Here is a 276,586-nt window from a genome sequence, read left to right as displayed (position 1 = left end):
TTGCCATTGCTCTATTTTTCATTCAGTTGTCATGTTACCTTGAAAAAAAAAGGTTTCATCTCAGTGTTTATATATTCCTCTGTATTCTCTTTCATCTTGGAAGAGAAAAACTCAGGCTTCAGTAGCAAAGTGTCTTAGTGATGAACCCCATCGTCCTGACTCTGAGTTAAAACAGTTTGGACTTCCAAGAAAGAGCTTTAGATTTATCACTAGATAAGTATAAGGTAATGCGTATGTTAACTAGCTTGGTTTAGCTATCCCACAATGTATACATGTATCAAAACATGGACCGGTGCAGTGGCTCACGCCTGTAATCCAACACTTTGGGAGGCTGAGGTGGAGCCCAGGAGTCTGAGACCAACCTGGGCAACATAGTGAGACCCTGTCTCTACAAAAAATTTAAAAATTAGCCCAATGTGGTGGTGCATGCCTGTAGTCCCAGCTAGTGGGGAGGCTGAGGCAGGAGGGTTGTTTGAGCCCAGGAAGTTGAGGCTGCAGTGAGCTGTGATCGCACCACTACACTCCAGCCTGGGCCACAGAGTGAGACCCTGTTTGACAAATAAACATAATAACATGATAAACATAAATAAGTAAAGCATGTTGTACATCATAAATACATACAAATTTTGTCAATTAAAAATTAATAATAATTTTAAAAATAGGCTGGGCACAGTGGCTCAAGCCTGTAATCTCAGCACTTTGGGAGGCCAAGGCGGGAGGATCATCTGAGGTCAGCAGTTCCAGACCAGCCTGGCCATCACGGTGAAACCCCATCTCTACTAAAAATACAAAATTAGCTGGGTGTGGTGGCACACGGCTGTAATCCCAGCCACTCAGGAGGCTGAGGCAGGAGAATAGTTTGAACCCAGGAAGCAGAGGTTGCAGTGAGATTGCACCACTGCATTCCAGCTTGGACGACAGAGTGAGACTCCGTCTCAGAAAAAAAAAAAAAAGATTTGTCACTAGTTTTGGAGGGGTGTGTACACATATCTATGTACACATTTGGTTCTGATCCACAGTTTTCTGGTTCTTGTCTTTAAATAGTGCTGCTTGGTAGCCATACACATGGCTGCATGCATGTTATGGAAATAGGCCCAGCCCAATACAGGTTTGCTTCTGCCTGTGCTTGCTAAGGGAAACTGAGATGTCTTGTTAGGCCCTGAAAAGCATGAAGTGGCTCCTGAGATCCAGGATGATTTCTCCAACTTGATTCAGAGCCACAAAAAGCAGCTGTTAGGAGTAGATTGCAGATGGGCTCGCCATTGTGTAAATGGCTTTTTTCTCCCATCTCAGGAACATAGGTTCAGCCAACAGTTCCAGAAAAGGACATCTTTCCTGTTCAGGAATTCTAAAACACAATTATGTCACAGAGGCTCAAAAAGAGGCACAGACTGAGCCCAGGAAGAGGAGGAAGAGTGAAAGGATCCGGGCATCTTCTCTGCAGCTCTGGCAGGCCTAAAGAATGATCCATTATCATTTTCCAGCACACAGAACTGTTTCCTTAATTGTCTCTGGTTTCTGTTTCCTCCCTTCTGCTTGCAGTCTTGCCATATTCTGTTTAATCATATTATTTGATTCTATAAATCATTTCTGAGGGAGGCCATTTAGGAGACAAAATGGACTTATTTTTGCCTTCAAGTTTAGTGGCCCGTTGGGATTGAGGATTTGGTGAGCCTTGGCCTGAGATAAGCAGGTGTTGGGATGTGGCTGTAAAGTGAATTTTCAAAACCATGACAGTACCTTGTTATAAAAAAGAACAAGGGAGAGGGTATGCCACACTCACCTTCTGGGATGGCTAAAGCTGCAGGACTTCATTAAAGTAGAACTGCTTCTAACTCAACTGGGGCCTCTGCAGGATTTCCTAACCTGAGAAAGTCAAGGTACTGTGGGAGACAGCAGGGAGCAGTGGTTGGAGCAGATAATGTGTTCTATTTATTCTTTTCAAGGAAAATCAGCAATTCACTCAGTTTGTCATTTTTGTTATTCTGTGTCCTCGGGGGATGGTTCAGAGAAACGGGATTTGGAAGCTCTGCTGCTGGGGCTTGGATCCTGGTTCCATCCTTCCTAGCCTTGTGACCTTGGGCAAGTACAGCATGTCTCTGTGCCCTACTTTCTTCTGTAAAATGCAGAGGACAGTGAAGTGCTTGTCTCATGGGGTCCTTTGAGTGGCAGGTGAGTTCACAGATGCAAAGTGCATCAAACAGTACCTGGCACATACCTAAAAATGTTTAATAAATGTTTGCCATAGCTATTATAGGAGCCCATTTCAGAATCTTCCTCTAAGGTCCTCACTCATTTTCTAAGTTCTAGCCCTCAGAAGTAGTAATCACGGGATTCAGGATTTTTAGAAAATATAGATAGACTTTATTTTTTAAAGCAGTTTTAGGGCCAGGAGCCATGGCTCATGCCTGTAATCCCAACACTTTGGGAGGCTGAAGTGGGCGGATCACTTGAAGCCAGGAGTTTGAGACCAGTCTGGCCAATTGGCGAAACACCGTCTCTACTAAAAATACAAAAATTAGCTGGGTGTGGTGACATGTGCCTGTAATCCCAGCTACTCGGGAGGCTGAGGAGGAGAATCGCTTGAACCTAGGAGGCAGCAGATTCAGTGAACCAAGATCTCACCACTGCACTCCAGCCTAGGCAACAGAGGGAGACTCTGTCTCTAAATAAATAAATAAAGTAGTTTTAGGTTTATAACAAAATTAAGTGGAAAGTACAGAGAGTTCCTATATACACACTCTCCAACACATGCAGGATTTTTTTTTTTTTTTACACTAGCAAAATCTCACCACCTGGTGCGAGAAACTTTTCATTTGGAATATGGTTACCAAAAATGGTTTGAGGACCGAGTTAAGGTTTTTGAGACTAGACCTCATCAGTGTAATCATTGTGAGGGAAATGGAAAGGATGAAGCTAAGAGAATAACAGTAAAAGCTGCAGCCTGGAGGTTCATAAAGTATTCCTGCAATTGTGACATGGTGCAGTCTGAGGGATCCAGTATTGTGGCTTTATTGTCACACCCAGTGCAGTCTGCATGCAGTCTAGGAAGGAGGTTCAGAATGCCCTGTTACCAGGTCCACTGCCTGGCTTCTTATTGGAAATGGAGATGAAGTTTGTTTAGAGGCTTTAAGTCCTAGCATGCAATAGTTCCATGAGGACAAACTGTGAAGAAATTAAAAAATGTGGTCCTTTTGTTATTAGAAAAGGCTTTCTGGTGGCCAGTGAAAACAATCATGAAAAATACCTTGTCTGTGATTTGGGCTGCTTTCTTAAGCTATATGTGAGTTGTCTATAGTAAAATCATAAGATGAACACTCCTGGCTTATGCCTGTTGTCCTGGCAAAATTTTAATAGTGTCCTCCCTCCCACCAGGTAACTCTCAAATAGTCCCAATTTGGTTGATAAATGTTATGGTAATATTTATACTTACATATATAGGACCTAGTACTAAAAATGCTCATGAAACACACAAACACACACGCATGTGCACGCGCACACACACACAGATGAAAAAGTGTTCTAATCTTATAATCAGATACATACAGAATATCTGACAGGTGACTGGCTAACGATGACTTCTTCTTAGTCACCATGCATTCGTCTTCCTGATGTCATTCTTAATCACAGAAATAAAAATTGAGTTATTCATACTATTAATTGCAAAACAGTCGATAAAGCTTGTGCATTAAATAAGCTCATCATACACCCTTTCCTACATAATTTTATGTTATTGAGCTATTCTAAAACTATTTCCGGAGAAGGTGAGATGCAGCATAAAAAAATAACAACAACAACAAAAAACCCACAAAAAAACAAAAATAGGCCGGGCATGGTGGCTCACACCTGTAATCCCAGCAGTTTGGGAGGCCCAGGTGGGTGGATCACTTGAGGTCAGGAGCTTGAGACCAGCCTGGCCAACATGGTGAAACTCCGTCTCTACTAAAAATACAAAAATTAGCCCAGCGTGGTGGCAGGCGCCTGTAATTCCAGCTACTTGGGAGGCTGAGGCAGGAGAATCGCTTGAACCTGGTAGGTGGAGGTTGCAGTGAGCCAAGATTGCACTGAGATTGCACAATTGCACTGCAGCCTGGGCAACAGAGTGAGACTCCGTGTCAAAAACAAAAACAAACAATTTCCATCTTTCCAGAGACCCCTATATTATTTTACCATATATTTAAATTAATTTATAAGACAGCAAACATTTTTTACTGAGCAAGACATCTAATACTAGAAAGATAGACAGAATCATGAAGTCCCATTCATTCCTAGGTGGGGATGGATATAGGACAAATGGGAAATATTGATGAGATAACTCAAAGGACTGAGCAATAAGCACAGTGCAATCAGTGTCAGCAATAATATTCAGAGGAGGCAGCAATTTCTTCTGACTTGGATTCTTGGAGATTTGAATTGGTTTTTGAAGGTCTGTGGGCTGAATTTGGTGGGCAGCATTGGTGGTGAGGGAGCATGGCATTCCAGGTAGGCCGCTGAGTGGATGAACACAAGATTGTTTGTCCAGAGCAGAGTCAAATCAGGACCCAGTAGGTGAGAAGATGAAAAAATGGGTGGGGCTGGTGGTGGAGGCCAGACAATGCCTTCGTCTTAGTTAATGGCTTCATCTCAGCCCCTTGGGTATTTGGATATCCTCGCATAGTTGCAGAGCAAACATCCCAAACTCCAGGCATCTGCAAACCACATTGATAATTTTGACCCTATCTCTGTACTCTCTGCTTTATTATTTACTTAATAATGTTATTAAATTAACTCAACTTTTAAAATTAAATACCTTATTCAGCCCCATCCTAAACCAGTGGTTCTCAACAGGGGGCAGTTTCGTCCCTCAGGGGACACTTGACAATGTCTGTGGTTGTCACAACTGCAGGGGTGCTGTTGACCTCTTGTGGGGAGGGGCTAGAGATGCTGCTAACCACCCTCCAGTGCCCAGGACAGCCCCACAACAAAGAATTATCCCAAATGTCAATAGTGCTGAGGTTGAGAAACCTTGTGGGCCGAAGCAATAATATATGTGATATTGCAGGCTTGAAGTGTGATTATAGTTATTCTAATTACATTAAAATCATTTCATAAGGATTAATTTTATTATTTTTATTTATTATTTTTTGAGACAGAGTCTTGCTCTGTTGCCCAGGCTGGAGTACAGTGGCACTACCTTGGCTCACTGCAACCTCCACCTCCTGGGTTCAAGGGATCCTCCCACCTCAGCCTCCTGAGTAGCTGGGATTACACGTGTGCGCCACCACGTCTAATTTTTGTGTGTGTGTTTTTAGTGGCCAGGCTGGTCTTGAACTCCTGACCTCAAGTGATTCCCCCTCCTCAGCCTCCCAGAATGCTGGGATTATAGGCTTGAGCCACTTTACTCGGCCAACTATTACATTTTTAAATTGACATTTTAAATTTATGTTTTTAAATGTTCTTCCATGTGCTACTCTATAATCATCTCTTGTATCACCCACAATGCAGACATGACATTTAAGTTACATTTGATTCAAGATATTTGTATGCCAATGTTCATAGCAGCATTATTCATAATGGCCAAAAGGGGGAAACAACCCAAATGTCCATTGATGGATGAAGGGATAAATAAAATTGGTAAGTTCAAATAATAGAATACTATTCAGCTTTCACAAGGGACGAAATCGGCCGGTGCAGTGGCTCATGCTTGCAATCCCAGCATTCTGGGAGGCAGAGGCAAGAGGATTGCTTGAGTCCAAGAGTTCAAGACCAGCCTGGGCAATACAGTGAGATCCTGTCTCTACAAAAAAGTAAAAAAAAAAAAAAAAAAAAAAAAAAATTAGCTGGGCACGGTGGCATGCTCCTGTAGTCCCATCTACTTGGGAGGCTGAGGTAGGAGGATCACTTGAGCCCAGAAGGTTGAGGTTGCAGTGAACCGTGATTGTGCCACTGTACTCCAGCCAGGGTGACAGAGTGAGACCCTGTCTCAAGAAAACAAAAAAAAAAAGAATGAAATTCTGACAATTCTGACACATACTGCAATATGGATGATACTTGAAGACATTATGTAAAGTGAAATTAGCCAATCACAAGAGGACAAATACTGTATGATTCCACTTACATGAGGTGCCTAGAAGAGTAAAATTTAGGCCAGGTGTGGTTGCTCACGCCTGTAATCCCAACTATTTGGGAGGCTGAGGCAGGACAATCGCGTGAACCTGGGAGTGAGAGGCTGCAGTGAGTTGAGATTGGGCCACTGCACTCCAGCCTGGGTGACAGAGTGAGACTCCGTCTTAAAAAAAAAAAAAAAAAAAAAAAAAAGGTCTCTTTTCTCTTTACCTTATCTCTGTATTAAGCTGTCAGCCTGCTATGGTATCACATACAGCCGTTAGCCTCCGTGTTTGATAATGCCCTGGAGGCATGAATTGCTCCTGTCTTGTACATTAAATTTGGGCCCCTTTGCAAGGGTAATCTTTCAGGTCAGTCTTTGAGACTTATTCTAATACCAAGAGGGCTCTTCTTAGCTGATGCTTTCCCTGGTTCTCTCCAGGACACTTCTAGCTGGTCTACAGTTCAGCTTGCTGCTTGAATGGAGTTCCCAGGCTCCTCTTAATTGCTTACCAACAAAATCTTCATTGTTTTTGAGAACACCCTTACACTTGAACTTTCCCACATTGTGTTCCACATAAAGTGTTTTCTTGGGAAGAACTTCAGAGGTCTCTGTATCTACGGCCTTCCTCTCCCCTTGGGCAAAACCTCTGCACCACTGCTCCGGAGCTTGGGGAACTCAGGCAGAGACAGTGGCCCCCTTATCTCAGGATGACAATCCTGCTTTATGAGCAGAGTGCTGGACAGAGCAGTAGCTTTTGCTCTTCTGCGCTTGCCTTTCCTGTAAAGAATCTCTGCCCCATGAGCAAGCTGAGGCCAGGGTAACACAGGCTCCGGTATTCTCAGCCTGCTATGGCCGAGGTGGAGTTTCTGCCCTATGATTGGGGGCTAGGTTTAGGAAGTGAGCCCCAGATTTATCAGCCAGTCTTGTCCAAAGTAGAGCTTTTGCAGCATGAAGCTGGAGGGCATGAGAAATGCTGGCAGCCGCCCCTCCCAGGGAGATATAGTAGCCCTCAACTGAGAGCTGGGGGAAGAGGTAGCCCGTGTTCTCGGCTTCGCCTACTTAGAGTAACTTTTCCATCATGCTGAGCTAGAAGAAGGAGGGAGGAAGTCCTTTGTGGTACAAATGTTATTGACTTTTACTGTTCTTACTGAGACTTAGTACATTTTCTTGAATAAAAGTTTATTAATTTGCCGTGTCCCCATAAAACAATTTCCAAAGGCTTTAAATGGTTGTGGCTTTGGTCTTAAGCAATTTCCAGTGGTTATGGTCATTTCACTGGGGAGAGGGTTCATGGAGCTCCTTATGCTGCCATTCAGAAGTCATGGAAACCAAAATCTGTCTGAGACAGATCTCTATCCATGTAGAGGTTTATTTTGCCAAGGTTGAGGACACTTCTGGGAGAAAGAAACACAAGTTACCACAGGATCTGTGGCCTGTGCTTTTTCCAAAAAGGGTTTTTGAGGACTTTAGAGAGGAAAGGAAAAAAAGAAGGAAGGGTAAGCAATGAGACAGGAGATTACTTTCCTGTGAGGCTTTGATTAGCACTCGCTGAATCTACATTTTACATGTGAAAGGGGCGGGTAGAGGAACAGTCAATTATGTTAGTTTTCTTGCTTGGTAAATCTACATTTTACATATAATAAAGTAAACACAGAGTAGAGGAAGAAATCTCATATGGAGTTGTCTTGGATGGGCAGAGGAATGATTTCTAGTCTGGTCTTTGTCCCATACCTGTGAAGATAAGACGTTAATCTACATAGTTGGCCGGGCACAGTGACTCATGCCTGTAATCCCAGCACTTTGGGAGGCTGAGGCAGGTGGATCACTTGAGGTCAGGAGTTCGAGACGAGCCTGGGCAACATGGTGAAACGCCCGTGTCTACTAAAAGTACGAACAATTAGCCAGGCAGGCTTGGTGGCAGGCACCTGGAGTCCCAGTTACTCAAGAGGCTGAGGCAGGAGAATTGCTTGAATCTGGGAGGTGGAGGTTGTAGTGAGCCGAGATCATGCCACTGCACTCCAGCCTGGATGACAAGACTGTCTCACAAGAAAAAAAAAAAGAAAAAAAAAAGCCTACATTGTCGGGGTGAGATTCAACAGAACTGTGTTTTGGGGTTAGTTTATCGGGAGGATATGTATTCTGAAAGATTTGGGACCCACAAGAAATTTCCTTGTAAGCAATTGTGAGGAAGGCCACCTGGGGAGATAGATGTCCTTCCGTTATCACATACTCATTCCTAAGTATGTACCCAGAGAAAAACATGGACAATAACGTTCATAATAGCGCCATTTGTAATAGCTTAAGGTTGTAAACAGTCCAAATATCCAAATGCAACGATCTGTTTAGGAGCAAAAGGAAGGCAGTTTTTGTGTGACTCAGTTTCCAAGCTTAATTTTTCCCTTTGACATAGTGAGTTTGGGGTCCCAAGGCTTTATTTTCTTTTCACAGTTATATGCCCTATCATGATGATTTATTATAAAGCCATATTTTAGTCCAATTAATCTGGAGGCAATGTTCAGAGAAAATTAGAAATAGGAGAGGTTGGAGCAAGGTAGAAGAGATAACAGGTTATTGCATTAGTTTCAATATAAATTGTTAAGGGCCTGAACTAGACAGTGGAAGTAAAAAGAAATGAAGAATAACAGTGATGTGAGCATAGATTCTTCAGGACTTCCCCACAGATTAAATATGGGGTGCAAGAAAGAGAGAAGGGTCAGAGATGATCCCAAGGTGGTTCTAATATGGGAGAGAAAGGCAAATTTGCTTTAGATCTGTTGAGATTTTGGTGACACATATATTCAAGGGAAAGGGAAAATATGACATCATTACTAGAAAGGGAGGATTGGTGAGCAGGGGAGAGGCTAAGTTTTGTAGACAAGGGGATTTGGAGTAATAGCTTCTACGTAACACATTGCAAAAGCTGTCCACAGTACAAGGTAATGGAAGTCATAGGCATAGACCAGTTTCAGAGAGAAAGAAAAGCAGACCAGGTTAACTTGAACTTGGGAAAATGAAACTTGGCAGGAGGAGAAAGACAGTGAAGGAGCTTGAGAAGTTACTACCACAAAGGGAGGAAGGATTGACAGCTAATCTTTATAAAACCCTTACTAAGAGACAAGCACAATTCTAAGAGTTTTAGATTTTTTTTTATGTTTAATCCTCCCAATAACTCCACGGGGTGAATATGATTATGCCTGTTTTACAGGTTAAGAAACTGGGGCCAGAGAGGTAAAATAATGTGCTCGAGGTCACAAAAGTGATATTAAGTAAATCCAAAATTAAAACCTTGGCAACATGAGCATGCATAATTCTCATTCTTAAGTATGTACCCAAAGAAACACATGGACAATAACATTCATGAGAGCACCATTTGTAATAGGTTAAAATTGTAAACAGTCCAAATGTCCATCAACACTAGAATGGATAAACAGATTGTGGAACATTCATATTCAATGGAATACTATGCAGCATTGGGAATGAACAAATCATTACGATAAGCACGCCACCAGCATAAAGGTGAGTGAAAGAAGCCAGTCATCCAAGAAATGTGTGTTATGATTCTATTTATATAAAGTTCAAAAAGAGGTAACACATGGCTGTGGTGTGAAAAAGTCACCTGACCTTTGTGAGGTAGTAGAGACTGGGAAAGGGCCTGAGAGGGGGTTCTTGGGTGCCAGTGATGCCCTGTTCCTGAGCTGAGTGGTGGCTACACAGGTGTGTTCACTTGTGAAAATTCATCAAGCTGCTCACTTATGATTCATGTACTTTTCTGTGTGTAGGTAACAAACAAAAAGTACTAAAAAAAGAGAAAGCAAAATAGAACCAGGCCATCTGATTTGAGGACCCACCCCCTTAACCACAGAGTGATCCAGAGAACAAGGGTCTTTTCTCCTCTTCCACGAAGAAAAATGTGGAAGGGGACCTTATAAAATTATAAATTTAAAAGAAATTGAAGAGATAGATCAACCAAATGGAATGTATGGGTCTTATTAGCATCCAAATGAAAACAAACCGTAGCTGGGTATGGTGGATCATGCCTGTAATCCTAGCACTTTGGAAGGCTGGGGCAAGTGGATCACTTGAGCCCAGGAGTTTGAGACCGGCCTGGGCAACATAGTGAAACCTCATCTCTACAAAAATACAAAAAACTAGCTGGACATGGTGGCATGCACCTGTAGTCCCAGCTACTTGGGAGGCTGAGGTGGGAAGATCACCTGAGCCCAGGAGGTAGAGGCTGCAATGGGTCACGATCGCACCACTGCACTCCAGCCTGGGTAACAGAGCAAGATCCTGTCTCAAAAAGAAACAAAACAAAACAAAACAAAAATTAAACTGTAAAAGACAATAACAAAACAATTGGGGAATGAATATTAATTATATTATGATTATGTTTTATAAAAAGTCCTTCTATTTCAGAGATATATATTGACATACTGATGGATGAAAGAATGTCTGGCATTTGCTCCAAAAGAATGAGGATATGAGTGTTGAGATGAAAGATTGGCCATGGATTGATCATTGCTGAAGGTGGATGATATCTACCTGGACTTCACTGTACTTTGTCTATTTGTTTGAGTATTTTGTGAAATAAGAAGTTTTTGCAAAAGAGAAGAAGAAAACTAATGTTCAGTGTGTTAGCAAAGGAACTGATTCCCATGGCTCCATATTTTTAAATTTGGATTTCCTTTGAGAGAGAAAGAGAGCAAGAACATGGGTCACAGGACTAAAGGAGAAAGGGGACGTGTGGGTGGAGCATGAGCTTGCGATGCCTGCTTCTGTGGTTTTGTCTCTGCCCCTACTGCTCCAGTGGAACAGTTCTGGCAAAGGCCACTGTGACCCCCACCCACTGCTGCATCCAGCAGTTGGCTTTCAGTTCTTCTTTACTTGACATCTTGGTAGCTTGGGACTCTGGTGGCCAGGCCCCCTGTGTGGGAAGCACCACTGGTTTTCATTTGTCCATTTCATAGCCTGCTCCATGGACTCTTCTTCCTGTGCCTGACTCTTCAGTCCTGGGCCTGTCCTCAGCCTGCTGCTCTTCTTCCCCATACCCTCTTCCCTGGTGGTTCTGTCCTCTCCCAGTGCTTGAGTTGCTGCCAGGGCTGTCTTTCTAAACAGCAGTTCTCATCAACTGATTCCCTTGTGAAGACCCAGGAATAGCTTCCCATTGCCCAAATGATAACATTCAAACTCTTCCTGGAAGTACAGGAGGCCCTTCAGCATCTTTTTGGCCTCCACTTCCTTTCTACCTTCCCTCTCTAGCCTTCCCTCCTCCTCTCCACCTTCACACCCTCCGAGTCAGCCAGTGACATTATCAACACTTCTGGAATGCACCAGGCTGTTCCTTGCTCCCATACCTTTGACTCCATCTGGACTACTCACCCACACACTTCCCTAACTGGAAAACCCTACTCATCCTTTGAGACTCTGCTGCAAGATCACTCCATCCATAAAGGCTTTCCTCATCTTCCTGTGGAGTTCATTCATCCATTCAATCATCCATTCCTAATAGACGTAGATGCAAAGACCTATGATAAGGCTGAGTGCTGAGGGCAAGAACCCACATCATTCACACTTTACCTCACAGTTCGTATCTCCGGTATTGCCTGCTTACATGATAGCTGCTCCCAAGCCCTACCCCTTGAGGCCAAGGAGGGTGACTTATTCCTCTTTGTACCCAAGTGATAGTAGGCACTAAAACATGCTTGTTCAATTGAATTGAAAGAGAAGAATTACCGAGAAAAGGCCCCTGGGTTTGGCCATTCAAACACTTTTGATAAACTTTGGGTGTCTCTGTACTAAAGTTTAGGGTTGGGGGTGAAGGGAATGAGGCTTTTTCTCCTGAGGGTTCAGGAGAAGCTAGGAATTGGTACCGCTGTAGGCCACTTGCTTGAGAAATGTTATCAGAGATATGAGGCAGGAAACAGGATGACAGCAAGATTAAGTGATGGCGGAGTTCAGCATATTTTAAAAGACAGATAGGGAAGAGCTAGTGGAAGTAGACTTAAGACGCTGGTGACAGGCAATGTTCCAGAAGAAAATGACAAAGCAAGCTAGGTTCTTTTCTTTGTCGGGGAGGGGTTGGAGACAGGTGAACCTCATACAGGCCTGGGGACAGCTCTTCCTCTCAGATGGAAGGGAAGGCTAGAAAGTGGAGGAGTAATAGCAGCCACTTTGGGTGCCTGCCTTATGCCAGACTCTTTCATTTCTATTACACTTAATCCTCAGACAGTCTTCATTTTCAGATAAGGAGAATGGCTCAGTGTTTCAGTGGTTTTCCACCTGGCAACACATTAGAATCCCCTGAGGAATCTGTTAAAACAGTGCATCTGGGTCTCACTCCCAGCTTTCCTGATTTAATTTGATCTGGGAAAGAACATTGGCATCAGGATTGTTTGAGATCTTCAGGCGACTCTTTTTTTTTTTTTTTCAGATGGAGTTTTGCTCTTGTCCCCCAGGCTGGATGCATTGGCACGATCTCTGCTCACTGCAGCCTCTGCCACCCAGGTTCAAGCCATTCTCCTGCCTCAGCCTCCAGAGTAGCTAGGATTACAGGAGCACGCCATCACGCCCGGCTAATTTTTGTGTATTTTTAGTAGAGACTGGGTTTCCTCATGTTAGTCAGGCTGGTCTCGAACTCCTGACCTCAGGTGATCCACCTGCCTCGGCCTCCCAAAGTGCTGGGATTACAGGCATGAGCCACCATGCCCGGCCAAGGTGACTCTATGTACAGAGTGGAGAACCAACGTAAGAAATCTGTCAGAGGTGACCCGCTTGCTGGGATGGAATTTAATTCAGGTCCGCTGATCCCAAAGCCCTTTCTCTTTCTCCTAGCACTGTGATTCTGAGTGTGGGTCCCAGAGCAGCAGCATCGGAAACACCTGGGAGCTTTTCTAACAAAAAGAGTAGTTCTCATCTACTAAGTAAAAAACTCTGGGGTGGAGTAGTTCTCATCTACTAAGTAAAAAACTCTGGGGTGGGGCTCAGCAATGCGGTTTAATAAGCCCTCCAGGTGGTTCAAGTTTGAGACCCACCGCTCTGAAGTCTTGCTACTCAGTGTGATCCACAGATGTGTAGGATCGATATCATGATGTTAGAAATGCAGAACCTCAGGTCCCCCAAGACCTGCTGAAGCAGAATTTGTGTTTGGCAAGATCCCGAGATGCTTCGCATGGTTACAGTTTGAGAAGTAGTGCGTGAGGCCACTAGTTTCCAAACCTGGCCAATGATCAGCATTAACACACTTTTAAAAAGAAAACTACAGATTCCCTGTAATCCCAGCACTTTGGGAGGCCGAGGAGGGCGGATCACCTGAGGTCAGGAGTTCGAGACCAGCCTGGCCAACATGGTGAAATTCTGTCTCTACTAAAAATACAAAAAAAATACCAGGCATGGTGGTGGGCACCTGTAATCCTAGCCCTACTTGGGAGGCTGAGGCAGGAGAATCGCTTGAACCTGGGAGGCAGAAGTTGCAGTGAGCCAAGATCACACCACTGCACTCCAGCCTGGGCAACAGAGCAAGACTGTCTCAAAAACTACAGATTCCCCAGATATTCCACACAAGTTTCTAGCTAATCAGGTCTGAGTTCACACCTAGGTCCCTTTTTTAAAGCTCCCCATAAATCTGATGATAGATTAAGTTTAGCATTGCTCCACAATGCTGCTCTCTGTAGAAGTGGGAATTTTCTGAGTATATGAGTATATTCTTTGTCCCAGGCCCCTCAAAAAGTGCTTTCCTCACAACTAGGGTTGCTAGATTTAGCAAATGACAGTACAGAATGCCTAGTTAAATTTGAATTTCAGATAAAGAGCAAATACTTTTTTAGTATGTCTCAAATATTGTGTGGGCTATACTTTTTAAAATTATTTTAAGTAGTGAAAACAGGTTTAGCAAACTTACTAGTTAAAAATTAAATGTTATTAATATGATCAATTTAAATTTAGGAAAAATTTCTAAAATTATGTATTGTTTATCTGAATTTCAAATTTAGCTGAGCGTTTTGTATTTTACTTGGCAGCTCTACTCACAAAAGTACTGAAGTTCCAAGGAGAAGTTTGGCATAACCATATTGAGGACAAGAAGAGGCAGAACTCGTCAGACATCAATAAGAAATGGATGAATGGGTGAATACCAAAGATATCATGTAGAGCTGCCTCAGTCAGCTTAGGCTAAGTTATCCTGCAGTAACAAATGACCTCAACTCAGTGGCTAAATAAACCCCAAACTTAACTTTCCCTTCCCTCCCCTCCCCTCCCTTTTTCTTCCCTCCCCTTCCCTTTCCCCTCCCCCTCCTGCTCCTCCTCCCCCTCCTGCTCCTCCTCCCCTTTCCCCTTTTCCTTCCCCTGCTTTCCTCTTTTGAGACTGAATCTTGCTCTGTCACCCAGGCTGGAGAGCAGTGACACAATCTCAGCTCACTGCAACCTCTGCCTCCTGGGTTCAAGTGATTCTTGTGCCTCAGCCTCCCGAGTAGCTGGGACTACAGGCCCCCACCACCATGCCTGGCTAATTTTTGTATTTTTAGTAGAGACAGGGTTTCACCATGTTGGCCAGGCTGGTCTCAAAATCCTGACCTCAAGTGATCCACCTGCCTCGGTCTCCCAGAGTTCTGGGATTACAGGCGTGAGCCACTGCACCTGGCCCAAACATTTGTTTCTTATTTGCATTGCATATCCACAGAGGTCAGCTATCTTCCTCCTCATTCCGTGACCAAGGCTTGCAGGAGGTTTCTAACTGAGACATTTTTGTTCTCCTCAAAAGGGAAAAAAATAAAAGTGTGACATCACTCTTAAAGCTTGGGTGACCAACTATCCCAGTTTGCCCAGGACTGGGGGTTTCCTGGGACACAATAATTTAGTGTTAAAACCAGAATAGTCTTCGTCTTCAGGAAACTCAGGTTGGTCACCCTACAATAAAGCTTCTACCCGAAAGTGGCACGCAGCACTTCCATTGGCCAAAAAAGTCACGTGACCAAGTTTGTTATCAGGGAGTGAGCATTATAATCATCCAGTATTGAGGGACCCTGTAGGATAAACACACCCAATAGCAATAACTTAAGCATACCCTTAGAATGACCCTGTATGGCAGACGCACCTGAGTGTGTGCTCTGAGCTAGAGAATCTGGGAGTGGCCAACCCAGAGATTCCTTCCTGTCTGTGAGGAACATGTGAGCTCCACCCCACTCCCTTCCTGTCTGGTGGAATGTGGGCCATATAGGGGATGGAGGCCATTTGTTTTAGGTTAAATGCAGGTTACCAGGTGAAGGTTGTTAAGGCGAGGGTGTTAAGTGAAAATGCTGTATAAACTGCATGCTGTTTGCAAGTGGTTGAGTTTTTCCTGTCCAGTCTGCCGCTGCTGGAGTCTCTCCCCTGTATGTAAGCCCCTAATAAAACCCTATGTCTCTTTTTTTTTTTTTTTTTTGAGACGGGGTTTTGCTCTGTTGCCCAGGCTGGAATGCAATGGCACAATCTTGGCTCACTGCAACCTCCACCTCCCGGGTTCAAGGGGTTCTCCTGCCTCAGCCTCCCAAGTAGCTGGGATTATAGGCGCTCGACACCATGCCCAGCTAATTTTTTATATTTTTAGTAGAGATGAGGTTTCACCATGTTGGCCAGGCTGGTCTTGAACTCCTGACCTCAGGTGCTCCACTTGCCTTGGCCTCCCAAAGTGCTGGGATCACAGGTGTGAGCCACCGTGCCTGGCCAAAACCCCATGTCTTATTTGCTACCTTTGAGTCTCTTCTTTGACCTCTTGAACCTGGTGCCTTCCCTACTGAGGTTAATTAGGGTTCAGCAAAACAGACCCATGGAGAGGAGCAATGAGTATTTAATAATGCAGTCTACCACAGAGAGCAAGTGGGGGCACACTCCAGGAAGGCACACGCCCTCATTAGGAGGAAAATAGAAAAAGAAGGCCCTTCCAGACGGCAGAGCCAAGGGCCATGAAAGAGAACGGCCTGAGGAACCCCCTTCCTCCAGGGGCAGGACTAAGACCTAATCTAGAAATATTCCCTCTCCCCAGGTTAGGGGGCCCCTTATGATGTCAGCCCAGTGGAATTTCAAGATGTCCATAGATCAATGATTACCCATATCTGCTGTCCACGTGCTATTCTAGAGGCTTGCCCACTCCCTCATGCCTTGAACCTGTAAACACTGTGTAACCTTTACCAATATCATGTCTCTCATTCTTTCCTTTCTAAATAATGTTAGAAATGCAGAACCTCAGGCCTTCCCCCAGATCTGCTGAGTGTTTACTGAGATTACCCCATCTCTGTTCGTCTTTGGCCTATGGGGTATGTGGAGGGCTGATAACTAGACTTCTTAGTTCTGGATCTCCAGACCAAGAGGAAACCACATCCAGACCCAATGTAGGAACTACCATGAGATCTTGGACTTAATGTCTGATGCTGTGGTTAGATGGGAATTGGAGTTGTCTCCTGTGAGAACGAGTGAGTTTATTTTGCAGAAAAGAGGGAAACAAATATTTGTGACTAAGGGGGAATATATTGAGGTAGGTTGTATTAGGGATGCAAATAATTGTGACAAGGAGGGATACTACGGTAACTTGTGATACTATTTCAAAATATCTGTTGACCCTCTAGGAGTGTTCCTTCCAGGTCCCTTTCTACATAGGGATTATATTTGTAACCCATTGACCTTAGGCTTAGCCATGTGACTTGCTTTGGCCAATAGAATGGGAGTACAATGAACACAGGTCACTTCTGAGCAGGAGTTTGAAGAAAAATCACATGGCTCTCCATCATCTCTTTTTCTTCTGCCTGGAGACTAGCAATATTCCAGATAGAGCCCGCTCCTTCAGCCTGGATCCCAGAGCAGAGTTACAGCCAATCCACAACATTTGTATAGTATAAGTGAGTTATAAGCCACTGAGATTTTGGTGATGTTTGTTACCACAACACAACCAAGCCTACCCTTTCTTCCTGATACAAGAGTAAATAGCCGGGCACGGTGGCTCATGTCTATAATCCCAGCACTTTGGGAGGTTGAGGCAGGCAGATCACTCGAGGCCAGGAGTTCAAGACTAACCTGGCCAACATGGTGAAACCCTGTCTCTACTAAAAATACAAAAATTAGCCAGGCATGGTGGTACGTACCCGTAATCCCAGCTACTTGGGAGGCTGAGGCAGGAGAATTGCTTGAACCTGGGAGGCAGAGGTTGCAGTGAGCTGAGATCATGCCACTGCACTCCAGCCTGGGTGACAGAGCGAGACTCCATCTCAAAAAAAAAAAAAAAAAAGAGAAGTAAATGAACAAGATCACAGGAGAATGCTTTTGTGTGATTCCATTTTTACAAAGTTTGCAAGCAGCAGAACTAAACAATGTATTATTTAGGAAAAAACCTGGAGTGGCAAAATTATAAAGAAAGCAAGAACATGAGTGACACAAAACTCACAAGGGTAGTTACTTTTGATTGAGGGTCAGAGAAACACAATTGGAGAGTTCTAAACTACTAATATTGTATTTACTCTCTTGTGTGTGAATTTTACAACTTAAAGAAAAAGATTATGCCTGTAATCCCAGCTACTTTGAAGGCTGAAGTGGGAGAATCATTTGAGGCCAGGAGTTTGAGACCAGCCTTGGCAAAATAGTGAGACTCCATCTTAAAAAAAAAAATTACTTAATTAGCCAGGCGTGGTTGTGCATGCCTATAGTTCCAGTTGCTCTAGAGACTGAGACAGGCGGATTGCTTGTGAGCCCAGGAGTTTGAGGGTGCAGTGAGCTATGATTGTGCCACTGTACTCCAGCCTGGGCAACAGAGAGAGACCCTGTCTCTTAAAAAAAAAAAAAAAAAAGAAAGAAAGAAAGAAAAGAAAAAAAGAGCTTGTCAGACTGTTTTGCAAGTGACATACCAATATCTCCTGTCCATGTACTGTTCTAGAAACTTGCCTTTGGGAGGCTGAGGTGGGTGGATCACAAGGTCAGGAGTTCAAGACCAGCCTGGCTAATATGGTGAAACCCTGTTTCTACTAAAAATACAAAAATTAGCAGGGTGTGGTGGCATGTGCCTGTAGTCCCAGCTACTCGGGAGGCTGAGGCAGGAGAATCACTTGAACCTGGGAGGTGGAGGTTGCAGTGAGCCAAGATCTAGCCACTGCACTCCAGCCTGGGCAACAGAGAGAGACTCCATCTCAAAAAAAAAAAAAAAAAAAAGGAAGCTTCCCCACTTCCTCATGCCTTGAACCTGGGAAAACTGTGTAACCTTGACCAATATCATATGATGCCATATGGCGCTCTTGACTTCAGGTAATAAAACCTGAAGGTCAGGTCATAAAAATGCTGTGCACTTGTGCTTTGTTTTCTCGGGACACCTTCCCTTGGACCCCAGTTACCAGCTAGTCTGATGAAGCCCAACTAGCCTGTGTGGAGAGAACACATGGAGGGACCACGTGTAGGTGTTTGGGCTGAAAGCCCAGCTGAGGTTCCAGCCAAACCACCAGACATGTGGGTGAAGACGCCTCCGGATGACTCTAGCCCCCAATTGTTGAGTCATTCTCAGCTTTCAAGTCTTTCCAGCTGAGGTCTCAGACACCAGGGAGCAGAGGCTAGCCACCCCTGCTAGTTGCTGTCTAATTTCCTGACTCAAAGACTCCGTATAAAAAATAAAATGGTTGTTTTGTGCTACTTACATTAGGGGTGGTTTGTTATGTAGCAGTACATAACTGAAACCATTTACACATACACACACAGAGTTTGTGTGTGTGTGTGCACACACACGTGTGTATGTATAAAAAATCTCTCCCTTGGGCCCTATAAAAATAACATTAGATGGTTAGTTGCCCACAGAATGCTCTGCAGGAGACCCTGAGGTGTAGAAGTCCTGCAGGGGAGAAAACCAGAAAAAGACTATGAAGTCTAGGGTTTGGTCTTGGAGAAAGAAATTCTCTCTTCTTCTGTGGTAAAGAAGAGGAAGGTGATTCTGTATTTGTGGCCAGAGAGTCCCACTAGACCATTTCTTTCATGTGATCATTCACTGGTTTATTGAAGAATGAGTTCATTCATTACACAGTGGCTGATCATCTACAGGCATCAGGCTGTGAGTGGAGAGCCCAATGTGTCATGGTACCTACCTCAAGGTTTGGACTCTCGGAGCCCAGAAGGGAAAGATGGAGAACAAGTGAATAGAGTTTGCTCCACAGAGTGTTAGGATAGAAGCAGGCAGGAGGTGCTGTAGAACTCCAGCCAGGTCTCACGGAAGACATCTGGGGTGTTGGGGAAAAGCTGAATGTTGGGAAAAAGGCTGAGGCAGGGCTTGCATGTCTGACATAATGTAAAACAGTCTTGGAACATGTCTGGGGTCCAGGGTCTAAAACCCCTCATGGCCTTTGGAACACCAAGCTCTGTGCCAAAGGGTGGAAGCTTGCCCTGCCGCACCACAGTCTAAGCCCAGGGCACAAAACCCCTTGTGGCTTGGATAGAATCCAGGGCTCAGGGATTAAAACTCCTTGTGGCCTCTGGAATGTGTCTAGACTTGCTGGCTTCTTGCTTCTAGCACTGCCAGGCTAATAGATCAATTGTATCTTAAACTAGAAGAACATGTTTCCCATTATCTCAAGTAGCAGAACATGTTCCATATGCTTCAAAGAAAATGCTAAACTGTCACAGTTGTAGATCATGTGCTTGATACACTGCTTTCTTTCAACCCCCACATCCTTACCACCTGCTTCGTTGTTTGATCACCAATAAATAGTGCAGGCTTCCAGAGCTCAGGGCCTTAGCAGCCTCCATACTAGCGTTGGCCCCCTGATCCCACTTTATGCACTCTTAACTTGTTTTGTCTCATTCCTTTAACTCTGCTGGACTTCATAGCCCCCATGGCCTGGTGTTGGGTCTGATCACCCCAACATGGGGCCCCACCATCAGTTCACATCTCCTTTCTCAACCCTATAGAATCTGGAGCAGAAAGAGCTGTGAATCTCAAGACTTTCTGCTGCTTTTTTATTCAGAGCCCAAACTCCCTAAGCATGGTGACCTCACAAGGATCCAGCCACATTTTCCAAACTTCATGGCATCTGGAGAAAGGATGACTAACACAGCTGTGCCGTGCCACTGTGCAATCAGGGGTTCAGCTGCAGACACCAAAGGGAACTGTTTCACCACAGCTTGGCTTGGCCTCTTGGCTGGCCCATGGCTCTCTTGGCCTGCCACAACGGGTACCCTTCACTGAAAAGGTATCTTGCTCAGCACAGGTTTCTGCCCAGCCCTCCTGCTGTGGCTTAAGACCTGCAGCACCTCCTGTTTACTTGTGTGAGCAGGCAGCAGTGTTCCTCCATGCCTCGGGAAGGAGATATGATAGGAGAATGCCTTGGTGACAAGGATACCCAAGGTATTGGGTTGAGTTGTGTCCCCCAAAAATATATGTTCAAGTCCTAACCCCTGGTATGTGAATGTGATCTTATTTGGAAATAGGGTCTTTGCAGATGTAATCAAATTAAGATGAGGTCATACTGGATTAAGGTAGGCCCTAATGCCAATGACTGGTATCTTTATAAGAGAAAGGAGGAGGAAATTTGAATACAGAGAGATACACAGGGAAGAAGGCCAAGTGCAGATGCCGGAATGATGCATCTACAAACCAATACCACTAAGGATTGCCAGCAACCACCTGAAGAGAGGAGAGAGGCAAGAACGGGATCCTCCTTCATATCCCTCAGAAGGAACCAATCCTGGCCAAACCTTGATTTTGAACTTCTAGCCTCCAGAATTGTGAGAGAACAAACTTCCGTTGTTTTAAGCCCCCAGGTTTGTGGTACTTTGTTACAGCAGCTCTAGGAAACTCAGGGAAAAAATCCTAAATATTGCATAGCTTTCTCTTTCCAAAGAGAGGATATAGAGGAATGGTCACAAACACAAACATTTTAGTGATGCACACACCTGGTCCAAACTCTGAATCAATCATTCACTCGTTAATGTCTTTTGATGCATGATTGAACCCGAGTTTCCTTATGTGCAAAAGTAATAAAATATACTCTTCAGATAATGTATGTAAAGTGCCAGGAACATAGCAGGTATTGTGTAAATGGTAGATAATACCGGTATACTAGCCTCAGATTCCATTCTCTGCAATTACCAAGGAAGCCTTCCTTTTCCACAGGATCCTGCATTAGGACAGAAGCAAGCAGAGTGCTGTTATTTCTATATCATGGGGGGTTTCTAGAAGGAAAGAGTTAGCACATGCTTGAAGATAACCAAAGCTAGAGTCTGCATAGACATAAGGAGGGTGAGGCAAAGTGGGGAAGCCAAAACTTCTCTGGAAAATTGTGGAAAAGCCAATATTCATTTGGAATAGAAGGGATATTAGTCAATTATGCTGCATTTAATGAAATGCCTCCTTAATGTGCATTTAAACAATGTAATGTCTAAGATCATTGTTTCTTCTTAGCAAAGGAGTGTTTGGCATTAATTTTGTTCAAGAGTGAGCTACAGATTGTCAGGAAAAGAAACAAGAGGCCCTCAGGAGGAAGAGGAGGCATATCATACGCCAGAGGGCAGGACCTCCAAAGTGGTGAGACTGGGGATGCCCAAGTCCGCCCTGGACAATTCTGTTGAAGCCCCCTAACATGATGTTATTCTAGACCCTTAATTAACATTTCTGGAAAATGTGCTATGGACAATGATTCTAAATGAGTTTGCCATAACGGGTGGATGGGAGTAGAGGCAGAGGTGGAGGGGTATTCTAAACTGATAACAACCTGGTAGGAAGGAGGATTTCCTTGAAGGAAGAGGTGGAGAATCACACCAATGATGGAGGAGGGGCTCTCTGAGCTGGAAAGAACTGGATGCGTTGAGTCTGGAAAAGAAGGCCAGGATCCAAGATGCCTATAGCACCCATGTTTTTTCTTTTATCCAGTAGACTTACATTTAGGCTCTATATTATTGGGGAGGAGTGTATATACTCATATGATAAAATTACAGAGAAAAGCATGGGAATGGTTAACACAAAAATCAGGATAGTGATCCCTCTGTGGGGATGAGAGGGCAATGAGATGGGGCAGGGCCTGCAGGTGCTTCTGAGGTTCTGAGAATACTCTATTTCTTCAGCTGGGAGTAGGATACAGACTGTTCATTTTGTTAGCATTCTTGAAGCTTAACATATACATTATATCCTCTCCTGTGTGATATGTTTCTCAATAAAAATTGGAAAGATTGTTTATCACTGAAAAGTTTATTAAGCAAAAAAACTGTAAATAATCAAGTGTTCATTGTTAGCAATCCAGTTAAATAACTTATAAAATACCTGTTGAACAATATACCAAATAGTCATTAAAAATAATAATTTAATTATACTTTGTTGACATGAAATGATGTCTAGAATGTATTAAGTGGGAAAAGCAGCCTAAAGAACTATTTGTACCAAGTGTCCATCAACAGATAAATATAAGAACACAATGTTGGCCGGGTGCGATAGCTCACTCCTGTAATCCCAGCACTTTGGGAGGCCGAGGTGGGCAGATCACGAGGTCAGGAGATCGAGACTATCCTGGCTAACACGGTGAAACCCCATATCTACTAAAAATACAAAAAATACGAAAAATTAGCCGGGCATGGTGGCACATGCCTGTAGTCCCAGCTACTCAGGAGGCTGAGGCAGGAGAATCGCTTAAACCCAGGAGGTGGAGGTTGCAGTGAGCCGAGATCGTACCACTGCACTCCAGCCTGGGCAACAGAGTGAGACTCCGTCTAAAAAAAAAAAAAAAAAAAAAGGACACAATGTTATATATAAATACATACAAAGAAAGGAAATTCTGACACATTCTATAACATGGATGAAGCTTAAAGGCATTATGCTAAATAAGCCAGACACAAGAGGGCAAATACTGTATGATTCCACTCAAATGAGATACCTAAAGTCACCAAATTATGTAGGGACAAAAAGCAGAATGGTGGTTGTCAGGGGCAGGGGGGAGGGGTAATGGGGGTTCTTATTTAATGCAGGGGTCCTCAACCCCTGGGCCATGGACTGGCACCTGTCCGTGGCCTGTTACGAACCAGGCTGCACAGCAGGAGGTGGTTTCAGAGGTGGCAGAGGTGGAACAGTTTCATGCTGAAAACATTCCCCCTACCCACCCTGTCTGTGGAAAAATTGTCTTCCATGAAACCAGTCTGGTGCCAAAAATGTTGGGGACCGCTGACTTGATGGGTACAGAGTTTCAGTTGGAGAAGATGAAAGAGTTCTGGAAGTGAATTGTGGTGATAGATGTACAACAACGTGAATGTACTTAGTGCCACAGGACTGTACACCTAAACATGCTGAAAATGGTAAATTTTGTTATTTATGTTTTACAACAATAAAAAAAACTGTATGTATAGTATGAATACTCCCCTTTCTCTTTGTGTTTATGTGTGTGATGTGATGTCGTGTGTGTGTGTGTGTGCATGTGTGTGACAGAGAGAGAGAGGCAGAGATTAATTGAGAACACATATATAGGAAAAGAGTCTGGCAGGACTTATATGAATATGTCAGCAGTGGTTATCTTTTGGTAGTCAGATTACTGGTGATTTTTATTTACTTCCTTATACTTCATGCTTTTCTATATTCTAGGAGTTTTGGTTATGAGTAAATTTTTCATATGTAATAAGAAAAAAAAAACCTGACCTCAAAAGAAAGGAATTCCATACTCTATCAAGAAGCAGCAATTTTTGGCCGGGCGTAGTGGCTCACACCTGTAATCCCAACACTTTAGGAGGCTGAGGCAGGGGGATCACTTGAGGCCAGCAGTTCAAGACCAGCCTGGCCAACATGGTGAAACCCCATCTCTACTAAAAATACAAAAATTAGCCGGGCATGGTGGCGTGTGCCTGTAGTCCCAGCTACTTGGATGGCTGAGGCACGAGAGTCACCTGAACCCAGGAGGTGGAGGTTGCAGTGAGCTGAGATCATGCCACTGCATTCCAGACTGGGTGACAGAGCGAGACTCTGTCTGGAAAAAAAAAAAAAAAAAAAAAAAGCAGCAGCAATTGTGACTGATTAAACAGAACTGACATACTCAAATGAGCAAGATAAAAGAAAATGAAAAGGAAGTTATTCTCCAATAAAAGTAATGCATTCAGTAAGCACCGGAAATCAATAAGGTGAGACAGGCCGGCTTTAGCGTCTCTTCTTTGACATACTCATGCTCATGTGATAATCGAACAGCTTCTGAAACTGCTCCTATTCTTTTATTGCTAGTCTTAGAACCACCCCCCAACCTCTGGCCCTTCCTAAATGTATTTTTTAAAAATCAATTCCAACTGGGTGTGGTGGCTCACGCCTGTAATCCTAGTACTTTGGGAGGCCGAGGCAGGTGAATTGCTTGAGCCTAGGAGTTCAAGACCAGCCTGGGCAACGTGGCGAAACCCCGTCTCTACAAAAATTACAAAACTTAGGTGTGGTGGTGTGTGCCTCTACTCCCAGCTACTCAGGAGGCTGAAGTGGAGTTAATACTCCCTTCTTGAGCCCGGGAGGTCAAGGCTACCGTAAGCCAAGATCACACCACTGCACTACAGGCTGGGCGACACAGTGAGACCCTGTCTCAAAAAACAAAAACAAAAAACAAAACAAAAAACCCACCCCCACACACAAAAACAAATGAAAATCAATTCCGTAACTTCCTCCAGTCTTACCCATAGGGTACATTCTGCCCGAATGCCCGAACAACCTTTATATTCCTGACAAACAGCAAACTTGGGGCCTTTAACACCCTTCTTCACACACTGTGCTTTTTCCTGGATGTCAGCATAGCCTCAGGACCCTAGCCAGCTTTCCTTTCAGCCTTCAGGTTCAAAAGATTTCTTTCCATCTGTGGGCTGTATCTTCCAGCATTCCTATTTTTGAAATAACCTCAGGCTTTGGTGGTAGCTGTGAGCTTAAACCTTATTGCTCTGCCTGCTCCGGCTCCTTGAAGCCTGGCCTACTGTTCCCTCACTGCAACCTCAGTCACTTCTGACTGCTGTAGCTTCGGCCTCATGATCATGCAAACTATGGCACAGGCATATTATGAATAGTTAGGCAGCTATTAATATGTTTGCCTTGGGAAAATACTCTTTTTAAAATTATCTTTTTTGGGCCAGGCACCATAGCTCACATCTGTAATCCTAGCACTTTGGGAGGCTGAGGCAGGCAGATTGCTTAAGCCCAGGAGTTCAAGACCAACCTGGGCAACATGGCAAAACCCCGCTTCTACAAAAAAATACAAAAATTAGCCAGGTGTGGTGGTGCACACCTGTAGTCCTAGTTACTGGAGAGGCTGAGGTGGGAGGATTGCTTGAACTTGGGAAGTTGAGGCTGCAGCGAGCCGAGATTGTGCCACTGCACTCTAGTCTGGGTGACAAAGTGAGACCCTGTCTCAGAAAAAAAAAAAATAAAGATATGTTTTGAATTGTTTAGAGTCAGGAGGTACATGTGCGGGTTTATTACATGAGTATATTGTATAATGCTGGGGTTTGAGCTTCCATTGAACCCATCACCCAAATAGTGAACATTGTACTCAGTAGGTAGTTTTTCTTTTTCTTTTTTTTTCCGAGATGGAATTTTGCTCTTGTTGCTCAGGCTGGAGTACAATGGTGCGATCTCAGCTCACTGCAACATCTACCTCCCGGGTTCAAGCAATTCTCATGCCTCAGCCTCCCGAGTAGCCGGGATTATAGGCACATGCCACCATGCCTGGCTAATTTTTGTATTTTTAGTAGAGATGGGGTTTCACCATGTTGGCCAGGCTGGTCTCAAACTCCTGACCTCAGATGATCCACCTGCCTTGGCCTCCCAAAGTGTTGGGATTACAGGTGTGAGCCACCATGCGCGGCCCCCAGTAGGTAGTTTTTCAATCCTTCCCTTCCTCCTTTCCTCCCTCCCCATTTTTGGAATCCCCAGTGTCTGTTTCCGTCATTATGTCCATGATTACCCATTGTTCAGCTCTACTTATAAGTGAGAACATGCGGTATTTGATTTTCTGTTTCTTCATTAATTCATTTAGGATAATGGCCTCTAGCTGCATTCCTGTTGCTGCAAAGGACATGATTTCATTTTTTTTTATGGCTTTATAAAATACTCTTGATCCACATTGTATATACAGCCTTGATTTCAAATGAAACTTAAAAAGGCACAGGACAAAACTAGGAAAGAAATATTAAAAATATATTAATAGTTTGCTTCTGGGTAGTGAGATGGTGGACACTTCCCCCCTTTGTCTTTATTCTTATACATTTCAAGTGTTCCACAGTGAACACAAATCACTTAAAATCTGGAGAAAAAAGCTTCAAACAACTTCCTACACATAAAAGAAGAAACAGATTACACTTGGACTTGGTGCTCTAGTCTTAATGGCTAGGCTTCTGTGTATATCAGGGTGGCCCATTGAGAATGTGACGTGTGTTTTGTCTTTTTGTTGTAGCGTGAAAGTTTCCTGTTTGTGCTGGGATGGGGCAGAGGGCAGGTAAGTCTTTAGGTTTTTATATCTGTGTTCTTCATGGTAAAGCTCTAGTATGGAGAAAATGAGCGAACAAACTCTTTGTTTTGGGAGGAGTTAGGGTTTTTTTAAAAAAGGCTGGCCGGGCGAGGTGGTACATGCCTATAATCCCAGCACTTTAGGAGGCCGAGGTGGGTGGATCACCTGAGGTCAGGAGTTCACGACCAGCCTAACATGGTGAAACCCCGTCTCTACTAAATACAAAAAAATTAGCCGGGCATGGTTGTGGGTGCCTGTAGTCTGAGCTACTTGGGAGGCTGAGACAGGAGAATTGCTTGTACCTAAGAGATGGATTTTGCAGTGAGCCGAGATCGTGTCATTGCACTCCAGCCTGGGCAACAAGAGCGAAACTCTGTCTCACACACACAAAAAAAGGCCTTGGAGTGGTTCTCAGGGGCTGGTGTTGAAGGGACAAGCTTTCCAATGAGACACTGCTGTCTGAATCCAGTTCCCACTTTGAATGGAAAAGGCTGCATAAATGCCTGGAAGACCTGGGAACCAAGAGCCAATGCACTGGGAGACCAAGAGGGGCCCCCAAGTTCATGGAGGACTTGCGTTCCACAGCTGGCCTGGGCAGGGGACAGTGGAGTCAGGTTTCCTTCGGCCACAGACCCCGCAGCAGGAAGAAGGAACTGCGGCTCTGCAATAGGAGACTCAAGTTTCCCATTTCCCATTTACAGAGTCTGGTGGACTTCCTTGGTGGCAGATTCCTCTGCGATGGCAGCCTGCCCTCCTACCTAATTTCTGGGGATCAATTACTGCCCTGGAACCCACCATCTCTGGAATGGCACCTGTGACTGCTGTGCCATTCTGTATATTATGGGGTAGCCAGTCATACTTCTCAAGCCCATCTCTATGATAGAGTTAAATTCTCCAATTCATGGTTCAAGAGGTTTTTTTCCCCTTTCATTTCATCCAAACCACTGTCTGCCCAACATTGTAACAAGAAATTCAGGGCTGCCTTCCCAAGTTATGAGTTGTGACCAATGATCAACCTAATGAATTTTGATCAGATCTGTGGGTCAGAAAATTGGAACAGGAAGTAATCTGTAGGCGTCTCCCAGGGACAAATAAATAGCCAGTTTGAGTTTCCTCCAGGTCTAGTCTAGGGAGGCAGGTGGTCAGAACCGTGCCAGCTTGTCTAGCCACAGCGAACATTTTGTGAGGATGTGAGTGGGTGTCAAGTGGCTGGCCTGGGTGGGCAGAGGTACCCCTCTTCCTGGATCCCCTGGCATATGGGCATTGGTGAGACTGCAGAGCTGTGACCAGGTACAGCAGAGAAGAGAGCCCCAAACATGGAAGAGGGCATGATGGGAGATGCTGGAGAGGAGAGAAAATTTCCATTTGGCTTTTTGAGCTTCTTGTCAGGTCCTCAGAGCACAGCAACTTGGCAGCTCTCTGTGTGCCCCATTCCTATTCTTTCTTCATGAATTTTTCATTTCAGGCAAAGAGCCCTTATCTTTCGCTGGAGCTGCTTTCCCATCAGCTGGTGACTAGGCAGATGAAGGTTGCATTAAGGCAGGAATTATCCATCCCTTGAGAGAGAAATGGCACTCTGTGCCCTTGAAAGGATGGCTTCTGCGCCACCACCCATTACCGCAGGCTTCTGTCCAATGTTGGGTTGCTGTTTTTATTGAGATATTGTTGAGGGCTGAAAGAGAAAGGTTTCAAGGGCAGATACAATGGTCTTGTCTGAAGGGTGAGGTCTTTCCTGCTGCCAATCATTGGACATGAGGGGGCTCCACAGCAGGAAAGAGGAATTAAGAAGGGACTTGGCCTGTCACAATCCAGATTTCCAGGAGTCTCGATGTCCAGGGGCACTCCTGAGGGATGGAAGGAGTTAAGGATGTCATCTCTCCTTGCCCCCATCCCCTGGGCCCAGAGCAGCAGAAGCTCCCGCTGTGCACCTCCTTGGGCCATGTTCCTTTCTACAAAGGGAGTCCATACACCCACCCAAGACTAGGCTCCGTGTACCAGGACCCCAGAGTTCCTGTCCAAATTACAACAAGCCCTCTTCTGGGCCTGCGGGGGCATCTTCATTTTCTCTGGGTCTCTCTTTTCAAGAGTGGACCTCACTACCTGTGTTCACATGCTAGGTCCTAGGAGTGGCCAAGGAGTAGCTGTTTTCAGGGTTGTAAGGGGTGTGGGTGTGGAGGAAGCTTGGATGTGTGAGCTGGAGTATCCACGTGTATGTGAGGCTCCTCACGATCTGAGAGGGTGAGCGTGGGTGGGTGGACCCAGGGCCAGAAGTGGAGAGCCAGCGGAATGGATCTCCAAGGAGGCTGAAAATCCTAAAAGTCAACCTGGTCTTTTAGGTGGTTATGAAGGTATCTACCTCAAGGTGGAAGGTGGAGCATACTTCATTTAAGGGTTTACCAGCTTGACTGAACAACTTGAAAATATGCAGACATAGAGTATGTGAGCTTCCATTCGCTCTCTTGCCTGGGGCCCCACAAATGTTGGTGGGCTTAATTTGTAAGTGGGGAGCTAGGGAGTCCTAGTCCTGGGGTCCCTGATGGACTGGGTAGAGGGCGAAGAGCTGTAGGAAAGAAGTCAGACCTGGCAAACTAAAGTTTTGACTCACGGTGTCCCCTGAGTCTATCTTCTTTTTCTTAGTCCTCAGCTTTTGGGACACTGTGATTAGAAAGTTCTGGCAGGTTTCTTTCTTTCTTTTTTTCATTCCTTCGTATTAATAGCAGGTTTCACTGGGAAGCCGCATGGCGGCAATAGATGGCCCCAGTTGGACAGGGAGCAGCGCCACCCTGAGGCCATGGAGGGAATGGCAGCAGGAATGGGGGTGAGCCCAACGGGGCCTGCCTTTCAGGAGCTCATGCACCAGGCACGCCCCCACCGTGATTCCACGACCATGGCTAAACAAGAAGGGGTTGTATTCTTACCCTCTTACCAAAAATAGCATTTTCACCATTGAAGCTTCCCAAAGAACTCTCAGCTGTTTGCTAACCATGAAAATCAATCCTTGGAGTTCCAGAGGCGGCCAGTCCCCAACTTCCCAATGGTCACTGTGTAACCCCTGTCCTACCTCATCTTCAGAAACCCCATCACCACTGCGCCAAACGCCAAAGGGAAGTGGAGATGAAGGAAGGGAATTAGCTATGAGCAGCTTAGAAGAGCTAACCCCGGGGTGGCTTCTCAAGCAGAACTCACATGCTCACAAAGGGGCTTCAATAGATCCTTTACCCTTTTCACTTAACACTTTAAAAAATGGTATCACGTTGCCCTGGCGCGGTGGCTCATGCCTGTAATCCCAGCACTTTGGGAGGCTGAGGCGGGCGGATCACCTGAGGTCAGGAGTTCGAGACCAGCCTGCTAACATGGTGAAACCCCATTTCTACTAAAAATACAAAAAATTAGCCGGGCGTGGTGGCGTGTGCCTGTAATCCCAGCTACTCAGGAGGCCGAGGCAGGAGAATCGCTTGAACCCGGGAGGCGGAGGTTGCAGTGAGCCGAGATGGCGCCATTGCACTCCAGCTTGGGCAACAAGAGCAAAACTCCATCTCAAAAAAAAAAAAAAAAAAAGGTATCACTTATAAACTGGATTAACAGTGTGAAAAAAATTTAATGCCTACTGACTATATTTCCTGACTGCCTGCACACAAACTCTGACAGGTAGAGATTGCTATTGTCCCATTTTACAGACAAGAAAACTGAGGCCCAGGGAGGTGAATGACTCACTCAAGGTCATGTTGTAATAAGGAGTGTTGCTGCGTCTGATTTTTTTCATTGCACTGTTCTATCTTCTGCAAGCACCCTGAAGGAATTTTATTTTTTTGAGACGGAGTCTCGCTCTGTCGCCCAGCCTGGAGTGCAGTGGCGCAAACTCGGTTCACTGCAAGCTCCGCCTCCCGGGTTCATGCCATTCTCCTGCCTCAGCCTCCCGAGTAGCTGGGACCACAGGCGCCAGCCACCATGCCTGGCTAATTTTTTTGTATTTTTAGTAGAGACTGGGTTTCACCGTGTTAGCCAGGATGGTATCGATCTGCGCCAGCGCCTGAAGGAATTAAAGATTCAAATTCCTGCCACAATCCTGCACTGGGGCATGGTGTTCTTTCTTACTGTGTCATTCAAGTTGCAAAATCCATACATATTCTTGTAACTAGGCAAATATCTCCAACGCCATCTCCCGAGGTGAGCAATATTAACAGTTTTGTGAGTTTTTTTTTCCTATTATTTTCCCTAGGAAGATACAAATAGATACAAATTTGCAAAAATTCGTACAGGGATTCCCACCTCCATTTACAAAATTTTAATTAAAAGCAAAAATCAGGCTAGGCGCGGCGGCTCACATCTGTAATCCCAGCACTTTGGGAGTCTGAGGTCAGAGGATTGCTTGAAGTTTGAGATCAGCCTGTGCAACATAGGCAGACTCTGTCTCTACAAAACATTTTTAAAAATTAGCTGGGCATGGTGACTCCAGCTACTCAGGAGGCTGAGGCAGGAGGATTGTGTGAGCCCGGGAGGTCAAGACTGCAGTGAGCCATGATCATGCCACTGCACTCCAGCCTGGATGACAGAGTGAGACCTAGTCTGTAAAAACAAAAAAGCAAAAATCACATTATACAATTAGTTTGTAAACTACTTTTTCCCTTAGCCACGTATCATGATCATTTTGGCAAGTAATATTGATTCATCTCACTTCATCTCACTCTTAATAGCAGTTCAATATTTCATAGTATAGAATATGCTATGGATTATTCAACCGCCCCCATATTGGTAGACATCCAGGGTGCTTCTTGTGATTTTTGCTATTATCAATAATATTGTGATAAACATCTCTGTAAATATTATAAACTAGTAGGCTGGGAGTAATGGCTCACACCTGTAATCCCAGCACTTTGGGAGGCCGAGGCCAGCGGATCGCTTGTGGTCCAGAGTTCAAGACCAGCTTGGGCAACGTGGTGAAATCTCATCTCTACAAAAAAATACTTAAAATTAGCTGAGCATGATGGTATTCGCCTATAGTCCCCGCTACTCAAGAGGCTGAGGCAGGAGAGAGAGGATCGCTTGAGTCCAGGAGGCAGAGGTTACAGTGAAATGAGATTGTGCCACTGCACTCCAGCCTGAGCGATGGAAATGAAACCTTGTCTCAAAAAACAAAACAAACAAAAAAAAAAACGAGTGCTTTACTTTTGTGGGAGATAGTCCTAAAAGTAGGATAGTTAAATCAAAAGATAGACACATTAAAACTGGACACAAACTAAATTACCAATAATAGGAGATTTAAAAAAAATTTTTTTAGACTGGGTTTCAATTCATCACTCAGGTTGAAGTATGGTGGCGCAATCATGGCTCACTGCAGGCTTGAACTCCTGGGTTCAAGTGATCCTCCTTGCCTCAGCCTCTAGAATAGCTGGAACTGCAAGTGTGGGGTCTTGCTAGGTTGCTGAGGCTGGTCTTAGACTCCGGGCCTCAAGTGATCCTCCAACCTCAGCCTCCCGAGTCACTAGGATTACAGGCGTGAGCCACCTTGCCTGGCAACAATAGAAGATTGATTAAGCACATTGCACACGATGGAAAACCCACTACATATAATGACAATTTTTAATTGATTTAGAAAAATGTTTTTTAGAGCTGTTTAAAGAAAAGCCATGTTACAAACAGTACATACAGTATTACCCTACTTTGTAAAAATATATGCAGAGAACAAAAGACTTTGAGAAAGAATAAACACTGAAATTTTAACAGTGGTTGTTTCTGGGTTACAGGTGCCTTTTCTTTTTTTTCTTTTTTCTTTTTTTGAAATGGAGTGTTGCTCAGTTGCCCAGGCTAGAGTACAGTGGCACAACCTCGGCTCACTGCATCCTCCTCTGCTGGGTTCAAACGATTCTCCTGCCTCAGTCTTCCAAGTAGCTGGGACTACAGGCATGTACCACCAACCCTGGCTAATTTTTGTATTTTTAGTAGAGATGGGGTTTCATCATGTTGGTCAGGCTGGTCTCAAACTCCTGACCTCAAGTGATCCACCCGCCTCGGCCTCCCAAAGTGCTGGAATTACAGGCGTGAGCCACTGCACCTGGCCAAAGTACAATTTCTGACATGCATATATTTTGGTGGCACAGCATAAATTCCTTTTTAAAAGTCCTTTTTTTTTTTTTTTTTTTTTTTTTTGAGACAGAGTCTTGCCCTGTCACCCAGGCTGGAGTGTAGTGGTGCTATCTCGGCTCACTGCAACTTCCACCTCCCGGGTTCAAGCAATTCTACTGCCTCAGCCTCCCGAGTAGCTAGGACTACAGGCGTGCGTCACCATGCCCAGCTAATTTTTGTATTTTTAGTAGAGACGGGGTTTCATCATGTTGGCTAGGCTGGTCTTGAACTCCTGACCTCAGGTGACCCGCCTGCCTTGGCCTCCCAAAGTGCTGGGATTACAGGAGTGAGCCACTGTGCCTGCCTTTCCTTTTCTTATTTTGGCTTGTCTATGTTTTCTACTGCCTCTGCAGCAATGTGTTAGACTCTCTTGGGTTGCAGAGGGGCAGAGACCAGCTCAGGTGCTGTACTTGGCAAGGGAGAGGTCATTTTAAGGCTCCATGTGGAGGTGAGGCGTCCGGGAGGCTGGCACCTTAATTGGGATAATGACAGCTCTGGCAGCTTGGCAGCCCCTAGAAGCAAAGGTGTGAGCATTTTTTTACCCTGCAAAGGCAGTGGGACTGCTCTTGCTCCAAGGGGCGCCATCATAGGTGTGTCTTTGCCCATTTTTGCCTTGGCTTCTGATTCACCCTTGAGTCTCTGCTTCTCTTGCCGCTCCCAAAGCCTGTCTCCATTCTCCCCTCCTCATGCGTGATTCTTCCACGGCCTCTGTTTACTGCCTCCTGTGTCCACCTTCTTTGAGGGTCTTACACTCCCTTCACATCCCCCAAGAAACACTAACTGATTGGGTGGCTAGTATTGGGAGCTGCTGTTGGTCACAGCGCTGGCCCCAGGCCATGTTAGAGGGCACTGGTCAGTCTGCAGTTGGCTGCCTATGTTTCTATAAGGGTCCCGGGCCTGGTCAGTTCTACTAGGGTGGTGGGATTATGCTGCATGTCAGTTACCCACTGCTACTGCCGTACTCTAATACCTGTATTAGTTTGCTAGGGCTGCCGTAACAAAGTACCACAAGATACCACTGTCTCTGGGCTGGGCTGTGACAGAGCAGAAAATAAAAGCTGCCCACAGGCCGGGTACGGTGGCTCATGCCTGTAATCCCAGCACTTTGGGAGGCTGAGGTGGGCGGATCACAAGGTCAGGAGATCGAGACCATCCTGGCGAACACAGTGAAACCCCGTCTCTACTAAAAATACAAAAAATTGGCCAGTCGTGGTGGCACGTGCCTGTAGTCCCAGCTACTCAGGAGGCGGAGGCAGAAGAATCGCTTGAACCCGGGAGGCAGAGGTTGCAGTGAACCGAGACCATGCCACTGCACTACAGCCTGGGCGGCAGAGTGAGATTCCATCTCAAAAAAAAAAAAAAAAAAAAAAAAAAGGTGCCCACTAAATACTAGCTCCCTTCCCAGACTATGTTTTCATAGGTCTAGTCTAAGATACACTGAGATGGAAAGAATTTCCTAGAGAAGACAAAATGTCTTGGAGAAAGGTGAAAGGCAAAGGGTACATCCCCTCAGGGAAGGGGTGCCATGAAGAGGGAGAGGTCTGTGGCTTAAACCACAGAAATGTATTGTTTCACAGTTCTGGAGGCTGAAGTCTGAGATCAGGGTACTGGCTGGATGGGTTCCCTGTGAGCTCTGTGAGGATCTGTTCCATGCTGCTCCCCTGCTGGTGATTTGCAGGCAATCTTTCGAGTTCCTTGGCTTGTAGAAACATCGTCCAAACTCTGCCCTCATCTTCACGTGGCCTTCTCCTTGTGTGTGTGTCGTGTGTGTGTGTGTGTGTGTGTGTGTGTGTCTGTCTGTCTGTCTGTCTCTGGGTCCAAACCCTCCTTTTTAATAAAGACACCAGTCATATTGAATTAGGGATTAGGAGGCATTTACATCAAACAGTACTGCTTTGGCCACTACGAAATTCTAAGATTAGCCTGCCTGCTGATTTGATAGTAATTTAGAATTTATTTCATCACTTTCTCCTGAATAATATGTAATTCTACATGTATGTCAGCTGATAGTTTTCCTGCTAAATGCAATTAGAATCAGCCTTATGATTTCTCAAATTTAATCTCCTCCTAAACCATTCCATACGCCAGAGAAAAAAGACCTTGACCTAGGGCAGGTCCAGCCCCACAATGAGGTGGGCCACAGGGCTCCCATCTCCCTGAATTCTGAACTAAGTAATGCTATGGGTAACCTAGTTGAATAATACTGTGGGGGTAAATCTGTTTCCGTCCTCTGGCCTAAGATCCCAGCCTCCATGTACGGTATTGTTCCCATGGGAAAATGCATTCCAAATTCCAAACGACTGATTTGCATGTGAACTTTCACTCTGGAAGTCAGTGACTGCCAGAATATATTCTCCTGTGGTTCAGTCTACCAATAGCTTCTCACGAGTCCTGTTCTCTGTCCACCTCCTCACCTCCCACCTCCCCTATATGTACCCTCAATGTTGACATGGTACCTCTATTAGTTTATTCTCACGCTGTTAATAAAGATGTACCTGAGACTGGGTAATTTATAAAGGAAAGAGGTTTAATTGACTCACAGTTCCAGATGGCTGGGGACACCTCACAATCATGGCGGAAGAGCAAGGGATGTCTTACATGGCAGCAGGCAAGAGAGAGCATCTGCAGGGGAACTCTCCTTTATAAAACCATCAGATCTTGTGAGACTTCTTCACTATCACGAGAACAACATGGGAAAGGCCCACCCCCATGATTCGGTTATCCACCGGGTCCCTCCCATGACATGTGGGAATTGTGGGAGCTACACTTCAAGATAAGATTTGGGTCGGGGCACAGCCAAACCGTATCAGTACCTCAAAGTGAAGCCTCACCCAGGTGTTCTCTGTTCCTCCCTTGAGCCGTTGGATCTTTAGGCCTGAGCTACAGTGTTCATCTTGCTTTCCCTGGGTTGTAGAGAGCTGTGCATGAGAGTCTTGACCCTCTTACAAAATCTTAGGATCCTTGAGATTGAAACAGTATTTCCCACATCTTTGTATCCTTCCAGGAAGAGTATGAGGTATATAGGATTTATGAAGCATCTACTATGTGCCAGACTCTGAAACAGTGCTTTCTAGCATAATTATTATTATCATTATTGAGACAGAGTTTCACTCTTGTCACCCAGGCTGGAGTGCAGTGGCATGGTCTTGGATCACTGCAACCTCTGCTTCCTGGATTGAAGCAATTCTCCTGCCTCAGCCTCCCGAGTAGCTGGGATTACAGGTGCGCACCACCACGCCCAGCTAATTTTTGTATTTTTAGTAGAGACAGGGTTTCGCCATGTTTGCCAGGCTGGTCTCGAACTCCTAACCTCAGGTGATCCACGCACCTGGGCCTACCAAAGTGCTGGGATTGCAGGTGTGAGCCACTGCTCCTGGCCTATTTTTTTTTTTAACTTATCTTTCAGATTTTAGCCCAGGACCTGGTACATAGCAGATGCTCAGTAGATCATTCTCAAAAAGGTTTTAAATCCCCAGCCTGCATGCAGCCTCCTTTCCCTCAGTCTCTTGGCCACTTGTGCATGTTTTCCCCAAGCTCCCTAACTCACGGGGGTAACTCAGGCTGCCCTTGCCTTCCTCGGCTGAGGGAACTGGGCAGGTGGCAAGATTAACAACCTAGAAACAGTTGCCTGGCATCTGAGGGAAAGCCAGCCCTCTCCTCTCCACCTCCCATCCCAGCAGATGGGACCTAGTGAGTTTGTGGGCTCCCTAGTTCCAGCAAGAATGGGAAAAGATTGGATCCCCAGGACTCACAATGTGGGAACACGTGCAGTGGGTGGAAATGTCAGTTCACAAACTCAGGTGCACATGAAGTTTAACTTTGTGTTTTACAAATCAGCTAGTCTGCTAAACTGGGGGGAACTTAACCCCAGTTCTTGAAGATGTGTTCCCTGCTCCTCCCTGACCCATTGCCCCATGGTTGTTCTCTGGGTCTGGAATCTTAGGCTGTGTGCAAAGCATTTCTTCACTGGACACATGTCCACGTGGTTGCTGCTGAGACATCCGCCATCCCCGCTCCATAGGCTCAGGCCCAGAATCTCGGCAAATTCCATCTAGGTGACCCCTGCCCCATGACACTCTTCCGCGATCCTTCTCTGGGGTCATGTGTATGGCTTCTGGAGTCTACTAGGGAGACGGGCCAGGTCTGCTCTGTTCCTGGGACCCATGACCTCTCCCTCCTCATAGCCCATCTGCCCTGGGGGGATGAACCCTTTGTCTTTCACCTTTCTCCAAGACATTTTGTCTTCTCTACGAAATTCTTTCTACCTCAGGGTGTCTTAGACTAGACCTATGAAAACGTAGTCCAGGAAGGGAGTTAGTGTTTTGTGGGCAACTTTTATTTTCTGCTCTGTCACAGCCCTGCCCAGAGATAGTGACCACAGAGCCCACTACTTGCACATTCGGAGGAATAGAAAAGAGAAAAATACAAAGAGGAGGGGAACAAAACTCATAGATGAATATATCAAAATATTTATCCCAACCTGATATACCTTGTAGATTGCCTTCAACTCTAGATCTCCTCCTCCTCCTTATTCTCCTCTTCGGTCCTCCTCCTTCTCCCTCTCCTCCTCCTTCTCCTTCCTCTTCCTCCTCCTCTCCTTCTCCTCTCCCCCTCCTCCTTCTCCTCCTCCCTCTCCTCCTCCTCCTGCTTCCTCCTCCTCATCTCCTCCTCCTCCTTCTTCCTCTTCTTCTTTTCTTCCTCCTTCTTTTCTTCCTCTTCCTCTCCTCCTCCTTCCCCTCCCCCTCCTTCCCCTTTCCCTTCCCCTTCTTCTCCTTCTCCCCTTCCCTTCTCCCTCCTCCCCCGCCCTTCTTCTTCTCCTTCTCCTTCTCCTCCTCCTCCTCCTTCTTCTTCTTTAAAAAAGAGATAGGGTCTTGATCTGTTGCCCAGGCTGAAGTACAGTGGCACAAACATAGCTCACCATAACCTTGAATTCCTGGGCTAAAGTAATCCTCCCACCTCAGCCTCCTGAGTAGCTGGGAATACAGGCATGAGCCACCATGCCCAGCCCGAACCCCAGCTCTTCTGCTGAAAGCAAACTTGCCCCTTTAGGGTGCTAGAAGAGCTCAGGCAGGGTTGGCTGCCATCTTCTGAGGGACTGTATGTCCTACTGCTGTCTGTCTTCTCCACAGCCCTATTGGCTACCTTTTCCTAGCTACTCCCATGGTTTTGGGAAGAACATTTGTCAGAATGGTGAAGGGAGGGCCCCTGGGGCTCATCCCAGTGATCAGCATAGGCATCAAAGCAGATTGTGGCAAGCCCTGGAATATGAACTAGTGGAGGAAACCAATGGTGCTGGGCAAATTAAGAAAGAAGGTATAGGCCGGGTGCCGTGGCTCATGCCTGTAATACCAGCACTTTGGGAAGCTGAGGCGGGTGGATCACTTGAGGCCAGGAGTTTGAGACCAGCCTGGCCAACACAGTGAAACCCTATCTCTACTAAAAATGCCAAAAAAAAAAAAAAAATTAGCCAGGTTTTGTGGTATACATCTGTAGTCCCAGCTACTCGGGAGGCTGAGGCATGAGAGTCACTTGAACCTGGGAGGCAGAGGCTACAGTGAGCCAAGATCACCCCACTGTACTCCAGTCTAGGCGACAGAGCAAGACTCTGTCTCGAAAAAGAAAAGAAAAAACAAAAAGTCTCCAAAAAAAAAAAAACAAAAACAAAAAGAAAGAAAAGGAAAAACAAAAGAAAGAGAGAAGGTATAAATTTCCAGGAGGGAAGTAACCAGGACAGTAAGTCTTCATGGAGGAGGTGGCACTCGGTGTAAGGATTTAGAAGAGATAAGAGGGAGGGAAGGCAGGAATGATGGTCTAATTGGGGAGCAGAGAGGGTGTACCTGGAGCATGTGCTTCAATAAGAAAAGCATCTCAGTTTTTAAGCTAATGTTGACCTGATAAAAAGATGTTTGAGGGAGTAGGGTAAAAGCAAGACTATAGGGTTATGGAGAAGGTGGCTGAAATCCTCAACAGTGTCACTGAGTGGTCCTGAGCAGGCTCTGGAGCCAGGCTGCCAGGGTTCAAATCCTGGCTGTGCTATGCAGCTGCTGCATGTCCTTCAGCAGGTTACAAAACCCCTCTGTCCCTGGAGTCCTCAGCTATGATGTGGAGACAATAATGTACTGGTGTCCAAAAGTGGCTGTGAAGATAAGTTTAGAAGTTTAGAAGTGTAAAGGGCTCAGATGAGCGCTTGGCCCATAGTAACGCTCACCGTATGTTTAGCAGTAATGGTGATGGTGATGGATAAGATAATGATGGACGCCCCTCCCAACCAAACACCCCAGTGACCTTTGGTTCCGACCCCCTCCAGGCCCTCCTGCCCTGATGTTTGACCTCAGCTATGCCTCTGATTCCAGGTAGGGGAAGATGCTTGTGCCCTTTCAGTTCTCAGGTTGGTTATTCTGTGTCCATCTGACCCCTAGCAATGTCGTCTCAGCCCCTCCGGGCCAGGTCTGGGTGCTGTGGGCCCTGCTGATGAAGTGGCATGTCATGCCTGGTCAGCAGGGCAGGCCGAGGGGCAGGGCTGCTTTCCCCAGCAGGGGAATAGAGTTGCGCCTTGCCTCAACTCTGCCTGTCACTGGCCTCAGTTTTCTTCTTACTGGCCTCCTAGGACATCTACGCAGATGCCCGGACAGAGGCATAGGCTTGGCTCAGGTCTTCCAGCCAATGAATGGCCAAGGCCAGATTCACACTAGGACAGTCTGGCTTTTAACTGCTGCACTAAGAGTCACTGCAGTAGATCCAGACATCAAGGAAGGTGCCCAGAGTCCTGGTGCCTCAGCACCCTTAGACGGGTGAAGACTGATGGGTGGAGACAGAATCGTTACAAATATATAATAAATAAGTTATAATAAGGCAGAATTCAATCCAAAACTCAGAAGAAAAGCAGTCCTCTCCGTTCTATTGCAAACCACCTCTAAACTTCGTGGCTTAAAACCACAAAACTCACATTTGCTCATGATTCTGCAACATGGGCAGAGCTCGGCAGCGGCAGTTCATCTCTGTTCCACATGGCATCAGCTGAGGCTGCTCCACCGAGGCTGCAGGATCCAGTTCCAGAATGGCACACTCACATCACTGGAAGTTGATGCTGGCTGGCAGCCAGGGCCTCCTCTTGGCCTCCTTACACAGTTAAATTAAACTTCTGCAGCACAAAAGTTGGGTTCCAAGTGGGGGCATCCCAGGAGGAAGCATCCCAGGCCAGGCGTAGGCACTTTTGAAGCCTCTGTTGGCATCTTCTTGCTAGAGCCCTATTGGCCAAAGCTTGTCACCTGACCAAGCCCAGAGTCAGCGTGGGAGGAGACTACACACAGTGGTGAATACTGGGAGCTGTGGTTTACCGAAGTGTCTGTCTGAACTTCTTTTTCCTAAGGCTCGCTTTGGTGCTCCTGACACTCTCCCGTCAGCCTCCTCTGAAACCTGGCTCCATCCAATATCCTCTTTCTCACCTTGTCCATTGCTCTCTCTTCAACGAATCCCTCCTTTCAGCCAACAAACCCACTCAAGCCACAGCTATCCACAAACAGCACCGCTCAGCCCTGCTTCTCCCTCAAGGTGCCGTCCTGTCTCCCTCTATTCCTTTGCTTCCAAAACCCTTCAAATAGCTGCTGAATGCTGGAAGCAGAAAAAGTTCCCTAAAGCCAATTTGCTACATTTATGAAATATTCTAGGCCGGGCACTGTGGCTCACGCCTGTAATCCCAACACTTTAGGAGGCCAAGGCGGACAGATCACGAGGTCAAGAGATCGAGACCATACTGACCAACATGGTGAAACCCCGTCTTTACTACAAATACAAAAATTATCTGGGTGTGGTGGCACGCACCTGTAGTCCCAGCTTCTCGGGAGGCTGAGGCAGGAGAATCTCTTGAATCCAGGAGGCGGAGGTTGTAGTGAGCCAAGATCGTACCACTGCACTCCAGTCTGGCAACAGAGTGAGACTCTGTCTCAAAAAAACCCAAAAAACAAAAAAAAGAGAAATATTCTGATTTGTCCATTCTAAAGAAATTTTTCCTTAATGTTTTCAATGAATACGAATATATACTGTTAATGAATGTATTAGTAAATATATTCAAGAATATACTCTTCATGAATATAAGTAAAAATCTATTGATAAGAAGTCTAAACTACTCTATGACTCTTAGGTTCCAGCAAGCCCATAGTCTGTGAATAGATTCACAATTGAAATATATTCATATTCACTGAGAAACACTTTACTCAAAATTTTTGACAAATTTGCCAAAATTGTCACACATTTCTTAATTTAAAAATTTCATCCCTCCTTTCCTCCATCCATTCATCCATCCAACAGATATTTATTTGAATGCCATGACATGTTCAGCACTGGGGCATAGTGTGGTTGAACACAGACCCAGCCCTGGCCCTCATAGAGTTTACAGTCTAGCAGGGGAGACAGTTATTCATTAAGTGATCATTTGAAACAAACACTGAAACTGGCCGGGTGCCATGACTCATACCTGTAATCCCAGCACTTTGGGAGGCCAAGATGAGAGGATCACTTGAGGTCAGGATTTCGAGACCAGCCTGGCCAACATGGTGAAACCCCGTCTCTATTAAAAATACAAAAATCAGCTGGGTGTGGTGGCAGGTGCCTGTAATCCCAGCTACTCGGGAGGCTGAGGCAGGAGAATTGCTTGAACCCAGGAGGTAGAGGTTGCAGTGAACTGAGATCGTGCCACTGCCCTCCAGCCTGGGTGACAGAGTGAGACTCTGTCTCAATTAAAAAAAAAAAGAACACTGAAATTCCAATCATGACCAGTGCTGCCATACCTTTTCCAGCTCATGACATGCCCTTTGGCATGCACTGCTTTGGAATTTTGATCATACTGCTCCCTTTGCTGGCAATGCTCTTTCCTGCTTTCCCTGCTTGGCATATGCAGCTTAATTTTAAGACCCCAGTCAACAGCGCTCACTGTGGCTCTGGCTCCTATCCCCAGGAAAGATTAACTGCTCCCTTATTTATGTTCTAGCAGCACTTGGCATAAACTTCTAGCAGTGAACATATCAAACCATAATATATTATATCTGTGTCTCTTCTATTAGATTGTAAGTGTAATAGGGTCAAGAATTCTGTCTTCAGAGGCTTGCGTGGAGTGAGTGTGCATGTTTAAAAAGAAAGAAGTTTAAAAAAATGTTTAAAAAGAAAGAAGTCGGGGGTGGGGGGGCGAGGTGCAGTGGCTCACGCCTGTAATCCTGGCACTTTGGGAGGCAGAGCGGGCCAGATAGCTTGAGCTGAGTTTAAGACCAGCCTGGGCAACATGGTGAAACCCCATCTCTACAAAAACATTAAAAAAAAAAAATTAGCTGGGTGTGATGGCAAGCACCTGTAGTCTCAGCTACTCAGGAAGCAAAGGTGGGAGGATTGCTTGAGCCCGGGAGGTCGAGGCTGCAGTGAGCTGTGATCGCCCTTTGCACTCCAGCCTGGGAGACAGAGCGAGACCCTGCCTCAGAAAAAAAGGTATCCTTACCTGACATGGAAAAATTCCTCTGGGCACCCATTAGGGGACAGACACCTCCATTTACACTCATCCTTTTAAAGCCTCTTATAATTTGTCCCACAATATAGACATCAAAAATAAGCTTGAGGGAGGCCCAGCAGCCATGGTGGCAGACAGGGCCAGTGGGTAAGGCTCTGGTGGCCACTGACCTGAGGGGGAGCAGCCTGCTGACCTCAGCCAGGGCTGCAGCAGTGGGGCCAGTGCCAGACAAGGTGCTCCAAGGGGCTAGCACCAAGTGCAGTCATCTTTGCCTCTCTGGCATCTAGCAGCATTGACTAGATGCTCACACACTCAAGAAATATGTGTTAAGTGAACAGTCCCTGTGACAATCAAGCAGACTTTATTCTTTCTGATGACACACCTCCTCTGGCCACCACTGTCACCCCTACAGAGCAGAATCACTCTTCTGCGGGGAAGCTGGAAGGGAAACAGGCCAAGACAGCCTGGGTGAAGCAGCACTGTGTTTTGATGAGCTGAGCAAGCCTGGGTGCGGGACCCTGAGGTTACGTAGCAGACCAGGGAACCCAAGGAAGAGTGCATGGGTTTTGTGGGCAAAATCAGCTCATTTCAGAAATAGTTGGTGGTTTAATTGAGCCTGTAGACCAACTTGCAAAAGCAGCAGAAAATGAGAAGAGGAAGGTAGTCAGTGCTTGGAACTTGCTCCAGTTTATGGCAAAGCAGAGAGAAGCACAGCAGCAACAACTTCCAGCACGAACAGCAGAAGAGAAAATGTGGCTAAAAAGGTGGTGGATTGAATATGAAGCCTCGTGGAAAGTAGAGGCACAGAAGGAAACACACTTATTGGCCAGTTTATTTTCAGATGTGACTAACGACCTGAGTATGTCGTGTGAGATGGAGTGTGAGGAATGCAGCCTTTCTGAAGGTGGTAATACAAATCTGGAGGGGGCTTGTTTTAAACCTTAGTGCATGTCTGCTGGGGAACATTGGTGCCATGTAGCCAGCAGCCGCGGCAGTACAGGTACTCATCTCTGGCATTCTTAGTCTGAACTAAACAGTCTGTAAACATTGATCCCTTTTTTTTTTCTGTAAATTCACAAAGATTTGGAAGGAAGAGCAATAAATTATTGTTTTCCAAACAAATAAACTTGAGAGAAAAATAATCCTTTTTCTCTTTTATTTTTTTTTAAGACGGAGTCTTGCTCTGTCACCCAGGTTGGAGTGCAATGGCGCGATCTTGGCTCAGTGCAACCTCCACCTCCTGAGTTCAAGTGATTCTCCTGCCTCAGCCTTCTGAGTAGCTGGGATTACAGGCACCTGCCACTTTGCCCGGCGAATTTTTGTATTTTTAGTAGAGATGGGGTTTCACCATGTTAGGCTGGTCTCGAACTCCGGACCTCAAGTGATCTGCCTGCCTCGGCCTCCCAAAGTGCTGGGATTACAGGCATGAGCCACTGTGCCCGGCGAGAGAAAAATAATACTTTTATGTATATGCTTTTATAGGCACAAGATATCTCTAGAAATATCCATGAGGAACTCTCATATTTCATCAGATCTAAGATGCCCTCAATTATAAGATATGCCATTGTTGCGTGCACGAGAAAGAAAAAAGACTGCTAAACGGAGAGGCAAAAGATTCAGAATAGCCAACACAATATTGAAGAAGAAGAACAAGTCGGAGGACTGATACTACCCAACTTCAAGGCTTACTATAAAGCTACAGTAATCAAGAGACTGTGATATTGATAAAAGAATAGGCAAATAGATGAATAGAACAGAATAGAGAGCCCAGAAATAGACCCACATAGCTATACTCAACTGATGTTTAATAAAGGAGCAAGGACAATACAATGGAAAAAAAGACAGTATTTTCAACAATTTATTTGTATGTAGAACAACTGGACATTCACATGCAAATAAAAAGAAAAGAATTCAGACACAGACCTTGCACCCTTCATAAAAATGAAGTCAAAATGGCTCAGAGACCTATATGTAAAGCACTAAACTATAAAACTCCTAGAACATGGCTGGGCGTGGTGGCTCACGCCTGTAATCCTAGCACTTTGGGAGGCCGAGGCGGGCGGATCACGAGGTCAGGAGATTGAGACTGTCCTGGCTAACACGGTGAAACCCCGTCTCTACTAAAAATACAAAAAATTAGCCGGGCGTGGTTGCAGGCGCCTGTAGTCCCAGCTACTCGGGAGGCTGAGGCAGGAGAATGGCCTGAACCCAGGAGGCGAAGCTTGCAGTGAGCCGAGATCGCGCCACTGCACTCCAGCCTGGGCGACAGAGCGAGACTCTGTTTTTAAAAAAAAAAAGAAGTTCGAGACCAGCCTGGCCAACATGGTGAAACCGCCGTCTCTACTAAAAATACAAAAATTAGCCATGCGTGGTGGCAGGTGCCTGTAATCCCAGCTACTCTGCAGGCTAAGGCAGGAGAATCACTTGAATCCAGGAGGCGGAGGTTGCAGTGAGCCAAGATTAAGCTACAGCACTCTAGCCTGGGCAATAAGAGTGAAACTCCAACTTGAAAAAAATAAATAAAATTTTAAAATCCTGATTTTTTAAAAAATAACTCTGGACAAGTTAAAAAAAAAAAAAAAAAACTCCTAGAAGATAACATAGGAGGAAATCTGGATGACGTTGAGTACGGACATGACTTTTTTGATGCAACACCAAAGGCATTAACCATGAAAGAAATCATTGATAAATTGGACTTCAAGAAATTAAAGAAAATTCTGCTCTGTGAAAAACACTGTCAAGAGAATCAGAAGACAAGCCACCAACTGGGAAAAAATATTTGGAAAAGACACCTGATAAAGGACTGTTATCCAAAATATACAAAGAACTCTTAAAGCTCAACAATAAGAAAATGAACAACCCAGTTAAAAAATGGACAAGACTGGAACAGACACCTCACCAAAGATTTTACAAATGAAGTAAGCATGTGAAAAGATGCTCCACATCATGTGTCATCAGGGAACTTCAAATTAAATCAACAATGCGAGGACCCAAACACATGTGTTGCTCCACATCCTCACCAGCATTTAGTGTTGTCAGTGTTCTGGATTTGGGTCATCTCATTGAATCAGTGTGAATGAATGAACTCTCATTCATTGCTGATGGGAATGCAAAATGCTACAGCTTCTTTGGAAGACAATTTGATGGTTTCTTTTTATTTTTTTTTTTGAGACAGGGGCTTGCTCTGTCACCCAGGCTGGAGTGCAGTGGCAAGATCACGGCTAACTGCAATCTCTAACTCCTGGGCTCAAGCAATCCTCCCATCTCAGCCTCCTGAATAGCTGGGACTACAGGCATGTGCTACCATACCAGGCTAATATCTAAAACAAAAATTTTGTAGAGACAGAGTCTTCCTATGTTGCCCAGGCTGGTCTCAGACTCCTGGACTTGTGATCTTCCTACCTCGGACTTCCAAAGTGTCGAGACTGCAGGCATGAGCCACCACACCCAGCCTAATTTGGCAGTTTCTTACAAAACTAAATATACTTTTACCATATGAACTAGCAATCGTGCTGCTTGGTATTGACCCAAATGAATTAAAAACTGGTGTCCACACAGAAATCTGCCCATGGATGTTTATAATCAGCTTTATTTATAATCGTCAAAACTTGGAAGCAAGCAAGATGTCTTTCAGTAGGTGAATGCATAAATAAACTATAGGTACATCCAGACAATGGAATATTATTCAGCACTAAAGGAAATGGGCTTTGGGTGATAACAATGTGTCAATGTAGGTTCATTGATTACAATAAATTTGCCTCTCTGCTGCAGAATGTTGATAGTGGGGGAGGCTGTGTATGTATGGGGCCAGGGAGTGTATAAGAACTCTCTGTACTTCTAAATTTTGCTGTGAACTAAAACTGCTCTAAAAGATAAAGTCTATTTAAAAAAAGACTGCCAGTTAACTATATGACATGATGCCATAACGACAGCCTTGCATGACACATGATTGATCACACCAGCCCTTCATGGCTTTGAAATTTCTTGCATCTATTCTGAGAGATCTGGCAATTTCCCTAGTCTTAAATTACACTGTCTGGCATGAATTTGAGTATGTAACATTCCTTTATCTCCTTTGGGTATCTTCCACTTTGGGGTCCTCAAATGGACCAAGCATGCATCAACAGCATCAATATCACCAGAGGGCTTGTTAGAAATGTGGAATCTGAGGCCAGACGCAGTGGCTCACGCCTGTAATCCCAGCACTTTGGGAGGCCGAGGTGGGCAGATCATGCGATCAGGAGTTCGAGACCAGCCTGGCCAACATGGTGAAACCCCGTCTCTACTAAAAGTACAAAAAATTAGCCGGGCGTGGTGGTATGTGCCTGTAGTCCCAGCTACTTGGGAAGCTGAGGCAGGAGAATCACTTGACCCCGGGAGGCTGAGGTTGCAGTTAGCAGAGATCGCACCATTGCACTCCAGCCTGGGTGACAGAGCAAGACTCCATCTCAAAAAAAAAAAAAAAAAAAAAAGAAAAAAAGAAATGCGGAATCTGACCCATGCCAGACTTAGTGAATCAAAATCTGTGTTTTATCCAGATCCCAGGGGATTTGTGTGCACATTACAGTCAGAGAGGTACTGCTGCTGAAAACCTCTCAATGGTTGCTCTGCAAGAAAATATGGAATGGAAATCGTTACTCCAACAATTCATAAATTCACTTCACTAATATAAATTTTGCACCTCACTGTTGTTTCTGTAACTTTCTGCATCCATAGCGACCTTTCATTTCAATGCTGATAGTACCGTCTTTTTGAAGATATTTTAAATAGCAAGTAAACTCAGCACGTGTAGCGTCAACAATGCACATAAATCATTTGAAATGATGACAATACCAAAGCTATAGCCAAGTTTGCTCAAGTGCAGGCAATGGTATCAATGTGATGAAAGCCACCTAGCTGACAGCTATTGTAAGACACATCCTGATTTCAGAGATGTCAAAATGTGAAAAAAAATGTATATCTTAGAAGTCAATGAAATATGGTAACAAAAATAGGCTGCTTCTGGGGTAGGAACTGGATGGCTAGAGAATAAATGGGAGGGAGACATTTCATTGTATCTTCTATTTTTAATCCCAGGACCCAAACCCCAAATCTCTGAATCACTTGTGTACTACTCAGTGGTAGTAAACACTGTTTTTAATGTAATTTAAGATTGACTTGGCTTGTGGTGGCTTATGTCTGTAATCCCAGCACTTTGGGAAGCCAAGGTGGGTAGATCACCTGAGGTCAGGAGTTCAAGACCAGCTTGGCCAACATGGTGAAACCCTGTCTCTATTAAAAATACAAAAATTAGCCAGGCATGGTGGTGGGCACCTGTAATCCTAGCTATTCGGGAGCCTGAGACAGGAGAATTGCTTGAACCCAGGGGGTGGAGGTTGCAGTGAGCTGAGAGGTGTCATCGTATTACAGCCTGGGTGACAAGAGCGAGACTCTGTCTCACAAAAAAAAAAAAAAGATTGCCTTGGCTTGGCTGGGTGCAGTGGCTTATGTCTGTAGTCCCAGCACTTTGGGAGGCCAAGGCAGGAGGATCACTTGATCCCAGAAGTTCGAGGAAACATGGCAAAACCCCATCTCTACAAAAAATTTAAAAGCTAGCCAGGTATGGTGGTGCTTTCCAGTGGTTCCAGCTACTCAGGAGGCTGAGGAGGGGAGATGGCTGGAGCCTGGGAGGTTCTAGGCTGCAGTGAGCTATGACCACACCACTGCACTCCAGCCTGGGCAACAGAGCAAGACCCTGTCTCAAAAAAAAAATTGACTTGCTTTTTTGGAAGGCTCTATGTTTCAAGGTTATAGTAAAAAACAAAAGAAAACAAAAATCTCTAAAACTTCTGAGCCTTTTCCACAAATACTATTAAATGACTTATGCTCCTGATTTGTAACTGTTTTTTTTTCTTATTTGGGTGTGAAGGGATGGGTGGAGATGATGGGAAGGCTTACATTTATCCCTGTTGAATAAGAGGCTGTTGGAGTCAGCCCACAGGTCTAAAACTTTCATTTTCAAATTCTAGTGTGCATCAGAGCCACCTGGAGGGCTTATTAAAACACAGATTTCTGCTGGGTGTGGTGGCTTGTGCCTGTAATCCCAGTGCTTTGGGAGGCTGAGGTGGGTGGATCACTTGAGGTCAGGAGTTCGAGACCAGCGTGGTCAACATGTCAAAACCCCATCTCTACTAAAAATACAAAAATTAACCGGGCATGGTGGCGGGCATCTGTAGCCGCAGCTACTCAAGTGACTGAGGCAAGAGAATTGCTTGAACCGGGGTGCAGAGGTTGCAGTGAGCCAAGATCACGCCACTGCACTCCAGCCTGGGCAATAGCATGAGACTCTGTCTCAAAAAAAAAAAAAAAAGAAAGAAAGAAAGAAAAAAAAAAAGATTTCTGGGTCCCACTCCTGGAGTTTCTGATTTCAATAAGTCTGAGGTGGAGCCTAAGAATTTGCATGTCTAACAAGTTCCCAGGTGAGGCTGATAGTGCTAGCCTGAGGACCACACTTCAGTCAGTTGCTATAGCCAGCCTGTGGAAATTCCTTTGGATCATGGTACCATCCTTCAGATATTAGCTGTCCCTCCCAGCCTATTTTCTGTACCTTCATCTAAATCATTGACAAAAGGTTGAACAAGGAGAGACTGAGGGCCCAGCTTTGCAGCAACAAGCTTCAGACTGCCATGGATCCACTCATCAGTGCTTGTAGGATATGATGGGTTTCCATCAGCGAGAAACCAATAGTCATACTCCTCAGCCTATAAGGCTCCATCCTGTTCATGGAAACAGCCCAAGGAACTTTGTGAAAACCTTGCTGAAATCTAGGCAGGCACAGTGTTTATGTATTCTAGTCCACACTTTTGAGGGTTGTTGCCATGCCCTGTTGAAGGCTGTGTGACCCTCGGCAATTGCCTAGTTTTCTTTCTCCATCTCATTTGGGGTGAGAGAGGCAGGAACCAGCTTAGATGCGCGAGTTTAAATTAGTCACACTCCTCAGCATCGCTGGTCCCCAAAAGATCCTCTCGTTTTATTTAGTTGATTATACCCCGTATTAATCAGAGTAGGCTAGGATTGAGAGGCGACAGCATGCTGGCAGCCCTCGCAGCCCTCGCTCGTTCTTGGTGCCTCCTCGGCCTTGGCGCCCATTCTGGCTGCGCTTGAGGAGCCCTTCAGCCCCCCGCTGCACTGTGGGAGCCCCTTTCTGGGCTGGCCAAGGCCGGAGCCGAGCCGGCTCCCTCAGCTTGCAGGGAGGTGTGGAGGGAGAGGTGCGGGCGAGAACCGGGCCTGCCCACGGTGCTTGTGGGCCAGCGTGAGTTCCAGGTGGCCATGGGCTCGGGAGGCCCCACACTCGGAGCAGCCAGCCCCGCCGGCCCTGGGCAGTGAGGGGCTTAGCACCTGGGCCAGCAGCTGCTGTGCTCAATTTCTCGCGGGGCCTTAGCTGCCTTCCTGCGTGGTAGGGCTCGGGACCTGCAGCCCACCATGCCTGAGCCTCCCCCACCCTGCCTTGGGCTCCTGCGCAGCCTAAGCCTCCCCAACTAGCGCCACCCCTGCTCCACGGGTGCCCAGTCCCATCCACCACCCAAGGGCTGAGGAGTGCGGGGGCATGGCGCAGGACTGGCAGGCAGCTCCACCTGCGGCCCCGGTGAGGGATCCACGGGGTGAAGCCAGCTGAGCTCCTGAGTTTGGTGGGGACTTGGAGAACCTTTATGTCTAGCTAAAGGATTGTAAATACACCAATCGGCACTCTGTATCCAGCTCAAGGTTTGTAAACACACCAATCAGCACCCTGTATCTAGCTCAGGGTTTGTGAATGCACCAATAGACACTCTGTATCTAGCTACTCTGGTGGGGACTTGGAGAACCTTTGTGTCCACACTCCCTATCTAGTTAATCTAGTGGGGAGGTGGAGAACTTTTGTGTCTAGCTCAGGGAGTGTAAACGCACCAATCAGCACCCTGTCAAAACGGACCAATCAGCTCTCTGTAAAATGGACCAATCCACTCTCTGTAAAATGGACCAATCAGCAGGATGTGGGTGGGGCCAGATAACAGAATAAAAGCAGACTGCCCTAGCCAGCCGTGGCAAACCGCTGGGGTTCCCTTTGACACTGTGGTCTTCTTGTTCTTTCGCTCTTTGCAATAAATCTTGCTTCTGCTCACTCTTTGGGTCAACACTGCCTTTGTGAGCTGTGACACTCACTGCGAAGGTCTGCAGCTTCATTCCTGAAACCAGCCAGACCACTAACCCACCAGGAGGAACGAACAACTCCAGACGCGGCCACCTTAAGAGCTATAACACTCACCGCGAAGGTGTGCACCTTCACTCCTGAGGCAGCAAGACCATGAACCCACTAGAAGGAAGAAACTCCAAACACATCCGAATATCAGAAGGAACAGACTCCAGACACGCCGCCTTTAAGAACTGTAGCACTCACGGCGAGGGTCCTCAGCTTCATTCTTGAAGTCAGTGAGACCAAGAACCCTCCAATTCTGGACACAGGATTATGCTGCAGTAACAAACAACCCAAGTCTTAGGAGCTTAAAACAAGAGTTTATTTTTCACCAAAATTATCTATCTAATAATGCAGGTTAGCAAGATGGAGGCTAGGGGAGGGCTCAGCTCATTGTATTCTCTCAGGGATCCAGGGTGATGGAAGTTTCTTCTCAACTTTTGCCTTCAGGATCATCTGTGGTAGTGGATCAGAGCATTGAATGATCTTCCACCACAAATTAAATGCTCTGGTCTACAACTAGCACACATGACTTCCACCCACAGCTCTTCAGCCAGCACTGATTCCATGTCCTTGCCCAACTACAGGGTGGAGGAGGCAGAGAAGTACAATCCACCCAGGAGCTTGGGAGGAAAGGAGACTAGCCTCTGGATGAGTCATAGAAGACTGCATGGCAGCTGCTTTTGTCTCCCTTTGGCACTTGCACGCCTCTTCTTCCTCTCCATAAATAGACATTCCAATGCTTTTGGTGTGTATCCTCTTTATTTGCATGTGTTCTTGCAAAATGTGTAGTGTTGTTTCATGGACATGTGCTTTTGATTTACGTAGATCTATTGTGCTGCAAGGCTTTAGTCTATTTCTCTTTTTTTTTAACTTAACACTTTTTAATATCCATCCATTTTGCTAAATGTGCATCTAGTCTGTTACTTATAACTGCTGCACATAACACATTTTACTTATTTACTGCCTCAGTAATGGGTACCTAGATCACATCTCCTTGCTGTCATAATACCACTATGAACATTTTTTTTTTTTTTTTTTGCCTGATGAGAATGCATTTTTATATATTGGGGCTAACCTTCGGGTCTTTTAGATTGCATGTGTATTTTATCAGTCTGTGATATGTATGTTAAATTTCTTCATGTCTCCCATGGAATCAAAATCCTTAATTTTGGCCAGGCATGGTGGCTCATGCCTGTAATCCCAGCACTTTGGGAGGCCAAGGCGGGCAGACCCCTTGAGGTAAGACAGGCAGATCACTTGAAGTCAGGAGTTCAAGACCAGCCTGGCCAACATGGTGAAATCTCATCTCTACTAAAAATATAAAAATTAGCCGGGTGTGGTGGTGCACGCCTGTAATCCCAGCTACTTGGGAGGCTGAGGCATGGGAATCACTTGAACCTGGAAGGTGGAGGTTGCAGTGAGCCAAGGTCGCACCACTGCACTCCAGCCTGGGCAACAGAGCAAGACTCTGTCTCAAAAAAAAAAAAATCGTTAATTTTATATTATCAAATCAGTGAAATTGTTGCCTATAGATATACTTTCAGAGTTTTAAAAAATTATTCTATATCCCTGTGTTCTATGGTATAATTCATATACTTTATTATTTTCCATTTTCAAATTTAGATATAGAATCCATTGGATTTTCAGCTTCATATATAGTATTAGGGAGATATGCAATTGTATTTTTCTTTATATGAGTAATCAGTCTTCCCAATTCAACGTATTAAATATTCTGTCCTTTTGTAATTGGCATGTGGTGATTACTTTTTCTGTATCTATGGTGTCTGCAGCTGTCTCATTTATTTATTTGTATATTTTCTCTTTCTGTATTAACCAGTCCTACCATAAGTCTATGTACTGATACATATTTTCAAAGAACCAACTTTTGGTTTTATGAATTTTCTTTGTTTGTTTTCTATTTAATTAAATTTTTAATTTTTAATTTTTTTATTCCTTTTCATTTCTTTAGGCCTGCTTTATTACTCTTTCTCCAACTTCTTGAGCTAAATATTTACCCATTTATTTAAATCTATTTTGTTGTCTGGTAAATGTAAGGAAAGCTATATATTTAACTCTCTAAGGAAGTATTGCTTTAAGCATGCCACTCAGGATTTGACTTACATTAATCATCATTCAACTCTCAGAATTACATAATTTCCCCTATGATTTTTTTAACCCAAGAATTATAAAATAGTATGTTATTTTGTTTCTAGATATATGAGATTTTTAGTTATCATTTTGCCATTGACATATATTTTTTAGTCAGATAATATAATCTGTGAAATGTATTTTATTTAAGCTGCCTTCAGGGTCTTGTATATGGAAAATTTGTTGTAAGCATTCCATGTGCTTAAAAAAATGTAGGCTAGATGCAGTGGCTCACATTTCTAATCTTAGTACTTTGAGAGGCTGGGGTGGGAGGATCCCTGAGCCCAGGACTTCAAGACACAGCTGGTCATCATAGCAAGACCCCATCTCTATGCAAAAAAAAAAAAAAAAAAAAAAAAATTTAACCAGTTGGGTGTGGTGGCATTTACCTATGGTCCCAGCTACTTGGGAGGCGGAGGTGGGAGGATTGCTTGAACCCCGGAGGTCAAGGCTGCAGTTAGCAGTGATCGTGTCACTGCACTCCAGTCTGGGTCACAGAGTGAGGACACACAAAAAATGTATATCTTCTGAATTGCTTGTATTAGTCTGTTTTCATACTGCTATAAAGAACTGCCCAAGACTGGGTAATTTACAAAGGAAAGAGGTTTAATTGACTCACAGTTCAGCATGGCTGGGGAGGCCTCAGGAAACTTACAACCATGACGGAAGGCAAAGAGGAGGCAAAGCACCTTCTATACAAGGCAGCAGGAAGGAGAAGTGCTGAGTGAAAGGGGTTGAGCTCCTTATAAAGCCATCAGATCTCATGAGAACTCACTCACTATTACGAGAACAGAATGGGGAAAACTGCCCCATTCTTCAATTACTTCCACCTGCTCTCTCCGGACACATGGGGATTATAATTCAAGATAAGATTTAGGTGGGGACACAAAACCTAACCATCTCATTGCTTAAGCATACTAATTTTATTTTTCAGATCTTCTAGAGCTCTGCCTTTTTGTTATTATTGTTGCTGTTACTTGATCTAGCAGTTTTTGAGAAGAGTGAATTAAAATCCTCACTGCAGGCCAGCCACAGTGGCTCACGCCTGTAATCCCAGCACTTTGGGAGGCCGAGACAGGCGGATCACCTGAAGTCAGGGGTTTGAGACCAGCCTGGCCAACATGGTGAAACTCCAAATCTACAAAAATATAAAAATTAGCCGGGCACGATGGTGGGTGCCTGTAATCCCAGCTACTCGGGAGGCTGAGGCATGAGTATTGCTTGAACCCAGGAGGTGGAGGTTGCAGCAAGCCAAGATCATGTCATTGCACTCCAGCCTGGGCAACAGAGTGAGACTCCCTCTCCAAAAATAAAAATAATAATAATAAAATCCTCAATGCAATTGTTGATTTATCTATTTCTCCCCAGTTGGTCAGTACTGCTTTATATATTTAGGTGGTATTGTTAGCCAAATATATAGTCCTTTATATGTTTACATGATATTATTGGGATATATATATATATATTCTTTTTTTTATTTTTATTTTTGAGACAGAGTGAAGCCCAGACTGGAGTGTAGTGGTATGATCTCAGCTCACTGCAACCTCCACCTCCCAGGTTCAAGTGATTGTCGTGCTTCAGCCTCCTGAATAGCTGGGATTACAGGCATGTGCCACCATGTCCGGCTAATTTTTGCATTTTTAGTAGAGAAGGGGTTTCGCCATGTTGGCCAGGCTGGTCTTGAACTCCTGACCTCAAGTGGTCTGCCTGCCTCAGCCTCCCAAAGTGCTGAGATTACAGTTGTGAGCCACTGAGCCCAGCTAATATATATCTATTCTTTATATGCCAGTATATAATGCTCCTCTTGCCCCTTACGATATGTATATTTTGGTCTTAAATTCTGTGTTGTCAGTGATTCTGGTTGCTATCCCAGGTTTCTTTTGGTTCATATTTGCTTGGTATTTTCCCTGTCTCTGGATGATTTCTATGTAGACATTTCCTTGCGTATTCTTCAGCTTCACTAAAATGTTTCCAGATGTGAATTTTTAAAATTATGCTTTATTTATTATCAAAAATAATAATTGGCCGGGCGCGGTGGCTCACGTCTGTAATCCCAGCACTTTGGGAGGCTGAGGAGGGCAGATCACAAGGTCAGGAGATCGAGACCATCCTGGCTAATACAGTGAAACCCTGTCTCTACTAAAAATACAAAAAATTAGCTGGGTGTGGTGGTGGGTGCTTGTAGTCCCAGCTGCTTGGGAGGCTGAGGCAGGAGAATGGTGTGAACCCGGGAGGCGGAGCTTGCAGTGAGCTGAGATAGTGCCACCACAGTCTGGCCTGGGTGAAAGAGCAAGACTCTGTCTCAAAAAAAAAAATTAATTTTTAAAATTATTTTTAGTCAGTTTTGGAAAATATGTAGCTGTTACCACTTTAAATATTTCCTGCTGTGGCAGACACACTCTAAGGTGCCCCTTCTCTCCATCGATCTCTACCTCCTGGTGTTCATGCCTTTGTGTAATCACCTCCCCTTGTGGGTGGGCAGGACCTGTGACTTGCTTCTAAGCAATACGATATGGTGATGGTGATGGGCTGTCACTTTTGTGAGTGTTACATTATATAAGAGTCTGTCTTTTTTTACTCACTCTAGAGGCTCTCCTTGCTTGCTAGGTGAAGTAAACAGCCAAGTTGGGAAAGCCCATGTGGCAAGGAACTGTGGGTGGCTTTGAAAAACTGTGGATGGTGTCCAAGAGCTGCCAGCAAGAAGCTGGGGCCTTCTTGCCCACAACTGCAAGGGAATAATTTCTGACCACAATCTGAGCAAACTTTGAAGCAGACTCTTCCCCCATTGAGCCTCCAGATGAGAATGCAGCCCAGCCAACACCTCGATTGCCATCTTCAAAACCTTAAGCAGAGGATCCAGTTAAGCCATGTGCAAGCTCCTGGCCAACAGAAACTGTAAAATAATAAATGTGTGTTATTCAAAGCCACCAATTTAAAAAATGAAAACAGTCAACCCTCTGTATCTGCAGGTTCTACGTCATTGGATTCAACCAACTGCAAATTAAAAGTATTTGGAAAAAAATACAAATAAAAAACCAATACAGTATGACAACTATTTATGTTGTATTAGGTATTATAAGTAACCTAGAGAGGATTTCAAGTTTATGGGAACATGTGCACAGGTTATACGCAAATATTATGCCATTTTATATAAGGGACTTGTGTGTCTGTGAATTTTCCTATCTTTGGGGGATCCTGGAAGCAATCCCCCAAGGTTATCAAGAGAATAACTATACATCTCCTTTTACCCTTTTTATTCTTACCTTCTGGGACTCTGATTAGATAGATATTTTAGACCTTCTCATTCTGTCTTCCATATCTCTTAACTTTCATGTCTTCCACCTCCTTGTCTCTCTGGGTAACTCCTTTATGTATAACTTCCAGTTAACTAATTCTTTCTTTGTTTGAGACAGGGTCTTGCTCTGTCACCCAGGCTAGAGTGTAGTGTCACAGTCTCACTGGCTCACTTAAACCTCTGCCTCTGAGGCTCAGGTGATCCTCCTGCCTCAGCCTCCCGAGTGGCTGGGACCACAGGCATGTGCCACCATACCTGGGTAATTTTTTGTATTTTTGTAGAGATGGGGGTCATACTATGTTGTCCAGGCTGGTCTCGAACTCCTGGGCTCAAGTGATCCTCCAGCCTTGGCCTCCCAAAGTGCTGGGATTACAGGCATGAACCACTGTGTCCAGCCACTGCTGGTCATTTTTGACAGTATCTTGTTGTTTACTTAGCTTTGTGATTCCTCAACATTTTGTACATAGTTATCTTAAGTCTGTAACTGACAGTTCAAATATCTAAAGTCCCCGGAGGTCAAAATCTATGGTTAATTGTCTCCAGACTTTCATTCATAGCAGTTGGTTTCCTTGTGTTTTGATCACCTTTGATTGTGAGCTCATTTTAGCTGACCTGTCTGTGGAAAATGTGGAGACCTAAATTAAGAAATGCTTTCTCAGAGCAGAGATGATTTGCACTTGAACCCATAGGAGCTATTGATCTGGATTTATTCCAACCCCCATTCCAGGCTCTTATGCTTAATCTGGGAAACTCAGATACATTCTCTCTCACCTTGCCACAGGTCCAAGGCCTAGCTTTCAAGTAAATGCCACCCTTGATGGAGAGGAATACTTTGGTGTTGTCTCAAAACATTTTACTTCTTTTAAATTTTTTTGGGGGAGGCTTGGTGTTATGGTCTATAAGTTTAGGAAATCAAAAAAGCCATATTTTACACAGAATTCAGTTGGTTTGAAGAATATATTCTCCGTATTTCCTGATAATCTAGTCCACCACTGCTAAAATCTTTTGGTTTCTTTTTAAGTATGCCTATTGTAGACAATTTATTGCTGGATTTTTTTTACCTGCTCTGAGAGTCTCTAACTTTTAGTTGATGAATTTATTGCATTTACAATGGTCGTAATTGCTGTTATAAAAGTACAAATTTCTACTCCCATCTTGTATTTTTCATTTATTGCCTTTTCTGTTTATCACCTCCTTTTCACTGGATAGATCAAATTTTCTTCTGTTGTCTTAAAAGCTACACGTTCTATTTTATGGTTAAAAGCTACACGTTCTATTCTATGGTTATGGTTAAAAGCTATACATATCTATCTTATGGTTAAGAGCTTTGTTTATTTGCTTCTACTGAAATCTTAAATTTATCACTCTCTTATCTTCCCCTTAAAAGACAAGTAAAATCTATACTGCTATTTACCCCATCTATTTTTATTTTTATTTTAACTATTTTAATATGTAATATTTCCACTTGGTTCTTCTTATGACTTCATTCCTCATATACTCGTTAATTAATATAACATCACTGCAGAACTTGGCATCTTAAAACAACAAACATTGATTTATGTATTTATTTTGTATTTATTATTGTATTTATTATTGTATTTATTGTATTGTATTTATTGTTGTATTGTATTTATTATTGTATGGTATTTATTATTGTATTGTATTTTATTTATTGTTGTATTGTATTGTATTGTGTTGTATTGTATTGTATTTATTATTGTATTTATTTTGTATTTATTATTATGTATTTATTATGTATTTATTATTTTTTTTTTTCTGAGACAGGGTCTCTCTCTGTTGCCCAGACTGGAGTGCAGTGGTGTGATTCTGGCTCTCTGCAACCTCTGCCTCAGCCTCCCTAATAGCTGGGATTACAGGCACTCGCCACCACGCTTGGCTAATTTTTTTTATTTTTGGTAGAGATGGGGTTTCACCATGTTGCCCAGGATGGTTTCAAACTCCTCAGGTGATCTGCCCGCCTCAGCCTCCCAAAGTGCTAGGACTATAGGCGTGAGCCACCCCACCCAGCCATTAAAACAACGAACATTTATTATTTCAGTTTCCATGGGTCAGAAATTTAGGAGTGGCTTAGTTAGGTGGCTCTGGCTCATAATCTCTCATGAGTTTGCGGCCAAGGCTGCTGTTAAGTGAAGGCTTGCCTGGGGCTGGAGGACTGGTTTCCAAGGTTGCTCACTCACAAGGCTGTAGGCAGGAGGCCTCAGGTCCTTGCTGACTCTTTGTAGGAGTGCTCAGTTCCACAACACATGGGCCTCTCAGTAGCGTTTCTTGAGAACCTCCCTATATAGCAGCTGGCTTTTTCCAGAACCACTGACCCAACACGGTGAAAGCAGGGAAGAAGCCATGGTGTATTTTATGACTGTCATTTCTGCCATAGTCCATTTGTTAGAAGTGAATCATTAAGTCTAGCTCATACTCAAGGAGGAGGGAATTAATCACTACTTGAAGAGAAGATTATGAAATAATTTAGGTACATAGTTTAAAACAACTCCATCTGTTAATATTACTAATACTCTTAACTCTTTGAAGATTCCTATTTTAAATCCTTATGAATTTTGCTTCCCGTACTATATTTTGTCCCATTTTCTCCAGGTCTGTGTATATACTAGGGTATGTACTCCTCAGCTATCTGTAGGTTTCCTTGGAAATATCCAATACTCTATCTCTTGGGGACATTCATGTCCTCTCAGGTGCCCCGATGAGTTCATGGAGAATGGCATGGGCCGGGCACAGTGGCTCATGCCTGTAATCCCAGCACTTTGGGAGGCTGAGGTGGGCGGATCACCTGAGGTCAGGAGTTCCAGACCAGCCTGGCCAACATGGCGAAACCCCGTCTCTACTAAAAATACAAAAATTAGCTGGGCATGGTGGCAGGCGCCTGTAATCCCAGCTACTCGGGAGGCTGAGGCAGGAGAATCACTTGAACCCGGGAGGCGGAGATTACAGTGAGCCTAGATTGCACCATTGCACTCCAGCCTGGGCAACAAAAGCGAAACTCCGTTTCAAAAAAAAAAAGAAAGAGAATGGCATGGATGGAGCCAGACATACAGCCCCTGGCACCATGCAATCACAACTGATTCCCCATCCTCCCCTTCCTGTTTGTCACTGGGCCACCAAGCAATGCCTCTGGTCAGGCATTCATGCTTGAACTCTTAGGAGGAAGCTGTGCTGTGAGGAGGATGCTTTCCCATGGGACTTCACCAGCCCTGGGGGTGAGACAGAGAAGGGGGGAAAAGTGAATGTCCGAGGGAATCTGGTCATCCCATACCTGTTTTCACCAGCTTCTCACTCCAGCTGTGCTACTGGGGTGCCCTGATATTACCCCACCATCACTGGAACCTGAGCTATTGCTCCTGACTTCTGTCACAAAGAGGCAGTGGGGCAGCAATGACTGTCCCAATCAATGTGGGGAAGAAGTAAGAGAAGGCCCTGAGAGAGCTCTTCCAACCCTTCCTCCCACTGGTGGATCAGGTGCATGCCCACTGCCATGGACACACTAGTTCACAGCAGCTCTTGCTCTTCCTGGGAGCTCTGACAGTTTCTAGGTTTGTTGCTCAGGTCCAGGCTTCTCTGCTTCTGTAGTTTCTCTGGGGTTGACTTTGTGAACAGGAACCTGTAGCCAACCCTGGATTGCTATCTTCTGAGGATCAGAAATGCTCCCACTCCTGTTTCTTTTCTCTGAGTCTCTATAAAATAATGACAGGGTGTGGATTAGATCAGGCCCACACACTCAAATGCCTGCTGGAGCTGGCTAGATTAAAATAATAAATGGGCTGGGTGCAGTGGCTCATGCCTGCAATCACCGCACTTTGGGAGGCCGAGGAGGGCGGATCACTTGAGGTCAGGAGTTTGAGACGAGCCTGGCCAACATGGTGAAACCCTGTCTCTACCAAAAATAACAAAATTAGCTGGGCATGGGGACGGGCGCCTATAATCCCAGCTACTCGGGAGGCTGAGGAAGGGTAATTGTTTGAACCCGAGATGTGAAGGTTGCAGTGAGCCAAGATCGTGCCACTGCGCTCCAGCCTGGGTGACAGAGTGAGACTCCATCTCAAAATAAAATAAAATTAAAATAAAGTAATGAATGAAGCTGTTCAAGGGAGAGGCACTAGGGAATGGCAGGGCCAGGGTGGACGGGATTGTGTATGCTGCATGTGCGTGCTTCATCTATTGAGGGCAGTGATACCCACTGCTGGGCAGCAAGGAAGGTCAGTGCCTTCATGAAGCCAGAAAGGCTGATTTGCTGGGAAATTTTATTCATTTAAATATCTAAGGGTTGAATTCAGCTGGAGTCACCAGTTTGCCATCCCTGGTTTTTTAATCCCTAAAGGTTTTTTTTTCAGATTTAACAAGCCAGAAGTCTTGGAGTCTGGAGTATTCCCTTGAGTAACCTGCCAGGCTAAGAACTTTCTCAAATATGGTAACAACGCCCATTTGGCACAGCCCGTTCTTAGTAAACCCATACTAGAGCCTTGTCAGGTTCACCAGCCTGCAATTCTTGGAATCTGCTTGTTCCTCTTTTAGAAAATTACAACAACATTTGCCCATTTCCAGTCAGGTAGGGCCTCGCCCATTCTCCAAAATTCTTCCAAGATTATAAACACTACTGGAGCCTTGGAATTTATCACAGCAGCCCTTGTTGACTTTAGCTTTTTTATTTTTTTCTTTTTAAACCAGCCTCACCTCTTTCTATGCTTTATTTTCCCCTATACTCTCTTTCTATGGGACTCTATCATTTAAAAAATATTTGTTTTGGCCCAGTATGGTGGTTCATACCTGTAGTTCCAGCACACTGGGAGGCTAAGGCAGGAGGATCACTTGAGCCCAGGAGTTCGAGACCAGCCTGAGCAACATGGCAAAATCCAGTCTTTATGAAAAATGCAAAAATTAACCAGGTGTGGTGGCAGCTACTCAGGAAGCTGAGGTGGCAGCTACTAGTCCCATCCACTCAGGAAGATGAGGTGGAAGGACTGCTTGAGCCCAAGAAGCAAAGGCTGTGGTAAGCCTTGGTTGTACCACTGCACTCCAGCTTGGGTGACAGAGCAAGACCCTGTCTCAAAAAAATAAAAAATGAAAAATAATTTGTCTTCACTCTGACAGACCAGGTTTTTTGTTTGCTTGTTTGTTTTTTGAGACGGAGTTTCATTCTCATTGCCCAGGCTGGAGTGCAATGGCACAATCTCGGCTCACCGCAACATCCGACTCGTGGGTTCAAGTGATTACCCTGCCTCAGCCTCCCGAGTAGCTGGGATTACAGGCATGCACCACCACACTCAGCTAATTTTGTATTTTTAGTAGAGATGGGGTTTCTCCATGTTGGTTAGTCTGGTCTCAAACTCCCGACCTCAGGAGATCTGCCCACCTCAGCCTCCCAAAGTGCTGGGATTACAGGCGTGAGCCAACGTGCCTGGCCTCAGACCAGGTTTTAACTCTTTCTTCTCACATATCTCTTTCCCCACTTACATCCAGTCAAATGCAGAATCCCATCATAGTTGTGCCATCTTAGGCAAATCACCTAAATTCTCTGTAGCTCAGTGTTCTCTTCTGTAAAATGGAGGAGTTGAACTGGTTGGTCACCGAGGTCCCTTGGAAGACTATTTTTGGGTTAGGGATCCCTTTGACAATTGGTTAAAAACGGTGGCCCTGGGGCCAGGTGCAGTGGCTCACGCCTGTAATCCCAGCACTTTGGGAGGCCGAGGTGGGCAGATCACTTGAGGTCAGGAGTTCCAGACCAGTCTGGTCAACATGGTGAAACCCCATCTCTACTAAGAATACAAAAATTAGCCGGGCACGGTGGTGGGTGCCTGTAATCCCAGCTACCCGGGAAGCTAAGGCAGGAGAATCACTTGAACCCGGGAAGCGGAGGTTGCATTGAGCCAAGATCGCACCATTGCACTCCAGCCTGGGTAACAAGAGCGAGACTCCGTATCAAAACAAACAAACAAACAAAAACAAACCCCAAACCAAACAAAACAAAAACGGTGGCCCTTCATTTCAGAAAAGCAATCCCACGGCATGTACTGGCTGACTTTGTTTTGTCTGCTACAACCATCATCCCCCTCTTTCAGGGGACATTTCTCCCCAACGCCTGCTGTTTGGCTATGGATGGGTGACCAATGAAAGTCCCCCATCTCACTCTGCCCAGAAGAGTGGGTACTTCAAGTCCTTTTCTGTTGGTTTGTTTGGTTTGTTCTTCTTTTAAATGGAACTGGGAGGGAAGGTTTCTTTTCCTTTTTGGTAGAGGACCAAGGTTATGAGTCTTGAACTGCCTGGGGCCATATTTCCTGGTGTGCAGAGAAAGCCCTTCTGTGTGGAAGAGAAGAAAGGCTGCAGAGAGGGGGAAGCCCAGAGTTTGGGGAAAGTGGGTGAAGTAGGAAGGGGAAGGGTGGGGGTTATGGGAAAGGGGAGAGAAATTCCTGCTGGCATTCAGTCCTGGATTCCACTGTCACTGAAGCTCAGCACATTCTTCCTATCCTTTGGCTCAGTCAATCAATAAATTCCTTTTTGTTATTGTTGTTTAAGTGAATTTTAGTTGATGAACTGACATTAGCAGCAGAATGAGTCCTGATTAGCAGAGGCACTACCTTCCCATGCTTTGCATTGTTGACCCCGATATTTTCATACTGCCTCACACTTCTTGTCGTCATTCTCATTGTCCTCAGATTCTAAGCTCTTTTAAGGCATCTTTAAAATATCTTACACAACTCTTACACCAGTGCTCAATTGGGTCTGAGGGAATTAAACAGAACTTTATTTTCTCACATGTCCCCATGTTATTACCCTCTCTCCCACTGGACTATACATTTTTGGATGACAAGGACACTATTTTCTAATGTTTATAAGTTCCTTTAAAATAGGCCAGGCATGGAGGCTCACACCTGTAATCCCAGCACTTTGGGAGACTGAGGTGGGCAGATCACTTGAGGTCAGGAGTTCAAGACCAGCCTGGCCAACATGGCGAAACCCCATCTCTACCAAAAATACAAAAATTAGCTAGTGTGGTGGTGACTGCCTGTAATCCCAGCTACTTGGGAGGCTGAGGTACAAGAATTGTTTGAGCCCAGGAGGCTGAGGTTGCAGTGAGCTGAGATCATGTCACTGCACTCCAGCCTGGGTGACAGAGGGAAACTCTGTCTCAATAAATAAATAATAAATGTTCCTGAAAACTGCTCTACACATAGTAGGAACTCAAAACTGCTGGAGATTGTGATGATGGTGGTGACTGTGTCATGAAAGGAGCCCATCTCATTGAGTGCCAGTGTCACTGAGAGGCTGTGAATCAAACGATTGACAAGGTCGCAGGGCCACAGTGGATATCCTTCTGCTAGGAGTTCTGAGGTCTAGCCTAGAAGCTAAGAGTACATGTGACCCCTCACAGGCCCCCTGGGAATTTCAGTTGGGCCTGGCTGACTGGCTGTGCAGCAGCTCTGGAATTTCTCCTGATGAATGGAGCACTGGGCAGTGAGACCAGATACTGACAGGAGTGGCTAAAGCCACGATCTATTTTTAACATTAGGGCCAGAGTGCCCTGGCACGGCTAACAGATCTCGGACTAAGGCCCTGAGAAGCTCCTGAAATTATAGTGAGGAAGCTCTGTGCATACGCAGCACACATATGCACACATCAAGGATGTTGTCAGCAGATAATACAAATAATATGCCTTATCTATTTATGCAACTGCAATTTTTCAGAAACATTTTCTCCAGCAATGGAAATTAAAAGCACATATTAATCATGAGTATTTCGGGAGTAGAGGGTGGATGCTTGAGGGTGTGATGCCGTCATTGAGGTGTTTTGGCTTTCAAAAGGATCCTTTATATCCGGAAAGCAGAGTCCAGTGGGCTCTGACAGGAGAAATGTCGTCAGCCAAACGCAGGACCCCTGGCAGAGCAGGGGTGGGTCAGTGTTTCCCAGCCTTGACTGCACATTGTAATCCCCAGGGGACGCCCAGATTGCATCAGGCCAGTTAAGTCAGAATCTCTCGAGGGGGGAGGCGCGGATAGAGTCGGGTACCCAGACATCGGTGTTTTGCAGGTCCCCGGGTGATTCCCACGCTCAGCCAAGGTTGAGAACCGCAATTTAGGTGGTTGGGGTTGGGGGCGAGAAAGCCGTGAGCCCAGTTAACCACGAGAGGGCGCGGTGGAGCAGGAAACTCAAGGTTGGGCGGAGGCCGCACATTTTTCTCTCCAGCATCAAACACCAGAGATGGGGATCTCTTTTACAGATAGAGACCGAGGCGCGTGGCCAACGGTGATAGCGCGGGAACAAAACTGCACCACCCTGTCTTGTGCTTTGGCCATTTCACGGCTTCCGCTTCCAGGAAAGGCCAGGGAAGTTCCGCCTCTGTGGCTAAGCTTCAGCCGTGCAAGGCAGGGCTCAGCTTCTGTACAGTTCCAAACTGGGTGTCGTCCTGGCTGGGTTCTCCAGCCTTCGAGACACACCTGTGTTCCTCCCTGCTCACTCTGGCACCTACGGAAGGGATTCCGTGAGGGGAGGCAAGGAGAGAGAAGGCAGTCATTTTTTATTTTTTAAATTGACAAATAAAAATTGTATGCATTTGTGGTATACAACATGATGTTTTGAAATATGTATAAATGGCAGAATGGCTTAGTCAAGATAGTTAACATATGTACTACCTCACAGACTTACTTATTTGTTGTGGGAACGCTTAAAATCTACTCTCCTAGCAATTTTCAAGTATTGTGTACAATGCATTAATTATAGTCATCAGATTGTACAATAGATCCCTTGAACTAAGTCTTGCTGTCTAATTCTGTATCCTTTGACCAACACCTCCCTCCTGACACCAGCCCCTGGTGACCACCATTCCACTCTCTCCTCTCTCTGTGTTCCGCTGGTTTAAATTCCTCATGTGAGTGAGATCATGCGGTATTTCCGAAAGCCGCCATTTCTGCCTACACTGAGCCTGTCTTTTCTGCAGGCAGCCACAGGAAGCACTCCTTTTGGACAGGAGCGACCTCAGTGTTTCCAGGTGAGTGGGTGTCCAGGAAGTGCCCAAAGAGTTGCCTCCAGGAGAATGAATCACTTAGTGGGAAAATAACAAAAACACTTACTTGCCAAGACGGTGAAGACACTTTACGCAGAAACTGAAAGCGTGTCTTTTTCCACTGCTGCCCTGATGTTGTCACTGGCAAGGAGACTGACTGCAGAAGCCAAGAAAAGGATTCTTGCCCCTTAAAAAACCTTTTGGGCCACAGATGGTGGCACGGGATGCTTAAACACTCTATGGGGGGCCGAGATTGGCGGATCACTTGAGGTCAGGAGGCTCCCTGCACTTAGAAGCCTCAGTGGAAACTTCCCCCATTTAAAATCCTGAACCCGGTATCCCTTCTGAATCAGCAGAGCCCTTTGCCTTCTTAGTGAATGATCAGCTACGGAGCCTCAGCCGGGCCAAGAGGCATTTATTGAGTGTTCTGCATACAGTAGACAAGGTCTGTGGAGTGAATGTCTGCTTCATTGAGAAAATAAAGGTTTTGGCCAGGGGCGGTGGCTCAAGCCTGTAATCCCAGCACTTTGGGAGGCTGAGGTGGGCAGATCACTTGAGGTCAGGAGTTCAAGACCAGCCTGGCTAACATGGTGAAACCCCATCTCTACTAAAACTACAAAAAAAAAAAATAATAATAAATTAGCTGGGCGTGGTGGTGTACGCCTGTAGTCCCAGCTACTTGGGAGGCTGAGGTAGGAGAATCCCTTGAGCCTGTAACACGGAGGTTGCAGTGAGTCGAGATCACGCCACTGTACTCCAGCCTGGACAATAGAGCAAGACTCTGTCTCAAAAAGAAAAAAAAAAAGAAAGGTTTAGTAATTCCTTACTCTTCTTCCTCCAAGTTTATATTTTATACAAATATAAACTTCCTCCAAGTTTATATTTGTATAAAAAATACAAATGTTTTATATGCATTTGTATTTTCTTTCTCTCACCTCTTCCTTCCTTTTTTACATACCATAACATTCATCGTGTTAAAGTATACAGTTCAATAGGTTTTAGTATAGTCACAGAGTTGTGCAACACTCACTACTATCTGATTCGAGAAACTTTCCATCACCTTAAAAAGAAATTCTGTTCCCATGAGCAGTTGCTCCCCATTTCCCTTCCACCCAGCCCCTGGAAACCACAAATCTACTTTCTGACTGTAACTATTTCTTATTCTGGACATTTCATGTAAGTGAAATCAAAGGATATGTGGTATTTGTGACTGGCTTCTTTCACTTAGTGTAATGTTTTCAAGGCTGACCCATGTTGTAGCATTCATTAGCACTTTATTCCTTTTTATTGCTGAATAGTATTCCATTGTATGGATATACCACTTTGTTTATTATAGACATGTGATTTCCAAATGTCTTCTCCTATTAGGTGGGTTGTCTTTTTAGTTTTTTTGGTAGTATCCTTTGAAGTACAAAAGTTTTTAGTTTTGGTAAAGTTCAACTTGTCAAACTTGTCTGTTTTATCTTTTGTTACTTGTTGATGGACATTTGGGTTGTTTTCACCTTTTGGCTATTATGAATTATGCTGTAGTGAACACTTGTATACAAGCTTTTGTGCAGATACATGTTTTTATTTCTCCTGGGCATACGCATAGGAGTGGAGTTACTAGGTCACATGGTAATTTTATGCTTAATCTTTTGAGGAACTGTCACACTGTTTTACAACATGGTTTTGCCATTTTATATTCCCACCAGCAATATATGAGAGTTCCAATTTCTCCACGTCCCCACTAACACTTTTCATTGTCTGTCTTTTTGGTTTTAGCCATACTAGTGGACATGAAGTGCTATCTCATTGTAATTTTGACATGCATTTCTCCAGTGATTGATAATGTTGAATATCTTTTTAGGTACTTATTGGCCACTTGTATACCTTTTTGTAGAAATATCTATTTAAATCCTTTGCCCTTTCTTAAATTCAGTTGTCTTTTTTTTCTTAAATTATAAGAGTCCTTTATATATTCTGATATCAGGCATTTATTAGACATGCGATTTGCAAGTATTTTCTCCCATTCTGTGGGTTGTCTTTTCACTTTTTTTGGTAGTGTCCTTTGAAGTACAAAAGTTTTTAGTTTTGATAAAGTCCAGCTTATCTGTTTTTTCTTTTGTTACTTGTGTTTTGTGTCATATTTAAGAAATCCTTGCCTAACACAAGTTCACAATAATTTACTTCTATGTTTTCTTCTATGAGTTTTATAATTTTAGATCTTACATGTAGGTTTTGATCCTTTTTGACTTAATTTTTGTATATGGTGTAATGTAGGGGATTAAACCTTTTTTTTTGGGATGTGGATATCCAGTTGTCTCAGCACCATTTGTTGAAAAGATATGTCTTTTCCTCATTGAATGGGCGTGGCACCTTGTCAAAAGTCAATTGCCCATAAATATGTGGGTTTAGTTCTAGACTCTCAGTTCTGTTCTCTTGGTTTATATGTCTATCCTTGTCCCAGTACCACTTAGTCTTGAATCAGAAACTGTGAATCCTCTAACTTTGTTCTTCTCAAGATTGTTTTGCCTATTCCGGGTCCCATGCATTTCCATATGCATTTTACGATCAGCTTATCAATTTCTGCAAAACAGGCAGCTGGAATTTTGACAGAGATCGTGTTGAGGCTGGGCATGGTGTCTCATGCCTGTAATCCCAGCACTTTAGTAGGCCAAGGCGGGCGATCACCTGAGGCCAGGAGTTCAAGACCAGCCTGGCCAACATGGCGAAACTCCATCTCTACTAAAAATACAAAAATTAGCCAGGCATGGTGGCATATGCCTGTAATCTCAGCTACTTGGGAGGCTGAGGCAGGAGAATTGCTTGAACCCAGGAGGTGGAGGTTACAGTGAACTGAGATTGTGCCACTGCACTCCAGCCTGGGTGACAGAGCGGGACTCTCTCTCAAAAAAAAAAAAAAAAAAAAAAAAGATTGTGTTGAACTTGTACATTAATTTGAATAGTATTGCCATCTTAACAAGTCTCCCAATCCAAAAACAGGTGACATCTTCCTTTTATTTATTTCAATGATTGTAGTTTTAAATGTATAAGTCATTCCTTCTTTTGTTAAATTTACTTATAAATATTTTATTGTCTTTCATGTAATTATAAATAAAATTGTTTTCTTAATTTCATTTTTGGATTGTTTCTAGTGTATAAAAATAAGTTGATTTTTATATATTGGTCTTGTATCCTTCAACCTTGTTGAGCTTGTTTATAGCTCTCATAGTTGTGTCTGTGCATGTGTGTATGTGATTTCTTAGGATTTTCTATGTACAAGATCAAGTCATCTGTGAACACAGAGTTATACTTCTTCCTTTTCAATCTGTATGCCTTTAAATTATTTTTCCTGCCCAGTTGCCTCGGCTGGAACCTCCAGTACAATGTTAAATAGATGTGAGTACGGACATCCTTGTCTTTTTCCTGATCTTACTGGGAAAGCATTCAGTCTTTCATCGTTAAGTCTAATGTTAGCTGTGGGGTTTCTGTAGATGTCCTTTATTAGGCTGAGGGAGTTCTCTTCTACTCCTGCCTGTTGAGTATCACGAAAGTTGTTAGAATTTGTCAAATGCTTTTTCTGCATCTATTGAGATGATCGTGTGGTTTTGTCCTTTATTCTATTAACATCGTGTATTACATTGATTGATTTTCAGTGTTAAACCAACTTGGCATATCCTGGAGTAAATCTTGCTTGGTCATGGTGTATAGCCCTTTTTATATGTTGCTAGAGTCCACAAATTCTTTCTTTCTCTCTTATGTACCACCTTGTCTCATAGGTTTATTTTTACCTAGCTTCATAATATATGTTTATTTACATCATAAAAATAATTCATGAATCGCATTCCTTTTTTTTTTTTTAAGACAGAGTCTCACTCTGTCGCCCAGGCCGGAGTACAATGGTGCAATCTTGGCTCACTGCAACCTCCACCTCCTGGGTTCAAGCGATTCTCGTGCCTCAGCCTCCTGAGTAGCTGGGATTACAGGCGTGTGCCACCACGCCCGGCTAATTTTTGAATTTTTAGTAGAGACAGCGTTGCACTGTATTGGCCATGCTGGTCCCAAACTCCTGACCTCAGGTGATCCTCCTGCCTTGGCCTCCGAAGGTGCTGGAATTACAGGTGTGAGCCACTGCGCTCAGCCCACGAACACCACTTCTTAACACTAATTCCCTCAGTTCAACAAAGGAGAACATGCAACATCAAAGTCTCCTGCTTCGTCTTCCCAGCCCCATTCCCACCACCCAGAGGTAGTGATTTTACCACTCTGTGTTGTGTCTTTTCTCTTACCAGTATTACACTAAATCAATGTTTCTGTCTTGTTTGAAATGCTTGTTCCCTGGTGCCATGAAGAAATATCACTTGAACATAAATTTAATTCCTCAGCAAGGCCATTTTTATACTTTCTGCAGAAAGGGCACACTCATCAGCAGTTTTGCCGTGAGAGCACACCGAACAAAGGAGACAGGGTCATTTATAACCTGACGTGTCTACCCTACCGCTGTGTCCGGTTTCCACTGGCTGGAGCAGGACCTCACATTCTGTATTTGTCCCGATTGGCTAGCAACTTAGAATTTTTTTTTTTTCTTGAGACGGAGTCTTGCTGTCACCCAGGCTGGAGTGCAGTGGCACGATCTCCGCTCACTGCAAGCTCTGCCTCCCAGGTTCACACCATTCTCCTGCCTCAGCCTTCTGAGTAGCTGGGACTACAGGTGCCCGCCTCCATTCCCGACTAATTTTTTTGTATTTTTAGTAGAGACACGGTTTCACTATGTTGGACAGGATGGTCTCGATCTCCTGACCTTATGATCCACCTGTCTCGGCCTCCCAAAGTGCTGGGATTACAGGCGTGAGCCACCTCACCCGTCTGCAACTTAGAACTTTTTGAAAGAGGCAAAGGCAGAGGAGAACAAAGGAAGGAGGAAGTAACTTGTGGAATGCTGAAAAAGGTAAAAACACCTTCAAATAAGGAAGAGGAACAGGCTATGCTTGGACCAGTATAAGCATGCCAGGGCATATATTTAGGCTAAATTGTGGGAGCTAAGAACATAAAGTACATTGATTTCTTTATTATGGCTAGCAGATATTTAAGAATGTTAGCACAGGTCTTTGAATAAAGTTTGCTTCTAAGAAAAGTTACTATTTATTCCTAATTAGACGGGGAGGAAAGTCTTTGAAGAGGAACCTCTACTTTACTTTTTACAGTCTCGTATTTATTGATTTATCAACATCTGACTGTATCCAGAGTAAATAATCTTCAAGCTAGCTCTCTCAGCTCCCTTCCTACCCCGAGTGTCTGTTATCTGTCTGTTTTCTTCTAGTGGTATGGTAGATTGTGTTCTCAATGTTGGACGCAACTAGACGTCCCATCCCACGTGCTCTTTTGCAGTATTAATTTGCTTTCCCTCCATTAAGAGGCGGAGTCTAGTTTCCCTTCCCTTGAATTTTGGCTGGCCCTGTGACCTATTTCTATCAATAAAATGCATGAAAAGTGAAAATGTGTACCTTCCAAGGCTGGGGTTCTTTTTGGTTTTGTTTTGGTTTTGAGATGGAGTCTCACTCTATTGCCCAGGTTGGAGTGCAATGGCACGATTTCGGCTCACTGCAACCTCTGCTTCCTGGGTTCAAGCAATTCTCCTGCCTCAGCCTCCTGAGTAGCTGGGATTACAGGCACGTGCCACCACATCAGGCTAGTTTTTGTATTTTTAGTAGAGACACGGTTTTGCCATGTTGGCCAGGTTGGTCTCAAACTCCTGACCTTAGGTGATCCGCCCGCCTAGGCCTCCCAAAGTGCTGGGATTCCAGGTGTGAGCCACCGCGCCTGGCCCCAAGGCTGGGTTTTAAGAGATCTGCAACATCTATCTTCAGTTCTTGAGAGGTTCCCTCTTAGAACCCCTTCCCTGAGGAAGCCTGAGCAGCCCGTAGAGAGGCTCACAGGAGAACAGGGGTCCCTGGCCAGCAATCCCAGCTGAGCTTAAGCTGGCTGATAGCACCCACTGCCAGTCATGCAAGTGGGCCATTCTGGTGTCTCCAGCTATCCCAGTGCTTCAGCCACTACCATGAGAAACAGAACCCCCCCAACCAAGTGTGACTTGCATTCCTGGCCCACAGAACCTCAAGCAAATAAAATAGTTGTTGCTTTAAGCCACTAAATGTTGGAGTAGGTTGTTACGCGGCAATAGACTGAAACAAATGGTTACATTATAATTCTAAATTCTATACTTAAATTTCTGTTAATTCATTTCCTACTATGTAAAATTTGTTCATCCTGTTATCTCCCCACATTTCCCAACCTCTGTGACTATATCCTTACTTTTACTTTGTCAGTGTTTGTAATACTTACATTCCATCCTCTATAATAAATTATCCCATCCATATAAACATACTCTGCAATAAATTACTCTGTGCATTATCTAGATTTTCTCTGTCCACTATGGTAGCCACTAGCCACGTGTGGCCCTTGAAACATGGACAGTCTGAACTGATTTGTGTTGTAAGTGTAATATACAAGATTGCCAAGACTTAGTGCTAAAAACAATATAAAAGGTAAACTCTCTTATTAATAATTGTATGTTGGTTAAATGTTGAAATGGTAATATTTTGGATGTTTCATTAAATAAAATATACATTAGGCCAGGCGTGGTGGCTCACGCTTGTAATCCCAGCACTTTAGGAGGCCGAAATGGGCAGATCACTTGAGGCCAGGAGTTTGAGACCAGCCTGGGCAACGTGGTGAAACCCTGTCTCTAAAAAAATACAAAAATATTAGCTGGAGAAGGTGGTGTACACCTGTAGTCCCAGCTACCTGAGAGGTTGGGGTGAGAAGATCACCTGAGCTTTGGAGGTTGAAGCTGCAGTGAGCTGTATCGTGCCACTGCACTCCAGCCTGGGGGACAGAGACCTTGTCTCAAAAAACAAAAACAAACAAACAAACAAAAACTACTTATCTATCAATTACATTAAAATTAATTCTATCTGCTTCTTTTTTCCTTTTGTAATGTTATTAGGGGTGGCAAATATGTGGATTACCAGTGGCAAATCCATATCGGTCTGCAGCTACCTTAATTCTTGCTTCCTCAGAAAAAAGGATTTGACTGAGGGGCATAAGGCAGAAAAAGAGACCAAGGCAAGTTTCAGAGCAGGAGTGGAAGTTTACTAAAAAGCTTTAGAGCAGCAAAGGAAGGAAAGTGCTCTTGGAAGACACCCAAATGGGCACCGTGACAGTCAAGTGTGACGTTGCATCTTTTGACTTAGGGTTGTATATGCTGGTCTACTTCCAGTGTCTTGTTCCCCTTTCCCTTCATCCTTCCCATACGGCAAGCTGCCCGCATGCGCGGTGCCCTCCCTGCGCTTGGCAGGTGAGCGTGCACAGTGCGTTTAAGAAGCTGTACGCATGCTCACCTGAGGCATTCTTTCCTTCTCTGGTGGAATGCCCGCAAAGTCATACTCCACCATTTTGTCTCTTAATGCACATGCCTAAGCTCACGTGCCCAATTCTGGATAAATTATTGGAAGCTGCTGATGACGAATTTCAAGTGTTTTTATCTATTGAGAAGTTGCCTCTCCTTGGTGCCTGCGACCAATTATCCATTTAGTGTGACAACTGTGGGCCATCAGGAAATTGCCTCTCCCTAGCACCAGCTGCCAAATATCATGTTTAGAGAGGCAGTGTGACAACTGCCAAATCATCACCTGACGGTTGCCTGACATTCCTGGTGGGTGAGGGGAGCCCTCTCCTGCCCCACTCATGCCTGACTCAACTTCCTACTGTAACAATGTGGCTACTAGAACGTTTAAAATGACTTAATGTGGGCTGGGCATGGTGGCTCACATCTGTAATCCCAGCACTTTCGGAGGCCAAGGCAGGTGAATCACGAGGTCAGGAGTTCAAGATCAGCCTGGTCAAGATGGTGAAACCCCATCTCTACTAAAAATACAAAAATTAGCCGGGTGTGGTGGCGAATGCCTGTAATCCCAGCTACTTGGGAGGCTGAGGCAGGAGAATCACTTGAACCTGGGAGGCAGAGCTTGCAGTGAGCCAAGGTCATGCCACTGCACTCCAGCCTGGATGACAGAGCAAGACTCTATCTAAAATAAATAATAAAATAAAATAAAATAACCTATGTGGTTCACGTTTCCATTGAGATGTGGGCTTTAAGAATTGAAAACCAATGGCAGGCTGTGTGTGGTGGCTCACGCCTGTAATCCCAACACTTTGGGAGGCCAAGACAGGCAGATCACCTGAAGTCAGGAGTTCCAGAGCAGCCTGACCAAAATAGTGAAACCCCATCTCTACTAAGAACACAAAAATTAGCTGGGCATGGCACGCGTCTGTAATCCCAGCTACTCAGGAGGCTAAGGCAGGAGAATTTCTTTAACCCGGTAGGCAGAGGTTGCGGTGAGCCAAGATAGCACCACTACCACTGTACTCCAGCCTGGGTGACAGAACGAGACTCCATCTCAGACAAAAAAAAGAAAAAGAAAACCAATTGTAGTGGGCTGAATGGTGGCCCCCCAAATGATATGTCCATGACCTAATCTCTGGAAACTGTAAATATGACCTTAGTTGGAAAAAGGATCTTTGCAGATATAATTGATTTAAAATCTCAAGATGAGGAGATTATCCTAGATTAGCCAAGTGAGGCTTGAATACAGACAGTGACAACTGTCATTATAAGAGACCCACAGAGAACATACAGAGAAGAGGAAAAAGCAGTGTGACCACAGAGGCAGAGATTACAGTGATGTGGCCACAAGCCAAAAAATGTCTGGAGCCACCAAAAGCTGAAAGAGGCAAGAAAGGATTCTTCCCCAGGACTTCAGAGGGAGAGCAGCCTGTCAAGACATTGATTTCAGACCTCTGGGCTCCAGAACTGTGAGAGAATAAATTGTATGTTGTTAGTTTAAGCTGCTATGTTTGTGGTAATTTGTTACAACAGTCTTAGGAAACCAATACATCCATAAATATTATTTATAATGTTAGGACAAAAAATTGTGATGGGGGCCAGGCGCGGTTGTTCATGTCTGTAATCCCAGCACTTTGGGAGGCCGAGGCGGGCAGATCACTTGAGGTCAGGAGTTCGAGACCAGCCTGGCCATCATAGTGAAACCCCGCCTCTACTAAAAATACCCCGCCTCTAATAAAAATTAGCTGGGTGTGGTGGCATGCACCTGTAATCCCAGATACTCGGGAGGATGAGGTGGGAGAATCGCTTGAACCCAGGAAGCGGAGTTTGCAGTGAGTTAGATCGTGCCACTGCACTCCAGCCTGGGCGACAGAGCAAGTGTCTGTCTCAAACAACAAACAAAAAAAAAATGGGATCCATAAGGAATTAAATGTAATTCTTTGCACTGCACTTGTGCTGCCTGAAGGAGACATGCTAAGAATCCAGGTATCCAGGTGGAATGGCTGCCCAGTTATCATACTTCATCTGTTTCTCAATATTAGCCTCTTTCAGATCAGCAATTGCTCTGGGGTGAGGAGGATTGACTGGGAAGGGACATGAGGAAAATTTCTGGGGTGATGAAATATTCTTTGTCTTGATAGGGGTATATGTTAAATGAGGGTATTTCTATCTCAAAATAAATACAACATGAACCACAGATGTATTTTAAAATTTTCTAGTAGCCACATTACAAAACAAAAAAGAAACAGATGAAATGAATGTTAATGCTATATTTTACTTAGATTATTTGATAAAAATGGTTGGATGCTACTCTTAAAATCTGAGTATTTTTCCATGTGTACATTATACCTCAATTAAGAAAAATAGATTGGGTACAGTGGCTGACACCTGTAATCTTAACACTTTGGGAGGCTGAGGCGGGCAGATCGCTTGAGCCCAGGAGTTTGAGACCAGCTTGGGCAACATGGCAAAACCCTGTCTCTACAAAAAATACAAATATAAGCGGGGCGTGGTGGCACATGCCATCAGCTACTTGGGAGGCTAAGGAGGGAGGATGGCTTGAGCCCTTAAGGTCAAGGCTGGAGTGAGCCAAGATTGTGCCACTGCACTCCAGCCTAGGGAACACAGAGAAAACCTGTCTCGAAAAGAAAAGAAGATGGGTCACGAGGTCAGGAGATCGAGACCATCCTGGCTAACATGGTGAAACCCCGCCTCTACTAAAAATACAAAAAATTAGCTGGGCGTGGTGGCAGGCACCTGTAGTCCCAGCTACTTGGGAGGCTGAGGCAGGAGAATGGCGTGAACCCGGGAGGCAGAGTTTGCAGGGAGCTGAGATCGTGCCACTGCACTCCAGCCTGGGTGACAGAGCAAGACTCTGTCTCAAAAAAAAAAAAAAAAAAAGAAAAGAAAAGAAGAGAAAAGAAGGGAAAGGGAAAAGGCTTGCTTCATATATGGGCTACAACTTACATAACCTTTTGTTTTTCCTGGAGTTTTGTTTATTGCTTCTCTGGCTTTTTTATTGATGGAGAGACAAAGATCATCCTCTTTCATAAACATTATTTGTTGACTGGAATCCCCTTTCTTCTTGAAATCATTTTTTAATGTAACTCCCTGACTTGCTATTCTAATTGAACCACTAGCTTTGCTGGTCTGTGGACAACTGTCATTCTGGGATTTTTTTTTCCACATTGTGCTCCTCAGTTAATTTCACTATTTCCTGTTTGTGAATTCCTTTTTTTATTTTGCTGGAATATGTCTTTGAACCTTTTTTTCCCCCAGAAAATGCACGCGGGTGTACATCTATAGCATCAAAACTCCCTGAGAACTTGGAAGGCGCTCTTTCAATATCTTAGACGTCTTCTAGAACCCAATATTGTTGATGACAAATTTGATGCTAGTTGCAGGTGACCTGTTTTCCTCTCTCCAGAAACATGTAGGAAGCTTTTCATTATCCTTAGAGTGCTGCATTATCACCAGGCTGTGTCTAGTTTTGTTTTTGGCTTTTCTTTATCTTGCTTGACACTTGAACCCTTTCAATCTGAAGATTCATGTCTTTCTTCAACTTAGGGATTTTTTTCCTATTATTCCTTTCTTCCCCCCACCAACCCTGAGAAAGAGTCTTACTCTGTCACCCAGGCTGGAGTGCAGTGGCATGATCTTGGGTCACTGCAACCTCTGCCTCCTGGGTTCAAGCAATTCTCCTGCCTCAGCCTCCAGAGTAACTGGGATTACCGGTATACGCCACCACGCCCAGCTAATTTTTTTTTCATATTTTTAGTAGAGACGGGGTTTCACCATGTTGGCCAGGCTGGTCTTGAACTCCTTACCTTGTGATCCGCCTGCCTTAGCCTCCCAAAGTGCTGGGATTACAAGTGTGAACCACTGCACCCAGCATTTTCCCTATTATTTCTATCCTCTCTCTTTTCTCTCTACTCACTGCAACCTCCGCCTCCCAGGTTCAGGTGATTCTCCTGCCTCAGCCTCCCGAGCAGCTGGGATTATAGGCGCAAGCCACCAAGCCTGGCCAATTTTTTGTAATTTTAGTAGAGACAAGGTTTCACCATGTTGGCCAGGCTGGTCTCAAATTCCTGACCTCAGGTGAACTGCCTGCCTCGGCCTCCTAAAGTGCTGGGATTACAGGGGTGAGCCACCACGCCCGGCCTTTCTGTCTCTTTCTTCTATTTCTCTGGAACTTGGAGATGGACTGCTCCTCCTGTCCCCCTTTTTCCTCTTTTTTGGCACCTCTTTACCTGCCAGTCCTTTGAATGCTGGAATTTCCCCAGTGTGGAGCCAGCACTTCTCCTGTCACTCATCACTTCTCTTCCACTCCTGCAACTTCACTTCTCTCTGGGATTTTGAGGCCCACCCAAACCACAGTGTGTTTCTCCACCGCTCTCCTGAGCTGTGGATTCTAACTTCCTTCTGCCTTCTCAGCCTGTCCACGTGGGCGTTCCACAGATACCTTCAATTTAACATCTCAAACCCAAATCACTTTCTTCCCACCCGCTCACCAACTCTTCCCCACATCCTGTGTCAGTGAAGGGCTTCACCTCCCAACCAGCCTCCCAAACACTACCAGGCCCTGCTTCTGCCCTCCGTGCCTCTGGCCGGGCTGCTGCGCCTGCACCTGTTCCTGCCTTTCCACACCATGCAGTTGGCTTGATTCCTGTCCTTGTGCCTTGCAATCGCTTCCCTGAGTGGGCCCTTTCTCTCTCCCACTGTGTTCACTGTCTGCACATTTGTGGAAACTAGAGACAAGATGAGAAGGAGTGGGCAAGGGGAAAAGGTAGAAGGGAAGGGGAGGGGAGGGAAGGGAAGGGGGAAGGAGGGAAGGAGGGAAGAAGGGAAGGGGGAAGGAGGGAGAGAGAAGGAAAGAAGGAAAGAAAAGACTCAAGGGATAGATACTTCCTGAAAGGGGAAAGGCTGCTGCTAAGTCTTTGATCAATACACTTGTTTTTACATGGATGAAGTTGGGATAAATCATACTTAAGGACAACCTTAAAGAGGAAAATAAATCAGCAAAGGATCACAGGCCTGCTGGAGATTGTGTAAGACAGGAGAGGATGGGGGCTCAGGGAGAGGAGGGCCAGGAGCGTGGGGATGAGTTCCAGCTCAGCGGTGTAAGGCTCCCAAGCACCAGCTGGGGGCACCCAGCTTCTCAGAGTCCTGCCTCACATCCCCATTGCACCCTACAGCAGAAGCTGCAGCGACCCAGGTCCTTACAGATCATAAGGATAGTTCGGCCTGGGAATGCAGTAACACCTGGATTGGTTCTGGAGGTTGGGGGGTGGAGGGAGAGAGAGAGATTTATTGTAAGGCATGGGATGTCAGGTCTGAAATGTTAAGGCAAGTCTGCAGGCTGGACATCAGCAGGAGTCAGTGCTGCAATCTCGAGGAGGTAACAAACAACTCCCAAATCTCATGGCTTCTAACAATGTCTTGTTGCCCGCTCTCACGTTATATGTTGGTGGCTGCAGCTGTGCCCCTGTGACCTCTCATTCCAGGACTCAAGGTGAAGGAGGAGCCCCTGTCTGGAACTAGGTACCCTCGAGGCAGAGAGCAGGACAGCTGCAGGAAGCAACACAATGGCGCTTGTGAAAGGAAAATAGAAACTCCGGACCCCAGTTCACTGTGCCGAAAGGAAAAAAATTAAGCTGAAAGCTGCATTATGCAATCCACTGCCTTTCCTTTTGTTCCTAAGCAGGTAGCTACAGGGAAAAGGTTAGAAATCTCCACACGTGGCCAGGCGTGGTGGCTCTCGCCTGTCCCTCACTTTGGGAGGCCGAGGCAGGTGAATCACGAGGTCAGGAGATCGAGACCATCCTAACATGGTGAAACCCTGTCTCTACTAAAAATACAAAAAATTAGCCAGGTGTGGTGGTGGCACACGCCTGTAGTTCTAGCTACTCAGGAGGCTGAGGCATGAGAATGATTTGAACTTGGGAGGTGGAGGTTGCAGTGAGCCGAGATCATTCCACTGTACTCCAGCCTGGTGACACAGCAAGACTCCATCTCAAAAAAGAGAAAGAAAGAAATCTCCACAGGTAGCTACTGTGTTCACCTTACATAATGTCCTGATTACGGAGTGCCAGATGAATACATAATTGACTGTCCCCTTCCTTGCTCCTTTTCTCTTGCAACATGTGAATTGCAAGAGAAATTTACTTTGCAATTCACAAATTGCAAATTTACTGTGCTGTCTTTTCCCTCCAGCCCACTTTCTCCTTTAAATATTGATATCTTCAAAATCATCTTTGGAGAAAGGCACTGACCTGTCTCTCAGGTGTGTCCTTAACTTTGGCGAAATAAGCTTCTCCACTGATTGAGACCTGTCTTGGATACTTTTTGGTGTACGTGCTTAGAGCCTCTGCTCGGAGCTGGCCTGTGTCACCTCCACCATGTTTCATGGGCCATACTCACTCATGGGGCCAGGCCTGACAGGGCAGGAAAGGCACACTCTTTCCCCGGGAGGCACCACACCTCTCATGGCTGGTGGGGATAAACAGTCCCCTTCTAGGAAGCGGGGCAGCGGATGACAGAAACCAGAGTCTAATCCAATCGCCCACACCTGGTCAGCTTTCTTTTCACAACTATAACTGGCCTTTTTAGCAGCATTATTTCATAAATGCAGCTGACAAGAAAGAAAGTCATTTGACACTGTGGAGTCCGTGGTAGAAGAACCAGGCACTGGGATGAAAAGGTCAGTGCTGGGGTACAGGGCCCCCTTTTCAGTTCATTCACGGTGCTCCTGCTGGGGTCAGGGGGTGGCCAAGCCCTCCTCAGGCCACTGGGATTCCCCTCACCACAGGCTGCCCTCCCTCCCTGAGGTTATGGGTTCAGCCTGTCTGGGACCTTGGTGGTAGGGTTTTTTGGTGGTAGTCAGGCGTTTGCTTTTTTCTCTAATAAACAAAGCAAGAGGTCAGTGGGATGAGCTGGCCACACTGTCTGAAGCAGGCAGAAGTGCTGTGGTTTCTGGCGACTGTAAACATCTGTGTGCAGGAGGTGGTGTGGGCAGATGTGCTGGCAGAGAGGAGGGCCACTCTGCAGAAGCCCCAGGCTCTGATATCTCTCTCTCCCTTGTTGTTTTGGCAAAAGAATCACATGGTTAAAATAGTAGAAGTTCAGATCAAAAATAGAACTAGATAGCCAGGGGCAGTGGCTCATGCCTGTAGTCCCAGCTACTCAGGAACCTGAGGCAGGAGGATCATTTGAGTACAGGAGTTAAAGACCAGTCTGGGCAACTTAGGGAGACCCTGTTTCTAAAAATTAATAATAATAAAGATATAATCTGTGTAGAGCACCCTTGACTCAACTAACTCCATCTTAGAAAAAGACTCCATTTTATATTTCACAGGGCACTTTGCCAACAAGGATAAGATGTTTTGCTTAATAAGCAGAAAAAAAAAAAAAAGATAAAGGCTGCATCCAACCAGATAAAGACGCAAACAAGCACAACTCTTCCAACTGTCAGTTGGCACCAGAGGACTCTGTGACTCTAAAAGAGCAGGCCCGGCTGGGCACGGTGGCTCATGCCTGTAATCTCAGCACTTTGGGAGACTGAGGCGGATGAATCATGAGGTCAGGAGTTCGAGACCAGCCTGGCCAACATGGTGAAACCTCGTCTCTACTAAAAATACAAAAATTAGCCAGGCGTGGTGGTGTGTACCTGTAATCCCAGCTACTCAGGAACCTGAGGTTCCTTGTCTCATGGCCACAGAGATCAAGGATGCGGACACACAAAGAGTAAGGGGTTAAGAGCGGAAATTTAATTAGCCAAAGGAAGAGAATAGCTTTCTGCTACACAGAGGTGTCCTGAAAAAATGGGTTGCTGATCCGTGGTGAAATGCAGGGGGGTTATAGATGAGCTAGTGGGAAAGTGGTGTCTGATCTACACAGGGCATGAAAAACTGGTTAGGACCAAGTATCCTACATCTAACTCCCATCTGCATAGGGTGCGAATCTCTGGCAGCCCCCACCCGGTCTTTTACTACGCAGGTGGGTTCTCTGCCTGAGCTGCGCCATGTTGCCCATTTCTTTCTTACTGTACACATGCCCAAAAAAAAAGGGAAGGTGGAGCTTCCATGGTGGGCATGCTTGGCCCCCAGGTAGCCCTTTTCTATTGGTGCAGCTGCTGGCATTCCCCCATGCAAGCTTCCAGCTTCCTTATTTATGTTTGCAGCTTGATTTTTCAGGCTGCTCTTTGTTAGGGAAAAAAAAAATAATTTCTTGGGCTGCTTTTTGTTAGGAGAGGAGTTCTGCCAAGGACTGTTTTGCCCTCACTATCTGCCTAAATAATTTCTATCTCCTGTGTCAACACCAGTGTCTTGACTGACACTTATCATGAGTGACAAGAACTCCACATCTGCACCCAAGGCCCTGCCATCAAAAGCTTTTTTTTTTTTTTTTTTTTTTGAGATGGAGTCTTGCACTCTTGCCCTGGCTGGAGTGCAATGGTGTGATCTCGGCTCACTGCAACCTCCGCCTCCCGGGTTCAAGTGATTTTCCTGCCTCAGCCTCCCAAGTAGCTGGGATTACAGGTGCCCGCCACCACACCCAGCTAATTTTTTGTATTTTTAGTAGAGACGGGATTTCACTATGTTGGCCAGGCTGGTCTTGAACTCCTGACCTTGTGATCTACGCGCCTCGGCCTCCCAAAGCGCTGGGATTACAGGCATGAGCCGCTGCACCCTGCCAAAAACTCTTTCTTGCAAGACTCACTGATGGCCTGGCCCAGACCAGGACTCTTCACTCTCCTTTGCTCCCCCTAGACTGGTTTGTTAACCTTTTCTCCTTTCTCTTTTTCCTCTTGATGTTAAATATGACTTTGTTTATTGTGGCCTGTTTAACCTATAACATTTCCATATTAAGTATACTATTATGTATGGTTTGCAATATTGATGGACTTGTGGAGTGGCTTGAGCCTGTGTGCCTGCGGCTCTGACTACCAAGTGAACAGCAAGTACTGAGGAGAACTGCCTCCTTGGGAACTCCTTGGGAACTCCCTGTAGCTCGTGGCTTTTGTGATGGAAACAGCATCAATAAAGGCCTGACATTATGGTGTGATCAGAAAATAAAAACTTGGGCCGGGCGCGGTGGCTCACGCCTGTAATCCCAGCACTTTGGGAAGCTGAGGCGGGCGGATCACGAGAGATCGAGACCACCCTGGGTAACACGGTGAAACTCTGTCTCTACTAAAAATACAAAAAAAAAAAAAATAGCCGGGCGTAGTGGCGGGCGCCTGTAGTCCCAGCTACTCGGGAGGCTGAGGCAGGAGAATGGCGTGAACCCAGGAGGCGGAGCTTACAGTGAGCCGAGATCGCGCCACTGCACTCCAGCCCGGGCGACTGAGCGAGACTCCGTCTCCAAAATAAATAAATAAATAAAAAATAAAAACTTGGGACCCCAATTCACTGTACCAGAAAGAAAAAGTTAAGCAGAAAGCTGAGTTATGCAGAAAACTACAGAAACAAACAAACAAAAAAAAGGTTAAATATCCACCAAGGAGCTACTCTATGCTCACTTTATCTTTTTTTTTTTTTTTTTGAGATGAAGTTTTGCTCTTATTGCCCGGGCTGGAGTGCAATGGCATAATCTCGGCTCACTGCAACCTCCGCCTCCCGGGTTCAAGTGATTCTCTTGCCTCAGCCTCCCTTGTAGCTGGGATTACAGGCATGCACCACCACGCCCAGCTAATTTTGTATTTTTAGTAGAGACAGATTTCTCCATGTTGGTCAGGCTGGTCTCGAACTCCTGACCTCAGGTGATCTGCTCATCTTGGCCTCCCAAAGTGCTGGGATCGCAGGGATGAGCCACTGCGCCCGGCTGCTCACCTTATCTTATGTAAAATGCTGATTTGCTGAGTGCAAGATGAGTACATAATTGACTATTCTCCTACCTGCTCCTTTTCTCTTTCAACATTTAGATTCAGTAATGTGACCACACACTCCCCTTTCCCCTCCAGCCTGTTTTCCCCTTTAAATAGGGAAACCCTCAAAAACATCTTTGGAGAAAGGCACATGAAACCGCCTTTGCAAAAATTATATCAGTGAGAAAAATTATAACAGTAAGCTAAGCTAACTGTTCAACCCCCATCTTGCCTTTCTCTGAATTTTTCCTGGGCTATCAGGCCACAATAACTTTGGAAGACATTTAGGCTATAGTTTAAATGATAATAGGCCTTGCCCCAAACTCAACTGCTTTTGTAAAGTTAATGGAAGCCCATCAGGTTCACTGGAGGGACCTGAGTCCTGCTAAGGCATAGACATAAAGGGATCAGCCAATATTCCGGAGGTTATAAGATGCAACTTCCCCAATTGATCCTGCAAATAACACCACTATTGTAGATTGGCCTTTTGAGATATATTTCCAGTTTTTTTGTATGTCCGATGCCCATGGCTCCACCTGGACCTGATGGCTCCACCTGGACTGCCAACCCTGTTCCTGTGGCCCCACCCAGAAGAGATTCAGCCCACAGGAGAACTTCAACCCCCTATGATTTAATCCCCCCAACCAATCAGCAGCAAGTATCTGTTACTTGGCCACTCCCACCACTTCCCCTAAACTGTCTTTGAAAAACCCCTAACCTGTGAGCTTAGGACAAGATGATTTGCATATGAATTCCATCTCCCATGTGGTGAGGCTGGCCTCATGTCTGTTACACTCTTTCTCTAGTACAATGCTGTGGTCTTTATGCAGCAGGCAGGAGGAACCCCTCGGTCAGTTACACACAGACCTGTCTCCCAGGTATGTCCTTAACCTTGGCAAAATATACTTCTAAGTTGAAGACCTGTCTTGGATACTTTTTGGTTTACAGTGGAAAGACACAAACATGTGTGGACCTGGTTATCGCTAACCTTACACCACTCATGACATAATCACAAAAGGCAAGATTTGAAAGAGACTCTAGAAACCAAGGCTTGCTGAAAAAACAGCTGACCAAAGGCAAATAGGAGAAAAGTCACACAAATTTATTTGGTCGTAGTTTTATGTGACACAGGAGACTGCAAAATGAAGACCCAAGATACAGCAGAGTATGGACCCCAAATATCTGAGGCAGGTCTCAGTCGATTTATTTATTTATTGAGACATTCTCACTCTGTCGCCCAGGCTGGAGTGCAGTGGCATGATCTCGGCTCACCGCAGCCTCCATCTCCTGAGTTCAAGAGATTCTCCTGCCTCAGCCTCTGGAGTAGCTAGAATTACAGGCGCCTACCATGATGCCCGAATAATTTTTGTATTTTTAGTAGAGATGGGGTTTCACCATGTTGGCCAGGCTGGTCTCGAACTCCTGAGGTCTCAGTCAATTTAGAACGTTTATTTTGCCAAGGTTAAGGAGGCACTCGTAACATAGCTTCAGGAGGTCCTGATGACATGTGCCCAAGGTGGTTGGGCACAGCTTGGTTCTAAGCATTTTAGAGAGACTTGAGATGTCAATCAATATATGTAAGATGAATTTAATACATTGGTTCAGTCTGGAAAGGCGGAACAACTCAGAGTTTTGTGTGTGGGGGGTGCTTCCAGGTCATAGGTAGAAAAGACATAAACAGGTGCATTCTTTTGAGTATCTGATTAGCCTTTCACTGAATGCACAATTTACAGGAATATGCCTTAGTCTGGATTAGTGTGAAACAACAGGGCAAAGGAAGCCATTATATATGCATTTGTCCCATGTGAGCAGAGGGATGACTTTGAGTTCTATCCTTTGTCCACGAGGAATTTCCTTGTGGGCAAATTGTGAAGGAGGTATGTAGCCTTTTTTTTTTTTTTTTTTTTTTTAGTCTTTGTAGCTATCTTATTTAGGAATAGAATGAGAGGCAGGTTTGCCCAACGCCGTTCCAAGCTTGACTTTTCCCTTTGGCTTAGTGATTTGGGGAAGATTTATCTTCCTTTCACAGGAGATTGTCCCTTTCTTTGCTTAGGTTCAACAAAGTATGGACAGCTGTATAGAAATATGATTGGACAAAAAGGGTGTGATGTAGAACTAACAGCCTGAGTGAGGGAACCCAGCAAGGCCTGTCTATGTAGATTCTTCTTGGCCTGTCTCTGCAGCAGTCCCTTTTTTCTGGGTGTGGGGCAGGACTCTCTCTAGAATGGGGGTCTTATGACCTGCAGTCAAACAAGGTAGGTTCATTTCTTGATGACCAGTTTTTACATAGAAATGGGGTGGGATTAGAGCAATATTTTGGGGTTTTATGGCTGGCCATGGGGAAAAGGGGCTCTGATTCCTATGGCTCGCCTTGGGGAAAGGTTCTAGTTTCTATGGCTAGCCTGTGGGGGAACAAGGGGCCAGAGACAAAAGGGCAGAAGGTCATAGAAAAACTTATTTCTGGAGCTGCTTCTGAGACCTTCATCTTGGAGTATGGTATTGTGGGCCCCAATACGCCTGTAGATGGGAAGAGTCAAACTCTGTAAAATATTTGAAGAGATTTATTCTGAGCCAAATATGAGTGACCATGGCCCAGGACACAGCCCTCAGGAAGCCCTGAGAACATGTGTCCAAGGCGGTCGGGATGCAGCTTGGTTTTATACATTTCAGGGAGACATGAGACTTCAATCAAATACATTTAAGAAATACATTAGTTTGGTTCAGAAAGGTGGAAGTGGGGGCTTCTGGGCTATCAATAGATTTTAAAATTTTCTGGTTGACAACTGGTTTTTATCTTAAAAAAAATCCATTAGGATCAATAGAAAGGAAATGTCTGGGTTAAGATAAAGGATGGTAGAGACCAAATTCTTATTTGCAGAAGAAGCCTCCAGGTAGCAGGCTTCAGAAAGAATAGGTCGTAAATGCTTCTTGTTAGACTTAAAGGTCTGTGTTGATGTTAATACTGGAAAGGTATAATGAGGCATGTCCAACCCCTACTTCCCATCATGGCCTGACCTGTCTCTCAGGTTAAATTTTAAGAGTGATTTAGAATCCTTTGGGTATATACCCAGTAATGGGATTGCTGGTTCTAGATCCTTGAGGAATTGCCACACTATCTTCCACAATGGTTGAACTGATTTACACTCCTACCAATACGTATGTTTATTGCAGCACTATTTACAATAGCAAAGACTTGGAACCAACCTGAATGCCCATCAGTGATTGACTGGGTAAAGAAAATGTGACACATATACACCATGGAATACTATGCAGCCATAAAAAAGAATGAGTTCATGTCCTTTGCAGGGACATGGATGAAGCTGGAAACCATCATTCTCAGCAAACTAACACAGGAACAGAAAACCAGACACTGCATGTTCTCGCTCATAAGTGGGAGTTGAACAATGAGAACACATGGACACAGGGAGGGGAACATCACACACCAGGGCCCGTCAGGGGGTCAGGGGCAAGGGAACGGAGAGGGAGAGCATTAGGACAAATACCTAATGCATGCGGGGCTTAAAACCTAGAAGACAGATTGATAGGTGCAGCAAACCACCATGGCACATGTATATCTATGTAACAACGCTGCACATTCTGTAAATGTATCCCAGAACTTAAAGGAAAAAAAAGAAAAAGGCCGGGTGCAGTGGCTCACGCCTGTAATCCCAGCACTTTGGGAGGCTGAGGCGGACAGATCACGAGTTCAGGAGATCAAGACCATCCTGCTAACACAGTGAAACCATGTCTCTACTAAAAAAAAAAATACAAAAAATTAGCTGGGCACGGTGGCACGTGCCTGCAGTCCCACCTACTTGGGAGGCTGAGGCAGGAGAATCGCTTGAACCTGGGAGGTGGAGGTTGCAGTGAGCCGAGATCATGCCACTGCACTCCAGCCTGGGCGACAGAGCGAGACTCCATCTCAGCAAAAAAAAAAAAAAAAAAAAAAATTTAAGAGCGCCCTGGCCAAGGAGAAAGTCCATTCAGATGGTTGGCGGGGGTTGGGGGGCGCTTAGAATTTTATTTTTGGTTTATACACTTCATAAAAAGAAAACCTACGTATGTTAAGTGCGCAGTCCAGTCACTTAGGGAAAGCTGCATACACTGCATTCTGCCATCCCCAGTGCTCAGCACCCAGTGGGTATTGGGTAATGGGATGGATTCATCCACGAATCCTGGAGCTCCTGTACATTTCACTCCAGGGTTTCCAGCTGACAGGGAAGCCTCCACAGCAGTGTAAAGGTCTTCAAGATCTGGGATTCCTTTTGTTCACTAGGTAGTGGGGGAGGGGCACCTTGAAGCCTCTCCTGGTTTGTCTCTCCAGCTTTTCAAGGTAATGTCAACCTAAAAGCTTCTTTAGGCGTCCTGTGAACAATGTAAGATCCACAAGCGTGCCAAACAGAACACATAACTGTTGGGCCCACAGATCTGACATTTCTTGTGGAAATGGGACTCCTGAGCCTTTATTTTTTTGAGACAGCATCTCGCTCTATCACGCAGACGACTGCAGAGGCATGATCATGGCTCACTGCAACCTCAAGGGATCCTCCTGCCTCAACCGCCCCAGTAGCTGGGACTACAGGTGTGCACCACCTTGCCCGGGTAATGTTTATATTTGTAGTAGAGATGAGATTTCACCATGTTGGCCAGGCTGGTCTTTAACTCCTGAACTCAAGTGATCCGCCCACCTCGGCCTCCTAAAATGCTGGGATTACTGGTGCGAGCCATTGCACCCGGCTCAGTGCTGTAAACTTGGTCCGAGTTACACTTCAGACTCTGGGATTCCACTTCAGAAGGAGGATACTTATAGATGTGAATGGAATTTATAAAATGCCAAATTAGGCCGGGCACTGTGGCTCATGATTGTAATCCCAGCACTTCAGGAGGCCGAGGCAGGCAGATCACGAGGTCGAGTTCGAGACCAACCTGGCCAACATGGTGAAACCCTGTCTCTACTAAAAATACAAAAATTAGCTGGGCCTGGTGGTGCACACCTGTAATCCCAGCTACTCGGAAGGCTGAAGCAGGAGAATCGCTTGAACCTGGGAGGCGGAGGTTGCAGTGAGCTGAGATCGTGCCATTGCACTCCACCCTGGGCGACAGAGCGAGACTCCGTCTCAAAATATATATATATGCCAAATCAAATAGAATTCAACAGGTTGTGTTATCAGGGGCAAAGCCCACCTTTATTGAGCCCTCACTAATCTGTCATGGACTGTTCTGAATGTTAAAATTAAAAGAGTTCGTGTATTTAGAACAAACACTATGTGGTAGGTACTATCATGAAAACACTGGAGCACAGACGGAGTCAGTAACTTATCCCAGATCACACAGAAAGAAAGCAGCAGGAGCTGAGATTGAAGCCCAGGCAACTCACACTCTTGGCCCATAGCACACATTGCTACATTGTCTGTAGCAGTGATCACTATTCATTGAGCATTTACTTTGCCTGGGACATGGAGCTAGTGTCTTAGAGCTACCTAATTTCATGTACTCCTCAGCACAGTCCCTTCAGGTGAGAGGTATTATTCTCACTTATGCAGAGACTGAACAACTTACCCAGGGTCCTGGTGTGTCTGGAGTATGGTTCCCTCCGGTGGGTTCGTGGTCGACAGTGACTTCAAGAATGAAGCCGCGGACCTTCGCCCTGAGTGTTACAGCTCTTAAAGGTGGCACGAACCCAAAGAGCAAAAGAACAAAGCTTCCACAGCGTGGAAGGAGACCCAAGCGGGTTGCCTGCTGCAGGCTGGTGGTGGAGGTGGGGTGGGGTGGGGGCAGGTTTTATTCCCTTATTTGTCCCCGCCCATGTCCTGCTGATTGGTCCATTTTACAGAATACTGGTTGGTCCATTTTACAAACCTGTAGCTAGTTACAGAAAAGTTCTCCAAGTCCCCACTCGACCCAGGAAGTCCAGCTGGCTTTACCTCTCACTGGTACTAATTGGTGGTGGGATTGGATTTGGACATCAGGTTGACTTCCAAATCACTCCTCTCCCATATTCTTTCTGTTTTCTGAGAGGCAGGGTCTTGGTGCGTTGCCCAGGCTGGAGTGCAGTGGTGCGATATAGACTCACTGCAGCCTCGACCTCCTGGGCTCAGGCCATCCACCTCAGCCTCCGGAGTAGCTAGGATCACAGGTACGCACCACTATGCCTGGCTAATTTCGTTTTTTTTTTTTTTAGACACAGGGTCTCACTATGTTGCCCAGGCTGGTCTTGAACTGCTCAAGGGATCCTCCCACCTTGGCCTCCCAAAGTGCTGGGATTACAGGCATGAGCCACTATGCCAGGCTCTCCATATTCTATTTTTTTTTTTGAGGCAGGGTCTCGCTTTGTCGCCCAGGCTGGAGTGCAGCGGCACTATCACACCTTACTGCAGCCCTAACTTACCAGCCTTGAACGATTCTCCCACCTCAGCCTCCCCAGTAGCTGGGACTACAGGTGCATGCCATCATACCCAGCTGATTTTTGTGTTTTTTGTAGAGATGGGGTTTCATCATGTTGCCCATGCTGATCTCAAACTCTTGAGCTTAAGCCGTCTGCCTGCCTCTCCTTTCTAAAGTGCTGGGATTACAGGTGTGAGCCACTGTGCCTGGCTCCTCCATATTCTTAAATGTTAATTGAGGAGAGCAAAAGTCCCCTGGTGACCATCAAGCAGACCTCTGGAGACAAAAAACCCCACCTCTGAGGAATTTAGACGTAATTAGGCTTCCCTATTATCTAAAGGCACCTGGTTCCAGGCCTCTTTTCAAGTTAAAATTTGTAAGTAACTAGAATTTCTATACATCTCCGGAATGCATGCATGCAGAAACTCATTGTTCAACCCTTGCTGATATCAAGGCACCAAATGTCTAAAAATGTAATCATTTATCGTGCAAATTACCCTTCAGCTCTTGCTTTAGGTCCATAAATACCCCCCTATGGAAAAGTCCGCTGTGGTGCGCTCTGTCCTGTCTCGCTGAGGCCTCCACTGAACTCTGCTGCAGTGTTCCTTCTTTCTAACAAAACTTTCCTTTTTCTTTCTTTCTTTCTTTTTTTTAAGATGGAGTTTCACTGTTGTTGCCCAGGTTGGAGTGCAGTGGTGTGATCTCGGCTCACCGCAACCTCCGCCTCCCGGGTTCAAGTGATTCTCCTGCCTCAGCCTCCTGAGTAGCTGGGATTACAAGCACGTGCCACCACATCTGGCTACGTTAAAACTTTCCTTTTTCAAACCTATACTGTCAGTAAATTCTTACTAACCCGCAAGTCGACCAGTTTCTGAAGCCAGAGCTCTGACACGTTGCCTGGCATTAATAATTGTTGAAGGTGGATGATGGGTCCTGTATGGAGCCTAATGATCTGTTCAATCCATTGTAAAGGAAAAGAAAAATCTCAGGACCCCAAAACTCTTTATACCAAAGTGAAGCCTGGAGACTGAGTCATGCAGTAACACCAACCTTTTCCCAAGCGGAGAGCTGCTGCTTCACAGGCTTGTGTTAAAGCATTATACATTAGCCAGACTCCCACAAGGAGACGAAAAGTCTCACGACTGCCCTCACAAATTGCTCATAAATTCTTTGCTGGGCCCTAAACCTTTCAAGATATATAGGTCCTCCCATAAAACAAGCACATATTAAGTATAACTTTAGGTTTGTAACCTAAGCCTAACCCCTAAAACTAAAGTCTTAGATTTTTCACACTGACAAGGTCGATTACAAACTTATCTTCCCAAGTGCCTCACCTCCTAACTCCCTCTTCCTAGGTACCTTCTTCCCTTTAAAGACATTTGTAAATTCTGAAAACTGCTTCTAAGAACGTGGGCCACAGATGTTTCTGTGACCTGTTTCTCCTGGGTGTGACCTCAAACTCTCACTCAACAAATCTCGATGAACTGAGACCCCTGGCTCAGTCTCTAATTTTGGGTTAACACTGTCTTCGTTCTTAAGTGGAATATCTGGCTGGGTTTAGGAACCAAATTAAATACAAGAAAGATTAACAAGAGAAAAGCATCCAAGTTTTTTGTTGTTTGTTTGTTGTTTTTGAGACAGGGTCTGGCTCTGTCACCGAGGCTGGAGTGCAGTGGTGTGATCACAGCTCACTGCAGCCTCAAATTCCTGGGCTCAAGGAATCCTCCTACCTCAACCTCCCGAGCAGCTGGGACTACAGGCATGCACCACCACACCCAGCCAGTATTTAAATTTTTTGTAGAGAGAGTCTCCCTATGTTGCCCAGCCTGGTCTTGAGCTCCCAGGCTAAAGCGATCCTCCTGCCTTGGCCTTCCAAAGTGGTGGGATTATAGGCGTGAGCCACCAAGCCCAGCTACAAGTTTTATTAATTTTACATACACGTGAGGATCTTCACGAGAGTGAAGACCTAAGAAATGACCAAAGCAGAAAGCCTTTTGGACAAAGAATGATCAGTTTTATGAAGGCACTGGGAGAACGGGGGTGTGGGGGGAGAATGGGGTGGAGCCATGGGAAGTTTGCGTCCTTTGCAGGGGAGAGGAACCTGGCCTCTCCTGTTCCTGGAATTCAATCTGTGAGGCGGGAAGCCTGCTAGCAGGACTCTTGCTTTGCTAAGAATCCCTGTTCCCTTTATTTGTTGTTCCTTTTCACCCGATAAATCCTACCCTTCTCACCCTTCAAAGTGTCTGTGAGCCTGTCATGATTGTGAGAAAAGAACCCAGTTTTTTTCTACAACGCTAATGAGAGACCACTAGAGGTGTAGACATAAATGACTGCAGCCATTATTCTGGAGGTCATGAGATATGCCAATTCCAGCCAGATACGGTGACTCACACCTGTAATCCCAGGACTTTGGGAGGCCAAGGCAGGAGGATCTCTTGACCCCAGGAGTTCGAGACTAGCCTGGGCAATATACTGAGACCTTGTCTCTATTTATTTAAAAAAAAAATTATTTTACACAAAGACATGGGCCGGGCGCAGTGGCTCATGCCTGTAATCCCAACACTTTGGGAGGCTGAGACGAGAGGATCACTTGAGGTCAGGAGTTCCAGACCAGCCTGGCCAACATGGTGAAACCCTATCTCTACTAAAAATACAAAAATTAGCCAGGCATGGTAGCGCAAACCTGTAATCCCAGCTACTCGGGAGGCTGAGGTGGGAGAATCGCTTGAACCCAGGAGGCAGAGGTTGCAGTGAGCTGAGATAGTATCACTGCAGCCCAGCCTGGGCAGCAGAGCAGAACAAAAAAAGAAAAGAAAAGAAAAGAAAAGCTATGCAAATTTCCCAGTTACTCCTGCAGATAACATCATTATGACAGAACCTAAGATTGGCCTTTTGAGTTGTCTTTTTGCATTTCTGACAACTGGTGACTCCACGTGGACCGGCCAGCTGCTCCTGTGGCCCCACCCAGAAGCAACTCAGTACAGGAAGACCATTTTCCACACCCCTGTGATTGCACCCCGAGCCAATCGGCAGCAAGCACCCATTGCCTAGCCACCCGCCCTTCCCCCAAACTGTCCTCGAAAAACCTCAGCCTCCAATTTTTGAGGAGGCTGATTTGAGTAAATAATAAAACTCTGGTGGTGGTGCGCAGCGCCGAGCACCGCACGGAAAGGAGTAAGTCAGGTGGCCACTGCTGCCGCCCCGCCCCCGTCCCCGCCCCCGCCCCCGTCCCCGCCCCCGTCCCCGTCCCCGCCCCCGCCCCATCCCCGCCCCCATCCCCGCCCCCGCTGCAGTTTGTCGCTAGAAGGAAGATGGCGGGTCTGGAGGAGGAGTTGTCTGATGAAGAGAAGGGAAAAAGCAGCCCGTGCATCTGCACAGTATAACTTGGAGCAGTTTATCTCCTGTAAAAATGGAAGGTTATTAAGATCAGGTATTGATAACAAAACATGGCGACTTGGGAAATGGAAAGTTTTAGGATCCAAAGAACAGAATCTGTTTTAAATTTGGTCACTTCAGAAACGAGGCAACTGATCCAAGACCCTGTGAAGTAGAAAATGCAATTGAATCATGGAGAACTTCAGTAGAAACTACTCTGCGAGCTTACGTAAAAGAACATTACCCGAATGGAGTCTGCACTGTGTATAGCAAAAAAAATAGATGGACAGTAAACCACTATTGCATGCATAGAAAGCCATCAGTTCCAAGCAAAAAACTTTTGGAATGGTCGTTGGAGGTCAGAGTAGAGGTTTATAATCACTCCTTCAACCACTCAAGTGGTTGGCATCTTGAAAATTCAGGTTCATTATTATGAAGACAGTAATGTTCAGCTAGTGAGTCATAAAGATATACAAGATTCCCTAACAGTGTCTAATGAAGTGCAAACAGCAAAAGAATTTACAAAGATTGTAGAAGCTGCAGAAAATGAATACCAGACTGCCATCAGGGAGAATTATCAGACAATGTCGGACACTACTTTCAAAGCCTTACATCGACAATTGCCACTTACACGCACTAAGATTGATTGGAACAAGATCTTTAGCTACGAGATTGGCAAAGAGATGCAGAATGCATAAGATGAACATTGCGTGACCGGATCATTTTAGTGTCTTTGCGTTAAAAAATTATTGCAAAAGTATTCTGAACTGTCAAGCTGCCCAGTCAGATGGGCTGTTGCCATTTAAAATCACTGTAATTAGTTTGATTAGAGCACAAAGCTTAGCTAATCCACCATTATTTTTCATTTTGTTCTAAGAGGATTGAAAATCAATCTAGTTTAAATGTCTTACTTTCTGTTAGTCCTTTCTTACAATGAAGAGATGATTCTTCTAGTTTATGGTTAAAAGTTTTTGAAGTGTTTCAAAAATATTTTACTTACTGTAACCCTAAAATTGTTATCTTTTGGTTTATGAAATGGTTAATTTTTGATATTTCCGCAGTTGGTGGTTGATGGATTTAGCCATATGTGCTGCTAAAGAAATTGTCTACCTTGTCTTCCTCACCTGTTCCATTTATGTAAGGTTGAGATTAGAGGGAAAACATTTTCTGTATCAGTTGTTTTCATGCGCGTCCGTGTGAAGAGACCACCAAACAGGCTTTGTGTGAGCAATAAAGCGTTTATTTCACCTGGGTGCAGGTGCGCTGGGTCCGCAAAGAGAGTCGGCGAAGGGAGATAAGGGTGGGGCTGTAGGATTTGGGTAGATAAAGGAAAATTAGTCAAAGGGGGTTTGTTCTCTGGTGGGCAGGAGTGGGGGTCGCAAGGTGCTCAGTGGGGGTGATTTTTGAGCCAGGATGAGCCAGGAAAAGGACTTTCACAAGGTAATGTCATCACTTAAGGCAAGGACCGGCCATTTACACTTCTTTCGTGGTGGAATGTCATCAGTTAATGTGGGGCAGGGCATATTCACTTCTTTTGTGATTCTTCAGTTACTTCAGGCCATCTGGGCATATACGTGCAAGTCACAGGGGATGTGATGGCTTGGCTTGGGCTCAGAGGCCTGACAGTTGTGTTTTTAAACCTTTCAAGAAGGTTATTTAGCTTAGTATTTAACTTAATTTTTTTTTAAACAAGGCAAGGTCTAATGCTGTTTTGAGATTCTGAAATTAAATGAAAATACTTACTTCAGAAATGCATTTAATGCTTTTTTCTTGTGACAGTTACGCAAATCAGCTTGAATTCCATATGTCCCTGAGTTATTTTTATCATAAGGCCACAAATGTATTATAACAAGGCAAATTATAATATATATAATCCTGAACTCAAAAAAGAAAAAAAAAAAACTCCGATCTTCTGTGTAGCCGGCCCTACGTGTATAAAAGTCTTTCTCTATTGCAATTCCCCTGCCTTGATAAATCTACTCTATCTAGGCAGCAGGCAAGAAGAACCCATGGGGAGGTGACAAAAGGGTGGCTCAGAAGATCCTATCTTATCTACAACTGCTGCTTCTCAGATGCTTTCGGCTTGAAATAATCAATATGCCAGGTCAGGGTATTTTGGGGTGTTATGTCCTTAACTCCTTTGGTCCAGAGTTGATTTTACTAATCATTCTACTTGTGTGTATTTGAAAATTGCCTTCAAAGCAAAACCCATGCCTTAACCACTGTGTGGTCCCAACTTAGCAGGTTACTGTAGGTTTTTGAAATAGGTGTGGGAAGGGAAAGGAGGGGACGGGTTGAACTTGGGTTAGCCAAATTCCTCAAACGTTTGTAGCTGTAGAACCCCTTTTGTTTTATTTGAAGCATTTTTAAGAGACTAGAAATCGAAGACCTTTCTTTGGGAAGCTGATCTCTCACTCCCTGGGAGGATGCTCAGCCTTGCCTGGCTTGGTGCCCTCAGAGAGCTGCCTTCTGTGGCTCTTGCACTGGGGTCGGGAAACAGCAGGAAGCCTGTTGATGGGTAACAGCAAGAGAACAGGGTTGGGGGTGCTGGGTCTGGGGAGAGGGCTCTCTGCGACCTGCGTATAGCTCCAGGAACCTTCCAAGCAGGCACAGAGGAGACCTCTCTGAGTAGTGGCCTGGGAGGAGCAGGCAGGCCCCTGGGCAAGCGAATGGGTGGTTACAGCACTTCCAGGTCACTGCAGAAGACAGAAGGGGAACATGGCAAGTCAGGCTGGGACTTGAAATTCCCTGAGTTCATTATGCTAATTTATCTTTGTACACTTTCCCACACAGCAGCTCACTCCATCTCCACAACGCTTCAGGAAACGGGCAAGGTGGATGCTGCGCCTCCCAGTTTTCAGCACTGAGGGGAGAGTTTCTGTGACTTGTCAAGGTCACACAATCAAAGGTCACAGAAGGGAGGGCACCATGGGAGCCCAGGACGTCCATGCTCTTTCTACTCTGTCACTCAGCATCGGCGGGTTTGGAATCTTTAATTTTGGGGGATCCATTTGGTCTAGAAAGTAGTGTGGGTGTGGCCTGCGGTCGCCTGGGAAAGGCAGAGAAAGCCGGCTGAGTGCCCCAGGGAGGGGGGTGCCTCATGCAGGCTGTGCAATGCCCCAACAGGAGAGGGGGTGCCTCATGCAGGGTCTGGTTTAAGAGGCAAGAGGCTGGATTCATGAACCATGAGCAAGGGAATTGAATGTGGAGGAGGGGGCCCCAGTCCGGGAGGGGCAGAGAACAGATCCAGGAAAGGGTTCCTGGGCCTTGGGGTCCTGATGGGCCAGATGCGTCCCTGGTCTGAGCCCAGCCTGCAGTGCAGGCCCAGCTGGGTGGAGGCACCGCCCCGTGAGGACACTGCCCCGGGGCTCCAGGCTGATTCAGACCCTGGACACCCCCTTCCCGGGTCCTCACCTCCCACATTCCATCAGCTGCTGCTCCCTCTGGTATTGTTTACTTCTCTCTCGCTTCATTTACCCGGTCCCCAACCCCCTCATTATTGCCTTGTGTTATCACCCAGAGTTTTACCGTGAGTAAAACCTACCTGTTTTGTTTCTTTGTTTCACAACTTTCTTCAAAGTAAAAATAAAAAAATAAGAAAGAAGTCATTTAGATATTTACAAAAAAAAAAAAAAAAAAAAAAACAGAAACAAGGTGGGCTCCTATCACTTTGGCTTGGAAAAGGATGGGCACCAGTTACACTCCTGAGAGGCAGGAGCAGAGCTGTGACTCCAGCTTGATTAGTTTACTATGGTAAAGTGTGCATAATGTGAAATTCATCATTTTAATCATTTTAATTTATTATTTATTTGTAGAGACAGGGTCTCTCTCTTACCCAGGCTGGAGTGCAGTTGCGTGATCATAGCTCACTGTAGCTTCAAACTCCTGGGCTCAAGCAATCCTCCCACTTCAGCCTCCTGAGTAGCTGGGACTACAGGAGGGGACCACTGTGGCAACCAGGTCTCACTAACGCAGGCTTCCAGTGCAGCTGTTTCAGTACTGACTGAGTGGTTAAGTTAAATATTAAAAGCTGAACAAAAGCCAGTACCCTTACACAAATGATACAGGAGTTATCAAGAAATAATTTTTAGGCAGATAGTAAGTGTAAAGGTTCTCAGTGGAAATTTTCTTGTAATAAGAAACAACCCCTGAACCATCTCTTTTCTAACAGAAAAGGTGGCTTGAAGGGCTGGGCCGGCAAGCTTTAATATGCAAATGCCAGCCATTAGAAACTGGGCTTACTCAATATGGTAATTCCCACCATCTTCTCCTTGTAACCAGGAGTACCAAGTGTCATGGCCACCTCCAGGTAACACCATGTGTTGGGAACATCATGGCGACCCACATTTGCATATTAGAGGACTAAGGTGGGAGGGCCAGGTTTTTTGAGGGCTGTGTGAATGACTCATCTGGTCAAACCAATCCCCTGGGTCTTATGGAAACCAGACACCACCTCCTCCAGCATCCCAATATAAGCAGCCAGTTTTCTGCCACACATGGCGTTTTCTTTTTGTTTGAATCCCCCCTCCCTCTGTCTCTGTATGGGGGAGTTTTCCTCTTCCTTCCTTCTTTCTTGCCTGTTAAACTTTTCGCGCCTTAAAGTCACTCCACGTGTGTCCATGTCGTTAATCCTATCAGTGCGAGACGGAAGACGCTGGTGTTCCTCCAGTCTTCGGAACCGTATCACAAAGGCTGGAATGGTAACAAAAGCCCACCAAGAGTTTTGCCTAGGCCTTTCCTGGGCCTTAAAGCATGACAAAACAATGAAGGAATTCTTAACAGGACCTATTTAGAATTAAACAAGTTTTATTGGGGTTCTGAAGAAACTCCCCAGGCCTCCACAAACATGTTTATTGGAGGTCTGAAGGAACTCCCCAAACCTCCGTGATTTAGCAGGAGACAAGATAAGGGTAATCACCCCAGCACAGCACCCAGACCCATTTAGATTAACTTACTGAGGCTCCTGAAGAAGGTCTTCCAGACTCAGACCTTAGTTATAGATTAAAAGAAGTTAATCACTTATGTCTTTAGATGAGTGCACACTTACACACAGACATAGAGCTTAGAAGGTATATAAGCTCTGAAAAACTCTAATTTTGAGTTGGTCTGGTGATGATTTCCAGGCCTTCTTTCTGTAACAGGTTACAGGAATAAAAACTCTCTTCCTCCCCAGTTCATCTGCATCTCATTACTGGGCCTCAAGAAATAGCAGACTGACCCTCAGTTTGGTCCAGGAACACCGCCATGCCCAGCTAATTTTATTTTTTTAAATTTTTGGTAGAGGCTGAGTCTCACTATGTTGCCCAGGCTGGTCTCCAACTCCTGGCCTCAAGGCATCCTCCTGCTTTGTACTCCCAAAACACTGGATTATAGGCATGAGCCATCATACCCAGTCATGCCATTTAACCATTTTAAGTGTATAACTCAGTAGCACTTAGTACATTCACAGTTTTGTGCAACCTTACCCACTATCTAGTTCCAGCATATTCCATCATTCCAACATTCCAAATGGAAATCTTTCTACCTATGAAGCAGTCATTCCCCACTCCCCTTTTCCCCTACCCCCTGGCAACCACCGATCTATTTTCTGTCTCTATAGATTTGCCTTGTCTGGGTATTTCATATAAATGGCATCATATGGCCGGGTGCGGTGGCTCACGCCTGTAATCCCAGCACTTTGAGAGGCTGAGGCAGGCGGATCAGGAGGTCAGGAGATCGAAACCATCCTGGCCAAAATGGTGAAACCCCATCTCTACTAAAAATGCAGAAATTAGCCGGGCATGGTGGTGGTACCTGTAGTCCCAGCTACTCAGGAGGCTGAGGCAGGAGATTCGCTTGAACCCAGGAGGCGGGGGTTGCGGTGGGCTGAGATGGCGCCACTGCACTCCTACCTGGGTGACAGAGCAAGACTCCATCTAAAAAAAAAATTAAAAAATAAATAAATAAATGGCATTATACAATATAAGGCCTTTTGTGTCTGTCTTCTTTCACTTAGCAGAATGTTTCTTAGGTTGGTTCATGCTGTAGCATGTAGTACTTCATTCCTTTTTATGGCTGAATAATATTTCATTGCATGGATATGCCTCTTTTATCCATTTATCGATTGATGACATCTAGTTGTTTCTACCTTTTGGCTATTGTGAAGAATGTTGCTGTGAACATTTGTGTATACATTTTTGTTCGAACACTTGTTTTCAGTTCTTAGGAGTTGAATACCTAGGAGTGGAATTGCTGGATTACACCACTAATTCTATGATTAACTTACTCAGGAACATTGGTTTGATGTTAGTTGCATAACTCAGATTCTAATTTTATGTCACCATGCCTCAGTTTCCCTATAGGAGAGGGTACAGAGGTGTCAGGTCAGACTGGTATCAGAGCCTGCCAGGCAAGGGCCACCTGCAAGGGTGGAGAGACTGTGTCTCCCATTGTGCTAGTTCTCCCCTTCTTGTTCCCTGGCTGCTAGGAATGTGCATGATAATGACCAGCATGGATTCAGTGCTTACCAAGTTCCAGACACCATTCCCAATGGGAAGTGTGAATGAAATGGCACTTGTCCTTTTACCTGAAATCCTTCCTCATGGCACTCTCATCCATTTTATTTCATTTTTATTTATTTATTTATTTAGAGACAGGGTCTTGCCCTGTCGCCCAGGCTGGAGCACAGTGGCACGATCACGGCTCACTGCAGCCTCGACTTCCTGGGCTCAAGCAATCCTCCAGCTTCAGCCTTCTGAGTACCTGGGACTACAGGCATGCACCATCACACTCGGCTAATTTTTAAATTTTTTGTAGATACGGGATCTCGTTATGTTCCTCAGGCTGGTCATGACCTCCTGGGCTCAGGCGATCTTCCTGTCTTGGCCTCCCAAAATGCTGGGATTACTGGTATGAGCCACTGTGCCCAGCCCTTCATCTATTTGAATATTATTTCAGTCATTTCATCAAAAGTCCAGGTGTGTATGGAATGGCGAGGTTATGTAACAAGGTTTGGCTTCCTGTGTCCCAGACCCCCTTAGTTACTCTTGTGGGAACGCTCTTGTGTCTAGGACCCCAGGACTTATGGGAGGGGCAATATGATATAGTGACTATGCTACCTCCCGGCTGTGTGACCTGGGCCAAATTCCTTAACTGCCTATACCTGAGTTCTCCATCTATAAAACAAGAGCGCTTTTTAAAATAGGGTTGTTGTGAGGGTAGAAGTTAGTACACGTAACAGAGAGGTCCATGTTCTAACCCCAAATCCTGTGAATGTGACCTTATTTGGGAAAAGAGTCTTTGCAGGTGTAATTAAGTCAGGGATCTTGAGATAAGGAGATCATCTTGGATTACCCAAGTGGGCCCCAAATCCAACGACAATGACAGGGGCAGAAGAGGAGGAGACATGCAGGAAGGAGGAGGTTGGAGTGAGACAGCCACACACCAAAGAACACCTGGGGCCACCAGGAGCCAGAAGGGGCAAGGAAGGAGTCTCCTCTTGAGCCTTTGGAGGGAGCTTAGCCCAGCCAAATACGTTTTCAGGTTCCAGTTTCCAGAACTGTGAGAAAATAAGTTCTTGTTGCTTTAAGCCACCCAGTGTTTGGCAATTTATTACAGCATCCACAGGAAACTAATACAATGCTTAAAGTAGGACTCTTCTTAAGGAAGTGAGAGTGAGCTACTATTATGTTAGGGTTAGCTACGATTTTGCTCCCTGAGCTGTGTCAACCACAGCCCCGACAGTGCTGGGCCATAGGAACCTCCAGGCCGTATGCTGGGACTACAGGTGGCTCCGGGCTCTCTGCAGCTTTTTAAATGGTCACTCAGGCTCCCACGCCTAGTGGATACTTCCTCCCCTGAGGATTGACTTAGAATTTCAGAAGACCTCTGGACTCAGGCCAGTTCCCACAGCATCATGGAATATCTGGCTACAGGGAGTCCTCCTGGGAGCTCTAGCAGGGGCCCGCGGCTGGGGCTGCAGCTTTAGCAACCTTCAGGGACAGTGGGGATGTCCATCATACATTGCCCAGTGCCAGAAGGTCTGTTCTGACCCAGTGTACCCTGTCCCCTTAGATGCAGTGCCACAGCCATCTGATTCAGGGCTGTCACCCTTGTCTAGAGCCAGCTTATCTGATGCCAGGTCAGAAGGCCTCGGCAGGAAATGCCGCCTCCCACTTTGTTTTTTTTTTTGAGCTGGAGTTTTGCTCTTGTTGCCCAGGCTAGAGTGCAATGGCGCGATCTTGGCTCACTGCAACCTCCGCCTCCCGGGTTCAAGCGATTCTCCTGCCTCAGCCTCCTGAGTAACTGGAATTACAGGCATGCACCACCACGCTCAGCTAATTTTGTATTTCTAGCAGAGATGGCTTTTCTCCATGTTGATCAGACTGGTCTCAAACTCCTGACCTCAGGTGATCCACCTACCTCGGCCTCCAAAAGTGCTAGGATTACAGGCGTGAGCCACTGCGCCCGGCCCCACTTTGTTCTTGAGGAAGGATCAGGCTGAAATTCTAGGAATTTCCAAATGGACTGGGTTGGCTGGAGGGAAGCGGTAGTTAAAGGAGTGTGAGGCTCAGGACTTGGGGTCTAGCTGGGAAGATGGTGAATCCCTCCAGTGAGTGAGAAGCCCCTTCTGGCTTCCAGCACTTTGACAGGAGCCGCACAGGATGCCAAAGGTCCGTTTATTCCTGTTCTCCGCAGGGTCTGCCCTCTCAGGATTTCAAAGCATTTATAGTGTCTCAATCGTTGTGTTTGCTCAGTGGATGGATCACTGCTTTTAAGACATCAAGTAAAAATGTAAAGAGCCTAACAATGGTTAGTGAGTCATTTTATAACTAGAATTATTACCCACTGGCTTATTCTCTCTTCCACAATTTGGGTTTTTGTAAATTGAGTTTTCTGAAGTGGTTACATATTTAAAGGAAAAAAAGGAGAAAAGTAAATTCTGCAGTCATACGTTCCAAAGAAGTAGCTACTATATATTATTCGGGACTTTCTATGTGCCAGAAACTATTTTATTGATTGATTGATGGAGACAGGGTCTTGCTCTGTCGCCCAGGCTGGAATGCAGCGGTATGACCATGGCTCACTGCAGCCTCCATCTCCCAGGCTCAAGCAATCCTCCCACCTCAGCCTCCTGAGTAGCTGGGACTACAGGCCCATGCCACCACTCCCGGCTCCTTTTTACATTTTTTATAGTGATAGAGTCTTGCTATGTTACCAGGACTGGTCTTGAACTCCTGGGCTCAAGCAATCCTCCCATCTCAGCCTCTCAAAGTGTTGGGATTACAGGCATGAGCCATCATGCCCAACTCAGGCACTATTTTAAATCATTAAATATGTTATCTCTTTTAATCTTTATAGTTACTATGTGTGATAAGCATGATCATGCGTCACTTAACAACAGGGATACGCTCTGTGAAATGCATCGTTAGGTGATTTCTTTGTTGTGAGAACATCATAGAGTATCCTACACAAATGTAGATGGCATGGCCTACCACACACCTAGGCTATATGGTGTAACCTATTACTCCTAGGCTACAAACCTGTATAGGATGTTACTGTACTGAATACTGTAGGCAATTGTAACACAATGGTAAGTTTTGTGTATCTAAACATGTCTAAACATAGAAAAGGTACAGTAAAAATACTGTAAAAAAGATTAAAAATGGGCCAGGCATGATGGCTCCTGCCTGTAATCCTAGTGCTTTGGGAGGCCAAGGCAGAAGGAATGCTTGAGGCTAGGAGTTCAAGATTAGCCTGGGCAACATAGTAAGACCCCGTCCCTAAAAATTTTTTTAAAAATTAGCCAGGCATGGTGGCATGTACCTGTAGTCCTAGCTTCTTGGGAGGCTGAGGAAGGAGGATCACGTGAGACTAGGAGTTTGAGATCAGCCTGGGCAACACAGCAAGACCCCATCTCAAAAAATAAAAGAAAAAAGTGGTATGGTATACATATGGTACATGTATATAGGGCACTTACCATGAATGGAGTTTGCAGGACTAGAAGTTGCTCTGAGTGAGTTCATCAGTAAATAGTGAGTGAATATGAAGGCCTAGGACATTACTATACATGTTTGTATGACTGGAGCACAGTGGGTTTGTTTATACCAGCATCACCCCACATGTACAAGTAATGTGTTGTGCTATCACCCTCAACATGTGAATAATGTCAGCAGCTATAATGTCACTAGGTGATAGGAATTTTAAGTTCTATTATAATTTTTTTTTTTTTTTTGAGATGGAATTTCGCTCTTGTTGCCCAGGCTGGAGTGCAATGGTGCACTCTTGGCTCACTGCAACCTGGGTTCAAGCGATTCTCCTGTCTCAGCCTCCTGAGTAGCTGCGATTACAGGCATACACCACCATGCCCAGCTAATTTTGTATTTTTAGTTGCGGGGGTTCAGTCAGGATGGTGGGGAAAATTATAAGCCACAAACCTTCTTGGAAGGCCTGAAGGTTTTTGCAAAAGTCTCAGGATAAGGTTATGGCTGAAGGCAACCTAATCCTTACCTAGAGTAAACAGCTTAAAGTGGGTACAAAGGAAGGTAGAGTAGTTTATCTAACTAGCTTGTTTATTCATGTGGTCTTAAGACCAACCTTTGATCATTCACCGGTGCATAGTAGCTCTCTCCAGGGTGGGGGGGGGGGGGGCGACCAGGTTAATTACCCACAGGTGTGTTTACTCACGACTTTTCTCAATTAATCTTTATTGAATGCAAGTCTCACTGGTAAGTCGAGGCCGTGGCTGCTGACTCTGTACAGAACCTTCCTTGGTGTCTGTAAGTGGCATGGACACTCAGCCAGACTGGCAAAGCAGAATATCTATGTGTCAGTGTACATTATTCATCCATCGTTGGGTCAGGGTCTGCAGGACAGACCCCTGCATTTAGTAGAGACGGGGTTTCTCCATATTGGTCAGGCTGGTCTCGAGCTCCCGACCTCAGGTGATCCACCTGCCTCGACCTCCCAAAGTGCTGGGATTACAGGAGGGACCCACTGCACCCGGCCCCATTATAATCTTATGGGACCACCATCATGTATGCAATCCATTGTTTACTGAAATGCTGTTTGTGACACATGATGTACTACTATTATTATTATTGTTGAAACAGGGTCTCACTTTGTCACCCAGCCTGGAATGCAGTTGCACAAACATGACTCACTGCAGCCTCGACCTCCTGGGATCAAGAGATCCTCTTGCCTCAGCCCCCCACAAATAGCTGGGACTACAGGTGTGCACCACCATGCCCAGCTAATTTTTTTTTTTTTGTAGTTTTTTGTAGAGACAGGGCTTCGCCATGTTGCCCAGGCTGGTCTCAAGCTCCCGAGTTCAAGTGATCCACCCGCCTCAGCCTCTCAAATTGTTGGGATTACAGGTGTGAGCCACTGCACCTGGCCTGACTGTACTGTTATTTTATCCCCCTTCTTAGGGATGGATCCAGGTTTTATGAAGCTTATAAAATAGAGACAGCCGGGCATGGTGGCTTATGCCTGTAATCTCAGCACTTTGGGAGGCCAAGGCTGTAGGATCACTTGAGCCTAGGAGTTCTAGACCAGCCTGGGCAAGACAGTGAGACCCCCGTCTCTACAAAAAATAAAAAATTAGCCAGGCATGGTGGTGCCTGCCTGTACTCCTAGCTAAATTTGGGAGGCTGAGATGGGAGGATCACTTGAGCCTAGGAGTTCGATCATAGTGTGAGCTATGATCACGCCTCTGCACTCCAGCCTGGGTGACAGAATGAAACTCTTTCTCTTAAAAAAAAAAAAAAAAAATTCAGAGGACTTTCTTTAAAAGATTAAATTGCAATGATACAGTTATAATACAAAATTAGGTAGAGAGCCTTAGCAAGTAAGTAGTCCCAAAGCTTAAGCTTCATTAGCTTCATGCCCTGATTTGAGGATGGAGAAAATTAGTTTAGAAGAAGCCAAGTTATTTTGTCCAAGGTTACACAGCTCAGAATCAGTGGAGAGGGAATTTAAAGCCAAGTCTGCCCAACTTATCATCAACAAATTACCCTTCTCTGAAAACGGGAATAACACACATACAGCATTCACTATGTGCCACACACATAGGAAGAACTTTACATATTTTAAATAGTTAATTTTCACAACACGCTATTATGTAGGTATTATTTTCATCCTCCACATTTATATATGAGGACATTGAGGCACGGAGAGGTTAAATATTAATAACTTGCCCAAGGTCTCACGGCTAATTGATGGGAACCATAAGAAACAATGAGAACCGGTTTGCTGAGGCATCCAGTTTGAGTTTGCAGTAAACAGAAACTAGAAGATGCACCCTGAGCCTCATAAAAGGCAACTTGAGCCTGAACCTCTGCTTTATGGCTTCTTTAAGATCTTACTTTCTAATCCCAACCAAATCCTTGGCTCTCAGCCTGCCTCTATGAGAGCTTTGTCAGGTAATTTGGTTCATATAATTAGGATTTAAAGGAGAATGAGAGGTCGGGTGCAGTGGCTCACGCCTGTAATCCCAATACTTTGGGAGACCAAGGTGGCAGGATCACTTGAGACCAGGAGTTCGAGACCAGCCTAGACAACATAGGGGGGCCCTGTCTCTACAGAAGAAGAAGAAAAAAAAATTAGCTGAGCATGGTGGTGCGCACTTGTAGTCCCAGCTACTCAGGAGGCTGAGGTGGGGAGATTGCATAAGCCTGGTAGGTCCAGGTTGCAGTGAGCTGTGATGGTGCCACTGCACTCTAGCCTGGGTGGCAGAGCAAGACTCTTGTCTCAAATAAATAAATCAATACATAAAAATAAAAGAGAATGGGCCAGGCGCGGTGGCTCATGCCTGTAATCCCGGCACTTTGGGAGGCCGAGACAGGCAGATCACCTGAGGTCAGGAGTTCGAGACCAGCCTGACCAAAATGGAGAAACCCCGTCTCTACTAAAAATACAAAATTAGCCGGGTGTGGTGGTGCATGCTTGTAATCCCAACTACTCAGGAGGCTGAGGCAGGAGAATCTCTTGAATCCAGTAGGCGGAGGTTGCAGTGAGCTGAGATGGAGCCATTGCATTCCAGCCCGGGCAACAAGAGTGAGACTCCTTCTCAAAAAAAATAAATAAAAAATAAAATAAAGTAAAATAAAAGAGAATGAATTGTACCCTAAAAAGATAGGGTGGTAAGTTTATCATAACTCATGATAAACTTTTTGGGGTCATACTCTTTGACCTAATAATTCTTATGGATGCTTTATGGATGGTCTGAAGAAATCATCTTAAAGACAATGCTTTATGCATAATAGTGTTAACCATACAGTGAAAACTGGAAAACAATTCATATGTTCAGCAATAGCAAAATGGTTAAGCAAATCATGGATGAAGTATTAGGCAACAAGCAAACAAAGTTTACAGAGAGGTATAATAACCTGGCAGAGTGCTTATGTTATGATGTTAGGCTTTGAAAATCATCTATAAAATTATATGCATGGTTTATCAGTTGCTGTGTAACAAATCATTACAAAATGTAGGGCTTAAAACAACACACATTTATTATTTCAGAGTGCATGGGTCAGCCTAGGCTGGGTCCTTTTCTTCAGAGTTTGTCATGAGGTTACAATCAAAGTATTGCCCAGGGCTGTGTTCCCGTCTGAAGACTTGACTGGTGCAGTATCTGCTCCCAAGCTCAGTCTCATAGATTTTGTCTGGATTTAGTTCCTTGAGGCTGTTGGAATGAGGCTTCCCTCAGGCAGCCACCTCTATCAGGGCAGGCATGTGAGAAGCGCCAAAGAGAGAAAATGCTGGCATGATGCAATTCAGTCTTTTATGACATGATCTTGAAATTGACATTGACACTTTTGCTGTATTCTATTTGTTAGAAGCAAGTCACTAACTAAGGTTCAGCCCACACTCAAGGGGAAGGAATTATAGAAAAGTGTGAGTACTAGAAGATGGGATGAATGAAGGCCATTTTAGAAGGCTGCCTATTATACAAGTCATAATTTTTAACTTTGTTAAAACCACATGGACAGGATAAAAGTTGGAAAGACATACACAGCAAAATGATTACTGTGGCTCTTTCTGAGTTGAAGGATTCAAATATTGGTTCTTTCCTTCTTAAATGCTTCTGTACTGAATAGGCAACCTAGAAATAAATCCATATATTTAGACCCAATTGACTTTTGAGAGGACAAACATTGGGGAAAGGATACCCTATTCAACCAATGGTGCTGGAAAACTGAATATACATGGGGAAAGGATACCCTATTCAACCAATGGTGCTGGAAAACTGAATATACATAGGAGAAAAATGAAACTAGACGCCTATCACCGTACACAAAATCAACTCAAAATGGATGAAACACTTAAATATAAGACTTGGAACTCTAAAGCTACCAGAAGAAAACAAGGGAAATGCTTCAGAACATTGCTCTAGGCAAAAATTTCATGGCAAAGACTCCAAAAGCACAGGCTACAAAAACAAAAGTAGAGAATTGAGTCTGTATTAGACTAAAAAGCTTCTGCTCAGCAAAGGAAACAATCAACAGAGTGAAGAGACAGCCTGTTGAATGGGAGAAAATTGCCAGCTATTCATCCCACAAGGGACTAATATCCAGAATATAAAAGGAACTCAAACAACTCAACAGTGAAAAACCAAATCCCATCAAAAAGTGGGAAAAAAGTCAGGTGTGGTGGCTCACGCCTGTAATCTCAGCACTTTGGGAGGCTCAGGTGGGAGAATTGCTTAAGCCCAGGAGTTCAAGACCAAACTGGGCAAGATGGTGAAACCCTGTCTCTACAAAAAATACAAAAATTAGCCAGGAGTGGTGGTACACACTGTAGTCTCACCTACTAGGGAGGCTGAGGTGGGATGATGGCTTGAGCCCGGGAGGTTGAGACTGCAGTGACCCAAGATTGTACCACTGCACACTCCAGCCTGGGCAACAGAGCGGGGCACAAAAAAGAACATGGATAGACATTTATCGAAAGAAGACATACGAATAGCCAACAAATATGCGAAATAATGCTCAACAACACTAATTACCAACAAAATGCAAATCAAAATCACAATGAGATGTTATCCCACCCCAGTTAAATGGCTATTACTAAAAGACAAAAAATAACAAATGCTGTGAGAATTCTGAGAAAAGGGAACTCTTATAGATGGTTGGGGTGGAAATGTAAATTATTATAGCCACTATAAAAAACAGTATGAGGGTTTCTCAAAAACTAAAAGTGGAATTATCATATGATCCAGCAATCCCACTGCTGGGCATTTATCTAAGGAAAGGAAGTCAGTGTATTGAAGAGACACCTGCACCCTCATATTTATTGCAGCTCTATTCACAATAGCTCAGATATGGAGTCACCGTAGGTGTTCAACAACAGATTAATGGATAAAGCAAATGTGGTATATATTCATAGTAGAATGCCATTCAGCTATAAAAAAGAATGACATCCTGTCATTTGTGGCAATATGGGTGAGCCTGGAGGATGTTGTTACAAACAGATACGATGTTCTGTTTTGGGCAGACAAGAGAGGGTGGATCCCCACACCTGCCTTCCAGAAAATATATATATATTTTATTTTCTTGCTTTGAGACAGAGTCTTGCTCTGTTGCCCAGGAGTGCAGTGGTGTGATCACTGCACAATGCAGCCATGAACTCTCAAGCTCAAATGATCCTCCCACCTCAGCCTCCTGAGTAGCTGAGACCACAGGTGTGTGCCACCATGCCCAGCTAATTTTTTTTTAAATGTAGAGATGAGGTCTCACCATGTGGCCAAGGCTGGTCTCAAACTCCTGGGCTCAAGCAATCCTCCTACCTCACCCTCTCAAAGTGCTGGGATTACAGCCCTGAGCCACTGTGCCTGGCTGAAAAATATCCTTTATAAAGCAAGCTTTCTTGATAAAGCATGCCACTGGTCATGCTTCAGACTTTCTTGCGAAATCTGTAACCACTGGGGAGGAGGTTAAACATTTTTATGAGGGGTTATCTATGTTATAGGCATTGTTTCTTTGTGAGGGGTAATCTTTGCTATGAACATTGTTTAAAGACCTTGCTGCAGAAGCAGAAGTCAAACATTATTCATTATGGCAGTTTCACTTCAAAATGGTATCCTTCTTGCCAAGCAACGGGCTGTTTTCCTATAGGGCAGACGGTGAGAGGTTGGTTAATGGATACAAAATTACCGCTAGATAGGAGCAATGAGTTCTGGTTTTCTGCAGCCCTATAGGGTGAATATGATTAACTATATTTATTTATTTATTTATTTTTGAGACGGAATCTTGCTCTATCGCACAGGCTGGAGTGCAGTGGTATGATCTCAGCTCACTTCAACCTCTGCCTCCTGGGTTCAAGCGATTCTCCTGCCTCAGCCTCCTGAGTAGCTGGGACTATAGGCATGTGCCACCATGCCGAGCTAATTTTTGTATTTTTAGTAGAGACGGGGTTTCACTGTGGTAGCCAGGATGGTCTTGATCTCCTGACCTCGTGATCCACCCACCTTGGCCTCCCAAAATGCTGAGATTACAGGTGTGAGCCACTGTGCCCAGCCAACTATATATTTTTTTAATATTTTCAAAAAGCTAGAAGAGATGATTTTCAATGTTCATGTATTTGGCCATTCTTGCATTGCTCAAAAGAAATACCTGGGACTGGGTAATTTATAAAGAAAAGAGCTTTATTTATTTATTTATTTATTTTTATTTTATTTTTTGAGACGGAGTCTCGCTCTGTCGCCCAGGCTGGAGTGCAATGGCACGATCTCGGCTCACTGCAACCTGGGTTCGAGCAATTCTCCTGCCTCAGCCTCCAGAGTAGCTGGAGTTACAGGCGCCTGCCACCATGCCTGGCTAATTTTTGTATTTTTAGTAGAGATGGGGTTTCACGATGTTTGCCAGGCTGGTCTCCAACTGCTGACCTTGTGATCCACCCGCCTCGGCCTCCCAAAGTGCTGGGATTACAGGCATGAGCCACCGTGCCCCTCCAGAAAAGAGCTTTAATTGGGTTTCTGTTCTACAGGCTGTACAGGAAACATGATGCTAGCATCTGCTCTGCTTCCAGGGAGGCCTCAGGAAACTTACTATCGTGGTGGAAGGTGAAGAGGCAGTCGGCAGGTCACATGGGCAGAGCTGGAGCAAGAGAGAGTCGAGGGAGTGCCACACAAATGGCCAGATCTCGCGGGAACTCACTCACTATCATGAGGGCATTACCAACGGGATGGCACTAAATCAGTCATGAGAAATCTCCCCCATTGAGGCAGGAGAATAGGGTCTGGAAGCAGGGAACTTAAGGCCAGTTGGTGCTGACTTCCTAAAGCTGAATCAAGGGAAAACACAAGGTCTGGGGGCAGGGAATCGGAGGCCAATTCATGATAATTTCCTAAAGCTGCATCAAAAGGGAAACACCTGGGTCTGGGGCAGAGCCCCTAAAGGCAATTAGCACCAACTTCCTACAGCTGAACCAAAAGGAACCCCCACCCCGCCACCCCCAACCACCACCTGAGTAGCAAAGGATCAAAGGCTACTCTCCCTACACCCCTCCCACTTTCACCATGTCTCAGATGGAAAGAGTGCCTTGGATTGGCAGCAGGCCAAGCACAGGCCATCGCTTCATCTGCAAGGGGCACCAGTTCACCTCGGCCTTTAATTAGCCACAGGCCATATCCTTCATCCAGATCAGGAGTAGCCAACAGGGACCTCAAATGGAGTATTTAAAACCCAGAAAACTTTGTAACTGGGCTCTTCAGCCACTTGCTCCAGCCCACTCCCACCCTGTGGAGTGCTTTCTCACTTTTTATTTTATTTTATTTTAATTTATTGAGATGGGGTGTTGCTCTGTCGCCCAGACTGGAGTGCACTGGCTCAATCTCAGCTCACTGCAACTTCTGCCACCCGGGTTCAAGGGATCCTTGTGCCTCAGCCTCCTGAGTAGCTGGGACTACAGGTGCACACCACCATGCTCGGCTAAATTTTTGTATTTTGAGTACATTGTGTTTGAGTATTTTGATGAGCCCAGGCAGTGTCATTACCACATTCTCATTACTTGGTTAGTTTCCAAGCTGGCATCCTGCTTCCCTCTCTGGTCCTTCCCAAGCCATCCTACCAAGGCATGACTCATGGCTTCCCATTGCCAGGACCTCAAGTCCCCTTGAGCATTCAGCCTTTCAGCCTCACCTCCCATTATGACCTCAGGCAAGTCTTTCTGCTTTAGCTGAACTAGGACTCTAAACATATGGAACTCATGCCTGCCTCCTGCCTTGGCTATTACTGATCCTCCCCCTTGGAAGACCCTCTTCTTTTTTCTCTGCTTCAAGGACCAGTTCAAGTTTCACCACTCATAGGGCCTGGTATGGTTTGGCTCTTTGTTCTCACCCAAATTCCATCTTTTTTTTTTTTTTTTTTGAGATGAAGTCTTGCTCTGTTGCCCAGGCTGGAGTGCAGTGGCAAAATCTCGGCTCACCACAACCTTTGCCTCTGGGGTTCTAGCAATTTTCTTGCCTCAGCCTCCCAAGTAGCTGGGACTACAGGTGCACACTGCCACGCCTGGCTAATTTTTTTTTTTTTTTTTTTTTTGTATTTTAGTAGAGACGGGGTTTCACCGTGTTGCCCAGGCTGGTCTCAGACCCCCGAGCTCAGGCAATCCACCCACCTCGGCCTCCCAAAGTGCTAGGATTACAGGCATGAGCCACTGCACCCGGCCATCCAAATTTCATCTTGTAGCTTCCATGAGTCCCACGTGTTGTGAGAAGGACCTGGTGGGAGATGACTGAATTATGGGGATGGGTCTTTCCCGTGCTGTTCTTGTGATAGTGAATGGATCTCATGAGATCTGATGGTTTTTAAAATGGGAGTTGCCCTGACAAGCTCTTTTTTTGCCTGCTGCCATCCATGTAAGATGTGACTTGCTTCTCCTTGCCTTCCACCATGATTGTGAGGTCTCCCCAGCCATGGGAACTGTTAAGTCCAGTAAACCTCTTTCTTTTGTAAATTGCCCAGTCTTGCATATAGCTTTATCAGTAGTGTGAAAATGGTCTAATACAGGGCCCTTCTTCTTTTTTTTTTTTTTTTTTTTGAGATGGAGTCTCGCTCTGTTACCCAGGATGGAGTGCAGTGGCGCTGAGAGGTGACAATGTGCTAGCAGCCCTCGCTCCCTCTCAGCACCTCTTTGGCCTCGGCGTCCACTCTGGCCATGATTGAGGAGCCCTTCAGCCCGCTGCTGCACTGTGGGAGCCCCTCTCTGGGCTGGCTGAGGCCAGAGCCAGCTCTCTCTGCTTGTGGGGAGGTGTGAGGGAGAGGAGTGGGCGGGAACTGGGACTGTGCGTGGCACTCGTGGGCCAGCGCGAGTTCTGGATGGGCGCGGCTCGGCGGCTATTTTAGCTAAAAATTTCTCAAGTCTTGAGAGAGAGATGAACATCCAGGTACAGGAAGCTCAAAGAACCCTAAATAGATTCAATCCAAACAGGTCCTCCCTGTGGCACAGTATAGTAAAATTACCAAAAGTCAAAGACAAAGACAGAATTCTACAAGCAGCAAGAGAAAAGCATCAAGTCACATATAAGGCAACCACCATTAGACTAACAGTGGATTTCTTAGTAGAAATCTTACAGGCTGGGAGAGAATGGGATGATATATTCAAAGTACTGAAAGAACAAAAACCTGCCAGCCAAGAATATTATACTCAGATTAGCTATCCTTCAGAAATGAAAGAAATAAAATCTTTCACAGACAAGCAAAAACTAAGGGGATTCATCACCACTAGACTGACCTCAAAAGAAATGTTCATGAGAGTCTTACATCTGGAAGTGAAAAGGTAACAACCACCATGATGCATATGAAACTACAAAACTCACTGGTAAGGCTGATATAGAAAGGAGAAAGAGAACAGACTAAAATCTTACTGTTACAGAAAACCACCCAACCATAAAAATAAACAATATAAGAGGAAGTAAGGAACAAAGGATATATAAAACAACCAGAAAACAATAAATAAAATGAGAAGAGTAAGTCCTTATCTATCAATAATAATCTAACCCTGAATGTAAACAAAATAAATTCTCAATTTAAAAGATATAGACTGGCTGAATGGATAAAAAACACAAGACCCAACTATATGCTACCTACAACAAACTCACCTCACCTATAAAGACACACATAGGTTGAAAGTAAAGGAATAAAAAAAATTCCACGCAAATGGAAACCAAAAGCAAACAGGAGTAGGTATATTTATATCAGACAAAACAGATTTCAAGTCATAAGCTGTAAAAAGAGACAAAGAAGAACATTATATAATAATAAAGGGATCAATTCAGCAACAGACTATAATAGTTGTAAATATATATGCATTGAACACCAGAACACCCAGATATATAAAGCAAATATTATCAGACTTACAGGGAGAGATAGACATCAATACAATAACAGTTGAGGACTTCAATACGCCACTGTCAGCATCGGACACATCATCTAGATGGAAAATCAACAAAGAAACATTGGACTTAAACTGCATCATAGGGGCCAGGCATGGTGAGTTACACCTGTAATCCCAGCACTTTGGGAGGCCGAGGCAGGTGGAACTCTTTCAGTTCAGGAGTTCAAGACCAGACTGAGCAACCGTCTCTAGAAAATACACAAAAATTAACTTGGCATTGGTGGTTCACACCTGTAGTCCCAGCTACTTGGGAGGCTGAGGCTGGAGAATTGCTTGAGCTCGGGAGGCAGAGGTTGCAGTGAACTGAGACCACTCCACTGCATTCCAGCCTGGGTGACAGAGCAAAATCCTGTCTCAAATAAATAAATGAATAAATAAATAATAAATAAAAAAATAAACTGCACCATAGACCAAATGGATCTAACAGACATTTATGGATCATTTCCCCCAAAAACCAAAAAATACATATTTTTGTTTTGTTTTGTTTGAAGATGGAGTCTCACTGACACCCAGGCTGGAGCGCAGTGGTGCAATCTCGGCTCACTGCAATCTCCGCCTCCCCAGGTTCAAGTGATTCCCTCGTCAGCCTCCCCAGTAGCTGGGACTACAGGCACCCACCACCACACTTGGCCAATTTTTGTATTTTTAGTAGAGACAGGGTTTCACCATATTGGCCAGGCTGGTCTGAACTCCTGATCTCAAGTGATCTGCCCACCTTGGCCTCCCAAAGTGCTGGGATTACAGGCATGAGCCACCGCGCCCAGCCACATGTTTTTTGTCAGCACGTAGAACAGTCTCCAGGATTGACCACGTGTTAGGACACAAAACAAGTCTCAAAAATGTTTTAAAAATTGAAATTGTACCAGTGTCTTGTCTGAATACAGGGAATAAAACTTGAAATCAATAAAAAGAAAAGCACTCAAAATTATACAAATATATGGAAAGTAAATGACATGCTCCTGAATGATCAGTGGGTAAAGGAAGACATTAAGAATGAAATTTAACTGGTGAGGTTGCAGAGAAAAGGGAATGCTTATACGCTGCTGGTGGAAATAGAATTTAGTCCAGCCACTGTGGAAAACAGTTTGGAAATTTCTCAAAGAACTTAAATAACTATCATTTTGGGGCTGGGCACAGTTGCTCAGGCCTGTAATCCCAGCACTTTGGGAGGCTGAGGCAGGCGGATCACCTGAGGTTGGGAGTTCAAGATCAACCTGACCAACATGGAGAAACCCCGTCTCTACTAAAAATATAAAATTAGCTGGGTGTGGTGGCACATGCCTGTAATCCCAGCTACTTGGGAAGCTGAGGCAGGAAAATTGCTTGAACCTGGGAGGCGGTGGTTGCAGTGAGCTGAGATGGTGCCATTGCATTCCAGCCTAGGCAGGAAGAGCAAAGCTCCGTCTCAAAAAACAAACACACACACACACACACATAACTACCATTTCGGGGAAGACACAGTGGCTCACACCTGTAATCCCAACACTTTGGGAGGCCACAGCAGGTGGATCATTTGAGGTCAGGAGTTTGAGACCTGCCTGAGCAACATGGTGAAACCCCATCTCTACAAAAAATACAAAAATTAGCCCGGCGTCGTGTTGCGCCTGTAGTACCAGGTACTCAGGACACTGCGGTGGGAGGATTGCTTGAACCTGGGAGGTGGAGGCTGCAGTGAGCTGAGATCACAACACTGCACTCCAGCCTGGGTGACAGAACGAGACCCTATCTCCAAACCAAAACCAAACAAAAAAACAAAAAACCACCATTTCGACCCAGCAATCCCATTTCTGAGTATATACTCAAAGGAATATAAATCATCTTACCAAAAAGACACATGCACCCATATGTTCATTGCATCATCATTCATAATGGCAAAGACATAGAATCAACCTAGATGTCCATCAATGGTGGACTGAATAAAGAAAATGTGGTACATCTATACTATGGAACACTATGCAGCCATTAAAAACAAAAACAATATTATGTCCTTTGCAGCAACATGGATACAGCTGGAGACCATTACCCTAAGTGAATTAACACAGGAACAGAAAATCAAATACCACATCTTCTTACTTATAAGTGGGAACTGAACATTGAGTATACATGGACACAAAGATGAGAACAGTAGACACCAAGGCCTACTTGAAATGGGAGGGTAGGAGGAGGGTGAGGGTCAAAAACTACCTGAGTGATGAGCTCATTTGGACACCAAACCCCAGTGACACACAATTTACCTGTGTAACAAACCTGCACATGTTCCCCTTGAACTAAAATAAAAGTTTAAAAAGAAGGAACTTGAGGCTGGGCGCAGTGGCTCACATCTGTAATCCCAGCACGTTGGGAGGCCGAGGCGGGCGGGTCACGAGGTCAGGAGATTGAGACCATCCTGGCTAACATGGTGAAACCCCGTCTCTACGAAAAATACAAAAAAATTAGCTGGGTGTGGTGGCAGGTGCCTGTAGTCACAGCTGCTTGGGAGGCTAAAGCAGGAGAATGGCGTGAATCTAGGAGGCAGAGCTTACAGTGAGCCAAGATCGCACCACTGAACTCCAGCCTGGGCAACAGAGTGAGACTCCATCTCAAATAAAAAACAAAAAAAGGAACTTGAAACGAACAAAATTTAAACATTTATTGCAACAAATAAAAACACAACATACCAAGCTGGGCATGGTGGTGCATGCCTGTAATCCCAGCACTTTGGGAGGGCAAGGTGGGTGGATCACTTGAGGTCAGGAGTTTGAGACCAGTCTGGCCAATACAGTGAAACCCTGTCTCTACTAAAAAAACAAAAAGTAGCTGGGCGTGATGGCACCCGCCTGTAATCCCAGCTACTCAGGAGGCTGAGGCAGGAGAATCGGTTGAACCCGGGAGGTAGAGGTTGCAGTGAGCCCAGATTGCACCAGTGCACTCCAGCCAGGGCAACAGAGAGAGACTCCGTCTAAAACAAAACAAAACGAAGCAAAATAAAACAAAACAAAACCTATGGGACTCAGCAGAAAAACTATTAAGAGGCAAGTTGATAGCAATAAAGATCTACATCAAAAAGCTAGAAAGATTTCAAATAAACCACCTAATAATGCAACTCAAGGAACTAGAAAAGCACGAACAAGCCAAACTCAAAACTAGAAGGAAAGAAATAATAAAGACCAGAGCAGAGATAAAGAAAATTGAGACTAAAGAAATAATACAGCCAGGCACAGTGGCTCACTCCTGTAATCCCGGCACTTTGGGAGGCCAAGGCAGGTGGATCACCTGAGGTCAGGAGTTTGAGACCAGCCTGGCCAAACATGGTGAAACCTCATCTCTACTAAAAATACAAAAATTAGCTGGGCGTGGTGTTAGGCACCTGTAATTCCAGCTACTTGGGTGACTGAGGCAGGAGAATTGCTTGAACCTGGGGGACGGAGGTTGCATTGAGCTGAGATTGTCCCACTGCACTCCAGCCTGGGTGAAAGAGCAAGACTCTGCCTCAAAAAAAAAAAAAAAAAAAAAAAAAAAAAAAAAAAAAAAAAAAAGATATAATACGAAAGACCAACAAAACAAAAAGTTGGTTTTCTGGAAAGATAAAAAATGGACAAACTATTCGCTAGATGAAGAAAAAATGAGAGAATACATGAATAAATAAATACAGAAATGAAAAAGGAGATGTCATAATGGATACCACAGAAATAAGGATCATTAGGGACTAATGTGAACAACTATATGCCAATAAATTAAAAAACATAGAGGAAAGAGATAATTTCCTGGACACATGCAACCTACCAAGATTAAACCAAGAAGAAATAGAAAACCTGAACAGACTAATAACAAGTAATAAGATTGAGTCAGTAATAAAAAGTCTCCCAACAAAGAAAAATCCAGGACTGGATGATTTCACTTCTGAATTCTACTGAACCTTTAAAGAAGAATTAATAACAATTATTCTTAAATGATTCCAAAAAATTCAAGTGGAGGGAATTTTTCATAACTCATTTAACAAGGCCAGCATAACCCTGATACCAAATTTAGATAATGTCACAATCAGAAAGGAAAACTACAGGCCAAAATCCTTGATAAACATTGACGCAAAAATTTCTTAATAAAATACTAGCAAACTGAATCCAACAACATATCAAAAAGATAATACAGCCAGGCATGGTGGATTACACCTGTAATCACAGCACTTTGGGAGGCTGAGGTGGGCGGATCGCCTGAGATCAGGAGTTTGAGACCAGCCTGACCAACATGGAGAAACCCCGTCTCTACTAAAAATACAAAATTACCCAGGTGTGGTGGTGCATGCCTGTAATCCCAGCTACTTAGGAGGCTGAGGCAGGAGAATCACTTGGACCTGGGAGGCAGAGGCTGCAGTGAGCTGAGATCACACCACTGCACTCTATCCCGGGCAATGAGAGTGAAACTCCGTCTCAAAAAAAAAAAAAAAAGATAATATGACATGATCAATCAAGTGGGGGTTTATCCCAGGAATGCAAAGATGGTTTAACATACAAATCAATAAATGTGATACATCACATCAGCAGAATAAAGGACAAAAACCATATGATCATTTCAATAGACGCAAAAAACAGTATTTGATAAAATTCAACATCCCTTCATGATAAAAACTCAACAAATTAGGCACTGAAAGAATGTAACTCAACATAATAAAGGCCAAATACGATAAACTCATAGCTAACATCACAGTGAATATAGAAAAACTCAAAGCTTATCCTCTATGAACTGGTACAAGACAAAAATGCTTACTCTCACCACTCTTATTATACACAGTGCTGGAAGTCCTAGCCAGAGCATTTAGGCCAGAGAAAAAAACAAAGGGCACCCAATTTGGAAAGGAGGAAATAAAATTTTCCCTCTTTGCAGATGACACGATCTCATATATTAAAAAACCCTAGGCCGGGCACAGTGGCTCATGCCTGTAATCCCAGCACTTTGGGAGGCCGACGTGGGCAGATCACAAGGTCAGGAGATCGAGACCATTCTGGCCAACATGGTGAAACCCTATCTCTACTAAAGTAAAAAATTAGCTGGGTGTGGTGGTGGGTGCCTGTAGTCCCAGCTACTCAGGAGGCTGAGGCAGGGGAATTGCTGGAACCTGGGAGGTGAAGCTTGCAGTGAGCTGAGATCATGCCGCTGTACTCCAGCCTGGCAACAGAGCAAGACTGTGTCAAAAAAAAAAAACAAAAAAAAAACCAAAAAAAACCCAAAAGACTTTATAAGAAACTCCTCTTAGAACTGATTATGAATGGAGTAAAGTTACAGAATACAAGATCAACATACAAAAATCAGTAGCGTTTCTATAAACAAATAATGAATTGCCTGAAAAAAGATAAAGAAAGCAGTCCCATTAACAGTAGCTACACATACACACAAGATACCTAGGGATTTAACCAATAAGGTGAAAGAACTCTACCAGGAAAACTAGAAAACACTAATGAAAGAAATTGAAGAGGATACAGACAAAATATGCCATGTTTATGGATTGAAAGCATTAATATTGTTAAAATGACCATATTAACCAAAGCAATCTAGAGGTTCAATGCAGTCCCTATGAAAACACCAATGGCATCCTTCACAGAAATAGAAAAAGAAATCCTAAAATTTGCATGAAACCACAAAGACCCTGTATTAGTCTGTTCTCACATTGCTATAAAGAACTACCTGAGACTAAGTAATTTATGAATAAAAGATGTTTAATTGACTCACAGTTCCACAGGCTAAACAGGAAGCATGACTGGGAGGCCTCAGAAAACTTACAAGCATGGCAGAAGGCAAAGCAGAAGCAAGCACCTTCTTCCCGTGGTGTCAGGAGAGAGAGAGAGAGAGTGTGTGAGGGCGGAAATGCCACACACTTTTAAACCATCAGATCTCATGAGAACTCACCATCATGAGAACTGCAAGGGGGAAATCTGCCCCCATGATCTAATCACCTTCCCTAGGTCCCTTCCCTGATGACCCGTGGGGATTACAATTTGACATGAGATTTGGGTGGGCACACAGAGCCAAACTATATCAGACCCCAAATAGACAAAGAACAAAGGTGGAGGCATCATACTACCAGACTTCAAAATATACCACAAAGCTGTAGTAACCGAAACAGCATGGTACTGGCATAAAAACAGAAACACAGACCAATGGAACAGAATAGAGAACCCAGTAATCCACATATCTATAGCCAACTGATTTTTGACAAAGTCACTGAGAACATACATCAGAGAAAGGACAGCGTCTTCAGTGAGTGGAGATTGTGTCACTGCACTCCAGACTGGGTGACAGAGCAAGACTCTGTCTCAAAAAAAAAAAAAAAAAAAAAAAGGAACTATCATATGATCCAGTGATTTCACTACTGGACATTTATCCAAAGGAAAGGAAATTGGTATATAGAAGAGAATAAATGGTGCTAGGAAAACTGGATATCCATATGAAGAATAAAACCAGATCCCCTTCTCTTGCCCTATACACAAATAAACTCAAAATAGATCAAAGACCTAAAGGTAAGACCCAAAACTTTAACACAACTAGAGGGAAATATAAGGGAAATGCTTTAGGATATTGTTTGAGGAAAAGATTTTATGAACAAGAAGACTTCAAAAGCACAGGCAACAAAAGTAAAATAAACAAATGGGATTATATCAAATGGAAAAGCATCTGCACAGCAAAGGAAACAATCAACAGAGTGAAAGGATATCCTGCAGAAGAATGGGCGTAAATATTTGAAAACCTTTCATCTGACAGGGGATTAATATTCAATATATACAAGGAACTAAAACATCTCAATAGCAAAAAACCAATCTAACTAAAAAATGGGCAAATGATCTGAACAGACTTTTCTCAAAAGAAGACATAAAAATGGTCAACAAATATATGAAAAAAAGCCGAGTGCGGTGGCTCACGCCTGTAATCCCAGCACTTTGGGAGGCTAAGGTGGGTGAATCACCTGAAGTTTGGAGTTCGAGACCAGCCTGACCAACATAGAGAAACCCCATCTCTACTAAAAATACAAAATTAGCTGGGCATGGTGGCGCATGCCTGAAATCCCAACTACTCAGGAGGCTGAGGCAAGAGAATCGCTTGAACGTGGGAGGCAGAGGTTGCAGTGAGCCGAGATTTCACCACTGCACTCCAGCCTGGGCAACAAGAGCAAAACTCCATCTCAAAAACAAATAAAACAACCAAACAAAACAAAACAAACAAGCAAACAAACACACAATATATATATATGAAAAAATGCTTAACACCACCAATCATCAGGTGTATGCAAATCAAAATCATGATAAGGTATCATCTCACCCCAGTTAGGATGACTATGATCAAAAAGACAAAGATAACAAATGCTGGTGAGAATACTGAGAAAAGAGAATTCTTATACACTGTGGGTGGGAATGTAAACTAATACAACCACTATGGAGAATAATATGGAGTTATCTCAAAAAACTATAAATAGACCTGTTATACAGGGCTTGGCATGGTGGCTCATGCCTATAATTCTGGTACTTAGGGAGGCTGAGATAGATGGATACCCTGAGCTCAGGAGTTCAAGACCAGCCTGGGCAACATGATGAAGCCCTGTCTCTACCAAAACTACCAAAAGTAGCTAGGTGTGGTGGCAGGCATCTGTAATCCCCGCTACTTGGGACATTGAGGCAGGAGGATCACTTGAGCCCAGGAGGTGGAGGTTTCAGTGAGCTGAGATTGTGTCACTGCACTCCAGACTGGGTGACAGAGCAAGACTCTGTCTCAAAAAAAAAAAAAAAAAGGAACTATCATATGATCCAGTGATTTCACTACTGGACATTTATCCAAAGGAAAGGAAATTGGTATATAGAAGAGACACCTGCACCCTCACACTTATTGCAGTATTATTCACAATAGCCCAGATATAGAATCAACTTAGGTGTCCAACAACCGATTAGTGGATAAAGAAAATCTGGTATATGTACATAGTGGAATACCACTCATCCATAAAAAAGAATGAAATCCTGTCATTTGTTGGCAATTTGGATGGAACTGGAGGGCATTACGTTAAATGAAGTAAGCTAGAAACAGAGTTAGATATTGCATATTCTCAGTCACATGTGGAAGCTAAAAAAAAATTGGTTGGTCTCCTAGAAATAAAAGTTAAACAGAGGCTAGAAAGGGTAAGGGGAAAGGAGCGGTAGGGAGAGATTTGTTAAAGGATACAAAATCACAGCTAGATAGGAAGAATAAATTCTAGTACTCTATATCACTGTAGAATGACTATAGCCAACAACAATATATATTATATAGTTTCAAATAGCTAGAAGGAGAACTCTGAATGTTCTCAATTCAAAGAAATGATAAATGTTTGAGATGATGGATATGCTAATTACCCTGATCTAATTACTATACAGTGTATGTATCACAGCATCACTATGTACCCTATAAATATGTACAATTATTATGTTCCAATTTTAAAAACTTTAAAAGTAAAAAATTTAAAAGAAAAAAGTGAAAAAATGAACAAAACAAACTTAGAAGAAAATTCAACATATGTAAGTGTGTTGTAGGGACAGATTACGGGCAATTGTGTTGGTTGACTTTCACAATCATTAACTATATTTTGAAGTCTTATATCACAATGAAGAGTTGCTTCTTTTCTTCTAGGACATGGCTCTCTTGGAGAATATGTTCACCTTCGTTTTCTTTCTTTTTTTTTTTTTCAGACCAATGACCTCTGAATTTTTTATTGGCCTCCTGCTTCCCAAAAGGTACCTGCTTCTGCTGGCTCAACGCCTCAGAACTTTGGTGTCATTGGTCTCAGACCCCACTTTGCCATCCACCAGCCTGCCAATGGTGGTCTTTTGGATGGTTTGTATGGAGTTGCTGCTGTCTGGGGTATCACCGAGAATGAACTCCTCCCTATCTTCCAGTAGGCAGTGGTAGGTGGTGATCTCAGCTTCCAGCTTGACCTTGATGTTCATCAGGGCCTCATACTCCTGGGCCTGGTGCTGCCCCTCTGTCTGGGTCTGTGCCAACTCTGACTCCAAGTGCAGTAGGACCCCATTGAGCTGCTCCATCTGCATGGTGTAGCGAAACTCCACTACCCTCAACCTGTTCTCCAAGCTGGCCTTCAGATATTGAGGCCAGGTCAATCTCTAAGGACTGAAGTGTATGTCTCAGCTCCATGAGCATCATCTTAGCAGCTCCATGGACTGCTAAGATGACATTTAGCATCTAAGCAGCCTGCGTGGTGACCACTGTGATGCCCTCCTCAATCTGCTGGGACCAGTACTTGTCCAGCTCCTCTCGGTTCTTCTGAGCCAGCTCGTCATACTGGGACTGGATGTCTGCCCTGATCTTGCTGATGTCCCGAGATCTGGGGGCATCTACCTCCATGATTAACCCACAGCTGGCAATCTGGGCTTGTAGGTCTTTTACTTCCTCTTCATGATTCTTCTCCATGAAGAGCAGCTCCTCCTTGAGAGCTTTGATCTCTGTCTCTGGCTGCAGCCAAATGACATCAACGACCTTGCAGATCTCATAGATGTCACTCTCCACAGACTGGCACATGGCCAGCTCTGTCTCATACTTGACTCTAAAGTCATCAGTAGCAAGACGGGCATTTTCAACCTGAAAAATGATGCAGGCATTGTCCACAGAATTATCTGAGCCCTTAGGTTCTTGAAGGTCTTGAAATAATGCCCCTAGTCTCTGACCTGGGGTCCCTTCTATGCCAGGTGTTTCCAGATTTTGCTCTTGAGCCTCTGATTCTTGGTCTGCAGGCTCCTCACTCTGTCCAGGTAGGAGACCAGGCAGTCATTCAGGCCTTGCATGTTTCCTTTTTGCTCTGGATGCCCCCCATTCCCGCCAGATCCTTGGCCATCCCTGCAGCCAGGTCCCTGGACTTCCAGTCTCCTTGGAAGCTGGTGGAGCAGGACATGAAGATCCAGGAGAATAAGCCCCCAGCACCTGCACAGACACTGGCCACGCTGCTCGTGAGCCAGACACTGTGGCTGGGTGACAGAGCTCAGCAACCAGTAGTTGGTGGAGAAGGTGGTGGAATGAGAGATGAAGCTCATGTTGTCTGGGGAGGAAAGAAAGGGGACAGGATTCAGGTTCTGTCCCCACCTTCATTTTCCACGTAGCACTGCTCTTTTTGAAATTCTTCTGGTTTGATATATGCTGACATGAGCATTCCCTATTAAAATTTCCTATCTTCTGTCTTCTGTGCCATGCTTCTGTGTTTGTTGTTGTTTGTTTCTTTTTTAGACAGAGTCTTGCTCTGTTGCCCAGGCTGGAGTGCAATGGTGCAATTTTGGTTCACTGCAACCTCCACCTCCTGGGCTCAAGCAATTCTCCTACATCAGCCTCCCAAGTAGCTGAGACTACAGGCACATGCCACTGTGCCTGGCTAATTTTTGTGTTGTGTGTATATGTGTGTGTGTGTGTGTGTGTGTGTGTGTAGACAGATTTTGCCATGTTGGCCAGGCTGGTCTCGAACTCTTGAGCTCAGGTGATCTGCCCAACTTGGCCTCCCAAAGAGCTGGGATTACAGGCATAAGCCACCGTGCCTGGCCTTGTATGTTGTTTTGGGTATGCAGAAATCCATTCTGTATGCCCCAATATAGGGGCCCCAAATTTGGTGGAAACAATACTAGTGATTGAATAGCAACATTGTTGCATAGGTGTCTTATTATTCTACCAGGCACATAATTATTTTCCAACGATTCAGTAACTTTGTTAGCTTCTTCAGGTAAATATGCCTTTAATTCATCAAACACTCTTGGAATGTCATCAGCTGGAAGGAACATCAATGTAGACAAATTACGCCTTTTTAAACTGAAGTTATCGTTGTTGCCATATTGTTTGGCCAGTCCACTCATCTGAGTTTTCCACCAAATGCATTGGACTGAATGGAAAAAAAACAAACTTTATTGGAAACACCTTGAAATTCACTTTCAGTAACCTTGATCACACCTAATTCCAAATCTGTCATTATGGTTTGGGGATTCAATTGAAATCCATTTTCTTCTGCATAGGTCATCAAATCTTCAAATAAACTTTTATAAATTGCATCACTTTTTTCAGTCATTAATACATAAACAAGTGGGTAAGTTCTAGGGTTTTCAGACCCAACAGGGGCATGAATTGTATATAGTTGATTAAAAAAAAAACAAAAAGGAGTGACAGTTTTGGAAGTCTCATTTATGACCGGGCACAGTGGCTCACGCCTGTAATCCCAGCACTTTGGGAGGCCGAGGTGGGCAGATCACCTGAGGTCAGGAGTTCAAGACCAGCCTGACCAACATGAAGAAACCCTGTCTCTACTAAAAATACAAAATTAGCCAGGCATGGTGGAGCATGCCTGTAATCCCAGCTACTCGCTACTCAGGAGGCTGAGGCAGGAGAATTGCTTGAACCTGGGAGGCGGAGGTTGTGGTGAGCCGAGATCACGCCATCGCACTCCAGCCTGGGCAACAAAGGTGAAACTCCGCCTCAAAAAAAAAAAAAAAAGAAAGAAAGAAAGTCCTATTTATTCGCCAAAGTGAAGTATGTGCAAGTTTTTTTTTAATGTTAGAGTTAGTGATAAACATAAAAATTCTATCTTCTTTGACAGTCAAACCCCTAATCAAGAAAAGTTTGGCTGAGTGCAGTGGCTCATGCCTGTAAGCCCAGTACTTTGGGAGGCCAAGGCAGGAGGATTGCTTGAGCCCAGGGGGTTTGAGACCAGCCTGGGCAACATGGCAAAAATTCTTTCTCTACAAAAAATACAAAAATTAGCCAGGTGTGGTGGCACATACCTGTGGTCCCGGCTACTCAGGAGGATCACTGGAGCCTGGGAATTTGAGGCTGCAGTGAGCCATGATCATACCAGTGCACTCCAGCACAGGTGACACAGTGAGATCCTGTCTCAAAAAACAAAAACAAAACAAAACAAAAACAAAACACAAAAAAACTAGCTCACCATTTAATGTGTTTTATTGGAGAAGCCTCAGTATCAGCAAGCATCTTTGGTTCAGAGGTTGCTGAGCTTGTTGGATTCTTTTTATTCCCTGATGAAGTGCATTTTTTGAAGGCAAGCATGGCACCATGTGTGAAGGGGCAGAAGTCCTACATGACTGAATAATTTGGTAGAGGAGATTCCTCGCGTTTTTTTTGCCAGCAGTTTCACTTCTATCCTCTTCAAAACATTTGCTGCAATTGCATTTGGAAAGTGGTTCTGGTCTACAAATTTTTTAAGTATATGCTGTTTATTCGAAAGTCTGGTTATCGCCTGGCCATTGCAATTAAGTGATTTTCTATTTTCACAGAACCAAATTAAGTTCACAAATCCACCCTTTGTGAACTCAGAACCCATATGCATCTCCTTGAGCTGTGCTTCATTTCCAAATAAAGACAGTAACAAGGTAATAGTTCCACCTAACACGATCCTGTGATAGTGATTTTCAGGATTTTAGAATTTATGGATTTTGATCTTTTAGGATTTCAACATTCAGGGTTTTGTCTTTCGGGATTATTATCCAAATCTGCCTGACATATCTTCTGATTAAACTAAAAGCTCTGAGGGGTTCCTTAGACCTCTTGGTGTTCCCATAGCCTGGCTGAATACCTAGCACAGGGTGGCATGCAATGTTAGTGAAGGAGAAGTCTGCTGGGGAGGTGAGAGGCTGGGTGCATTTTGAAAAGGGATTCGTCTCCAGCAGATGCCAAGCTTGGGGCTGGGAGGAGAAGCCACAGACCAGGAATATGTGTTCCCTTGGCAGATGGGCCTCCTGGGGTTGATCTGCTTCAGCAGGAGGCTAGGTTATGACATCCAGCCTCCCTGTCTCGGGCCCCAGTCCAAAGTCCCTGCCCTGATCAGTCAAGACCCGTATCCTTTGGTCTTCTGAAGGCTGGCCTTGAAAGTCTCATTATCCTGGGAGAGTCTGATTTTCACCTGGCACTCAGGACTCCAAAGATCCTAATAGTTTTTCTAGTTTCTACAAATGTTCTCAGCTCTGGGAATGGGACTCATGTCCAAGATGCATCCTTTATCACTTCCATCTGTGTGACCTTGGGCAGGTTCCTTCTGGACCTCAGGGTCCCATCAGCACTGCAAGATCCACTGTGCTTGCTCTGCACCCTTCCTCGCTCAGCAGCATGAGCCAGTGCATGCGCTGCCTGTGTATTTGTTCTCCCACTGCTATAAAGAAAGACCTGAAACTGGGTAATTTATAAAGAAAAGAGGTTTAATTGGCTCACAGGTCCATAGGCTATACAGAAAACATGGCTGGGGAGGACTCAGGAAACTTACAGTCATGACAGAAGGCGAAGGGGAAGCAAAGCACCTTCTTCTCATGGTGGCAGGAGAGGGAGAGAGTGAAGGGGGAAGTGCCACACATGTTTAAACCATCAAATCTCGTGAGAACTCACTATCACGAGAACAGCAAGGATGCAATCCGCTCCCATGATCAGTCACCTCTCACCAGGCCCCACCTCCAACATTGGCGATTACAATTCCACATGAGATTTGGGTGGGGACAAAAATCCAAACCATATGGACCTGTAAACCCTAAGGCTCTACACAACTTCCTGAGGGCCTGCACGCAGGGTGCCCTGCTGTCATCTATGTTAGCTCATTTTAGTCTCACAGCAATTGAGGCAGTTCCTCACTGTTACCTTTGTTTTTCTTCATTGAAATCTCATTTTAAATATACATAATTTAAACAATTCACACTCACACCTGGAATCCCAACAAGTAGGGGGGCTGATGTGGGAAGATTGCTTGAGGCCAGGAGTTTAAGACTAGCCTAGGCAACATAGTGAGACCCTGTTTTTACAAAATAAATAAATAAATAAATAAATAAATAAATAAATAAATAAAAATTTCAAAGCTCCAAAAGGTACACTCTGAAAAAGTCTTCCTCTGGCCTGGTGTGGTGGCTCATGCCTGTAATCTTAGCACTTTGGAAGCTGAGGCAGGTAGATCACTTGAGGCCAGGAGTTTGAGACCAGCCTGGCCAAAATGGTGAAACCCCATCTCTACTAAAAATACAAAAATTAGCTGGGTATGGTGGTGGGTACCTGTAATCCCACCTACTTGAGAGGCTGAGGCAGGAGAATCGCTTGAACCCAGGAGGTGGTGGTTGCAGTGAGCCCAGATTGTGCCACTGCACTCCAGCCTGGGCAACAGAGTAAGACTCTGTCTCCAAAAAAATAAAAATAAATAAATAAATAAAATAATTATAAAAAAAGTCTTCCTCCTTCCCCTTTTCCTTCCTCACCACCCAATTTTTCTTCCTGGAGGGAACTCAAAAGCCTATTTTTTGTTTATCTTTTCTGAGACATTTTATGTTTTATGCATGCACAAGTAAATGTGTGTAAACGTTATGTCTCTCTGTCTCCTTCCTCGATTGGTGGCACGCTATACATGCATTCTGCACCTTGCCTTTTTTATTAACAATATACCCCATCCTCGTTATTTTAAATGAGAGGACTCTGAGGTTCAGCTTATGAAGCCTAGCTGGTGAATGCACGTCTTTTTGAATGCAAAGCCCGTGCCTCACTCTCCTAAGTGGGGAGGCTCTGACTGCGAGGGAGTCTCAGCTGGCCTGGGCCCCCTGGATGTGCCCATTCAGGGCCTCTCCTCAATGAGCTCTGGGCAGCTCTGACTGCCGCATCTCCTGGTGCCAAGGGAACTGGGAAAGAACTAACCAATGGTCCGGCCTGGCAGAGGGTCCGAGGACCCGGAGAAAAAAGGGCTTTGTTCCACACCCCCTGATGATTGGCAGGAGTTGGCCTGCCCGGCCATGCTGCCTTTCTCTGCACCCTCTATAAGAGCAAAAACATTTTCTCTTCCTGCCAAGACCTGATGGCAGCTTGGCGAGTCCTGTGGTGGCCCCTCCGAGGGCCGGCTCCCACGCCTCACCGCCTTTTGATGGCCTTGCTGGAGATGGGCAGGTGCAGTGGTCCCTGCCAAGGCCTCAGGACTGGCCCCCCTGAGAATGTGCATCTGCTCCCACGTCTGGATCTCACTGCCGCACTGGGAAGGAACTCTCCCTGCCCGTGCTCCGGGCCAACCAGCCTGGTGGGGATTGGTGCAAGGGCTGGGGGCCAGGGAGAGCTGGCCAGCCTGAGCTAATGGGGAAGCATCATTGGTAGTTAAATGTGTAGTTATGCTTTTCCCTACAAAAAGCCCCGTGACCTCTTCTTCCTCAGGCTCTCCTCTCTTCAAAAACAGCTCAGCCTGCAAAGTCCCCCGGGAGGCTGCAAGCAGCTTCCGGTGCTGCGTGCTTGTGAGTGCTTACTCCTGGGTCCAGGCCTGCTGGCTGGGCTGGAGGGGAGCGCCAGGAGCCAGGAGCTGCCCGAAGCTCACAGCTCTAGTGGGATTTCTCCTCAGAGGAGCCAGTGCCCCAAGCCTGGATTTACTCTTTTTGCCCTCAGACCCTAAGCAAGGCATCCAGCAGGTCTATCCCTGAGCAAACAGCCAATGGGCAGGGTCTCTGTGCCTCATCCTCCCAAGTGTGAAATGGTCACAATAAGGAGATTTGTTTGTTTGTTTGTTTGTTTTCCATGTGCTTCGAAACACTCTTTCATAATTGAGATTTTATTGGTTGTGTTGAGGCTCAGTACACAGACATTTCAGTTTGCACACAGTTCTTATCATACGTACTGAAAATCTAAAAAGCCATGTATTGTAATTCTTTTTAAAAGTTATTCTAGTGACTTTCCAGCTTAAAATTTGGAGGTAAATTTTCCTTAAGAGGCTATCAAGTACCAGTATTTTCACATGTGGATAAGCTGTTACATACATCTCACCAATACACAACTGAACAACAAATACACCACATACTCAAATTTTCAATCTTTCACAGCACATTAACAAAGTTACTAGGAAAACAGGACTACCACGACCAAGGATGTTACAGAGTGCACACAATTCTCACAGAGAGGGCCATGATCAAGTAGATTTCTTTAGGAAACAATTCTGCTAAAAATCAATATGAGTAGGCCCAGTGTGGTGTCTCATGCCTATAATCCTAGCCCTTTGGGAGGCCGAGGAGGGCAGATCACCTGAGGTCAGGAGTTCGAGACCAGCCTGGCCAACATGGTGAAACCCTGTCTCTACAAAAATGCAAAAAATTAGCCGGGCATGATGGCAGATGCCTGTAATCCCAGCTACTTGGGAAGCTGAGGCAGGAGAATCGCTTGAACCCGGGAGGCAGAGGTTGCAATGAGCCGAGATCACGCCACTACACTCCAGCCTGGGTGACAGAGCGAGACTCCATCTCAAAAAAAAAAAAAAAAAAAAAAGTTAACAACAACATGGAAATAGAAGTAATTTAAAATGCCCAGGATATTAAATGCAGGACTGTGACTCCATATTGCCATTTAGTATGCTTTCTATTATAGGATATAAACACTAACCCTCCATCTATGGAATGTTAAGCTGACACCCAAGACAGTCAAAGCCTCCCAGAATTCAATAGCCCACACTATTTTCTGGTTGTACCAAAAAACAAACAAGCAGCAAATGGTTTCACCTTTTTAAAATGAGCATTTACACTTAAAAATTGGGATTAGATGTGATTCCCTCCTTCTTAAAAATGTTTCTAGGCTGGCCATGGTGGCTCACACCTGTAATTCCAGCACTTTGAGACACCAAGGCAGGCATATCTCTTGAGCTCAGGAGTTCAAGACCAGCCTGGGCAACAAAGTGAGACCCTGTCTCTGCAAAAAACGCAAAAAAGTAGCCAAGCATGGTGGCATGCACCTGTGGTCCCAGCTACTCAGGAGGCTTAGGTGGGAGGATGGCTTGAGCCTGGGAGGCAGAGTGCAGTGAGCTGAAATGGCACCACTGCACTCCAGCCTGGGCATCAGAGCCAGACCCTGTCTCAAAAAAATAAACAAAAACCACTATCATTATGTAAACTTGCATTTACAAAATAGTTGATGAAAATATATACTCGATTGTACAAAAAGGGAGATGGGGACCACTGATAAAACATGGTATGTGATTTAATCAGACTTGGCTTCCTTCTCTCCAGCTTCATCAGAGGCTGGTTTTAGTTTCTCTATTTTCTGCAGGTAAATCTTCTTTTGTTTCCTAGTTAGCCACTTAGCCTGTTTTCCCTTTGCTCCCCTTTCCCTTTTTGTTTGCACTTTTTTGTCCGAAGATTTATCCTTCTCTGCTGCCTATTTCAGCTTCGTTTCCACTTTTGCAGGAGCAGGTTAGCTGACAACCGCGCCAACCTCCTCCTGGGCTCTTCCTTGGCAGCAGCGTTTGCGGAACTGATCTTCCTCTTCCTCTTTGGCAGTGGGGAGGGCGCGTGCCCAGTGTTGCCGGCCGTGGAGGAGCTGGGCTGCCTTGCCGCTCACAATAAAAAGATGTGATGAAGGTGAGAGTGCCCTGATTAAGGGAGGAGACCACCCCTCATATTGTCTTATGCCCAATTTCTGCCTCCAAAGAAAGAAGAAGTAAAAACTAAAAGGTAGAAATGGAATCTACAGGCAGATAGCCCAGGACCGCGCCCTGGGCCTGGTAGTTAAAAATCAACCCCTGACTTGGCTGGGCGCAGTGGCTCACGCCTGTAACCCCAGCACTTTGGGAGGCCAAGGTGGGCGGATCACCTGAGGTCGGGAGTTGAAGACCAGCCTGACCAATATGGAGAAACCCTGTCTCTACTAAAAATGCAAAAAATTGGCCGGGTGTGGTGGCACATGCCTGTAATCCCAGCTACTCGGGAGCCTGAGGCAGGAGAATCGCTTGAACCCAGGAGGTGGAGGTTGTGGTGAGCCGAGATTGCGCCGTTGCACTCCAGCCTGGGCAACAAGAGCAAAACTCCGTTTCAAAAAAAATCAACCCCTGACCTAACTGCTTGTGTTATCTGTAGATTTCAGACATTGTATGGAAAGGCATCATGAAAATCCCTGTCCTGTTCTGTTCCATTCTGATTACCGGTGCGTGCAGCCCCCAGTCATGGACCCCCTGCTTGCTCAATCGATCATGACCCTTTCATGGGGACCTCCTTAGAGTCGTAAGCCCTTAAAAGGGACAGGAATTGCTCACTCGGGGAGCTCGGTTTTTGGAGACGTGAGTCTGCCAGTGCTCCCAGCTGAATAAAGCCCTTTCCTTCTACAACTCAGTGTCCGAGGGATTCTTGTCTGCAGCTCGTCCTGCTGCATGATGAAGCTGGGAGAGGAGCAGGCTGTAGCCCAGCCTCTGCTGGGAGAAGCTTTGCTGGAAGAGCAAAAATAGAGGGGCCTGTTGGTGGCAGGTGGGGAGAGGAGAGAGCTTTGTGTTGGCTGGGGTCCACACTCAACCCAGGTGTTACCAGAAAGAGGTCCTGATCCAAACTTCAAGAGAGGGTTCTTGGATCTCACCCAAGAAAGAATTCAGGGCGTGTCTGTAGACTAAAGTGAAAGCAAGTTTATAAAGAAGTGAAGGAATAAAGAATGGCTACTCCAGAGGCAGAGCAGCCCTGAGGGCTACTGGTTGCCCATTTTTATGGTTATTTCTTGATTATATATGCTAAACAAGGGGTGGACTATTCATGCCTCCCCTTTTTAGACCATATAAGGTAACTTCCTGACGTTGCCATGGCATTTGTAAAGTGTCGTGGCGCTGGCGGGAGTGTAGCTGTGAGGACGACCAGAGGTCACTCTTGTGGCTATCTTGGGTTTGGTGGATTTTGGCCGGTTTCTTTACTGCAAGCTGTTTTATCAGCAAGATCTTTATGACCTGTATCTTGTACCAATCTCCTATCTCATCCTGTAACTTAGGATGCGTAACTGTCTGGAATGCAGCCCAGTAGGTTTCAGCCTCCTTTTACCCAGCTCCTATTCAAGATGGAGTTGCTCTGGTTCAAATGCCTCTGACACTGGGACGTCGGCCCCCAAATGTGGTACCGAGGGGACATGGCCCAGGGAGTATGGGGGGAACATGGCCCAGGGCATCTTCAGCATGGGCCTGTCCTGTGGGGGATGGCAAGGAGAGACATCAGTGTTCTGGATGTAGGTCCGGTCCGGTACCTCGAGAATGGAGTGGCCCAATGCAGGTCACAGCCCACTTGAAGCAGCTGCAGATGGCAGCCTTGTGGAGGCGATGCAGCCTGCAGCCTTTGCTAGCGGTGCAGGGGCCAAGAGGAAAGCATTCTCTTTGCCATCTGAAGTTTCACTGAGAATCACTGACAAAAGGCAGACTAACAGGCCAAAAAGCATACAAACTTATTTGATCACAATTTTATGTGACAGAGGAAACTTCAGAACGAAGACCCCGAAGATACAGGGGAAGCTGTCTATTTTTATGCTTAGGTTCAGAAAAGTATGAGTGGTCGTGCAGAACTGTGATTGGACAAAACTCTAATGCTAATAGGTTGAGTGGGGAAATGCAACAAGGCCTGTCTGTATATTTTCTTCTTGGCCTCTCTATGCAGCATTCCTTCCTTCTAGGTATGGGGCAAGACCCTCTCTGGAATGGGGATCTTGTGACTTACTATCAAACAAAGTAGGTTAGATAATTTCTTTTCTTTTTTTTTTTTTTAAGACAGGGTCATTCTGTTGCCCAGGCTGTAGTGCAGTGGTGTGATCCTGGCTCACTGCAGCTTTGACCTCCCAGACTCAGATGATCCTTCTGCCCCAGCATACCCAGTGGCTGGGACCACAGAGCATGCACCACTGCACCTGGCTAATTTTTAAATTTTCTGTAGAGAGGAGGTTTTGCCATTCATGTTACCTAGGCTCGTCTGGAACCCCTGGGCTCAAGCCATCCACCTGCCTCCACCTCACTAAGTGCTGGGATTATAGGCATGAGCCACTGCACCTGGCCTGGTCAGATGATTTCTTTACAGCCATGTTTTACACAGAAAAAGGGAGGAAGTTAGAGTAATATTTTGGGGTTTGATGGCTGGCTTTGGGGAAAAGGGGTTCTGGTTTCTAAGACCTGCCTTGGGGAAGAGAGACTCTAGTTTCTGTGGCTAGCCTTGGGGGCCAGAAACAAGAGGCAGGAGAAGATGAGAGAAAAACTTTTGCTTCTGAGGCTGCCTTTGAGGCCTCCAATTTGGAGGAGCATCTTTTGAGCCCCAGTCGCAGCATAGCGGAAAACAGTCGTAATACTTGCAGAGGGTAAGAAGAAGGCTATGGGTACCCCCGGGGAAGTTCTGGACAGCACTTGTGCAGGAGTTCTCTGGGAGGTACTGGAAAGCAAGCAGGGGACTGTCACCCCAGGAATGCAGGAACCAGGGTTCCGGTGCTAACTCAGAAGGAGGAGGGTGTTGGCAGACCCCCCCCATCCTCCCTCCCAAACACATCCCTCAGGGAGTTCAGGCAGCAAGTGGGCATCCACGTGCTTCTTCATGGAGAAAATAGAGTTTTCTCTGGCATGGGGTTTTGAGAGTTCGGCTGACATCCCTGGCAGCTGAAAGGCATTAAATCTGCAGCCAGAAGGCCTTACGGAGAGACATTCAGAGTGTGCTATGTGTGACTCAAGCAGTCTGACCTGTCTCTGAGAGCCACTGTGGTTTTGTTGAGATGGGCACCGGGCACTTGTGCTTTGTTAGTCCTGGATGAGCTTGTTTCCCCATGGGACTTAGAGCTTCTCCTGGTCACCTTCATGTTCCGTTGGCATCCAACACAGGCTTGCCAGGTAGGACATGCTCAGTATGAGGATGGAAAATTTAATAAACCATTTGAAATTTTCCAGAGCCATTTTGCAAGTATGAATCAACTGAGGCTTGTAAATAATTAGAGGGATCTGTCTGATGTAGGACACCCTACTTTTGTTCTTTCCCCTCCCACCCTAGCAGAAAAGAAATTTTTAGCATGATAATGAGGCAAAGTCAGGTTAGGAGAGGTCACGAAAAAGGTTTGGCCTGGCGCTGTGGCTCACGCCTGTAATCCCAGCACTTTCGGAGGCTGAGGCGGGCGGATCACGAGGTCAGGAGATCGAGACCATCCTGGCCAACATGGTGAAACCCCGGCTCTACTAAAAAATAAAAAAAAATTAGCTGGACGTGGTGGCATATGCCTGTAATCCTAGCTACATCGGGAGGCTAAGGCAGGAGAATCACTTGAACCAGGGAGTCAGAGGTTGCAGTGAGCTGGGATCGCGCCACTGCACTCCAGCCTGGTGACAGAGAGACTCCATCTCAAAAAAAAAAAAAAAAAGAAAAAAGAAAAAAGAAAAAAGCTTTGTCTGCCTGCAGAGTCTCACCTTGGTGAATCGAAAGACCCAAGCCCCCTAGAGTAGGTGAGTCCCCATCTCTGCCCACTCCTCTAGGATGGAACCAGGAACAAGGTTCCAGGACCACACATGGCAGCTGTCAGGGTGGCACCAGCCTTGGAGGGAGGGCAGAGAGGACAAAAATGGGAAAGGGAGGAATACCAGAGAGAAAAAGGGATGCCTGGATCTCTATCCAAGCCTACCCTTATGGGAAAAATAAAAAGTAATATTTTGCATCACCCTATGAAATTGCTCATTGACTAAGAAGATTTTGTTCCAGGTAAGGAATAATATCCACAGTACCTTCTTGAGTATTGCAATGGGGGAGTTAAGCTGCCAAGCATGTTGCTAATATTTTGAATGAACCCAGGAGATATCACCCCCCAAAATGTCACATTGGTATGCTGATTGCTTCAAACTGAAGGCTTCTGGGAAAACAATGGATACACAGAGGAGCTTTTCCTGAATTTCCCTTATCTGAGTAAAGGTAGATTCTCCAGAAGGAAGCCAATTGTCATGAAAACCCTCCCTAGAAATTTGTATCTATCAGGAAGATTAACATGTCACAGGACTCAAACCTAGGACAGATTAAAGTTGACATTTCATCCAGACAGTCTATTACCTATTCTTCTGAAGGCTCATCTTTTTTTTTTTTTCATAACCATTTGTATGTAGGTGGCCTATATATCCCACTTCCCTCTCCCTCATGAAGAAGGATATACAGTCACGTGACGGGTAGGGATGTTTCAGTCAATGACAGACCACACGGAAAATGGTGGCCCCATGAGAATAAAATGGAGCCAGTTTTTTTTTTTTCCTTTTTTTGAGACAGGGTCTCACTCTTGCCCAGGTTGCAGTGCAGTGGCCTGATTCATGGCCCACTGCAGCCCGGACCTCCTAGGCTTAACCAATCCTTCTGCCTCAGCCTCTGAGTAGCTGGGACTATAGGTGCACGCCATCATACTGGGCTAATTTTTTAATTTTTTTGTAGAGACAGGGGTCTCACCATGTTGCCCAAGCTGGTATTGAACTCCTGGCCTCAAGTGATCCTCCTATCTTGGCCTCCCAAAGTGCTGGGATTACAGGTGTGAGGCCATAGGCCTGGCTGAGCTGAAAAATTTCTATCGCCTAGTGACACCTAGCCTTGGTAATGTCACAGTGTAACATATTATCTTTTCTACAGTTAGACATGTTTAGATATGCAAATACTCACCATTGTGTTACAGTGGCCTACAGTAGTCAGTGCAGTAACATAAAGTTTATAGCCTAGGAGTAATAGGCTATACCTATAGCCTAGGTGTGTGGTAGGCTATGCCATCGAGGTTTGTGTAAGGGCACTCTATGATGTTCTCACAGTGATGAAATTGCCTAATGGTGCATTTCTCAAACATGTCCCATTCTTTAAACAGTAATGATTAGAGAATGTCATTGGGTTACTGGGTATTCGCTTTTCTGTGATGCCTCTGTTGGGGGTCATAAAACAATAGCCCAAAAAGAAGGCCTCAGAGGCAGCTCTCTCTGATCTTCTAATCTCCTGTTTCTAGACTCATTTTCTCTAAAGGCTAGCCATAGAAACTAGAATCCCTCTTCCCAAGGGAGGTCATGAAAACCAGAACCCTTTTCCCCAAAGCCAGCCATAAAACCCAAAATATTACTAACTCCTCTGCCAGCCCAGCCTTTCTGTGTAAGAACTGGCTGTAAAGAAATTGACCTTTTTTTTTTTTTTTTTTTTTTTTTTTGAGATGGAGGCTCTTTCTGTTGCCCAGGCTAGAGTGCAATGGCGCGATCTCGGCTCACTGCAACCTCTGCTTCTTGGGTTCAGGTGATTCTCCTGCCTCAGCATCCTGAGTAGCTGGGACTATAGATGCCCACCACCATGCCTGGCTAATTTTTGTATTTTTAGTAGAGATGGGGTTTCATCATATTGGCCAGGCTGGTCTCGAACTCCTGACCTTGTGATCTGCCCGCCTCGGCCTCCCAAAGTGCTGGGATTACAGGCGTGAGCCACGCGCCCGGCCTTTTTTTTTTTTTTTTTTTCAGATGGTTCAAGCGATTCTCTTTACTCAGCCTGCCGAGTAGCTGAGATTACAGGCATGCACCATCATGCCTGTCTAATTTTTTGTATTTTTAGTAGAGACAGGGTTTCTCCATGTTGGTTAGGCTGGTCTCAAACTCCTGACCTCAGGTGATCCGCCTGCCTCATCCTCTCAAAGTGATGGGATTAGAAGTGTGAGCCACCGTGCCCAGCAGAAATTGATCTATCTTATCTGACCTATCTTGTAGATCATAAGACCTCTATTCCAGAGGGGTCTTGCCCCATACCCAGAAGGAAGGAATGCTTGCACAGAGGCGCTAAGAAGAATTTACAGAGAGAGGGCTTGCTGGGTTTCCCTGCTCAGTCTATTAGCGCTGCATCATACCCTTTTGACCAATCATGTTTCCGAATGACTGTCCATACCATGTGGAACCTAAGCATAAAAATGGACAGTTTTCCTATATCCTTGGACCTTCTTTCTGAAGGTTCTCATGTCACATAAAACTAGGATCAAAAAAATTTGGGTACCTTTTCTCCTACTCATCCACCATTTGTCAGGTGATTTTTCACTGAATCTTCAGAGGGTGAAGGGTAAGTTTTACCTTTGCCCCTACACCCTGCTTCCCACTCCCATGCAAATAAATTTGTGTGCTTTTTTTCCTGTTAACCTGTCTATTGCCAGTTTTTTGTTTGTATGTTTTTTTTGTCTTTTCCTAGCAGACTTAAAGACTGAAACCAACAGTTTCATCAGTGGAAGAAAACTAGAAAATTGAAAGATCTGATCCCTGCAGTAGTGGTGGAAATTCAGGAGGTCTAAGGGCCCAGGGACTTGAGCAAAGAAGTGGGACATTGAGTGAAGCACCTGGCAGAACAGTCCTCTTAGAAAGGGAGGCTGGGTCTAGGTCCAGCAAGAGCTTGAGAACATGATGCTTCTGTAACATTTATTGAGCACCTACTGTAAGCCAGGCACTGTGATCACAAAGAAGGAAGAGACTAATTTCTCTTGAGGAACTAATGGTCTTGGGGAACAAGAAAGGATATGGGAACAAAACAAATTTTAACTCCTTTTATATACCTGGGCTTGTGCAAGTTACAACTACAGTCGGCCCTTTGTATCCACAAGTTCTACATCCTTGTATTCAACCAGCTGTGGATTGAAAATATTTGTGGGAAAGAAAAACAATAAAAAATAATACAAATTTAAAAATACAGTATAACAAGTATTTATATAGCACTTACATTGTATTAGGTATTATAAGCAATCTAGTGATGATTTAAAGTATAGGGGCTGAGCACAGTGGCTCACTGTGGGAGCATGAGCACTTTGGGAGGCTGAGGTAGGAGGATCTCAGCACTTTGGGAGGCTGAGGTAGGAGGATTGCTTGAGCTTAGAAGTTTAAGACCAGTCTGGGCAGCATGGTGAGATCCAGCCTCTACAAAAAAAAAAATTAGCCAATATGGTGGTGTGATCCTGTGGTCCCAGCTACTTGGGAGGCTGAGGTGGGAGGATTGCTTGAACTTGGGAGGTCGAGGCTGCGGTGAGTTGTGATCATGCCACTGCACCCCAACCTGGGCAACAGAGGGAGACCCTGTTTCAAAAAAAAGAAAAGAAAGAAAAGAGAGGAAGACTGTGATAGTTATCATTTAGTATTATTTCCTTGTTAACCATTTTTATAGCCTGTGAAGTTCAAGTGTTTACCTAAGTAAGAACATTAAAATTAAATAAAGGTTTTTTTTTTTTTTTTTTTGGCCAGTAACTCAGGATTTAGCTGTTTCCATCAAACCAACAATTTAATTAAATACCTTAGCTATACAAATTTACACAAAGATAGTAACCCTCATGCCAAATATTTCTTTTTTTTTTTGAGATGGCGTTTCACTCTCGTTGCCCAGGCTAGAGTGCAATGGTGTGATCTCAGCTCACTGCAACCTCCGCCTCCCAGGTTCAAGCGATTCTCCTGCCTCAGCCTCCCAAGTAGCTGGGATTACAGGCACGTGTCACCACTCCCAACTAATTTTTGTATTTTTAGTAGAGATGGGGTTTGATCATGTTGGTCAGGCTGGTCTCAAACTCCTGACCTCAGGTGATCTGCTCACCTCAGCCTCTCAAAGTGCTGGGATTACAGGTGTGAGCCACCATGCCTGACCCTGATAAAGTATTTGTTTTAAGTGCTTTTTTTTTTAAGTCAATTAATTAGAGCTCTTTTATATATTTTTGGTAGTGAAACATCATATACATGACACATAAATACGTGGACTTATTAGACATGCAGATAGAAGCTCATAGATTCATAAGACTCCCCTTTTTAGTCTATTTTAGAGTTCTAATTTCTTGATAATCAGTTTCATTTCCCTAGGCAATTGTCAGCTAGATAGCTCTAAATTTGCATACCAAAGGAACAACTCTTAGTGAGAATCAGATAGTGAAATTTACATCTCAAAGTACAGACAAAGTCTAGGTGTGTTAGCAGGAGATTAAAAACGGATACTAAGCCAAACATAAAATGATAGAAATATACATTTCTATCATTTGATAAGGAGACAAATTTGATAAGGATATGATAAGGAGACAAATTTTGTTTAGCTAGGTAGTTTTAAATTTAGTCTCTATCTTTTAACTGGACCACTGAGCTCTGGGTGGAGCCCACGCTGAATCCTAGTTCTCCAAACAGAGTGACATCATGGGACTAGGCCATGTAATGTGCTTACGGTGCACTGTTACAAAGACATTTCTCTAAGTATTTAAACCACACCACTTACTATCTTAAATATGCAAGAGTAACCCCTGTACAGGATAATAACGATTTTGGTAAAAAAAAGATCAGGTAATGTAATATAAGAACAAGCAGTTGAAGATCTGTAAACCAAAAATAAAGTTCCAAGCTCCTCACCCAACTGAATGATCCTTCCTCTTGGCCAAGGGCATTCCAAAATGAAAGTGAAAAACTAGTTCAGCCCATGATGGGAAGCAGGAGTCAGACATGCCCTATTATACCCTCCGACCATTGCAATTCAGGCACCGCTGACCAGTATTAACATCAACACAGACCTTAAGACCGATAGAACAGTCTGATAATAACACTTTCTAAGTCTGATAAGAAACATTTACAATCTACTCTCTCTGAATCTGGACTGAATCAATGTACATCTTATATGTATTGATTAATATCTTATGCCTTCCTGAAATGTATAAAACCAAGCTGTAGCCCTATGACCTTGGGTACATGTTGTCAAGACCTCCTGAGGCTGTGTCACAGGCTCGGCCTTAACCTTGGCAAAACAAACTTCTAAACTGATTGAGATCTGTCTCAGATAATTTTGGTTTACAGATCTGAGAGGAACTTGTCTGTTTACACTCTTGGGGTTCCATAAGGAAAAACAGAGGTTTCTCCCAAAAAGAAACCTGGCGCCTTCTCTGTTTTCTTAAAGGAATCCTAGGCTGTTAGGAACTATTTATGTCCTCCACGCAGCAGAGGGTGGTAAGAGGAAGGAGAGACAGGGAGAAGTAAATGGACAAAACAGAATTCAGTGGATTGAGAAGAAAAAAACCTTTTTCTCAAAAAACAAGAACCTAGGAGAGAAAAAAGTGTGTGTATATATATATATGCTTATATGTGTGTGTGTATATATATCTTAGATATTAGCTTTTAGTTAAGCTGACTTAACCATTGAGCTCTTAAAAAATCCTTTTAAATCTCCTATTATCATATTTTTGCTGGGAAAAACTGCTGATAGTTTGAAAGTAACACAAATATCAAATTAGAAAGGACTTGACTTAGGAACCAAACCCAGGCTGTCACCATGTAAAAAACAAGAGGCAGAATCATAGCTACAGAACTACAGCACGGACAGCTGCCATTGCTCTGTCAGTTTGGGCTTGGCTAGCAAAAGGTGGCCTTGTCATGTAAATAAAACTCCTCAGGTAGTCAAAATCTTCCCCTTCCCTTTCCCTTTCCCTTCTCTCTCTCTCTTTCTTTCATTCTCTCCTTCGTTCTTTCTCTCTCTCCCTCTCTCTTTCTTATTTTTTCTGTTTCTTTTTTTTTCAGCTGCAGGGATTTCACCAATTCAGAGACGTTGTTCCCCATAATTTGGAACTTTCCTTTGGATTTGACCAAGTCAGGTAGAGTTGGTCAAACCCAATGGGAAAAAGATGGAAACTGACTTTACCCCGGGCCTGGAAGCTGGGGGTGGTGGGGGGTGGTGAATAACTCCGCCCTTCTCAGGCCCAGTCTCCAGGTCAAGACCACTTGCGCCAGCGGCATGCCTCAGCAGGATAACAGAAGCAGGAAGCGAGCTAGCTGTCTGCAAGACAGGTACCCCCTGAAGACGGAGAGAGAGGCTGTCTGGGTACGGCGTAGCAGTTACATCAGACTGAGACACTTCCTGTTTACAGGAGACTATAAAATCTCTGCCCCATCCTCCTTCGGTGCTGAGCCATTTTAGGCCTCAGCCTGTCTGCCCCCAGGCGCTCCTTAAAACAGTGTGTTGCTCTACACCGCCTTGTGTTTGTTGGCGACTCTCGAGATTTGAACTGATACAAGAGCCATGCAGAAACAACAACACAAAACAAAAACAAAGAAACGAACAAAAATAAGCTAAGAGAAACAAACAATTGCACAGTTCATATGATTACTCAGCACTCTAATGGTAAGGAGAAATTAAGACCAGCTGGCTGTTAATCTTAACTTTTAGTCATTAAAAAGAATTTCCTGGCCGGGCCTGGTGGCTCACACCTGTAATGCCAGTACTTTGGGAGGCCAAGACGGGCGGATCAGGAGGTCAGGAAATCGAGACCATCCTGGCTAACATGGTGAAACCCCGTCTCTACTAAAAATACAAAAAAATTAGCCAGGTGTAGTGTCAGGTGCCTGTAGTCCCAGCCACTCGGGAGGCTGAGGCAGGAGAACGGCATGAACCCGGGAAGTGGAGCTTGCAGTGAGCTGAGATTGCGCCACTGCACTCCAGCCTGGGCAACAGAGCAGCGAGACTCCATCTCAAAAAAAAAAAAAAAAAAATTTCCTAGAGAAAACCGCAATTCAGCTACTTACCTAAGAATGGGACCCAGGCTGAAAACTGCTCTCTACCATCCTAGAAGCAGGAAAAGACTCAAACTTGCCTTCCCTGTTGGAAATGAGCTGAGACTCCCAGAAAGGAGTTGCCTGCCCTCCATTATCATGGAAGCAGGAAAACTCACCTTCCTTGTTGGGAAGCAAGTAAAACTCCAGAAGAGGCATACAGCAAAATGAATCTTACATACAGCAAATGTGCCATAAATCCCTTCTCTGGGAGAGTTTCATGGTCTTAAAGAAGACAGAAGGCCCACTCATACATATATAGACAAACATTATCACACACTTTCCTATCTCCTATTTGTTCTCCTAAAAACTCCTTGTCTTTCTTAATAACCTATTTGTTTCAACAGAGTCTTGCTCTGTCGCCCAGGCTGGTATGCAGTGGTGTGATCTCAGCTCACTGCAACCTCCAGTTCCCAGGTTCAAGTGATTTTCCTGCCTCAGCCTCCCAAGTAACTGGGATTATGAGTATGCGCCACCATCATGCCAAGCTAGTTTTTGTATTTTTAGTAGAGATGGGGCTTCACCATGTTGGTCAGGCTGGTCTTGAACCCCTGACCTTGTGATCTGCCCTCCTTGGCCTCCCAAAGTTTTGGGATTACAGGCGTGAGCCACCGCGCCCGGCCCAAAATAAATCTTAGATCTCAATCAACATTCGGATCACGGGTTCTATGGATGGGGGAAGGTCCCAGGCCTTAGGGAATTGTCCTATTGGTTTGAGCAATCAAGATAGCCCAAGCTGGTGCCAAGCACTGAAAGGAGATTTGTCAAACATCTGGGCCATTGCCACTCAGAGTCCCTTCTGTTGGTTGCCAACTTGTAAACCGAAAAGTATCTGAGACAGGTCTCAATCAATTTAAGGACATGTTCTTAATCTTGGAAAAATAAACTTGTAAATTAATTGAGACCCATCTCAGATACTTTTTGGTTTACAGGGAGAACATCCTCGCAGAGCTGAGTGGGGAAAACAGGTTCTGCCTTCTCCTTGTGTCTGCCCTCATGGGAACACCCCCATTTCCACAGCATAGGCTGCCGTTTTACAGCTGATGGTTTTCACATCTATCTGTAGGGATCAACTCACTGCAATCCCTGACTCTCTGGTTCAAGGGATTCTGCTGTCTCAGCTTCCTGAGTAGCTGGGATTACAGACACACGCCACCATGCCCAGCTAATTTTTGTATTTTTAGTAGAGACTGGATTTCACCACATTGGCCCGGATGGTCTCGATCTCCTGACCTCGTGATCTACCGGCCTAGGCCTCCCAAAGTGCTGGGATTATAGGTGTGAGCCACTATGCCTGGCCACTTCTTGGAGCTTTATTTTCAACTGCCTAGATGGTGTAAGCACCTCAACTTTACATGCCCAAATGCTGAGATCAAGGGAAGAATGAACTTCCCCCTATTTCCCACCTCCAGATAGTGGCATAGGAGAAGAGCCAGCCCCCACCCACTAGCCCATGAATGCAATTGTGCCTTTACAAGTGGTAATTTCAAAGCTTCTGCTGTTTCTTTGTGTGTGTAGCTAACAGCAGCCTTTAAGAAGTCTTGGCTCAACCTGGGACCCTTTCTTGTTCCTGGCAAGCCCTAGGGTGAGTGAAGTATTAGCTGAGGATTAGAGAGGTTGCCTTACAAACTACAGGGCTCTTACAAATGGTTTCCTTTCCTTTTTAAGAGTTAAGCGGTACTATTTCTGAGAAGGAAAGTTTGCCCTTTGGACATAGGTGGGTGTTTGATTCAGCAAATATGAGCTGGATTATCAGAAAAATGAAGACGCTTTTCTGCAACTCACTTTGCTTGTAAGATTTTGAAGGGGTCTGGACTTGATGCACCAAAGCTCATGTGACCAAAGGCCACCACACTCCCTGGCAGGAGCCCCGCAGGCATTAATCTAGATTCTAGAACTTAGACTTGAGGGTGTACTGGGAAATGAATCTGGCTCATGACCCATGCCTCAGACAGTTCCTCTTCTAAGGTTAGGGTACACTTGGAGAGTGAGGACAGGAGGGGGACAAGGCTAAGAACTGGGACACCATGAACGACCCTGTGAGAAGGGTTTATTGTTTGAGGATAAAGAAGTTGGCAGTTCTAGATGAGGGTCTTAGGGGGTCCAGGCCCTGTTGAGAACTGGAGGGTAAAACAAGATTCAGTACAAATGCTGTTGGGAAGAAAAAACTTTTCTTCTACCCTCTTATGTTCAATACCTGGGGACATGCACATTAAACTAACAAAAGACAGATTAGCAAGAGAAGAGTTTATTCATGCTGGCAATGTACATACATGCAGAAAATTCTCAGTAATGAGTAACTCAAAGGGGTGGTTAGAAGCAGGGGCTTATACATCTCATTTAGTAGAGGAAAGAAAGGAGGGAGAAAAGTCTCCAATAGGAGGAACAAATAGGTTTCTTTAGGAAAGACAAGGAGTTTTTAGGAGAACAAACAGGAGATAAGAAAGTGTGTGATAATGTTTGTCTATATATGTATGAGTGGGCCTTCTGTCTTCTTCAAGAACATAAAACTCTCCCAGAGAAGGGATTTGTGGTACATTTACTCTTTTAAAAAAAATTTTTGTTTGAAACAGGGTCTCACTTTGTCACCCAGGCTGGAGTGCAGTGGTGTGATCTCGGCTTGCTGCAGCATCCATCTCTTGGATTCAAGTGATCCTCCTGCATCAGCTTCCCAAGTAGCTGGGACTGCAAACATGTACCCAGCTAATTTTTATACTTTTTTTACAGACTCGGTTTCACCATATTGCCCAGGTTGGTCTCAAACTCCTGAGCTCAAGCAATCTGCCTGCCTTCCCCTCCCAAAGTGCTAGGATTACAGGCGTGAGCCACCATGCCTAGCCTGGATTTACTCTTAATTTCTTTCCTGGGAGCAGACCTGCCACCAGAGGGAATTTACATCAGTCTTCATTTCTCAGAAGTTTCTGCTTTTAATCAGATAAAGGAAGCTATGAGAGGCTTCTTTCTGCATCTGTTGAATTTCAGGTGTCTTCAGTTTAAAATAATCTTTAGGTATACTCTAGGGTTCCAAGTTATTCCCCACCCCACGTGGCTTGGTAGTTGCTCAATAAATGTTTTTAATGAATGAATGAACACAGTAGGGGTTAGGTAAGGAGGCTATTGTTTGATGGCCAAGCATGTGGCCCAGGGATTTGTACTGTTGCAGGAAGTCAGGGACCCTGAATAGAGGGACTGGCTGAAGCCATGGCAGAAGAACATAAATTGTGAAGATTTCATGGACATTTATTAGTTCCCCAAATTAATACTTTCATAATTTCTTATTCCTGTCTTTACTGCAATCTCTGAACATAAATTGTGAAGATTTCATGGACATTTATCACTTCCGCAATCAATACTCTTACAATTTCCTATGCCTGTCTTTACTTTAATCTCTTAATCCCATCATCTTTGTAAGCTGAGGATGTATTTCTCCTCAGGATCCTGTGATGATTGTGTTATCTGCACAAATTGTTTGTAGAGCATGTGTGTTTGAACAATATGAAATCTGGACCTCCAAAAGGAAAAAGATGGTTGCGATTTTCAGAGAACAAGGGAGATAACCATTGGGCCTGACTGCCTGAGGGGCCGGACAGAACAGAATCATATTTCTCTTCTTACAAAAGCAAACAGGAGAAATATCGCTGAATTCTTTTTCTCAGCAAAGAACAGCCCTGAGAAAGACAACGCATTCCTAGGGGGCAGTCTCTAGAATGGCCGCTATAGAAGTGTCTGTCTTATACGGGTGTAGATAAGGGATGAAATAAGCCCCGGTCTCTTGTAGCGCCCTCAGGCTTATTAGGATGAGGAAATTCCTGCGTAGTAAATTTCAGACCGGTTGTCTGCTCTCAAACCCTGTCTCCTGATAAGATGTTATCAATAACAATGCGTGCCCAGTGGGACATGAAACTTCATCAGCAATTCTAATTTCGCCCTGGTCCTGTGATCTCACTCTGCCCCCATTTGCCTTGTGATATTTTATTGCCCTTGAAGCACGTGGTCTCTGTGACCCACACCCTATTTGTACGCCCCTCCCCTTTTCAAATCCATAATAAAAATTTGCTGATTTTGCAGCTCGGGGGACATCATGGAACTTGCTGACATGTGATATCTCCCCCGGACACCAAGCTTTAAAATTTCTGTCTTTTGTACTCTTTCCCTTTATATCTCAGACTGGCTGACACTTAGGGAAAATAGAAAAGAACCTACGTTGAAATACTGGGGGCTGGTTCCCCTGATATGGACTGCAGATGAAGTCTAAATTTCCCCCTTTGGTGGGGGGGTTGTCCCATACAGCCAAGCTGGGACCCCACTCGACTCGGTGGTATATCTGAAAAGTGGCAGAGGCTGGGTCAACCAACTCTTTCACTTGGCGACTCCATCATTCTTGACATCTGCTAGGACTCAGGAGTTGAGTTCTAAAAGGCTTTGAGGCCAGAGCTATAGAGCAGTAGGTTTGGAGCAAGGAGTCAGAAATTTTAAGTTGCTGCTCAGTTCATTGACATGGTTGACTTTTTCTTGGATAAAATGGGAAAATAAGTGTCTGACAAGTTCTCCTGGGCTGCTGGCTTGAAAAGGGGAACAGTGGGTGGGAGAAAGAGGGCATTCAGCTCCTAAACAGGTCAGGTATCTTTGCATTGGAAAGGCCCCCATGCTGGGCCAGGCATGGTGGCTCATGCCTGTAATCCCAGCACTTTGGGAGGCTGAGGAGGGTGGATCACCTTAGGACAGGAATTCAAGATCAGCCTGGCCAACATGGTGAAATCCCATCTCTACTAAAAATACAAAAATTAGCCAGGCATGGTGGCAGGTGCCTGTAATCCCAGCTACTTGGGAGGCTGAGGCAGGAGAATTGCTTGAACCTGGGAGGTGGAGGTTGCAGTGAGCCTAGATTGCACCACTGCACTGTAACTTGGGTGACAGAGCGAGGTCTCAAAAAAAAAAAAAGAAAAAAAAGGCCCCCATGGCTTAAAGAGAGGCATTTCCAGTTGAGGGATGAAGAAGGAGGGAGGTATTGGAGAGGCTGGGTGTTGGGTAGGGATTAGCCAGCAACAAATCTTCCTGGACTTGTGGTTCACTGCCTACCCCTCAACCCTGCCCATTCTGGGGCTCTTGCTCTTGGGTTTGATTTCCAACAAAGAACTTGATGTTCTTCCGGAAATGGCCTTACTGTGGACTCCGGCATGAGATGAGTTGTCCAGATGTCCAGCTGGCTCAGTTAGAAAGGTTTTGAGCAGAGCCCTATAAAAATAAATCTTTCTAATGTATTTCTTCCACGTCCTTCTTATTCTGCAACTAAATACCCAACTCAGGCCTGAGTGTGTTCCTTTATCCACAGGAGATTCAGGCTCCTAGAACTGTTCTGGGCCAATAGATGCCACTGATCATCTGGGAAAGAGGAGAGGAAATGACCTTGAATCAATGAAATAAATGTATCTGAGCAACAGCTCAGCAAAGGTCATCAGCCAGATAAGATGTGAAACTGGGGCTCAAATCCAAATCTCAGGCTCTAAATCTTTCTGTACAACACCCAGCTGCCTGTCTCCAAATAGCAGACACACTGGGTGAGAAGACATACCAAGGCACCACCCAACTGTGAATAGGAGACCACTGGGTGCTTCCAAGTGTCAGGGCTGCAGGATTTCAAAGAAGGAAACTAGTCAGACTGGAGGGAGTGGCCAGAGGAATTCAGTGGAGGACAATAGTCAACAGAAACCCAACTGAACTATGGAAATCACATCAAGGAGCCTCAGAATTTGACCCACCCATTTGGTTTCAGTGAGAAAACACGTTTACATTTTTAAACTGAAGGCATATTTATTCCCCAGCACTGGCCTCTGGCCCTTGGCCTCTGGATTAGAAACAAAAGGCGGTTGTTTGGTCCCTGGACTGGGATGTTTGCTCAGATTGTGATGTATGCTCAGAGCATCTGGTTTGGGATAGGGGGGTATGCATTTGGAGGGTGTGAGTGTGGGGCTGCCATCCTGTTCTACTCAAGCTCATGTGATGCCTGTGTTGGAGAATGCTGGAAAGTGGAGGAGGAAGAGCTGGCCTGGAGAACCTCTTCCCTCCTTTCCATATCGATGGAGTTAGGCAGCATTGACAAATACTTGTAAGCCCACACCTTAGAGAAAATGTCACTTGGCCCCATGATCCCTCTCACTGTCCTGACACATGCCTTTTGCTTAAATTCCTCCAATCACAGGGAGTCACCCCCGACAAGAGCAGTTCACCCTGCTTTGGAGAGCACTTCCTTTCCTGTATACATCTGCTGTTCTGTTGTCTCCACACTTGGCTTCCCGTTCTTCCATGAGGGATAGTCATTCTATTCATTCAACAAATATCCAAATATCCTTTTTCTTCTTTTCTTTTCTTTTTTTTTTTTGTTTTTTGTTTTTTGTTTTTTGCTCTCTTGCTCTGTCACCTAGGCTGGAGTGTAATGTCATGGTCTTGGCTCACTGCAATCTCCACCCCCCGAGTTCAAGTAATTATCCTGCCTCAGCCTCCCAAGTAACTAGGATTACAGGTGCGCATCACCTTGCCTGGCTAATTTTTTTTAATTTTTAGTAGAGACTGGGTTTCACCTTGTTGGCCAGGTTAGTCTCAAACTCCTGACCTCAGGTGATTCTCTGGCCTTGGCCTCCCAAAGTGCTGGGATTACACCATGCCTGGCTCATTCAACAAATATCTTAGAGGTACTTCTGTCATGCTGGGCCCCACGTCCAGTCTTGGAGATAAGGAGCTCACCTGGCAAGGATAGATAGGTAACAGGCAACTTATTTCAATATAGGCACCATCATCCACTTAGTGTTTCAGGCCAGAACCTGGGTAGCATCCTTGATTCCTGTATACCTAACCCCACACATCCTACCCACCAGCAAGTCTTGTTGGTTCTATTTCCAAAATACATAGGGTATTCTTCCTCTTTCTTCCAACTCCACTCCTTTACTCCTGGCCCAAACGACCCTTGTTTCTCTTCTGGACCACTGTAGTAGCCTCCTAATTGGCTTTTGGGCTTCTCCCCCGTCTCCATAGAACCCATTCTTCACATAGCAGCCAGAACCACCTTTTAAAAATATTGGCACTCTCCTCCTTAAAGTCCTTTAATAGAATTTAAAAAAATGTAAACTTTGTATGAAGTTCAACATATCTTCAAAACATGACACGAATCACAAATATACACCCTGGTGAATTTTCACAAAGTGAATACACCCATGTAGCTAGCCCTTAGAACTGGAATGTTTCCAGCCTCCCGATCCCCGAGGAGCCCCACTTGTACTTCTTTATCACTAGTTTTCCACCAAGATTAACCACTATTTTGACTTCTAAACCATTGATTACTCTTGCCTGCCTCTGACCTTTGTATACATGGAACCACAGAACACGTCCTCTTTTGTGTCTGGTTTCTTTTGCTCAACATTCTGTTTATTGAGTTAATGGTAAACAATGTGGATTTGATTGTATGTGTAAAACAAAAACAAAACAAAACAACACATAAAATCCACTGGAGGGGTACAAACATTTTGGAACACTGGCAGCATCTACTCGGCTGAGTATGTGTGTGCCTTATGATTCAGCAATTCCTAGGTAACCACTCAACAGATATGTAGGCATATGCTCACCAAAAGACATGTACAAGAATGTTACAGGCCTAGGCTAGAAACCACCAGGTAGGCGTTATTATTACTCCATGTTACAGGTTAGGAAACTGAGGCTCAGACAGAGATTGAGTGAGGAACTTGCCTAAGATCACCTGCTTGGTATATGGCAAAGCCAGCCTTCAAACCCAGGCTGACAAAGTCCTGCCAGGGCTGGCCCTTGTCTGACTCCATGCCTCTTGGGTTCTACTCTCCTGCCCTCGTTCTCTTGGTCAATCAGCCAGGCTTGTGCCTTTCTCAAGGCATTTTTTTGTTTTTATTTTTGTTTTTTATTTTTTTGAGACGGAGTTTTGCATTGTTGCCCAGGCTGGAGTGCAGTGGCACTATCTCGGCTCACTGCAACCTCTGCCTCCTGGGTTCAAGCAAGCATGTCTGGTTAATTTTTGTAGTTTTAGTAGAGACAGGATTTCACCATGTTGGCCGGGCTGGTCTCGAACTCCTGACCTCAAATGATCTACCTTCCTCAGCTTCCCAAAGTGCTGGGATTACAGGCGTGAGCCACCGCGCCCGGCCGCATCTTTCTATATTCCTTTTTATTTCAGTAATTTTCTTTCAGCATATTTGCCCAAAGCTGAATACTTGTGTAACTGCCCAAGAGCCTTGCCCACTGCCTAGATAAAGCCAATTCATCAAGAAAGGGGAATTGCAATAGATAGCCAAAGAGTAATTCCTGCAGAGCCAGCTGTGCCGGAGACTGGAGTTTTATTATCACTCAAATTAGTCTTCCCAAGTATTCAGGGAACAGAGTTTTTAAGGATAACTTGGTGGGTGGGGGGATGCCAGTGAGCCAGGAGTGCTGATTGGCCAGGGATGAAATCACAGGGAGTTGTGGCTGTCTTTTTGTGCTGAGTCAGTTCCTGGGTGGGAGCCACATGATCAGATGAGCCAGTTTATTGATCTGGGTGGTGCCAGCTGATCCATTCAGTGCAGGGTCTGCAAAATATCTCAAGCACTGATCTTAGGAGCAGTTTAGGGAGGGTCAGAATCTTGCAGCCTCCAGCTGCATGACTCCTTAACCATAATTTCAAATCTTGTGGCTAATGTTAATCCTACAAAGGCAATCTAGTCCCAGGCAAGAATGAGGTCTGCTTTGGGAAAGGGCTGTTACTGTCTTTGCTTAAACTGTAAACTAAGTTTCTCCCAAAGTTAGTTCAGCCTATGCCCAGGAGCGAACAAAGACAGCCTGGAGGTTAGAAGTAAGATGGAGTCAGTTAAGTTAGATCTCTTCCACTGTCTCAGTCATAATTTTGCAAAGGTGGTTTCCATCCCTCCCTTTGGGTTTTATAACACCTTAGTCTTAAGGTGTAGGCTATGAAGATGGGAAAAGGCCGTTGATTGCTCTGGCTTCTTTCTGCTGACAGGGAATGTAGTGGGAATGGGAGTGAACTCCAAGGTGAGAAGAATGGAACTACTTTGCAATTGTCTGTGTGTACTCATGCAGGCCTGGTTGAGCTTCCAAGGCTTGCATGGCAAAAACATTAGTACTCTCATCTATAGCTTTACTACACTGTTTAAGTGAACAGCCTACTATAAGGTAAATAATAAGTCCTAGGATGAAGAGTACAATTCCAAATTTTAAAAGCAAAGATTTGAAAACATTAGTTTGGGGACTTCTAACCCGTAAAGAATTTAGAATTCAGTCTAAACTGCAGAAAAAACCTCAAGAACAGCTAACAGGGTACTATAGTTTTTCTTTTGAAGCGTAATTTTTCTCTCTCCAGTCCCCATTTTTATTAAAAACCTATTATGATGGAACTGATTTGTTTATAAAATAAACTTTAGCCTTACTGTACTCAGCCTGATTATTTGCATAAAGAGAAGCAAAAATAATTATTTTCCACTTAGGCTTTTAAAAATTGGCTTTGATAGAACTCTGTTCCATGAGGAATCTCAGATAAGACTTTTTAATAGCTGAGCCCAGCCATGGGTTTGTACTCTCAAATACCTATGAGTTGGGCAAATTCCTCTCCTCTTGGGGTCCTAAGATAACTTGGGGTTCCTGGGCCAGTTAAAAAGTAACATTCTTTACTTATCACAGGTCAGGAACCCTGTACAGGGACTCTATTGTGGACAGGGCATGAGGCCAGATGCCCTAATGAGCTTTAATTGGCTTTGTAAGTCAACTTTGATTCTTTAAAGGAGGCATGCCATTCCAGTCAAAGCCTTCATAAAATAACCAATTTCTCCAATTGTGTCCTGTTACAAAAGAAAACAGATTCTTATTGCACTTATGCAATTAACTATACTGCTATAAATTGAGAATACTCACAAATAGTTTCCAAATTCTGGAGATTTAGAGAGGAATAAATATGCTCCAAATTTTGTTCAAAGGAGTATATTTTACTCACTTGTTGAAAGTTGCAAATAGCTTTAAAGAAATAAGTTCTCTTGACTCTGAAAACAAAAGGTTTAGCAATATTTAACACATTAGCTCTCCCTGAGAGTCCTAGAAGTTTGTTTTCTTCCTCTATTCCAATAGCACAATTTTTAAACTTATCTGAGACCTGCACTGAGAGTCGTATATCTGATTATAAACTGCGTTTTGAAAAGGACCAAAGTAGGCTGGGTATGGTGGCTCATGCCTGTAATCCCAGCATTTTGGGAGGCTGAGGAATGTGGATCATGATTTCTGGAGTTCAAGACCAGCCTGGCCAAGATGGTGAAACCCTGTCTCTACTAAATATAAAAAAATTAGCTGGGCTTGGTGGCGGGCACCTGTAATCCCAGCTACTTGAGAGGCTGAGGGAGAGAACTGCTTGAACCTGGGAGGCGGAGGTTGCAGTGTGTCGAGATTGCACCACTGCATTCCAGCCTGGGCGACAGAGTGAGACTCTATCCCAAAAAAAAAAAAAAAAGGAAAGAAAAGAAAAGGACCAAAGTAAGACAAAAGATCTGTGGATGACAAAAGTCTATAGCCACTATTAAAGCTACAATTGACTAGGAATTTTGGTTACTTCTGTGGCATACAACAATTTTACCTAACAATTGTAATTATTGATAATGTATGCTAAATTATCTCAACATTATAGAAGTTTCCCATAATTTTGGAACACATACCAATAGCATATTTAAACAAATACAGTCCAAAGAAAATGAAACACCATTCACTCTTCTACTTGAAAGGTTTTTTCTATTCTAATGTCACAATCGCCCAGAGTTATTAATCAGAAATCTGCATTTAGGAACACCTGTTAAATTTTATAGTTGATTATAAAATCATCTTTTAAAGAGGACCAAAGTGAGACAACAGTTGTCTGTGGATGACAAAAACATTTTAGGGCAGCCACAGTTAAAGGCACAATTGACAAGGAAATTTACCTCTGTGGCACACAGTCATTTAACATAATAATTATAATTATTACTGATAAAACATACCAAGTCATATTAGACTTACAGCAGTTTTACATAATTTTGGAACATATACCAACAACAAATTTACACAAATATAGACCAAAGAAAGCCAAACACCATTTCATATTTGACAATGCTTCCTGTATGATTTTTGTACCAAATAAGCCAAATGTCATTTTTGAACTTTAGAGGACCTAATATCTAAAATACTGGGCTAGAAAGAGACATAATCTATAATTTGATTTTGGAAAGTTTGTTAAATATCAAAGGCTTAAAACACTGGATATCACAAAAGAGAATCCCAGGTCACTATAAATTATTCATTTGCCCAAAATGATAACTCCAAAAAAAAGTTTTAAAAAGAAAGACTTTACTCTGATAGAGGAGACTTAGCTTTCCAAACAAGACCCAATAAAGATAGTATGAGGCTAACTAAATTTGTGTCTTCTCTCTTTTCCTTTTTTTCTCTGCCATTTACCCAAAGGAGAAATCAAAACCATTTCATTATCTTTTATCATTATATAAAAATCATTTTCAAAAGAGAAAACCAAATTTCATGTTTGCTTTAGTGCATCTTTAATGTTAAGGCTAGTTTCTTAAATAAAATTTTATATCTCTATTCAGTTGTAATTAGTTTGACCATAAGGTAAGGTTTTCTAGAACCCTTTACAATTTTCCATCAAACAGCAGATCAATTTTCTAAGAAAACCATGTTATTCGGACACATGGGTCCAAATTCTGGTCCCAAAACAGTATCATTTTAAAGTTTTAACCTGTAGAAAAAAAGCTAAATAATTTATTTTAAATCTCAGCCAACTTGTTTATACCCACAGAATTTTTTAATAAGATTAACCATTTACTAACCCTTTTCACTTTGCGTAAACCTTCAGTTTTGTTCCATTACTCTTTTAGGTTAAGACAATCTTTATTTTGTTTTATTTTATTTTATTTTATTTTTTGAGATAGAGTTTTGCTCTTGTTGCTCAGGCTGGAGTGCAGTGGCGTGGTCTCAGCTCACCACAACCTCCACCTCCTGGGTTCAAGTGATTCTGCTGCCTCAGCCTACCAAGTAGCTGGGATTACAGGCACGCGCCACCACGGTCAGCTAATTTTGTATTTTTAGTAGAGACGGGGTTTCTCCATGTTGGTCAGGCTGGTCTTGAACTCCTGACCTCAGGTGATCTGCCCGCCTAGGCCTCCCAAAGTGCTGGGATTACAGGCATGAGCCACTGCACCCAACAAGACAATCTTTAAAACCCTCTGAACCAGACAAAATTACATTCCCTTTAGAAAAGCAATATTCCCATACCTTCTTATAATCTTTTACCAAAAACACATTTCCTACACAGCTTGTATGTAAAACTGTTTCTCCAGTGGTCTCAATTACATGTTACAATGTTTACTCTTAGCAACTTCTATTTTTAGTCAGAAGCTTGATAAGTAAGCAGTTTTAATTATGTACTAGGGGTGGAGCCTAGGACATCAGACAGAAATGAAAATAAGGCCTGACTCTTTAGCATAGCTAGCAGGCATGGCTCTCCGTATGTCCCCAGGCCTTATCTATCACCTAATGCTCCAAAGTAGGTAAACTGAACAATTTTCAAAAGTCAAAGAAACAGTTTGACCTTAAAGCATTTAGCAAATCTGATATCTGACCTTAATCTAGACCAAATATCTACGTTTTCAAGACCTTTTATTTTACCAATAATCTTTTTTTTTTTTTTTTTTTTTTTTTTGAGATGGAGTCTTGGCTTGTGGCCCAGGCTAGAGTGCAATGGCACAATCTTGGCTCACTACAACCTCTGCCTCCCGAGTAGCTGGGATTACAGGCATGCACCACCATGCCCAGCTACTTTTTTTTATGTTTAGTAGAGAGGGTGCTGAGACCAGCTCGGTCGGGGAGACCCTAACCCAGTGGCGCTAGAGAAATTAAAGACACACACACAGAAATATAGAGGTGTGAAGTGGGAAATCAGGGGTTTCACAGCCTTCAGAGCTGAGAGTCCCGAACAGAGAGATTTACCCACGTATTTGTTAACAGCAAGCCAGTCATTAGCATTGTTTCTATAGATATTAAATTAACTAAGAGTATCCCTTATGGGAAACGAAGGGATGGGCCGAATTAAAGGAATAGGTTGGGCTAGTTATCTGCAGCGGGAGCATGTCCTTAAGGCACAGATCGCTCATGCTATTGTTTGTGGCTTAAGAATGCCTTTAAGCAGTTTTCCGCCCTGGGCAGGCCAGGTGTTCCTTGCCCTCATTCCAGGAAACCCACAACCTTCCAGCGTGGGCTTTATGGCCATCATGAACATGTCACGGTGCTGCAGAGATTTTGTTTATGGCCAGTTTTGGGGCCAGTTTATGGCCAGATTTTGGGGGCTTGTTCCCAACAAGATGGGGTTTCACCATGTTGGCCATGCTGGTCTCGAATCCCTGACCTTGTGATCCACCCATCTCAGCCTCCCAAAGTCCTGGGATTACAGACATTATCAATAATCTTTAAAACTGTCTTTATTTCCAAAAGATTACTAACATCACGTGAACAAAAAGGCATTACAATTTCCATTTTTGTGACAAAATATTTAAGCCCTTATTTTTCTAAGCCAAATAATCAGAGCTCTTTTACATATAAACATCACGCACAACACATATAAATACAGACAGAAGATTCGGCACTTGTAAGATTTTGCATTTGCCAGTTTCTTAATTGGATTACTGGCTTCAGGGTGGAGGCTGTGGAGGAACAGGGCTAGGAAAGCATGCGTTTCTAGGGTCAAATAAGCAGCAAATAAGTAGCTGAAGACAAAGACAGATCCCCAGAATTAAGGGTGCCATTTTATACTGGACCTTGGATCCCCAGAAGGAGGGAAATACTACGGGAGAAGACCATGCAGTGCTTCTTTTTTTGAGATGGAGTTTTGTTCTTGTCATCCAGGCTGGAGTGCGGTGGCAAGCTCTCCACTCACTGCAGCCTCCATCTCCCGAGTTCAAGCGATTCTCCGGCCTCAGCCTCCTGAGTAGCTGGCATTACAGGCTCCCGCCACCACGCCCAGCTAATTTTTGTATTTTTAGTAGAGACGGGGTTTCACCATGTTGGCCAGGCTGGTCTTGAACTTCTGACCTCTGGTGATCCACCCACCTCAGACTCCCAAAGTGCTGGGATTACAGTCGTAAGCCAATGTGCCTGGCCAACAGTGCAGTGCTTCTACCCTGTATTTCATTACAAGGCAACCCAAAGCCAATGAGCCCATTTTGTCATCGGCCCATCCCTCATGGGAGTCTCATCTCTCAGTCGGGGGTGGGGATGTTTTCTTATCTTCCAGGCAGCCGAGAGCATATCCCCCAAACTCAAAACTGTCAGATAACACAATGCAAAACAGAACAGAGCCTTTGATTTTGAGAGGGATCTATCCGCTTTTACTTCCTGAGTTTCATGAGGAAAACAGAGGGTTTTTTTTTCCCCCCAAAAATGGGGTCTGTGGTGCCTCCTCTGTTTTTCCCAATGAGTCCCAGACTACCAGAAATTATCTTAGGGCCTCTCATGTATGCATTAAGAGTGGCAAGACAAAAAAAAAAAAAAAAAAAAAAAAAAAAATTGAGAAAAATAATTCAGTCGACTGAGAAGAAAAAAATCTTTTTCCAGAAAAACAAGTTCCAAGAAGAGAGAAACATAAAGGCCCTTTAAATATACTTATAGCTTGTTTACCCACTTTTAATTAAGCTGACTTTTAGCCATAGCGTTCTTAAAAAGAAATTCCTTTAAAATTTTTTTATTACCTGACTTTAGCCATGCCAAGCGGCTGATATTTTTGGCTCTTGAATTCTATCACAGGTAACTTCCCACATGAAATTAATCCATTTTAACTAAGGTTACAACTTAACCACGGACACATAGGTGTCTCAAAGAGATGGTAAGCAGTTTCTTTTTCTTTTCTTTCTTTTTTTTTTTTTTTTCTTTTTACAAAATTTAGAATCTCCCCCAGGGTAGTTTGGAGAAAGAAAAATTCAAGACAGTAAATCAGAAGCTATCCATGGGGTGGAGGGAAACCTCAATAAATGGCAAAGTAACATAAATAAAAAACCAGAAAGGAATCATTCTGGAAGGCGAGAATAGAACCCAGGCTGCCATTGTCAAAAAGCAAAGCCTTAGCTGCTGAGTTAGAGCAATGAGCAATTTCTATTGTTCTTCCCAGAAGGATCCTAGAGAAGCCAATTTCAAGCTTGCAAAGGCTTTTAACTGCTCAAGAGAATTTTTAGGGCTATGACATGAACCTCAAAATTCCTGACCTCTGGATGGTAGGAATGGGAGCCAAGAGAAAGTATCCCCGCATGGTCACAAGGTTAAATTAAGCTCTTAAGGACACAAGACAGAAATTTCATTTTTTTTTTTTTTTTGGAAACAGAGTCTCGCACTGTTGCCCAGGCTGGAGTGCAGTGGCCTGATCTCCACTCACTGCAGCCTCCACCTCGTGGGTTTAAGCGATTCAACCTCCACCTCGTGGGTTTAAGCGATTCAGCCTCCACCTCGTGGGTTTAAGCGATTCTCCTGCCTCAGCCTCCCAAGTAGCTGGGATTATAGGTGCCTGCCACCATGCCCGGCTAATTTTTTGTATTTTTAGTGGAGACAGGGTTTCACTATGTTGGCTAGACTAGTCTTGAACTCCTGACCTTGTGATCCACCCGCCTTGGCCTCCCAAAGTGCTGGGATTACAGACATGAGCCACTGCGCCTGGCCTATACAAGACAGAAATTTCAGTATTGGTTTCAGAGACCCATTTGTAGCAAAGTTTGTAACTGACCAGCCTGTCAGACTGGCTTGAAAAGCAGGCTGATAGACATCCTAAACTCACATTCCATCCTGCGATGCCCCTCTCTCCGTTACAGAACACAGAAATACAAATTCTTAGCACAAAGTACACCAGATTTGCTACTGCCTAAGACTAGTCTCACAAATCCTTTTTCTATTAATCAGACCCTTGTAGAGAGATAAATAGTGATGTTTACCATTTACCCAGACAGAAACAGAGAGAGACCAGAAACTTGGCTGGTAAGAATTTCTTACCCTGTTTTGCCAGCATACCAGGTTTCCGGACCCCTTTCTCAACAGAGCGGCTTCTGATGATCCTGCTCACCGCGCCATAGCTGTGGGGTTCACGAGAAAATCACCATTCACCGTTTTATGGAACCATAAGCAAGATTCTTAATTTGCAAGATGCTGCCCAACGGGCTGCACGGGGAATGGAATTAACATTTTCCATCCCAGCAAAACACACATAACAAAACGAATATTAGTCACCTCGTTCAGCACCCCATATCAACCTGGCAAAGCTCAAACTTTTTCCCCATTGATCCCTGTTGTCTTTGATCCATTCCAGGTCTGAAGGGATGACCTCTGAATGGTAATTCACAATGGGATCTCTGGGCAAGGCAAAGAGCAGATAGTCACCTCAAGAGACAGGTCTGTTGAGCCTTCTTTAGGGCTCATGGAATGTGACCAGACAAATAAGTGCGGTTCTCTGAGTTAGGCCCCTTCCATCATCAATTCCTTTTGAGATCCCTTCCACATTTACAAATATACACAAAGATGAGATGGATGGAAGGCCTTCCAAATCATATTGCTAACCGAGAACTCCAAGAGTATCCCTTCCAAACTATCCTCCTATTCTCCATCTGAGAAACCTCCTTGAAATCTTCCTGATTGAGAAGTCTCCCAAACCAGGACTCTTCCTACTAGTTAGAAAGAGCCAACTGAGACCACCCAGGAGCCGAACAGGCACCCTGCAATGGGGCTGCAGACACAGACATCCCATGGTGGAGCTACAGACACCCCCCATAGGGCTACAGAACCAGTCGGGAGAAGGAAGGAGGCATTGGTAGCGCCTAGGATACTTGCCAATCCAGACATCCCACCATGGGGCTACAGAAAGACACCCTGTGATAGGGCTACAGTTAAAGGACATCTCCCCGGTACTATCTCTCCATTGCAACTAAACCCATGCACATTAGGTTGGCAGCACCCCGCCAGCAGAGAGAGTACCAGAGAAAGAGTAATTCATGCAGAACTGGCTGTGCGGGAGAGCGCAGTTTTAGTATGCCTCAAATCAGTCTCCCTGAGCATTCAGGGAGCAGAGGTTTTTTTTTTTCTTTTTTTTTGTTTGTTTGTTTGTTTTGAGATGGAGCCTCGCTCTGTCACCAGGCTGGAGTGCGGTGGTGCGATCTTGGCTCACTGCAACCTCCAACTCCCTGGTTCAGGCTATTCTCCTGCTTCAGCCTCCCCAGTAGCTGGGATTACAGGCACATGCCACAATGCTCAGCTAATCTTTTTTTTTTTTTTTTTTTTTTTTTGTATTTTTAGTAGAGACGGGGTTTCACTACGCTGGTCAGGATGGTCTCGATCTCCTGACCTCATGATCCGCCTGCCTCGGCCTCCCAAAGTGCTGGGATTACAGGTGTTAGCCACCGTGCCTGGATCAGGGGGCAGAGTTTTTAAGGATAACTTGGTGGGTGGGGGGAAGCCAGTGAGCCAGGAGTGCTGATTGGTCAGGGATGAAATCATAGGGAGTTGCAGCTGCTTCTTGTGCTGAGTCAGTTCCTGGGTGGGGGCCACAGGATCGGACGAGCGAGTTTATTGACCTAGGTGGTGCCAGCTGATCACATCCAGTGCAGGGTCTGCAAAGTATCTCAAGCACTGATCTTAGGAGCAGTTTAGGGAGGGTCAGAATCTCGTAGCCTCCAACTGCATGACTCCTAAACCATAATTTCTAATATTGTGGCTAATGTTAGTCCTACAAAGGCAATCTAGTCCCCAGACAAGAATGAGGTCTGCTTTGGGAAAGTGCTGTTACCGTCTTTGTTTAAACTATAAACTACGTTTCTCCCAAAGTTAGTTCCGCCTACGCACAGGGATGAACAAGGACAGCTTGGAGGTTAGAAGAAGCAAGATGGAGTCAGTTAAGTTAGATCTCTTTCACTGTCTGAGTCATAATTTTGCAAAGGCGGTTTCACCTGGTCAAGTTTTGTAGCTTTTGTTACAGACTGTGATCCAGAAACACTGAACCAACTTATAGTTCCATCAATTAGGCATAAATGTATTTATTTTCCCCATAGCCCCATTCATTGACAAAGTTTTATCAATTTAATTGATTTTTGTTAAGTCTCTGGAAAACAGAATATGTTCTGTGTGTGTGTGTCGGGGGCGGGGGGGACTAGCTAAAAAGTGAAGGTATCTCTGGTTTCCCTGCTTTTTTCTTTTCTTTTCTTTTTTGAGACAGGGTGTCACTCTGTCACCTAAGCTGGAGTGCAGTGGTGTAATCTTGGCTCACTGCAGCCTCCGCCTCCCCGGCTCAAGCAATCCTCTCACCTCAATTTCTCCAGTAGCTGGGACCACAGGCGCAAACCACTGCACTTGCCTGATTTTTGGTAGAGACGCGGTTTCACCATGTTGCATGCCCAGGCTGGTCTCAAACTCTTGGGCTGAAGGAATCTCCCTGCTTTAGCCTCCCAAAGTGCTGGGATTATAAGCGTGAGCCACTGCGCCCAGCCTTCCCTGCCATTTATATAACAAAAACCTGAAAGTTGTCAATGGCTTGCCTGTTTAATATGATCACAGTACGATACTACTGTTAGAAAATCTAACCAAATTCTGGCCAGGTGTGATGGCTCATGCCTGTAATCCCAGCACTTTGGGAGGCCGAGGTGTGTGGATCACTTGAGGTCAGGAGTTCGAGACCAGCCATGACCAAAATGGCGAAACCCCGTGTCTACTAAAAATACAAAAATTAGCCAGGCGTGGTGGCACAGGTCTGTATTCCCAGATACTTGGGAGGCTGAGGCAGGAGAATAACTTGAACCCAGGAGGTGGAGGTTACAGTGAGCCGAGAGCCGTTGCACTCCAGCCTGGGTGACAGAGCGAGACTCTGTCTCAAAAAAAAAAAAAAAAAGAAAGAAAGAAAAGAAAAGAAAATCTAACCGAATCCTGTAATGCTATGATGCTCTCGTACTGGATAAGAAAAATGTTCAAGCCAAGGAGATGCCATCCCACTGAACTCTATAAAGATAAAATCATAGAGGAAAATCCCCTTCCTCTCCATGCCTCCCCTCCCCTGTTAAACCCCTTGTAAGCTCCTGGTCCCCAAACCTAGGTCTTTCGTTTCTTCTCACAGTGGGTTTATCCAGTAGTTCTCATCCTAGTTGTACATTAGCCTCATCTGAAGAACTTAAAAAATACTGATGCCCAGGCCCCACCTCAGTGATTCTGATTTGATTCCTCTGGGTGGAGCCTGGTCATCTGTGTTTGAAGAATCTTCCCGAGTGAGGCTAATCTGCAGCTGAGGTTTCCAGTCATAAAGCTAACCACAGTCAGTGCTCAATGCATGTTTCTTGAATGACTCAATGATTAAATGTGTCTTAATTGGGTAATTGTGCAGTTGTTCCACGGGGATGGCAGAAAGCCAGTGAGGGCGATTAGGAAGTTCTGTTCTGCAAGAGTAAGTGGCATTAACTGGTAAGGGTGCTATGCTCACAGCATTCTCTACCTGCCATCTGAGATGGATTTCTGAAGTGTTGTATTTCTTTTTTATTGAAATAAAATTCACATAACCAAAAATACACTCTTAAAATGTACAGTTCAGAGGCTCATGCCTGTAATCCCAGCACTTTGGGAGGTGGAGGCCAGTGGATCACCTGAGGTTGGGAGTTCAAGACCGGCCTGGTCAACATGAGGAAACCCTGTCTCTACTAAAAATACAAAAATTAGATGGGTGTGGAGGCACAAGTCTGTAATCCCAGCTACTTGGGAGGCTGAGGCACAAGAATTGCTTGAACCTGGGAGGCGGAGGTTGCAGTGAGCCACTGCACTCCAGCCTGGGTGACAGAGCGAGACTCCATCTCAAAAAAAAAAAATACAGTTCAGTGGTTTCTAATATGCTCACAAGGTCATACAACCATTATCACTATGTTCAAAACATCTTCATCATCCCCCAAAAGGAACTCTGTATCTACGAACAGCACTCCTCATTCTCCCCTCACCCCAGCCCCTGGCAACTGCTTATCTACCATTGGTCTCTATAGATTTGCCTTTTCTGGACATTTCATAGAAAAGAAATAATACGCAACATGGTCTTTGTGACTGGCTTCTTTCACTTAGCATAATTTTTTGTTAGTTTGTTTTTTGAGACGGCGTTTTGCCTTCCCAAAGTGCTGGGATTACAGGCGTGAGCCACCGCACCTGGCTTTAACAGTATTTTTATTTGTTTACTATGTATGTATCAGTAATTTAACCCCAGAGGGTGACTGGTGAGCCTTCTTGGCTCAACCCTGAAGACCATGAGGGAGCCTGTGGTTTGGGGATGGGTCATATGTCCTGAGCAGGGCAGCTTCCTTCTCTGGGAGAAGGCTTGGTCACAGGGAGGCGACTGAAAGTAACATTGCTGATGGATCTCTTTCTACATAAAAGGTGCTGGGCTAGGGTGACAGGAATAGATATGACATTATTCCATATACCGGGACTTACAATCAAGTGACAGGTATTGTGACCATCATTCCAATATGAGGCAAAGTTTGATAAGAACTATAGGAGATACTGCAAATTTAAGAGAGACAGGTTGGGAACAGTAAATTCTAATTAGAAGACTTGATTATTATAGCTTCGTAGTAAGTTTTGGAATTGAGAAACGTTAGTCTTTCAATTTTGTTCTTTTTTTTCCTCAAGATTGTTTTGGCTATTCTGGGTCCCTTGCATTTCTGTGTGATTTTTTTTTTTTTTTTTTCGAGATGGAGTCTTGCTCTGTCACCCAGGCTGGAGTGCAGTGGTGCAATCTCGGTTCACTGAAAGCTCTGCCTCCCAGGTTCACACCAGTCTCCTGCCTCAGCCTCCTGAGTAGCTGGGACTACAGGCGCCCGCCACCACGCCCGGCTAATTTTTTGTATTTTTAGTAGAGACGGGGTTTCACTGTGTTAGCTAGGATGGACTCGATCTCCTGACCTCGTGATCTGCCTGCATTGGCCTCCCAAAGTGCTGGGATTACAAGCATGAGCCACTGCGCCGGGCCTCCGCATGAATTTTAGTATCAACTTGTCAATTTCCGCAAAAAGGGCAGATGGAATTTCCACAGAGATTGTATTGAATCTGTACATCAATTTGGGGGTGTACTGGCATCTTAACAATACAAGTCTTCCAACCCATGAACAGGGGATAATTTTCCATTTGTTTAGATCTTCTTTAATTTTTTTGATGATGTTTTGTAGTGTTCAATGTACAGCTCTTGTATTTCTTTTTCTTTCTTTTTTTTTTTTTTTTGGGATGAAGTCTCTCTCTGTCGCCCAGGCTAGAGTGCAGTGGCACGATCTCAGCTCACTGCAACCTCTGCCTTTCAGGTTCAAGTGATTCTCCTGCCTTAGCTTCCCGAGTAGCTGGGATTACAGGTGCCAGCCACCACACCTGGCTACTTTTTGTATTTTTAGTAGGGATGGGGTTTCACCATGTTGGTCAGGCTGGTCTTGAACTCCTGACCTCAGGTGATCCACCCACCTTGGCCTCCCAAAGTGCTGGGATAACAGGCGTGAGCCACCGTGTCCCACCATGTCTTGTATTTCTTTTGTTAAATTTATTCCTAAGTATTTTATTCTTTTTAATCCTATTGTAAATGGGATTTTTAAAAATTATGTTTTTGGATTATTTCTAGTGTAAGAAATACAACTGATTTTTGTATATTAATTGTGTATCCTGCAACCTTGCTTAGCTCATTTATTATCTTTAATAGTTGTGTGTTTGTGTGTATGTGTGTATGTGGATTCTTTAGGGTTTTTTTTGTTTTTTTTTTTTGAGACGGAGTTTCGCTTTTGTTGCCCAGGCTGGAGTGCAATGGCGCGATCTTGGCTCACCGCAACCTCCGCCTCCGAGGTTCAAGCAATTCTCCTGCCTCAGCCTCCCGAGTAGCTGAGATTACAGGCATGCACCACCACGCTCAGCTAATTTTGTATTTTTAGTAGAGATGGGGTTTCTCCATGTTGAGGCTGGTCTCGATCTCCTGACCTCAGGTGATCTGCACACCTCAGCCTCCCAAAGTGCTGGGATTACAGGCATGAGCCACCACGCCTGGCTCTTTAGGGTTTTTTATATACAAGATCATGCCATCTGTAAGTAGAGATAGAGATAGTTTTACCGCCTCCTTTCCAATGGGGATGTATTTTCTGTTTCTTGCCTAATTGTCCTGGCTGGAACCTCCAGCACAGTGATGAAATAGAAGTGATGAGAGCAGGCCACCATGTCCTATTCCTGAGCTTAGGGGAAACATTCAGTTTTTCACCATTAAGTATGATAGTAGCTATGGGTTTTTCATATATATATATGTATATATATATGAGACAGAGTCTCACTGTGTCACCCAGGCTAGAGAGCAGGGGTGCAATCTCAGCTCACTGCAACTGCCGCCTCCCAGATTCAAGCGATTCTTGTGCCTCAGCCTCCTGAGTAGCTGGGATTGCAGGTGTGCACCACCATGCCTGGTTACTTTTTGTATATTTAGTACGGACCAGGTTACACCATGTTGGTCAGGCTGGTCTCGAACTGCTGACCTCAGGTGATCTGCCCGCCTAGGCCTCCCAGGTGTTGGGATTGCAGGCGTGAGCCACTGTGCCCATCGGTTTTTCATAGATTTTTAAAAATCAGGTCGAGGAAGCTCACTTTCTAGTTTGTTGAGTGTTTTATCATAAAGAGGTGTTGGATATTATCAAATGCTTTTTCTGTGATTATTGAGTCGATCCTATATGTCTTTTCCCCATATATATATATATTTTTTTTAGACGGAGTCTTGCTCTATTGCCCAGGCTGGAGTGCAGTGCACGATCTCGGCTCACTGCAAGCTCCGCCTCCCGGGTTCACACTATTCTCCTGCCTCAGCCTCCTGAGTAGCTGGGACTACAGGCACCCACCACCACGCCTGGCTAATTTTTTTTTGTATTTTTAGTAGAGACGAGGTTTCACTGTGTTAGTCAGGATGGTCTCGATCTCCTGACCTCATGATCCGCCCGCCTCGGCCTCCCAAAATGTTGGGATTACAGGCATGAGCCACCACGCCCGGCACCCCTTTCTGAATATTTTAAGAAGAGCATCTTGCCAGCGGACTCTAGTCCCAACTTAGGTCTCAACACAGCTAGGAGGGAAGATGTGTGACTGTTCTATTTTGTTTGTTGGCTAGTCTGACTTAAACACTTATTACTATTACTATTCTTATTATTTTTTGAGACAGAGTCTCGCTCTGTTGCCCAGGCTGGAATGCAGTGGTGCAATCGTGGCTCACTGCAGCCTCGACCTCTTGGGCTCAAGCAATCTTCCCACCTCAGCCTCCTGAGTAGCTGGGACTACAGGCATGCGCCTGGAATATTTTTGTATTTCTTTTTTTGTAGAAACAGCGTTTTGCCATGTTGCCCAGGCAGGTCTCAAACTCTTGAGCTTAAGTGATCCTCCTACCTTGGCCTCCCAAAGAGCTGGCATTACAGGCTTGAGCCACCGCTCCTGGCCTGAAGCATTATTATTATTATTATTTGAGACGGAGTCTCACTCTGCCACCCAGGCTGGAGTGCAGTGGCATGATCTCGGCTCACTGGGACCTCTGCCGCCTGGGTTCAAGCGATTCTCCTGTCTCAGCCTCCCGAGTAGCTGGGATTATAGGCACCTGCCACTGCGCCCGGCTAATTTTTGTATTTTTAGTAGAGACGGGGTTTCACCATCTTGACCAGGCTGGTCTTGAACTCCGACCTCAGGTGATCCACGTGCCTCGGCCTCCCAAAGTGCTGGGATTACAGGTGTGAGCCACCGCGCCCAACCAAAACACTATTATTAAAATCACTTATTTGTAAACAGGTAATATTTGCACATGATAGATACAAATCATTTAGTAAAAAGTCAACGGTGACAGGCTTGCTTTGTTTTATTCCCTTTCGGCGAACAGGTGCCCATTTCCTCGCATTTTGTCTATGGTGCCTTTCTTGCAACAAAGGCAGAGATGAATAGTTGCTACAGAGACTCAGGGCCTACATATCAGAGAACGTTTTCTATTAGGTCCTTTACAGAAACCTTCGTGATTTTTTTTTTTTTTTAAGTATTTTACCATTTCAAACAATGTTGCTATGCTATCTTTGTATATCTGTCATTTTGCACATGGGAGTTTCTGTAGAATGAAACTCTCTATGTGGAAATGCTAGGTCTTAAGGTGTCAGCATTTGTCGTTTTGATAGATGTTACCAAATAGCCCTCTAGGGAAGTTGAACTAATTTATACTGTCTTCAGCGAAGCATGCTTGGACCTGTTCCCCACAGCCTCCACTAACCTTGTTAACATCTTGATACTTGCCGATCGGAGAAGGGAAACACGATGCTCATTGTAGTTTTAATTTGCATCTAACTGATTATGAATAAAGGGTTAGCATCTTTTCAAGTCTAAAAATCTTAAAAACAAAAACAAAAACTCCTGAACTCTTCCTTCCCAACAGACTGAAGACTCGTGACCCGGCCGTTGGCACGACGCGGGACGCCGGTGTGGCAGTGGCGGAAGAAGCAGATATCGCGGACCACCCCCGCGCCCCCCAATTCCTTTCAACCAATTCCCTCCCAGCCGCGGAGCCCCGCCCCGAGTCCGCCTCCGGCCAGCTTGGGCGGAGCGCACGGCCAGTGGGAGGTGCTGAGCCGCCTGATTTATTCCGGTCCCAGAGGAGAAGGCGCCAGAACCCCGCGGGGTCTGAGCAGCCCAGCGTGCCCAGTCCAGCGCCCGCGTCCCCGCAGCATGTCGCGCCCCCGCCTGCTGGCCGCGCTGTGCGGCGCGCTGCTCTGCGCCCCCAGCCTCCTCGTCGCCCTGGGTGAGTGGATCGCGCCGCCCTCTGGCCCTCGCCCCTCCTCCCCGCGCCGCTTGGAAGTTTGCCCGGCGCCCTCCCTCCACCTCCACTGTTGACAAACTTAGACAAAGCCCCGGGGACCGGGCCGGGCAGAGGGGCGGCTTCTTCCGCTGCGCCCTGGCGGGACAGGGGGACGCGGCCCTTCCGTCTCTGCGCTGGGGCTTTTGGGCTGGGACTCGGGACATCGGGTGACAGCCCTGCCGCCCCCAGGGATGCGGCTTACAGATAATGACAAAGGAATCCGCTGTGTCGGGCCTCTCTTTTCCCTTGTGAAAAATGAGGCCAGGGAACTGCGTTAGACTTTCGAACCCCTTCCACCTGGGAGATTCTAGGACTCTAGTATGGATAAGTCTTCTCTGGATAACTTTGCCCTGGCATCTCCCTGCCAACTCCAATTGGCTGGACAGTTCATTGGATTTTTGCGCTCCCAATTGTCCGTGCCTGGTCACATAAGGGAAGGGCTGGGGAGTCGGTGCAATGGACACAGGCCGTAAGTGGGGCCCGGGAGGGGACCCAGAGGCTTCGAGGAACTTGGAAGAGGGCTGCCTGCTGATGGGAGTCTCCTGACTCCCTGCCTCCCGCGGCCTTGGCCGGCTGCGGTATCTTCCTGGTCCTCCTCCGCCTCCCAGGAGGCCTCCGGCGGCCAGCTGGGCCCCTTGCAGGCTGGACTTGCGGGTGCCCCGTGCCATTCACCGTGGAGCGCTGGGAGGGGTCAGGGCCAGGACTCTTTAGGCGGCCCCTCCATCATTTTCTCATAGAAATGGGATTGACTGAAGCAAGATAGGTAACAGCTGAGTCCCAGCCCTATGTCCTGTGATCTGCCTGATCCTCGGGGCTAGAGCTTCCAGAGTGCTCCAAGCTCCCAGGAACTTGGGAGCTCCAGGCCCTCCCCGGCCACCATGAGAGACAGCTGGATCTTCATAGCCCCTTTCTACTCTTCTCTGTACCCCCCAACCTGAACTCTGGCCAAATGTTACTGGAAAGTCCCCGAAAGAGCAGGACTCTGAAGTCCCAAAGATGTTTTTATACAGGGTGATCTGGCCTTTTCCAGAAGGAGGAAACACCATACCTATCTTACACACAGGTAAAGTGGCTGGGTAGAGTACACCTTTCACTTTCCCTTTTTCCCACTGGACCGTTTTGCCCTGGAGCAGTGTAGGGAGGGGGCCGGTGCAGTTGGGAGGGAAGAGTCCATTCCCAACTCGCCCCCGCCTGCCAGGTCAGAGGAAGGATTACCTGCTATTTAAAGCCAATGACTAATAGCTCCTTGGGAGCCACTTTAAGCTCCCGAGGCCCCTGGAGGCGGGGCTCTGAGGGCAGATGGCTCATTAATGGTGTTGTTGCCTTCCCTGGAGCGGGGTGAACTCTCTGGGGGCTTTGGGATTTCAGGAGGACTCTCCAGCCTTAGATGGGTGACTCTGAGGGGGAGGCAAAAAGGTTTTTTTTTTCTTTTTTCTTTTTGAGACAGAGTCTTGCTGTGTTGCCCAGGCTGGAGTGCAGTGGCGTGGTGTTGGCTCACTACAAGCTTCGCCCCCTGGGTTCATGCCATTCTCTTTCCTCAGCCTCCCAAGTAGCTGGGACTACAGGCGCCCGCCACCACACCCGGCCTGGCTAATTTTTTGTATTTTTAGTAGAGATGGGGTTTCACCGTGTTAGCCAGGATGGTCTCGATCTCCTGACCTCATGATCCGCCCGCCTTGGCCTCCCAAAGTGCTGAGATTACAGGCGTGAGCCACCGCGCCTGGCCAAGGCAAAAAGATTTCTCATGTCTTGCTCCAAATGACAGATTCGGGTGTAGGGTCTGGGGCAGCCCTTCTGGGATGCTAAGGTCGGCTAGAGGACCCTTGTTGGGCCCGGCCGACCCGTCAGAGTCAAGGGATTGAGGATAGGCCCTCCTGTTCCTCCTCCTGTGTTCTCCACCACCAGGGCTGATAGTGCACCTCTGTCATCCAGGTTCCCATCCAGAAGCCCTGGTGGCCTCTCCAGCCCTTGCCCCCTGGTGGTTCTGAAATCACCTTTCCTTTTCACTCCTCTGCCCTGAGTTCCTCTCTCACCACGCTCTCCTGCTCTCCACCTTCACCCTCTTTGGTGGGATTTTTGCATTTCAGCCAGAGGGACCTGTCTGCAGCTACCAGATGCTCCCCACCCTGGGGGAGCTCAGCGGCATGTCTGCACATGGGCCTTTTCAGCCTTCTTCATCCCGCAGTTGGAACTGACTTTCCTGCTCCCATCTCACACTTGAGAATCTCTGTTTCTTGCTTTTTTTTTCCCCCTGGTGGACAATGGTGAGGAGGGTGAAGGAAGGTTAAAAGCCGCTGCTCTAAACTTGTCATTCTTCAGATCCCTCCCAGTCTGGCCCCAGCCTACCCTTCCAGCTGCATCTAACTGTGCTCCAACATACCACACCCTCTGAGCATCTGCTTTTCTTGGAACATTCTTTCCTCATTGCCCAGTCTGGCACCCCCCTTACTTTGTCTTCTAGACCCAGCTCGAATATTCCCTCCTCTGGGAAACTTCCATTTCCCCAGCAGAAGTCATGCCTCCAGTGGCGGTCCATGCAGGCTTCTGGAGCGTTGGGCAATCTTCCTCATCTGCAGACTTGCTGGCCTCTTTCCCCTTGGCTTCTTGAGGCCTGAGCTGCATCTGATTTCTCTGTCTCAGGGGCCCAGCGTGGTCATTGGCCCTCCCAGTGTTTCCTGGATGATCATCGTGCTGTTCCTGAGTCAGGGCTGCCATTGGAGGTGACATCTGTGACTGCAACCTGTGCCTGAATTGGTGGGCAGAACCTTCTCGATGGGCCAGGACAATGCTTCCTTCCACTGCCCCTGCCTTAAAAGTCCTCATGGGCCTCCTTTGCAATCAAACTGCTGCCAAGAGACCTGCCCTGGACCTTGCCTGCCTCTCCAGACCCCAGCTGCCAGCTCTTCCGCCAGTGGGCAGTGGTCCCCAGCACCACTCCCATTGTCAGCCAGCACTTTTCTGGGCACTCCCAGGCCACTTGGAAAGCTGAGCTCTTCCCTTATGTGGGCTGATTTGCCTACACGTGGACTTCCTTGGCTCTAGGCTGACTCAGGCTCCATCCAGCACACTGGGGAAGAGGGAGAGGAAGAGATAATGGGCTGAGTTTGAGTGGAGGGTCCTTTTGGGCTGGGCCCATCTGCTACTTCCCACCTGTGTCCCCAGCTCCTTCCTGATCATCTACTCATCTTACTTGTCTCTGTCCCCAGATATCTGTTCCAAAAACCCCTGCCACAACGGTGGCTTGTGCGAGGAGATTTCCCAAGAAGTGCGAGGGGACGTCTTCCCCTCGTACACCTGCACGTGCCTTAAGGGCTACGCGGGCGACCACTGTGAGACGAGTGAGTATCTGGGGGTGCTTGTTGCCTGTTTCTAGCAGTAGACCCTGAGTCACAGCCCTGGTGGCACAGGCCGTGTGCTGGCCTTATTCTCTCCCCGTGATCCCCACCCCAGTGGAGGTGTCAAGGCCTCCTCTGGGGAGACTGAGAGAGAGAGACAGAGCCTCAGTTAGACCAAGGCGGGAAAAGGGTCCTGTTGTTTCTTCCTTCTTTCTGCCTGGTGCTCTTTCCTGAGACTGCCGGCCAGGCCTGATGCTGATGCAGAGGAGTGAGGGGTTGTGGTCACCCTGGACGTCATGGGAGTGCTGTTTCTTCAGTCACCATGAGCCAGACACACAGCATTAGGGTTAAGTCGCAAGGATTTTTCTACCTAAGAGGGGAAGACAAATACCTTCTTAGTCTTTTGGGGCCCATGAACTCGGTAAATCAGGCTTGGTTTCAGAGTCTGACAGTTCCTGGCCCAAGTTTGACCTGCAGCCTCATCACAGAGCTCGGGGAGAAGGGAGAGGCCTGGGCCAGCTGAGCCATCCCCTCGCAGTCAGGTGATCAGAGGCCCTGCGTGCCCAGAGGGGCTGTCCGCGTGTGACCTGCCTGGTTACCCACTCGGTCACAGAATGGCCCTAGGTGGGGTGGCAACAGCAGTTCCCCTGCTGTCCTCCCTCCAGGCCCAGCTGGAGTCCCTCCCACTCAGTGCTCCCACCCCACTAAGACTCCTCATGGGGTAGGCGGGTCACCCACATGTGGGCCCAGGGATGGGTGGAGTAGGGGTCCTAGGTTTCTGAATCCAGCAGGTCAGTCGCTGAGCATCTTGGGTAGGGGACAGGGGACATACATCTTGCCTTCCTCAGGGAGATGTGGGGATGGGCTCTGAGGTTTGCTGGCCTCCAGAAGGAGGGGGCGGGGGGCTTGAGCCAGCTGGGTGGGGGCAGGGACCCTAGGAGAGAGCAGGTCAGGTGAGTAGGATGCCTTTACCTCCCAAGTGGCCCTGGGGCCTGTGCCTTGGACCCTGCCCTGAGGCCAGATGTGTTTGAGATCCTGGTGGAAGGGTGTGTGTATGGTTTGAGGGACGGGTTGCTAAGGCAATCAGAGCCGTGGGTAGGGCCAGGTGGGGCCACTAACGAGTATCCTGGGAGCTGAGGTAACAGTGAGTGTGCCTGAGTGGGAATTACCCACCCTGACTTCTAGCTTCTGGGCCTGGGATCTTCCCCAGGCTGGATATGGCTGCATCCAGGAAGAAGGGAGGGGTGACCACACAGCGGAGGAAGCCCTCAGAGGGACCTTCGCAGCTCTTCCTTGCCTTTTACGTGGTATGTTTCCTTGGAGCCAACAAGGACCCTGTGGGCCCAAAGAATGCACATTGGACTCCTTCAGGGTGTGAGCATGGTGGGGTATGGGGATAGTCCTGGAGGCAGACTGGGGTCAAATCTCAGCTCAGCCACTGGCCGAGCTCTGGTCTTGAGGCTCTGGCCTCACTTTGAGCCTTCCCCTCCGTGCCGGAGTGCGCTGACACCGAGCTCGTCTGCGCCTGTGATGTTGGAGGAAGACTAGATCTGTCTGTGGGTTCTCTGCTTGGCAGCTGGAAGGCACAGGCACACGCTGGGGGGATCCCCAGGTGATGAGAGAAGCTTGGCCTGTAGGTGGGCCTGGTAGCTGTCCTGGGTTCCTGGGACCGCCCTGCTGGAGTGATGGTGAGGGGGGTGGGGACTTGGCCACGGGCATGTTCACAGATGGCTGGTTGAGGGCCCACAGGTGGAAGGCGCAAAGAGGGAAAGCAGAATGGCATTTGTGCCCCACCCAGAGAACTCCTGCCAGTGGGATTCTAGAAAACTCCAGGCAGATTAGCTTCTTTCTTTGTGTGCAGTGCTGGTACTGTTCACTGCCATCCGAGGTAGCCCTTCTCCCAAAGCCACCCTCCTGAGGAAGCCAGGGGCTGGGCTGAGGATGGCGTCCCTTCCTGGTGCGGGGCGGGGGGGGACACTGAGGAAGAGGGGGTCACACCTGTATTCTGTGCCACCAGTCTAACCCCTGCACCAGACTAATTGCTGCCAGATGCCCTATATGAACGAGGCCACCCCCCACAGCCTGGAGGGGGACTCTACTTTCCATGAGTGCCAATCACGGCTGTCCCCACAGTGCTACCCTGGCTGGGATCCTCTGGCAGCCCTGGGTCCCGGCCTCCCGTGACTCTGCCCACCCCCCTCGTCCTCACCACCCCTGGCCACATACCTTTTCTTGGCACCTCATCCTGGGCAGGGCACAGCCTTCATTGTCCCTTTGTGGTCTTTGTTCTGAGAGAGGCTCTGAGGTTCTCCCTGGCCCTGGGGCCTAGGCAGAGGCCATACAGTCTTATTTTCTTGTCCGCTGGGTCCCAGCTGGGCCCGGGAACCTGTTGGGGTAGCCACCTGACTGCCACCTCCCTTCCCTCAGAGTGCGTCGAGCCGCTGGGCATGGAGAATGGGAACATTGCCAACTCACAGATCTCCGCCTCATCTGTGCGTGTGACCTTCTTGGGTTTGCAGCATTGGGTCCCGGAGCTGGCCCGCCTGAACCGCGCAGGCATGGTCAATGCCTGGACACCCAGCAGCAATGATGATAACCCCTGGATCCAGGTATGCCTGGGGATGGCCCTGGGGTGGGGCGATGGAGAGAAGGCTCGATGAATGTTCCTGCATTTGGGGGTTACCCCGGGAGGGTTCATCACTGGGGTTCAGGTGGCAAGGTAGCAGGTTTCCATGGATGAAGTATCTGTAAGTGGATGGCATCCCTGGGGGAACCTGGTATGGGGTCAGGGTGAGGGGGGAGCAGGCCCCAGGCTGTGGAGGAGCTGTTGGTACTGGATGAGGCCTCTGGAGGCCTGGGCAGAAGAAGAAAGCCCTTTGTGCGGGCAGTGTGCTCAGCTGCCCCTCCTGTGTTTTGTCTGGGTTGTTTCCCCACCCAGTGGGGGGAGTGAAGGGATGGGTCTACTTGGATCTTGAGTGGAAAGAACCCAGGAGATAAGGGTGCCATCTCCCCTGCCCTGTGTCCAGGTGAACCTGCTGCGGAGGATGTGGATAACAGGTGTGGTGACACAGGGTGCCAGCCGCTTGGCTAGTCATGAGTACCTGAAGGCCTTCAAGGTGGCCTACAGCCTTAATGGACACAAATTCGATTTTCTCCATGATGTTAATAAAAAACACAAGGTAGGTCTTGTTGGGGCCCGAAAGAAGGGCTGTGGTCCATACCCCCTAAGGTTCTAGCATTGACTGAGGACCCCCAGTGAGTGCAGAGAACCCTGGGTGATTGGCCATGATGTGGGTCTTCGGGTGCATCTTGGCTTCTAGAAATTGGGAAACCCAGACTTGTGTCCATGTTCTGTGGTTTATAAGCAATAGTCCCACTTTAGAGATGAGACTAGAGAGACTCAAAATGGTACAGTGACCTGTTGAGGGTGGTAGTGGTGTTGGAGCTGTGTTTCATTCTGCGCCTTCAGGGGTACATGTACAGTTGTGTAGGTTGTACACTGCTCAAGGATGTCATTGCTAAGCAGGCACCATTCACAGTACAGGCATTGTGCATTTGTGGAACTCTGTCAGAAAATTGTCATAATAAACTATTTGAGAAAGGAGTGCCTTATCCTAATTTGCAAAGAGGTACCCTGTAGGTTACAGGTGGCCCTGTGTCAGCTATAGGGGTTTATGCCCAGGCTCCATGATGATTAAGGAAAGTGAGAGGAGAATCTTTGTGGAGGGCCGTGGGGTGGCCAAAGGAGAGGCTGCTATGTGAGCCTCTGCTGGCTCTTTTTATATTTTAACATTTAATATAAGTGGAATCATACAGCGTACACTCTTCTGCTTGGCTTTTTAAATTCAGCATAAATTATTTGAGGTTAACATGTTCCAAGTCCTTTTCACCCTCCCAGCCCCACCTCTGCCTCCCAGGTCTGAAGAGGAAGATGAGGTAACCCCAGGGAGGGGGACTGCCCAGATGGACCCCCTCCTCCAGTCTTGTCCCTTCCCTCCTAGGAGTTTGTGGGTAACTGGAACAAAAACGTGGTGCATGTCAACCTGTTTGAGACCCCTGTGGAGGCTCAGTACGTGAGGTTGTACCCCACGAGCTGCCACACGGCCTGTACTCTGCGTTTTGAGCTACTGGGCTGTGAGTTGAACGGTGAGTGCTGGGGGTGTGGGAAGGGGGGCACCGTGGGCCAATCCTAGGAGGTGGCCCTCCCTGCTGCCTCTTTTCTCAGCCAAACTGAGCTGGGTAGGGCAGCAACAAGGCCCGGGGACCAGGCTTCACTCGGGAAACTCCAGGGGTCAGCTGGCCATAGCAGTCTCACCCAGGTGTTTGCTGTCTGCCCACCCTTGACCCAGGGCATTCTGGTTAATAGAGAAAAAGACATCAGTTTTCAAAGTATTTTCCCTTCTTCTGGTTGGCTCCCCTCCTGTAGCTTCTAGAACATGTAGCGTTAGGTGTGTTTGGCAGATGTCAGCTTTACGAGGGCAGAGAATTTGTCTGTTTTGTTTGCTTCGGTATTCTCAGTGCCTGGAATGGTGTCTGGTTTATAGGTACTCAATAAATATTTGATGAATGAGTGAATGAATGAATGAGGGGCGTGGGGCCCCGATGAATGATTTATTAAGGGTACACATCTGGTAGGTATTAAGACTTGGTCTAGATCTCTGGGCTCCTGACCACACCCATCCAGAGCTTTCCCTGCCAAACTCTTAAGAGTCTGCACTCCAGAGAAACACAGGGGCTTCTTGGACCACGGGGCTTGGAGCTGGTGCTTCCTGCTGCCTTTTCCAAAGAGATTCCCAGATGAAGAGCTGGGGGTACCATAAAGGGACAGATTTCTGCAGAGCCAGGAGACATCCTTGGCGAGGTCAGAGTGCCGGGTTTGGGCTGACAGACATTGATTGTCTCAGCCCAGCTCAACCCAGCTGTCCTGAGGTCTGGGTATTTCTCTCTCTTTGCAGCCACGGTGCCACCTGCTGGCCATCAGTGGAACTGTAGGGCTCGCTAAGCAGAGCTGCAGAGTGGAGGTTCTTATCTTACCCGCTGGCGTTTTTATCTTACCTGCCCTCCTGTATCCCACCTTTCCCCTGTGTGACACCTCTTCCTGTTGTGTCATTTCAGACACCACCCAAATACCCCTCAGAGCTGAGTTCAGTGCCTGGCTGGGTTTAGTGTTTTTAGTATGAACTTGAGTAGGCGTGCTTCCTCCACTAGGGGCCCTTTTGAGCCTTACTGTTTCAGTGGGGAGTATAAGACTTGGCCTTCTGCTAGAAGGAAATGTAGCCTACTGGGAAAGGACAGAGCCAGGTCTGTGTGCCTCTCCCTGGAGTCCCTGACACTTGCTGTTTTGGCTTGAAGCCTTTGGCCATTAAAGTTGCCTGTATCCAGGCATGACTGGCCCCTGCTCAGGGCCAAGAGAGGGTGAGTCTTGCAAACCAAGGAAGCCCAGGTACCCTGTCTGCTTCCTTCAGGGTCTGGACCACTCCTTTCCCTATAGGCCTTCCAGTCGGCTGGGGAGTGTTGGTGCATGTGTGCACGTGTGCATGTGAGTTGGTGGGGCTGAGGTCTGGGGGTACCTGGGATTCCACCAGGGATTCCTCTTTGCAGGCATATGGTGTCTTTGGTGAATTAATTATTTAATTCAATTGATGTTTATTAAGATATTGATTAAGCCCCTCCTGGGTACCTGGCTTTAGGGAATGATTCCTTGACCTCATGGAATTTGCATTGTAGTGATGGAGGCACACTTGAGGCAAGGAGCAGGTGGCAGAGAGCAATAACAGCTCTGAAGAAAAGCTAGAGGCTGATGAGATGACCATGACTTGGGGTGAGGGGAGAGAGCAAGACAAGGACTGCTCTGTCGGGAAGGCCTTTGACTGGGGGCCTGAATGATGGAGAGCCAGCCACATGAAAAACTTAAAAAGAGCACTGCAGGCAAGGAATCGGTAAATGCAAAGGCCCTGGGGCATGTTGAAGGGTGGAAGGAAGGCCAGTGGAGCTGGAGCCAAGAGACTGAGGGGCAGCTTGGTGGGTGAAGAGCCCCAGGGACCCGCAGTGTCATAACCTAGGAGCTTCTTAGAAATGCAGACTGAGGCCGGGTGCGGTGGCTCACGCCTGTAATCCCAGCACTTTGGGAGGCCGAGGCGAGCGGATCACCTAAGGTCAGGAGATCAAGACCAGCTTGGCCAACATGGCGAAACCCCGTCTCCACTAAAAAAATACAAAAATTAGCCAGGCGTGGTGGCAGGCGCCTGTAATCCCAGCTACTAGGGAGGCTGAGGCAGGATAATTGCCTAAACCCGGTCAGAAGGTGGAGGTTGCAGTGAGCCGAGATCGTGCCACTGCACTCCAGCCTGGGTGACAGAGCGAGACTGTGTCTCAAACAAACAAACAAACAAAAAAACAAAAAAAGAAATACAGACTGAAAGCCCCAGCCTAGACTTGCTGAAACATAAGCTTTTTTTTTTTTTTTTTTTTTAATCAAGATCCCCAAGTGATCTGTGAGAATTACTCCCCTAGTATCTCATTTTATAGATGGGGAGACTGAGAGCCAGAGAGAGGAAGGGACTTCCTAGAGGGATGGAGCTGACAGTCCTGTCCCTGCCCTGGTGCCCCTTCCAACTGCATTTTACCAGAAAGGCTGTCTGACTTCCTGGGGAGGCTGAGAGTGAGGAGGGTATGAACCAGTAGAAGCAGATGATCTGTGGAGGGGTCTGCGTTGAGCACATTGTGCAGAATTGGTGTCCTCTGCAAAGCTGCCCAGGTTTTAGCCTGCCTCAGGCCTCTCCTCTTCTGGGGCCAAGGGACAACCAGCTTTCAGCCCGGTAGCCTCTCTTTGAGGGGGAAGGTGGTGGTTCCCTGGCGCGCCACCATCAGGAGGCGATGGTACCATCGGCAGGCATTGTCAACACACCTTGGAGGCAAATGTCTTGAGTGGTGAGAGTATTGGAGGGCAGTGATATAACTTACCTGGCTCCCAGAGGGCAGGGGGCTCTCCAGTCCCACCGTCCACTCCTTCCTCCCTCATTCCCCAGAGGGATAGACACTTGTGGAGTGAGGATTGTTCCAGGTGGGAGACACCCTCATCATTCTCTTGGGAGTTGTATCTCCTGCCCATTCCCAACTGTTCTATCCATATGCAGGTGCAGATACAAGTGCAAGGCAGCCCGGCACATTCCTGAGTGTTTGGGGCAGGGCTGAGTGAAACAAAGTCCAGCTTCCTGGGCTATCCCTCACAGGCCTGTGTGACAGCATCCCCAGAACATTTGAGTGTGAGAAGGCCCTCTGGGAGACACTAAGTCAGGGGGCTTCTGGGGAATGGAAATAGAGATGTTCCTGAGCCCCAGGAGTTGTCTGATTTCTCTAACTGCCAGCTGCTGGAGGGCAGGGATGTTGTCCTGTTCATCACTGGGTCGCCACCAGGCAGGCCTTCATCATCTAGCTGGGATGTGTGGCTGGTAGAGGTGATGTCATAGTGTGACATTAGGAGTTTGTATGTGACTTGGGCACGATGGTTAATGTCTTTCAGTTTTCTCATCTGTAGAATGGGCTTACTAATTTCTACTTCATTTAGTGTTTTTTTTTTTTTTTTTTTTTTTTTTTGGTGGCCGGTTAAATGACTGAAGTAAGCCCTGAATAAACAAGGTGGTTATTATTAAAGTAGATAGTGACTGTGCCATGGGACGGATGGGAGGCCGAGGCGATGGGGGCAGTGCTGTGAGTCCAGAAGAGGAAGAAACCCTGTCCAAGTGAAGTAGTCAGGGCAGACTTCTTGGAGGAGGTGTCTCCAAAGTCAGGCATTGCAGGAGGTGGTGGAGCAGGGGCTTCCCTGGTGCAGAGGGAGAAGGGTGGTGAGTGGGAGGTCTTGGGTGATCTGTGAGGAGCTGAGCCCGGCTGGTTGAGGTGAGGAGCTGGTGGGGCCGGCAGTGAGAAGGTCGCATAGTTGGCCCTGCAAGGCGGATGGAGCTGCTTTCTGTTGCCCAAGAGCATGCCAGGGGCCAGTCAGGATCCACAGAGTTCTTTCTGCTTCATCGCCTTGTGCTCCTGCCCCTGGGAGCTGTGGATCCCAGATCCAGATGACAGCCCACCTTGCTGGCAGGATGCGCCAGTCCCCTGGGCCTGAAGAATAACAGCATCCCTGACAAGCAGATCACGGCCTCCAGCAGCTACAAGACCTGGGGCTTGCATGTCTTCAGCTGGAACCCCTCCTACGCACGGCTGGACAAGCAGGGCAACTTCAACGCCTGGGTTGCGGGGAGCTACGGTAACGATCAGTGGCTGCAGGTGGGTCAGCCTTCTTGGGATGTGGGGCTGGGGTTGGGTGGGACGAGGTGGGACTGCCAGATCTTTGACCTCTCTCCAGCCCAGGCTTCTGCTCCCCAAAAGAGTTCTGGAAAAGCCTTGTTTTTCTTCGGCTTTTCTTTCTTCTTCCCACCTGTACTCCCCTCTCCTGATCCTGCTTCCACCAAGGTGGAGAAAGGGTGTGTGTGTGTGAATGTGTGTGTGTGTGAATGTGTGTGTGAATGTGAATGTGTTTATGAATGTGTGTGAATGTGTGTGTGAATGTGAATGTGTGTATGAATGTGTGTGAATGTGTGTGAATGTGCGCGTGTGTGAATGTGTGTAAGAATGTGTGTGAGTGTGTGAATGTGTGTGTGTGAATGTGTGTGTGTGAATGTGTTTATGAATGTGTGAGTGTGTGTGTGAATGTGAATGTGTTTATGAATGTGTGTGAATGTGTGTGTGAATGTGAATGTGTGTATGAATGTGTGAATGTGTGTGAATGTGTGTGAGTGTGTGTGAATGTGTGTGAGTGTGAATGTGTGTGAATGTGTGTGTGCGTGTGTGTGAATGTGTGTGAGTGTGTGTGAATGTGTGTGAGTGTGTGTGAGAATGTGTGTGAATGTGTGTGCGCATGTGTGAATGTGTGTAAGAATGTGTGTGAGTGTGTGAATGTGTGTGAATGTGTGTGTGAATGTTTATGAATGTGTGTGTGTGAATGTGAATGTGTTTATGAATGTGTGTGAATGTGTGTGTGAATGTGAATGTGTGTATGTGTGAATGTGAGTGTGTGTGAATGTGTGTGTGAGAATGTGTGTGAGTGTGTGAATGTGTGTGTGAATGAGAATGTGTGTGAGTGTGTGTGAATGTGTGTGAATGTGTGTGTGAATGTGAATGTGTGTGAATGTGTGAATGTGTGTGTGAGTGTGTGTGAATGTGTGTGTGTGTGTGTGAGTGTGTGTGTGAGAGTGTGTGTGTATGTGTGTACACAGGAGGAGAGCCACTCCGTGGGCTGCCACAGGGTTGACAAGGCTCAGCCTATGGACAGCAGGGTGGAGGCGGAAGAGGGAGACATGACCCAGGCATCTTGGGACCTCTCCCTTGAGCACAGCGTACATATTCTCTGACTCAGTGTCTAAGAAGCCACCATGTGACAGCCCTTGTCTGTCATTGAAACTAGGAAACAGAGTCATGGAAAACCAGAGCTTGTTTTATAGATGAGGAAGCTGAGAGCTGGCAGGACGATGATCTGCCTAGTACCCACCTACTGGCTGGCAGTGAGTTGGGTTTACACCTGGATGTTGGGGAACTGTGTGTCCAGGCGCAGCTGGCAGGTTCTCCAGGGAGGTCAGGGACCGGGGACAGGAGGTCTGTCTCAGGGCCCCATGGAGCACACTGCGGAGCTGGGTTCCCTGAGGAGCTGCCTGCCTGTGGACACCCTCAGGACCAGTGTCAGACTGTGGGCAGCACTGCAGGGAGCCTCTAGAGCAGTTCATGCCCCTCCTGGCTGTGGCCTTTCCTATCCTTCTTCCCATCACAGCGCAGTGCGGGTCTCAGGCAGGGGTGGCTGGCGTGGAGTTGGCCAGGGCCCAGACTCTACGAGCTTTATAGCAGTGAGGTACCGAACACCATGTGTGGCAAAGTAGGTGGTATTATTTATGCCCCCCCATCGCTTTTTTTTTTTTTTTTTTTTCTGAGACAGAGCCTTGCTCTGTCACCCAGGCTGGAGTGCAGTGGCGTCATCTCGGCTCACTGCAGCCTCCGCCTCCCGGATTCAAGCGGTTCTTCTGACTCAGCCTCCCTAGTAGCTGGGATTACAGGCACCCACCATCATGCCCAGCTAATTTTTTGTATTTTTAGTACAGATGGGGTTTCACCATGTTGGTCAGGCTGGTCTCGAACTCCTGACCTCAGGTGATCCACCCGCCTCAGTCTCCCAAAGTGTTGGGATTATAGGCATGAGACACCATGTCCGGCCTTATGCCCATTTTATAGCCAAGGAAACTGAGGCTCACCCAAGTAGTTTTTTTCAAAACTAGAAGTCGTGCCTCAGTGTGTCTGCTTCTTTTCACCTTACTGGAGATGGTCCAAGCAGAGGAAGTGTGGTTGGTTTCTTCTGTAGGTGGACCTGGGCTCCCCGAAGGAGGTGACAGGCATCATCACCCAGGGAGCCCGTAACTTTGGCTCTGTCCAGTTTGTGGCATCCTACAAGGTTGCCTACAGTAATGACAGTGCGAACTGGACTGAGTACCAGGACCCCAGGACTGGCAGCAGTAAGGTGGGTGTCTGTCCAGCTGCCCACCCTTTGCCATTCCTTCATTACTTCCCTGGGAGTCTGGCCTGGGGCTCTGAGGGGAGGGGGGCTGGCTTGGGGTCCTCCTGACACCCGCTCTGCCTCTAGATCTTCCCTGGCAACTGGGACAACCACTCCCACAAGAAGAACTTGTTTGAGACGCCCATCCTGGCTCGCTATGTGCGCATCCTGCCCGTAGCCTGGCACAACCGCATCGCCCTGCGCCTGGAGCTGCTGGGCTGTTAGTGGCCGCCTGCCACCCCCAGGTCTTCCTGCTTTCCATGGGCCCGCTGCCTCTTGGCTTCTCAGCCCCTTTAAATCACCATAGGGCTGGGGACTGGGGAAGGGGAGGGTGTTCAGAGGCAGCACCACCACACAGTCACCCCTGCCTCCCTCTTTCTCACCCTCCACCTCTCATGGGCCCTGCCCCAGCCCCTAACCCCCATCCCCTAACCCCCAGCCCTCACTGTCCTGTTTTCTTAGGCACTGAGGGATCTGAGTAGGTCTGGGATGGACAGGAAAGGGCAGAGTAGGGCGTGTGGTTTCCCTGCTCCTGTCCGGACTCCCGATCCCAGGCGCGTGTGTCTCTCTCTCTCCTAGCCCCTCTCTCATACGTCACATTCCCATGGCAGACTTAAGAAAGGCCCGGAAGCACCAGGTTGGAGATAACAGCCTCTTGCCCATCAGCCCTGTGTCTGCCCTGGGGTACCATGTGGCCACAACTGCTGTGGCCCCCTGTCCCCAAGACACTTCCCCTTGTCTCCCTGGATACCTCTCTTGCCCCTTGTCCTGAAGCCCAGTGACACAGAAGGGGGTGGGGCGGGTCTATGGGGAGATAAGGGAGCAAGGTCAGAGGAAGGCATGGGTTGGCAGGGTGGGTGTTTGGGGCCCTCTGAGCTGGCTTTTCACCCCAGAGGACACAGGCAGCTTCCAAAATATATTTATCTTCTTCACGGGAACTCCTGGTGTGGTTCGTTATTGTTTCACAGGAATGGGATTTAAATTGCGCTGGTTTCCCCATCCCCCACCGGTGGTCCTCCCTGAGCCCCAGCTTGCTTGCTTGCTTTTTTCTTTTCTCTTTTTTTTTTTTTTTTTTTTGAGACGGAGTCTTGCTCTGTTGCCAGGCTGGAGTGCAGTGGTGTGATCTCGGCTCACTGCAACCTCTGCCTTCTGGGTTCAAGCATTTCTCCTGCCTCAGCCTCCCAAGTAGCTGGGACTATAGGTGCACACCACCATGCCCAGCTAATTTTTGTATTTTTAGTAGAGACGGGGTTTCACCATGTTGGCCAGGATGGTCTCGATCTCTTGACCTTGTGATCCACCTGCCTCGGCCTCCCAAAGTGCTGGGATTACAGGCGTGAGCCACCACACCCAGCCCCATCTTTCTTTATGTCACCTGCCTGACTACACATAGCTTCATAGCAGGAGGCAGGAGACTTTGGTCCAGGGCGGCCTGGAGGGAGTCAGGACTTCCAGGTCCTCAAAACCTGACTTCCCCTCTTCCCTCTGTTTTCTACCTCCGTGCCTATCTGGCCCTGGGCCCCACAACTGCTGCAGGCAGGGGCCCAGCGAGCGCCTGGCAGACACTGTCTTCTGAATGCTTTTGCTCCCTCCCTGCCGGGAAGACTGGCTGGGGCAGCTGGTTTTCCCGTTCAGCAGTTTCCATTCTCTCTGCAACTGGAGCGGTGGGCTGGAGAAACTATAAGAAACCCAGTGAACCTGGGTGCCTTCAGAACTGCGGGAGTTCCTGGGGTGGGTGCAGCGTGGGACTGGAGGAGGGGGCCGCGGCTCTGCCAAGTGGGCATGAGGCCTCCTGCTTGAACACACTGGTTCCTGGTAGGCCACTGGTGTGTGTGCTCCAGGGATACCCTCTCTGCCCTCCCCTGTGTGGGGGTCATCAAGAAGTGGGGGCGGGCCTTGCAGGCCAGTGTGCTGGCGATCTGGGAGGGTGACTTGCAGGCAGAGGCTTGGCTAGCTTGGGAAGGGGTGTAGGAAAAACCACCCTCTTTGTCAAGGTGAATTTTTCCAAACTTAGGGAGCCGTGCTGTGTTCTGCAGGCACGGGGTGCCTCTGAGTAGCAGGAGGTGGGGCTGCCTCTGAGCAGCAGGAGGTGGGGCAGTAGGGCTGCCAAAGGGAGGGCGTGGCTTTGCTGGAACCACATCAGGGAAATGAGTCTGGAAGTGGTTCCTTTCTGAGATCTGCCGTTGCTGGGCTCCTGGGCCTAGCAGGGTCTGAATAAAAGGCCCAGGCCGTGATCTTCGTAGGAACTGAGGATGGGGGACTCCCTTCCCCTGGGGGTCCCTTGGCCTACTGCTTCCTGTTTCAGAGCTCTCTTCTGTGGAGCGGTGTGGATTGGGTTTAGAGCCAAGTCTTTCTGGGTGCTTTCAAGCCTCAGGACTCCCTCCCAGGGGAGTTTCCTGCCCTGAACCCCTGTTCCAGCGTACCCTGGGGATGAGCAGACAGTGGGAGAAGCATCTCTGCTCTGGGATGGGTTGGCCACAGCCTTCTAAAAGTCCTCCTCCTGGGACCCTGGAGTGGAGTCCCCTCACTCCTGACCCCCTCCTTCCTTCCTTTGCTTCTCTCCCTTAGCAGTGTCTTCCATTTGCCCAGCTTTTACCATCACCTCTACACATTGACTTTCTTCTGCCCCACTGCAAGGCAGAGGGTGAGCGTTCAGATTCTACCTGCTGGCTACCCCTACCCCTGGCTGGCATGTTCAACTTGACTTAACTGTAACAAAATGTGTTCTCCCTGCTGTCCATCCTCTCCCCTGTTGGGAACCTGCAGAGGAACCTACCTTGGCTCCCCTTTGCCCATCAAGCCTGGCATTCTTTTAGGTGCAGTTTACCTGTTGATCACAGTTCTTTGTGCTCCAATTTGCCCCTGGCTGTGTTTAACACACACACACATGCACACACATACACACACACTCATGGGCCAACTTGAGCTGTGTTTAGGAAGAGGCTCTGGGCTCTGTGACCCTGTGACCCTTCGACCCTTCCCCCAGCCAAAGCTGAAGGACCTCCTTAGTCTTTTCTGCTGAGGAAACATCAGGCTGTCCAGGCCAGGGCCCCCATTGGTCTGGACAGGAAAGAAAACACCCTGTCCAAACAGAGGCATCCTGAGCGGCTGCCTGGATGGCTGTGCTGATTAGCAGGATTCTGAAGGGAGGCCCGCCCCTATTGGAGGACCACTCAGAAGCCTGGTTGCCCCTGCAGGCTGCAGAGGCATCCCACCCCGTGTCTCCCCTCCTAGCCAGGGCCACTCATTCAAGCCCCATTCCTGGGGTAGCACCTGCTATGTGCCTCACAGTGAGTTAGGAATCTGGCCAGCGTTTCATGATGGCCAAACTCAGGGGCATGAGGACGTCAGCAACCCCTTGCTTTTTTTTTTGAGACGGAGTTTCACTCTTGTTGCCCAGGCTGGAGCACAATGGCATGATCTCGGCTCACTGCAACCACCGCCTCCTGGGTTCAAGCATTCTCCTGCCTCAGCCTCCCAAGTAGCTGGGATTACAAGCATGCTCCACCACGCCCAGCTAATTTTGTATTTTTAATAGAGATAGGGTTTCACCATGTTGCTCAGGCTGGCCTTGAACTCCTGACCTCAGGTGATCCACCGGCCTCCACCTCCCAAAGTGCTGGGGTTACAAGCATAAGCCACTCACTGCACCTGGCCTCACCCCCTTGCTTTCTATTTGGAAAAGAAAGTAATACAGAAGTCTCACCCCTTCCACAACCAAAGGTGGGGAGCAGCCTTGGCCCCTAGCAGAATGCTGGACCGGGGCTTCCTCTGCTTACTCCGACTGTTTTTGGTATACCAGGCTTTCTAAGGGGATCCCCCCTCCCCAAACTCTCCTATTCCACCCCTACTCTCCTTTCCCAAGACGTGAGAGCCTCAACTCTTGCACATCCCCTTTGCGGTGGTTCCCAGCGAGTCTGGAGACCGCTCAAGCCTGCAGCAACTCTTCCCTTCGGGCCCAGCCCTTGGGAGGGAAAGGTGCGCGTGTTCCTTTAAGGGGCTGGTCCGGCGGGAGCGCGGGGGTTTTTCTGCTGCCGCTTCCTTTCTGCTCTTTTAAGTTCCCCGAAATCCGACTGCTGCCTTGGACCGGGACAGCTCGCGGCCTCCGAGACTCTAGCCGTCGAGGAGGTGCCTGGGGACGGTATGTGGCTCAGGGGTCGCTGGGCTTCTGGGGCTGTGTGCGGGCCGGGTTCCTCCTTCACTGCTTTGGGTGCCCTGCGGGTTCCCACACCTCCCGGGCAGGGTCGGGGGAAGGGGCAGGAGGTGTGGGCCGGGCACTGCGAAGGCCCGGGCTGAGATGGGCTGTGATCGCGGGCGAGGGGCGCCCGGGGCACAAGTGGGGAGGGAGCCGCGCGGGGGTGCGGGCGGACTCGCGCCGGACCCTGGTGCCCACCGTGAGGGAGCAGAGCCCGAGCGGACCCCGTGGCCTCCGAGACCACCTTCCGTCTCCAGCCCCCTTCCTGCCAGGGGCCGCTTGGCTCTCTCCCTTGTCGTCTGTCCAGGGTCGGCTGCCTCCAGTGCCGTCCGCGGCGCCCCAGGCCCTGCCCCTGGGTATCTGTTGGATGCTCCGGGGGCTCCGGGAGTCCTGGGAGGGGCTGAGGGCAACCTGCGAGGCGGCTGGCGGACCTGCGCCTCTGGACCGCGGCTGGCCGGCTCTGGGCGCCCTGGGGCAAATGCAACGGATGCCTATGGGTTCCAGACCTCGCTCACCGGGGTTCTTGCCCCAGGGACAGCGAGGCCAGAAGTGTAGGGAGGGTGGAAGGCAGAGCCCTGGGTGGGAGATGGTGACGCTCAGGGAGGAACGTAGGCTCGTGTGCAGCCAGTATGGAAACAGCGCGGCACTTGGACCCAGTCCTGCCATCAGCTCGTTGGGTGGTCAGAGGCAGCCTATAAACCTGTTGGGACCTCGGTGTCCAGCGCTGACCCGCGGGAGTGCCTGTGCTCCCTGGAGCAGGGGGCGGCGATTAAGAGGGGCCCTGGCTTCTCTCCCTCGACGCCTCCCGGGCCAGCGGGTTGGGAATGCCGGTAGGAAACACCTCCGGTTTTCATTCTTCTGGGGGCTGCAGGTTTCAAAGGAGCAGATCAAGCCTTGTGCAAACAGGGACAGGGATGTCAAATTTCTCGCTGGGAGCAGCGCTCATGCAGACCTCGAGGGCGATGCTGCCCCCTGCTGGTACCTGGGGGACTTGTACTCACGGACGGCCCAGTGCGGACATGCACCTGGCAGGGAGGTGGCACCCACCCTCCCTCCAAGCCCAGGCTTATTGTTCTTGGGTGGAGGGGTCCCTAGGCTAGGGGCGCCTGGGAGAAGCAAAGGGCTGGTCATCAGGAAACCTGAACTTTCTCTAAGTTCGAGATATTTGACAAAGATAACGCCTTGGGTAGTTCACTGACCTCCACACTCTTGGCCTCAGTTTCCTCAACTGTGAAGAGGAGGCAGTGGTGACCACTTTATCTCGTAGGCAGTGAGAGAGGAAAAAGAGCCACTGAGATGGTGTAAGACTTCACTGTGTGAACTGCTCACAAGAGTAGTAATAGGTCATATTTTCCCAGTGCTTGCTCCTTATCAACCATCAGGCAGTATTTTCAGTGCTCTGCAGCTATTCTCTCCCTTAATCTTCACGAGAGTGTTTTCTGTTTGGTATTGTCGTGACACCCCCCCCAACTTTTTTTTTTTTTTTTTGAGATGGAGTCTCGCTCTTGTTGCCCAGACTGGAGTGCAATGGCTCAATCTCGGCTCACTGCAACCTCCGCCTCCCGGGTTCAAGCAATTCTTCTGCCTCAGCCTCCCCAGTAGCTGGGACTACAAGCGCCCATCACCACGCTCGGCTAATTTTTGTATTTTTAGTAGAGATGGGGTTTCACCTTGTTGGCCAGGCTAGTCTTGAACTCTTGACCTCAGGTGATCCGTCCACCTCAGCCTCCCAAAGTGCAGGGATAACAGGCATGAGGCACCGTGCCTGGCTTGTGACCCCCATTTTAAAGATGAAGGAACTGAGGCTCAGAGAGATGCAGCGACTTGTCCAATGACAGAGGGTTAGTAAGTGGGTGGAGCCAGAACTGAATGCAGGCAGCCAATCTGCTTCTAGAGCCTGAACTCTTTGCCATGTTCATTTGTTGAGCACCTGCTACATGCCAGGGACCAGATATCATACATCTTCTATAATTGTCACCACAGCCCTTTTTTTTTTTTTTTTTTTTCTTGAGCTGGAGTCTTGCTGTGTCAGCCAGTCTGGAGTGCAGTGGTGTGGTCTTGGCTCACTGCAACTTCCGCCTCCTGGGTTCAAACAATTCTCCTGCCTTAGCTACCCCAGTAGCTGGGATTACAGGCATCTGCCACCACACTCAGCTAAGTTTTGTATTTTTAGTAGAGATGGGGGTTTCACTGTGTTGGCCAGGCCAGTCTCGAACTCCTGACCTCAGGTGATCCACCCCCTCAGCTTCCCCAAATGCTCTAGGATTACAGGTGTGAGCCACCGCACCCCGCCTTAAGTTCCTTTTCTTTACAGATGAGGAAATGGAGGCACAGAGAGGTGAACTTGCCCGAAGTCACTCAGCAGGATGCAGTGTGTCCAGCTCCAATACCGAGCCCAGGTCTGAGTGCCCAGGCAGGACTTCAGAAGATTTGGGGAGCTATCCACTGCCAAGGTGACTAGGCTGGACTTGGTCTTGGGCCTTCCAGCTGGTGGCACCTCTGTGGTGGTCCTGAGGAGTTGGTGGCTGGATAGCCATGGTAGGGGAGCGGAGGCTACCCATCCCCTCCCTCAGTGGTAGTGGTCAGGGATGGTCAGAGATGGACCTGGGGCAAGGCAGCAACCAAGTGGCAATTGCCACTCCCGACTCCCACACAGGACTCTGTCCTGTGCACTGACCTTAGCATTCAATGCTGTGCTTGTCCTCAGCCCCTGAGTTCCCCTTTAGTCTTCTCTGGAGACAGGAAATTTTCTCTGGAGAGAGGAAAGTTCAAATGACTTTCCCGGGGTCACCCAGCTAGCAGGTGGCAGAGCCAAGACCCAAACTCAATGAGTTTAACTTGAAACTTTGGGCCTGTGTGCTGCTCCTCTCTGAGAGAGGCCTGGAAAATGGCCAGCTTCCTCCTGGCCTTTCGTTCTTGGGCACAGGGCTGATCTTTTCTTATAATTCCTTTTGTTTTTCTTTTCTTTTTTTTTTGAGATGCAGTTTCGCTCTGTCGCCGAGGCTGGAGTGCAAAGGTGTGATCTCAGCTCACTGCAACCTCCGCCTCCCAGGTTCAAGCAATTCTCCTGCCTCAGCCTCTGGAGTAGCTGGGATTACAGGCACCCACCACCACACCCATCTATTTTTTATATTTTTAGTAGAGACGGGGTTTCACCATGTTGGCCAAGCTGGTCTCAAACTCTTGACCTCAGGTGATCTACCCTCCTTGGCCTCCAAAATGCTGGGATAACAGGTGTAAGCCACCGTGCCCAGCTAATTCCTTTTGATTTGCTTGGCATCCCCCTCAATGTGAGATTACATTACTGCTGAGTTAGCATCCAACAAAGAGAGGTGTTACTGATGTCACTTAGTGGCAGAAACGCCTGCATTTGTTTACCCTTAGGAAGCCCTTTCTCACTAGGGAGCATTTGTGCCAGATGAGCTGCTGTAAGAGGCTGGAAACATTATAAGCAGCAGCTGGGAGCCCCTCTGCTCAAGGAGTCTCTAGGTGCCCAGGGACAGCAGGGAGCCCGGGACATCAAGCTCAACATCAAGTCTTGGCCCCACTTCCCTCCTGGTTCCAGGTGTGGAGCCTGAAGGAAGGGAGAGGAAACAAACTCTTACAAGGGTTTTCTCTGGGCCACTGGGCTGTGTGTGCCACACAATCACCTCCCTGAATTTGGCATGGTTCCAGGCTTTGGGCCTGGAGTGGGTTCGAATCCTAGCTCTGCCACTTCCTAGCTGGATGACCTTGGGCATATGATTTAGTCTCTCTGTGCCTTGGTTTTTCCATCTGCAAAATGGGAACACTACTAGGCTCACATGTTGGAGTAGTGGTAAGGATTAAATGAGAGATACCAGGTGTGGCGGCTCATGCCTGTAATACCAGCACTTTGGGAGGCGGAAGCGGGCAGAACGATTAAGCCCAGGAGTTTGAGACCAGCCTGGGCAGCATGGCGAAACCCCATCTCTACTAGAAATACAAAGAGTACAGCGCACACCTGTAATCCCAGCTGCTTGGGAGGCTGAGGCAGGAGATTCATTTGAACCCAGGAGGCGGAGGTTGCTGTGAGCCGAGATCGCACCACTGCACTCCAGCCTGGGCGACAGAGTGAGACTTGGCCTCAAGGCAAAAACAAAAATAAAATAAAATAAGTGAGAGAGTAAGTGCTCAGCTGTTCATACTTTTATACTGATCATAGTAATGCTGTGGTGTGTGTATTTGTTAGGACAAGTGAGGCTAAGCTGTGTTGACAAAGAGATGCAGGCCGGGCACGGTGGCTCATGACTGTAATTCCAGCACTTTGGGAGGCCGAGGTGGGCAGATCACCTGAGGTCAGGAGTTCAGGACTAGCTTGGCCAACATGGCGAAACTCCGTCTCTATAAAAAATTACAAAAATTAGCCGGGCGTGGTGGCAGGTGCCTGTAATCTCAGCTACTCAGGAGGCTGAGGCAGGGAGAATTGCTTGAATCTGGGAGCAGAGGTTGCAGTGAGCCGAGATTGCACCATTGCACTCCAGCCTGGGCGACAGAGTGACTTCGTCTCAAAAAAAAAAAAGAAAAAAAAAGATGCAAAAAAATGGTGGCTTAAATATGATAGGACTCTGTTTCTTTCTCATGGGACAGTGCAAGTGGAGGAGGTCCAGGGCTGATTGGCAGCTCTGCCATTCAATCTGTGGTTTCCATCTCTGACTCTAAGCTGGATACTGTGGTTTCCAGAAGGTTGGGGGAAGGAATAACAGGGAAAGGCATCTGTAATTGTTTTAACTGCCAGACCTGGATATGGCATGTTATTTCTGCTTGCTGCCATTGACCAGAACTGAGTCACATAGCTCTCCTAGCTGCGAGGGAGGCTGGAAATGCGTCTTCAGCTGAGCAGTCATGCACCCGTCTAGACCTCTGTGACTTTAGGAGAAAACTAGAATGCATTGGCGAGAAATATACCAGGGTGAGTTTTATGATCTCCATTTCGCAACCGAGGAAACTTGCCCAGAATCTCGCAGTGAATAAATAGTAGAGGTGGGATTTGAACTCCGATCTTCCAGTTCCCAAACTCTGTACCAGGTTGCCCCATTGTGCTTAGTCCTCCCAGTTCTCCATCACCAAGAGGCCTTACAGGTGTCAACAGGGGAATGAATTCCTCTTGGACAAGAAGCGGGGCCTCAGGGTTGGTAGTGTCTTGGCTGCAGTGCACAGCACAGATGGCAGGTCTGGGCCTCAGGATTTCTGTGAAGGTGTCTAAGAGAATGGTGGATTCTGCCTCTCAACTTTCTTTACATCCATTCTCTCCAGCAAGAGCTCCTAACTGTTCTGGAAACAAGAATGTTTCCTCCACAATCCCATCACTCTAACAAGCCAGTGCTGTGTGTGTCTGCCTGCCTTCTTTCCTCCCTCCTTCCCTTTCCTTCCTTCCTTTCCTTCCTTCCTTTCCTTCCTTCCTCCCTCCCTCCCTTCTTTCCTTCCTTTCTCCCTCCCTCCCTTCTTTCCTTCCTTCCTTCCTCCCTCCCTCCTTTCTTTCCTCCCTCCCTCCCTTCTTTCCTTCCTTCCTCCCTCCCTCCCTTCTTTCCTCCCTCCCTCCCTCCCTTCTTTCCTCCCTCCCTCCCTCCCTTCTTTCCTCCCTCCCTCCCTCCCTTTCTTTCCTCCCTCCCTCCCTCCCTTTCTCTCCTCCCTCCCTTCCTTCCTCCATCCCTCCTTTCTTTCCTCCCTCCCTCCCTTCTTTCCTTCTTTCCTCCCTCCCTCCCTCCCTTCTTTCCTCCCTCCCTCCCTCCCTTCTTTCCTCCCTCCCTCCCTTCTTTCCTCCCTCCCTCCCTCCCTTTCTTTCCTCCCTCCCTCCCTTCTTTCCTTCCTTCCTTTCTCCCTTCTGTCCGTCTCCCTTCCTCTTTAAGTGTTTCCTCATCTTCTGGATCCTGTACACAGGCATTCACAAGACCACATGGTTGCAATCATAGCAGAGGCAATTGTATGTTCTGCTTTGTCTATTTTAACTCACACCCTAAGCATTCTTCCACGTTGCTACATGATAATCATAGTGATGTTTGCAGCTGCCTGCTGTTATTCTGGTCTTGCTGCCCCCAGGTCCACCTTCCACTCAGCCCCTGCAGGGAAGTGTCTTAAGATGTGAGTCTGATCCTGTGGCTTCTCTGTTTAAAGCCATCACTGGCCTCCAGGACAAAGGATAGGCTTCTGGCCAGGTGTGGTGGCTCACGCCTGTAATCCCAGCACTTTGGGAGGCCGAGGTGGGCGGATCACTTGAGGCCAGGCGTTTGAGACCAGCCTGGCCAACATGGCGAAACCCCGTCTCTACAAAAAATACAAAAATTAGTGGGGCGTGTTGGCGCATGCCTGTAATCCCAGCTACTCGGGAGGCTGAGGCACGAGAATCACTTGAACCCGGGAGATGGAGGTTGCAGTGAGCTGAGATCTTGCCACTGCACTCCAGCTTGGACGACAGAGTGAGATTCTATCTTTTAAAAAAAATAAACAAAACAGGATATGCTTCTGGGCCTGACACCCAAGGTATCCAGACACTGGCCCTGGTGACCCCCTTACCTCCTCTCCCCCATGCAGCCAGGGTCTTGGCAGGAAGCAGAATTCAGCCCAGATGATTCCAATAAAGAGACTTTAATGGAGGAATGACTTCTAGAGAGTAGGGTGAGGGGACCCAACAAGGAAGTGGGGGACGCAGAGACCAGCAGCAGCAGACACTCCATGACAGAGGCACTGGGGTGGCGAGGGAGCCGGGAAGCAATGCCCCGTCTTCCTTCTCTTCCCTCTCTGCTGTCTTCTCTGAGTGCCTCCCATTGGCTCAATCCCACTGGAAGTCAGAGGCCCTGGGGAACCGGGACAATAGGGACCAATACATGTCAGAGAAGGACAGACGATGGACCTGGTGGGTGTGTGGGACAAACGGAGGACTTCCTGTACACCCCCAGCACCGCCAGGCTTGGGACTCTTGCTGGCATCTACACCTTTGTAGTGGCAGTGCCCTGCTGGATAAACCTGTCAGTCCTTCTCCACCTGGCAAACTCCTGAGCCTTTAGTCTCATTTGGATATTCCTGTTTCTGTACCTCCATCTTGGTACTCACCGCACAGCAGTCAAGACTGCCTGCCCACGACTCTGACCCCTCCCTGGACCAAGCTCCTTCAAGGAGTGACTCCATCTTTTAATTGTTGAGAACACGCAGTAAATGGCAAGTGAGCAGGGCTAGGGTGACGTGAGTGAGGCAGTAGCCCTTGGTGTGAGATTTAAGTGGGGGAGGAAGGGATTTTCCTAGAAATCTTAGTAATCAAGACATAATATTTTAATACAATATTTTAAAAAATCAAATCATCAAACTACAGCCCATGGGTTGGCTACCTCTTTTGAGTGCCTACCCAAACTGGAATAGCCCCCAAGACCTCTAGCATGGTGTTAGAAAATTATTTTTGAGTTGGGCGCAGTGGCTTATGCCTGTAATCTCAGCACTTTGGGAGGCCGAGGCGGGCGGATCACTAGGTCAGGAGATCAAGACCATCCTGGCTAACGCAGTGAAACCCCATCTCTACTAAAAATACAAAAAATTAGGCGAGCTTGGTGGTACGCACCTGTAGTCCCAGCTACTCAGGAGGCTGAGGCAGGAGAATTTCTTGAACCCAGGAGGAGGAGGTTGCAGTGAGCTGAGATTGCACCACTGCACTCCAGCCTGGGCCACAGAGCGAGAGTCCGTCTCAAAAAAAAAAAAAAAAAGGGTTCACAATGCAGGACTCATTTTTACTTAACATACCATCTATTCACCCTTATATTTTCTATTCTAGTCTAGTTTATTTGGCGTCATTAAAAAATGCTGCTCATACCTTTCTTTTCTTTTTTTTTTTTTGAGACAGAGTTTCACGCTTGTTGCCCAGGCTGGAGTGCAATGGCGTGATCTTGGCTCACCACAACCTCCGCTTCCCGGGTTCAAGCGATTCTTCTGCCTCAGCCTCCCGGGTAGCTGGGATTACAGGCATGTGCCACCACGCCTGGCTAATTTTGTATTTTTAGTAGAGACGGGGTTTCTCCATGTTGGCCAGGCTGGTCTGAAACTCCCGACCTCAGGTGATCTGCCTGCCTCAGCCTCCCAAAGTGCTGGGATTATAAGCGTGAGCCACCATGCCTGGCCTGCCCATAACCTTTCAAATTCTGGCTTGAAAAACATTGAGCCTATCATATCATCCTGCTTAATTTTCTCTACTGTCTTTTAGCTGCCTGATACTTCTTTCTTATGATTTGTCTCTTTGCTGATCTCCCGTCTTGCCTTTGGGGTGCAGCTCCCTGAAAGTGGGAACCTCATCTAGCTTGTCACTGCTGTCTTCTCAGCTCTGGGAACAGCACCTGGCACGCAGGCAGCAGGTGTCCCACAGTGAGCTGTTGAGCAAGCGAGTGAGTGGTGTTGGAGCAGAGGGGATGGGGGCCCTGGAAGCCGGGCTTTTCTAATTGCCTTGTTTTCCTCCCCTTCCCAGTTTGCCCTGGGGCCCCAGCCTGGCCCGGGTCACCCTGGCATGAGGAGATGGGCCTGCTGCTCCTGGTCCCGTTGCTCCTGCTGCCCGGCTCCTACGGACTGCCCTTCTACAACGGCTTCTACTACTCCAGCAGCACCAACGACCAGAACGCAGGCAACGGTCATGGCAAAGGTAGGCGACCTCCTGCACCCAGCTCTTTGCTCCCCTGGGTGACCTAGACCTCCTTGGCTCTTGCTGTGATCTGCGGGTTCCGGGCTGGGACAGGGACAGCAGCCCTGTTCCAGCAGGGCCGTTGTAGTGGACCAGCTTGCTTCTCAGACAGAGGAAGGGGTGATTTCATTTTCCTGTGTTCGCCAGCCCCTTCGTCATGGGGCCCAATTCACTTAGGCTTTTTACTTTCCCTAAAAGTCTTGCCAGTTGTTCAAGGTCCAGCTTGAATGTGTCCTCCCCTGGTCCCCCAAGTGGAAAGGGGACTTGGGGGTCGAATAGATGTGAGTTTGAATGTTTTTTTTTTGTTTGTTTTTGAGATAAAGTCTCACTCCGTTGCCGAGGCTGGAGTGCAATGGTGCCATCTCGGCTCACTGCAACCTCCGCCTCCCGGGTTCAAGCAATTTTCCTGCCTCAGCCTCCCGACTAGCTGGGATTACAAGCATGTGCCACCATGCCTGGCTAATTTTTGTATTTTTAGTAGAGAGGGGGTTTCACCATGTTGGCCAGGCTGGTCTCGAACTCCTGACCTCAGGTGATCCACCTGCCTCGACCTCCCAAATTGCTGGGATTACAGGCATGAGCCACCATGCCTGGCCCGAGTTTGAATCTTATAATGCTACCTCTTACTAGCTGTGTGGCCTTGGGCAGGGAACGTTTTAAAGTAGCAGTTATTGTGCACCCATCATGGGTTGGGCGTGCTTCTAGATATTTTGCATATGTCGTCTCCTCTAATCACAAAAGCCCTGACGTAGGCAAGGGTGAAAATACACATTTTGTTTGTTTGTTTGTTTGTTTTTTTAAGATGGAGTCTCACTTTGTTGTCCAGGCTGGGGTGCAGTGGCACGATCTCGGCTCACTGCAGCCTCTGCCTCCCGGGTTCAAGCGATTCTCCTGCCTCAGTCTCCCGAGCAGCTGGGATTACAGGCATCCGCCACCACACCTGGCTAATTTTTGTACTTTTAGTAGAGACGGGGGTTTCACCGTGTTGGCCAGGCTGGTCCTGAACTCTTGACCTCAGGTGATCCACCCGCCTTAGCCTCCCAAAGTGCTGGGATTACAGGCGTGAGCCAACGAGCCTTGCCGAAAATACACATTTTTAACCACTAGTGCAGCACGGGTGCTGACCAGGCTGAATTGATGCTGCCTGCCCTCACAGCCTGAAAGTAGATTCTATTATCATCCCTTCTCATAGATGAGCAAATTGAGGCTCAGAGAGTTGATCCAGTTGTCCAGGTCACACAGCTATTAAAAAGACAAGCTGAGGGTTGGGTGCAGTGGCTCATGCCTATAATCCCAGCACTTTGGGAGACTGAGGTGGGTGGATCACTTGAGGTCAGGAGTTCGAGGCCAGCCTGACCAGCATACGGAAACCCCGTCTCTACTAAAAATACAAAAAATTGGCCAGGCGCAGTGGCTCATGCCTGTAATCCCAGCACTTTAGGAGGCCAAGGTGGATGGATCACGAGGTCAAGAGATCAAGACCTTTCTGACCAACTTGGTGAAACCCTGTCTCTACTGAAAATACAAAAGTAGCCGAGCGTGGTGGCAGGTGCCTTTAATCCCAGCTACTCAGGAGGCTGAGGCAGGAGAATCGCTTGAACCTGGGAGGCGGAGGTAGCAGTGAGCCGAGATCACGCCACTGCCCTCCAGACTGAACGACAAAGTGAGACTCCATCTCAAAAAAGACCCACAAAAAACAAAAAATTAGCCGGGTGTAATCCCAGCCGGGTGTAATTAGCACCTGTAATCCCAGCTACTCAGGAGGCTGAGGCATGAGAATTGCTTGAACCTGGGAGGAGGAGGTTGCAGTAAGCTGAGATCATGCCACTGCACTCCAGCCTGGGTGACAGAGCGAGACTCTGCCTCAAAAAACAACAACAACAAACTTGTTCCACTTGTTTGTTGAAGGAACGAACCAGATTGCTGGTCTCAGCAATACCCAGCACCTGCCATGAAGAGCTCACAGCCTGGTGCAGAGACGACACATGAGCCTGCAAGTACAGCGCTGGGTGTTTCTCACCTTTCCCTCTGCCTTTGAGTAGATGATTGTGCCTGCCCAGGCATTTGCCCTCTTTTGATTAGTCTCCTAGGTCAGCTGTAACAAATTAACACAAACTTTGTGGCTTGAAACAACAGAAATGTATTCTCTCACTGCTTTAGGCACCAGAAATCCAAAATGAGTTTCACTGTGCAGAAATCGAGGTGCGGATAGGACTGAGCCTCCTGTGGCTCTTGGGGAGAATCTGTTCTTCCCTTGCCTCTTCCGGTTCTGGTGGCTGCTGGCATTCCCGGGCTGTAGCTGCCTCCCTCCAGTCTCTGCCTCCATGGTCACGTGGCCTTCTCTTCTTTTCTATGCAAATCTCCCTCTGCCTCCCTCTAAACAGGTACTTCGCATTTGCATTTAGGGCCCCTCTGGAAAATTCAGGATACCCTCCCCGTCTCGACATCCTTAGTTTAACCTCATCTGCAAAGTCCATTTTGCCACAGAAGGTAATGTTCACAAGTTCTAGGGATCAGGATTTAGGGTATTTTGGGAGGCCATTATTTAGCCGACCACATCCTTTTCCTTCAGAATTTATTTTGTTGTACAAGCACTACTTTATTTATGTATTTATGTATTTATTTTTTTGAGACAGAGTCTCGCTCTGTCACCCAGGCTGGAGTGCAGTGGTGCGATCTTGGCTTACTGCAAACTCTGCCTCCCGGGTTCATGCCATTCTCCTGCCTCAGCCTCCCGAGTAGCTGGGACTACAGGCATTTGACGCCACGCCCGGCTAATTTTTTGTATTTTTAGTAGAGACGGGGTTTCACCGTGTTAGCCAGGATGGTCTTGATCTCCTGACCTCGTGATCTGCCTGCCTCCCAAAGTGCTGGGATTACAGGCATGAGCCACCACGCTCGGCCTACAAGCACTACTTTAATGAGATTTGCGGAATTTAAAAAACTTAAACTTCCTACTCATAGTTTCGCTACACTACCAGGCCAACATTTCATTTTTCTCTTTCCCTTTTGTCCCTGAATATGTAAGCCAAGTCATATATAATCCCGCCACCCAGGGGAAACACTGTTAACTTTTTAGGTATCTCTTTCTAGCCTTTCCTTTTTTTTTTTTTTGAGACAGGGTCTCACTCTGTCATACCAGTGCAGTGGTGTGATCTCGGCTCACTGCAACTTCTGCCTCCTGAGCTCAAGAGATCCTTCCACTTTAGCCTCCTGAGTTAGCTGAGACTACAGGCGTGCACCACTGTGCCCAGCTAATTTTTGTTTTTTTAGTAGAGATGGGGCTTCACCATGTTGGCCAGGCTAGTCTCGAACTCCTGGCCTCAAGTGATCTGCCCGCCTTGGCCTCCCAAAGTGCTAGGATTACAGGCGTGAGCCACCGCACCTGGCTGAGCCATTCTTTTATGATTTAGAAAACTTTCTCCAGCAAAAACCAGCTCATGTCATACATGTGATTTTTGTAGTCTCCCTTATCACCTCATAAAATAGAAATCATTTTCTAAGTCAATGAATGAATATACATCTACCAGATTATTTTACATGGCTGTATAGTATTTTATAATATGGATATACATCTTCATTTTATTCAGGTTAAAGCTTCAAAGGTAGTTTACTTAAGAGAGTTGGGAAGAACCAAGGAAGTGGCCCCTAAATGATAGCCCTGCTTCATATCTATTGGACACTTTCTGTGTGCCAGGCGTCCTGCCTTACCTGATTTGGACCTTACCACAGCCCTCTGTAGGGACTGTGATTAACCCATTCTACAAATGGGGAAGCTGAGGCTTGACTTCCCTGGATTACACAGCTGGGAAAAGGTGGAACCAAGGGCGAGCCCAAATTGCCTGACTCCAAACCTCTGTACCTACTGCCTCTGCAGAGCAGGACAGCTCTAATCTGAATGAGTCTGAGAGTCCCCTGGAGGCTGGACCCCATTCCCAGGGTCTCTGATGCACTGGGACCCCATAATGTGCATTTCTGACAAATTCCTGGTGATGCTAACGCTGCTGGCCCGAGGGCCACACTTGGAGACTTCTGCATATGGCAATCTGCCGCATTAGGTATAGCTCTTTTTCAGCATGATTTCTCTACAGGGAACCTCCCTGTCTGTCTCCTGCTTACCCATGAGGCTGTCCCCTTGCCTCCACCTTTTTAATTAATTAACTTGTTTTTATTTTGTTTTCAGCAACAGAGTCTTGCTCTCTCACCCAGTTTGAAATGCAGTGGTGCGATCATGACTCACTGCAGCCTTGACTTCCTGGGCTGAAACAATACTCCCACCTTAGCCTCCCGAGTAGCTGGGACCACAAGCACCTACCACCATACCCAGCTAGTTTTAAAAATTTTTTTGTAGAGACAGGGTCTCACTATGTTGCCCAGGCTGGTCTCAAACTCCTGGGCTGAAGCAATCCTCCTGTCTTGGCCTCTCAAAGTGTTGGGATTATAGGCGTGAACCACCGTGCCTGGCCCCTGTCCCCACCTTGAGTAAATCAAGCATGGCTTGAAGTCTAGACCCAAGAGAATGAATCAGTGAGGTCCCAATAGGGGCTCCCAAGTCAAAGATAAGGCAGCCTTAGCCTATGAACTTGATTCTTTTGTTGCATGTTGAGTTCTGTGTGTATTTGTAACTCTGAGCCATGAGCGTAGTCTCCTTTAGAAGTTCTGCCCTTAGCTCACTAGGCTGCTTGGTATTTGGGAACAGTTATGGTGGACAGCTGGACCAGAGAGTAAAGCCGGGGCTGTGCTGTCCTTTGGCCAGTGTGCTGGGGAAGGAAACTCCGAGGGATCCTTATCAGGGCTACTTCTCCTGGCCATGTACCTCATGTGGGGTGGCTCTTGTTGCCTGCTCCATTGGTTAGATTTTGATGCATAACAAACCACCCAAAACTTAGTGACTTGTTTAGGATGACAGCCATTTGTTTAGCTCATGATTCCGTGGGTCAGCATTTTGGAGTGGGCTCTATTTCTTCAGGTCTTGCGGTTGGGTCTTGCAGATGTGCCTGCCTGTGGTGGGCAGGTCAGCTGGGGGCTGGTTGTTGTAGGATGGCCTCAGCTGGGGCGCCCTGTCTCTTTTCTGTGTATTCTCTCATCCTCTAGCAGGCAAGCCTGGCCATGTGCTCATGGTGGCTGGCAAAGTCCTAAGAAAAAGAGTGGAAGCAGCAAGGCCCCCTGGGACCTATGCTTAGAACAGGCATGATGAACAGTCGCTTCCAAGGCATTCAGTTGGTCAAGCAAGTGGCAAGGCCAGCACAGATTCAAGGGGGTGGGGGAATAAATGTCATCTCTTGATGGAAGGAGATGCAAAGTCACATTGCAGAGCATGTGGATACAGGGAGGGGTGGAGCATGGTGGCCATTTTTGCAATCTGAGCCTGGAGGAGCCACGGATGAGGGTGTGCGGTGGCCCTTGCAGGGGTACAGATGTGCTGCAGCAGGTCTCATCTGCACCCTGTCTCTCCCCCAAGACCTCCTCAATGGAGTGAAGCTGGTGGTGGAGACACCCGAGGAGACCCTGTTCACCTACCAAGGGGCCAGTGTGATCCTGCCCTGCCACTACCGCTACGAGCCGGCCCTGGTCTCCCCGAGACGCGTGCGCATCAAATGGTGGAAGCTGTCGGAGAACGGGGCCCCAGAGAAGGACGTGCTGGTGGCCATCGGGCTGAGGCACCGCTCCTTTGGGGACTACCAAGGCCGCGTGCACCTGCGGCAGGACAAGGAGCATGACGTCTCGCTGGAGATCCAGGATCTGCGGCTGGAGGACTATGGGCGTTACCGCTGTGAGGTCATTGATGGGCTAGAGGATGAAAGCGGTCTGGTGGAGCTGGAGCTGCGGGGTGAGACCCTGACGGGGACTGGGTGACACTGGGACCTGAGAGCAGAGGGGAGAGGACCAGAGAAAACATCCAGACCTCTGTGCTTTAGACATTTAAAAGTACTAAATTCTCAAAACAACCCACAGGGAAGCTACTGTTATGACCCTCATTTTACAGGTGAGGAAACTGAGGCACAGAGAGGTCAAGTAACTTACCTAAGGTCACACAGCTTGTAAACGACAGAGCTGGGGTCTGAACCCAAGCACCCAGCCTCTAGAATCTGTTCCCCTCTACCCGCTCTCATTCACATCTCATTCAGAGAGAGGAAAACCGGAGCTGGTCCCACAGCTTATTAGAGACAGAGCTGAGATTTAAGCAAGGTTAGCGGGTAACACAAGCAAATGAGGCAGCCCAGTGTGAGAAGATGGAAGTGGTGAGGACTGGGCACACTCCTGAGCCCTTGTCCTGTCCCCAGGGAGCTCCCACACTACTCAGGCCCAGCTGATGATGCCACACCAGAATGCAGACCCCACTCTGCCAAATTTTCTGGCTTGACAAGATAAGCTTGTATTTTTATGTAAGATCTCCTGATTTTTATGTAAAAACCTCCTTTTTAAAAACAAAACAAAACAAAAAACAAACAAAAAGCCCCCCCAAAACCAAAACCAAAAACCCAGTGCTGTCCAAACCAGCCACACCCTGCAAGCCAGATCTTGTATGTGGGGTCCCTGTTTGATCTTTAATTTGTATTTACCTTCTCTGTCTCTAGGATGGGGCTGTGTGTCCTCACATCTCTCCCGCATGTTAGGGAGGCAGTTCGGGGATAGAGGAAGGTGACCTGACTTTAGCCTCAGCCCGTCCCAGCTATGACATCTGGGTAAATGCCTCATCCCCCTTAGAGCCCTGGGCCTCTCAGGCGTAAAATGGGGCATCACAATCTTTCCTCCTTTACCTCCCTCAGAGGCAATGAGGATAAGATGTATGTCCTTAAAATGCGTTCTCTGTCTTTGCCACCAGTGTCCACATGGCTTACATGGTGGTTCAGAGGGGCCACATTCGTCATTCTTGAAGTTGGGGTGGCAGTGGAGTTGGGGAGAACCTGCAAGGGTCATTGGTCTGGGGTCTGCATGGGCAGCCTAGAGAAACAGGAAGCCCTCACCCCATTCCTGGGGCTTCAAGGGCTAGGAATTTGGGGTGGAACCAGGCATGAAATAGTCCCCCTGCAAACACACGTGGAGGCTGCAAGCTGATTGTCAGGGCCCATGGGCTTCTCTGCCACCCAATCTGGCTTTGCCCAGGTGCCTGGCTTCCGGCCCTGGTGAGATTGGAGGTTTGGGGCTCAGGCTGTTCCCGGGTCCTTGGCCACAGGGAGGAGATTCCAAAGACTCTGGGTAAACAACAGCAGCCAAGCAGTGTCCTTCCCAGACCCCTAGGGTCACCTCTACTCCTTAAGGTTTCATTGACTTGCTAGAGACTACATCTCAGAAGTTTAAAAACTTTTTATTAGAGTAAAATTTCAAACACGAACATATCTTTTGAGGGAAGCCTGTGGCCCCTATCAGACCCTGGCCACAAGGAGAGAAACCGCCTGCCCCAGACCTCCCTGCCCTTGAGTCTCCTTTATGGAAGGCCCTTCCCCAACCCTCTCCCCATGGCCTCTAGGGCCTCTCCTTCTCCTGAAAATCATCTGCCACACGTGGAAAGTTCCTTGCATTTTCCTAGGAAATTTCCACATTCATAATAACATAGACGATCAGGTCCCAGCTAACGAGTGGGGAGCTGGGAGTCAAACCTGGCCCCTAGAGCCCAAAGCCCGGGCGTGTCTGGAGAAGATGGCACAGCCTCACTGGGGGTCTGGCGACAGCCTTGCGGATTAGGCTGGGGGCATTGTTGGGGACATTAATGGACTAATTAATTACCTTAACTCATGGATGTTTTCTGAGTACTGCTGTGAACCAGCTGAGTCCCAGGAGAGAGGCGGCAACGGACAGGAGGTCAGAGGTTTGCTGAGTTTTTCTGAGGGACGGTGTATGTGTGTGTTGCAGGCAGCACATGTCCCAGTGGAGGTGGGAGGATAGCGGGGTGTCCAGCCAGCTGGGCCCCTGGCCACCACCTAAGCTCCTCTTTCCTCCCCCCGCAGGTGTGGTCTTTCCTTACCAGTCCCCCAATGGGCGCTACCAGCTCAACTTCCACGAGGGCCAGCAGGTCTGTGCAGAGCAGGGCGCGGTGGTGGCCTCCTTTGAGCAGCTCTTCCGGGCCTGGGAGGAGGGCCTGGACTGGTGCAACGCGGGCTGGCTGCAGGATGCCACAGTGCAGTACCCCATCATGCTGCCCCGGCAGCCCTGCGGCGGCCCGGGCCTGGCACCTGGCGTGCGAAGCTACGGCCCCCGCCACCGCCGCCTGCACCGCTATGATGTATTCTGCTTCGCTACTGCCCTCAAGGGTGAGTGGAATGGCCAAGCCTGCGGGTTTGGTGGCCACCCGGGACCTGTGAGAGGGCAGCTTCTGGGGAGCTCTGGCCCCCTCTGCTGGCTCTGCTGGTACTGCCACCTGGAGGCCAAGAGCACCAGCCACCCTAGAAGCAGCATCTGGTTGAGTTTTGACTGCTTTGCTGCTGCTGCGTTATGCAGGGCATAAATCATTGGTTTCTTCATTCATCAAATGTTTACTGAGTGCCTACCATATGCTGGGGCCTAGAGTAGGCTCTGGGGAATCACAGACGAATAAAACACAGCCTGTCTTCACAAAGCAGCTCATTTCATAGGAAGATGAGCAAGTAAAAACAGAAACTGGTTCAGTGTCATATGCCAAGCCCTTGGAAAAGTGTCTGACACATAGTAGGTGTTCAGTAAGTGACCGAATGGGCAAGAGACTCTGACTGGTCCAGCCTAGGTGGGGTGCCCACCCACCTAAATAGGGAAGGGCGATGGGGGAGTGCAGACATGACTGGAGGGACCTGGGTTCTATGGCAGGTGGGACAGAGCTCTCTGGGACAGGGTGAAGATTAGGAAGTGTTCTCTGCAGATGCCTACAGTATGGTAGCTCCCTGGGCTCAGATGGGTCTTTGGGGCTGGCATCTCTGCAGGCCCCGCTGTGCTCTCTGGCTGCCCCCTGCGCTGTCCGGCACTCACGCCCCCTTTCCCCCAGGGCGGGTGTACTACCTGGAGCACCCTGAGAAGCTGACACTGACAGAAGCAAGGGAGGCCTGCCAGGAAGATGATGCCACGATCGCCAAGGTGGGACAGCTCTTTGCCGCCTGGAAGTTCCATGGCCTGGACCGCTGCCACGCTGGCTGGCTGGCAGATGGCAGCGTCCGCTACCCTGTGGTTCACCCGCATCCTAACTGTGGGCCCCCAGAGCCTGGGGTCCGAAGCTTTGGCTTCCCCGACCCGCAGAGCCGCTTGTACGGTGTTTACTGCTACCGCCAGCACTAGCACCTGGGATGCTCCCCTGCCGCATTCCCTCACTGGCTGTGTATTTATTGAGTGGTTTGTTTTCCCTTGTGGGTTGGAGCCATTTTAACTGTTTTTATACTTCTCAATTTAAATTTTCTTTAAACATTTTTTTACTATTTTTTGTAAAGCAAACAGAACCCAGTGCCTCCCTTTGCTCCTGGAGGCCCCACTCCAGGAATCCTGCCTGCTCCCCTGGGCCATTTGCGGTTTTGTGGGCTTCTGGAGGGTTCCCCGCCATCCAGGCTGGTCTCCCTCCCTTAAGGAGGTTGGTGCCCAGAGTGGGCAGTGGCCTGTCCAGAATGCCGCTGGGAGTCTGGACATGGTGGGCACAGTTCTCCCTGCCCCTCAGCCTGGGAGAGGAAGAGGGCCTCGGGGGCCTCCGGAGCTGGGCTTTGGGCCTCTCCTGGCCACCTCTACTTGTCTGTGAAGCTGCTGACCCCAGTCTGTCTGCCCACTGAGGGGCTAGGGCTGGAAGCCAGTTCTAGGCTTCCGGGCGAAATCTGAGGGAAGGAAGAAATTCCCCTCCCTGTTCCCCTTCCCCTCTCGGTTCCGAAGAATCTGTTTTGTTGTCATTTGTTTCTCATGTTTCCCTGTGTGGGGAGGGGCCCTCAGGTGTATGTACTTTCTCTGGACAATAAATGGTGCTATGACCACCTTCCGCCATCCCCAGCCCTTTTCTGTGTCTCCATCTCATTCGGTCTCAGGGCGCAACCCCCTGCCTGGTGGGTGTGGTGGGGGCAGTTCTAGCCCAGGCTTCATAGGCTGGCTGGGTCAGGTCCCTGGGGTGAACAGGGAACTCTGTGGGCTGGTTCTAGCCTTGCCTGCTCAATGGTTCACTGGGTCGTGGGTGCTGGCCTGGTGGCAGAGGACTTGGCTTGTGTCTTCACCATCCCCACCCCTTGGCAGTGTGTCTGTGTGAGGCTCAGCAGAAGAGCCAGAGGTGTCTCTCAGAAGACAGAGGAGGCTGTGCCCTCCAGAGGACCTCAGAGGCCAGGGATCTAGGGGCCAGTGCTCCGTGTGCCTCACCCTCTGCCACCCACTCCACCCCTGCCTCAGGAAACTTGACTTGTTCCCTTGCGCGGGAACGCCTCTGCCACTCACCAACCAGTTATTCCGTCGGTTCTTCCCTTAGCTCAGTGCTCCTCATAGTGAGGTCTGCAGCATCAGCATCACTGGGATCTTGTTAGAAATGCAAATTCCTGGGCCCCACCAGAGACCTGCTGAGTCAGAAAGTCTGGGGTGTGGACTGGCACCGTCTGTTGTCACCAAGCCCTTTAGGTGATTCTGACGCACGTTCAAGTTTGAAAGCCACTGACAGTTGCACCACCAACTAATCAGTTAATAGTTAATGAAGTAATGATTGAGCGCCTACTATGTGACCAGCGCTGTACACTCGACTTTGGCCCACTGTTTTTTCTAGAGGTAGAGGTACAAGTATGTATCTATGAACAAACAACTGTACACACGCCCATGCCTGAAAAGATACCAGGACCCAGGAACTCACACTGGCCTGCAAGAACCAACACACACACACACACACACACACACACATTCACAAAGACTCAATGGCATGTCCAGCGACTGCGATGAGGGAGGCGTCTGAGGAGGTGGCACTGGTGGAAGGACACTACCTAGCATGCATGTGTGGGCTCAACTCCCAAGGTTTGTTGGGGGAATCCGTAAACAACTGGAATTGTTTTCATTGCTATTCTACAGTGTCCTTTTTTTTTTTTTTTTGACAGAGTCTTGCTCTGTCACCCAGGCTGGAGTGCAGTGGTGCGATCTTGGCTCATGGCTCACTGCAAACTCCACCTGCCGGGTTCAAGCAATTCTCCTGCCTCAGCCTCCCGAGTAGCTGGAATTACAGGTGCATGCTGCCATGCCTGGCCAATTTTTGTATTTTTTTAGTAGAGACAGGGTTTCACCATGTTGGCCAAGCTGGTCTTGAATTCTGACCTTGTGATCCACTGGCCTCGGCCTCCCAAAGTGCTGGGATTCCAGGCGTGAGCCACTGTGCCCAGTCTCTATAGCGTTCTCAAGGGCAGAATGCCCAGACCATTTTGCTAGTAGCTGGCAAGCAGTTTACCCTGAACTTGTGTAAGCAAGATTCACTGTTCCCAGACTGTCTGCAGTTTGTTTTTTCCTTCCCTTCTTATAAATCCTGATTTTTGCCTCTGTTCTTGGACTCAGTCTACCAACCCACCAGAGCAGTGTGATCACAAAGAACCAAAGCATGCAAAGTGACCAGATGTCTTGCTTGAGTTGTTCTTTGACAGTGTCCACTTGTAAATCCATATGGCACCCACTGACTGACACACGTCACACATGTGACAGGCACAGCCAGGTGCACACACATACAGACATATCACATGTGCTTACATGCAGATCATCTACCAAACACATTGGGACCCTAGGAAAAATAAAGCACAACAGATGTGACTATCCTAGGCGCTCTGAACAGACCAGAGTCACAGAGTCACACCAATTTGAGATCATTTGATCAAAAGCTATCTCCACTGCCACCATTCCTAAGAGCCCCTTTGGGGGACTCCGGGTCATGATTGCCTTCTTAAATTAAAAAAGGGAAAAGAAAAGAGATAGATCTCTTCCAATGTCTTTATTATTATTATAATATTATAATCTTCAGTTTTCAAAAATATAAATAGGTGTACGGAACCCTGGTGCCTGCACGGTCCCGGGGGTGGGGGTGGGGAGGGGAGAAGGTTGGGTGGCACCCCCCACTGGGCAGGAAGTGCCCCCAGCAGCCCTGCCGAGTTGCCACCTGCTAGGGTGGCAGACCCAGGTGAGAGAGAGGACACTGGAAGAGGGACCCTTGGAGGGAACCCAACTCCCAGGCAGCGGAGGTCCCTCTGATGGCTCTCCCCTGCCGGCTTACCCTCGGCAGGAGGCAGGAACCCACCCCTCTCCCCCAAGGCTTTTCCCTTATACAGATGGTGTAGCCCTCCTGGCTCCTTCTCATCCAATACATTCAGCTGCGGTTCCGAGTTCTTCATGCTCTCAGGCCTCTGCCCCTTCCAGCTCCTTTGGAGCCCTCCTCCCTCCTCCCTAGCTCTCCCTGGAGGTGAAATAACCAACGATTGCACTGCTCTTGGATAAAGTCAGGAAACAAAAATAATCTTCTTTATTTAACTTAACCCCTCCCCTTCTCCCCCTGTCCCTGCACTGGTCCCTGGAAAGGCACGACGGGAAATTGAAGAAATGTCTCTAAACTCAGTCCACGGGTTATAATAAGTTTGCTTTGCTTTGGCATTCGGCGGACAAATTAGATGCGGTTTTGCTGATTTGGAGGGGTGAGTGGGTGCATACACAATGTGGGATTTATTTTTTTTCCTTCTTTAATGGGATTCCTTATATGACAAAAAGCGACAAGAAGAGGACACCATCTGGGTGGGATGCACGTCAGCCTGGCAGGCTCCTGCGCTCAGCGTCCTGGGTGCGTCCTGGAAGCTCTTCTCAGTGGGCCGTGCTGGGGCGGCTCCTCCGAGGGTGCCGTGAGCTCCGCTTCTGTAGTCTGCGTTTGTAGGTGGTGGCTAGGGCAAAAGGGAGATGGAAAAATATCAGTGGACCTGGAAAGAAAGTGGGGCAAACCTAGGCTCTCCCCAGACTACCCTCTCTCCCTTGTGGAAACCAGGGCTCAGTGAGGCGCCTGAGGCTTTATCAGCTTTCCTGATTTTGATTTTTCTTGGACTTTCTGGCTTTTTCTCCTTCATCCTCCAAGTGAGCCCTCTCCTGGGACAAGTACGTGGCCCTTCTAGGGGCAGCGGTCAGCTATTTGTGACTGAGCCCCCTGACCTCCCCTCCCTTGCTCAACCCTGTGGATGGTGCAGGGTCCCCAGGAGAGGGGACGGGGGGAAGGCTGTGCTGGCAGAATCTAACCCTGTGCTCAGCGAGGGTGGCCAGGGTGATGCTCACGGTCTGTGCAGGTGATCCGAGGCTCCTCCCAGTGCCCGCTGGGCTGGCACCGGATGGTGGGCATGTGGCGCTGGACAAACCCCTCCGTGCACTGGTACCGCACCAGGGAATTGATCTCATACCGGTCCTTCTTCTGACCGAAGGTCCTGGCATGCTCCACCACAGGGGGCTCTCCGCAGGCCACTGAGGGGCAAACACCCTTTATAAAGAGTCTCATAGGGTCTCCTGGGATGACCTGTGCTGGTTGTGACCCAAGGCACTGTGGGGGACACAGCCTCAACACCTGACAGTGAGCCCTGGAGGTTTTCATGCAGCGCTAAGAATCTGGAAGCCGCTGGCTCTAACATCTGGGTTCCTCAACAATTTAGAACAGCAGGAAGGGAATACAAACAGGGTGGTCTTTAAAGGGATGAAGAGAAGATGAAAGGGAGGTAGAAAGGTGTGGAGGGTGAGAGCCAGGCAGACTCAGGCTTCTTGATGAAAACATCCAGTTCAGGGGAAAATGAGACTGAAAGGAGGCCCGGGGGAAGCACGGTGGTGAGCAGGGGCAGTGGGGCGCATCCTACCAGCACCTCAATGTCCACAGACTGAAAGCCAAGGGATCGAGGCCTGACAACTATGACTCTGTGATTGATGGCCTTGGGAATCCCAAAGACAGGGAGGCTCCCCACCTGGGGGCCCTTGTGGGTAACTCTGCTGCTGCTATCCAAGGGAATGTGTGGAGTGTGGAGTGGGGGTCCTTTCTTCTAGCCTGTGACCTTCATGTGCTCGCTGTCCCTGCAAACGGTCCCTGGCAGCGAGCTTGCCCTTGCCATTGGCTCTGGGATGCTGGTGCTAGGAGGGACCCCCAGGTCAGCTCCAGTCTGCTTTTTGGACAGGTGAGGAGACACCAGCAGCCAGGAGACAAGGGACTCACCCCAGGCCACACAGCAAGAGCCTCACCTGTAGCTGGAGGTCTTGATCCTATCCTCCCCGGACCCCTCCCAGGCGCCAGCTTACCTGTGCCCTTTTTACACGTGAAGGGGAGGTGGTAATTGCAGGGAACATCATTCCACTCGCCCTTCTCGTGCCAGATCATCACCACACAGTCCTCTCCGGCGGCAAAGAAGTTGTCAGGCTGGTTGGGGCGCCAGTTCTCAAATTGCTGTGGGTGGGAGTGTGGAAGGAGTCAGGAGAGGGCAGGACAGTGCGGGTTGGCCTGCTCCGACTGTCTTCTCCATGGAGCTTCTTCGTCGTCTCCTTTCTCTTTTAGCGCCAACTTCAGGCTCATCTGATAGCAGCACAAAGACTGCTGGGAATCTGGTCAGGACTGTTCTAGGGGCCATGGAACCCAGTGGCCCTCTAGGGAATCAGTCACACAGCCTGGCTCGGGTCCTTCTCAGGAGCTCAGAACCCCCAGGACTCACAGGCTCTGTACATGAGCTGATTCCACTCCTCTTATCCAGAAGGGCCAACCAGGGCTGACCACATTGGGTAGGGCTGAATGGTAGGAACACGGCTCTTAAGTCTGGCTTCTGCCCACCAAGAAGTCCTCCCAAGGCTTATCCTTCCAGCCTTGCTTCAGGACAAAGAGAATCACTGGGTGCCCGTACCATTCACTTGGCATCTATGTTGCTTTCTGTCTCCTTGAGTAGACTCGAGTCCAGTGTGGGCAAGAAACCTCTCTAAAGCTTCCGTATCCTCCTCATGGTGGGGGCTGTTATTCCTTCATTTCCTTACTGGCTCCTTCCCTTGCCTCCTGCCATCATTAGCTCAATCTGTCCAGCCCCGGGCTGGGTTCCGGAGGCAGAGATGGAGACAATCCCTACCCTCAAGGGCTCCCGGTCCAGCAGCTGGTAAGTGAGTGTCTGCATGGGGTTTGAATGCATCTCTCTCCAGGGGTCTTTATCCCACTCCCTGTCCTCTGGGCCACCAGCTGTGCCTACAGCAGAACTCACCATGGGGTGTCCATCTGACCAGCGGAAGTCCCCTTCGATGGTCCTGTCGTTCAGGCCGATCCACTGGTAGTCTTGGGCATTGTCTGGGGAAAGGGTGAGAGTGTCAGGCCTCACATTAGACACCCTGAGGGTGTCTGAGAAACTTGAGCTCAGGGAGGCAGAGGGGATGGAGGAGGGAAGGAGGTAGGTGGGCTCCTAGGAGCAAGCCACCTGCTTCTCAGGTCCTCACAAGAGGTTCAGCACGTGCATGCTTGGAGTGCACTTTGGGCCACCTCTCCAAGCTGGCATGGACAGATGACAGCCACAGCTTAGTCTTGGGCTGACTCTGGCTGGCAATGGGTCTGCCCTGGGTGCAGCCAGAGCTACTGGCCCCAAAGACTGCTGTCTTCTCTCTGGGAGCTCAGACTGCGGGAACACTGTTCCCCCTCCCCCAGGTCCCTGTCCTGCAGTCTCACGAGGCCCAATTCTGCTGCCTTCTGAAAGGTGAGGCCCTTTGCCTACACTGCCACTCTCCTCTCAGGCTCCAGAGGCCCCGCCGCACTCACTGTTGACAAACTCCTGCTCCTCGGGGGTGACGATGCTGCTCAGGTGTGACTGCTGCTCCCGACACCGGCGCTCAGCATCCACCCAGGTCTCGCGGTCCGGGAAGTGGCGGTAACAGTGGCCCTGGTACTTGTTCCAGCCCTCCTCACATACCTCCTGGTCTGCAACACAGGTCAGGGGCTTGAAGGGAGGAGCAGAGGCCACCAGGGGATGGCAGATGCTGCCAGTCTTATGGCATAGGTTCCTGCATTCACCCCACCTTCAATGCTGTGTCCTCAAGGGCAGGGAGAGGCACAGCTGGAGGGGTTCAGGTTGGAAACTGTTCTGGTCCCTGGGAGCCTCTGCACATGCTTCCACTCTGGAAAGTGCCAGGGGCCCTTTCCTTCCCTGATGCCACGCCCTCCCCCCTCACCCTCTCCCAAGCTTTCCTTCTCTTGATGCCTGCTCTGGTGGGCCGGCAGAGGTCAGCAGGCCGGTTAAAAAGAGGTGGGAAGGTGGGAGGTCTTGAGATTTAAGGCAAAACATGGTTCTGGGGCTCTGAGGGGCTCCAGGAAGAGAGGGAGTAGAGCTGTGGGGAAGTGTGTGGAGGCAGTGGGAGCTGGTAGTGCTGGGGCATGGAGCGGAGCTGGCAGCTTCCTTCCTGCAGAACCTTGGGTGGGAACAGAGGAGCAGAAATAAGTCTCCTTGGGGTCCAGAGAAGACTCAGAGCTCTAAGGCTGTCGATCACGGGTGGCTTTAGTTAAGCACACTGTGCCTGCCTCTTGGGGGGGTCAGATAGCCCACTGGGGGTCTGGGATCCAGGGGCCCTGGCTTTTTATTTTGGGGTGAATGGGAAGAGGGGAGGAGCTTCTCTCCTCACAAACCTAAATTTGTAATGGGTTCTCAGTCTGGAGAAGGGGCTGGCTTGGAGTTCTTGGACAGCCTGGGGGACAGGCAGAGCCGTGCTGAGCTGGCTCACTCAGCTTTGAGAGAGCTCATTTTTAGTGTCTCCTCCCAACCTCGCCTTCGGTGACATCATGTTGATAGCTTTAAACTGGCCCCTGGTGGAAGCATTTACACCTCAGGAATTGGCAGATGCTACAATCAGGGCTCCCTTCTCCTCTCTGAGAGCTGGTTGTTAAACATCTGCCAGCACAGTGTGGGACAGAGTGAATTCCAAGGCCCCCCTTCTTTCTTCTTCCCCTGGTATCTCCCAGGTGGAGGGCCACAAACCCCTCAGGCTACATGGTGGTCTCCCTGATTGGGTGCCATCATAGTCTGGCCGTCCTGGAATGGAAGGACCAGTACCCGAGGGGAAGGAGTCTTAGGCTGAAGGGGTGGATGCTTGGCAAAGTGGGGGAGAGACAGTTGGGGACAGTGGAGAGAGAGCAGAACAGGGGGTCAGCAGCCTGAGAAGAAAGAGCAGAGCTGTAGGAGGGGCTGTGGAAGCCTCTGGTGCCTCAGCTATGAACACCTTCCCCAAGGGGTGAGGCTGCAGTCTGGAAAGAGGTGGAGAGGCCTCAGACTAGCTCAGCACTCTGAAGAGGCCAGAGATGTCATCTTAGGGCTGACTTAGGGGGTCAGTTTTTGGCCCCTCCAGTGGCTAAGGGCTGAGCTGGGCAGGCAGAGCTGGAGGGTGCAGCTTCTCTGGGAGGTGGGTATGGGAGGGCAGGGCTGTGCAGGCTGAAGGTTCTTAGGAAACAGAAACAATTCCAGGGAGGCTGGAAGAGGCAGCAGGGACACAGCCAAGGCAGGAGGCACCGTGGAGTGGTGAGGACTCAGGATTGGAATGGGAGAGGAGATGCAGCCCTGCTTAGCTGGGCCCCCAGGCCCAGGGCCGAGCTAGGTGGCTCTGTCACCATCTCTCTGCCCCATCAGGGTACAGAGCCCTGTGAGGGTCCTGCCTCCATTCCAGCAGAGCCCACTTTTCCAGTCTGGAACCAAACAGCTGTTGTTGGCATGGAAGTCCCAGACTCTTCTACCCTGTGGCAAATGTTGTAGTATCCTGGGGAGAAAATCCTTGTAGTCTCTGCTTCCACCCCAGCCAAGACCCCATATACCAATTTCTTGGGGTCTTGGGGTGAGGATGGAGGGTGGGAGGCTGCAAGGGAGTAGGAGTGTCCAGGCCTTTTTTTCCCCAAAAGCCTTAAGTTCCTCTACCAGTCTGTAACCTTGGCAGTGCCTCAAAGGAATATGAAACCCAAAACTACCTCCCCACACACTGCTTAGGACCAAAGGGAGACTTCCCAGGAGTTTCAGCTGCTTTCTGGAAGTTTCTGGGTATCCAACTTGAGAGTTCATTGAAAAGGATTTTAAGCCCCTACACACTTCCAGTTCTGTCTGGGCCATTGAGACAAGCATCCAAAGGTCTCGTCTCCCTTTTTCTGAGCTGGGAAACCCCCGAGATCCAGGAGGCTGGTGGGGAGACTAGGAAGCACCAAAGGTGAGAGAGCTGAGGGTTCAGTCTGTCCCTGGGAGGGTTCCTGGTGCACAGCTCCTTTTGGTAGAAGTGGTGCAGAAATGGAGAGGTTGGCAAGGCACAAGAGAGGTAACTCAGCTCCTTTCCCTTGTAACACAGTCCTGTTCTCTCTGGCCACCCTTTGCCTTGCACAAGGGAGAGAGAAAGGAAGCATAGGCTGGCATGGCATTGCCATGGCAGCTGTCACAATAGTGATGAGAAGAAGGTGACATGCAGCAGTCCTTGCTCATGCATGACTCGAGCATGCTGGTGACATGGGAGATCTCAGGCAGACCAACCACAGCTCTCGCCCCAGGAGAAGAGAGAAGCAGCTTGGCCAATGTGGCACAGTGGCTCCCACGCCCATGACCACACTGAGAAGATCCGTGACTGTTATCTGGAATGAGAACAAATTACTCCCACCCCATAGCTTCCTTCAAGACAAGTGCTCAGAATCAGCCCTGTCCTCTTAGTCTGAACCATACACCAACCTCGGTGGTGGCATCAGTAGGCCTGGAAGCCCTGGAGAAAGTCAGATCGGCCAGTGCTCCAGAAAAGGGTTTTCAAGGAGGAGAGCAAGAAAAAGAGTGGGAATCAGTGGGGCAGACTTTTCAGTTGTGGCCCCTGAAATGGCTCTCCAGATGGACCTTGGAGGCCCCAGCCAGGGCCTCCAGCCTGTTGTTAGGAGGGAAACGTGAGGGAGGAGGAGGGGGTGCAGCAGTTAGTAACATTAGCTGAAGCCGAGACGGCCGTACCAATCTCACACAGGTCCCCTCCGTAGCTGGGAAGGCATAAGCATGTGAAAGAGTCGATGGCATCCACGCAGGTGGCTCCATTCAGACAAGGGCTTGAGAGGCACTCATCAATGTCTGCAAGAAACCAAGGGCCACCATTAGGACTCCTGCCGGCAACTCCAGCCTCACAAGCACTGTGGCCTCCTTTTGAGTGGCCAGTCCTGCTGCTCTCCAGACCCCTGGGAGGGAACTGGCTGGTTTTCCTGAGAACTGTTGCTGCTGCTGCTGCTGCTGCCATCTTGGAGTGCTGAAGCAAAGATCCAGACAAGGGTTTTCTTGGGCGTGTGTGATTCTTGATTGGTAAACTTGGAGCACTGGAGCCAGATTTCCCAGTGGTTTGAAGAGATCTGATATGTCTAAAGCCAAATGCCTTTTGTGACGGTGAAGATAGAGTTTCTCCAAGATGCCTTCTCTTGTGAATATTTTGAGAGACCATGGATTCTGAAGTGGTTATGAACATGGCAGTGAGCAAGGAAACTGAAGTCAAGTTCTTGAAGCTTGGTTAGAGGTCTTTCTTTTCCTGGCTTCCTTTGTAGTTATGACCCAGAGAAAGAGGGCAAGGCTGTGTGGGGCTAGAATGAATGACCTCGAAATGGTCTGAAGAGTGTAGATCCATATGAAAATGGCAGCATGGGATGTTCGTGTGAGACCCATCAGACTTCTTGGGCTGCAGACATCTTTGTCTTCAGTAGATATGATTTTAGAATGTCTTATAAAAATGAAGCCTGAATCTTTCTCTCGGGAGAGGGATGGAAACCCTGTCCAACATTTCCCCATGTAATCTCCTTTCAGCTTAAGTCCCCAGAAGGTGGCTATCTCCAGGCAGACACAATTTCTAGAGGGACTCCATCCTGACCAGTGGGAGACAAGCGTTTGGAGCTACAGAGGTGGTTAGCAAGTGGCCGCACAACAGCACTGGCACCAGTCTGGGATACAGGCACATTCCCATCCTCTGCCTCTTTCCAGATAGGCTCTTCTTCTCTTCTGTTCTTCTGGTCCTGAGATATCCTTTCTGATCAAACTTCTTTGTGGTACTTGAATTGGTAAGTCGTTGGCCATTGCCTCAAATTTTCATGAATTAGCCAAAGTGAGAACTAAATCTGGTCTTTCTGCATCTTGCTGAGAAACCAGAAGACCTGGGGGATCTCTTCTGCTTTCTTTGTATTTGTACTTCAAAGGTTCCTGCTGTTTTATTCCCCCACTTGATTTCCTCCCCTGGGAACATGACAAATGGTATTATGAAGCTCCTCTTGCCGGGCGATCAGTAATATTCTGCAATGAGTGAGTTCCACTGGCTATGGGGCACCATGACATTGGTTTGAAGATACGGAGCCTCAGTATGTGCAGCTGTGTTCACACAACCTTCCAGATCCAATAACATGTCTGTAGGTGGGCTCTGCAGGACAGCGAAGCCCTGTGGTGGGAATAGGATCTCAGAGTCTTAAACATGTGCCAAGACTTAGTTCTTGCCTCCCATAAGAGCAGACCAGACCTTAAAGTCAACCTTCTGATGAGATGGTAAAGGCGGTTTCCTCTGAGTCCTTACGCTGGTGCCTAGTAGACATCTTCTAGGCCAGAGGCAGATTTGTGCAACAGGTGGCCTGAAAATCCCCAGCTCTCAGGCATCTTGCTCATCCCACGAAGCCCCTAATCTCCAGTTGTTGGGCATCTCTTTCTTCCCAAGAAGACTTTAACTTCATCTCAGGGAGTGCACACCATAGACTAGAACCAACAGTTCCAAGTTGGAACTGTTCCAAGCAAACCCAAAATGCATGGAGGAACAGATTGAAATCCCAGCATGCACTTGGATTCCCAGCATGCCCCAGGATTCCCAGCAGCAGCAGTAGCAGCAATAGGTCAGGCCAGTCGGCAGGGCAGAAGCTGGGGGCGGCTCTCCTGCATGTTCTCTTTTGTCCATTAGCGTCATTATGGGAGATGGGAAGCACTGGGCAAGGGGAATTAAGCAAATGTAGGTGCTAAAGCAGTTGTACAGAGCAGGGAACGGGAGTGGCCTCTGGGGAGAAGAGTAAAACATCAACCCTGGGGCCTCTGGCTGCCCATGGGAGAAAGGGCAGGAAAGGAAAGACGCCCCAGTGGAGGTCAGGCTGGGGGGTATCCAGTTGTCCCAGAGGCTGATCGCACAAAACCTGCTCCCAGGCTGCCCGAGTCGGGATGAGGGGTAGCATTGCTTTCTTTCTGTGTTTGACCAGGGCACAAAATCTGAGAAGGCTGTGGGGACTGAAGGAACAAATTCCGGGGCTCAGAATTTTTTTTCATGGCTCTGGATTTACAGATGAGGAGGGAAAGAAGGGCCACAATCCTGAAAATCAGAAAACCTGTGTTTGCAGTCAGGGTAGTTTGGAGAGGCTGAGTCAGCATCTTCAGCAGTGGGCAGAAGGCCAGGTGACCGGTGTGGGGCTTTCTTATTAGCTATGTTGGCCTGTGGTGCCTCATCTCCTCTTGCTCTGGCTGGAAGAGCCATTCTGGCCCTGCATGGCCCACCTCTTTCTGAGAAGGGCAATTAGGACATCTCATGCCTTCTGGAACTGATAGAGGAGTTGGGCTGGGCCCTGCTGTGAATGCAGAGTGATGGATCCCGGACAAGGAGCTTGCAAGTGGAGGGAGGGAAGGGCTTTGGGCAATGGGCAGGCTTCATAGAGAAAGAGAGGAAAGGGAGGAAACCAATAACTATCAAGAACCTCCTATGAGCCAAGCGCTGACTCACACACGTTCTCCTTCATTATCCTTCCAATGGCCTGGTGGCAAGACATCACTATGCCATTTACAGGTGAGAAAACATGTGAATTCTTTAACATGTTTGAGATGTAAAAACAAAACAGAAAAGAAAGAAAGAACAAAAAGAAAACAAGTGAGGTGACTTGCCCAACCTGGGTGTTGGGGAGACAGAGTGGAAGAGATGGAGGAGTCAGGAAATGAGACTGGAAGTTGGCTTCTGCCCCACGTGGAGGGAGAGAGACACTGGAATCCTGGACTGTCAGCACCTCCTTACCATTGCTGCTACAGCCACCCAGGGCTCACTCATCATCACTGAGCAGGGACTCTGGGGAGCATCAGGATTCTCAGGGTCCTCTTCCCACTACTATAACCAAAAGAGCTGGTTTGTTCCTGAACGAGGCCCTCCAGCAATATCTCTAACTTGGGAGAGAAAATAACTGAGAGCCCTGATAAAGGCCAGGGGAGTAGAGATAGTTGCAAAGCATCATGTGGTTGTCTGAATAGGAGACGTCAGGCCTCCACCTTGAAAAGATCTTGTCCGGCTTTTGCCTAGGTCAGAGCCCAGGACCTCCAAGTGAGTGGGAATTTATTTGCTCATAAAAAATGCTGAACGAAGAGCGATGCAGGTGCTAAAACTCAAATGATACTGAACTAAAAGGGTTGCCACTCATAAAGACTATAATATGAATAGAACTCCTCAAGTTGTTCAGTGCACACTTATGCGGCTGTATGTGGTGACTCTGGACATAACTTTCCTGGGCAAGGATGGGGGAAACCTCTTAAGAAATACAGATAAAATTTCTCAATTCAATGGATGCTCTGCATGTTGCAAAGACCTGGGATCAATGAAGATGAACAGACCTAAGCAGATACACTGACTTTCTGGTTGTCTCTTACACAAGTGAGAGAAGGATTATAAAAGCATATTTACCAGCCCTAATTTGCTTTTAAGATAAAATAATTAAATTAAAAAGTATAGGCCGGGCGCGGTGGCTCATGCTTGTAATCCCAGCACTTTGGGAGGCCGAGGCGGGTGGATCAGAAGGTCAGGATTTCAAAACCAGCCTGGCCAACGTAGTGAAACTCTGTCTACTAAATATACAAAAAATTAGGCAGGTGTGGGGGTGGGTGCCTGTAATCCCAGCTACTCAGGAGGCTGAGGCAGGAGAATCGCTTGAACCCGGGAGGTGGAGCTTGCAGTGAGGGGAGATCGTGCCACTGCACTGCAGCCTGGGTGACAGTGCGAGACTCCATCTTAAAAAAAAAAAAAGATTATAATGTATGCTATCATTATTTGTACTATTTCAAATCTTTTGTATTTTAAAGGTTGATCTTGAATATAACTTTAATATCTTGCTTTTTTTTTTTTTTTGAGACAGGGTCTCACTCTGTCACCCAGGCTAGAGTGCAGTGGCACGACCGTGGCTCACTGCAGTCTCAACATCCTGGGCTCAAGTGATCCTCCCACCTTAGCTTCCCAAGTAGCTGGGACCAAAGGCATGTGCCACCATGCCCAGCTAATTAAAAAAATATATATTTTTTGTAACGATGGGATCCTACTGTGTTGCCCACGCTGGTCTTGAACTCCTGGGCTCAAGTGATCCTCCTGCCTCGGCCTCCCAAAGTTCTGGGATTACAGGTGTGCACCACTGTGCCCAACAATATCCTGCTTCTTAAATCAATTAGTTGCCTGTTAAAATCTGCCCAGGAACTTTTTGGTTAAGTCAAGAAGGCATACTTTGTATTTTCACTTGTAACCCTAAGTTTTCATTTGCTTTGAGAACATTTCTTTCCCAAGGATAGAGGTTTCACTGAAATTCAAACATCTTTCCTAGAGGAAGAGAGAGTGGAAGGTCATAGATCAGAGCTTCAAACCTAGAAAGTGAAAAATAGCAGTAAGATAGGAAGGAAACTGATTAAGTTTAAGGTCATGCCCTCCTAACAGAGGAGATAAGAGAAGTCCACATAGCACCAGTGATGACTGGAAATTGGATGTGAGATCTGGTTAGAACAGTATTTTTCAACCTTGGCTGGTACATTAGAATTACTGGAGTAGTTTTTAAAAATATTCTTATTTAAAGATTTTTAAAAAATACCAATGCTGAAGTTCCTCTTTAGACCAATTGAATCAGACTATCTCAGAGTGGGGCCCAGGCATGATGATTTTTAAAAGCACTCCAGGTGATTCTAAGCTGCAGCCAGGATAAAAACCTTAGAGTCTGAAGCCTAATTCCCATGGGTGCTGTCAGTAATGGAAGTGGGGAAAGATGCTGCTGCTTTTGAAGTGGGTCAGAATAGAATAGTCTTGCTTTTAATTGCTAAATAATCTGAGTATTCGTTAAACAGATCTTGACTTTTTTTTTTTTTAATAGAGATTGGGTTTCACTATATTGCCCAGGCTGGTCTCGAACTCCTGAGCTCAAGTGATCTGCCCACTTTAGCCTCACAGGTGTGAGCCACCACGCCCAACCTAGATCTTAATTTTGAAGTCAAAAGTCTTAAATTTGAAGTCAAAAGTACTTCAAATTGATAACTTATCAGTTATCAATCAGTAACTTATAATAACTTATGAAGAACTTATTTATGGAAGACTGACTAAACAAGACGACAGTAATTGTCAATTTTTTTTAAGGACTAAATACAGCTTCTGACCCCCTGACCAGGTGGAAGTTTTCCCTGAGGATTCAAATATTACTGCAGGAATCATGCTGCATTTTACTCCCTATGGGCCCCCGAGGATACTGATCCATGGTCTTGTTTTTTTTTTTTGAGACAGAGTGTCACTCTGTCACGCAGGCTGGAGTGCAGTGCAACAATCTCGGCTCACTGCAACCTCCGCCTCCTGGGTTCAAGCAGTTCTCCTGCCTCAGCCTCCCGAGTAGCTAGGACTACAGGCGTGTGCCACCACACCCAGCTAATTTTTGTATTTTTAGTAGAGACAGGGTTTCACCATATTGATCAGGCTGGTTTCGAACTCCTGAACTCAGGCAATCCATCCGCCTTGGCCTCCTAAAGTGCTGGGATTACAGGCATGAGCCACTGCACCTGGCCAATCCATGGTCTTTTTAACAACCTGTAGTTCCTGGTTCTGGTGCAAGACAATGGTGGGTCACCCGTGGAGACTGGCCACTATCTGCAGTCCTTCTGGAAGCACTTGAACCTTGAGCTAAGTTGAACAAGAGTGACCTGGGACCCCAAGGTACAGTCATGGGAAAAGAGACCCAGGTTTTGTGCTGGGCTGATTCCCACCACTCACTCTTTGGAGATGCTAAAGCTTCTCTTAGCCAGTAGAGTGAGAGATGGGGAAAGGGAAGCAATTTTTATTAAATGCCTCTTCTGACCAGATGCTGTACATGGGTGATCTTCACCCTCACAGCAGCGGTTCTCAGCCCTGGCTGCACATTGGAGTCGCCTGGGAGTTTTAAAAACCTCAATGCCAAGGCCACAGAACCACTTCAATCACAATCTGTGCAGGTAGATCTCAGGCATCATAATTTTTCAAAGCTGAGAACCATTACCATCGATCTCTGTTTACAAATGAGGAAAATTAAGGCTGAGGTGTAAGTCTTGAATCCGACCACCTCGGATTCCTCAGCTCCTCCCCACTCTGGCTCCCCTGGAGTCCAGCTTCAGTTTTAAAGACCAGCAACTGGTTGTTATGTTCAAGAGGGAGTTTCTTATTTAGCTAAGTGTGTTAAAGACGTGAATTAAGGCCTTGATTCTTGATTCAATCCACTTACTCAGTATAGTTAGGCAAATTACTTAACTCCTCTGTGTTCCAGTCTCAAATGGGGGTAGTTACCAAGCTGCTTACAGAGCTGTCTGGGGAGAAATTGTGGGAACAAAAGCCCTTTGGAAATATACATGATCACAGAAAGGCTGTCCTTACAGCAGAATAGTTACGGCCCACTGACACTTCTATTAATTTCAGGGCTGCCAAGAACATGAGCCTTGCTTTGACTTCTGATGCTAGTGTCAGATTTTTGCCTCAAGTATCAGGTTGAGAAGGATTTCCCAAGAGTGGAGTCACCCATCAGGGGTGAATGATGGTGGGGTGCAGCTATGGTCTCTGGGGTCACTATGGCCCAGTGGAAATGCTGTCCCCTTCTGCAGTAAGCCCGGGACCTTCCCAGGATAGCCCACCCTCTCTATCCTTGCAGCCCACACGTTGGGGAAAGAGTGAATGAATATCTACCCTAATGCCTGTTTATATATACATATGTAGTTACTGCATATGTACCATGTATACAGCATGTTTATATTATATGATATATAATAATATATAATGATGTATTAATTTGCATGTATATTAATATATATAGACACAGAATTCTTCTCTGTGTTTGATGTAAAGGCTATCAAAGGGTAATTGCCCAACATGAGGTTAACCTGGAAGTGATTGTTTTTTTCTCCAGGATTCAGTTTTTCATTTTTGCACATGTCCTAGGAGTGACTCCTTTTATGAAAGACCCTAGGTCTCTGATTCTTGACTTAGGAGGGAGGCTGGGGATAAGGGCACTGTGGTAGTGGGAGAACCAATGAAAGAATATGAGCTTGGTGGTAACTGGGCATTTCTTTCCTCAAGGTGGTGATGTTGATGAGATGAGATGTCCTCATGACCACGGGCCTCCCGTCTGTCCGTGGAACAATAGGTAGATTCTAACCATCTCCTTCCGGGGTCCAGCTCAGATCAGAGGGTCCCCAGGCTCTCCACCCATCCCACAGGCCGCTTCACCCATAGCTAAGGACAAACAGGCTCATGGTGGGTGCCAGGGCAGACGCGCTGCTGGGTTACAGCTGCCCTATAGCCACGAATCCCTGTGCTGGGTGATTACCGCTGTTTGTGTCATTTCCTTCAGGGCAAGAAGGGGACCCAAACCCCACGCAGACCCAAGCATGGAGGCAACTTGGTGGGGTTCTCCCTGCACGATACAAGATGGCCCAACTCAGAGACTCCTCACCGGGAGCAGAGAGGTGTGACCGCTGTATTTAATACTCACCCCATGCTCAATATTTCTCTGAAGTCTCATCTCCAAAATTCAAGCACATTTTTCATTCTACTCCTACAATAGTCATTGGCTTGATATAAAAATACTTACCAACTTAATTACTTGACTCTTTTCTCCTAAACCTAGATATTCGAGAAAGATAAGCCATGTCTGTCCTGTGGCTTCTGCCCCTGACATGTCATCATGCAGCTCCTTCCCAGCCTGAGAAGCCTGAGCCTCAGTGGACCTTGGTTGCCTCCTCCCGCCTGGGGACCCTTTGGGGGATGAAGGAGTCTGTCCAGCGCCTCCGCCCTCACTCTCCACGGCCAATGAGGGCCTTACCTATGTTACAGTGCTCGCCAGTGTAGCCAGGGGGGCACAGGCATATGACGTGTCCCTCTGTCTCCTTGCAGGTCCCAGCGCCACAGGGCTCCTCTGCACAGGACCTGGCGGGGGCTGCAACCGCCAGGGGAGAGGTTGAGCATCAAGAACACAGTCATCTGGCTACCATGGCCTCCAAGACCTCAAAGTTGGGGCATGAGGTTCCTGAAGTCCACGAGGCTGGCTTTGGGTCAGCACTTTTCTGAGGCCTCTGTCCCTCCTGGGCACCTGGCCCACAGCATCGGGGGGAGCTCTCTAGCTGTGAAAGCTCTCTCAGCACAAAGGAAGGTACAAGGGACCCCAGAGCAAAAAACAAAGGAAAATCAGCTACCAGTGCCCACCGCCCAGCACTTGGAGTTATGTCACGGTGAGACAATCATGATAGTACAGGAGCCCCTTTGTACAGGGATGGGGTTGGGGATGCAGAATCTAAAGCCGGATAGCCAAATGACACTTCATAGTTCTTTAAGTCGTACAGGTTTTAACCCTGCACAAAATAAATATTCAGACATAAACACCATCAGCAGATTTACTCTCTCATCTCACACTCACTCCGGGGCAGGGTGCATGAGCAGAATTTCTAGCACTATCTAAACAGTCATCCTTCTCTCCCTGTGCCGAGTACAGATAGTTGAATTCACGTGTAAAAAGTCACGGACTATAACTCCGCTGTAATGATAACATCACTAATCTTTATAAGTGTGCACTGTATGCAGAGTGTGATGCTAAGTGCTTGCTTTATCTACATTTATATTCTGCTTAATCTTCCCTGGTATAGTATTATCCTACTCTTACGTTACAGATGAGGCTCAGAGAGGGGAAGACTATTGCCTGAGGCTGCACAGCTAACCTATGGTGGAGCTGTTCTTGGAACCTTAAAGCTACGCTGCTTCCTTCTGTGCTACAGTAGGCTACAGCCAAGCACATTTAAAGGGGGAAAAAAATCACAATACCTGCAGCAGTTGATTCTGATTCACGTTTCCATTCTGGAGAAGTTGGGATGGAAGCATCTGTTGGGGAGGTGGCTGTTTGGACTGTGTGAGTCTCTTCTCCTGAGTACAGGAGGCTTGAGGACTCAATTTCTAGATGCGCCTCTACAGGGCGCTGGGTCTGCTGGGTCCACTCAGACTCTGGGATGCTGGTGCTGATGACAATGCCCAGCCCTGAGGTGTGACCAGACAGGTCTCCGCTGATTTCAGTCCTGTCTGCAGAAGCTGTGGGAGTGGCTGAAGGCAAGCCTGGTGCCTTTGTCCCCACATCATTGGTGGTGGTGGATTCTCCACTCACTTCTGGGGCAGCTGACGCCTTGCCTTCTTGAAATGTCAAAGTGCTGCCGCTCACTCCTAGGCCAGAGGATCTCTCGAGGTCAGCTTCGTGGAATGCAGAGGTGGTTTCACTCAGATCAGGGGACCCAGAATCTTCTCTGCTGGCCTCAGGGGCAGCAGATGCCCCGACCCCAGCTTCAGGATGGGTGGACGTCTCATTGCTAGATTCTGGGACTGATGATACTTCTACTCCAGACCCAGGGAGCACTGGGGTAGCTCCACTAATGTCCCCAGCTGCAGAGACTTCTCCACTGGACTCAAAAAGCTGGGGTGTGTGTGTCACAGGGGGCCTTTGGCCAAGTTCCTGAGAAACAGTTGGTTCAGTTACACCCTCCACGAACTCAGAAGTGATTAAAGTAACTTCTGGAAGTCCCGAGGCCTCTCTGCTGGTGCCCATGGCTGCAGAGGATTCGCCACTTACATCGGTGGTGCTGGCAAAATCCCTACTAAAATATGGAGTACCTGGTGGCTCTCCGCTTGGCTCTACCAGCCCGGACTGCAGCCCACTTAGGTCCAGAAATCCAGAATGGTCCCCAGACATGTCTGGTGCTCCAGAATGAGCACCACTGATTTCTAAAATGCCAGAAGGCCCTTCTCCGGCCTCTTGGGCTGTTGGAGCCTGGGTTACAGATTCCACCAAAGTTCTGTCTACAAGAGAGACAGTGGGGAAACCAGATGGAAGTCCACTGCCATAATATGCTCCCGAGGCCAGGCTGCTCCCAATCTCAGCTCCGGAGGCTTCTCCACTGACCTCAGCTATGCCACTTGGTAGGCCACTGAATTCTGGAGTCTGGGATGTAAACCCACTGGAATCGACTGTTCCAGAAAACTGTCCACTGACATCCACCATCCCAGATTTGCCTGACAGATCTGCCTCTCCGGAAGGGAGGCCACTGAGTTCCACAGACCCTAAGCCTTCTTCTTCTTTAAATGTAGCAGGGGTCACTTCAACCAAACTGGTGTCCACAAATGTAATCCCAGAAGATTCACCGCTGCCACTCGTGGCACCAGAAACCAGGTCAGGGACTCTTGATGTTGCCCCACTGAACCCTGGTAACCCCGAAGGCTGCCCGCTGAGATCAGAGACCCCGGATGTTTCTCCACTCAGATCGGTTATGCCAAAGGGTTGACTAGTGCCATAAAGAACTCCAGATGCTTCTCCACTAACACCTGGTTGTCCAGAGGACAGCCCGCTAAGCTCAGTCACTCCAGATGTTTCCCCACTAGTGTCAGGAAACCCTGATGGCTGTCCACTGACACCAAAGAGTCCAGGTATTTCCCCACTGACATCAGGAGACCCAGATGCTTGGCCACTGAGTTCAGTTCCTGAAGGGAGTCCACTAGCTCCCCCACTAATGTCCAGCTCACTGGAGGGCAGCCCAGATATTTCTCCTGCACCACTGATGCCAATGGTTCCCCTCCCTTCCAGTTCACTTGCAGTGGAGGCTGTGACCACTTCCACCAATGTAGAATCCACTAGGGAAACAGTTGGGAATCCAGATGGAAGTCCACTAAAGTCAGGCAGGCCAGAGGATGGGCCACTTCCAAGGTCCACCCCAGAATACTCGCCACTAAATCCAGAGGGAAGACCACTTGTTTCTGGAGCTTGCCCACTTCCTAGAGTTCCAGAAGGCAGTTTGCCCAAGTCCAAGTCTCCAGAAGCTGAACCCACCAAGTCTTCTTTTCCAGAAGGCAACCCGCTGAGGTCCTCAGTTCCAGAAGCTGAAGTCTCTAGACCCTCCCTTCCAGAAGGAAGTCCACTGAGGTCAGTCCCTACTTCAGAAGCAGAGGTCTCTAGACCTTCTACTCCAGAAGGAAGTCCACTGAGGTCCCCGACTCCAGAGGCAGAAATCTCTAGAACTTCTCCTCCAGAAGGAAGCCCACTGATGTCCCTTACTCCAGAGGCAGAAGTCTCTAGAACTTCTTCTCCAGAAGGGAGCCTGCTGAGGTCCCCTACTCCGGAAGCAGAGGTCTCTAGACCTTCTCCTGAAGGAAGTTCACTGACATCCTCTATTCCAGAGGCAGAAGTCTCTACAACTTCTCCAGAAGGAAGCCCGCTAATGTCCTCTACTCCAGAGGCAGAAGTCTCTAGAACTTCTCCTCCAGAAGGAAGTCCACTGAGGTCCCCTACTGCAGAGGTAGAAGTCTCTAGAACTTCTCCGGAAGGAAGTCCACTGAGGTCTCCTACTCCAGAAGTAGAAGTCTCTAGAACTTCTCCAGAAGGAAGTCCACTGAGGTCTCCTACTCCAGGGGCAGTAGTCTCTAGAACTTCTCCAGAAGGAAGCCCGCTGATGTCCTCTACTCCAGGGGCAGTAGTCTCTAGAACTTCTCCAGAAGGAAGCCCGCTGATGTCCTCTACTCCAGGGGCAGTAGTCTCTAGAACTTCTCCAGAAGGAAGCCCGCTGATGTCCTCTACTCCAGGGGCAGTAGTCTCTAGAACTTCTCCAGAAGGAAGCCCGCTGATGTCCTCTACTCCAGGGGCAGTAGTCTCTAGAACTTCTCCAGAAGGAAGCCCGCTGATGTCCTCTACTCCAGGGGCAGTAGTCTCTAGAACTTCCCCAGAAGGAAGCCCGCTGATGTCCTCTACTCCAGGGGCAGTAGTCTCTAGAACTTCCCCAGAAGGAAGCCCGCTGATGTCCTCTACTCCAGGGGCAGTAGTCTCTAGAACTTCTCCAGAAGGAAGCCCGCTGATGTCCTCTACTCCAGGGGCAGTAGTCTCTAGAACTTCTCCAGAAGGAAGCCCGCTGATGTCCTCTACTCCAGGGGCAGTAGTCTCTAGAACTTCTCCAGAAGGAAGCCCGCTGATGTCCTCTACTCCAGGGGCAGTAGTCTCTAGAACTTCTCCAGAAGGAAGCCCGCTGATGTCCTCTACTCCAGGGGCAGTAGTCTCTAGAACTTCTCCAGAAGGAAGCCCGCTGATGTCCTCTACTCCAGGGGCAGTAGTCTCTAGAACTTCTCCAGAAGGAAGCCCGCTGATGTCCTCTACTCCAGGGGCAGTAGTCTCTAGAACTTCTCCAGAAGGAAGCCCGCTGATGTCCTCTACTCCAGGGGCAGTAGTCTCTAGAACTTCTCCAGAAGGAAGCCCGCTGATGTCCTCTACTCCAGGGGCAGTAGTCTCTAGAACTTCTCCAGAAGGAAGTCCACTGAGATCCCCGACTCCAGAGATGGAGCCCTCTAGGATCTCAGCTCCAGAGGGCAGTTCACCAACTGTAGGAGTGCTGGACCACTCAATTCTCTCTTCATCCCCTGAGGCTAGTCCACTTTCCACAGGCAGGCCTGAGGCCACTGTGGAAGTAAGACCGCTGGAGTCAAGGTCTCCAGAGGGCAGTCCACTTGCCCTTTCCCCTGACAGCTGCCCACTGAAGTCAAGGTGTCCTGAAACATCTCCACTGCCTGTGAAGTCACCACTGACATCAGGGGCCCCAGATTCCTCCCCAGAGCTGAGCAGCTCAGTCCAGCTGGGCACCGGGGGTGAAGGTGTATATGGCTCTTCTGAGGCTGATGGTTCCTCTGAGGGGGATGGCTCCTTGGAGGGGAATGGCTCCTCTGAGGGGAACAGCTCCACTGAGGGGAATGGCCTCACTGAGGGGAATGGTTCCTCTGAGGGGGATGGCTCCTCTGAGGGGAATGGCACCTCTGAGGGGGATGGTTTCTCTGAGGCAGAGGGCACTTCAGTTGCAGAAGGGCCTTCTGTACTTTCCTCTGTTGCTGCGCCAGTGGGAGGCCAAGTAGGAAGGATCCCTGTAGGAAAGAAGGAAGAAAGATGAAGTGTGGGTTTATTAACTCTGCCCCATTTTAAGCTCATATGTAGAATCTAAACTCCATTCTTTCCACAGTAAAATTTTTCTCTCAAGAGCTCAGCAACGTGTCCAAATGCTTTCTAATGGAACTGTGTAAAGTGTCTTGGAAATGAAGAAAGGAAAGAAGGAAGGAAGGAAGTATAGGGAGAAAAGAAGGCAGAAGGACAGGGAGAAAGGAAGGAGGGAGGTAGGGAACCGGGAGGCTCCCCCAAGTGCCCACAGGGCCATGGGCTACACAGGTTGTACTTTGTGTGAGATGCGGGGGCCACCATCCACACAACCCATTGGATGTGGGGGCCTGGCCACCACTGAAGACCACCAAGGTCATCCTGCAAGTACTCCCACATTACCATCTCATTGATTTGGTCCCATGGTTTTCAAAGCTCGGACTCGCAGCAACAGCACCCTCTGGGAGCTTGAATAGAAAAGCAAATTCCTAGACCTCACCCCAGCCCCACTGATGACCTCACCCCAGCCCCACTGATTCAGCAACTCTGGGAAGGAGCCTGGCATACTGTATTTTAGCAAGCCCTCCCTACGATGCTGGGACTCACTTCAGTGTAAGAACTGTTCATTTTAAGCCATCCTTCTGAGGAAGAAAGGGCCAGGTGGTGATGTTTATAAACATACAGTGACTTTTTCCAGTTCTGAGAACTCTGTTACAGACAATTTGAAAAATAGAGAAATGAAAAAAGGAAACCCCACAATTCTAACTAATCAAGGCTACATTCTTTGCTTCAGCTCTTCTTTCCTTTGGCATTTGAAAAACAGCCACACTGCATTTTAACCTTGTATGTACTTTGGTGCCTACTTCCCAGATGGGGCCCCTGAGCACTGGGGGTGCTGGGTCCACTGGGCAGGTTTAGTTTGTTCTTGCTGAGAGGAGAATCTTAGAGAGGGAGGTGTGGCATGAAGAATAGCAGTGGTGCCATGCAAAAAAAAAAAAAAAAAAAAGTTAGCTGGGCAGGACCTGAAAAAGATTCTTTTTATTTTGATTGGTATGTATGTATGTATGTATGTGTGTACGTATCTATCTATCTATCTATCTATCTATCTATCTATCTATGAAACACACCAGGATGACCATTTGCAGTCATAATATAACAGTTCCCTCTTAAATAAATTTACATTTCTTTCTTTTTTTTTGGAGAGAGGGTCTTGCTCTGTTGCCCAGGCTGCAGTGTGGTGGCACCATCTTGGCTCACTGCAACCTCCACCTCCTAGGTTCAAGTGATTCTCATGCCTCAGCCTCCCGAGTAGCTGGGACTACAGGTGCGTGCCACCACACCTGGCTAATTTTTGTATTTTTAGTAGACACTGGGTTTTGCCATGTTGGCCAGGCTGGTCTTGAACTCCTGGCCTCAAGTGGTCCTCCCACCTTGGCCTCCCAAAGTGCTGGGATTACAGGCATAAGCCACCATACTCAGCCCTACATTTCTTTTTTTTTTTTTAAGCAAGTCAACTTAAAGAAAAATACATGGAGCAAATGATAGTGCAGATGGTTCCCAGATATGGCTGAAATCAGCAAGGTGGTCAGGAACTGAAGTCTAGAAAACATTTCTACAGGGCTGCTGGAGCCACTTTCCCACTGGTAACTCCCCACTAGTGGTTGCCAGAGTCCTGTGCAAAGTCATACCCTGATGCCAAAGAGGACTCAGTCATTCTTGTCCTGGTGAAGGGCGAGGAAGGCCACAGGCAGGTGTGGCTGCTGGGTGAGGCTGCTAGGCCAGACTCTCCCCTGCTCTACAGAGGCATCCTAACCTTCTGATATGGAGGGAGGCCAGGCTTTGCATCTCCAGTGCCCAGAAGAGCACCTGACACCACCAAATTGCTCTGGAACCATGCACAGAATGCTGATGCGTGGCTGGATGAGTTAGTGGGAGCTCGGATACACTCCTTTTTTCAGATGCACATACCCCCAGGGAAACTGACTCTACCAGGTATACACACATACTACTGTACATTGTTTTAAATCGAGCTTTCCCCAACTGGAAGCTGCCAGATATTAACAATGCTCTGTGGGAGTCGGGGGAGGCTCTGTGGTTCATTTGGGACACACTACATCTATCACCTCCTCTTGGAGACTTACAGTGCACATTAGCATATTCAAGGCTCTGAGAAGGTCTGCAGTGAGGAAACCTGTTAATCTCTGTAAGCCAGCATTTCCCAAACTTTAGTGGCCACAAAACACTTTATCCAACAAGGTTTGGGGACTGCTGCTTTCATCCTGTTAAGTCTCATCTGGTTTAATTGTGACAGAGTTCAGGAAGTTCTGCCTGAGGAGGCCTGGCCCAGAAGAGGGAAATGGAAGGAAGAGAAAGGCGAGGAGACAGGTCACAGTCAGAATTCCAACAGTAACCCCCTCCCTGGTTATTTCTCCTCTATTAGAGATCCTCCCACAAGAGAGGGTTGAGGTTAGGGTAAGGGTGTCAGCGCAGGAGGACAAGGTAACTGAGGGCCCTCTGATCAGCATAGTCCTGGGCATTTGGGGGTTCATGCAAGGGAAATAAGGGCCAGAAAAGTAAATGTGTAATAAAAAATTTTATGAACAAGGCTGTTTTTGTCACTCTGGGGCAGGTCCTAGAGGCCAGCTGAGGTGGCTAAAGTTGCCCACAGCAGCACACCCAGTCAGTGTCAGGGCTGCGGAAACAGCACAAATCCCAGGGAGGGAATCCCCCCACCCCTCCAGGCACACTGTAGGCAGACAGGGGTATGCAGCTTCAGGTGTGCCCCAGAACCCAAGCCATACCAACCTGGCAGCGGGGATGTGCCCACTGGGATGTAGACTGGTTCCCGTTCTGTCTGGTTTTCTGGTTCGGTGGTGAACTCTAGGATGGCAGTAGTCTCCCCTAAGGGTACAGCAGTTGTCTCCTCTTCTACGGGGACAGCAGCCACACCAGGAACCACTTGGGTCGCGATCCACTCCTCCACACCAGAGGGTGATGTGGGTGTGCCACCCTCTTCTTCTCCTGGAGAAGGAACCGCTGAAATGCCTAAAGGAGATGTGAGTGGTCAGAGTGAGTCCCTCTCTTACCAGTGACCCATCCTTGGCTGGCCCTTCTTGAGGGGAGCTAGGGGACTCTGAGGTGGGCCAGCCTCCACCTCCTGGTTCAGAGGATGGCTGTTTGCCTTCTCACTTAGTAAGAGCCATCGGCACCAATGACATAACATCCATATGCACCATCAGCAGTTTAGTTGCGGTGATCTGGGTCATCTCCCCTGCAGAATCGATCATACATGCCAGGCATTGCTCTAAAGGCTTGTGTATATAAAATCACTTTATCTCACAACAGCTTTATGAGAGAGATATGGTTATCTCATTTTACAGATGGGGAAACTGAGGCACAGAGTTACATGATTTGCCCAGGGTCAGTGGCTTACAAATGGCAGATCTAGTCTTTGAATTCAAGCATCTGGTGCCAGACTCCACGCTCTCAACTACTGAACAACGCTGTCGACCTTGGGGACAGGGATTATGTTCCAGGTGTGTCAGGACCAAAAATAGGAGGATGGTATTAAATTCCTTGAAACCATCTCGGCATTTGAAAGCGTGAAGGCAGGATTCATGGGCTGGGGGTAACTGTTCCGGTGTGGGGGAAACCAGCAGTGGGCCTGGTCAGCAAGGAAGCTGAACTGTGCAGGATAATATACAAGGCTGAGTTCATGGAGGGTCAGAGGTGGGAGGCTGGGGGCAGCATGGCTGGGAACTTTCTGGGAGGTTAACTGGCTTGGTTTCTGCTTCCCAGAGCAGGGAGAGGGGCACTGGGACAAGAGCCTCATCAAAGCCTCTGGGAGAGAATTGGACTTCACTTACTGAGGCTGGCTGAACTTTGATTTTTTTTTTTTTTTTTTTTTTGAGACAGAGTCTTGCTCTGCTGCCCAGGCTGGAGTAGAGCAGAATAATCTTGGCTCACTGCAACCTCCGCCTCCTAGGTTTAGGCGATTCTCCTGCCTCAGCCTACCTAGTAGCTGGGATTACAGGTGCACACCACCAAACCTGGCTAATTTTTGCACTTTTTTAAGTAGAGACAGGGTTTCACCATGTTGGCCAGGCTGATCTCGAACTCCTGACCTCAAGTGATCCGCCCACCTTGGCCTCCCAAAGTGCTGGGATTACAGGCATAAGCCACTGCTCCTGGCCTTGAATTGGGTTTTAAAAGGTGACCCTGGCTGTCTGGGAAACTTGGGGACACTCAAGTTTTTTTCCCCTTAAGTTTATTTGAGAATAATTCTAGATTCACAGGAAGTTGCAAAGACACTCACTTTTGATGTAAACTATCTAAAACATGGCACAGGCTGTTATTACAATCTACATTCTGGTCCATGCACCCAGACCCTCCATGGACTGTGCAGGAACAAATCCAGTCAGAGCCCAGCAATTCCATGGCTATGCCCTGGCCATGTTTACTATATTGCTTGATGACATCACTCTCAGAAGTCCAATGGGGAGTGATGGCTGAAATGGTAGCATATCCATAGCATAGGTCAACGAAAAGCACGAACCACCAGTGCTTAGTGAAGAATAATAGAATAATTTGACTAAACTCATCACAAAAATATTTGCAAGCAGGAGAGAAGTTGACAAGGGTGTACAAATTACAGGTTGTACAAAATAAAGCTCTATACTATAGCTTTACATATATATGTACATGAAATAAAGCTAACATTTATTGAGCATTTACTGTGTCCCAGGCACTACACCAAGGGCACCACGTGCACTCAATTAATTCTTGCAGCTCTCTCTGAAGTAGGAACCATTATGTCTCCATTTTCACACAGCTATTAAGTAGCAGAGCCATAACTCAAATTCAGGTCTGCCTCATTTCTAGTAGACATAAATACCAGCTCAAGTTCTTATTTATCTCTACTTGTCTCTGGGGAACTTTAGAAGGATGACCTTGCCTTGGGGTCAAAGCCTGCGCTGTGCTGGTTTCAGAGCTGGCTCTGCCCCAGAGGGACTGACATTTTCTTGCTCTGATGGATGGAATACTGGGTGGTGGCAGGACCTGATGAACCCAGGGGGTTCCTCTCCAGACAAAAGGGGCTGTTGGAGCCGAAGTGAGGCTGCATACCTCGGAAGCAGAAGGCATGGTGCCGGGACAGTGGGTCCGGGAGGCCCGTCTGGTTAGGGTAGAGGTAGACCGTTCTCACGCCTGGCTTGTCCCCACCGCAGGCAGGCCTTGGGGTGACGATGGGGTAGCGGAGGCTGCCGTCGGCCAGCCAGCCAGCATAGCACTTGTCCAGGCCACGGCTCCAGGCAGCGTAGAGCTGGCCTGTGGTGGCCAGTGTGGCATTGTGAGATTCACAGAACTCCAGTGCTTCCTGGAAGGTGAACTGCTCAAGGCGTGTGGCGAAGAACACCTCCCCTGGGGGCAGAGGCAAGGGGTAGAACATGACCCCCCACACTCAGGCCAGGTCAATCCCTGCCCACCCAGGACAGAGTTCCTCCAACCCTCCTCACCAGGGCTAAGACCCAGCGCAGCTCCATCACCCCTTTTTTGACCACTCCCCCTTAGATTTTCTGGGACCCTGGGAAATAGGTGACCATCTCTCTGGTTTGTACTGGACTGGGGTTTCCTGGGATGTAGGACTTTCGGTGCCAAAAAAGTCAAAATTCCCGTCAAACTGGGCTGAGTTGTTTCCATAACAACTTCTCCTCCGTCCCTCTTTTCTGGATTCTCCAGTCACACTTAGGCACCCCCTCCCTTGGCTAAGCGAGGCAGTTCGCCTGGGCCCCCTCCAATCCCTGTGCACTCCTACACCATTGCACTTATCACTGTGACTGCTGTGGACCTGCCCACCCCACACCCTGGGAACTCATCCAGGGCAGGGGCTGGGTCCCAGCACCTAGCGATGCACCTGCTACCTATCTGGTTCAGGGGGAGGAGAGCTTACACTTACTGAACACCTACTTGTGCCAAGAACTTTTCATACATATCTCATTTAATACTCAAAAAAACCTCTGATGTACATATAAATCAGCCCCATTTTATAGATGAAGGAGCTGAGGCCTAGAGAGGTTAAGTGACTTGCACAGGGTCTTGAAACAAGTGAGTGGCGATGCCGAAATCTTTCTGGAACACCAGCATTTCCAAAATTGCGTTCAGTGGAAATTTGGTAATTTTCATGGAAATTAAAAGAAATGAAATAAAACGAAATAAAGGTCTGTGGTTAAAAATTGGGCAATGCTGAGTTAAAGAGAGTTAAGGAAGTTTTTCTTTTTCTTTCTTTTTAAATAAATAGAGACTGGGTTTGGCCATGTTGCCTAGGCTGGTCTCGATCTCCTGGGCTAGAGCAATCCACCCACACTGAGGCACCTCTGCCTCCCAAAGTGCTAGGATTACAGGTGTAAGCCACTGTGCCCAGCCTAAAGAGGTTTTTTTGTTTTTGTTTTTACTGCAGGACTTCTCAGTGCCTTTGATTTGTGCCCAGGCATTGGGACTCTCCAAGAAAGAGTTGGTGTATATAGCGTTTATTTATAATAAACCGAGATTTACCCACAGACCTCATTGCTTTTTAAAGGGACTGATGCTCCCCTGCAATGATGGAGGAGACCACATGAAACATTCAGTAGGAGAGCAGGCGCTAGATCTGAGGGAGGGGCTGGGGGCCTTCCTTTTTCAGCAGGACCCTTTCCCACCTGGAAAGCTGGGTGGGATCAGGGGTGGGTGGGTGGTAACCCCCTCTCTTCTTTGTATCGCCCTGTCAGCCCCCTGCCCACCCCATTGCCCATCTAGGGCCCGAAATGTGAGAATGTGGTTTGTACCCTCAAGTCTGTCCACAAAGCAGTAGACATCGTAGGTCTCTGTTGATGGGCGCACGCCATAGGTCCTGACACCTGGGCTGCTGTCCTTGTCACCCACGCATGGGGTCCGTGGGCTCACAATGGGGTATCTGCAAAGGAGAGTGAGAGGAGAAGATGAAGGCCTGTTCCAGGGGCTGGTAGATGCAGGGCCCTGGGCTGAGGCCAGAGGCTACTCAGGGACTTGGACATGTCTTCAGTTGTCTGGTGGGATTCAAACCAGGAAAAAGCCCCTTATGCAGCAAGTTCTCCGAGCAGCGTGGGGAAGGGTCTGGTGGCTCCTGGGGGATTTCTGGCTTCAGGAGAGAGCAGCTGCATGGAAGGGCACTGGGTCACGCTGGAGGAGAACGGGGCACTTGAGGAGGGGGCTGCTGCCTCTGTCTGATGGGGAGAAATGACCAAGAACTGAACATTACCCAGTGCCCTTCACCACCCTTTCGGGATATGCCTCAGTTGAGTCACTAATTAATTCATTAACCCACAAGGTATTGGGTGCTCAGTGTGCTGGGGGCCGTGCCAGGCTGTGGCTCCTTAAGCCTGACCTCTTCAATTGGGTTTGGGCTGGGCGAGGAGCATGGCTTCACCTGACGGTCTGGTCCCGCAGCCAGCCGGCGTCACACTGCTCATAGCCTGCTTCGTAGGCGGCCTGGAGCTGCTCCGGGGAGGCAATGACAGCCCCGGTGCGCAGGCAGGCCTGCTGCGCCTCCTCAAAGGTCAGCGAGTAGCGGGTGGGTCCCGGGCGGTAGTGGAACACGACCCCTGGGTGGGGAGGAAGGGGAGAAGAGGAGGGATCAGTCAGGTTCAGGACCTGTGGTGTGCAGTTCCCAAGGCTCCATGGGCACAAAGGGAGGCCAACTTCTGCTGCCTGACATATTGGATTTATCTGGACAATGCAGGCTGAAATCCCACTTGGTAGTCACGTGGGTGTGATGGTGGATGGCAGCGTCCATCTGCCCCTCCCCTGCGTGGGAACCCCACCAAGGCCGTTACAGAACGAGGCCACACCAGAATGTCCTTGTTCATAGACTTGAGTTTGGGGAGCACTGGGCTCTATGCTACCTGACATCCAATTTTCACACATGTATTAAGCACCTAGAACACAGTCATCTTAGAATAGGAGTTGGAAGCATTTTCTGGAAAGAGCCGAATGGTAAATATTTTAGGCTTTGTGGGCTGTGTGGCTTCTGTTAAAACTACAGTTATCCTTCGGGATCCAGGATCTCCTCAGATACCAAAATCCGCAGAGTCTCAAGTCCCTGATATAAAAGTATAGTATTTGTATAAAATCATCTCTAGATTACCTATAAAACCGATACAATGTCAATGCTATGTAAGTGGTGGTTATACTGTATTGTTTTAAATCTGTATTACTTTTATTGTTGTATTGTTATGTTATTGTTTCTTTTCTTTTGGAATATTTTCCATCCACGGTTGGTTGAATCCAGACATGAAGAAGGACTGACTGTATTCAACCCTGCTGTGATTGTCCTCAGTTAGTCATAGACAACTTGTCCACAGATGGCTATGGCTTTGTTCCAATCAAACTTTATTTGTGGACATTGAAATTTGAATTTTATATAATTTTCATGTGTCACAAAATATTATTTTTCTTTTGACTTTTTGCCCCTAACTATTTAAGAATGTAAAAATCATTCTCAAGTCATGGGCCATATCAGAACAGCTAAACCCAGCCCACTGGCCACAGTTTGCTGGTCTTTGTCCTGGGAGGTCAGAGCAGTGAGAGGCCTCAGGGGTCATCCAAGGCAGTGGTTTTCTAGTGGCTCTGTTTCGTTGGGGTGTCTGATGGGGCAAGGAGGGGCCCTGGACAGAAGAAGCCCTGGTTGTTCTCTATGCTACTTCCCTTAGATCTATGTGGCACATGTGCCTGCTCGATATAGAGACTGGATTCCACATAAGACCTCGTTTGAAATAAATCCTTGATGGCAAGAGTGTGGACCTGACTAGTCTGGCCTATTGTTTTTGTTTCACAGATGAGGAGAATAAGGTCTGAGAGGAGAGAACATTGTCCCAGGTGCCAGGTTAAGTAGAAGGTACAGCCTTCAACTGCGGGAATCCCCTCCCTGCAGGCCAAGTTCTCTCCACCTGCCCTGGATGCACCCACGGGCAGCTACTTACCCCCTGGCAAATGCGGCTGCCCAGGGACAGCGGTCACCTGCACGACGAGGTCCTCACTGGTGAATGCCGTGGCAGGGCCCAGGCCAGGCGTGGGAAAGCCCCAGGGCCTGGTGGCCTCTCCAGTCTCATTCTCAACCTCAGGGAAGGCAGTGGCCCCTATTTCAGGGGCAAACGTGAAGGGCTCCTCAGGTTCCAGGGGACTCGGGGAGACCTCGAAAATGGGCTTTACGGTAAGGATCACGCTGCCTCGGGCTTCACCCTCAGTGATGTTTCGAGGCAGTGGCAGCTCCATGTCAGGCCAGGTCACTGTCTGGACGGTGATGTCCTCCTCACCCCCCACTCCAAAGAAGTTTTCTGGGATGTCCACAAAGTCTTCACCTAGGGGAGGGGCAAAGACAAGCTTTAGCCTCTCAGCCTGGGACTGGCTTGAGGGGGATGAAGAGTGGGCTGGAGATGAGCATGGCTCCTCCTCTTCCCCTGCTGGGGCAGGAGGGCGCCACTGTGTGCCGGGCGCCTTGCCAAGCCCATTTCAGGGGTACTCAGCTATCGGCATTCATTGTAGGAGTCCCCACAGTTTCAAGATTGCAAAAGAGTGCAAGAGCTATCAGAGGGCAAGATATTGACCAATGAGCTGACGGCTCACAAAGATCAGTTCCCACCCCAGCAGCCCTTCCTGCTCAACACAGCTGCTGCTTCACTCATCTCATGAGCACCTTACCAACCATCTGATGCTGTAACTATCCAATAGGACCAGGTAAGTCAGTTATAAGGAGAAATCAGAAAATCTTGCAGAAAGTAGTTTGTGAAGTTGATGAAGGTGGCTTTGGAGAACTGCCTGTCTCATAGTCATGGAAAAATGAGGGTCTCATGAGAGTGATACTACTTCCAAAAGAGTGGTTAGAATACCTAAAGGTTAAGAGCGGCTTCGAGGGGGAAATCCCAACTATTAACCCTCTTCCTGTAAGATCAGGTTGTGGAAATGAAACGTGTAATGAGTTGTCATTGTGTTATCACCACTTAGGACATAAAAGTTTTGCAACTCCTCATTCATGTGATACATTGCTTTTTCCTCCAAGAATTAGCATGTAATTATAATTATAACCCAAAATGTGTTAAATGTAAGATAAAAACTTATTTCAACATTTTGGTCTAATTTTTCAAAATAAAGTCCCCACCAAACTTTCCCCTACTCTTTTCAATAACATTTTGCGGCCGGGCGTGGTGGCTCATGCATGTAACCCCAGCACTTTGGGAGGCTGAGGCGGGTGGATCACCTGAGGTCAAGAGTTCAAGACTAGCCTGGTCAACATGGTGAAACCCCATCTCTACTGAAAATACAAAATTAGCTGGGCATGATGGCGCACACCTGTAATCTCAATCTACCTGGGAGGCTGAGGCAGAAGAATTATTTGAACCTGGGAGATGGAGGTTGCAATGAGCTGAAATAGCACCACTGTACTCCAGCCTGGGTGACAGAGTGAGATTCTGTCTCAGCAATAATAATAATAATAATAATAATAATAATAATAATAAAGTAAAATAACATTTTGCCCAGCCTGGGCAACATGACAAGAGCCCATCTCTACCAAAAAAACCAAAAAAATTAGCAAAGCATGGTGGTGCCTGTATTCCCAGTTGCATGGGAGGCTGAGGCAGGAGGATTGCTTGAGCCCAGGAGGCTAAGGCTGCAGTAAGCTATGATTGCACCACTGAACTGCTGCCTGGATGACAGAGTGAGACCCTGTCTCAAAGAAAAACAAAAAAACAAAACACAACGAAACCCATTTTGACCCTCCTTTTAGACATATTCAATTTAAAAAAGCAGATAGCAGCACCCTCCCATGGGTGCCAGGGTCACACGTCAGACCCCCAACATCTTCCCAGGCGGGCACCCCATCTCCCCACTAGACAGATGAGAAGAGTGAGGTTCACAGCCTTGACTTTGCCAGGGTTGCACAGTAGTAGGTGACAGAGCTTTGATTCAAACTGGAGAAAACAGTTTGGAGGCTTTTAAGCCTCTTCTGTGCTGATCCGATGAGACAGGGCTAGATACGCTGCAGTCTCAAGAGTCTCTACCTTAGTGCTTCCTAGGAACCAGTGAAAATGGAGGGGTGTCCTAAAAACATGGGGTTCAGGCACCCAGTGGCCCCTTCAAGGGCAAAAACCAACCCTCCCTTTCCAAGATCTCCTCTTCCCTCTGGGACCCCACTTTAGTGTCATGAACTCCCTTGCCATCACCAGCTGTGCCCCACCTGTGTAGCAGATGGCGTCGTAGCGGGATGAGGGGTCGGGGTAGCCCGTCTGGTTGGCGTGCACGTAGACGGTCCTCACGCCCAGGAGGTTGCCACCGCAGTTAGGCCGGGCCTTGGAGATGGGGTAGCGCACGCTGCGGTCGGCCAGCCAGCCGGCGCTGCACATGTCCATGCCAGCCTGCCAGGCCAGGTAGAGCTGGCCCGTGGTGGCCAGCCGGGCACCCAGCCGCCGGCACTCATTGGCTGCTTCCTGGAAGGTGAACTTCTCTGGAGATGTTGCATAAAAGACCTCACCTGTGAAGGACACAGCCAGCTGGGTAAGGGTCTTCTCCCCTCCCCCTGCTATGCATCCCCAGAGAGATCCACTGTTTTCCATGAGGTCTTGGGAGTCCTTTAACTTCCCAAAGTCCTGGTCCCATATGTCTGCATCTCAGATCTTGCCCTTCATTGCTTATTTCTGGGCTTTTGTGTAGGATGACATCAATTTCCTAAAACAAGGGGACCAAGAAAGAAGCAGCAAAAATGGCAGGGAGATTGGGCAAAGGGTGGAGAGAACTTGAAATCTGGGAGGAAAATTCTGCTCAAAAGCCTCTTTGCCCCATTTGCATCCCACCACAGGGGAATCTTTCCTAGGAGTTAAGCATTGCCTACTCAAGGCAAATCCTTTTAAAAAACTCAAATTTTCCTGGGAAAAGCAGGCAACAGACCTTGAGCCCTTGGAGCAGTGGTTCCCAAACTGGGGTCTCTAGACCCTGAAGAGTCCGTAATAGCATCATTTGAGGACCATGAGCTTAAAAAAAATTTCCCAAAACCTAACAAGGCTGTGTCAGGGGTAACGGTAAGGGGTAAGGGTGGGGGTGGAGGGCATCCACTCACAGGGATGGTTCTGGCTACCCCTGCTCAGTGGCAGCTCTAACTGACAGTTCTATTTGTTTTTGGTTAGCCAAATGTGGGAACACACAAATAACTTGTTACCTAATAGGCAGGTTTGCCCCCTGGGGTGGGAATGAGGCAGGGGGGCTACGGTGGTGAGAAAGCCTGGCCAGGTCCCCTCACCCAGAAAGTGCCAGTTGTCAGCTCTTCTCTCCAGCCTGGAGGAGCTGTGGGCACTGTACTCAGGTGGGGGGAAGGGGGGGGGCAGGCAGGGAGGGAGGAGACAGACATTGCAGAGTCTGGAATGTACAAAGGAGTATATAGGTGCAGATGGGGGAAAGGGTGTCATCCACGTGCGTGGGTAACTCTGTGACCAAAACTGGTGCGCTTTACAAAACAGAAAAATTCCAGGTTCCTCTCCGCTGCCCCCGGCTCTGTCCAGGAACAGAGCCGGGGCTGCCCACAGGGACTCTGGGAGAGGGTGGCTGGGTGGCCAGCTGCCCTGGGAGCTTCGTTGCTGGTGTAGTGTTGCTTGCGAGGGTAAGGCTGGGCTGGACTTTGACAGCACAGTGGACCTTAGAACAGGGATGTGCTTGTCACAGCAGCCAGGGTCTCGGCTGGGAGGGGCAATCCCAGGTGAGAAACCTCCTGTGACACATGCTCTTGGGTCCAGTGGCGACACCAGACATTTTGCAGATGTTGGGGCCACTGAGACCCTCTCCAAAGTGGAGCGCGAGGGGTGCAGACCTGTAGGCCTCAGCCCACCTCCCTTCATAGCAGAGGAGGACACAGTGTGTCAGGCCCTGAGCTGGCAGCCTGTGTGATCTCAAGTGTCAGTGGGGAGATGGGGAGGGGAAGGGGGCCTTGGGAAGGGAGCTGGGTGCCTCCTGGTGGGCAGGGCAGCTCACCCTCCATCTCCTCGGCGAAGCAGTACACATCATAGGTCTCGTTGGTGTCTCGGATGCCATACGTCCTCACACCAGGAAACTCATCCTTGTCTCCATAGCAGCCTTCCCGGGGAGTGTGGATGGGGTATCTGCCAGGAACCCAAAATGGAGGTGTGACACTCAGGGGACAAAGGGAAGCCCATGGCCTCTGCCCTTGAATCCTCCTCCCTCATAGGAGGAAACAGCAACTTAATATTGCATTTGACCATGTCTCTTCTGAATATGTCAACTGCCTACCTGTGTTTACAGTGAATCATGATTGAAGGCAGCCCCCACTACTGAATATTTAGTGGTACAAAACACACTTTCTCTATCAGGGGTTCACATATTTTTTTTGTATAAAAGGCCAGCTAGTAAATATTTTAGGTTTTGCGTAGTCTTGGTGGTGACCACTCAACTGCCACTGTAGCGTGAAGCACCCACAGATATGCAGATGGGTGTGACTGTGTCCCAATAAAACTTTATTTACAGAAGCAAGGGGTGGGTTGGACTTGGCCTCTGGGCCCTAGTTTGTTAGGCGTCGCTCTATATCATTTGAGTCTCACGTCAACCCAATGAGGTAGGTGCTATCATCAATCTACTTTACACTTGAAGAAACTGGGGCTCAGAGGTGTTAAACGATTTGTCCACAGTCACGCAGTTTCCAAGTGCCAGAGCTGGAATTTGAGTCCAGTTCTTTTTTTTTTTGAGATGGAGTCTCGCTCTGTCACCTAGGCTGGAGTGCAGTGGCGCGATCTTGGCTCACTGCAAGCTCCACCTCCTGGGTTCACGCCATTCTCCTGCCTCAGCCTCCTGAGAAGCTGAGACTACAGGAGCCCACCACCACGCCCAGCTAATTTTTTGTATTTTTTAGTAGAGATGGGGTTTCACCATGTTAGCCAGGATGGTCTCGATCTCCTGACCTCGTGATCTGCCCACCTTGGCCTCCCAAAGTGCTGGGTTTACAGGCATGAGCCACCGCGCCCGGCTGAGTCCAGTTCTTTATGCCGCCCAGGTGTGGGCTCTTGCTCTATGCTAGACTATTATCTCATCTTTTTTTTTTTTTTATGGCTATAGTTTTTGTATCCTAAGATCTCTTTTCCTACCCTGAGATTGCAAAGACATTTTCCTTTGTTTTCTTCCTGAGGCTTTGTGGTTCTGGCTGTTGGAGCTATGATGCTCCTGAAATGGGTGATATCATCTTGCCTTCAGAGTGCATTGAGATCCCTTGAGGGCAGGGTCTATTTGGACTGCTCTGCACCTCACTCCCCAGCAACTACACTCAGGGAAGGATGTACCAAGGGGTTCAATTTATGTCTTGCCTTATTAAAAACAAAAAGGATGGAAGGTTGTTTACAAAAATACAGAAGACACCAAAGTTTAAAAGTGAGGAAATCATGGCAAAGAAAAAAATGGGTAGGAAAAATAATGACATGTAGGGCAAGGTTGCTAGCAGTCCGTCATCCCATTTGCAAGAGAGAATCACAATAACTAGGGTTTGGGATGGGTCACTGAGCTGCTGTTCGGCCAAGGTATGACCACGGCCCCTAACCTAGGCTGGCCACAGTGTCACGCTTGCACCAGCTCGGTGCTGGCCAACGTTCCACCCAGCACCCGCCCCACTCCCCTGTGGCCGCTGACTCCTGGCCCCCACTAGCTGATGGGCTAGGGCTCACCTGACAGTCTGGTCAGCCAGCCAGCCGGCGTCACACTGGTGGAAGCCGTCTTCGTAGGCGGCCTGCAGCTGCTCGGGTGTGGCGATGATGGCACTGTTTTGCAGGCAGGCCCTCTGTGCCTTGTCAAAGTCGAGGGTGTAGCGTGTAGAGATGGCTCTGTAATGGAACACGATGCCTGCAAGACACATACACGCCCACAAGCGGAAGAGCTGGTCAGGCACAGTCTCTGATCACTGAGGCCCTCGCAGAATTATGGCAATAGTCAAAGGGACCTTAGGGAACTGGCCGGTCTGGGCTGATGCATGACTCCCTGTACACCTTTGCATGTGATCCTTCTGAATTTGCTGGAACACCCGGTAATGGGGAGCTCACTACCTTACAAGGCATTCCTTTTTGAAGACTTATGATAATCCTGATAATGAGAAAGTTCTTTGAATTAAATGAAAACCTGCCTCCTTATAGTTTTTTCTTATCACTCCAAGACCCCCATATTGCATTAGGGGAAAGAGACACTCAGAACCCCCTGTACCCTCAGCCCAGGGCCACCCTAGCGGAAACCCCATTTAAGGTGTGCCCAGGAGTGAGCCGTCTTTGACAGAGCCTCCCAGTGTACCTCCCCCTGGGAAAAATCTGGTATTGACCGAAGTCCTGAAGCTAACCAAAGACCTGACTGTTCTCCTTGGGCCACTGAGAGAAAGAGACCGGAGAGTCTTCAGCCCTTGCTTTGGCTTCTGGAACTGAGAATGAGAGTGGAGAGGGGGAGGGAAAAGACACCAGGATGAGCTGTCAGGAGACTGCTCTGACTCATTTCCAGGGTAACCTCAGGCAAGTCACTTGCCCTCAGTTTGCTTGTCTGTAAAATGGGCACGCTCACAAGACCCACCAGATCACAGGATTCTTGGGAAGCACAAACTGTCAGTTACCTGTGACCACAGCCAGGAAGTATTTAATGCTCCCTAAGTCCAGAGAGAATGATATTACCAGCTCCATGTCACAGAGGAAGCAGCTGAAGTTAAGTAACTTGGCTGAGGTGCGTGGAGGAGACGGTTTGAAGGCCAGCCTGCCTGCGCCCGCACTGCGGAGACTGCTCTGGTTCTTTCTGTGGGTGAAGCAGCGTCTGTCCCTGTGGGAGGCTCTCACCTTTCACCACGACCTCCAGGGTGGCCTCGCTGTCCTCGATGCCATGCATCACCTCGCAGCGGTAGACCCCAGAGTCATTGGAGCGCAGGCTCTGGATTTCCAAGGTGGCGTCACTGGGGATGGCCGGGTAGTTGGGCAGCGAGACCTTGTCCTGGTAGGCACTGTTGACCCGCACACGCCCTTCAGTGGCCACCAGCAGCACTACCTCCTTCTCCTTGGACACCCGGCTCCACTTGATTCTTGGGGCCAGGGGAGCGGTAGAGGGGGCAGTGGTCACAGGGTGCATGGGGTCGATGAAATAGCAGGGGATGGTGAGGGAGGTCCCCAGGAGGACCCTCAGCGGGGACGGTTGGGGGATGCTGACACTCAGCGAGTTGTCATGGTCTGTGTGGGAGAGGTGGGGTGGAAGAGAGACCTGTTAGTGCCTAGAGAGGCCCATCCCGCCTCCCCATCCATCCTTCCTTCCAGCAATGCACTCTCCTGAGAGAGCAAAATCCAATGAGTGTGTCTCTCTATGATGGGGATGCTCCTGTGTCATGTGGGAATTTCCGGAAAAGCTTGCAACGCCCTTTCCAGAGCAGCGTTCCTCAAGACCCCTGGCCTCTGCACCTTGAGACAGAAACTATGGAGCTAGAAAAGGATTCCAGAGGAGGGGAGGGGAGACGTCAGAGTCAGGACCAACTCCCTGTTTCTCAAACTGGGGTACTGCAGCAAGCATCAAAGCATGGAATAAAACAGGACCCATCTCCTTGGAGTGACAGCTTAACTCAAAGATTTTGGGAAAAATTATTTTGGGGTAGAAAAGTAATCTACACAATTTTAAAGCTGAGACAGAAAACTTCTAAGATGTGTCCCATTTGGGGAGGTCTGCTCTGGGTACGAGCCTGATTTTGCCACCAGGACAAGTCACTCTCTTCTGCTGTTTGGGAGTCAGGGGACTCGGGTGGAGAAGCATCCGAGATCAGACATTTTGGTGTGCAAAGAGTCAGACTCTCTTGTCTGGGCCTAGGGGAGACATACCTTCCCTTCTGGGGTCAAGCCCATCCTGGGGTCAGTGGAAGTTTTGCTCATTTGGTCCAACGCTGGATTAGCAGTAGACCCAGTGCCTTCCACATGCACGAGACCAGGCTGGGGCTTCCCGAGGATGGTTTGCAGAAAAGGCAAAGACCTGTCTGATTCCCTGGGGCTTTTCTCTGGCTGTCTCCCAAGTGACCTTTCTTCTTTGGTGCTCCAGCTAATCCTCCCTCAATGGCCCTTTCTCCACTGGTTTGTCTGTGTCCTGCCCCTCCTGCAAGCTCATTGCGCAGCAGTCCTCACTGAGATCCATGGAGGGAAGGAGGGCACCTGCCGGGAGCTCTCCCTGCCAGCTGTCGGGACCAGTAGCACCAGGTTCAGTACCCAGTACTCAAACCTAGTACTCATGCCTACTGAATACGTGAGACATGCCTAGGAATGTCCTCACCTGAAGTTTCTACAGTGACAGCTGCAGTGATGACCCTCAGAGTTACGAAAACCCAGAGTAAAGTGGTCATAGTTCACCTGGAAGAGGGAAGGCAGGGGTGTTATTTAGACAGTGAAGGCATGGTGAGGTCAAACAGAGTCATGTGACATAGGATGCAACGTGATAATTCCACACCCAAGGACCTGGAATCATCTCCAGAGAAGGAGGCTGCAAGTGGTTTGTGAGATATTTTCTTAAAAAATCCTTCTCTCACAAAACCTTCACAGGTTTCTCAGTTTAATTCCAGGCATTAGGCTAATAAACCTAACCTCCCATCTTTCAGCCAGTGAAGTCTTATCTGAATGAGTTCCTGTGACGGTTAATTTTATGAGTCAACTTGACTGGGCTGGGGCGCCCAGACATTTGGCCAAGCATTGTTCTGGGTGTGTCTGTGAGGGTGTTTCTGGATGACATTGACATTGGAATCGGTAGACTGAATAAAACAGATGGTTCTCCCTAACGTGGGAGGATCTCGTCCAATCAGTTGAAGACTGAATAGAGAGGAAAAACTGACCTCTCCTGAGAAAGAGAGAATTCTTTGTGCTTGATGGCCTTTGAGCTAGAACATTGCTTTTTCTTCCCTTTGGACTTGAATTAAAACATCAGCTCTTCCTAGGTCTCAAGCTTACTGACTTTCAAACTGAAACTACCCCAATCAGTTCGTTTGGGTCTCAAGCCTTCAAACTTGGGCTAGAACTACACCACCAGGTCTCCTGGTCTAGCTTACCAACTTACCATGCAGACCTTGGGACTTGCCAGCCTCTATAATTGCATGAACCCATTGCTTATAGTAATTCTCTCTCTCTCTCTCTCTGTCTTGTGTGTGTGTGTATGTGTGTGTATGTGTGTGTCTGTGTGCATGTGTCCTATTGGTTTGTTTCCTTGGAGAACCCTGACTAATACAGTCCTTCAGGCTCAGAGAAGTGATGAGGTGCTCAACATCCCTAATGAAACCTGGGCCTGCCACCAACTTCAAATCCAGAGATCACGTGTGTTTTAGAATGGACTAACCTCCAAGGTTTCAGGCAAGGTTTAGGGGCCTGGTTCATGTCAGGGAAAAGATATTCACCTAGGGAGCTCTTGAGGAGGCTGTGGGATGAATGGATTAATATTTTAGGACAGAAATTAGACCTAGGATGCTGTAGTTCTCCTGCTAGTTCAATGACTTCACATGGATTAGAAAGACAAACCTTCCTTATCGTCATCTGCTGGAAAGCTGTCATGATAAATACACAGGTCTGTGACAACCACAGTGTAAAGGTGCACAATTGGAACCCTGACTCCAGCATAAGTGGACCCAAGAAGACCCAACAGAATGTACAGGAGACCCATCAGAGCAGCACTCTTAACCTCAGCTGCACACTGAAATCACCTGGGCTTCAGCCTGGACATCAGGATTTTTAGAGCTTGGAAGGTTCTAAGGTGCAGCCAAGATGGAGCACCGCTGGCCTAGAACACGTGCAGTCCCATTACGGACACCTCCTGTGAACTTCCCTCCACGGCACATGCCTGGTGATGTTCCCCGAGTTGTTCTGTTGGGTGGACTTGCATCAGCACCTACCCTGCCCTTTTGGTTTAAGAAGTGCTTGCATCACAGAGGGAGGGAACCTTGGAGAGGATGGAGGATCTGGGACTAAAGAAAAGAGTGGAGCTTTCAGCAACTCTCGCCCGTGGCATTCCGAGACCTTTGCTCGATCAGAATCCAATGGCCCAGCAGGTGTCGCTCTTGGCTCAGTCACCGCCGGCTGGGGCTGGATGGATTTGGGGATGGGGGGGCACCCCAGGAGTCCCTAGGCTCAGGAGGGGTGTTGGGAGGGCACTGGTGTTCCCATCCAGGAACGCCAGGGGCAGAGGCAGGGTGGGCCCAGGACTCCGAGTGACCCTTTCTTCCTGTTGATTGAGTGTGACATCTTTCTACCACCTATGCTACATATACGAGTCACCCCAGAAATGAAAGGGCTGTCTGTGGGTGCTGCTAGGGGTATGAGGTGAATGCATGAGGCACGTCATCCTCACACTGGAGAAAGTCTGGAAAATCCCAAAGTTCTGAGAAGTAGCCCCTTGTGTCTCCTTAGGGATTTTTCTACCTAGATGCTGCCTTTTAAAGAAAAGTCTCTGGCTCCAGGCTGTGGCACCATGAGGGGCTCTCGTTCAAGCCCCATGTGACCAGTTGCGGCTGGGAAATAGTTCCCCAGAGGGCAGAGGGCAAGGTATCTTCTCCACTCCGGGGAGGGGTCTAGACTTTCCGGCTCCTCTCTTCCCAGAGCCTTAGGGATTCGTGTTCAGACACAAGGCCCGCCTGTTCTTCCCTCAGAACACCCTTCATTGGGAGGTTGTGTGTATGTTTTCGGAGCTGTGTTTCTTCCCTCACTCTCTGAACAAGCTGGACATTGTCCGGGGTTGTAGGAGTGCTCTGTGGGGCTTGGGTGGCTTGGTTTCTCTCCCTGGCTCAGACCAGGGAATGGGAAGGAATGAAAAGAGGTGGGGAGGGGGAGAGTGGGGGAGGGGGAGAGTGGGGGGAGGGGGAGAGTGGAGTGAGGGGGAGAGTGGGGGGAGGGGGATAGAGGTGGAGTGGGCAGAGAAACTAATTTTATTTCTTTTTTTTTTTGTTTAAAGACAAACTTTGGGATAGAAATATCGCAATAAATATGCTCTTGTGTTTGTGTGTGTTTTCTCAGCTGTAAAGAAAATAGGGAGAAATTCCATTCTGTCTGGCTTCCAAGAGTCTCCAGGACTCACTGAGCCTTTTATGCGAGAAGACTGACTTTGGCAGCCCCGAGTCCCAGCACGGCCCTGTCAACAGGGAGGCCTTTCTCCATGGGAAGCTGAGTTAGGTGCTGACAGGGCGACAGCATAGGTGAGGCAAAGGAAGGGGACGGGGAGCCTGAAATGAAGCGGAGAGGGGAGCTTGGGGAGCAGGAAGGGGATGCTGGGTGAAGGCCGGGTGAGAGCCATGTGGTTTGGGTTCATCATCAAGGAATTGACTTTCTCAGAGAGAATTACGTGGAGATTTGGTAGGGGAAAGTGAGGTGCTTTTAGCTTGAGCTGAGGCTATGCGTCTGTGTGAGCATGCGTGCATGTGTCCAGGTTGGAGACAAGGAAACCTTCACTTCCTCATCAGCCAGACTCTACCCCATGGTTGTCTACCTGGCCAAGGTCTTGGCCTGGATTCCAACAAATTATGGGATTGAACAGGCAGCTCACCCACTCTCCCTGAATGCCTCTTCCAGCAACATGTACAGTGGAGACCCCTCCTCGACCTGGGTAGACGCCTACTGCTTAATAATCCAGGACCTGCCCCACGGCTGTTTCAAAGACTCAGTGAGATAATGTGACTGCCATCGTCCCTCCTCCAGGCCAGACGCTGTTTCTTTGGCTCTGCACCCAGCACAGGCTCTGGCACTCAGCAAGCATCCATCAGTGTAACTTTCCTCTCACCTCCCTGGTCGTCAGGCCTGACTGAGCCTCTCAGAACTGGGGGATTGGAAGAGAGTTTAGTGGTTGTAGAGAGGCTTCCTGTCCCAGGATGAGGGTTGGACCAGATGACTTTCCATAAATAATAAAACTGCATTCATCTCAAACACAACATTATCATACTACCAAACATTTGGAAAATAGGACAATGGGGGAAAAAAAAATGACCATCATCTACAATCCGAATCCTCATTATTAGTGTTTTGATAGTTTGCCTTCTAGTCATCCAGGCTGGAGTGCAGTGGCATGATCTCGGCTCACTGCAACCTCTGCCTCCCAGGTTCAAGCAATTGTCTTGCCTCAACCATTGAGCAGTTGGGACTACAGGTGTGTGCCACCATACCTGGCTAATTTTTGTATTTTTTGGTAGAGACAGGGTTTCACCATGTTGGGCAGGCTGGTCTCGAACTCCTGTCCTCAAGTGATCCACCCACTTTGGCCTCCCAAAGTGCTGGGATTACAGGTGTAAGCCACCGTACCTGGCCATTCTAGTCTTTTTTTTTTTTTTTTAAGGTATCTACTTGTGTTTTTCTGTAATTGCAATCTTTTTGCATGCTATTTGTCTTTTCCACATAATACAATGGACCACACAACTTCTTTTTTTTTCATTCCTTCACTACTGATGATCATGATGCTACAATCATGACCTCCCTGACATGAATCCTGTATATACAGCTCGGCCAGGTGGTCTTTGGCCTCTGATTGCATGGTAGGTGCTCATTCCTTCACAAGGTGGCCCATTCCTTGGCTGAGCAGCTCCAATTGTACTCAAGAACTTTCAAGATTGAGTCAAAATGGCTCACCCACATTATAATTTACACCCAAGAGTTCCACCATCAGGAGCCACGCAAAACACATCCCCTCCTCTTTCATGGGACTCATGGTGAATCTTCAGAGGTCCAGTCTGCTTCCTGCCTGCTGTTCCTCCATGGAGACATTCCTGGTCCCTCCAACCAACCCTTCCTCCTGTGGCGGCCTTCTGGACCTCTCTTTACCCGCTGGAGCCACAGAAGGTCTAAGCTGTGAGAGACCTTAGTGAACATCAAGCCTAACTTCTTCATTTTACAGATGAAGAAACTGAGGCCCAAGGAGGAGGCTGACTTGCTCAAGGCCATATGGTAGGTTGGAAGTGGAGCCCAAACCAGAACTCAGTGCCAGGGGGCCTGGCCCTCATAATTCCCAGCATTAACAAACTTCACAAGGTAGCTGTTGTGTCTGTCTTGTTCCCCACTGTCTCCCTGACACCCTATGTAGTGTGTGGCACAAAGAGAGGAAATTGCTGAATGAACGAATGAATGAATGAATGAATGAATGAACCAATGGCGGCCCGTACATCTTAGAAGCAATCTCCTTCAACCCTAGGCCTTGGGGGGAGGAGGGCTGAGGATGGGACTAGAGGCTCACATGTGATGAGCACCTAGGTGGTGCCCGGCCGAATGAAGTAGACCACTCCCACATCACATTCAGTAAGTCTCAGCTAGAGACATGCTGCTTCCTTGTGATGTGCATGGCTGTATTGATTAACGATAACGCTTCAGTGCAGCATGTGATTTTGGGAAGGTCACAGGCCATGTGCGGCCCAGAGGAGGAATAATCAGAGTCACCCCTTCCCAGGGCTCCAAGGAGAACCAGTGTTATGCTACAGCCAATTGGCACCAGCCAGCCGGAGCCCATTTTATGCATCTCTTTCCAATTTTGTGTTTGGTGACATCACACTGGTTGTTTGAAACTGGTTATGATGGATATCAGCAGACGCTATCAACGAGGTGAGACTTCTTCTTTTTCTTTTTCTTTTTGAGAGTGGATTTACCAGCACACTACTGGAAGTAAATACAGCCATGGGCCACATAATATTTCAGTCAACAACAAACTGTACCTACGATGATGGTCCTGTAAGATTCTAATGGGGCTGACAAACACCGATCACCTGGTGATCACCTGGTGACATTGCAGCCATCGTAACATCATAGTGCAATCGTTTTATTTATTTTTACAAATTTAGTGTAGCCTAAGTGTATAGTGTCTATAAAGCCTACACCAGTGTACAATAATGTCCTAGGCCTTCGCATTCACTCACCACTCACTCACTCACCCATCCAGAGCAACTTCCAGTCCTGCAAGCACTGTTCATGGTAAATGCCCTATAGGTGTACCATTGTTTATCTTTTATACAGGACTTTTACTGTATCTTTTATACAGGATTTTTACTGTATCTTTTATATGTTTAGATAGGTTTAGATACACAAAGGGAAGTATTCGTGTATACACAAAGGGAAGTATTTGTGTATCTAAATCTATCTAAACATACAAAAGGTACAGTAAAAATACAGTATTCAGTATAGTAACATGCTGTATGAGTGTGTCATCTAGGAGCACTAGGCTATACCATATGGCCTAGGAGTGTAGTAGGCTGTACCATCCAGGTTTGTGTAAGTACACTTTAGTGGAGGGGTCTCCACTGCACATGTTGCTGGATGACAAAATTGCCTAAGAATGCATTTCTCAGAACGCATCCCTGTTAAATGTTGCATGACTATAATAGTAAATAAAGAAACGGGCTGGGGAAGGATAATGAGCACTTTTCTTTCCTTTGAATGAAGCCTCATTCTCCATTCATTGTGCTGTCCTCCATGTGTCCCTGGGGACATTGAGGCTGGCCCTAAAACCAAGGTCAGTTTGCCAGCCCTAGGGTATGGTCAGGAAATGTTCATCTCCATGTCACTTCCCCTAGCCCAGCGTGAGTCCACATCAGCGTAGACTCAGCAAATGTTTGCTGGCTACGTGAACGCCCACCTCCACCTCCCAGACCCTGCAGGCCTCCTCCCTGAAGCCTGCCTCACCAGGCCTTGGCCCTGGGTTCTATTCCCCCTAGCTATGACTTTCTACACGCTCTTTAGCACCCAATTTTTCTTCTGTTGTTTTATGTGTGCTGACTTTGTCTCATCATGCAGACTGTGACCTCCTAGAGGAGATATACCTAATGCTAAATGGTGAGTTAATGGCTGCAGCACATCAGCATGGCACATGTATACATATGTGACTAACCTGCACATTGTGCACATGTACCCTAAAACCTAAAGTATAACAATAATAAAATAAAAAACAAAAAATAAAAAATAAATTAAAAAAAAAGAAAATCAAATCTTAAATTAAAACAAAATCCCTTTATGCTAACTCACACAGTACCAGGAATAACACAAAATGGTATTTGACACCTCCTTGTTAGATGAGCAAGTAGACGTTGGGGTTTGGTAAACTGATAGACCAGTAAGATTTGCCTGCAACCAGGTGGCTCTGTGTCCCTGACTTAAGTCCTAGAAGATGGATTCGAAAGGACCAAGGTCCCCCATTCCTGTAGTCACCAGCCACCAGCACATCACTTATTTGCAGCCTAATCTCCCAATAGCACCTCTTCTCTTGTCACTCACTCATGAACAAGATCATCCTGATAGCTGTGCATAAACACAGTAGCATATGCACTTGAGGCTGGGATTTCAAACTCAGCATAGGGAAAAGGCCAGGGACCCTACACCAAGAGCACATCTGGCCAGAGTCACCCCAAGTGCAGCTGTTAACTTCCCACATATTCTAAACAGACATGGTGGGATGGTATAGAAACAGGAAGCCAGGAAGCTGATTTCAGTCCCAGCTCTGTCCTAACTCACCAGGAAACTCATGGAAGGCCTCAGTTTACAGTTTTCCCTCTGTAAATTGGGATCATCATGCAAGCATCACCCCCAGGGAAACTGTGAAGGTAATTTTTGTAGATGCTAATACTCTTTTGATATTTCCTCCTCTTTCTCTTCTCCCCATCTTCTTCAACACCTTGTCTTTTTCCATATCTTTGATTTCCTTTTTCCAGATTTATTGCTTGCTCTGTCATCACTGAAGCATCTTAAATCAAATTCCATAAGTGTTTTCCTCCATTCCGGGCAAGTGTGTGGGTCCTGTGAAACAGGCAGTTGGCAGCAGGGTGGCAAGTGCTGGAGATAAACCCTTCAAGGCCATACTTTTGTCTAGGATTGGCCTTGAGCAACTCTGTGCTAAGACAGAGGGGCCCAGTGAAGGGAAAGAAAGGTTTTTCCTTGGAGTTGCTTCTAGCCTAGTGGGTGCAGACAAACCTGTATCCAGAGATAGCAGACATGAGTGAGTTGGCTCTGGGTCCTAACCTTGGCCCTGACTAAAACGGCTGCCTGACCCTGAGCCTTGGATTTTCCGTCTCTGAAATGGGGGCAGGTTGGGAGAATTAACTCTGGAGTTCTCTGAGATTCCAAAAGCCAGCTCCATGCAGTGCAGAGGAGTTCCACCTTTTTATCTTCTGGGGACAGGAGGAGCTGCATCTCCACCCTCTCGGCCTCCCTTGTGGCCAGGGACCCACTCATCACTTGCTGTTCTGCTGCAACATCCAGGGCAATGCACAAGGGTTTCGCTTGCCTACTGAGCACATTCTCCGGGAAGGTCCAGCCTATTCAGAAAGATGCCCCCATGCCCTCACTGTGCTAGGGAGGAAAAGGCAGAAAGGAGAGTTGTGAGGTTGGGAGGGTGGTGCACACGTCTAACAGAAGTGAGGGGAGGCTCTCTGGGGAGCAAAAAAAGGCTCGGGTAGTGGAGCTGCAAGAAAAGAAAATAAGAAACTGAGAAATGACACCATGGAGGCTGTCATACCTGCAGGTTGTACTTGTTACCTGACTGCTGATGTGGCATGGGTCTTATCCCCTGGCAGTGCTCTATTTGAATCTGGGGCTAGGGTCTGGCCCTGTCCTTTCTCTCCCTTCTTTTGCTCACACAGTTCCATTCCTTCAAAAAACACTCTCTCTTTAGCTCGATGTCTGACATAATCCCACCTTCCTTGAGGCCCCATGCAAATGCCACCACCTGGAAACCTCCCCCAGCCTGAAACTCTCTCCTGTCTACCCATGTCCTTTGTCATTTCTTGTTGTTATGACCAATTTATTAGCAGACTCATCCTGGCTTATGGCTTCTTTCCCACTTTTGTTTCAAACTACTAGGCCAACCACTTAAGGGATGTGTGCATGGGTGGGAGCAGGGCTGGTGCAACAGAAAGAGCATGATTGGGAGTCAGACAGATGTGGCTGAATCGCAGCTCTGACACTTTCCTGTGAGCATACGACCTTGGCTCAATTATTTAACCTCTCGGAGGCTCAATTTCCTTACCTCTAAAGTGCTGATCAGATAGGATCTATCACATAGCATAGGACGCTGTAGGACTTAAATGAGAGATGCTGAGTTGGCCTCCTTTCTCAAGGCTTGTCTGGCTGGTTCCTCCCTCACTGAGGAGCAAGAACACCTGCATCGTGTATGCCCCTCACTGCATTTCATCTAATATGGATACACTAAGCACCTACTATGGGCACTGAGGCCAGTCTTAGCACACAATAGACACCCAACTAATGGGTGCCAGCTTGATAAGAAGTGCCACTCACATACAATTTGCATCTATATCTAATTTAAATGACGGTCCAAGTGAATGGGGCACTGAGTTCAGTCTCTGCACAAAGTAGCCACCCAACTAATGGGTGCTAGCCTCATAAGAAGCACCACCAACTACAATTTGCATCTGTATCTAATTTTAATGATGCTGTAAGTGAATGGTCTTTGTTCTGCAATGATAGCAAACAATGGGGCCCCTCACCCCACCAATTATTTTAGCCTAGGGATCATTCCTCTATTCACCCCAGGACTAGGATGTGAGTTCAAATAAAACTGTGGACTGTAAAGGAAGAACCTAATCTGCCACTGCTGTCTCCACGGCTTGCCACAGAGCTCTCAGAGCTTCTCTGTGGTCAGGGAGGGCAGTCACCCCCTCTCTATCTTCAGGTAACAGTGGGCATTTTATAGCCAGAATCCACTTATCCACTTATGCCATGGCTTCAGGAACAATCCAGGGGCCATCTTTAGGAAGGGCCTGCTCTATGTCAGGAACTGCTCTCTGAGCTGTACATGTGCCGTTTCTTATCCTTAGAACAATCTTCATAGGTAGTAAGCAGTGGCTCAGAGAGGTTAGACAACGTGCCCAAAGTCACACAGATAGTGAGTGGCTGAGTTTGGTTTGGAATCCAGGTCCTGTGGCTACAATGCTATGGTTTTCTCAGCATCTCCAGTCCCTTTACGTTCATTAGCTTTACTCATTCATTCCATTATTCAGTCAACAAACACATTTCAAGGGGGAGACAACATACTAGGTAACAAATATAAATCAAGGGGGACATGGGGAATGTTCTCATGGAATTTCAGATCCGGAAAGTTTTAGGGGTTGGTAGATGGGAAAATGCATCACTAATTAGTTCACGAGAGAGGGAAACCCAAATCTCTTTCAGTTCTGCCCCAGAATATGGGCAGAGTGCCTCGAATATGGGCAGGCTTGATGGGATCTTGCCAATGGGTAACACAGGGTCCAGTTTGGAGGAGGGGGTTTCCAAGTGGGAGTCCTGATCCACTCTTGGACCTTCCATCCACAGGGCAGGGCCCTGCTGGGGCTCTGAATCCTGGCTTTCCCTGTGTCTCCAGAGGTCCCATGCAAAGCTGGCTCCTACAGCCCAGCATGGTGGCTCTTCCACAGTGTCCTTCAGGCAAATTTCCCAGGGGCTCCAAAAAAAAAAAAAAAAAAAAAAAGGCCACTATACAAATACAAATGCCCTGCTGCGTGGCAGGGCTGCAGACAGTCCTATTAACTTCCTCCAGGGGTTTTCAGGATGAGCCTTTTCAAGAGCTCTAATCAAGTCATTTCTGATTAAATGGGCTATGTCTCAGCCAGCACCTACAAAAGCGTGATCATCATCTGCTCAAAAATATTTGGATTCCTACTAGTCAACCTGTGGGTAGTCAGTAGAGCCCCCCCACGTGAGCTGAGTCTCTAACCTTTTCTAAAGTCCCACCCTACCACGAGAGACCGTGTACCTCTGGCAGTTGGAAGAGCTGACCAACTCCTGCTGCTTCCTGTGTTGCTGATCACAGAGGGACAGGGAGAGGGGTGTTTTGAAGCCTCTTCAAAACTTCAGCTTCAGAAATCAGCCCAAGGAGCTGTTTCTGCCAGTGCCAGTCCGAGGCCAACCTCATTGTCCTGACCAGGAGCCAGGCGGATGCTGGTCAAACAATAAAAACAGAGCTGGCCTTGGTTTGCTGAAGGCCTGTGTGAGCTTTTAGGTGAAGGTTCTGCCTGCTTCTGGAGGTGGGGGTGGCACAGTAGGAAGTGGAAGGAGCAGGCTGGGGTTTAGAACATGTAGCACAGAAATACTTGAAAAGATGACATCAATTTCTCCCCTCTCTGGCCTCTCTGTCGTGATTCCCTCCACTCACTGATATACGTCCCTGCTAGTAATACCTCTTTGGCTTGGACCTGTTGCAATAAGAGATACGCTGTTCTTCATCCTGTCTCTGAGGTCCACTTTGGACCCAGTCTCTATGCAGTTTCCTGAATAGCCTCTTCTCAAGCCTCTTGGGAGATAACATGGTATATTAGAAGGTGGGTATCTTAAGAACACAATCTGAATTCATACCTTTGACTCATAATGTGCTATCTGGGTGAATTTGGGCAAGTTTCTTGGCATCTTTGGCCAGAATTTTCATAGGTGAGGCCTCTGGAAATTACTGATTTCCAGTTAGGAGAAGAGATACAGAGTGATGACTCTTGTGGCAGCTTACTTGGAACTTCCTCTTATTCCCTCCAAATCACCCACCAGAAGTCCTCGTGTTCCCTAGGTAGTCTGATCCTGCTGGAAGGGGTGGGAGCAAAAGGGAGCTTGGCCTACGGACTTCATGGCAGAAAAGGATGAATGGTTTTTTTTTTTTAAATGTAATTTAATTTTTTAAAATTATTATTATTATACTTTAGGTTTTATGGTACATGTGCGCAATGTGCAAGTAAGTTACATATGTATACATGTGCCATGCTGGTGCGCTGCACCCACTAACTCATCATCTAGCATTAGGTATATCTCCCAATGCTATCCCTGCCCCCTCGCCCCACCCCACAACAGTCCCCGAAGTGTGATGTTCCCCTTCCTGTGTCCACGTGTTCTCATTGTTCAATTCCCACCTATGAGTGAGAATATGCGGTGTTTGGTTTTTTGTTCTTGCGATAGTTTACTGAGAATGATGATTTCCAATTAGGATGAATGTTCTTGGAGAAAAATCCAGCTCCTTCCCAGGGCCTGTGAGGCCCCATGTGATCCGCTCCTGCTCCTGCCCAGACCACTATTCCCCAAACCCTCAACCCCGCCACATTCTAGCTGTGCCTCGACCACACGAGCTGATTTTGTCCTAAGGGTTTTGTGCTTGCTCTTTCTTCTTCCAGCACACACTTCTGGATCTTTCCCTCGCTGGCCATTGTCATTGTAGCCTGTTTAAATGTCCCTTCCTTGACCATCCTGCTCCCCTATCCCTCCCTCCCTATCATGTTACCCTGTTAAAGTCTATTTATAGCTTTTTTTAGACAGAGTCTCTCTCTGTCAGCCAGTCTAGAGTGCAGTGGTGCTGAAGGCCTGTCAGATCTTGGCTCACTGCAACCTCCACCTCCCGGGCTCAAGCAATTCTCCTGCGTCAGCCTCCCAAGTAGCTGGGATTGCAGGTGTGTGCCACCACGTCTGGCCAATTTTTGTATTTTTAGTAGAGATGGGGTTTCACCATGCTGGCCAGGCTGTTCTTGAACTCCTGACCTCAGGTAATCCGCTTGACTTGGCTTCCCAAAATGCTGGGATTATAGGCATGAGCCACCACACCTGGCCTATAGCATTATTATTATTTGAAATTATTGTCCTTTTCTGTTTGTTTGTTCATTGTCTGTTTCAGCTACTCGAATATATACCCCATGAGGGAAGGGAGTTTTATCTGTTTTTCTTACTGCTATATTCCCAGTGCTTAGAACAGTGCTTGACACATAGTAGGTGCTCAACAAGTATTTGTTGAATGAATGAATGCCTCTTAATCACTAGGCAATGTCCCTTTGTATTAGGTTTGGAAGTAGAAGGAGTGTTAATCTTTTTTTGTTGTTGTTGTTGTTGTTTTTTTTTTTTTGAGATGGAGTCTCGCTCTGTCGCCCAGGAGTGCAGTAGTGCGATCTTGGCTTACTGCAAGCTCCGCCTCCTGGGTTCACGCCATTCTCCTGCCTCAGCCTCCCGAGTAGCTGGGACTACAGGCACCCGCCACCATGCCTGGCTAATTTTTTGTATTTTTAGTAGAGACGGGGTTTCACCGTGTTAGCCAGGATGGTCTTGATCTCATGATCTCATGATCCGCCTGCCTCGGCCTCCCAAAGTGCTGGGATTACAGGCGTGAGCCGCTGCGCCCGGTCAGGAGTGTTAATCTTAAGACCAACCATAACTATTGAGTGTCACCTGATCTCACAGCCTTCCTGCCTCAGTCTTAGAACACATAAGAAGCCCCAGGAGGGAGGGTAGCTCTGAGTAGAGCTGTCAGGGGTAGCCGGGAGTGCACACACGGCCCATGGAAATATCCATTCTCACTCCTTTTCTGCTAAAAGAGGTGCAAGAGTGGAGAAGGATGGGCCTGGGCCACCAAGCAGGGAGTAGTAGGTGACCCCAGAGACATCGAGGTACAAAACAGAACTCAGAGCTGAGCTGTGTGCTGAATGAAGGCTGCATCTCCAAGAGGCTGGGAGAGATGCTGAGTCCAGGCACCAGAAAGGAAGGCTAGTGGTGCTTCCCAAGGATGGGGTGGCTGCAGCCGTGGATGGCCCCAAAGCATGTGCCTGGAGAAGGGTGGGCACGTGAAGGATGAATTTGGCTGAACACCATCGGCCTTTTCCCACGATTCTTACCACTCCCCACTCTCAATTGCAAATTCCCAGGAAAACCAGTTTAAAGTGGAGAAGCACTGGGCATGATTAATGCTCCTGCTTCATTCACCCAGGGACACTCGGCTTTGCCCTGTTCTGTGAGGAAAAAAAAAAAAAAAAAAAAAACACCAAAAAACCAAAACTAGTACCAGGAACCAGCCCCTTCCTGTTCTCAACCTTCTGCTCCAGCCCAAGCACTTGGAAGTTTTCTCTGCATTAATTTCAGACTGTGTGTAAATATCAGACCTGAGTTTTTGGAGAGGAGTATACTTCAGCCCAAAGTTTCCATCAGGCGCAAGCACCTTTCCTGGGCAGGGATCTTGGGCCAAGAGCTAAATTCCCTTTACTTGGCGCTGACTGCCAACCCCGCAGGACAGAGAGATCTTTCCTCTGTGAGAAGGGGCTGGGGGACCCAGTGTGATGCTTCAGTAGCCTCCCTGTGTGAAAATTGAGCCCAGGTTTAAAAAGTGACCTCCAGTAAATGTGTCTGGCAGCTGAGGATCCTGATGGAAATGCCTGCTTGCCAGAAAGGGCCATCAGATGTGTGGAGCTATAGCTGAATTTCTGGACAAAGCAAGGGCCAGGTGCCTGGGATGTGGCTGAAGGGAAACAAGGGGTGACCAGTCCAATCCTTTCAGTTTTGGGGACAGATGCTCAGGTTCTTGGAGTTTAGTCCTTGGATCTACTCAAAGGTAAGAAAGGAGATGGGTTATCTGTAGTCCAACCTCATTATTTTGACCCTAATTGCATCCCCTGATTCCAGGGTCTGGGAAGGACCTCACCTCATAGAACACATGTAGTTAGCAGCCGGGCGCGGTGGCTCACGCCTGTAATCCCAGCACTTTGGGAGGCTGAGGCGGGCGGATCACCTGAGGTCAGGAGTTCGAGACTAGCCTCAACATGGAGAAACCCCGTCTCTACTAAAAATACAAAAAATTAGCCAGGCACGGTGGTGCATGCCTGTAATCCCAGCTACTCGGGAGGCTGAGGCAGAAGAATTGCTTGAACCTGGGAGGCGGAGGTTGCGGTGAGCCAAGATCACGCCATTGCACTCCAGCCTGGGCAACAAGAGTGAAACTCCATCTCAAAAAAAAAAAAAAAAAAAGAAAAGAAAAAGAAAGAAAAAGAAAACATGTAGTTAGCTCCGTGGATCATGGCTCTCTTTGAGAGCTGATGGAAGCTATGGACACGGTTCTAAGGAAATGTTGCCCACACTCATGGGATTTTGTGTATGATTTCAGGGCATTCACAGAGCAGTCCTTCTGTGCAGCAAAGGATTAATTTTGCCCAAAGAAAGGTTGGGCCCTTGACCCTGGCTGCCAGGAGGTAACCTCTAAGCCCTCGGAATGTCCTGTCTAATAAGAATCTGTTTATATGGGAGCCTTGGGCCATGCTGGATGCCCTAGGCTAAAGGTGTGATGTATGGTGGGGACCTTGGGGCATGAGGTATCAACCTGAACTCTGGAGGGGCTGGAGACTGAGGTCAGCCATGTCTATGTGACCACACCCCAGTATAACCCCTGAATACCAAGGCTCAGGTGAGCTTCCCTGATTAGCAAGACTCTGTGGATGTTGCACATATTATTTCTGGGAGAAGGCAATGCTGTCTGCACGACTCCTCTAGGAGAGGACAACTGGAAGCTCATGCCTGGTCCCTCCTGGCCCCTGCCCTTTGTGGCTCTTCCCTTTGCTGATTTTCACCTGTATCCTTTTGCTGTAATAAACCATAACTGTGAGTGTAACAGTTTTGCTGAGTTCTGTGAGCCCTTCTAGCAAATTACTGAACCAGAGGGTGGTCTTGGACACCTCCCACTCTGATCCATGAGGTCAGTACATCCTGGCCAGGATGGTTCAGTGTTGGCTGAGTGGACAGTGAACAAGACCTCTTCATCCCATGGGCATCCTTCAATGACACTGCTTTCCCTCCTTGGGATAGCCTTCTTTCTGGCCCTCACATGGCAGGAATAATTGCCTTTCATCCAGAAAAGCTCCAAGCACTTCTTGGCTTTCCTCCTCTTTCCTTTCCTCTGTCAAACACTCACCATATGGAAGACTCTGTAGCAGGTGCTGACAGGGATGGACCAGCTGTGAATCTACCCCCAGGGGCTCACTGTGTGAGGCAGGGATGCAATGTGGGAATAAATCCTGCAATATTGGGAGGCCAAAGCCAGAGGATTGCTTGAGCTCACGAGTTAGAGACCAGCCTGGACAACATAGGGAGACCACCTCCCATACCCCCAACCCTTCCCCCTGTCTCTACAACATTAGCCAGCCATGGTGGTATGCAACTGTGGTTCTGGCTACTGGGGAGGCTGAGGTAGGAGGATCACATGAGCCTGGGAGGTCAAGGCTGCAGTGAACTCTGGTTGTGCCACTGATATAGTTTGGCTGTGTCTCCACCCAAATCTCATTTTCAATTGTAGTTCCCATAATTCCCATATATCATGGGAAGGACCCAGTGGGAGGTAATCGAATCATGGGGGTGATTACCCTCATGTTGTTCTCTTGATAGTGATGAGTTCTCATGAAACCTGATAGTTTTATAAGGGGCTTTTCCCCCTTTGCTCGGCATTTCTCCTTCCTGCCGTCATGTGAAGAAGGATGTGTTTGCTTCCCCTTCCACCATGATTGTACGCTTCCTGAGGCCTTCCCAGCCATGCCAAACTGTGAGTCAATTAAACCTCTTTCCTTTATAAATTACCCAGTCTCGGGTGTGTCTTTATTAGCAGCATGAGAATGGACTAATGCAACCACTTCACCCCAGCCTGGGCAATGGAGAAAGACCTTATCTCAAAAAAAAATCCTACAATACAAGGACAGCCCCTCTCAATGAGAGGCAGAGAGAGCGGGCTCTGGGAGTTGAGAGGATGCAGAATCTGCATCATCTGATTTGGGAGATCTGGGAGAGCTTCGAAGAAGAGGTAGGATTTGAGTTGAGCCTTGATGGACAGGTACAATATGGACATGTAGAGGTGGAGAAAGGGCCTTCTAAGATTAAGAGACTGAGGACACAAGGCAGGGAGAAAGGAGCAGGTGCAAGTGGTGTAGCATCAAATAAAGTTAGAAATAAAGTGGGGCCAGATTCTGAAGAGGCCTCCATGATTGGGCTGTAGAAATTGACTTTATTCTGTAGGTGATGGAGAGGCTCTCAGGGTTTCAAGGAATGACTCAGGTATGTATCAGGGAGAAACTCCAGTCCTCGCAATCTTTGGTGGTGGGCCCCTCCTCCACGAAGTCCCCCATCATGTTCCCATTATGATCCAGTTTGCCCTCCTCGATCACAGCAGGAGCACGTGCTGCCTGTAGCACCTGTCTGCCTCTGCAAGGAGACTGACTTGGAGGAGCATGCACTGGGTTTTATTCATCCTTGGGTCTATACCTCATCTGTGAGCACCTATCACAACTACGTCCTCTAAAAGTTGTATGTATCCAGGCTTGAGTCCATGCCAGGCATGGTGCCCAGCAGCATTTTGAACATAAGCCTCATCTCGTTTAATGCTCACAATAGTCCTGGGAGGGGCACACTATGATTAGTCCTATTTTAGAACCAAGGGGGACAGAGGCTCAGAGGGGGTAAATAACTTATCTCATCTCCCTCAGCCAGTGAGTGGTAGAGCCAGAATTCAAACCCAGATTGGTCTGACTCCAAAAGCTGGGCTCTCAACTAGTTCCCTGCTTCCCATGTGTGTGCCAGGAATGATGCTAGGGGCTGAAGATAGTACCCCTTGGAGGTTTGTCCTAGTCCTCAAAGGGCCTTTGACAATTGTGCCCCAAGATTAATTTTTTTAATTAAAAAAAATATTTTTTAGAGACAGGGTCTTGCTCTGTCACCCAGGCTGGAGTGCAGTGGCGAGATCATAGCTCACTGCAGCCTCCAATTCCTGGGTTCAAGTGATCCTCCTGTCTCAGCCTCCTGAGTAGCTGGAACTACAGGTGTGAGCCACCACGCCTTTTTTTTGTAGAGACGAGAGTCTCATTGTGTTGCCCAGGCTGTTCTCAAACTTCTGGCTTCAAGCAATCCCCCCACCTCAACCTTCCAAAGTGTTGGGATTACAGGCATGAGTCAATGAACCCAGCCAACCCCAGATTTATTTAAATAATGGATTCAGTTAACAGACATTTGCTCAGTGCCTGCTGCAGAAGGGTTCCCCACATGGAGTGAATTCAGCATCAAATTTGACACAAAGAACCAAGGTACCTCAGGGCTGCAGAATAAGGCCTCCAACCCCAGAAGAGGAGAGACTTGCTCTCTGAGCCCCTCACAGACCTCCCTCTAACAGCCTACCTGTCCCAGAGCAGTCACCGAAGAGCTACAAAACCTTGACATGATGTTGCCCCCCAACCCTTTGTTTCCTTCCTTTCCAGCTGTCTCCGGCATGTCCACAGTAGTCTGCCAGCCTGTACTGGCTGTGTGACTGTCCCCTGCAAGGCTGTCAGGATTATAGTGCTTAATAGCCTCCCAACAGGATGCCAGAGCAGCTGCCCTCACAAAAGTGCCTTCTAGGGACTCATGCTGTCTGCTGCCTCTCAGTTCCTTCCAATCAGGGTTTCTCCAATGACATTATCCTCACTAGGAAGCTACCTTTCCTTATTTTAAAAAAATTGATTATGTTTTCTCCTAAATTGTGGTAAAATATACATAACATAAAATTTATCATCTTAATCTTCTAAAAATGTACAGTTTAGTGGCATCATGTATTCACACTGTTATGCAACCATTATCACCATCCATCTCCAGAATGCTTTTCACCATGCCAAACTGAATCTCTTCATGGGTTGGCCCCTTTAGGGCCACACAAGTCAGAAACCAGGTACGATCAAAATTCCCCTTGAAAATCTCAGAGGAAGGCACCATATTGGAGACCCCCATGTTATCTTCCAATGAGTCCAACACAACCATCTGCCTTCCATTGCTGAGTCAGACTATTGTGTATTTGAGTGGCAAATAAATTAATTGGCTTGCTATGAGGGCCATATTGTATGAGAAATAAATATCATCAAACACCAGACACATACTTGGTGCCTCAAGATGCTCACACCATAAGAGAAACAAGGGAACTGGGGCCAACTCTGAGAATGGCAAATTTGGGTCTCTTGTCTCTGGCTCACTGAGGACACATACCTACCAGGAGGAGAACCTGCGGAATTTCTCACTAAAGTATTCTTTCTCCCAATGGCACACCACTGCATTGCAGCTGAACCTCGAATCCATTCAGACTTGGTGGGAGCAACTGTGCAGATTTTCCCTGATGGAAGAATGCACTCACAGTTGTGTTATCAGATGCAGTGCTGGGGCAAAGAACTAGGGCTCTTTGCATTCTACTGACAAGTACTTTTCATTGCAGACTTGCCTCTCTCCTACCTAGACTGTGGATTCCCTGAGAGCAGAGAAAACTTCTATCCCTTCTTTTCTATCCCTTCCTGTGTCTGGTAGAGAGCCTGGCACACAGAATAGTCAAGTAAGGAAAACTGTTTACTGACTTGGAAACATGTTCATGCTATATCATTAAGCACAAAAAGTAAACTGCAAAATAACACATAGAATATAATTGCATTCTATTTTTCTGTATATCTATTCAATGGGAAAAAGACAGGAAAGACAGAAATTTAACTCTGGTTATCTTTGGGTGGTAAGTCTATAGTATATATTTTTTTCTTTTTTTTCTTTTCCTTTTCTTTCTTTTTCTTTTTTTTTTTTTTTTTTCAGAGTCTCACTCTGTTACGCAGTCTGGAGTGCAGTGGCGTGATCTGGGCTCACTACAACCTCTGCCTCCCAGGCTCAAGCAATCCTCCCACCTCAGCCTCCTGAATAGCTGGGACTACAGGCGTGCACCACTATGCCTGGCTAATTTTTGTATTTTTTATAGAGACAGGGTTTCACTATATTTCTCAGGCTGGTCTTGAACTCCTGAGCTCAAGTGATCTGCCTGCTTTGGCTTCCCAAAGTCCTGGGATTACAGGCGTGAGCCACTGTGCCTGGCCAATTTTTTTTTTCTATCTTGAACCTTAATATTTCCTAAATTTTCTATGATGTCCGTTATTATTTTTAAAGGAAAACTATCTCTAAAAATAAAGTGAATTTTATATCCTTAAAAAAAAAATCTACATTTGGTCGGGCACAGTGGCTATGGCCGGGCACAGTGGCTCATGCCTATAATCCCAGCACTTTGGGAGGCCAAGGTGGGCGGATCATGAGGTCAGGAGAGCGAGATCATCCTGGCTAACACAATGAAACCCTATCTCTACTAAAAATACAAAAAAATTAGCTGGGTGTGGTGGCACACGCCTGTAGTCACAGCTACTTGGGAGGCTGAGGCAGAAGAATTGCTTGAACCCTGGAGGCGGAGGTTGCAGCGAGCCAAGATCGCACCACTGCACTCCAGCCTGGGCGACAAATCAAGGCTCTGTCTCAAAGACAAAAACAAAAACAAAAACAAAAACAAAACTACATTCAAGACAATCACAGGAGAAAATAGACTCCAGCCCTGGAAGGTCATCAGGACAGCAGAAGTTTTATGTAAAGCCAAAGGGCTCCCCAGTGACCAAGATGGCAGCCAACTGGGGATATAAGGGGAAGGAAAGTCTCAGTAGGGGAGGGAGTAGGCTCCTGGTGTGTTAAAACTCTTGAGAATCAGACGGTGGGAAACAGAATTTTCTTCTGTTATTGTGTTCAACAGAGTTGGGGCTCAAAGTTTTTCTAGCTCACGGACTCTGTCTCCTGAAGGTGGCTCTGACTCTGAGCTGAAGGAATCATATGAAGTTCTTGGGCATGGTGCGTTGAAATAAACAGGACCTTACACACATACCTTGATCCATGGGGCCCATTCTGGGTAACAGGCCTCTTTGCTTCTTTTTCTTACGGTAGATATCAGGGTATGTGAGTAAAGAATGAGAAATTTGCCTTTTCTCTAAGCATAGTGCATGGAACAGCCAGGCAACCATGAACTTTGGAATCAGATAGTCATGAGTTCAAGTCCTGGTCCTACCAGTTACCAGCTATGTCTCAGTGTTGTTATCTATAAAATGGGAATAATTAGACCTACTTCATAGAGCTTTCTGCTGCTTCAGTGTGAAGTATGTGCACACCAGATTTCAGCTCAGATCATACAATGGCATTTATACCCTTTCTACTCAACCTGCCCAGTCTCTAGTTAGCATAAAAGCACTGACCAATGGGAGAGTACATCATTTGTTTAATCCATCTCCCCCAAAAGAATTACTTCCCTTAAATCCTTTTGATGAAGCACAGGTCTAAATATGTTAACAGCAAGTTAATAAAGGGTGTTATATGTTGAACTGAGTCCCTCCCACCAAAAAAAAGATATGTTATGTCTAAGCCTGAACCCCCAGTGCCTGTGAATGTGACGTTATTTGGAAACAGGGTCTTTGCAGGTGTAATCAAGTTAAGATGAGGTTGTTAGGATGGGCCCTTAGTCCAATATAGCTGGTGTCCTTATTGGAGGGGAAGATGTCCTTGTGGAAACACAGACACACAGGGAGATCACCAAGTGACAGCAGAGGCAGAGATGGGAGTGATGCAGCTGCAAGCCAACACCAAAGATTGACGGCCGCCACCAGAAGCTAGGAAAGGGCAAGGAAAGATTTCCCATAGGTTTCAGAGGGAGCATGGCCCTGCCAACAGCTCGATTTCAGACTTCTGGCCTCCAAGACTGTGAGACTATAAATGTCTATTGTTTTAAGCCACTCAGTTTGTGGCACTTTGTTATGGCAGGCCTAGGAAATGAATACAAAGGGTAACTTTTTATTATAACACTACTACTAATCTAAAAACTTCTTTATAAACAAGAGTCCTCAATCTTACTTGGTAGTCAACCTCAGGGTCACTTAGATTTCTCAGGAAAACTATTTCCTATGTCGGATCTCGATCACTCCGTCTTTTTTTTTTTTTTAAATCAGTGGAGACAGAACATTTCATGTCTTACGTCTTGATGATTTTTTTTTTTAGATCTTTCTCTTCTGCACTTCTACTTTTTTTTTTTTTTTTGAGATGGAGTCTCGCTCTGTTGCCCAGGCTGGAGTGCAGTGGCATGATCTCAGTTCACTGCAACCTCTGCCTCCTGGGTTCAAGCGATTCTCATACCTCAGTCTCCCAAGTAGCTGGGATTACAGGCGCCTGCTGCCTCACCCGTTGAATTTTTATATTTTTAGTAGAGACAGGGTTTCACCATGTTGCCCAAGCTGGTCTCGAACTCCTGACCTCAAGCGATCCTCCCGCCTCGGCCTCCCAAAGTGCTGGGATTACAGGCATGAGCCACTGCGCCTAGTCTTGCCCTTCTACTTGGAATCCAATCTTTGTGGCTTTCTTGGCCTGGCTTCCTGACCCTCAAGCTACCTCATGGCCTCCCCTTCCATTCCCACTGATACACAATGTGGGCTCTCTATTTCTAGCGGAACCAATAGAGGGGAGAACCATATTCCAGATCCTCCCTTTTATTAAGGAAAAACCAAGAAGTGAATGTTTCTTCCGGATTTTTGTCCTGTCTGGACTCAGAGCATCTTTTTTTTTTTTTTTTTTTTTTTCTGGGGTTCACACAGGACAAGAAAAACCAAAGTTTCAGCTGGAGGTAGAACTGAGTCTGTTCAGTCACCTTAACTGGCTCAGAACCACTAAAGGTTCTTCTGGTACATTTAGGATTCCCCACTCCCTAGTCCCAGGAGAGGAGGACAGGGGATGGAGGCAGAGTTCGGTAGGGCCAGAGGCAGCCCCCAGCCCCGCACCAGCACCTCCTGCCCCACAAGCCTCCTGATAGCATGGACATGCTGGCTAGCAGCTATGACACCTGAAGAGGAATTCTTGTTAATCCAGCCTTTGTAGTACAACATCTGTAGCGCAGTCCCAGAGAATGGTTGAAGGAGTCGGGTACAATCAATTGCAAAGGCTGCACACTGGCACAACTCGAGGAGTCGCTATTCCCATGGACCACGATGGAATGGCGCCCTCTGGAGTGATGCACTGTGGGAGCCCTGTGTACAACAGAACCTGCCGCACTTTCCAGGCCTATCAGGAGCCAGCCCTGGCTTTCGTCATCTGCCCTGTCCCTCAGCTAGCTTCAGAGTGGCAGACAGCATGTGGCTCTCCTTGCATTCCTGAGGCCCCTTTCTGCTCCAGGATGGTAAGACTATCTTAAGAGCATAAGTGGGCAGAAAAGCAGCTGAAAAACTTCAGTTTAGGCAAGAGGAGGCAGTCACAACTAAGACATGATCATCCAAAAATTCAGGTTCAGAGATACCAGGAATGGATCTGGGAATATTCATGATTTACAGCAGTTACTGTTTTGAGAGCCCTTGCTCTGTGGGAGGTACTGTGGTTTAGCTATATTATCTTATTTTACCCTCCCAACAAATCTATCGGGAGGGAGTCATTATACCCAGTACACAGATGAGGAAAACGAGGCACAGCAAGACTAATCAACTCTGTCAAGGTCACACTGCTGATGAGGTGGCTGCTGATGAAATCACTTTGGTGAGCTTGGAGCCCTTCTATCCCATCCACTCCTGGAAGACAATGGCTGAGTGTATTCTTTTGTGAGTCTAAGCACTAGATGTCATCAGGAAGGGAACTGGGAATAAAAATGTAGGTACCTTTGTGCCAGAGTCACCCTCACAACTGAGGAAAGACCAGAGGGAGCTGGAGGGTCAGGGGAGGTCCCCAGGGCATGGAGCTGGAGAGGACAGAAGCAGATGAGTCTGGAGGTGAGGTGACAGATATTCAGTGTGGACCCCAATGGCTGAGAAGAGGTGCTCACTGAGATCTACAAAGTCATGAAGCCTGAGTAGCCAGGGAGACCACATCTTATCCTCCATTCTAGCCCCAGTGCCTGACCTGCTTCCTACTGTAGCACAGAGGTGCTAGGACCCTGCGGCTCAAAAGATGTAAAGGAAATGAGGTGAAAGATGGCCCTGGCACGTGCTGGGTAGCCCAGTAGTGATAAGGCCCCAAAGGTGGTGGCACCTAAAAATATACATTTATTCCTAAAAGCAGCTCCTCCCTGACGATGTTTGAGTCATCATGAACTACTGAGAGAAGCTGCGGAGATGTGGGGTTGGCATATGGAAGTGGCCATCCCTCTCCTCAGTTGGGTCACCGGTGGCAGAACATGAGCTGGCCCAGGTGGTGGCCATTCTGACTGTGAAGGGTCCCTGAGCCATGGCCAGAGTAAAGACATATTCTTTTCTGAGTCCCAGATTTCCTATATATGACAAGAGCAGAGTGCAACATATCAGTGGCTTTCAAAAGACAGAAAACTGGAGATGTTCTAATAGAATCTGGCTGTGCCCTTCTTGACCCACCTCTCTAGCCCCCATGGGGTATCATGGACTGACCCCTGCGGACTCTGAAGCATGATTTGAAAAGCTCTGAAGTTATTTGTCCAGCCAACAAACTTTTCCTGAGCACCTACTGTGTGCCAAGCGTTTCCTAGGTGCTGGAGACACAGAGTGACCAAGACAGATGGGGCTCATGTCCCATGCAGCTTTTGCTGCATGGAGATTTCCAAGGCCCATCAGCATATTGAGAAGGGATCCAAAATTAACTAGGGTTAATTTTGTTCAACCTTGATGTTCTCTGAGGGATGAGATCCTTTTCACCTACAAAGCCTGTTGCTGGCCTTGGAAGGCGTGTTCTGTAGAAACCACCTTGGAGAACCAAGGGAGGAAGGGCCCCTGTCTCAGGAAGGGAAGTGGAGACAGGAGAAACTGGCCATGACCTTCTCACTCCCCTTGGTGGAGTGAGAAGGAGTGCTCTTTGTGGAGCTCAGGAGGCCAGAGAATCACCAAGGAAACTGACCAGCCAGAATTTCTAGACAATGATAAGTGAAAGAAAAATGCAGGGGATGGGAGTGGGGGTGTTTGTTTTCTTTAAATCAGACGGGCACACACACAAAAAAAGCTTCCCAAGAGGAGGTGACATTTGAACTTGCATGACCGGAATGAACCAGCCATGCAAAGCCCTGTGGGAAGAGCACCTGGGCAGGGGGACCGAGAGGGCAAAAGTCCTGAAGGAAGTGAGATGCCAGGGGCTGCAGGGTGGTGGGGGAGGGAGAGTGATGTGAGGAGGAGGGGATACCAGCCAGCTTGGGGGCCTGTGGGCCAAGGCCAGGGATTGGGCTTGATTTTAAGTGAGACAGGACCATCTCTAAGGTCTTCTAAATGCCTCTGCAATCCCCAGGGGGCTGAGAAGAAATATGCAAATAACCTTGATCAATTGCTGTGTGCATCTAAGGGCGAGTCATTCCACACAGTACTTGCAGTGACTTAGGAGGGGGTGGGAGTCCTGTTTTCCAACCACTGAAGCATCAGAGCCTTATCTGGTGTATATAAGTCTTGCTGACCCTGCTGTGCACAAACCTGGGAGTCCCTGGGTCACTGAGAAGGCAGATCCAGAGAGGAGGGCAGATGGGGAGGGCCTAGATGGGGCTGCAGGAGGCCGAGGCGCTAACCCCAGTGCTAGGCTCCTCCTTCGCTAACGAAGCCATCCCCACTCCTAACCCTCCTCCCGCTCAGGAGTGGGTGTGAAGGCAATCTAAGCAATCAGGTCTCCCACACCAGGTGACCCTCTGTCAAAATATTAACAAGTCACAACAGAGACCCACATGGGTTGCGTTTAGGAAACAAGTGGGAATCTCAGAACAAGGCTGCTTTAGGGGGGATAGATAGCCTGGGGATGGGGAAGAACAAAGTACCTGGCTGGGTCACGTGAGTCTGGGGTGGGGGTGATGCCCATGAATGGGGCAGTGAAGTCAGGCGACAGAGACAAGCATGCAAGCAGGGCACCTCTTTACTCAGCTCCAGGGGCTGCTGTTCACCCCCACTGGTGCTGGTCCAAGTCTTCCAGGGGACTGGCACCCACTGGAGTCACCCAACAGGCCAGGGAACAACAGAGGGTTAGGCCCTCAGCTCACATGGGGGAGGCAGGTGGCCAGGTTTGGATAGAGAACAAGTGGAGAGGCAGGAATCCACTGAGGGGTCAGAGCCCCACCCCACCCCACAGTGAACTCCACTGAATGTTCTACCTCATTGTTTTCTTCTAATCCAGAGAAAAAGGAAGAAAATGAGTACCCAGCATGGCCAGCCTTTAGAGGGAAGGTTACAGATGTGACATGTGGGGCTTAGAGAGCGCTTGCTGGGTCAGTGACTTCATTTGAGATTTAGGATTTTAAGCCCTACCTGGTGGGGTCTCCCCTTGCCCCTTGGCCTGGGTGCAGCTGCTGTATTCCTGCTGCAGACTCGACCTGGGCCAGTGCCTAGATTAGCATCTTTTTAGGCTCAAGTCCCTCCATCTGCTGTAGGAAAAAAAAGCTTCATGGTCAAATTCAGTTTGAAAAACTTGGTGATTTCCAAGGTCCATCAGCATATTGAGAAGCCCTGCAGGGAAGAGACCCAAAATTAACTAGGGTTAATTTTGTTCATCCTTGACTTTCTCTGAGGGATGAGATCCTTTTCACCTACAAAGCCTGTTGCTGGCCTTGGAAGGCGTGTTCTATAGAAATCACCTTGGAGAACCAAGGGAGGAAGGGCCCCTGTCTCAGGCAGGGAAGTGGAGGCAGGAGAAGCTGGCCATGACCTTCTTACTCCCCTAAAGGACAAACTGGGGGCAGTGGCTGTAGTTCTGCCCTTGGGGAAGGAAGAGAGCAAGTGGCCCAAGAGGCAGGGCTAGAGAGAAGAGCTTAGAACCCAATACACTCTGAGGAACTGTTTTGGGCTTTAAACTAGGAGTTGACAAACTAGACCACAATGGAATCACCTGGGGGAATTTTGAAACCCACAGATTCCCCACCCTCAAGCCCCCATCTCACTGAAGCAGAATCTCTTGGAGCACATTAGGGCTTCAGCCACCCGTATTTTTGAAAAGCTCCTCAGATGCAGCTAATTTTAGGGACTGAAGGCTAACTCTAATGATACCTCCAGGCCTCCTTTTCAGTGTCTTGTGACGTTGAAAAACATTTACTACATTCCTGCCTGAGTCATCCTAGAATCCAGGCTTCCCCTGATCCATCTGGATATGCAGGTCAAAGTGAGATGGGCTGGAAGGGAGACAGAGAGCATCTGCTTGGGGAGGGAAGGAGTGAGGGGAGGGTCAGGCCAAGGGTCCAGACTTTGCTGGGAAAAATCCCCTACACAGGACCCGAGACGGCGGCTGAGGCGAGGAGGCCAGGTTTTCTGAGGGAGATGGGAGGCTGAGCTCTGACTTGCCTTATACATTTCTCTTCTAGAGGTTTTTTTTTTTTTTTCCCCAAAATTAGCCCTGGAAACAGCGAGGACATGGAGGGACAGAGCCAGAAGGTGTCCCAAGGGTGGACAATGGGTAACCCAAGGACCAAATCTGTTTAGAGTTGGGTTCTGATTGGATGTCACAGCGTTGCTGTGATCTGATGCTTCCCTTTACTGGCTGGAGTGGGACTTGCGTGGTGTGAAGGGAGAAGCCTTAGAAGCCTGGGTGGAAGAGCAGCCTGTGAACCCCTATCCAAGTGTCCTCCGCTCTCTGGGACTCAGCCTCCCCCTCTGCATAATGAAGAAGACGGTATGGTGACCCATAAATCCCTTTCTGCTCCAGTGTTTTATGACTCTGTAAAATAGAAGCTCAGGAAAGCTTGACAGTTTACCCAAATCCACCCCTTTGGCTAGTGGCTTTTAGTTAGGCCTTACTTTATCATGACTTCAGCTCCATTTTACAGATAGGAAAGTGGAGGTATTCAATGACATGCCTGCATTGAGATAAATCTCTGGGGTCCTGATCCTCATTTGGTCCTCTTTTCAGTAGCTGAGCTCACCTCAGCTCTGGAGAACCCCCACCACTCTACCTCCCACTCCCCATGGGGATGCCCCTTTGGGGCTGTCACAGTGCAGCTGCTATATCTGCAGTGCTCTCTGGAGGATGCAGCTGCCCTGTGCTGCAACCTGATGCAGCACGTTCCGGGAACCAGAGGTCCCTGCATCTTGCAAAGGATGGAGGAGTGACAAAGTGAAGGATTGCCCATCTGGGTATTGTTGGTGCTCGCTTTGTCAAGAACTGAAAGGAATTTATAGTACTGTGGTTCATTCAACTAGTCTGTTGTATGTGCCTGGCCCTTGGTTAGGGACAGGGCACACCAGACACCAAAGGTGCCTGCATCGGCTTCAAGGCACCCCCACAAGCCTCCTTCACAGATAGGAGGTCCTCACTGGATCTTGGCCCATGAGGGCAGACTTAGCATCTCCGTGTTATAGATAAAGAACCTGAGGCTGAGAGGTGAAGCAGTTTCCCCTTGGACATATGGCCATCAGCGCCCAGTCCACGTGACTCCAAGTGCAGTGCTCCTCCCACCACACACACTGGAGGGAGATGCTCACACCACCCACCGCCCCTCCCCCAAGTAGAGGGAATACTATGGCAACCCTGCCCCAAACAGCAACCCTCTTTGACTTCCTGATCACATGTGTGGATGCTGTAATTTTCCATAGTGGGGACTTTAAAAGCCTCAAATATACTAATAACAGTTGCCATTTTATTGTATGTCTAATTTGTGCCAGGTCCTTTATTTGCTTTCAAACCTTCACAACCGTACCATGAGTCCATCTCACAGAAACAGAAACGCAGTGAGGCTTAGAGAGGATAACTGACTTACCCAAGGGGATACAGCTGGATTTCAACCTCAGTCTGGGCCACCAAAGCCCACATTTTTTCTAATTTACCACGGGGGCTCGGACTTTTCTTTTCCTTTTCATTTATTGTCTCCTCTGCACTGCCTACCTAACTCTCCTTGTCCTATCCCCTCTTTTCCAGTTGCCGTGCACAGTTGGGCATGGTCTGGCCCATGAACTAAATGAAGGTTTGCAGCAGGGTGTCTCAGCCTTGGGACTATTGACATTTTGGGCCAGATAATTCTCTATTGTGCCTGTATCTGGGCGGGGGCTGCGCTGTACACTGCAAGATGTTTCACAGCACCCCTGGCTCTATCCAAGAGACACTAGCAGCAAGCACCTCACTCTCCAGTGGTGACGATAAAAAATGTCTCCAGACATGGCCAGATGTTCCCCGGGGAAGGGGGGCAAAATAGCCCCCAGGTGACAGTCACTGCTGTATAGAAATGAGGGGTCAGGTTCAGGTTGGTTACAGCCCGTCTTCCCCATTAGACTGTAAGTAGGTGGAGGGCAGAAAGAGTGAGTTGATCTATTCACTGCTGTGTTATCCATGCCTAGCACAGTGCCTGGCATGTAGCAAGTGCTGCTGAAAGAAGAATGAATGAATGAATGAATGATCTCTGGGAACACGACATATTCTGTGATGAGAGCCTGAAGGTCTAGATCCCGTCCAGATTCTCACCAACCTGCTCTGGGGCAGTAGCCTGGGGCATATCCTTCCCCTCTTTGGGCCTGGGTCCCTTTTGCAATCTCTTAAATGAGGACCATCACAGGCCTGGAAGGCCCTGGGCATCTGTGATCTGGGGACTGCCAGAGACCAGGGAGCTGAGGGAGGCTGTCTCCCAGGTCAGGCATTGCAGATCTGCCATGTCCTGTGTTTCTCCTTCTTACCCTCACTCTTCAAGTCAAATCAATTACAGAGGGACAGGCACCCCCGCCCCCACATACACCAAAATAGTGACCTACACAGAAGAGGTGGCTCCTTTTTTGAGTGTGTATCTTAAAAGGAAAAACATGTAACCTCAAAGGTAACCAAATACCCAAATCGTGATGCCCAGCATCACACACCCCAAATCCACCTATTCATGAGTTTAACAAAAAGCTTCTTTAGGATACACTGTAAGGCCATTGAGAGGGAGAGAAGTCACCTCTTACAGGCCTGGCCAGCCCGCAGGGCCCGCCCTCCCAGCGTGCATGCACACACACACACACACACACACACACACTCCACAACTTACAAGGAGGCTCTGAGTTTTTAAAAGTAAACTCCACCATTTCCGTTCTTGCCCTGGATTCAACTTTTGAAAAAAGAAACCGTTTTACCGTTTTCCCTACAAATTCCCCCTCTCTGGTCCTCCTCTTGCCTGCACTCCCGCTCCTTCTCCAGCCCTCCCCTTGTTCTGCCAGCCTCCCAGTGGCCCTTCTTCAACTATGCCCCGGGGCCCAGACTCCCTCGCAGGGATGGCTGTGTCCTGTTGGATCTGGGGGAAGGGGAGCAGCCACTCCCAAAGTAGCTGTCACAGAAACGGGCCCTTCATCCCATTAAAGGGGCTTCCTTTAAGTTATCAGGGCGGCAGCACAGCTACCATCAGGACACGAAGCATGGCCACAAGGCCAGGCCGTGACAGCAGGAGAGGAAGGCTCCTGTTCCCAAGATGTGCTCCCGATCCCCTTTCCCAGGGCAGCTGCTGGCCTGTCCCATCCCTGCTCTACTTATAAGCAGACCTGTCCTCCATGCCCTGCTTCCTCTCTGACTCTGGGTCCTCTTCCTTGAACTTGCCTTTCCCCAACTCCAGCTTCCACCTCAGCTGCCTTGACTCCCCAGCACTTGGTGCAGTGGCAGCAAGGGTGCCCCAGCACCTGCCACCTAGGGCCACAATGCTGGAATTTCTGAGACAGAAACATCATTGGGACCAATATAGTAAAAAAAAATTAAATAAAAATATATGCAAATATCAAATTTGTATATATTTGCATATATACATTTATATTATAAACACACATACCCTTATAGAGGGCTTCAAAATATATAACAGAAACAAAAGTTTCCAGAAACAATACTTACTTTGCTACATAGAAGGCACTACAAAGAGGAGATTATCTAGTATTTCCTATTTTATTAAGAACCCCACTAAATTGATTTTACAACCTGCAGTTGGACAAATCTGGTGCTAGACATCCCTGTAGCAGCAGAGACAGACTCAAAATGGGACTCTAGGCAGGGTCTCATGGGCTTCCTTTGGCTCAGCTGAGGTCCTCCTAAGGGCCCAATAAGAAGGGCCTTGGGAGGAACCCAGTTCTAGAAAGCATCATTAAAAAGAAATTCACTGGCCGGGCATGGTGGCTCACGCCTGTAATCCCAGCATTTTGGGAGGCTGAGGCAGGCGATCACCTGAGGTCAGAAGTTTTGAGACCAGCCTGGCCAACATGGTGAAATCCCGTCTGTACTAAAAATACAAAAATTAGCCGGGCGTGGTGGTACACAAGTAACCCCAGCTACTCTGGAGGCTGAAGCACAAGAATTACTTGAACCTGGGAGGCGGAGGATGCAGTGAGCCGAGATTGGGCCTCTAGCCTGGATGACAGAGCAAGACTCCCATCTCAAAAAAAAAAAAATTTCACACCGAAAGTTAGGACACACAGTCTCTTACCAAGAGAAAATATTTGAAATTTTTGCTATCCATAACTTGGGGTTTGTGACCCACAAGGGGGCTTAGGAGCTGTTAGAGGAGAGGAATTAGTTTGTGGTACTTGCTGAGAGCTGGACAAGGCACCCACTTTATGTCTTTTAATCTTCACAAAAATCTCTTATTGGAGGATTTTCTCCCCTTTTTAGGGAAGAGGAAATGAAGCCTCTGGGAGGCTCAGTACCCTTATCAAAGCCATGTAGCCAGTGCGTGGCTGAGCTGGAATTTGAATCCCAGTCTTCCTTGCATGCAGGCTGTCCACCCTCCTGGCTCTTGCCCACCGTCTCAGGAGGTGAGCTCTCTCTTGGAGCTCCCTCTCTAATTGGGGAGGGGTCATAAGAGGAGAAGAGTGCTCTGCCTGGGCAAGCAGGAGTGAGTGGCTGCCTGGGATTGGGCGTGTGTGTGTGTGAGAGAGATGGGCAACAGGGGCAAGAGGTGTGCCTGGGTGTGAGGAGGGCTTCCAAACATTAAACAAAATATTCCCATTTAAGTATGACTTTCAGTGAATATTCTAGAAAAAGAAAAACATTCATTTACTACTAGAATTAAGAACGATAATAGTAATATTAATAATATCCAACAGTTACTGAGTACTTGCCCAGTACCAGGCACTATGCTAAGCCCTTTGCTTGGGTCATCTCATATCTGCTGTTTATTGAGTACCCGCTGTGGGCCAGCATTGAGCACAGAGCCTGGCACCTAGGTGGTGCTCAGCAGATATTGGAGAATGAATGAAAACACCAGGCACAGCACTAGAAACTACACGTAAGTATATCTAAATTAAACACAGCTCAAGGTAACCTGTGGAATTCCAGCATCTCTCTAAGAGATATTTTCTTCCTTTGGACAATTCCTTCTTCTGAAACTTTTTAAACTGGGGAGATCTACTCTTCCGCAATCTTTCTTTCAGGTTAGAACCTCCCCTCCCCACTGCTGCTCAATGCTTTCTCCCTCAACAAGCTTCGGGGTTTTCTTCCCCATTGCCTTTCCATTTCCTGCAGTTTCTCCCTGAAGCCTGTGATTGACAAGCCAACACTCCTACACGGTATCTTCATAGTGCCTCCAAACCCACCTTGCCCAGGGTGCATGAGCAACCTGATTGCTCCTTGTCCATGGCAACCCAGGACAAGAAAGAGAGATAAGGATTAGAACCCAAGACTTCTGGACTCTTAAATCAGGACGAGGGACCGACTATGGCCTCAGAAAACCTGGATTCTAGTTCTGCCCTTGTGCCTAAGTCACAGTTCAACCTTCAGAAATCCATTTCACCTTTCTGGGTCCACCTGCCCTCCTCTTCAGATGAGGTGGGGGAATTTTCAAGGTCCAGAGTCCCCTCTAAACTGTCAGACACCCACACTGCAGCACCCAGGACCCCAAAACACCATGCTAACCCAATTCAGCTTTGTCTTTTCCACCTGGCAGCCACCCCCACAGAACCGGAATTTACACATCAGTCAACATGCTGGAACTCCAGCTTCTTCATGGTGAAACCCTAGTAGGATCCTGTCAGAATCCAGCTCATGACTGAAAGGAGGATAATGATGGAAAAGTTTGGGTTGGATCCTGTCTCACAACCAGAGACAAGCCCCCACCCCCGCAGCTTGCTCTGCCTAGACTGTGGTTCAGTTGACATACTGACAGCCTCCAACCCAGCCCCAGGGTTGGAAAGGGCTCCTGCTCCACCAGCATTGGCTTGGTTTGAAGAGGAACCCACAGACGGAAAAACCGCTCGTGGTCGTGTGTCCTCAACTCCCCTCCCCTTTCTTCCTTGAGAAATGCCCCTTCTTGGTTGGGCACCCCTGTGTTCAGGGCACTGCTCTCCTCTCCCCTGCTGGCAGTTCAGTAGCTCTGTCCCAGGTTCTGCCACTCTCCCCTGGGCAGACTCTTCAGGCACTCTGGTCCCTGGAGTAAGCCAAGTGGCCAAGGACGGACTATCTAGCCTCAGCTTAGTACCTGCTGTCTCCCTGACATACTGTCCATATGATTTCATTTATTCTTCCAGACCCCGCGAAGGCCTTTTCCTTCTCAGCTGACAGAGGGCAGGCCAAGGCTCAGGAAGGTGAAGCACATCTTCCAGCTCAAAAGTAGCACCTCGGGGATTTGAACCCACATTCCCTTGACTCTGAAGCTGCTACTCTGTCAACCACGGGTCTTTCCAGGCCCTAGGATTTAAAATCACATGGGGGTTTGGAGTAAAGGCTCCCTTGTTCCTTCATCCTGGCGGACTAGGAGACAAGTGCCCCTCCTCACGTGTTCCCTTGCCCCATTCACTGAGTCTGCAACAGCCAAAAAAGTTTGCTCAACTCCACCGCGGACGCAGCGGGTGGATGTCCGGCGGCCCCCGGCACACATAGCTCCAGGGCGGACACCAAGGCAGTGCAGCCCCCAGCCCCGGGGCGTGCAGCCTCAGCCCCGTTCCTGGCTCGCCGCGTGTCCTGGGAGAGCCTCGCTCTGGAGGGAAGGAGACAGTTACCTTGAAGAGTTGGACTCCCTTCTCCAAGAACTTCAGTCCCACACACCTGGCGAGGCAGCTGGGGGCTCCTGGGGCCGGGAGGCCCGGGTCTCGCTGCGCAGCGAGGGAGACGCTCTGCGCGGGCGCTGCGCACCCCTCCTCCTGCCGGCGTCCTGTCCGCAGGTCCCCTCGGGCTGTGGCCGCAGCGGCAACTGCTGGGTTGCGGAGTCCTGGCTGGCTGAGGGAATGGACACTGAAAGGTGCCCGGAGACCCTGGCACCCGCGTCAGATGCCGGCCGGCGAGGGTGCTGAGAGAGAGAGACCTTGAGCAGCGCTGCGCGCGTCCTCAGCTCTGCGAGCCCCCTCTGGAGCTGCGGGGAGGTAGGTGGGCGGGCGGGCGGGCATGGCGCGCTGTGACACATACATAGGGACGGGCGGGGGAGGGGAGGGCCCGCGAGGGGTTGGGGGCGGGAGGGGGCGAGCGCAAAGGGAAACCCCACCCCCGGGGACCGAGGGGCGGCCGACAGGGGGAGGGGAAGGCAGAGGCGTCTGGAGCGCGCTGGACCCTGGCTCCGGACCGGCGCGCCGATGGGGAAGCCGTCCTGCGCTCAGGGCGCGAGAGGAGCGCTCCCCGCGGCGGCGCGGACCCGGCAGCTCCGAGGCCGGCGGGAGGAAAGCGGCGCGAGAAGGGCTGGAGGGCCCGCGTCTGCATTGCGGTCGGCAGCTCCGCAGTCGGAGGGGCCCGGGAGGGCTGCACCCTCAGAGTATCCCCGAGTGCCCGGACTCTGAGGCCGCCGCGGCCTGACAGGGCTCCCGGGCGCCCGGCGGGGGTCTGCAGCTGAAGCTGGGCACGACGCGATCTAAGGAGGGTGCAGCCCCCTACTGTCGGCCACGATTTGGAACGACCCTCACCGAGGAGCTGGCTGAAAGTTTTTTTGGGGGTGGCGTACACCGAGATGGCAGGGGATGGTGGAGAGGGGGAGGTAAGGCGGCAGCGGGGAGGCGCACGGGGAGCTGCGAGTCTCTGGGTCTTCTAATTCCCCGGGAGAGACCAAGGACATCTCATATGGAGCAGGAATTCTCCAGTGTGTCTACAGTACTCTTTAATACTGTTTCCGGGAAAAGGAGTAAAAGAACTAGCAGCTTTTGAATCCCTCCTATGAGCCCGTTGTGTAACATACATTAGCATTTCATTTAATTTTTCCAAAGAGCCCAACAAGGTAAATATGGCAACTTCCCACCTGCCCCTAAGCAAAGATGTGAAAACTGAGGCTCAGAAAGTGGTGGAGTTCCCTCTTTAAGGTGGGTCTGAGTTCAAGTCCGAGGTCTTGTGCGCTCTGCTACACAGGCTGCTGGTTGAGCCACAGCACCTTCGGAGGACTCAAGCTGGCTGGTGACCTTCAGAGTTCTTACGGAGGAAGCTGGTGGTGCTTCACACCAGGATGTGGTGGCTACCGTCAGGATGGTGGTGGAAGCTTCCTGACCCTCTCATTGGACAAGAAGAGGAAGAAGTAGAATCTTTCGGGGCTCCCCACTGCAGAGATAATAGACCACACTTTAATCAGTTCCTTGATGAAAAGGAACTGAAGTGCCTCGGTTTCCCCAGGGTGACTCCACTGGAATTATGTGGTTATTTTACTGGCCATCTCTGCCTGGGGGCGGGACTGGCCCTGGCCCAGCACATGTTCTGTGAGCCCCCGTCTCTCCCCTGTCCAGGGCAGTGAAGCCCCGTCGGAGGGAGCATAGTGCCCACTCTACCCACCCACCTCTCAGAGCAATGGCTAAAGTGTTCCGGTGGTTGGCCATTCTTGATTTCACCCTTTTTCTACCTGAGCGTATTGAGTCAGGTCTGTAAGTCTTGAAGCATTTAGGACACAGACAAAATGCTGGTGACCGAAGCCCC

The 276,586-nt window shown here is 47.4% G+C and overlaps 3 protein-coding genes, 2 long non-coding RNA genes and 2 pseudogenes across 16 annotated transcripts; 3 read left to right on the top strand and 4 right to left on the bottom strand.

Moving 5' to 3' along the window:
* Positions 1-62,543: 62,543 nt before the first annotated feature.
* On the bottom strand, positions 62,544-87,807 carry LOC129050192 (uncharacterized). The gene is made up of 3 exons (XR_008513749.2): positions 87,634-87,807; positions 64,890-65,603; positions 62,544-64,284 (listed from the first exon to the last, which is right to left on the bottom strand). It is a non-coding gene; the product is annotated as an uncharacterized LOC129050192 (long non-coding RNA).
* Positions 87,808-91,797: 3,990 nt separating this feature from the next.
* LOC100435342 (F-actin-capping protein subunit alpha-2-like) lies at positions 91,798-92,717 on the top strand (annotated as a pseudogene).
* Positions 92,718-95,292: 2,575 nt separating this feature from the next.
* LOC134760222 (uncharacterized) lies at positions 95,293-165,008 on the bottom strand. Its single transcript, XR_010137238.1, has 4 exons — positions 164,802-165,008; positions 156,536-156,615; positions 95,669-96,525; positions 95,293-95,405 (listed from the first exon to the last, which is right to left on the bottom strand). It is a non-coding gene; the product is annotated as an uncharacterized LOC134760222 (long non-coding RNA).
* LOC129050052 (uncharacterized) lies at positions 128,548-132,753 on the bottom strand (annotated as a pseudogene).
* MFGE8 (milk fat globule EGF and factor V/VIII domain containing) lies at positions 164,983-180,244 on the top strand. Of its 6 annotated transcripts, XM_002825798.6 has the most exons (9): positions 165,109-165,326; positions 168,590-168,721; positions 171,146-171,327; positions 171,745-171,897; positions 172,720-172,864; positions 176,811-176,995; positions 179,115-179,270; positions 179,394-179,551; positions 179,886-180,244. In XM_002825798.6, exons 1-8 carry the CDS (start codon positions 165,254-165,256, stop codon positions 179,529-179,531), a joined length of 1,164 nt encoding a protein of 387 aa, XP_002825844.3. In that variant the 5' UTR covers positions 165,109-165,253; the 3' UTR covers positions 179,532-179,551; positions 179,886-180,244. The 6 variants fall into 6 exon arrangements, with proteins under 6 accessions (XP_024088742.2, XP_002825844.3, XP_063572370.1 ...); XM_063716300.1 differs by lacking the exon at positions 179,115-179,270; XM_024232970.2 differs by having other exon boundaries at positions 179,394-180,244.
* A 328-nt stretch (positions 180,245-180,572) lies between these two features.
* HAPLN3 (hyaluronan and proteoglycan link protein 3) lies at positions 180,573-202,099 on the top strand. Of its 3 annotated transcripts, none has more exons than XM_024232976.3 (5): positions 180,573-183,447; positions 191,963-192,133; positions 197,634-198,002; positions 200,122-200,424; positions 201,129-202,099. In XM_024232976.3, exons 2-5 carry the CDS (start codon positions 192,010-192,012, stop codon positions 201,413-201,415), a joined length of 1,083 nt encoding a protein of 360 aa, XP_024088744.1. In that variant the 5' UTR covers positions 180,573-183,447; positions 191,963-192,009; the 3' UTR covers positions 201,416-202,099. The 3 variants fall into 3 exon arrangements, with proteins under 3 accessions (XP_024088744.1, XP_024088745.1, XP_054387802.1); XM_024232977.3 differs by lacking the exon at positions 180,573-183,447 and adding an exon at positions 185,734-185,954; XM_054531827.2 differs by lacking the exon at positions 180,573-183,447 and adding an exon at positions 191,587-191,882.
* A 1,939-nt stretch (positions 202,100-204,038) lies between these two features.
* On the bottom strand, positions 204,039-275,050 carry ACAN (aggrecan). Of its 5 annotated transcripts, none has more exons than XM_054531822.2 (19): positions 274,705-275,050; positions 241,578-241,654; positions 240,116-240,499; positions 238,976-239,150; positions 237,282-237,409; positions 235,501-235,794; positions 233,249-233,626; positions 231,697-231,871; positions 231,077-231,204; positions 229,383-229,676; positions 227,064-227,303; positions 220,139-224,251; positions 219,147-219,260; positions 211,042-211,155; positions 207,852-208,010; positions 207,307-207,389; positions 206,369-206,513; positions 205,370-205,552; positions 204,039-204,987 (listed from the first exon to the last, which is right to left on the bottom strand). In XM_054531822.2, exons 2-19 carry the CDS (start codon positions 241,645-241,647, stop codon positions 204,911-204,913), a joined length of 7,254 nt encoding a protein of 2,417 aa, XP_054387797.1. In that variant the 5' UTR covers positions 241,648-241,654; positions 274,705-275,050; the 3' UTR covers positions 204,039-204,910. The 5 variants fall into 5 exon arrangements, with proteins under 5 accessions (XP_054387797.1, XP_054387798.1, XP_024088629.2 ...); XM_054531823.2 differs by having other exon boundaries at positions 274,751-275,050; XM_024232861.3 differs by lacking the exon at positions 211,042-211,155.
* Positions 275,051-276,586: the final 1,536 nt, after the last annotated feature.

The sequence above is a fragment of the Pongo abelii genome, chromosome 16, assembly GCF_028885655.2.
Source record: "Pongo abelii isolate AG06213 chromosome 16, NHGRI_mPonAbe1-v2.0_pri, whole genome shotgun sequence".
Taxonomy (NCBI): domain Eukaryota; kingdom Metazoa; phylum Chordata; class Mammalia; order Primates; family Hominidae; genus Pongo; species Pongo abelii.
This window is presented reverse-complemented; position numbering and strand designations above follow the sequence as displayed.

Coding starts and splice junctions, on each gene's coding strand:
- ACAN (XM_054531822.2), bottom strand. CDS start 241,647: ATGACCACTTTACTCTGGGTTTTCGTAACTCTGAGGGTCATCACTGCA. Junction 239,151..240,115: donor CCTGGAGGTCGTGGTGAAAG/GTGAGAGCCTCC, acceptor TGTGTCTTGCAG/GCATCGTGTTCCATTACAGA. Junction 206,514..207,306: donor GGTCAGATGGACACCCCATG/GTGAGTTCTGCT, acceptor TCCCACCCACAG/CAATTTGAGAACTGGCGCCC.
- MFGE8 (XM_002825798.6), top strand. CDS start 165,254: ATGTCGCGCCCCCGCCTGCTGGCCGCGCTGTGCGGCGCGCTGCTCTGC. Junction 171,898..172,719: donor ATGTTAATAAAAAACACAAG/GTAGGTCTTGTT, acceptor CTTCCCTCCTAG/GAGTTTGTGGGTAACTGGAA. Junction 172,865..176,810: donor ACTGGGCTGTGAGTTGAACG/GTGAGTGCTGGG, acceptor CCTTGCTGGCAG/GATGCGCCAGTCCCCTGGGC.
- HAPLN3 (XM_024232977.3), top strand. CDS start 185,816: ATGAGGAAATGGAGGCACAGAGAGGTGAACTTGCCCGAAGTCACTCAG. Junction 185,955..191,962: donor GGGAGCTATCCACTGCCAAG/GTGACTAGGCTG, acceptor TCCCCTTCCCAG/TTTGCCCTGGGGCCCCAGCC. Junction 192,134..197,633: donor AGGCAACGGTCATGGCAAAG/GTAGGCGACCTC, acceptor CTCTCCCCCAAG/ACCTCCTCAATGGAGTGAAG.